At 36.6% G+C, this 229,674-nt stretch overlaps 6 protein-coding genes across 7 annotated transcripts; 3 read left to right on the top strand and 3 right to left on the bottom strand.

Annotated features, from left to right (window-relative positions):
- Positions 1 to 2,424: 2,424 nt before the first annotated feature.
- Gyf (GIGYF family protein Gyf) lies at positions 2,425 to 54,790 on the top strand. 2 transcript variants are annotated; one of them, XM_028304913.1, is made up of 27 exons: positions 2,425 to 2,528; positions 9,207 to 9,542; positions 17,900 to 18,035; positions 18,386 to 18,537; positions 19,184 to 19,366; positions 20,150 to 20,256; positions 21,120 to 21,225; positions 21,359 to 21,605; positions 22,453 to 22,502; positions 22,997 to 23,921; positions 24,114 to 24,305; positions 24,754 to 24,903; positions 25,313 to 25,408; positions 29,020 to 29,127; positions 40,578 to 40,865; positions 41,189 to 41,449; positions 41,911 to 41,991; positions 42,601 to 42,713; positions 42,924 to 42,993; positions 44,041 to 44,265; positions 45,626 to 45,706; positions 46,686 to 46,818; positions 47,407 to 47,595; positions 48,047 to 48,170; positions 48,258 to 48,366; positions 48,981 to 49,469; positions 51,152 to 54,790. In XM_028304913.1, exons 2-26 carry the CDS (start codon positions 9,268 to 9,270, stop codon positions 49,095 to 49,097), a joined length of 4,518 nt encoding a protein of 1,505 aa, XP_028160714.1. In that variant the 5' UTR covers positions 2,425 to 2,528; positions 9,207 to 9,267; the 3' UTR covers positions 49,098 to 49,469; positions 51,152 to 54,790. The 2 variants fall into 2 exon arrangements, with proteins under 2 accessions (XP_028160714.1, XP_028160706.1); XM_028304905.1 differs by having other exon boundaries at positions 22,453 to 22,919.
- Positions 54,791 to 60,609: 5,819 nt separating this feature from the next.
- LOC114352923 (uncharacterized) lies at positions 60,610 to 62,166 on the top strand. Its single transcript, XM_028304689.1, has 2 exons — positions 60,610 to 60,677; positions 61,677 to 62,166. Exon 2 carries the CDS (start codon positions 61,689 to 61,691, stop codon positions 62,004 to 62,006), a length of 318 nt encoding a protein of 105 aa, XP_028160490.1. The 5' UTR covers positions 60,610 to 60,677; positions 61,677 to 61,688; the 3' UTR covers positions 62,007 to 62,166.
- A 374-nt stretch (positions 62,167 to 62,540) lies between these two features.
- Positions 62,541 to 63,686, bottom strand: LOC114353138 (protamine-like). The gene is made up of 2 exons (XM_028304985.1): positions 63,438 to 63,686; positions 62,541 to 62,844 (listed from the first exon to the last, which is right to left on the bottom strand). The coding sequence occupies exons 1-2, from the start codon at positions 63,548 to 63,550 to the stop codon at positions 62,565 to 62,567; spliced, it is 393 nt and encodes a 130-aa protein (XP_028160786.1). The 5' UTR covers positions 63,551 to 63,686; the 3' UTR covers positions 62,541 to 62,564.
- A 181-nt stretch (positions 63,687 to 63,867) lies between these two features.
- Positions 63,868 to 64,339, top strand: LOC114353157 (uncharacterized). The gene has a single exon (XM_028305008.1). It carries the CDS (start codon positions 63,964 to 63,966, stop codon positions 64,303 to 64,305), a length of 342 nt encoding a protein of 113 aa, XP_028160809.1. The 5' UTR covers positions 63,868 to 63,963; the 3' UTR covers positions 64,306 to 64,339.
- A 118-nt stretch (positions 64,340 to 64,457) lies between these two features.
- Positions 64,458 to 65,352, bottom strand: LOC114353147 (uncharacterized). Its single transcript, XM_028304997.1, has 2 exons — positions 65,100 to 65,352; positions 64,458 to 64,730 (listed from the first exon to the last, which is right to left on the bottom strand). Exons 1-2 carry the CDS (start codon positions 65,256 to 65,258, stop codon positions 64,512 to 64,514), a joined length of 378 nt encoding a protein of 125 aa, XP_028160798.1. The 5' UTR covers positions 65,259 to 65,352; the 3' UTR covers positions 64,458 to 64,511.
- Positions 65,353 to 70,570: 5,218 nt separating this feature from the next.
- LOC114353094 (otoferlin) lies at positions 70,571 to 203,118 on the bottom strand. Its single transcript, XM_028304925.1, has 26 exons — positions 203,040 to 203,118; positions 159,921 to 159,979; positions 148,357 to 148,545; positions 115,636 to 116,600; positions 114,174 to 114,443; positions 112,709 to 112,895; positions 111,302 to 111,364; positions 98,897 to 98,981; positions 90,641 to 90,797; positions 82,211 to 82,397; positions 81,674 to 81,860; positions 81,380 to 81,503; positions 81,019 to 81,293; positions 80,627 to 80,817; positions 79,575 to 79,772; positions 79,375 to 79,491; positions 79,142 to 79,294; positions 78,856 to 79,056; positions 77,366 to 78,754; positions 77,151 to 77,285; positions 76,568 to 77,010; positions 76,197 to 76,486; positions 75,896 to 76,094; positions 75,531 to 75,769; positions 75,027 to 75,306; positions 70,571 to 72,081 (listed from the first exon to the last, which is right to left on the bottom strand). Exons 1-26 carry the CDS (start codon positions 203,116 to 203,118, stop codon positions 71,901 to 71,903), a joined length of 6,843 nt encoding a protein of 2,280 aa, XP_028160726.1. The 3' UTR covers positions 70,571 to 71,900.
- Between the last annotated feature and the right edge of the window lie 26,556 nt (positions 203,119 to 229,674).

Below are 229,674 nucleotides of genomic sequence, written 5' to 3'. Positions count from 1 at the left end.
CAGTTTATTCTTGCTTTCGTGGAAAGAGTTAAACTTAAACTGGATGGTTAGAGACAATACAGTAGGGTAATTCAAGTGCAATCTGTCATTTCAATCTATTCTATTTGTCATTTAGCTTGTTTAATCTGTGCTGAATAAAGTGCACAATATTTAAGCAGGATATGGTTGCACGCGGATTTTTAGAGAGTTAAATCTTTTGGCCAATAGAAAACGTCATAATAGTTATTAAATGAACTGGGATTGGTCAATGACTTTTGAAATTAAAATCCGATGGCCTGAAAAAATCGGTTTTCCAACAAACGTCAGTTACGCGCAAGGAGGTTTAGCTATTTATCCATCGAAGTTAATAAGGGAGAAGACATAAGACTAATTTTATTATTTGCCTGCCGCGACCCGGTTTTTACGAACAATGACGATGACGAACGATGATAATTTAATATTTGCATGTCAGAAATGACTAATTGTGAGACCTAACCATTAACTGTATCCATCTCCTGTACCACATTTATAGCAAATAAATGATGATTCTGATTCTGATTCTGAACCANGGCATGTTTGCTCGTTTCTTCCCGGCCACAGCGACACTGCTAGCGCGGGCCACGGATGTATCTTTTTCGTTTCGTCATCGCGTCATTTGATCGCTAACTTAGAGCGGTCGGTTGATAATTGTTTTGGATCATGAGTTTCTAACAAAACATATATGTAATTATTTTCAAGTTTGCCAACACTTTAAAAGTCAATAAATGTATGAAAATGATGAATCATCGAACTTGTATGACTTTGTTCTGAGTGGTCCTACAACTTTTGTGCCATATTAACTTGTGGCGACATCTACTCGCCACTACAAACTAGTCTACCAACAGATGGCGCTGTTACGACTACACTATGGCACACTCCGCCGCTCATACAAACCTGCATCGCGGTGACGGAGTTTTAGATCCTGCCAAAGTATATATAGACAAACCAAGATGGTATAAATTGGACCTTGGTCCCCGAGCACAACACCCGCTCGGAAGGAAGCACTAACATCTAGCTTCCTTATTGTGGTTGAGCATCATATCCCACATTGGTGACCCCGACGTGATTGGAACGTGACCTTCCATCACCACCATCTTCGACATCAGCCTCCGCCATCCTCACCATCTCCGCCACTTCGTCATCAGCTCCAGACAATACGTACCATAATTTTTTGTTGGCCGGCACTTTCAAAAAAGGCCCAAAAAGAATGATGTCCTTTGGGGCTTGACCCGTTTCTCGCAAAATTACGAGGATTTAAGTTATTNAGCTGTAGATCCTGGCTACACAGGAGTTGCAGTGGTGGGAACGAGAGGGGGGAATAGTCCCGTTTCCCGACAAACGTTTCTAAATAGGTAAACACGAATTATTATAAGTACTTATGAGTAACGAAATAAAAAAATAAAAAAAACTTCTAAAAGTAGTTTTTTCCCCTGAGTAATTTTTCTTAGCAGCTCTACTTTGGTGTGTGTGTGCTAACTTAATTTTTAAGGCGTGTTAGATAGTGCATGATTTGACGAGTTACCTAATTAATTAATTAAGAATAACCAGAAATAATGAATTGTTCGCCTAAGTAGGCATCTATTTAGTAATAATACATACCTCGGTATCTAACTCATAAATAAACGTATAAAATACAAAATACGAACGACTTTCATGGGAGAAAATTACAAACAATTTTTTATGCATAGAATACTATAAATTCCGGAACATTGGAGGGTTTCTCTCTCAAAAATGTGTTCCATTCCATACTGAAATACTGAAATAACGTTAAAATCCATATTGATTATTGAAAAACTGCTAAAAAACTATTCTTTAAAACCGCTAAAAACCACCAGAAATAGTTAAAACTCTAGGCAATGAAAACATACCACCAAGAGCCTTGAAAAAGCGCCATTTCTGTTGGTAAAACCATCAAGGTGGCAACACTGACTATCACTCCCAACAAACTCATTGGCAGGGGGGCGCCACCATCGCAAAAATCGGAACCAGCGACACGTGCAAAACACACTTTTCCAATAATTTTGTTTTGTTTGCCATGAGATTCTAGATTTTCCTATTTACTATCCATATCTATTTTCCATCCCTTGTAAAACTCCATACAAAAAAAGGTCTTTCGAATAATCTTTCGACTGTTTGCGATTTTAAAGTGCACTTTGTTTAGACCCACTGGTTTTTGATAATTATCAAAGAAATCTACGCACAAATTTTTCACGACCCAATCTTAGTTTGTATTTATCTCACAAAAAAATGATCATTATAAGCTTGGTTAAAAATTGCATAATTCTTTTTGACATCGAACGCGCCTCGTTCACTTCTCTTTGGTTCCTAGGATGTATTGTAGCCTGTATGGTGTATCTATGTTTTTGCCTTTTCCTGCCAAAGGTATCAAATAAAAAAAAAAAATCTCTTTGGTTCATTATTTCGGTTTTCTTCGGCCATATTGCTTTGTCGCCTTGCGTCGTGCCGTGCCGTGCGTGCAGTGTCTGCGGATATTGAATCATCAAAGCCAGGTAAGACCCGGATTTTATTCTTCTTTATTGGAAATGAATATTGATATTATTCGTTGCGTAATTGTGGTGAAAAACGAGTGGTATTAGATAATATTTTTGTGGAGTTAAGTTATCCTAGTTCATAGTCAGTGCCACCTTGACTCTTGGAATAGTGTATTGGAGTCACACTGTACTGTACACGAGGTGCCTTGATAAAGTGTGTGCTATGTCATCAGATTCAAACAAATTCATTAATCGGAATTTGTGCCTTTGCTTAATTTGGCTATCATAGTCAATCAACTGATAAAGGCCACGTATGTTTACCTACCCCCTTTAAATAATAAAATAGGTATTATTAAAATATCGGGAATATTTTTATGCTTGATAGGAGTTTATCTACTAAAAAAACTCATAACAGTATTGTTATTCAAATGAATGCGCGGGCGAACTTATTTTTTGACATAGAGTTGGATGGGTTCATTGTTTTCTTTGTACTTTTACGAGGGTAAGTTTGTTTTTTCTCAGTTCAATCCATAACTTTCGTTAAATAATTTAATGAATAATTAAATATGTGGTTTTTATTGCACTGATTTGGTTTAATTTTCTACTTTGAAACTTATTGCACAAGAGTGAAATAATTTGAAAAATCCTTTTTAGCTTACAATGATTTTAAACCTTTCTCAGTTTTTTAGACTACAGTAGTGTTTTTACACTTCACTTGTGTCTAGTTATTTAAGTAATTTATTTGCAGGCTCTGAGATAGTCCGATACCTCTAGGACTATATTAAAGTTTTTGGGGTTCTGTTTTACTGGTTGGGTTTGTTGGTGGCAATGCTTTTGGTTCTGACCATGATTATCGGTCAGAGAGACTAATTCATTATCAGGGTTTTAATTATTTTTTATTAAAATGGGTCACAGTATAGATTGTTTACCTTTCCTCTTTTAGAAAACCTATTATACAATGTCCCAAAATTCAACAATAAGTGCCATAGGACGGACATAGCCATGACTACTTTAGGAAAAATTAAAAAAAAATCTATCTTAACAATTTTTTAAGTTGTACAATAAATTATGAAATTCTTCGAAAATTGACTTCAAAATTTACTACAACCATAATTTTTCAAATATTTCTGTTTTTTTATTTGTATCGGCAACCTAAGTAGTACTGCTGTCCATTACAACTCCTAAAACCCCGGGAATGCTTGCAGTTTTTATACAAAAATTCATCAAAATATGTTATTTCGTTAAAATTTTGGAAATTTTTACTTTCACTCCACTTTGACTCATTGTTTTGTAAAAAAAGTATGAACACTTCTGCGGCAAGTTTTTTATAAAGTTCGTGCAACTAACCAAGATTCCAAAATGGTGCACAATTTTTGTAGTTTGTTTCAATTTTCTCTATTACTTCAATTTATTTTTAACATTATCCACATCTCAATCCATACACACGTTATATTTTATGTTCATTTTCCCGTTGGTGATTTGGTGGGACGAAGACTGAAATGTGTATTGATAAGGGTATACAGGTTTTACAAGTAACAGTATATTAAGATTCTTAGATTGGATTCATTTGCAAAAAAACAATCTTCTCAAGATATACCTTTAAAGAAAAATTCAGCCAAAGTAAAATAATTCTATTCATTAATATTTACTTGCTGAAATATTTTCTTATATTTTGCTTCTATTGTGCATTCGCTCTTTACGTTTCTACAAAACCAATGAGAAAATGGTTTGAAATTGTTCACATTATTCTTATTCTTTCCGTATATTGAAGTTTTCTGAAGGCTCTATTTGGTGGTGAGTTCATAAAGAACTATGGTTGTAGATTACCATATAGTCATTGATACCTCAGGAATAAATCGGATCAATCATTCCATCACATATTTCTGAATGTGGGTCAATGGTTTTTTATATTTAGAAGTTTTAAGGGATCTAACCAACAACAGAGCCCGAGATCTCATTTTGTTCAAAATAACTATAAAATAAAATGGATTGTTTCCAACTGAATTGCTTTGGAGGTTATCCAAACATTTATATGTATAAAAATGTTTACCTTTAACAATCATTGCAGTTGGGTAAATAAATTGGGTAAATTTAAAGGTGGAGAAATACGATTATTTTTTTTTCCGTCACATATACAAGTCCCTGTGACATTGAAGCCTGAGATCACTGGTAGCAAAAAAAAGCATAATTGATTCTGGTAAACCCCTTATTTGTTAGATTATACTTCAGTATAATACATAATCTTTTTTTTTTTGTTTTGTGGTTTTATCATGCGATCAGTCCTTAAAAACTATAAGCAGATGGGGTGGATTCTTTTCGTCATTTAGAGCACTGCTCCCAGCGGAAACAGGCCTTTTATTTTTCTTAATCTCAGGTTTATTTTCAGACTAATTGTCGAAGATATCCCACCGCTTCTTAAGCCGCCGTATGGTTTCTGGGATAGTGAGCTGCCCTGCCAACTGGTTCGGGTGCTTTGACGGTCTTAGCTTGTAGCTGTTTCCATGGGTGTCTATCTCTTGGTGAACATAGGCACGTTCAATAACTCTTGCAGCTCTGTTGTTCTTATAAACCATGGTGCATTCGATATTTGTTTCAGGGTGTAGTTTTGCACTCTCTGAATTATGATGTTAGAGGCACTTGCAGGTAACATAGTCTAACAAGTAGATTATGTTTATATTCGACTAGGTACTAGAAGAATGTAATAAATGTATTCTGTCCATCTAGACTTGTGAATTACAGTACATACCACAAACAGTAATTCTGTAATTATTCACCGTAAACATCTGAAATGGTAAGGGTTTGTCATAACCGTGCCATAGAACCAATACAACAGTCCATATTTAGTTTATTTATTTTGGTTTACACAACCATTTTTGTATTTGATGATTGTGTCAGTTCTTTACTCTGTAATTTTAATACTAACATAGGTACCTACCTAGGTACTTTAGTATAATTTTAAATTTCAAAACGAATAATAATCGAGTCCTTCATTTTTATAATTGATCCTTTTCAAACTTTCTACTAACGCACAATACAGTGCTTATTATACATAATTTCATGTTAGTCCTGAGTCAACAAACCTTTCCTAACTAAAGTAGGTTTAATAAATGTTTTTATTTTTTTACTAGCTTTTGCCCGCGTCTTCTCCCGCGTGAAATTTGTTTGTCACAGAAGATCGTCATAAATTATAGTCTATTAGTTTTTCTGGGTTATATTATAAATGCGAAAGTTTGTATGTCTGGATGTTTGTTACTCTTTCACGCAAAAACTACTAAATGGATTTAGATGAAACTTTACAGTATTATTGTTTATAACCCAGCATAACATATAGGCTACAATTTATAATGATCTGTGACAAACTAAATTTCACGCGGGTGAAGCCGCGAGCGCGTAAAGAATAATACTGAACAAACATTAAAACATGTTAACATCCAGACATCCATACAAACTTTCGCATTTATAATATTAGTAAGATGAATATGGGGGTAAGACACAAAGGTTTGTTGAATTATGACTAGCATGGAATTATGTATAATTTGCACTGTATTGTTTTCGTATAAAATGTGAAGTGACACCTAAGCTCAACTTTGATGAGAATGCCTTATGGAATTAAGTTCGCCTAATGTTAAAATTTTGGCATTAAAGTAGAAATAAATAAAAAACTTAATAAGTTTAATCGTAAACATTTTATTATTACTAACACAATAACTTAAGTTTCTCTATCAGAAATACTTATTAATAAAACAAAAAAAAGGAACTCTTATTAGGACAAAAAGTAGCTACGAAGCCTTTAATTTCAATCAAATAATTTTCCTTTTAAACAGTGGGTAGGGGTAGAGAAGAAAATAAACTTTATTTCATTATTTATGTGCGAGTTACTTCTTTATTTTTTCTTGTTTATTTGTTTCTTTAGCATAGCGAAAATTATATATTTTGTTTTCAGATGCATGCGAATTTAAATGTATTGATTTATTTATCAGGATAGATGAAATAAGATGGACTCACCTCCTTTGAGGACACAATATCTACATAGATGATATTTTCTTTATTTCAATAATTGATAGTTAATTTTTTTAAGGAAAATGCGTTTTATTGTATTTAGTTGCATAAAAATAATGTTTAATCGCGCTTTGATCTGAGTAATTAAAAAAGTAATGAAGCATTATTTTGGGTGGTGCCATAAATATTTAAATCTAAAGCTTTGATTTATAAATACATTTTGTGCAGATTCAATCATTTTAATAATATGTTCTTATAAAAATTAACTAAATAATCCTAAGGAGTTGAGTCTATATTTTTGAGACTAATTAAATTAGCTGTGCTTTATTGTTTCAAACCTGAAAAATATCATATTCATAACTACACTTGCGAGCAAAAGTATGGAATCACTTACATGAAGTTGTTTCCACGCGATCTTGTGTACTAACCAATTTGTTAGTAACAAAAAAAGTAGCACCATTTTAAAGATTAAACTTTTAACTTTAAATTGATACCAAATTCATTTAAATCACACCAGTATTTAAAAAGATATCCCGGCTGATGTGAAGAAGTAAGGAAAAAGACATGTATCAACTGTTTGATACGTCGCGAGTTGCGGCCTATTTACCCCCCATAAAAGCAAGTGTTTTCGGATTTTTGCTTTCACACGTTGATCCATACACATCTCCGCTTCTTTTGACACTTTACCTGGGATTCTACACCTTCAGAAGCAGCACAAATCGTTGCACTATTGCAAGAAGGGCTCAGCCAGCGGGCTGTCGCACGTCAGCTCCACATAAGCCAGTCCTGGGTTTCGAAAGTTTTAAGACGCTTTCGGGAGACTTGTGGCTTTATCCCGAGACCAAGTTCTGAACATTGCCGGTGCACATCGCAGAGGGAAAACCGTTTTTTCATGTCAACTTCTCTACGAAATCGTCATTTGCCTGGTATCGACGTCCAGCAAGAGCTCAGAAATGTTCGTAGGATAGCTGTTAGCAAGTGGACAGTTCGTCTAAGATATTATAAACAATAGAATTTGACTCCAAAAAGGCCTGCCAGAGGCTTGAAATTGACGGCAGGTCACCGATAAGCACGCTTTCAATTTGCTCCTACACATCTCGATGGGAAGTCGAGCAAGCCACCCCCATAAGCCAATGTTTTAGCGAACCAGCACTGCACAAATCGCTCCCCAGGCCGTCTATAGACCCGACCTCTTCGACTGCTGCACTGCAAAAACAGTCTGCATTCATCAGAAAACAAAACTCGCCTCCATTACTCGCATTCCGAGTGCGAGCTGATTGAAAGCGTGCTTGTCGGTGACCTGCCGTCAGTTTTCAGCCTGTGGCAGGCCTTTTTGGAGTCAAATTTAATTGCTCATATCTTAGACGAACTGTCCACTCGCTAACAGCTATCCTACGAACATTTCTGAGCTCTTGCTGGACGTCGATGCCAGTCAAATGACGATTTCATAGAGAGGTTGACATGAAAAAACGGTCATCCCTCTGCGATGTGCACCGGCGCTGTTCAGAACTTGGTCTCGGGATAAAGCCACCAGTCTCCCAAAAGCGTCTTAAAACTTTCGAAACTCAGGACTGGCTTATGTGGAGCTGACGTGCGACAGCCCGCTGGCTGAGCCCTTCTTGCAACAGTGCAACGATTTGTGCTGCTTCTGTAGGTGTAGAATCCCAGGTAAAGTGTCAAAAGAAGCCAAGATGTGTATGGATCAACGTGTGAACGCAAAAATCCGAAAACACGTGCTTTTATAGGGGGTAAATAGGCCGCAACTCGCGACGTATCAAACAGTTGGTACATGTCTTTTTTCTTACTTCTTCACATCAGCCGGGATATCTTTTTAAATACCGGTGTGATTTAAATGAATTTGGTATCAATTTAAAGTTAAAAGTTTAATCTTTAACATGGTGCTACTTTTTTGTTACTAACAAATTGGTTAGTACACAAGATCGCGTGGAAACAACTTCATGTAAGTGATTCCATACTTTTGCTCGCGAGTGTATATTGTGTATTAAGTTTACCATTTAGATAATTTCATTCTCATCCCTAATCTAGTTTAAAAAAAAGTAAAAACGCGTTATCTATAACAGAATAGAAATCAAAGCCTTGCTACCAACGTGTAATTATTACTAAGTAAACCTCCTCATAAATAAAATCCTCTTCCACCGTCGACAGAAGTTGATCAATAGTTGGAAAATAATGGCAGTGGATGCATAGCGCGCATATACTACGGGTGTTTTTATATACTTTTGTCTTGCTCCAGCGAATGGCAATGTCCAAATATTAGAACAATATAGATGCTATTGATTACTTTATTAATAGATTCGCCCACTGTGCTTGTGATATGTAAAATCGGTAGTACGCGTTCATAAACTAAAGCGCTCCGACCGACTGATAAGATACTGTTATTGGAAAGCTCATTTTATTTGTGTCACTTTAAAGTCTTTATTAGTTTGTGAAATAATTTATTTCTAAATCATTATGTGATATGAAAGTGGATTTTTTTGTTTAGACTTGAATTTTATCGATGGACAGCATTTTGATTTTGCATTCTATTTTATTTTATGTAAAATGTGTAATTTCAAGTGTATTTTTTTAAACTTCTCAATGATTTGAGTACTTGTGGTGACTGTCGCCGTTCTTAGTAAAGTGCCCGGTTAATCATTTCACTGGCTTGTAATTTAAAATTAATTTATTTTCTTACAGCTGTTGCAGTTACCACAGCATACTTCTTCAATTATCTTCCTCGTGATCCTCAACCAGTATAATGGGTGACCGTATTAAGTTTGGTCCGGAGTGGCTTCGCAATTTGGCCCCCGGGACGTCGGGCACCAACAATCAGAACCAAGCCCAGCCAGCCAGTCCCACCTCCACTACCGGGCTCACCTCCACTACTGGGCCCACGCCTGGGACGTCGGGCCTCGCGACGGCCAGTCCGTCGGGAGACAATACAGTATCCAGTTCCACCTCAGGATCCATTGGCAGCCCCTCAAACACTCCATCACCTAATCCAGTACCCAAAATTCTACTGGCCAAACTAAGGTAAGTCGAATTCTTATTTATTTAAAACTTATTTGCATTTTGCACATAAATCGGCACAAAAGGGGAACTTAATGTCATATGGCATTCTCCTCCAGTTAACCTTAGGGTCATACTCAAAGTAGGGGGGACTCTTACTGATTCAGTGCAAAGCGAAAGTTCTTTCATTTTTTATGTTTATTCTGTTATTTTATGTTATTATTGTAGATAATGATTGAATTGATCATGATATTTTTTTGACAAAAAGTGACTTTACAATAAATATTTAATATGTAATATGTGCGACGGGCGGCCGCAGTGAGTGTGCGAGCGCGACAGCAACATAATTACGTGCGAGCGATAAGGATGGGTAGCTTGGGGTCATTGGACAAAATTCTACGTGCTCGCAGACCAGACTATACACTCGCCTCGCGAACAAAAGTATGGAATCACCCTATGCGTTTCGAGCGATCGTAAGAACTAAATGGCTAATAGAATATTTATAAAAATGGTACCATTTTAAAGGTAATATGGTATGGATAATTTTTGTATTATTAAATTACTAGCTTTCCGCCCGCGGCTTCGCGCGCGTGGACTACATTATCTACATATTTTACGGAACCATATTTTTTTCCAAAATAAAATTTAGCCTAGTTATGTTACACGTGGATAATGTAGCTTTCGAATGGTGAAAGAATTTTTAAAAACGGTCCAGTAGTTTTTGAGCCTATTCATTAATCAATAATCTAAAACCTATGCATGTGATATTAAAACCTTGTGTGAATGAATTAGAAACATAAAAAAACTAATACGTTCAACCTCAAACATTTTTCACAGAAGCAATATCTATGTTTTAATCAATATTATAAATATTTTACGCAATGTATCTGGTTATTCTGGACATTAGTGATGCAAGGAATACTACTTTTACGAATACTAATATTAAATCTACTATTAGGCGAATACGAATATTATATTCGATGTATCTCATGAAATACTCATAAATGGCAATGCCAGATTTTGTATGGAAAGTGGCGTCTTTTTTTTTTCGCGCGGCCAACGACCAAACTTTGTTTTTTGATTACAAAATAGTGTAATAAACCGAACTTACTATGGCATGTATACATCTAAACACAGTCTGAACTGAGTTACGAGCAATAGAAGTTTGATTATTTTCATACTAGATTTGCTTTTTGTGCGCAAGTTTTGTAAGAAATTGCAACAAAATATTGCGCTATTTTTTTATTGCGCTGATTCTGCTCCATACTGATGTCTGGAGCCTTTAATGGATGATATTGTTTGTTTACACATACAATCTCACTATTTTGTTGCAATTTCTTACAAAACTTTGCGCGCAAAAAGCAAATCTAGTATGAAAATCATCAAACTTCTAATGCTCGTAACTCAGTTCAGACAGACTGAGTTTAGAGGTATACATGTCATAGTAAGTTTGGTTTATTACACTATTTTGTAATCAAAAAACAAAGTTTGGTCGATGGCNCAGTAGTAGCATTAAACAAAATAGCGGCTGCCCACTAGCTACACAACTGAACAACCTTAACACCTATTGCGTTCCGTTTCGCGATCTAAGTGCTTTGCGCCAAAACTAAATATGACTTTAAACCGGTTTTAAAATTTTAACAGGGGAATGTTTTAATAATTTGAGGACAGCATTCTCAGAAGGATATTTTGATTAAAATTATATTGTAAACATTGTTTGTGATGTATTAAGATGCTAACTGTTATTGTTAATGTATTTGGATATTTTTTATTCAAATATCAACAGCAATATAATAAACATTTGTAACAATATGTGTAATTCTGGAAAAGGGACGTACCAGGGGACTGTGATTTGAGACGTTTGAGGTTATTTATTCGAATATTCCATGATTAAATTACTAAATATGCTATGTCATGCTAAGAATACCTAATTCTATGTCGGTATTGATACAAAAACCTGAGAAATTTTAAGGTTTACTACATAAATTTAGCTTGGGACAGCGATTTTCCATTTAGTGGAGAAATGCCCATAAAGAGGAATGATTTGTACCTATTTTTGTATGTTTGTAATGAATAGGCTCAAAAACCAAAGAACGGATTTTGATGAAACTTTACTGTATTATTGTTCATAATCCAGAATAACATATAGGCTATAATTTATGACGATCTGTGACAAACGAAATTTCACGCGTGCGAAGCCGCGGGCGGAAAGCTAGTCTATCATAAAACAAAATAATACTCGTTTACTCGTACAATCGACCTGCTATTGTCTATCAAATTCCGGAAGAGAACTTACTTACTACTTTGTTACATACTGACCGGGGTTTTCCCGAAGTGTCGTTGTGGCTATAGTGTTCGGAGACAGTGATAATTGAGTGTAATTAATATTTCACCGAATACGAATATTCGGTAAATGTCTACTATTCGGCCAATACGAATATTCGTATTCGTATTCATTGCATCAGATTATGGACTGCCAGCTCACATAAAAAATCATGTACAGAGTAAGAGAAATAAGACAAACCTCAAATACTCAAACGAAGACGAAACTCCAAATTGTCTCTCGACAAGCTTCTTATCTACACAAGTTTCTTGATATGAAACCAGTGTGTACCTAGACCTACGGAATCGAGTTGTGGCAATCTGCATGTGCCTCCAATAGCAGCATCACAAAGATGTCAGAATGACATCCTCAAAAAAATATTCTAGTTAAAGCGACTGTGCGACGGGCGGCCGCAGTTAGTGTGCGAGCGCGACAGCAACATAATTACGCGCGAGCGATAAGGATGGGTAGCTTGGGGTCATTGGACGAAATTCTACGTGCTCGGCGACCGGACTATAGAGAAATAGTAGAACAAATCAACAGGACCGCCGCAAGACTGTTAAGATGACAAATACTACAGTTAGTCCAAAGATGCTAGAAGATTGGGAGGCCGGACTAGAAAATCGTGTGAAGAACTGAAAACTTAACTCAGTAGCTCAGTAATTGTTTTTATTTTTTTTGTGTTGTTTTTCTTTCAGGAAGTCTCTCTGCAAACAAGTCTTTTTGGAAATAAATGTTTTTTTTTGTTTATTATGTATACTGTGTCAATAAAGTCTTTATAAAACAACTTGATTTTGAACAGCTTATACGCGTTTATAATTTAGATAGGTGTGTGCTTTGTTATTGCAAGCGTTTGGTCTTAAATACATTATAGAAATAAGAAAATATACCCTGAGGTTTTCTAAAGTTGAAAATAGGTCACTACTGAGTAGGTTTACATGGACGTCAGCTATTGTTCAAGTTTCATTGTTAAGGGTATTGTTGCTGGTATTTTAAAACTATGCCATCGTATTGTGATAATGTTGTCCTGAAAAGGGCTTTTATCTTGTTGAAACAATGGTGCTAACAGGCAGTATAGGCACCCCATGCTGCCACCCCTTATAAAACACATGCCCTTTGAAAGAAAAGAGCTTTGTTGTTAGAACCGTGATTTTAACCCATCCATGTTCAGTTGTAATAATTATCTGTTACCAAGTAGTGAATATGTAACAGATTCTGTAGTCAGATTTTCTACATTGGTGTTCAAGGTTATTATATTTGATGCTAAACGATGTTCCTGTTAGATACATCGTAACTATTATGTGGCGGATCGCGGGTGCAACTCCATCCGCCGCAATTGATGCAGTGATGGCAATCATGTGCAACATGTCCATTGAGGAGTAATTGAATATCCGCACATTTAATTGAGTCTATGAACACCTGGTAAATTAGAAACACTTGAATTATGTTCTTCAGTATTATTTACCTACAAGATTTGTAGTAATTCCATGGTTACATAGCACGGGGAAATAATTTAGCCCCGCAGATAACATTAAAAAGGGCTTTTTGAAAAAAAGGAAGGATAGGGCTGACACACGAGTCAATTGATATACTTTTATGAGCAGTGAAAACGCGACTATCCCACACATTTTGTTAGACAAAGAAATTTGACGTTTCTAATTTCATCATCATCATCATCATTTCTGCCATAGGACGTCCACTGCTGAACATAGGCCTCCCCCAATGCTTTCCATGTTGATCTATTGTTGATTGTCACTAATTTACGAACTCGATTTTTGATAACAAAGCTAATAAAATTGAATTAGGTGCAGAAAATTTAAAACTAACTCGATTTTCAGGGCTAAATATAATGTGTTATTTTATAGAAGCTGTGTGTTGAAATTATTAGGTTTCAATAGAAATAAAAAATATAGACGCAAACAGATTGAGTAACCGCTATTCGTCGCAGTTTTATAAGATGACTTCACGAATTCAAACTTGTTTTTAGCGTTCCGTATTAGTTGTACCTACTTGGCTTGCCAATCAGATCGGACCCTCATAATATACCTCCGCTTTGTGTCTACCGTTCAGCGGGATGTGTATCATGAACTGAATGAAGTTAGCTTGGCTGGTTTCAGTTAATCAATTTATTACATTTTATGTATTTTTATCCAAGCTTCACGTTGACGGGCCGCATCATATCATGTTTCATATTGTATTCTGTCTGAATAGGTATAAAAACTAGTAGTAAAAAACCTAAATGAAAGTTAAATCATTTTTGATATGGCTAAAAGAAAATCTGCTTCTGTTTTAAAATAGTATCAAAATATTCGATTAAATAACAGAGCAATCCGTTTTGTTTCGAAAAGTTCAGATTACAAGAGATTACGCTTCATTTCTAGTTTAGTAGGTCAACCTGTGTTGTAGATAGGGCGAGTTTAACAGCGGGGTCAAGCATCCTCTCAATCTTTTGACTCAGTTACTAGACTAGTTAAAATAATACAACATTAACCAAGATTTTTATTTGTGGAAGTTATTTTCATCAAAGAAGAAAGCAGAAGGTATGTGTGTATGCTGAACCTTATACCTTTCGTCAATACAACGGCAACAATGGAAAAAGTTGCAATTTCGCGAGATTTATGGGAATCCCTACGGAATATTTGGGTTTGCTCGATTATCATACTAATTTCGAGGATTGAATTGTTCGGTAAATCATGGTCAATATGAACGCGATGTAAAAATCTTTCGTCTCTCGCCAAACCGGAGTTTTCCTTTAGTGAGCACGACGGCGCAGTTTTCGCTCGGCGTTGCTAGGCAACCGCGCCGCGCAGTCGCAGAACGAGCGTAGGGGCGCTGCAATCGCAGCGGAGACTTATTGCGTAGCGTTTGCTTTTGCTTCTCTGCCGCTCGGCTAATTATGTGGCGTCAGGTGAAAACGCTCCGTATCCCGGTAAGATTTTCCCGTTTTTTATCTTTTTTGTGTCTTAACCATAGGTTTTCATTGTCAATCCAGCATAAATAACCAAATTCCCTGTAATGCTGTGAATGTTTCACTGGGTAGTCAAATAATTTATTAATCCATTGTAATGTTTTGCTTTTTCGTGTTTTGATATCTTTGTTTCGTCTTTCCGATTCTATACCTTAATGAGGTCCCATTTTTGTTAGGCATTTGATCAGTCTTTCTTTTTTTTTTTGTGTAATTTGTAGAGATCGATAATGTAGACAAGTTCGTAAGGTAATATTTTTGAGTCGCGCGAAGTGCAGTTAACTTGTAATTACAGTAGTTAGGTATTTTAGACCTATGAGATTTCTTGGGTTTGGTTACATATTTAAATTTTCATGCATAAATATGCCTTTTCTATATTCGGTAAATACCTCGGACCTTAAGGATTTATTATTTACACGCATAATGTTTAATTATGGTGTAATAGTTACCATGCCACGGTATTATCACGTAAAATTATGTGGGATATCCAAGAAAATGGTTTTGGTTAAATCTTTCAATTTTCATGCTTAAACATGCCTTTTATACAGGGTGGAAACGATAAGTGATCTCACTCGATTATTTCTAAACTACAAGATATCGAAAAACTGGTTACTGATCCTGAAAGTGCTTCACGAACTCTTTCAAACGATATCATTAATAGGTTACAGAATTAACTGGATCTATCCGAAAATTAAATGTTTTCAGCCTCCATACTAAATGTATGCCAGCCACACAATATTAGAAGTGTTAATTTTTTTTAATTAAATAATAAACACTTAAAATGAACTCGTAAATTGCATTCTTATTTAAAATTATTCATAGAAAACATTGGTTTTAGGTTTTACTTTCTATAATATTATCAAGACATGAGTGCCATGACTGTGGCAGTACTAAATGTATGGAAGCTGAAAACTTTGAATTAGATAGATCCAGTTTATTTTGTAACCTATTATTGGTACCGTTGGATAGAGCTGTGAAGGTCTTTCACGATCAGTAACCAGCTTTTGGATATTTGTATAGTTTAGAAATAATCGAGTGAGATCACTTATCGTTTCCACCCTGTATAGTCGGCAAATATCGAATATTATGGACTAGCTTTCCGCCCGCGGCTTCGCCCGCGTGTAATTTTGTCTGTCACAGAAAAACCTTATCGCGCGCGTCCCTGTTTAAAAAACCGGGATAAAACCTATCCTATGTCCTTTCCCGGGACACAAACTATCTCTATGCCAAATTTCAGTGAAAGCGTGACAGCAGACAGACAGAGTTACTTTCGCATTTATAATGTTTATTATATTAGTATCAGATAGATTATTATTTACACGCATAATAATTGTGTAATTATGGTATAAGTGCCGCGGCATTGTCACGTAAATTGTCTCGTCACTAGGCGCATTCTGAGCGACAGCCAGCAATATGTTATGCGTGACAATAATGCGTGCGGCATGTTGCGAGCGCCTGGAATCTTTGCAGCCGCATGCAAATATCTATTGCGCGTCAAGTGAGCATATTTGGTCCCATACAAAATTAAGTGACATCAATTTGTTCTGGAAGTTCTATGGGAATGTCCATAGGTGAAACATTTTCCCCTACTATTAAACTTACTTTAGGAAACTATTCTGATTTTGTTGTTGTTAGATCCCGACTAATTTACTTGTGACCTGGAGGTGAGGTTTGCAACATTGTACAGATCAGATTTGTTTGAGAACAAGAGGCGGAAATTGCAACGTAGTTAACTTTGATTGGATAACTCGTGGTTAGAATTGATACTTCTCTTCAAAACACTTCACGCTAATGTTTCACGTGACGCCTTAATAAATAATTGCCTAGTTGATACCAGGCCAATTTGCCCTACCCCAAGCATCCTGTGCTTGAATCCTTGACGTCATTGAATATCACCGGTTGCGAATGAAACTTCATATTTATTTACAGAGAATTTATAGTGAATAAGAAAATGAATTCTTACTTTTTTCCGATTGATTGGCATGCTGTGTATTCAATTGAAATACGGGTCGCCGTGAGATTGAAGCCTCTGGGAAATTGGATTTTCGAGTTTTTCAGTTTTCACTTGTCACTGACGATATGTGGTGGTGGTTGAAAAAAGTAGGAGCGTGTCTGCGATTCCAGTGTATGTTTTTTTAAGGGGCTCTTTGCCGTCGACTGTGAGAGAGACATTCAATTAGTCGGAACGGTAGAAATTCGGGTAGTGGATGATTGTATATGTCAATGGCGAAGCGAAATTCAATTAGTTGGAGTGGTGGAAAGTCTGCTTGTGAATAAATGGACACATAGGCGTACAAGTTAATTGGCATTGACCTAAAACACTGTTTCCAGTGTTGGGTGTAATGAGACGAGACTGCTCGAAGGAAAAATTGCAACTTTGCAGATATGTATAGTAAAAAAGATATTCGGGCTCATAGTATTAATTTTTTATCAAAATCACGTTGAGAATGTCTCCAAAGAACAATATAACGAACGCTTATGATAATTTGTTGCGTTTGTAAATCATATTAATGTTTGTGTCACGTGATCCGCCATGTTAAATTGCAAACTCTTGGTTAACAAAAACGAGTCGGAGCTCGAAGATACCTACGGTATTATTATAACCCGGGTCAGTAATTTGATTAGGGGCCCGCGACAGAGGTCAGGAGTAGGTACGCGGACATTTAAAAGCCGAGGGAGTCCGTCGAAGGGGCGAGTTTATTCGTTTTGACTTTGACGTACACCGCTTTCTATTGTTTTAGTTGTATAAAAAACAGGAATGCAAAATGCAAAGAATATAGCTTTTGCCCGCGGCTTCACCCGCGTGAAATTTAGTTTGTCACAGATCGTCATAAATTATAGCCTATAATATCTAGGTTATAAACAATAATACTGTAAAGTTTCAACAAAATCCGTTCAGTAACAAACATCCAGACATCCAAACTTTTGCATTTATAATATTATATTAAATATTAATATCTTGTGAATTAGTCGCTGGATTGTGTGTTGTGTTTAATTCGTTCACATACAGAATCTAATATCGGTGATAATGAGTATAACGTGTAGATTTAGATACTGTTACCTTGAAATTATCATATATTTTTTTGTTGACAGATATGGCAGAGAAGAAATGCTAGCGTTGTATGATCGCACATCGGATGCACCGCCTGAATTAAAATATATTGATATGCTGTACCAGCCGAGAGGAAAGCCACCGTTCGCACTAAATAACACGTTTGAAGACGATATGGTAAGAATACAGTTATAGTATGCTTATAATAAACTAGCGGCCGCCCGCGACTTCGTACGCGTGAATCCCATTTTACCTCCTTAGGGGTGGAGTTTCGTAAAATCCTTTCTTAGCGGATGCCTACGTCATAACATCTACCTGCATGCCAAATTTTATTCCGATCCGAGTCCAGTGGTTTGGGCTGTGCGTTAATAGATCACTATGTCTGTCAGTCAGTCACCTTTGAGTTATACATATACAGGATGGAATTTTGTAACGAAATCTTTGAATGCAAGTCTATTGCATTGGCATTCAGATAAATTGCATTTGCACTTGCATGTTTCTCTGACACCACAACGATTTGTTCACAGAGAGAAAATATGAGAAGCGGTCCTCCCATAGGAGTGGGGTCACCAGGGGAGAGGTTCAACAACATGGGAAGAGGCATGGGCCGGGGGATGAGTCCTAACGATGGACGGGGGAGGCCAAGACTCCCTTTTGTCCGACAGACTTCAATGGGAAGGTAAACAAAAATTATTAACTGTCTGAAAAAAAATACAATAATTTACAATTTTGTAATAAGATGTCTTGCTGAAAATTATGTAACTACCTAGATTCTAGTTAATAAGGGCTTTTGTCGATAAAATTCGACGAATTAAAGGCCCTTAAATAACCGCCTGTTTAATATATCTGGTATCATGATAACCACTGCAAATCGTTTTGTCTTGTTGACTTTGTTTTTGATATAATTTTATGGGCATCATTTGTATTTTATGGTATGTATAAATGTATGTAAATTGAATCAACCTCTTTTTAAACTGTCTGTACCTAATGGGGGAAGGACACTGTCGTCCATACTACAGGCAAACGCCTATTTTGGAAGACAGAAGATATTTTACTCAAAATTGTAACACTTTTTTTTTGCAATAAAGACATTTAGGGTAAACTGCCAGTCATTGAATACTTAACACAACTGAGAGATTCCGACTGATGGAGATAAAAGAGCGTTTTTTTGTAGGAATATTCATTGTATTTGAAGGAATATTTATTTTAAGAAAATTCAAGGGTTGTTTTGGCCAATGACTGGCAGCGTCCAATGACTGTCGGTTTACCCTATTTATTTAATTGCGAGGATCCAAGTGATAGTAAGTTGTTTGTGTTGTTTGTAGGGCATGCGCGCGGCCTCACGGCCACGGGCACGGTCTTCCCAGAATGCCTGGGTTCAATGCAGCTGCTGATGATGACTCATCGCCCAGCCCTCGGGCATCGTGGAGCGGCAACAGCCCAAGCACTTCACAGAACAGAACTACGGGCGAGCAGGCGGAATGGACGCCCAGCAAAATGTTTAGAAGGTAAGCTACTAATTCCTCATGCTGTATTCTGACAATCTATCATCATCATCATTTTAGCCATTAGGACGTCCACTGCTGAACATAAGCCTCCCCCAATGCTTTCCATGTTGATCGGTTGGTAGCAACCTGCGTCCAGCGCTTCAATTCGATGCTGACAATCTATACTTACGAGACAAGTAACTAATAAAAAATTAGGGTAAAATTTTAACCAAAAAAATATGTTAATTTTAATCGTTAATTAACTCTATTATCATAGGTGAATGAACTATCTACGTTAACTACTAACCTACTCATAGGCGTGCATGCCTTGCAATCAGCGTGTGAAAGGTCAATACGTTGCCAGAAATGCGTAAAAAGAGATAACTCGTGCGCGGGGCGAAAACAAAAAGAATGAATATCTTCGTAAATAATCCGCGAAAATTAATTGTAATAATTTACATAATTATTTTATAATAAAAATAAATTGGGGTATCTGAGGTTTTGCGCTTTTTCATTAACACGTTGTATATTCTGTCTTAATTAAGTACGTTATTACATTTAGTGTAACAAACCCTTTGAAGTATAAAGGGGCCTATTCCAGGGTTTAGGCTCACCCGAAGTGTGGGGTGTATGTGATTTGCAATTTATAGGTCAAGTCTGTTAGTGCAAAGCTTTAATGGAACATGGTTAATATTAATAAGTTTTAATGCATCAATTTGATGCTTGGTACAAAGTTTTCATGCAACATCGATAATATTATTATGGGGACCGTGGGTCGTATTAATGCATCAACTGATGTTTTAGCAAGCGCCAGGGGCAAACAACTAATTGGAGGCAGGCGCGAGAGGAGGGCGAGGAGTGGCGAAACCAGGACGCAGGGCGATCTCGCAATAATCAACAGGAGAAGTGGGGTCAGTACTTTATTTAATACTAGCTTTGCCCGTGGCTTCACCCGCGTGAAATTTAGTTTGTCACAGGTCGTCATAAATTTATAGACTACTAGCCTTTGCCCGCGGCTTTACCCGCGTGAAATTTAGTTTGTGACAGAGCGTCATAAATTATAGCCTATAGCTTTTGCCAGCGGCTTCCCCCGCGTGTCTGCGTGAAATTTAGTTTGTCACAGATCGTCTTAAATTATAGCCCATATGTTATTCTGGGTTATAAACAATAATACTGTATACTGTTTCATCAAAATCCGTTCGGTAGTTTTTGCGTGAAAGAGTAAAAAACATGTTAACATTCAAACAAACTTTCGCATTTATATTATAAGCGGGATTTATAATATTAGCTAATATTAGGATAGTGCTAAAGACCGGTAGTACTATTTTCATAAATAAAACAGTGAATACTTAACTTGCACATTATATTTTGCCACGTTTTAAATACAATTCATCGCTTAGCATAACAGCGAGTGGAGACGTCCGCGCGCGTCCTTCCAATCTGACGTTTCTAGAGTGACACTGACATTACATTACATACGTCAATGTCACTGACATCAGCTCAATGACTATTGCTGGATTTCCTTATCCCCCTGTAATCAAGCTTGTTTTACGAGTGATTCATCAGTAGTTTAGCAACGGGGGGTTCGAATCGGCTTAATCGGAACAAGACTACGACGCCATTGTAATATTATTATTGTTCTTTATATTTAAACATTCATTACAATAATAGATTGATCCTTTGCGACGTTTGCGTGATGACTTGCCTATCTGAAAAGGCTCATCTTAAATGTAAATGCAAGAAAAGTTTATTTTTATGAATTAAATTGTTACAGAGCGAGATTGGGGCGATAGATCATCTCAAGACAAACAATCATGGAATTCAAATCGTCGTACATGGGTTGGAGGAGACACACAAAATGAGGAAAACTTGCCAGAATGGTTAGTACTTTAATCTTGACAATATATTAATAACAATACTAATTTATAATTTTTGTCTATTCAGCTGCTTGAAATTACAAATGGAAGTTGTAATTTCTGTGTTTTTTTTTTAAGTAAATATATTTATTTACAGGGCTGTAGACAACGCCGAAGCGTGTGCTGGAACGTTCGATGCATCTGGAGCGTTCCACGGTTACAGTAACGATGACACAAACTTGCCGAAGAACCAGGAGCCGCTCTATCCACTCGCACGCTCTCACACGCACGGCAATGTCACCCGAGCCAAAACCGAAGAAGGGCTAGATGATTGGTGGTCGTCTGACAAGGCAAAAAAGCTTTCTCCAAAACGATTCGATGCCAGCGACGTCAAGTTCAAGAAGGTATTGTAGCAGGCTTATTATTAAATACACCACTATCAGATCAGCATCAATAACTTATTATTACCCAGTATTTTTCTTTGGTGAATTAAAAGTTGTGGTTTATATAACACCTATGTAAAACACATTTTAATCATTATTATTAAATAAAAATTAAATTAATAAAAATAAGATATTAAAAAATAAGTTATCTGGGGGCACGGCAGTGCCCCCGCCAAGTCGAGCGCGAAGCAAACACTGCTGTACCATCCTTTACTGGAACCATTTCGCCGCATTTTCAGGCCTCTATTTGAGAACCTTTAGATAAGACCAGAACGCAGAAATTTTCGTCATCTAGTAAGCTATAATCACTGACTTATAATCCAAACTTTCAATTACTGCGATTTCTTTTTTATTATAGTTAATGTTGTGTGACTTGGCCGTTGAACAATCTTTATTAAGTTAAGATAATCAATAATTATGCATAAGTATTATGAAATACGCAGCTTTATTAAGCCTACAATTCACTGGTTATTAAATCAACGTTTTCCAAGTGGCAATTTTCCATCGTCAATGGGTAGTGGTTCTGGCAACAGATTGGTGCAATGGTGTCATGGAGCACCTGGTTTTGTACCCTTCAACGGCCAAGTCACACAGCATTAACTATAATAAAAAAGAAATCGCAGTAAAGAACCATAGACTTGGCACGACTTTGTCTAGATTTCATTACTTTTTAGAGATAAACAAGCAGCTCCATCGAGACTTGGCTAGTTTTTTACAGAATGTTTTTGGTGGGATTATATTTATATAAAAGTTATATAAAGGTATTAAGTTGTTTCTAACTGACCTATCCTTTTTCTATTATTAACAGCAAACCAGTGCTCCAGAATCATTGGATGCGGTGGCTGATTCGTCATCCAGGTTAGATACGGACTCGCAGGAAGCCGGAGCTCTAAAAAAAATATCAAACTTAGAGTCTCTAGAAGTTCTATCAGATATGAGCGATATGGCTCGGATGCCAATGATGAATTTAACCTCAATAGAGTCGATATCGTCAGAGCTAATGGATCAAGCTCTAAAACACCGAAATTTAGAATCCATTGACACCCTATCCTCGGATCTAACCGATACTGCCTGTGGGGGTGTTTGCGACGATGACAAGTTCAATAAAATTGTCCGGGATTCATTCAAACAAAAATACGACTCCCTGATGAGGTCCGACATAAATCGCGAGGAAACTAGTGATGATAGTAGCAATTTCCAGTCAGTTATGATCACCACAAATAACAGCCTCCGCCAAAAACATCAGAATATAGTCTCTTCAGCCTCTGATATGATGTGAGTTCCAGCATTAATTCTTCTATAGTGGTTCATTTTAGTTGAGATCTAATTGCTATAAATTTTTATCTTTACAGTGTCGTAACCAAGCGCCCTCAAGACCAAATCGTTGAGGATATCTTCGACATGAACTTGGAGGATAAAGATCTGCTATCGAAATCCAAAGCAATGCCCAGCCCATTAGACAATAATAATACCCAGCCGTCTAGTTCGGGCGGAATGCCGGCGATGCAACAACTGCCGAACCCAGCAATGCAGATGAGGCTTTCGAACCCAGGCCTAGCCGCGTCTAACAGCGGTTTGCTGGCTGCTAACCCGAATATGCCAACCGGTATGCAAGGAATGCCGACAGGAATGCAGGGCCTTCCCTCCGGAATGCAAGGATTGCCTGGTATGCAAGGGCTACCTGCTGGTTTACAAATTGGAGGATTACCACCATCCCTTCAAGTCCCTGGTATGCAACCCCTGGGAATGCAAGGTCCTGGAGGCCAGCAACAAGGACTCTCTGGAGCCGGAATGCAAGGCCCTGGAAATCAGCAACAAGGGCTTTCTGGTGTGGGAATGCAAGGTTCTGGAAACCAGCAGGGGCTCTCTGGCGCCGGAATGCAAGGCATGCAGCAGTCGATGCCAGGGCCCGGAATGCAAGTTCCCGGGATGCAGTCATCTGGTATCCAAGCAGGATTGCAGCCTGGAATGCAGCCGGGGATGCAGGGAGGCATGCAGCCAATGCAGCCTGTCGGGATTACTAATTCGGCCTTGAATGCGTCGCTGGGCCTGCCTATTGGGCCTGGTAATAATGGAATGGGAATACCGATGCCGTCGTCTGTCATGCCTAGAGATGGTATGGGGAATCCAGGCATGGGTGCGGGTCTGCAAGGTGCCATCGGTGGAGGCCCGATGCAGCCTGGCGGTGCTGGAATGGCAGGCTATCCAAATGCCGCTGGAATACCTGGATTGTCCAATTCATCACTCTTCCTCAATCAGAACTCGAATAATCCATCGGTAAGAATATGTTGTACTTTTTACTTTTGCAATAATTAATAATTATATCTTTGAGAAAAGTCTGAGAAAATAATCATGTCTGTTCAATGGACATATTATTATTTGTCTAGCTAGAGTTCACGTATTTCCCCTTTTTATTTGAGCAACATCTAAGTTAAGTATTGAGACCTGATATGTAATCGTGTTATACAGATGGGGAATTCCGATTCCATTCCGATGCCAAACCACGGCAACCACAGCAACATGTACCAAATGCACGGGTTGCAACAATCGGGCTCGCAGGGTGCCTTCGGCTCGTCCATCTATAGCAACATGATGCAGCAACCGCCGCCAACATCCGGCCAGCAGGGCATAGCAGATCAGTGGTATTATGAGGATCCGGAGGTAAATAATCTATACTTAATATTATAAATGCGAAAGTAACTCTGTCTGTCTGTCTCTCTTTCACACCTAAACCACTGAACCGATTTTGAAGAAATTTGGCATAGAGATAGTTTGTGTTCCGCAAAAGGACATAGGATAGTTTTTATCCCGGTTTTTGAAACAGGGACGCGCGCGTAAAGATTTTCTGTGACAGACAAAATTTCACGCCGGCGAAGCCGCGGGCGGAAAGCTAGTCACTTATATATCCATGTAAAATGTTACAAGCAAAGCTGACTAACTTTTAGCGTCTTTTCATACTTTTTACACAGCAATAAAGAAAGGCTATGCGAACTGATTGAACTATAAAACGCTCTGCTATTTACACTGATTGTATCAGCTAGGCTATGATTGATGCTATTGCGTCTTAATCCCTATCATTTTAGTTTCATTATCTTTTGTTTTTCCGCAGAGAAACATCCAAGGGCCATTCTCCTCCAGAGACATGTACAACTGGTACCGAGCTGGTTTCTTTAACCCCAGTCTGATGGTCCGCCGAGCGTGTGATGCACATATGCGTCCGCTCGGCTCGTATGGGCCTGTGGTGCCTTTCTCCCATATTGTAAGTAAATGAACTGTTAAAAATGATTAATCGTGCGCAAATTGCGAAGTACTCACTTATAATTTATAAAGTTGTTGTTTGTTATTTTTTTACTTGTGCGCCTAAGCTATTGTTACAAAATATTGTATTTAATTATCTCACGTAAGTGAATTATAAATAATTGTGAGAAAATAAAATCTTAAAACACATAATTTATTATTGATGTAACATTTTACCAAATTATTAAGTAAAACAGTTGACACGTTTTCATGAAATGAAACTAGTTACTTAAGGCTGAGACTGAGTATTTTACTGATTTCAATAACATACATAAATTTGACAAAAAGAAAAAGATGGTTTGCGGACATGAGAGCAATAATGATAAGATACCTAGTAAGTTTCTATTATTTGCCTTTTTCTGTTTGCACAGGATATGGTGAATTTTCCTCTGTCTGGAGGTTTCGACCATACGCCGGGTCCGAACGAGTCCATGCTCAACTCGCAGCAAGCGCTGGGACTAGAATCTGTAAGTATAAACAATATCACCGCTTGCCGCATGTACCTAACATCATGCGAGCCACATCTATGTACATACAATATGGAAATATACTAACAAGTATCACCTTGCTATAAAGGCGCTCATTTTGCTATGTATGCGCTTCATTGTATTGGTTGCCTCAAACACCAAGGTGTCACATTCACAGGTGTCATCATCAAAACCAATTCATTGAATAAATGTGGCAGTCGAAATTATATCTATTATGCAATAGGTTTTCAATTACAGTTCTATGTTTTAGGTATTGAGTATGTCCAAATTAAATGATGCATCAATAAATTCATTGCAATTTGGATCAGTGGGACTTCTTGCGAATCTGCCATTTAATCAACAACAACAAATGGTAAAAACTCAGTTCAACATCTTTATAGTTCCGTTTGATTCTGTAGAATGATTTAGAGTTTATTTTGGTCTGTATTGTAGATTATTGTATGTCATTTGGGAATTTGGGTTCGATGTTAAACAGATCGATATTTTGTCGTGGACCAAGTGATTAATAGGGTATTTTATAATAACTGGGTAGCATGATGAATACCCGATCTCAGAGGAGAGAATTAATCTCATAACAATAGGGACAAACTAAAAAATGGGACACATAATATATTGTCCCAATTAAATTTAACGCCTAACGCTTACAATAACAAATACATTTAAGTAATAATTAAAACACTGTCCTATTCCACTGATGACGTAATGCTCTCATTAATCACGTGGTACATAGTTATCGTTTTATAGATTTATTTTTGCTTTCATTTGCGACAATTCCGTTTTTTTTTTACGAATTGCCTTCCACATAATGCTTAGTTGATTGACGCAAATTCATATAATGAACTGCTGTGGAGCGAACAGTGGGCATAGTTAGCGTACATAAGTTTTATGGGCAGATAAGTGTCTGACCAGAACGATGGTAAAAAGAACAGTACGCTGGCTTCCTGAACGTTAATATAATACGTTACGGTGTATTTGTGCAAACCAGCGTTGTTTTGAGTTTTGACCAGTTACTAGTTTGTCTCTTTGCTGTAAGGATACCTACGTTAAAGAGGTCAATAAAAACAATAATATTGTAAAGTTTCATTAAAATCCGTTTCGTACTTTTTGCGTAAAGAGTAACAAACGTACATACATATAAACATTCGCATTTATAATATTTGTAGGTAGGATCTTACCTATTTGTCTTCCATTACTGCCCAATAATGCTAGTTCCATAATAATATGTTCACAAGTGCCTAGTTCATAACATTTGTCCTCTTGAATTAAAAATACAGTCACTAGCTTACATTTAAGTAAATATACTTAGTGTGGACCAAACAAGAGTAATATTAATTTCAGAATAAGTCGACAGTTATTGTTATTAGACATTTTGACATATTTCGCATACTGAAACTGTCAATGTGCCAGTTATACCAGAATTTATTCTTGGATAAAAGTTTGGTCGAATCGGGCCATAGTACTTTAGTTTACTTAGACTTTGTCCAATAGTGGACGCCATTCGGCTGTTAGTATAGCCTGACCAGGAACATAAAAACCCTCGCCATGTTGCGGAAATCTAATGGTACTAATTTCTTTTAATGGCAACAATAACTAAAAACTTCATTGACATGTCACCTTGCATGTCAGTCTATTGCTGTCAGAGTGTAAACAAACTTTATTTTAAATGTGCGCAATTGATTTTGTGAATGAAATTGCTAAAATCTTTTTATAGTCGTGAAAGAAAAGTGGTTCACTATGTGTTAAAGTATTTGTCGAAGAGAAATACCAAGGGTTCGGACAATATTTTCATTGAATAATGTTTCCAACAAAGGTTGTCAAATTGACTGACATGTTTATCGTATGGTACAGTCCACTATGAAAATTAGCTGTGGTTTGTTTCAACTACCTATTTTAAAGTTTTTTGTCACTTTCTAAGTGTTGAATTTTATGGAATTGGGAAAGAAGTACCGAGTTTGAAGCGTTCATGAGCAGACATTGCAGTTGAATATTCAAGTTCTGAATTTGATTATTGATGAATAATAAAATAAATCCTACTAGCTCGATTGATGGTTTCATTTAATTTATTTAAACCAGGTTACCTATAATAATATGTTTTCGTTAATTTATGAAAATATTAAATTAGCCCGTAATCCTGAATCCTGATACATAAAGTTAGCCTATTAATTTAACACAGGTACGACTGTACTCAGTGTTGCACTATCAAATGCAATTGATGCGCCTCTATGCCAGGGTTTTTTTGTTCCTGGTCAGGCTATAAATTTCTGAATGCCCAAAGCAAATAACATAAAATCATTGATATCTTCATGATTAGTTGTCTTCATGCAACAATGACGTCAGAATATAATTTTCAGGTGATTGGAGCTGCCAATCAACATGCATATTATTTACTTATGTATTCTAGTTTTACATTTAATTTTAATATAGTGTGGGTAGATTATACCTTGTAGTTGTAGATGCTTATGATGTATGTAGTGCTTCCTTATTGTAATTACTAAGAAGGACTGCTTAGATTCTTATGTTCCTGTTTTCTTTCAATATCTGCAACATTAAAAGAGTTTACGGGATATACTTATACGAGGCTTTTAAAGTGTAAAATATTTTCAACCATTCATATGGTGCTTATAGTAATATAGTTGTATTAAGTATTAATTTTTGACACTAGAATATTTTTGTGGGTGGTTTACTGTGTGATTTCCATACTAAATGGCAATTTATACATGTTCAACACGCGTTTATCTTATTGTAAGAAGGCCCTTTAAGATTTTAAATCTTGAGCCCATGATTCTAATCCAATTTTAACTAATAAAAGTGAGATTTACTGGCAATGTCGTAGCTCTGTGCTCCTTACTTTTCTAGATTTGGAAGTAAAATAACTTGAATAGAAAGTTATTATTTGAAAATAATTTATGTCTTGATTTTTTTACTGTTGCATGATGTTTTCGATTTTCGCTTCTTTTTCGTAATAGGACACGGTTGTTCTGAAATATTTAAAATTTTATTTTCATGTGTGCTGAACTAAATTGTTGCACGAGCATGAAAATTATTACAAATGTACCTACCTACTTGTTTTTTGTTTTACGCTTAAAGTAAAATAATAGCGTGGTTTTTCTTGCCACGTCTTCCATTTCAGAAGTTGAACAAGCCGAGTAGTGGAAAAAACTCGTATTAACAAAGTAAAAAACTTTCTTCCGTGGAATTCAACCGAACTATGTGGTATTTACAGCTACAAATGATATTTAGTGAAATCAATATTGCCAGATTAGATTTATAAATCACACTCTTAGTTATTCTTTTCAATAAATCGGTTTGAAATGTCCGAGAACATAATATTTAATACTTGAGCTTAGTTTTTGACCAAAATTTTATTTTTATGAACATTGAAAGATGATTGAAAATATGACAAAGTTATAATATACAATCTGATTAATTTCATTGCAATTTCTTATCAATGCGGCTCAATTATAATAGTTATCAGCCCTTTTCTCATATTTTCGAGTGATGATCATGACAGGCATATTGATTTATTGACGCTGCGGTTGAATTGGCATGTCCACGTATTTGCCACGTTTTGACTTGACGATTGTTCTCAGGATTCACTGTGGGGCCAGCCGTCTCCGTCGGCAGACCTGCTATGGGTGCAGCCCATGCCACGTGACAACCGCGTCAGCAACCTGCCTCTATATTTCTGGGAGCCACAGGTATTTTATGCCCCAGTGCTAGGCAGATATCGGCTTGCACGCTTTTAAAAATGTCATTATGTTAAACATTCAGTTGCGCAGTGTCTGTAGTGTGCTTACCTCATTAGAATAAGTTCTCCCTCTTATTAGCAATAGCTCTCTATTATGCTGTGCTTTTTCTATCAATCTGCCATTCAGAACAGAATGTGTTTTTTTTCTCATAGGTGTTAGTTTTGTAGTTCTTCTTTTTTTGTATATTTTATTATTATTACGTTACGGTAATAGTGATAAATTAAAAATTATTCATAATTATATGTCATAAAAGAGAACACGGGCTCGTGTACAGCGCTGCAGAGCACGCTGAATATTTGAACTCTGAGATATTTTCAGATTTTACATGAGTGAAATCTTGGATGTATATGAGAATATTCGTGGTTGTTGCTCTATTCCGAAAGAATAGAATTATCTTTATGGGCCAACCCTAAGCTGCCTTTTATTTTTTTACATGCATAAATAATTTCAAATCAAATCGTGAGGTGATTATTAATAATGACCGGTAACTATGAATAATTTTCAAAATCACATTTACCGTGACATTAATAATAAAATAAATATATTTGTTATACAGCATGAGTCAAATTGGCAAATCTCAACTACGAGTATGCTTGAAATAATAGTAATGAATGGAATTAAAAATTTCTAACTCGTGTCATGTAACTTAACCTAATTACCTGCCTTGACTCATCCTGTGTTCTATGTACAATAAAAACTTTACGTCAAGATGACTTTCTTACAGCACGTGCATGCTTTTAACAAGCTTACACTTAGTTGGTTTGATTGAACAATTGAACATTACTTGTCATATTCTAGCTAGTTTGATACAAGCTATTTGTATGAATTTTACATTTCAAAGATCAGCTTTTGTTTGTTTGAAAATTAAGTGTAAGCTATGAAATTCAATGTTATGCCACATTTTGCTGGATGAATTGAAAAATTTACAAAACGTGGGAACATTGAATTTCGCCTCCTGCTTGCAAGAAAAGGAATCATGAATGACCGATTACATACTAGTATTTTATTTTTAATATTATTTTTGGTGGTGATCCATTTTGATGGGCATCCACACTGCGAATTTATCCGCTAGGCGGTATATCGTCGCGACATCCCCACAGAGAGCAATAACAAGCACAAAGTGTCACTTTTTACATTTGCTTGCACGGCTTGTGCATGCGCCACGACAGGTAGGTAGATATTAATTCCTATTAGTAGAAACGTCACCAATTTGTATGCAATAGATGTATTCAATGTATTCAATGTAATTGATAAAATAGTTGTTAGTTTCCGAATAAAAATAATAAAATACTCAAAAAATACATTCAAACGATGAAATACATTATAACTTTACTTGGCACTGGCTAAATGTGCAGACAGCTAGAAGCCATAAATTACAAAAAACAAAAGATATGATATTTAAAAAGCGCCCCTGGCATCAGCTACGAAAAGCATTGCGTGTGGAACCACATTAAAATTGTAATTTATTTAACTTGACAATATTACAACCATATTACAATCTGAAAACTTAACAATGTAATCTATATATATAAAAATGAAACCCGTTTCGCGTTGTCACGGCATCACGTGTGAACGGCTGAACCGATTTCGATAATTCTTTTTTTTAAATGTTTGTGGAAGTCCAAGGATGGTTCTTACGGAAAAAAATATTAAGAAAATCTCTACGCTAAGGCGGTACGAAGTTCGCCGGGTCAGCTAGTAATTAAGTAAAAAAGTATTATAACATTTTGGCTCATATCAAGTTTTGCGCAGTCCTTTGTGTTTTGTTAATTCTATCCATATTTCAATATGGACCTTCAACTACAGCACCTACATATTTATGAATTGGAAATACATCTATAGTGAACTTGAAAGTATATGTAGCTCAAATTACCTTTATTATGCTAGTATTCACATCTTATTTATACTGCGACTTTATACTAGTACATCTCGACATATTTGGTCATGTAATAAGCTTTTTCTGACATGTCTGTAAATGTCATTCACGATTCCTTTTAAATGCTTTGTCATTTTCCATCTTGTATTTTTATTTTATAAGGTGTTATCTGTAACGCTCAGATACAGTTTTCTTTAACACATATGCCACGTTATTTGTGTGTTTTAATTGCTTTTCTGTTTCTTTATTAGCAATAATAAAGCATATAATTTTCCAAGCAGACTAACTTCATTCTATTTTAAGTACATGCATTTATTATAGATTACAAGACCTAGATGTCGCTAGCAGTAACTAATTTGGATACTTATCATATAATTTATGACCTTTTAAACATAACGTTTTGCGATCCTTATGTGATTACAAATCTTACACAATATTACTAATTATTCTAACATTCCTAATGTGTANGGGGGGGGGGGGGGGGGGAGATTACCAAACCAATTTAGCACCTGCCAGCCGGGAACCAAGTAGGTAAAAATTCATAAATTTCATTTATTTTTGCAAATAGGCTTTTAAAAAGCACTTTTACACGTCCCAATATTAACCCTACCACTGCTTCGGGACAATAAATGGGCCAGTGCGGAGAAGAAGGTGATCCATAGTCCCCATCCAAGGCCCAGGAACCGGGTTATACATCCACCACCTCCAAACCTCCAAAGCGTATAAAATATGATTAAATAACATGCAAACATTATTTATTTACGTTTCAAACTACGTATTATCGCCAACTGTGACAAAACCGCGATGTTTATAAAGCTTTACCACTTTCACATTTTGTTATATGTCTGCTTATACATATTACTAAACATGAACATCAATTTAAATTAGGCCCAAGCTAGGAAATGGGTTAAGTAGGTATAAAATACTGGTACATCAAGTCCAGTTCGACATCAGTCAGGAATCGAGATCCATTGTTGGGAAAATACAGTGAATATACTTTTTACTTAGCTTTATGGTTGATAGATCCTAAGACCCCTCGCCCACGGCGACTTTTTTTTTTTTGGGACGCACGCTAGTAGGTTGAGGAGCTTTTCCAGCTTCACCGGACAGAGTGGCGAGTACAGAAGGTACTCTAGCCGTTTGGCGATCGTCGGTGCGCGTGGCGACGAGGCCGAGTGTGGGCTTCGCGATCGGGCCGTAGCGCGCTTCTTTCACAGTATATATATGAGCTAAAGCAGTACGGAAACTTAGCCCTTTCGGCGAGTTAAATACCTACACTTCAACTGAGTGTTAGGGTTGGCACTCTTAATCTTTATAAAATTAATAAGGTTCTTACTTACTTATTTATTAAAACGTTTATTTAGGTTTTTTAATTATCAAATACCTAATGGAATAAATTAATTGACTAAGTACCTAATTAACAAAAAATAAAACGTTAATTAGGTTCTATAATGATCGAATACATAATCGAATAAATTGATTAAGTACTATTAGAGGCCGGTAGAAGATCTATTCTCATAAATAAAATACCGGATACTTACTTTCACATACCTATTGCCTCATTTGAAATACAGTTCATCACTTAGTACAAAAGCGTGCGGAGCAAATTACTTTAACAAATAGAACACATAAATTGTTAAAAAGCGTAATTACGTAATTTAAAAAGAACTATTACAAAATCAGATGTAAGCACTTTATTTAAAAAGTAATATTTAATCATTTTTACAATTCAGAATTATTACGAAGTTTAAAAAATGAAAGTTCTGGTTTTGAAGATGCCGAGTTCAAGCAGCCGTTTACTACGCAATACACTCGTGGCATGATTTTAAAAATACAGCGGACAGTGCATGCAATAAAATTATTATTAAAAACACAACGCGCGCGACACTCGCGACGGATGGACTGCGAGGTTCGCTTAGAGCTCGTGTAAAGCGTGCGTCTGTGTGCGTGAGTCTGATTTCGAGCGTTTGTATGAAGCTTCCGTACTGTTTGATTTATCTACTGTGCTTCTTTTGTAGTGCGTTGCAAATGCGACTAACGCGCGATGCTGTCGCTCGTTTACGAAACGCGCATCACTACAAAAAGTCGCCGTGGGCGAGAGCCCTTAATTGTCATTCAAAATAAAAAAATATTTGAAAATACCTACATAATGATACCCCACTCAACATTATTCATACATTTTATTTGTTTTCTTTATAGGAATATGTTGGCTTGGTAGTCGCCATATTGAATTTGTAAGATAAATCGATCAGATTAATCAAAATCGGTCCACGCGTTTGGTTTGTAGTGCTACAAAATTGTACCTACATACATAGCCTTAGAAACACATTACCTTCCTTTGCGTGGCGCAGTCGGGTATAGAGTTAAAGTCTGAACAGGCTCCTTATAAAACTGCTGCAGCTGTATATACAGTTTAAAGCTGGGTTGCAGTTGAAATTATAATTAATTATTCAGTTTACTATGTCTTCATGATTCCTTATTACAGATGGGCGATGAAATATCGTGCGAGCATCACGGATAAATACTTTATTCTAGTAAAAAGTCTATCAATACCTGATGTACCTACCTATTATTCGTTTGGTTTGCTAACTCTTTTTCATATACCCACTAGCTAAGAGATCGTGGAAATATTTTGTTTGTACTCTTTGTAACAGCTGTGGCTGTGGGGGTGTTCGCTGACATGTTTCGCAGCGTAGGTTTAAATCGGGCTTTAATGAAAACTACAAGCTTTTTTGCATTTAATTTGCAATTATTAATTTATATTGACAAACTAAAAAAAGGCTGCAAAGAAAAGTATTTATCCTATTGAAATCGTTTTTTCTTGCAATTACAATTACTTTGTGACTGATTCACAGCTAAACGAACTTATCTTTACGTAATGTTTGATTGTAATTATCCTCTTTGCTGTCTCATCTTCGATGATGAAAGTTATGATGTGTATGAAATAAACATCTCCAGATAAAAAATAACAGTTTATTCTGACTTAAATTATGCCCTTAATTATTCATAGTGCATGTATAAGGGCCGTTTTTCTTTTCAATTTGTCGTTAATGTTGCTAGTGAATGTTTTCGGCAAAGTCATTACCGTTTATGGTTGTCCTTTTGAATCTTCCAAGTATCGTGGAATCTCCAGACCGATCAACCGTTCTCCTCATCATGTGTCTGATACTAGCTGTTTCGGTAAATGGCCAACGGCTTATTGTGCTGGAGGAAAACTTTAATGCGGTTTGCTTAAGTTTTTATTTAATTGAATTGACATAAATCACAAGACGCTTAAGCAGACAGGTCTAAACTATCTGCAAAGGAGGGTAATGTGTAAAAAGGTGGACACTTGAACGATGCTGTCTTTGTTTAGGGTTCTATAGTCAACATGTTAGGAAATAGGGAACTCCTCGAAATAATAAAGAACGTAGAAATTAAGACCAGCAAAGTGTAAATGCATCAAGACCTATATGTATAGGCCATAACACAAAACACTCGCGTAACTTGATAGTTCTAAGTGCAGTGTTCCTTAGGTTGAACTACTATTAGTTTTTATGGCGTAGGAATCCGCTAAGAGAGCTTTTCAAAAAACCAACCATATGGGGGTCCAAAGTGAACTTCCCTCGATGTGTTACCTAGTTGTTTATTTAAAATGAGTATCTGTTGAGCAAACAGTTAAATGTAAGAAAAACAAAAAATTGCTAGCAAAAAAGGTTGGAAAGAAGGTAAGTATTTGGTTGTTTATATCAATATCATTTTTCTAAAACTGTATTTAGGTTGAGATTGGTATTTATGAACATCTCTAGTTAATTAGTATCTCTAATATCACACCTTTGCCATATTTGATAGCAGCGGCAAACTCCTTGTTTAGTTTTAAGTACTCATCTTAGGCATATTTTGAAAGGCGTTTTGTGTTTACTTGTCTCCATTTCACACTTTTGCAGTCTTTTGTTCTTAAGCTCCAGCCAGTCCTTTGATGCAATTGTGTAAAGCAATTGTATTCATTTGACAGTTCAAAACGTACGATAAAATCTGTTTCAAGGTTTAATGCGAGTGAATTCGTGGGTACAGGCTATTAGTAAAAGCGTCAGGTTTTTTTTCCCATTAACAACAGTGGAACTTGTTTCTAGGAGATTAAATTTTAATATTAATCTTTCTTTTTCCTTTTTGTTAGCATTGTTACATCTCTTCTAGTAGTAAAAAGTATGAACAAAAATGTTTTGCAGCCAAAACCATAGAGAAAGCTGAAAATGTTGACAGAAACGTACAGTTGTACGGCTGCGTTAGAAAATAATTAATTTTAAAATTGTGTGAAGTCGGAGGACATTTTATTACACTAGTTAACTTTCATCATCGAGAACGAACCAGCACAATTCTTATTATAGTGCGAGAATGTAATTGGTTAAACCCAACGTTATGGCTTTTCAGGATGACGCACAATAAATAAAGAAATATGCGCAAGAATCAGAAAATATTATTTATGATTTCTTCGTATGGGATGGCCTCGCGCTCTAAGCGCCTGAGGGCCTGTCCACACTGAAATGCACGGGGTTACCTTACAGAGGAAGCTTTAGAGATTGAAGATTGGATGAAGAATGGCATGAAAATGCGCTATGAGTTTCGTTACCAATTCTGACAAATGGATAGAGGCTTTAGGATTATAATTTTAAGTTGCAGTGTGTCAAGCTTCACTTTAATTAGTCGTTATTTTCCATATTATTTGGTATGATTTTAATTCTTATGTTAACAGAAACAGGGTTATTAAATTAGTAAGATAAATGATAATGCCAGCAGAGCGCGATAAAGCTATTTCTATTTGTGTGATTTTGTGCTAGTTTAAGGTTTTGTTTAGCTTATCATTAGAATAATTAGAATACCGTCCGGCATGTAATATAGGTTTAGATCTTATAAAAAAAATTAAAACCATAATTGGTATACTTAGGTCGTTTCTGTATAACAAGGCGAAAACCGATATCGTTACTTCAAAACCAATATTTCGTTGGAATCAAAAACAAGTGCATTTCTAAATATAGGTGTGCCCGAATCTCATGGCAAATGGGCAAAATAAACTGTTGAGTGCAATACTGGGGAAATTGGATTAAACTTGATCTTGATACTGTTTAATTTTTTATTTATGACTACTATTATTGAACATGAAGTACGAATATATATTTTAGTTATGTGTATGATTAATGTTGTTATACATCAGGTTTTTAACACAAGAAAATGTCTTGAAAAATAAGTAGGTATATCGTATGTAACTAATTTTATTATGTATCATACTAATAACTTATCACTTCATTCAGAACTAGAAAACGATTCTAAGAACTCGCCTTGCATTTCTTGTTCTTTAATAGATGAGAGGTATTTATTATAAATCGCTTTTCCAGCATTTCAATTATATTCATTCAATCCTTATCTTGCTTGATGAAATCTTTTTCAATTTTCTTTACATGGTCATAATATTTTGACCATTCTTCTGCACCAATTTGTAAGATATACCTGAAAACCCCGATAAAGTAGCTATTAAGTAAGTACAATATAAAAAACCATAACCCTCCTTCTGACGGAGTCGGGTAATAAATTACATGTATCAAACATTTCAGTTGAACTTACCTGTCAACTCAACGACGTGCTTTAAAATCAAAGATTGACTTTGAATTATGCCTTATTTTACAATTACATTGAAAACAATATGACTCGCGTGAGCTTGAGCTTTTTCGAGTTTTTCACAAAAATAACAAATATTCATGAAGATATCACAAAATTTCTGCAACGGCTGACAGATCTCTTAATTTTCTTTGACAATTGCCATATGAAAGTCACACATTTCAAATATTTTTGTTTGCCATGTGATTTTGGTACACCTATAGGCTACACCATCATAAAGATTCAACCAAATACGGAGCTATTGACATTCCTTTAGTGTGGTTAATCTTCTTTATAAAAACTATTGTGGATATTGTTAGACTTAGTATGTCTTAAGCATTGTTAATTAGTTCTGATGTGGGAATTTTATTAGTGACACCATTTATTGAACCAAATGCAGTCTTCCCAAATAAATTTATAGGATTATTGCTTTCAATTTTATCAAAAATTATCTTTTTTATAGAAATTAGGTTGAATGTGGGAATTTAATATAATAGTGAGAACATTTAATGAATTAATTGCAGTCTTCCCAAAGAAATTAATATTTTAAATTTTATTAATGATATTAATATATTATGATTATAAATTTTATTTTGTGGAAATTACACTTTGAAAGGGTTATAGAAGTAAGATATTAATTATTTTCTTGTGGTCGTAATGACAAAAATGCAAACTTGTTAAACATCTATACAAACTCACTCGCACAACCCTGAAGATATTTTACATTATACTTACTCAATTATTCTTAGTTTGAAATGCTATTAAGGTATAATTTTATTAATTACATTATACAGGGTGTTAGGTAAATGGGTATATGAGCCGACACTAGCCCATGTTAACATGATCATATAAATGGTATGGTGAAGTCAGAAAATTGATATCTTCATTTAAATTATTAAAATTTTCATACAAATCGTATTTTATAAAATTTATTTAGTATGAAAATTGAAAAAATTAAAATCATGATATCAAATTGCTGACTTCACCATACCATTTATATGCCTATGTTAACATGGGCTATTGTCGGCTCATATACCCATTTATCTAACACCCTGTATAGGTTATAGCTGACCCGGCGAACTTTGTTCCGCCTTAATGGCAATAAATAAGCAGACTTTTTTTTATTTCGAACGGGATAAAAAGTATCCTATGTCCTTCTCCTGGCTCTAAACTACCTCCCTGACAATTTTCAGCTAAATCGGTTCAGCCGTTCTTGAGTTATAAGTGGAGTAACTAACACGACTTTCTTTTATATATATAGATTTGTGCTTTCTTTCTTAGTGCTTAGGGCTAGCGTTTATTGTGTGATAAGGACCACAAACCATTATTATAATGATATTATGGGCTCATAAATTTGAATTATTAATAATAATATTATCAATGAATATCAATTTAAAATTTGGCTGTTATTTTTGGAAAATACTGATATACATAATTATGTCTATGAATTGATTCAATGCAATTGAAAAGAGATAGCAGAGGATGTAGGTAAGAGGATAGATAAATATCCTACTTTACCTAGTTACCAAAGTAAAAAAACAGCATTATGAATGTAATTAAGATAATAGAATCTATATATATAAAAATGAAACCCGTTTCGCGTTGTCACGGCATCACGTGTGAACGGCTGAACCGATTTCGATAATTCTTTTTTTTAAATGTTTGTGGAAGTCCAAGGATGGTTCTTACGGAAAAAAATATTAAGAAAATCTCTACGCTAAGGCGGTACGAAGTTCGCCGGGTCAGCTATCTCTTATAAAAATGTAAGAAAGGGTCTTCAATACCTAAAAACGTGCGATTGCTCGAATTTTCAATGTGTGTATCTCAGGTGATTTGTTAAATTTATTATAATAGTTTATTTTTAATAAAGAATTTCCCTTAATATCTTATTATTTATAATAATTACATCGCAACCGTTACTGATCTATCAACGCGCAGATCATTTGTAATGGAAATTATTAACATCAATTAAATACGTTAACTAAATTTTGAGGATGTTCTTGTTCATACTGGGTTTATTAACACTGTCAGTCATGAATCATGATCATTCATTAAAAAACATTATTTTTCAACGTTTACTCTTAACAAAGTTAGGTTATTTATTTATTTATTCTGAAACTCAACAGCTGTTTTACAATATTCATGTTAGTTTAATGAGCACTAAATGTAAGCCAATTAAAGAGTTTCCTAGCTGCTTAAATATGTTCGTACATTTTGATGTTAGGTAAAAAAAATAGGGTTATTAGACTGATATTAAAAAGAAATGCTCTTGTGACGGTTTATCCAGTAGTTACTTTCATAATAGAGATGACTATCATTCCTGCAAAAGCTAAAATCCATAAACCGTGTAGGCTACAGAGATTTTACATACTCCTTCGCGCAGTCGGGAAAACACTGCTATCCGGGCGTTTTTAAGACGAGAGTGAATAGGCACTTACAGAGCAGATATGTTTGTACCATCCTAGACTGCATATCACTTAACATCAGGTGTGATTGCGGTCCTGTTGCGGTGAATACCTGCCTTGTCTAGCATAAAAAAAAATCGTAATTGCGTCCTTCAGACATTTTCGTCCTTAATTTAAGGTAAGCTTCTTCATCTTTTATGGGATTTTAAATTGGGTAAATGAAATTATATGTTGTGATGTCCAATTAGTAGAAAATTGCTTAATTTTGAAAAATACATGTTCCGAACGTCTGGTATTCTATTAACAGAGTAGTAACGCTTCTAAGTATATATTTTACATTAGAAAAAATATTTATATTAGGAAAAATTATTAGGAACAACTGGACCGATTTTAATGATCTCTGATTTATTGTATTCCATACATCCATTCCATCTAACTCTTAGTTCTCAAAGTAGAGTTGACTTTCTTTCGTTTTCGGGAAGATCCCAGTTTGTAAACATTGTTAAGTGTTTAGGTCTTTAATTAATGAAAAAACAAATACATTGATATCCGACGATGTATTCGTATAACCCTTATTTCTTTACTCGTAATTTATCACATTACTCTAGTGACGTCAAAATAATTAAAATATGTCACTATTTTTCAATTACTACAAAATATTGAATAAAAACAAATACATAGGTATTTACCAAAAACTAAGGTCGAAATTGTTTTTGCCTTCCTATTATAAATTTAACTTTGTATGGGAAGGCAATACTTTTTTGCAATTTGCTTTTGATTTAGTAAATATGTGATTTTGTACTTATAAATAATTGTGTAGTATTTTTTCTTTTAACAAAATGTGAAAGTGGATAAGGCGTTAGCAACGCAACCTTACATGGTATGAGGTACTAACAATTTTAAGGCTTTCTAAAATTAGGAGTATACGAAAAGTTGTACAGGTGTTGGCGCAAAGTTAACATGCGATTTTGTACTAACAATTATAATTTAAAGCTTTTTAATTTGTAACTATTCGTTTATTCTATTGCGTTTTTTCGTTAGCACTAAAACTTAATATCCGGTAGTGGTAGTTTTTATAGCATGTACTACATCACTAAATACTAAAATGTAAAAATGACAAAGGTAAGCAACTAACTTGCCTAGTTTTTTTTGTATTGTCCGACGCGCTTTTCTTTTAAAAAATGCGAGTGTATACAATTAATACTAATTGTTATTAACGGCGAAGGTCTGTTCTGCTCAGAAATGCTGTGTTTATGTACATTTGTAATTTAGGCGAAAATTGGCAGGCAATTTTTAATAATTTATTTGGCGTATACAAAATATCTCGATGAACCCATTCAAACCACATTTTTTGCAGTACAATATTTCCTAGAAATAAAACTATTCAACAAATCTGAACAGAAGTGAGTTTTTGTTCCATGCATGCAAGAAGCGCGTCATCGTTACTAACGCGAAGCAGTTACTAACGTTGTTTCCAAAAATTGCAGCCGTCAGCCGTAGCGTCAAACGCTTTGTTGCCAGAAGAAATCGCTAAGGAGATGAAGACGGAAGACCAGATTCTGGCGCAGCTTAGGGCTTCGCAGAACATCGGAGGAGCCCAGAACTTGTCGTTCATGGCCGACTCGCCCGTGGGAAGCGTGCCCGGCAAACCCGACGACCCGTTCACATCGCCCACAGGCGCCACCCCGGATATGGGAGAACTGCAGAAACTTATCCAGAAAGATACGCTTGCGGCTAAACCTGTCATGGAGACCGTTGAGAATATTGAAGCAAAGGTATGAATAAACTAACTTACATATAAATCTTGGTAACAATTTCAAAACCTGATATCTCTGTTTAGAGCTCTGGATTTTCTTCAATAGAAAATTATAACTAACTCTGACCCTTACTAATAAAAAGTTACAAACTTGTTGAACACTGTTTTAAAATGACAGTTCCATACAAAACGTCACTTTAAAAAAACTGTTCAACGAGCTTGTAAGTTTTATTAGTAAGGGGGATTACAGGGATTTGCTCTGCCATTTTAACAGCAATCGAACTCTGCGGGGCATGTAAAATATAAAATGGTATTAATTTACAATATTTCTACTTTCCGCAGCACAAACAAGAAAAAGCGCCTAAGGTTGAACAACCAACTGAAGTGAACAACCAAAAGGCTCAACAGCAACCAACACAACAGCCGCAACAAGCGGCCAAACCTGCCCCTGAGTCGAAGCAAGGCAAGCAAGCTAAAAACGAAAGTGAGAAATCAGCCAAAAACAAGGAAAATAACAACACTAAGAGTAAGAATAAGAAAAAGGAAGACAAAAAAGATGAGCTAGATAATAAGACTAAAGATGAAGAAAATGCCAAAGCCGAGGTAAAAATTCACATATATTGTAATGTTGCCCCCATCCCGTAATTAGATTCATCCCTGACCATTATTTTATTTATTTATCATATGAACGTTTGCATAATAGGGCTTAATATTTGTGTTGAGCTTGTTACATGAATTTCATTGTAATTGCTAAGTTAACTGTCGTATTCTCCTACTATTTTCCGTTCTGAATGTGAGCAGGCATGGAGAATGTTTGTGTCTCCTGCATGTAGCATTTTTCTGTTAATTTAGGGACTTGTGACATTCGCCCTCGCCCGGGGTTCATTCATCGGGAAGAAAAGCGTTGTCTATAATTTGTTGTTAATCAATAAAGACTTGTTTTAGTTATTTTTTTTTAATGTACCGTTTATAGATCAGCCGTCGCATATGTGGTAGGGATGGTCGTCGGGATAAGAGGTCAGTGTGCGACTTTTGTTTTTATCCTTGTATTGGTTTGTTAACAGAAAAGGTCAGATGAAACGTCGCCAGTCAAGAGCAAAAAAGAAGATAAGGCTAACAAGAAGGAGTTAGAAAAAGAAAAGAAGGTCTATATTATTTTATTCACATTTTTTACCAACATCTAGAGCGTTGTGTTGTTTCATGTATTCGCTATGTAACTTTTATTTAGTTATTTAATTTTTTAGCGTTAAGAGTCGCATCTCAAAGTAATTTGAAAATTATAAATAACTAGCTGACCCGGCGAACTTCGTACCGCCTTAGCGTAGAGATTTTCTTAATATTTTTTTCCGTAAGAACCATCCTTGGACTTCCACAAACATTTAAAAAAAAGAATTATCGAAATCGGTTCAGCCGTTCACACGTGATGCCGTGACAACGCGAAACGGGTTTCATTTTTATATATATAGACTTGAAAAAATCGATCTGCCTAAGGCGTATCACGCTTGAAAATTTCGACGGGTTCATCCAGTGTCTAAGTAGCTCAGTTGGAAGAGCAGTCGCCCGGCAAGCGGAAGGTCGTGGGTTCAATTCCCGCCTTAGGCAGTTCGATTTTTTCAAGTTATTTATAATTTTCAAATTAACTTTTGTTTACCCTCTACTTTGGATTGGTTTTGTTTTATGTGAATTTTAGATTAAGTACAGCTTATGATTTTTATTTATGTTTGTAAATGATAAGAGTTTTTTGCCTGTTGCAGGAATGGCTCAAAGAAGGATTCACCATTGTGAAAGGTTCTGAAAAGAATGCCAACAAAGATAACAAGAAGAAGGCCGAAGAAGCCAAAGCGGCCGAGGAAGCTGAGCGCAAGAGGTAGAATTTACGAAGTCGCGAAATAATGCTTATCGTCGAAACATCGTGACTTGTAAAAGCACTCTTTAAACTCATATTTATAGGTCCTTTACATAAAGCCTATTTGAGGTATGCAAACGCGACAAAGCCACCATAGCAAAGATAGACTAATGTAATAATTTATTTCAGAAGATAATTGTCCCCTTCTGACGATACTTCTTTGTTGGACAGGAAAGAGGAAGAGAAGCAAGCAGCGGATGAAGAAAAGAAACGCAAGCAAGCCGAGAAGAAACAACAACAGGTAAGTCTAATTATTATTAACCGCCTATAATTTAACCGCCTCTGTGGTCTAGTGGTAAGACCACCTGCTTCAGACGCAGAGGTCCCGGGTTCGATTCCCAGTGGGGGCAGATTTTTCTGTTCGGTTTGGTTGGTGGTAGGGCTTATACTAAGTCCGCCTGGCTAGCTACCACCATCTTACCTAAGTCTGTCGCCATAACAACAATGTTAACAGCATTATTGTGTTCCGGCAGTTAGAGGTAAGATAGCCAGTTCCTCCATAGTTGAGGATTCCGGGTGAAGCTCGCTTCCACCTTCGGCCTGATCGTCACTTACCATCAGGTGAGATACAGGCCAAGAGCTTCCTCGTTGTGGATAAAAAAAAAATTATAGACATTATCTTCTCGTAATAGGTTCCATCGTGTCGTGATACTTGCATTATCATGTAAATTTTTTGCACCGCCTTACTCTTTCTGCATGACCCGTGGTTGACTGGCAGAGAATGCCATCCGGCATTAAGTCCGCCACAGTGCATTTGTTACTTTGTGTGCTGAAGTATAAATAAATAAATAAATTACCACAACTCTCGTATCAACCCTCGTTGGTTAATTTCTAAAGATGTCCACACGATGGCTCTTTATTTTACCAGTTCTAACACAACCAACACGCCTCGGCTGAATCCTAATGCTTGTCCCATTGGTGTCATATTTTCTAGATCCACTCATTTGTCGATTGTTATTGAGACCAGTGCTGGGGCCAATGTGTTTAACCGGCCTTATACTAGTAGTACATAATTTATAAGCATTTGTGTATTGGTTATCTGCTTAAAACTATTTTTAGTAGCCGGTAGAACTATTCTCATAAAAAAAACGAACACTGGATACTTAACTTTCACAATATATTGCCTCATTTTTATATACAAGTCATCACTTAGCACAAACGGGCGGGAAGTCGTCCACGCGCGCCCCTCTAATCTGACGTTTCTAGTGTGACATTACGTCAATGTCACTATGACAGCAGCTCATTGGCTATAACGATACCGTTATTTTAACGTAATTATATTTGACAGGAGAATCAACAGCAGCAGCAAAGGCCTGCAGTTGAGTCGGTGGCGAAGAAGGCGCCGTGGTCAGCAGTGGCCAACCAATCGATGTTCGCGACCAGCAAGGAAGGGCTCACCCTCACAGAGATCCAGCGCTTGGAGCGGGAGAAGAAACTCGAGCAGATCAAGGAACAGCAGCAGATGATGCAGATCATCGCTCAGCAGCAAGCAGCGGCACTCGCCAGGGAACAGGTGAGCCTAGTTCTTCTTGTTATCGTGTCGAAAACAAACCTATAGTCTGGTCTCTGAGCACGTAGAATTTTGTCCAATGACCCCAAGCTACCCATCCTTATCGCTCGCGCGTAATTATGTTGCTGTTGCGCTCGCACACTCACTGCGGGCGCCCGTCGCACTGTCGCGACAGCAATATAATTACGCGCGAGACAAAATTCTACGTGCTCAGAGACCAGACTATACACCGTGTCAGCCTAAAACTCCGCTGCAAGAGGGGCGTTGTCAGCAGCATTCATTAAATCCTACTGAATGCAGTTGCTAGAACTTTTTAGCCTAGGCGCAGACCACAGACTTTCGTTGGCCGATAGTTGGGCCCGATTCTAATTTGTATGAAGAATCGGCCGATACCAAATCGATGTAATTTGCGCACTTTCATACGTGCTCATACTATCGGCCAAATAAAAGTCGGTAGTCTGCGCCTAGGCTTAGTTGCCAAAACCATCGGTTGCACCATCTTACTTAAACTATAACAAACGTCAAAAGTCGTGACAAACTCCATACAAAACACTTTATATTTATAGTTACGGTTAAAGTTTAGGGTGTGCAACTGTCTTATGCCCGTTTTCCTCATCAATACCTAATTTTTAAGTGACCCCTATGAAAACAAAATGCTTGCTATGTGTTACCATAGGGGTCATTTAAAAATTATTTATGATGGTGAAAACGGCCATTAGTGTTCAACATTTTTCTATCCACAACGAGGGAGATTTTCTGTCACTATTTTTCAATTTCAAAGCAGATCTTCAAATTCACATGTGACTGAATACTAAAAGACAATGCCGGAAATTGGCGTCTTTTTTTTTTCGCGCGGCCATCGACCGAACCTTGTTTTTTTATTACAAAATAGTATAATAAACCAAACTTACTATGACATGTATACCTCTTAACTCAGTCTGAACTGAGTTACGAGCATTAGAAGTTTGATGATTTTCATACTAGATTTGCTTTTTGCGCGCAAGTTTTGTAAGAAATTGCAACAAAATAGTGACATTGTATGTGTAAACAAACAATATCATCCATTAAAGGCTCCAAACATCAGTATGCAGCAGAATCAGCGCAATAAAAAAATAGCGCAATATTTTGTTGCAATTTCTTACAAAACTTGCGCGCAAAAAGCAAATCTAGTATGAAAATCATCAAACTTCTAATGCTCGTAACTCAGTTCAGACTGAGTTTAGAGGTATACATGCCATAGTAAGTTTGGTTTATTACACTATGGTGTAATCAAAAAACAAAGTTTGGTCGATGGCCGCGCGAAAAAAAAAAGACGCCACCTTCCATACAAAATCTGGCATTGCCATTTACACTGTGTCTCCAGGAAATGCAAGTCGGTTTGGGTTGGGCGAAGAAGAAGGGAATCAATGTCCACCCTCCTGGCCAAAGTTTGGCAGAGATTCAGGTGAGGATCCGTTGTTATATATTATATTTGATTTAATTTTTAATTCTATAGTTACCTTGCTCATACTTGTAGCTGTAGCTGTCTTTAGACATCACTTTTGACGACCGTTCTGGTAAATAATTTGTGTGAACTGCGGGTCTAGACAAAGTGCAAATTATAATCGCAAACCAGTCGAAAAGTGGTCGATAAGCCCCTTTTTTGTATGGAGTTTTGACTTGGATTCGATTTTCACTACAATATGTTTGGCGTTAATGTGTGTAGCAACCATAGAGATCTAGAGAGATGCCAACTAATGCGAAAAGTTCCAAACCCATTCAGTGTCGCATTAGAAATTCACACACACAAAGTAATCAAAATAAAAACCATACGTCGCGAAGAGTGTGTGGCAGTGGCATGCACATTGCACACATTGCATTGAGTGCGACTATTCGTTCGCATACTACGTTGCAAGTAATGTACGTACAGCACCACTACATACGCAGTGATGTACTATTGAATGTATTCCGTTAGTTTAAATGTACTCATTATCCACTGCGGTATCAGTACTCAATGTTTGAATAATAGTACTACGCAATCAATGTAAACTGTTTACACATTTAACGTTGCTGCTGTCATCATTGCTGTCGCTTGCAATGTGTTCTGTTTTGAGCATATTGTTGCGACACTGGCCCCGCTCCCTTTTCACATCTCTCTTTAGTTTCTATGATCTATGGCAGCGGTTCCAGAATGGTGGTCCGCGGAACCCTGGGGTTCCGTGGAAAGGCCGCAGGGGTTCCGTAAAAAATATTATCCCACGTTTCGTGACCGACGTTGTTCGCTCGCACCGACTTGTTTACGCACAAGGGAGGGGCAGGGCGTGCGGGCGGAGTAGTACGGGGGTTCCGCTAGGAAAAGTATAATCAATTAGGGTTCCTTGGCAAAAAAAAATTGGGATACCCTGATCTATGGTAGCTTCCCTTTACATAGTGGATCTTTGCAGGCTGAGGCTCGCAAGGCAGCAGCCGCGGCGGCGGCGGCGGTGTCGGCGTCGGCGGCGGCCCAAGCTATGGAAGAGGCGGCTCAACCGCCCCCTAACCACGTGCCGTGGGGCGGCGCCGTCCCACCCAACGGAGGTGAGAAATATTTCCAAACTAGAGAACTCAATTATTCTACATAATGGATGTGTTCCGTTACAGCGAAGCGATCACCGAGCAGTGCAGTGACATAACGGAACACCCAATAAGAGCGCTTTCACATATAGGCGTTTTTGTCGCGCGACTAGGATCTCGTATAATATGTAGTGCAGTTGCAGCGCTACATAAATATGTATGGATACGAGTCGCCCTACTGCAGCGCGACTTAGAAGCGCTACAGTCGCGCGACAAAAACGCCTACATTTGAAAGCGCTCTAAAGCTGGTTTGATCATCTATTCATACCATCACTTAGATGGTTGGCAGTCCACAACAGTACGTTTCTCTAGAAATTTCCTGCCCCGTACAACCAAACTGTGGAATGGACTGTCGTCTGCGGTGTTTCCGGACGGATACGACCTGCAAGCTTTCAAGAGGAGAGCGTATCTTCACCTTAAAGGCCGGCAACGCACCTGTTACGCCCCTGGGTCTGCGGGAGTCTATGGGGGACGGTAATCACTTACCATCAGGTGATCCGTCTGCTCGTTTGCCTCCTGTCACAAAAAAAAAAAAACACTGTTTTGATACAGGTGGCTTCTGGGACTCGCCGTCAGCGCAGCCGTCGAAGTCTGAGAGGCCGCAGGAGTCGCCCAAAGCCCCGGAGCCCAAGCCCAAGAAGAAGATCACCATCAACACGCCCAAGAAGGAGACATCCCCCGCCATCGAGTTCGAGTCTTGGTGCACCACTGTGCTGACGTCATGGAGCTCCAAGATTGATGGTAAGCAATATTTATACAGGGTGTTAGGTAAATGGGTATATGAGCCGACATTAGCCCATGTTAACATGGGCATATAAATGGTATGGTGAAGTCAGAAAATTGATATCTTCATTTTAATTATTTTNTAAATGGTATGGTGAAGTCAGAAAATTGATATCTTCATTTTAATTATTTTAATTTTCATATAGACAAATTTCTGACTTCACCATACCATTTATATGCCCATGTTAACATGGGCTAGTGTCGGCTCATATACCCATTTACCTAACACCCTGTATAGCTTTTATCGGGGCATTAGCTTAAACTTGCGCGGGCGCATGCGTGTCTGTATCAAAAACTTCCGTGCTCCCAAGCAAGTTTTAGCCTAGGTTAAATGGTATCGTACACCAATCACTCGTTGGTTGTAAGTGAAAGACCCTAAAACAAACTAAAAAAACATTTTTTCTTACAGTGCCCACTTTCGTCGGATTTTTGAAGGACATTGAATCGCCGTACGAAGTCAAAGACTACGTTAAATGCTATTTGGGAGAATCGAAGGATTCCAATGATTTTGCTCGTCAGTTCCTTGAGAGGAGGTAAAATAAACCTTATAGCTTTATCATTTGGTTCCTTTTCGTAATTCAGTTGTATTATGGGTGCTTTATGAATGAATTATTTCTCAGGTCGAAGCTGTTGCGCGTCGGAATGGTGACCCCGTCCGATGATCTCTGCTCGCCAGCCATGGCGGTTAACCCGCGCACCAACTCGGGCTCCGATTACCAAGAAGTTAAAGTGAGTGGGCTTTATTATTGAAATATCATAAAATTAATAGTTAATGAGGGTTTTCGCGTATGAAAAATCCGCCAGATGTCAATACGTAGACGCGAGGTCCAAATGCTGCATGATTGGTTATTTTTGACATGACATTGACAGATATGTCAAAATCCACCAATCACGCAGCAGTCAGACCCCACATCCACGTCCCGCCATCTAGCGGATCTTTTATACCCGAAAACCCTAATTAAAACTAAACCGATCCGACTCACTTATGAATTAACTTGTTTTATCATAAACTAGCTTTCCGCCTGCGGCTTCGCCCGCGTGGTTTGTTATTCCAAGTCGTGATTCTTTTTTGTTATACCACGTTTTATAGTGACTGACGTTTCATGTCAAGTCGAACGGGATAAAAAGTATCATATGTCCTTCTCCTGGCTCTAAACTACCTCCCTGACAATTTTCAGCTAAATCGGTTCAGCCGTTCTTGAGTTATAAGTGGAGTAACTAACACGACTTTCTTTTATATATATAGATATCATTAATTAGGTTAATTAGAATTGTAGAGATTTTTACACTCATCAGCCCCTACGGCCCTATCCATCCTGAATTACGGAAATTATCACTTTCAGGGAAAAGGCAAGAAGACCAAAAAGAACAAAATGCTGAAGGTGGACGCGCGCATCTTGGGGTTTTCCGTGACTGCAGCGGAGGACCGGATTAACGTCGGCGACATCGACACAGCGTGAATCGCCCCATGCCTCCTTCGCTCTAATAACTCACCTTGTGATAACCCATCGGATAAACCCGTCGCACGACGATAACTTAGGCTAAGCTCGGCACTGTTACGTAAGGCAAACGACCAGTCACATTGTAAACGCTCTAGGGAACCTTATTGTCAATTTGTGTGTGTGTCGCTCGGGTGTCTCACTTTTTGGGTAAACCTAAAAAGTGCGCGTCTCGAGCTATTAACTTTAAGAAAGTTCCTTGTTATCAGTATTAGACATAATACTCATGGCGAATCACCGGACGCTATATCAATTTTCCTAAGGTTTCCCAATATCAAAATGCTGATGAAAATCTGGCGACATTGAGCAGTGAATTGGCGCAAGCGCGTTACGAAGTCCAGCGAGTAGAGATGAAACGGATAGTTGTTTGGCCGGATACCGGATACCGGATATCCGGCGAGCTGCTAGGCCGGATAGCCGGATATCCGGCGGCCGGATAGTTGTCCCATTGTCATGTTGCATGTCGTAACGAGTTTAGCGCTGCACAGGTGCTTCGAACGCGATCAGTAGGTCTAGTAGACTAGACAAAATGTCACACTTTTCGAAAATCGAATTCGTTCGAATAGAATGTCAGATTTTGCCACTCGTCTAAGGGGCAGATCAATTCGGGCGATTTCGGTTGCCATCGTGAGTGTGTGATTGAATAGCGAAAATTCAATTAGTTTACTTGCTGCGTAATCTGAATGAACTGCATTATACAGGGCGACTTTGAAATCGTTGACATTCTTTTTAAAATAAGACTACTCATGATTCCCCAAATATGAGTCAAATCAAATGAATTAAAATTTCAATATTTGAAATCTTGTACAGACGACAGCACATCAATCTTCATATTTATTGTGGCATCTTATTTCAATCAATTAAGTGTTATTTTGCAACAAAATGTATAGGATGATGTGCCGTTGACTGTACAATAGTTTTAAACTCTTTTTAAGACCACACTTATACAAAAACATAGTTAAAATAATGACAAAAAATCTCATTGGAGTTGTCTCATATTTGGGGAATGCACCATGTATCATGAGTAGTCTATATTAAAAGGATGCCAACGATTTCAAAGTCACCCTGTATGTCATCAGACCATCAGTGAAAAAAAAGATCGCCTATTTTATTTGGCAATAATATTTCGACATTATAATATATACAGGGTGACTGGAACTGAACCCGCCATAGCTAATACGCGTATAGAGGAGGTCATTTGCTAATTATTGAACCTAACTTTCTATGACTAAAGTTTTATAGTTTAGGAGATATGTCAATTTTTATACTTTTTTCAGATTTTTCCGAAATTTGACCTAAAAACTGCTTCAATTTTTTTTCTCGCGTGATTTTAACAGGTTTTTTATTTGATATTAATATCGAATATGTCTTTATTAAAATAAAATAAATTTCTGATCCAGACAATGATTGGATAGCTAGTTACGAGCCGCCAAAGTCTAACAAAAGTACAAACCACGATAAAAAATTATACTTCGAATTCGATTGAAACAAAAATTGATGGTGATAATGGATTTCCAATGATCTTAAAAATATCTCTAGCTTCTCTTCTTTCCAATGATATATCACACGTTGTAATTAGATTTTGAAATTTGTCAAAAATTCAAAGTTTAGGGAAGAAAATGGAGTAATAATACAAAAATTATCCTTGTTGTAGAAAGTAAGGTTCAATAATTTACAAATGACCTCCTCTATACGCGTATTAGCTATGGCGGGTTCAGTTCCAGTCACCCTGTATTTACTATTTATGCATTCGTCATTAGAGTGAATAGCCCAGAAAATATGGCTTTTTTGTAACTTTTTGGACTTAAGATAAAAACCGTCATTATAATAAGCCATTTTATTGATATTTGACTCAAAGATTAATGTGTTTCATTTTATTATAGGAAATTTTCGTGGTTTTTTTAATATCCGGTATCCGGCCGGATAGTGAGCTACTATCCGGTATCCGGCCGGATAGTAAATTGAGGCCGGATATCCGGCCTACCGGATAGTTGCCGGATATCCGTTTCAACTCTACCAGCGAGCCTCCAGCTTCCTTCCCCGTTCTCTTCTACTTTTCTCCAAACACTCGCACCTCTTTTAGCTCCATAAAATTGGGCTAACACGAATGGACACTGTCTTCCAAGAGGGCATTTCTGTCTAAACTTGAAATTCAAACATGATTCGTATTTCAGATCCTCAATTTAACATTGATGCTAAGCACTACAAATCATTTCAGGTAAGTGTGATATGTAAATTACACTAGATTATTTCTATTGATCAGCTATTTTATTGATCAGACATTTCTATTTCCATCAGCTGTCAACGACACCCTTGCTTAATCTTTGGTGCGAATGTTAAGTCACTGACAGGTATACGAATCTGATTTGGAATATACCTACGTTCTTCTTGCTATCTTCTCGAGTTGAACAGTTACAGATACTGGCTAGATAGATATTCATCACACGACTTTGACTCGGAAACGGGTTTCGTCTGCTCTTGCATAATAAAATGACAATTATTGTGCCTTCAGTGTGTTCTGACCGTTGGGTGGGTATTTATTTTATATGATATGATTAATGTGCACGTATTTATCATGTCCGAAACGCCTTGCTAAAGGAACAGTATATTTAACGTTGTTATTCCCAAACTTACATCTTTTCACATCACAATGCAATGGAAGCATTCATACATTTAGTTTTCTAGTCATTACATTGAATTAATTCTAATTTTAAATGCAACAATCAAATCCAACCGCCGCGTCGCGATTTTAAATCATTTTTAAGTAAGTTATTTTAAAAACATAGTTTTATTATAAAATAAATGCATGTGCAATCGCTAACATTCTTTTATACTAAGTCTTACTTGTTTTGTTATTGTCCTTAGAAATTTATTTATTTTGATGCATATTTGCCTCTGGTCGGTTGCTGCACGGCCATTTTGTAACGACCATTTTTAGGTTAGGATATTGAAGTATTTATAGATTGCCGATTTAACACGGAGCTTTGAGTGCTACGGAAAGCATAACACGAAGGAACATATCGTTACTCCAATAGCAGACTAAATAACGAAAACATTGATATCCCAGTGTAACTTTGGATCGGTCTCTAGTGTCTTCTCTGGCTATGAACCTTGACTTACCCCCTTCAATTTGAACAATTTACGAATGATGAAACGCTGCTGTCGGCTATTACGCATCTTTTTGTAGACTTTGACTCATTCAGACGAGAGAGCTCAGTTCTGAAGTCTTTACTAGTGTAAAAAATGCATAATATTAATAACCTAAAGTATTAGTTGTATAGGTGGTCGCACACGTTGTGAACTCTGATCGACGGCATCTTGCCTCCCTTTCTACTTACCTTAGTGGCTCACCTTACGCTGTAGCTACGTGCACCAAGAGGCTAGCTATCTAGTTGCCCCCACTTATGTCTGTAGCGCAAAGCCGTCGTGGCGTGAGCGTAGTATTACATGTCAAACTCACAGAAACCAGATGCCACGCACAAACCGACCGTGTACCAAAGTCTTCATATGTGCGACTCCCACTCTTCCTATAAATAAGTATTTAAGTAAATGTTGTTTTGATGTTCAATGTTTAAGATGTAGCTACGTTTGGTCACTTGTGTTGATAATACGCTATCAAGGCGATGATTTTATATCACTAGAGATGTTTTCTTCAATGTATTACATAAAATCAATATTTTAATGACTCTTGGGCTGTGCACTCGTATCTTTGCACTTTTTTGGTCGTGATTATAAGTTAACAACACTCATTAGTGTATAGACATGTAGTGTAAGATGATCATCGTTTAGTTCTCAGCTTTTTAAGGCCGGAGTTTTGATTTAAATATACAAGAGGCCTTTAGTCAATCTGACAAGAAATGATTGAACCTTCAATACCTATCTGTTTCTATTAATTACCTACGGCCTCAAACTCTTGGTGATAATTTTTTAAATAATATTGATGAACTAACAGTTGGAAATAACTTTCGTCTAGTATCAGTGTGATTCAGTATTAGTAACAAAGAAAGTATATTAATGTAGTAGACGGAATAAATCAATGTTCAATGTTAGGCTCAATGTGAAAAATAGATATTAAGTCGTTCAAACGAATATGATACTAAATGTTGAAGTTTTAACAAATTAACAGTTTGTAATGTTATGCTTCCTACACAGTATGCCGGAAGGATTGAAATTCTACAAATTCTTGTTTGATATTAGCTTAGCAATACATGGTATTCTCACTTCATAGTGTTGTAATAACTGCTCCTGCAGAGTGTTTCATGTCAATTATTATTCGACCATTGAATCGGCAAAGTATACTGTATCGAAACTATTGTGTGTACTCGGTGTTGTCTCTGAATCTATCAGATTAAGCTATCGATTCTTGTACCCGTGTGAATTAAGCAAATTGATTAATATAACTGTTACAATACATTTAATAAATACAGTTAATGTTTTAGATATTTACACATTTTAATTGATTGACATTAAATAGTTCAATAAATACAGAAATCGACAACTATTTGTTTAGGATCCTCCATTATTATAACATTTAATTAATGATTGATAAATAGTTTTTGACGTACCTAACAGCACAGTTGTGATCATGCATGGATGCTGCACATGCATAAGAAATAATAAACACACTAGCTGTGACATTTGCAATATGTATGAGCGCGAAGTCTTTTAACCTTAGCGCTAAGCCTAGTTCTTCATGTCGAGGTTATTTTAGTTTGCTGTTAATTTTATTTGCCGAATAGTTTGCGCAATGCTGTATGGCCGTTATTATTTAGTTAATTGTTTACATAAAATTGTAAGGAATTTGTTAGTGTTTTATGTATATACATTATTTTAACAATTAAAATTTAAATATTGTGTAATCGTTTGTATATACTTTTTATTACTACATTATTTCTTATGCGACATTATTTTGTAAAAAAATAACTATTTAGGTTCACTTACTCGACATGATAGTAGAGAAAAACAAATATTTACTTTAATTTCAAATAGCGCTTTGTAAATATACATTGACGGAATCAAAATTTGTTGCTCACTGGTTACCTCAAAACAAAATCTGTTATGTTATTATTTAAAATATAGTATATTGGTTATGCTTAAGTTATGTTATATCTTTAAATAGTATTATTACAGTCTACGCGGTTATATTTGGAAACAATTTTAAATATTAGAATCAGGCTGAACACAATTTCAAATATAAGATTTTAGTGTTACTACTGATAGCTACATAACAGTTTTTGTTTTGGTAATCATTCGGTATACTTAAAAACAGTTCATGTAAGTACATTAATAAGCGTTCAAATTGAGACTGCTCCATTTTAAAATGAACCTTTTGGACAAGAATTAATGCTCGATATCTAAATTCCTGCCCAGAGCCCCGATTACGGTAACTTTTAACGTTTCCAATCCAGACGCGCTTCTGATTCTGCGATACGATTGGTCAAAACAGCTGACGTACGCTGTTGAACGACCAATCGTATCGCAGAATCGAGAAGCGTGTCTGGATTGGAAACGTTAAAAGTTACCGTAATCGGGGCTCAGATGATACGTTTGAGACAAGGTTCTAAGGTGGCCTAAATTAAAAATCGGTAAATTTGCGTACTATCCTGTTTAAGACCCTTAATTATTATTATTTTAAATATGTAATTCTATTTTAATGTATGAATCAGATAATATGTAATGTTATGAATTTAATTTGTCTTCAGTCGACTGATAAATTCGGCTCAGGCCTGAAATATCTGTTTTCCTAAAATTTACAAATCTCAAAAAGTCTACGTACTCATCATGTTTTCATTCCTATTTTGTCAGCTTTATCGAAATGTCTTCAATTTAAATGTGTGCAGTCTTAGAAGGTCTTCTATTCATAATGTTTACATTTCTATTATTTCATTATCAATGTTCAGTATCTGAAAAGCGAAGTAGCGAACATTGTACAAGAAATGACATTCTTGGAGGCAGTCAATTTTATATTGTTGACATTTTGAAAAGCTGACAATATGCAAAGGACGTGCTTACATTCTGAATAGCAGTCATTTTGCGAAAAAAAACATTTTAGAAAATGGATATTTCAGTACCTCTAGTAGGAAAAACTTTCGAGTTCGTTTCGTTGCGTATTCAAAGTGTCATCGAAAAATTTTGTATGAAAAATTAAACAGCGCCCCCTAGGGCGGCTATAATATAGGGGGCGCTGTTTAATTTTTCATACAAAATTTTTCGATGACACTTTGAATACGCAACGAAACGAACTCGAAAGTTTTTCCTACTAGAGGTACAGGCCTGAGCCATAAATTCGAGTATGTTGACGATGTGTTTTTAGGCATTATGCATTTTATAATTAATTATGTCCAGCTGATCAAAGCGCTAATTACTTTCTTTTAGAATCTTAATGTTTCGGGGTTTAGGAGTGTGCGAAACCGAATTTGTAGTGTTTTATTATTTTTATAAATGATTTGTTTTAGAATCGTTATTCGTATGTCGAAACACCTTGTCTTCTACTCTAATTAATATTTAGGGATATTGTCTTAATTGTAATGGTTTTTGAGGTAGGTGCGTGTAGTATTAGAAGCGAAGGGAACAATATCGTTCGATTAATGTAGTTAACTTGACAATGATGATTTCATGCGTCCACACCTACCTCTAGAACTCGGTCAATTAGGCGCAAGAACTAAACTGTTAGGTATATTTTAATGATAATGTCATTTGTCACCAATTTCGGCCAGTCAACAAAAAGGCATGGAGGGAAATGCTTGAAACACAATTTTTGACTTAGTAATTTTGGACTAGTGAACACGGACTACGGACAAGAACTTTGGTGTCTTGTTTACCTACTAACTAGTCCATAAGGCTACGAAAAAAATTGTATCTCAAAAATTTCCCTCTATACCTTTTTTCGAGCGTTCATTAACTGGACTAAAAGCATTGTATTTCATTGAAATCATAACAACTGCCCTTCCAGGAACTCTGTTAAGGCTGTATTTATCGATTGGAATGATATTGTGTGGTTCTGTGGGGTCAAAATATGGATTGAGCTGAAGAGTGTCGTTCTCGGTAGAAAGAAATCGGGGAAGTGCTGGAAATGTTGAAATTGTTAATAAGTACAGCCTTATATTAAAAAAAAAAGCAATACGTGTACTGATCTTTTTAAACTTCTTGTGAATGTTGAATGTTTCGATTATTATTACATAATTATATTAATATGTTTTAAAGACGTGTAAATATTATTTTAGAGTTTAAAAATAAAATAATTGATCATTCATAACGAAGTTTCTGTTCGAATTCTTTTGTCCTATATCTTAACTTAAATTAATAATTATTTGAGTTGCACCAGCTGACTTTAACGGTAACTATAAGGCCGGCAATACACGGACAGCTTGAAGCAGTCAGGGTCGACCGACAGCTTCAAGCTGCGACTGCACAGTGAACTGCAGAGTTCTATGAACGCACATACACGAACCGCTCGAGCAGTTGCAACTGATTAGGGCGCACAGTGTTTTAGAAACCCTCAAAATCGGACATGATTAAGTTAATGCCATGAGTCGATAGCGTCTTATGTTTCAATTACAAGAGTTCAACATTGCTATAAAAAATTGTATAGGCGAAAATAAAAAAAATAAAAATTCATACATCTCTGGTACAAGACACGATCCACAAAAGATAAACATATTTCTACATAGAGGCTATAGGTACCAAAGTATTGTTTAGTATGAAAAAAATTGCGGATTCCATTTAGGATGGAAGAAAAAAAATAAAGTCTAAATAATGAAAAATAATTAAAATCTCTGGAACTACACTCGCGAGCAAAAGTATGGAATCACTTACATGAAGTTGTTTCCACGCGATCTTGTGTACTAACGAATTTGTTAGGAACAAAAAAAGTGGCACCATTTTAAAGATTAAACTTTTATCTTTAAATTGATACCAAATTCATTTAAATCACACCAGTATTTAAAAAGATATCCCGGCTGATGTGAAGAAGTAACGAAAAAGACATGTATGAACTGTTTGATACGTCGCGAGTTGCGGCCTATTTACCCCCTATAAAAGCACGCGTTTTCGGATTTTTGCTTTCACACGTTGATTCATACACATCTCCGCTTCTTTTGACACTTTACCTGGGATTCTACACCTTCAGAAGCAGCACAAATCGTTGCACTATTGCAAGAAGGGCTCAGCCAGCGGGCTGTCGCACGTCAGCGCCACATAAGCCAGTCCTGGGTTTCGAAAGTTTCAAGACGCTTTCGGGAGACTAGTGGCTTTATCCCGAGACCAAGTTCTGAACAGCGCCGGTGCACATCGCAGAGGGAAGACCGTTTTTTCATGTCAACCTCTCTATGAAATCGTCATTTGACTGGAATCGATGTCCATCAAGAGCTCAGAAATGTTCGTAAGATAGCTGTTAGCGAGTGGACAGTTCGTCTAAGATATAAGCAATAGAATTTGACTCCAAAAAGGCCTGCCACAGGCTCGAAACTGACGGCAGGTCACCGATAAGCACGCTTTCAATTTGCTCGTACACATCTCGATGTTAAGTCGAGCAAGCCACCCCCATAAGCCACTGTTTCAGCGAACCAGCACTGCACAAATCGCTCCTCAGGCCGCCTATAAACCCGACCTCTTCGACTGCTGCCCTGCAAACACAGTTTGCATTCATCGGAGAACAGAACTCGCCTCCATTACTCGCCTTCCCATCGAGATGTGTACGAGCAAATTGAAAGGGTGCTTATCGGTGACCTGCCGTCAGTTTCGAGCCTGTGGCAGGCCTTTTTGGAGTCAAATTCTATTGCTTATATCTTAGACGAACTGTCCACTCGCTAACAGCTATCTTACGAACATTTCTGAGCTCTTGATGGACATCGATTCCAGTCAAATGACGATTTCATAGAGAGGTTGACATGAAAAAACGGTCTTCCCTCTGCGATGTGCACCGGCGCTGTTCAGAACTTGGTCTCGGGATAAAGCCACTAGTCTCCCGAAAGCGTCTTGAAACTTTCGAAACCCAGGACTGGCTTATGTGGCGCTGACGTGCGACAGCCCGCTGGCTGAGCCCTTCTTGCAATAGTGCAACGATTTGTGCTGCTTCTGAAGGTGTAGAATCCCAGGTATAGTGTCAAAAGAAGCGGAGATGTGTATGAATCATCGTGTGAAAGCAAAAATCTATAAACGCGTGCTTTTATAGGGGTTAAATAGGCCGCAACTCGCGACGTATCAAACAGTTCATACATCTTTTTCGTTACTTCTTCACATCAGCCGGGATATCTTCTTAAATACTGGTGTGATTTAAATGAATTTGGTATCAATTTAAAGATAAAAGTTTAATCTTTAAAATGGTGCCACTTTTTTTGTTACTAACAAATTCGTTAGTACAGAAGTTCGCGTGGAAACAACTTCATGTAAGTGATTCCATAGTTTTGCTCGCGAGTGTACTTGACTTGTAGAAATGAAATAAAGTACAATACATGCGTCTTTTAATGATCAATCAATCAGCTTTATCACAAGTTTACAAACCCTCTGAATGATTAAAAAAATTTTTTTTTCATTTTTAGGAATTTTAAAAACGGCCAACTTTCACAATTTTTTTCTCAAAAACCAAGTAAAATGAGCACACGTGAGTTTCACTCTTGTAATTGAAACAAGACGCTATCGACTCATGGCATTAACTTAATCATGTCCGATTTTGAGGGTTTCTAAAACACTGGGGCGGTCGACAGCACGGTGATTATTTTCATCGTGCGGTCAAGCAGTCGCCAGCCATACACTGACTGCTCGAGCTGTCGACAGCTCTCGCGCTGTTACCTCCGCCCACTTTCTTCATTCTACGGCGCGCGCGCTTGTGATTTGTTTAGCAGTTAATACCAACTGCTCGAGCAGTTATCACTGGCAGCTTCAAGCTGTTGACTCTTGACTGCAAGAGCGGTGTCCGTGTATTGCCGGCCTAACATTATCCAGGTGTATTTTGTATGGAGTTAGGCCGGCAATACACGGACAGCTCGAGCAGTTAGTCAGTGATCAACATACACGGACCGAGTCCATAAAATTAATATGAAGTAGGTCGGTAGGTAGGTCTTAGGTCCATCATCCAATAATAAAGATGACCTAACTGAACTGTCTCACCAAAGTCATTGACAGAGGGGCGCCACCATCGTTCAACTTTTAAAGTTTTCAGCATGGCAAAAATCTGAACCAGAAGGGCGCCACCGTCAATACCGGATCGCTGGTTCCGATTTTTGTCATATTGGAAACTATGTAGTTGAACGATGGTGGCGCTCCCCTGTCAGTGAGTTTAGACGTGGTTCAACACCGTGGTTCAACCATTGGGTTGAACTATAGGTGTACCAGAATCTCATGGCAAATGGGGAAAATAAACTTTGTTGAGTGCAATACTGGGGAAATAGGATTAAACGATCTTCATACTGTTTATTTTTTTATTTATGACTTTAATATTAATGAACATGAAGTACGAATGCCTACCTATACATTTTAGGTATGTGTATGAAGAATGTTGTTATACATCTTCTTATTTTGTTTATGGCCAGGTGACACTTCATTACGCTTTTGAAATCAGCTTCCATCTTCCGGCTTAATCACCAGTATCACCACCTTCCACCAGGTGAGATGCAGGATGCAGGCCAAGAGCTTCCTCGTTTAGTCCAGTCAATGAATGCCTTAACGACGGTGTAGAGAGAAATCCGTGGAACACAATTTCTGACCTCGAGACTTTATTTAGCCTAGTTAGGTGGTGAACATAGCAAAAGTCCCCGCCCTTAGCCCTTGAGCCGGCGGGGAGAGGGGGGTTTAAAGGTACCACTTTTCGGTTTTTCGCTTAATCCTCGGAAACTATGCGTCCTAGTGACATGACTACTATGAACCAAAAAAAGCTTATTCAATTTGCTACAGGTGAGACCGTCAAGTTTTTCTATATCTTGTATAGTTTTTGCGGCATCTGCTCTAGAAGGTCTGTAAAATTGGAAATTTTATTAACTAATATTATAAATGCGAAAGTAACTCTGTCTGTCTGTCTGTCTGTCTGTCTGTCTGTCTGTCTGTTACGCTTTCCCGCTTAAACCTCGCAACCGATTTTGATGAAATTTGGCATAGAGATAGTTTGAGTCCCGGGAAAGAACATAGGATAGTTTTTATCCCGGTTTTTGAAACAGGGACGCGCGCGATAAAGTTTTTCTGTGACAGACAAAATTCCACGCGGGCGAAGCCGCGGGCGGAAAGCTAGTAAGGTAATAATGTCACACGTGTATAAGATGACCCACGCTGAACTGTCCCGCCAAACTCAATGACAGGGGGGCGCTACCATCGTTCAACTATATGGTTTCCAACATGGCAAAAATCTGAACCAGCGATCCGGTATTGACGGTGGCGCCCCACTGTCAATGTCATCGACAGGACAGTCCAGTATTTTGGAACATGTTTGGAACTATAAATATATTCTTTGCGTGTCAGTCAATGTCACTTAAAAGTTAAAATTATTGCAGTGTTACACATCCTTACTTATTTTGTAGAATAATCAAAACACAATGTCGTAATAAATTGGACATAGTCATGGACCTATAAAAAAAGGCGGACGGAACTCGCGCTACAACAAAACTGTGACGCAAAATTTTGGCGTTTGTCTATTGTGTGAGTGAATTTAGGGATGCCATGTTAGCCAAAACATTTTACCCATTTATTTTAAGAAAAACATAGATCGGCAGATGTTACTTGGAAATGTAGACAGTATTATTCCGTGCCATTTTAAAAGGATGAAAGGTGTATGCGTTGAGGTAGGCGCGAAATTTTCAATGTTCAAATTTTCTTACATTGTTTGCAAGTCAGTGTGTCAGGGTATGTACATAATGTTGATCAAAAATGATTCACGCAGTTACAAATTACGAATCTTGTGTACATTATAATCATAATCTTATGCATCATCAATATATTATTATTATCTCTGATAGATTTTTTTTAACATACAACCTGACACTGACTTGCAATCAATGTAAGAAAATTTGAATTTCGCAGTTCCACATTTTTGGGAAGGATCAAATTTGCCTATGAAAATATATCCCATTAAAACACAATAATTATGATAAATTATTTTATTTCCATAGTATGCGTAATACATAACTAAAAAGTCCTAAAATCATTATTAATTTCCCATATTTCGGGTAATTTTCCCACGTAAATAACTGAGAACACTGGTCTTTGACGTATTATTTTTTCGAGTGAATGACGTTTGATTTCAATTAATTTCAATATTTTAATGTCGGGAAATAAGTGATTGGATTATTATTTTACCTGTGAAATGTGATTCCTTAATTTTTGTTTGTTCGAACAGAACGGTTTTTACACAATTTCATCACACAAGACATGTCGTATTCGTGTTGTTTTTTCGCTGCTTAAATGTGTCAACTGTGTGAAGTTTGCTCTCGAAGTGGTGTAACAGGGTGTGAATGTGTGCGTGCCGGCCTGTACGTACAGGCAAGCTGGTGTATCCTAATGTCACAGTATTTTGTTGATGAGACTCCGTCCGACTTTTTTTATAGGTCCATGGACATAGTTTTCATTATGGCAACGGAGGCACCTAAAGAAAATCGCCCCCCGAAACCCGGGAGGCTGGTCATACAGTACCTCCAGGAAAAAAAAGATGGGGCCTCTGCAAAAGAGATATTGCGATACTTGCGCTCTACTCTCGGCAACGATGAGTTGGATTTGGAGCGGATCGTTGAGGCTGTACTAGTAAACGGATCAGCATTAGGGTTTTTGGAGAGGAAAGGGTCCCATTATATGAACTGGTCGCGGAAGACGTGCGGGCGGCGGCGTCGCCGGCGCGTCGGGCGTCGGCGCAGCTGCGGCAGGCGGCGGCGCAAGCGTCGGCGATGCTGAACTTTAGATCTCTAATCTGTGGTGCTGACTGCGTTGCCTGAACCTAAAGCAGTCGGCAACGAAAATACTACAAAGAAAAGCTCGTGACGCAGTCCTGTTATATTGCAACTAGGATAAAAGTGATGATTCATTCACCTTTTGTCCGTTATAATTATGGAATTGTGATCGTTTGTATCGTGGAAAGTAAAGAACATGTCCCATAAAATAATTTTTTTTTCCCTCCCTTTTACACATTAGGCATAAGGGCCTGTCCAGGAGGGCGAATTTACACGCGTAGAGTCCCAACCATACGCGCGTTGGCGAGATACTAGGAGCCAATAAGTACCTACATTGCGTCCATAAACACGCGCGAGTTGAAAAGTTTTGCGCTTAAATCTCGTCATACAATATGCACATGTTCGCGCGTAGGATTTCGTAGCGAATTCGCCCTCCTGGACAGGCCCTAAATTATTAAACATTGTACCTCATTGAAACTAGGTTATAGACTAGCAATTTTCAGATCAAAATAAAAGTCTGTTTTACGAAACACTGTAATTTATTCGAAGTCTCGGCCAGTAGCTACTTCCCGCAACAGCAGGAGCGCTTCCTGCGGCGGCGGCGGCGGCTGCGACGGCGGCGGCGTCGGCGGCAGCTGCGACGCCTCTTTTTCTTCCGGCGGCAACTGCGCCGGCGCTTGCGGCGACGCCGGCAACAGCCCATCTCGCGGGCGATCTTCGCCACATACCGGTCGCCGAGCCTGTCCAGGAAACCCAGAGCCGCACTGCGCTTTAGCGTCTCTTCAGCTTTGCCCGTCAACGCGTTCATCCGCCATACATCGCCGAATTTCTCTTGCAGGTACCTGGAAGGACACAATTCGACTTTTTCAATTAAAAAAATATTATACATTTGAGACGCATAATTTTTAATCTTAATAACTTTTATTTATCTAGTCCAAATTATTTAGTCCTTGCGAGTTCCATAGCTCATTTTAAAATTGTCAATGTTTACGTTCGTATGAACTTACGAATTTTACATGGTTATCTTCACATAATTTTTGAATAATTCGCAGTCTAGTAGGGAACTTAAACATTTGACTCTAATAATTGTTACTTACTTGCCTGTACGCTAATAGTCGTGAGGTTTATGTATGTATTTGAATATTGTATCTTTTATGTGATTTTATGTAACTTAAATCTTTGAGAATAATAAAAATTTATACCGTAATATTTCATGATCTACCTACCTAAGTTTCAATAAGTACTTACTTAGCATTTACGTGGGTATTCTAGTAATTTCACGATATTATCTTTTTAATTAAAATTGGTAAGTTACTTTAACTTTACAAATATTTGGTCACAGGTCTTCTACCTTATTGGCCATATTATTATCATGAGAGGTTCATGATTTCTAAGCGTCCCATTCATTTCAAATACCAATGGATTGATGCTATACCTTGTGATTTCGTCTGCTGTGACGCCATCAGTGCCGGCCACCTTGTAGAAGGTGTTCATCACCAGCTTGGCGGTGTTCTGCTCCTGCCTCTGCAGTATTTCGTTGTGTGACATTTTGCCTCCGCTTCTACGACCATAACATTGTACCCATTGGGATAAATAGCATAAAAAACTTTAAAAAATCTTTAACGCAATTTTTCAAAACATGTATAAAAAGTTGACGTGACTGTTGATAAAAGAACGTCTCCTGTCAATCATTCTTCTTCGTCTATTGCTCACCAGTAACTTCAGGATGTCACACAAAATATTAAATAAAGGTTCGCTAATTTTAGTTAAGTAAACCTTCTTTGAATCTTTTATTTATCTTTCATTATTACGTTGTCTGCCAGAATAGTTACAGTTGTCATTTTTACTTTGTCAATAATGCCAAATTTGTTTTCGTCAAGATTCAGAATTTTAAACTCTATCAAATTTTGAAATGCTAAAATAATTGTAATAAATTTAGGCATTCCATCAAAATTATAGCGATGGACCAAACGTTAGAACCACGATTGCCCACGGATTTGGAAGTTGGTGCTGGGAGGCTGGTCATACAGTTCCTCCAAGAGAACAAAGATGGGGCAACTGCGAGTGACATCATAAAGCACGTGAGGGAGGACTTGAGCAACGATACCAAAGATTTGGACAAATTGGTCGAGGCGATATTGGAGAATGGGACAGCTCTGGGATTCTTGGAAAGGAAAGGATCTCATTATATGAACTGGATGGCGCGTGACACTTGTGGGAAGAGGCGCAGGAGTTGCAGCAGGAGAAGGCGTCGTCGTAAGATCAGACGAAGAAGTTGTCGAAGGCGTTCACGCAAATGCTAGTTTTCTCTCTCACTCGATAGTTGTTTGTCCCGTGTTGTGAATTTTGTCTAGTTAGAAAATTCTTGCAACTGTATTGTTTTGTCATTTAATTTCTCATTGATGAAATAAAAGATGATCTATTAACCACATTGTAATTTATTTCAAAACGGGACTGGTACGATGACAATACATGTAGGTACTTAATATTTCACAGAACACCACGGGAATTAGTTTTTCTTGCAACAGCACGGCTTCTTTTTCCTCTTGCGGCGGCAGCTTCGGCGCCTACGCTTGCGCACCCTGCCGCAACTCCGGCGGCGCCGCCGCTTCCCGCAACCAGTCTCCCTGGCCAGCGCAGCTATAAACCGGTCTCCTTGTTGCTCCAACAAGCCATCAGCTGCCTTGCGCTTTAAAGCTTCTTCAGCTTTACTTGTTAGCGTGGACACCTGAAGGTCAAAAACGATTTTTCATATTTTTCTTCACGATCTATTTCTTACCGAGCTTCTGCTAATCTTACCAACTCTAATTGAGAAAAGAGGTCGGATCAGTTTCGATATAACTAATTCAGATTAAATTTTAAGTGTAACCAGCTTTAAGTTTATCAAAAGTAATAATAAGTATTAGCATTTCTGCAAAAATCCCACTAACTTACTAGGTAGGTAAGTGCCTACTTAATTTGTTACATTGTACCATTTTTTAAGCATTATGATAATGCTACATGGTAGTAGTAACATTGAGCTTATGCATTGAGCTAGTTGCAGCGTGACTCCCTAACTAGTAGGTACTAAGGTTTATGTAAAGTGTGGACTGATCACCTGCCAAACGTCTCCAAACTTGCCCACGAGGTATTTAGTTATGTCTTCAGCAGTGACGCCTGCGTCATTGGCCACTTTGTAGAAGGTGTTCATCACCAATGAGGTGGTATTGTCATCCTGGTTCTGTTGGACATCGTCGTTTGTCTCCGATTTTTCCATTTTCAAGAGTTTACCATTGTTATTTGTGTAAAATGCTTGCACGCGAATTTAGACCACCGGAAAAAAGAAGAGAATGACGCATGTCAACGCATCATTTTCTCTTTTTGTTTTTTTATTCTTGATCATTACCTAACTAACTGCAAAAAGTTCAAAATGCTACGAAAATTCAAGCGTTTTAAGTCTGTTTATTTGATTTTACCTACCCAGCCAGATATAAGTGCAATTAGCGTCCTGGCTCACGAGTGAGTCGTCGTCGTCGTCGTTTCAGCCAAATGACGTCCACTGCTGGACAAAGGCCTCCCCCAAGGTTTTCCACAATGAACGGTCCTGCGCTGCCCGCATCCAGGCTCTTCCCGCAACCTTTACCAGATCGTCGGTCCACCTAGTAGGAGGCCTGCCCACGCTACGTCTTCCAGCCCGTGGTCACGAGTGAGTACTGTCATCGTATCATCGGTTGCCCAACATAACATCCTGATGCGTGCGCTTCATATTATTCTGTGGCTCAACTTTCGCCTGGTGCAGCAGGCCAAATAAAAAGCCTAACAAAAGCCGGATAGGCCAGACTAAAGCCTGGCAACCCTACCAATGTAACGCAAGTTTGTGTGTTAGTCTACCCTCATCATCCTGATAATATTAGTAGGTACAGACAGCAGCACGTCAAGCTTTACACTGCGAAATCATAATACGTGCTATTTTGCAAAAAAATGTATAGTCGGATGTGCTGTCGACTGTACAAATCTGGTTCGCCGTTCGAGCAATTTATAAGTACCTAAGTGGTTGTTGCAATTCACGAAGGCGAGTGAGCTTTACATATTTGTCACGGTAATAGCTTACTCGTAGACAGAGAAAACTGTATTCTGTAAGTATTCTCTGTCTACGGTGGGTTACCTACGCCATATCGAATGACAAATGATCGAAAATCAAAATATCGAATACGTTTCATCGAACGATCAAAATATCGAACGATCAAAATATCGAATGCTCAAAATATCGAACGTTCAGAATATCGAAAGATCGAAATATCGAACGATCAAAATATCGAACCATCAAAATATCGAAAGTCGATATAGACGTTTTTATTAAATTTCATCTACCTTGCTCGGCTCCGGTGCATGGTTGTGTTTGGTCGTACAGTTTTGTTTTGCCAGTTAATGTGTGCCTTAAGTATTTTTGTGCCTGAAAAGTTTATAAATTTGGAGAATAATGTCCGTGGGGACCTATTATAAGCCTAGCCTGTCCCAAAAAGGAAAAACAGTCATGTCACCAAACACAACCATGCACCGGAGCCGAGCAAGGTAGATGAAATTTAATAAAAACGTCTATATCGACTTTCGATATTTTGATGGTTCGATATTTTGATCGTTCGATATTTTGATCTTTCGATATTCTGAACGTTCGATATTTTGAGCATTCGATATTTTGATCGTTCGATATTTTGATCGTTCGATGAAACGTATTCGATATTTTGATTTTCGATCATTTGTCATTCGATATGGCGTAGGTAACCCCCCGAACGCCGCACAATAATATTTCTTTCTCTTTATGTCCATTTTTAAATAATACTTCGATCATAGAATTAGGTACCTACTACAACGCACGCCAGCGTCCTGACGGGCGCCCCCTATCCGTCCCCCGGACACGGCCTGAGCCGAGGTCCGAGCCTACCGTGGCGCCCTCAGGCCGCGTCCGTAGTCCCCTCGATCGGGCCCACTAGAGTGAGCCCGCCGTAGGCTGGACTTTGGTCCAACACCGCGGTGGGCAACCCTCTAGTTGGGTTCGCCACTGATCGGGCGCCTTATGCGCTCGATACGGCCCGATCGCGAACGTCGGTCTGCGACCGACGCGGACGAGCCTGGGCTTCGCTTCGCGAAGCCCACACTCGGCCTCGTCGGCACGCGCACCGACGATCGCCAAACGGCTAGAGTACCTTCTGTACTCGCCACTCTGCCCGGTGAAGCTGGAAAAGCTCCTCAAGCTACTAAAAAAAAAAAAAACTGACGGGCGCGCTCGTGACACTCGACTGATATAATACCCGCCGGCGGGGCGCTTCGTTGTAGGTAATTATCGGATGTACCGCGCGGAGTGAGCCAGGCCTGACCGGATCGCTGGTTCCGATTTTTGCCATGTTGGAAACCATATAGTTGAACGATGGTAGCGCCCCCTGTCATTAAGTTTGGTGGGACAGTTCAGCGTGGGTCATCTATACCGTGCATGTTTGGTGGCTTGCTACTGCCCCCCTAGACAAAACGCACTTTTTGATCGAATCGAAAATCGAATCCGTCAAACTCCATACAAAAAAGGGGCTTGTCGACCACTTTTCGACTGGTTTGCGATTATAATTTGCACTTTGTCTAGACCCACTGTTCGTTTTTGAAAAAAATTGACAGACATGCTATCGCTATCGTTATCGTTATGTGTGGTACACGTACACACACAAGTAAAGCTAACTCGCCTTCGTGAGTTTCAAGAACTATTGGTGATAACACATACTTACTTAGGCTGAGTTGCACCACCTTATTTTAAAAGTAACAGTCACTGTTTTTGTATGGAGTTTGATAGAATTTTGACGTTTGTTAAAGCGAAAGTAAGATGGTGCAACCAATCCTTAGAAAAGGGCGTGCTAATTTATAAATAAAACATTGGTTGATGGTTAATAACATACATTTATTCAATGATTAAAATGCGCGCACTGTGTGCGCTAATACACATACTTACTCAATACAATATCATAACACTAACTGCTAAAGCCAAAGGTCGCTTAGTTGTTAATTTAAAGCCTCGCCGCTGAATTTATTACGTTTACAAATAAAGAAAAAGGAATAATTTAAATATACAACACAATTTTCAAAGGAGACAAGTAAAAAAGTAGGCACGTAGATAATAATTATGGTTACATAACATCAATGATACAAAAATGAAAGTGTAGTTACTAAAGATTAACAAGATAAAAAACATTTTACAACTTGAAACGAAATCATCTTTAATTTATTAATTACAACACAAAATGTTGGCGAAACAAGCGTCAGAGCGGCGGACTTTACCTTTGACCAATAACATAAGTTAACTAAGTACTAAAACAATTGAGATCCATTTGAATAAAATGCAATAGTACGACTTATAATACTAATTAGGTGCTAACTATGAAGATTCTGAATCTGAAATACAACGCCTCTAACTTTAAAATTAAAAACTCCTGTTTATTATTTTTGTTTGAAAGTGGTGTTAAAAGTTTTACAACTACAGTTTAAGATCTAAAATTCTAAAAACATTGACATGATATGTTTCTCTACTACTGATACTAAATCATAATAAGTATTTTTGTTAAATAAATTATACGCAATTTATAATTTTGGATTTTCTACTCATAACGGAAATATATGTAATTTTTCAAACCCACGCCAAAAAAACAATTTCATAGTTAAGCACCTAATATTATACCTAGCAATCACAAGAAACAGTCGAATACAATGTCTTGAAGAGTTCCACAGTGTAGGGAAATAAAAAAATATAGGTAAATAAAATTTACGTTGTGCTCTTACGTCTTATTTTCGTCTAAATGCATAATCAGTTCTCAGACGATACCGGAAACGAACAAAGTTAGGAAGAAATGATTTAACAAGTACGTAGGTAGGTACTATAGGGCGAAAATATCGAAGGGTTATCTAGCATTGGAAGGCCTATTTTTAAAAGCTTAGGTACAGTCAGCGTCAAATAGTTCGTGACTCCCAAAGTAGCCAAAATTTCCCAACGTGTCTTTTTTATTATACCAACCAAATTGAGAACCTCCTCCTTTAGTTGAAGTCGGTTAAAAAAATGGAATAAGGTTGTGTTGTCAACTTTTTGGCCTCTTTGGGTGTTACGAACTATTTGACGTTGACTGTACCTATGTATGGACACATTGCGTGTATGCCGGGTATTTCAAACAGTGATTTCTTGTGTCGGACGATGTGGTCCATTTTATTACGAGTAGCAACTCAAGCACCAATACTAACGTGTAACTCAGCTCATAGAATTACAAATCGGTGTAACGCACCTGGAATCTTGGGTAATCAGGTATACCGCAACAGAATGTAATACCCTGCCCTACAAATCATATTCTACACTGTGGAGAAGAAACCAAATTCTCAAGAGTTCTTACAATACTAAATACATAGTTGCTTACAATACTACCAAAGGCTGTTGATTAAAATCCTTACTATAATAATAATTACTTAGTTACCGGTGTCAACGATGTGTTTAGGTACTTATTTAGTTCGCGGTTAAATCTTAAAGAAACTTTATTTCAGCTTTTTTCAGTGTTACTTAATGAAAATGAAAAAAAATATTGCTACACTAAAAATAAATAATGTACCTACTTAGTACATGTGAATGGGTACACAGTAACAAAGAAAAATTAAAAATTATAAACAAAAAATTGAACTTAAGAAGTTACAGTTTTATAGGTAAGCAAAAGGTACCAGTCTCAGCATAATGCTGAGCTACAAGCTCAGCGCTGATTTTCAGACTGGCCCTGAAACTGGTCGGTTGGGTTGGGAGGAGTGTGTTTTGAGGCGCATGTTAATTTTCTGTGGCGGTGTAGGTGTTTGAGTGTGTTCTAAGGCCCAGAACAGACGGTGAAACGCAATTGCAACGAAACTGCAACTGCTAGTTACTTTTGAGTTGCATCTAAATTTCTGCCATAGCGTCCGTTGAGAGACCTCACATGACGCGACCAGTTTGTAACTTTCAGTTTCAGTTTCATTCATCAGAATCATCAGAAAGTTGCAGTTTCGTTGCAGTTGCGTTTCACCGTCTGTTCTGGGCCTAAGTGTTTTGTGTTGTTGTTTTGTGTTATTAGGTGTTTTGTGTTTTTGTAATATCAAAAAAATCAAAATGAAAGTTAAGTGTGTGTGTTTCGTGCGTTGGTAGTGTGGGGGTGTTGCATATGAGCATTTGATGTTCAATTTAAAGTTTTTGATGCTGAAAATCATAATTATAGCAAGGATTTAATCAACTTTCTGCCTACTTATAATTAAGATTATGTTATACATATAGTGTATAATAAATACGAGCCCTAAAAGTAAAAGAGCAGTCCACACGAAGTGATGTAATTGAGGTGTTGGTAGACATGTTATTGTTAATATTACTATCCGTTCGCGATAAGTTTGCCGCTGGCAAAATGACGTCACTCGAAGGAAAGCGTCTATAACTTTAGCAAACTATATTGAAAATATTTTTTTATTTATTAATATTGATAAAAATTGTGTATTTGCGTAAAATAAAACACTCAATTGCGTTTAATCACTAATTATTTGCGTTTAATCGCGGTTGGAGAAGGGGACGCGCATTCCACGGACCGGCAAACTTAGCGCGAACGGGTAGTACCGCCCAGGTAAATAAGAGGGCAGCAAAATAGGTTTATCTAAACAACTGTTAAATATGGTAGAATAGTAAACACGTAAGAGACTTATAATGCTATGAACTACTACATTCAATATTTTTGGCTAAAGGTCTTATAAGCCGTGTGGACAACCCTCATAGCTACGTTCATGCATCAAACGGAGCTCAAAATAAAACGTCATGTAGAAACCGCGTTAGCATTAGTTGATTTGAGATGTTTTGTTTTACATGGTCCAGCAGCAGCGACGGTAATATGTTTTCCAAGAGAAAGAGATAACATCCGCTGACTTTTACAATTTTCATAACTTCAATTAACCACTGGTGTTATATGATGTTACAGAACTTAGTTATGCGCCCCTATTTTGAGCTCAATTGTGCATGAACTAAGGCGTAGACTACAAGTAATCGGATTTCAGATATTTATTTATGGGATTGCCAATATGCGACGGATTTGATCCATCGCCCAGGAAACGCGAAGCTTCCGATTGCGTGTAGCCTGTGCTTTAACTCGGCCCGTCTATCAGCTGGCCGAGCACAGAGTGGTCACACACTGTCCGATTTTGTCGGATTCGGATGCTGTGCCAATGTAGAGACGAGAAATTTGGCTGAATTAGATGTCATACGTCTACAAACCTTATCCGACAAATTGACCTGATATATGGTGACCAGCCTCCAAGATATGATCGTCCTAATAACTATGATATATACGTCCAATATCTATATATTTTTAAAGATCACATACAAGTTTTCCAGTTAATATAATTCGTGATATAATACTTTCATAAAAAACAGTAAAACGCAGAGTATAAAAAAATAAAGGAAACATTTTAGGTATAGAAAACTAAAAATTGTAAAGTGAGCTTTAAAATAGAAGCTCTTGCGTCCACAATTTTGAAGAGGGGCTTTTACATGCTTTTGAGGTTGAAGACGGGAGGAAAAGGTAGAGATTCTGTGGTAAAAACTGCTGAACAAACTGAAGAAACATGTTTTAGCAACAGACCAACAGTAAGTAAGTAGGTATTGGGTAAGAACATGTTTATTACCTTGTTAGCTACATTCTTGCCCCAGGAAGTCTAAGCTGTTATCGTTTTGGTCAAATTCGGATGCAAGTTTCGCATTCTTTTGGGCTAGGATGCGCGTCGTGATAAAGATAGATGATTTAGATGTCAACAATCAAAAATTCGTGTAAAATCGATTAAATGGCGCGATAAACTCTTATATCGCGAAGCGCATCCTAGGCCTACTGGTGTAACGCTTGGTTGTTTAAGCGCCAAGAAATTTCTTGACGGTGTATCCCGGGACAGCGTATACGAGCATCAGGATCATTAGGGCGACGGCGATGACGATTCCTGCCTTGAGGATAGTCCACTTGTAGTTGTGCCAGACGATGTATCGGATAGACTTGAGAGGGTTAAGGAACCACATGAACGACGCATCCGGGCGGCTGTGGGAGAAGAAAAATCATTTTAATAGGTCCCCACGCCTGACTTTTATATGAGAGCAGTTTCTAATGAATTTGTTAAGTAAGCTCTAGTAAAAAGCCTTAACTGGCTGTAAGAAGAAAAAATATTGTTCCAAAAGTTTTAGGGAAGAAGAATTTGTTTAGGTAGTTTGGTTGGTACTAAAAATAGTTACTCGAATATCCGCTCGTTTTGATAAGCGCTCGTTTAAGATTACTTAGGTCATTGTTTATTTCTAAGTATTTTCGTAATTCACGACAATTTCAAAATGTTGGTAATAGGCAAGCAGTTCGGTAAGCCCAGGCGAATAAGAGCTTACTAATTTAAATCAGACGGACTTGGGAGTTATAATAGCACTACTAAGTAAAATTTATTTTGCCAGCAGATTTAAAATTTATTGAAATGTGATTGGTAGCCATAGTACCAAGTCCGTCTACTTTTCGGACCTTGTTGAAATAAATAGTACCTGCAGATGACCTTTTCTTTATAAACTAGCTTTCCGCCCGCGGCTTCGCCCGCGTGGAATTTTATCTGTCACAGAAAAACAATATCGCGCGCGTATTTGCTCACCCCTGGACTACGACAAACATTTTAAAACCAAAATCAGCTCAATCGGCCCAGCCGTTCTCGAGTTATAATCAGACTAACGAACATCAATTCATTTTTATTTATATAGATTAGGTAACTTATTTTTTAATAAAATGAAATGAATGAAGAATAGAAACTTAAATATAGACCGGAGATTCTTAGACGATAACTTAAATGATACCTACTTAATTAAAATAATTAACAGCGTTTTGTGAAAGGTTCACATAATGCAAAAGAATGACCAGGCAAAGGGTGTCTTCGCTGTGCAGGGTAGGTACAGGGAAGGGTATAAGGGAGGGGTGGAATAATTTATTAGTAAAATTGCTATCTTACTACTCTAAGGCGGTAAATATACAAGCATTAATATCTTATAAATATGAATGTTTAACCCTCCGTGTACGAGGTGACTAAAAGTTACGTCCCGTACCAGGTGGGGTATGACACACCCCAATATACAAAGTGATAAAATTTTCATTCAACATTTTTTTAGGTGCAATTTAATATTTAATATTGATTATTTACGTATGCTAATTAGGTTTAAGAAATGCTCTGAGCTGAAAATATGTATTAAAACATTTTTATCATAAAAAAAACAAAAAGACACAATTTCCGTTGTTCTTGTAATTTAGGAATCAGTTTCCTATGTATAATTTTTAATTAGTGCCTTTAATTATGACAAATACAATACCTTTAATTATGACAAATATGACAAATGAAATGCTCTGAGCTGAAAATATGTATTAAAACATTTTTATCATAAAAAAAACAAAAAGACACAATTTCCGTTGTTCTTGTAATTTAGGAATCAGTTTCCTATGTATAATTTTTAATTAGTGCCTTTAATTATGACAACCGTTTTTATTTAACAAAGTACAAGTATTTACTTATAATTTAAAAGTAAATTAAAAACTGGAAGGGTATAAATTTGTTTTGATCATCGGTTTTCAATTTACCACAATTCTGATGAAAGAAAATGAGTATGCTCAATGCATAAAATGGGAGCGTAACAATTTTATTTATTTATAAAATATGTTATTCCATTTCAGTAGCCCATAAATTGTATCACCAAGTATAAATTGTAGCCCATAAGTGTATGTTCACATACATCTTCGGATCTCAGTACTAAACTTCCAGATTCGCACTAAAAGTCATCTCATTTGACTAAAAGTGCTTGAAAATTTCAGATACCGTAAAAATCACGAAAAATAATATTTGTATTGAATTTTATTCAATTGACAAAGCTAAAAATATATAAATTACACCAAAACTGTTAGTTTTTTTTTAAACTTTTTAACAACGTCCCGTACCAGGTGGGGTGTGTGACACCCACACGCACTTTAAAGGCATGTAACTCAGTTGGTAGTCACCGTTGGACTGATTTTGCAGCGCTGATCGAAGCAGCAGTGTCATAATTCCAGCTACTGAGAATTTCAAATTCAGCACTTGCAAATTTTTAAAATTGTGGCTATTTTTAAAGGACTGGGGTGTGTCACACCCCACCTCGTACAGCGAGGGTTAATACCTAACCTATCTACCTACTCTACCTATTCTATTAATGTTTCATTTGTTAACAATTTTGAAAATTCTGCTTATTAAAACAATGTTACATCACAAATGGGTTACGTCTCACATCTCCCCATTTTGTGGTATCATTGGCCATGGTTCCGATTTTTCTACCGAGTAAAACTAAAACGTAATTTAAATTAAAGCTTAAACCGTCAGAACCAGAGATTTTGAGGAATTTTTTTCGTTGACTCTATAAATAAATCTTTATCTACCTCCCAAAGTCGCAGGTAATAAAAGTCAGTAGGCCCTCGGCGCTGACCAAGCCGCAGCAGGGTAGACATACCCTGTGTCACTAATGGCACGTTAGGTCACTAATGGCCGCCACAAATGGCTAGTCAAACCTTTCATACATTTTATAAGAGTCTCGGGTCAGCAATCGAAAGATGTATGTAACGTACGCCGATACCATAAAAATAAATTAAACGTTCTTTACGCTACTTTTGGTGGCCTCTAGTGGCGATAACTGAGTTTTATACACAAGCAATAAAATTCTTAACTTATTTAAATTAAGAATTTAAACAAAATAATTGCCCTATTATAACGTGAAACAACTTCACATTCAAGAACCAAACAACTCCAAAGGTTAAGTAAGTAGGCTATTTTGTGTGAGGCCAATTATGGTCAATACCTATTTGTTTTGTTTGGATAAATTACTTAAAATTATTCATTGAGAAGCAGGTAGTTAATTAAAAATAGCCAAAAGAATCAGCAGTGTACTGTACTTAGTACCTACCAATAAGCTTTTTTTTAGTGACTGTGCTAGGTAGGTACATACTTGGGCTTGTCCAAAGGATCTGGTTCGTTGCGGCCCAGGCCGGCCGGCACCTTCTCTGCTTCCTCCTTGGTCAGTAGATGAATCTCCGCTTCCACCTTCCCAGTCAGTTCCATTTCTTCGGTATCGCGCTTGATGTAGAAAGGCCACCAGCCTTTGACGCGTTTTTGCTTGAAGATGTTAACCATAGGGACAGATCCGTCACTCCGGAGCATCTCTAGAGTGCACAGTTTCGAGGACTTGGCTCCACGCGGGAACCTATTAAGGTCCAGTGTAATGGCGCCTGTGGATATAGTTCTCTTTGAGCCTTCCACTTGTCAATTACGTCGAAGGAGACATAGCGTAGCCTGTCTCCTTCTACGTAATGATTATGATGCCGATACCAATTAAATATAACAAACTCGCTTCTGACACTAAACACGCTTAGGTATATCACAGGTAATGATGATAGTGATAGATGATAATAATTATGCTATTTTAACAATAAAAACGAAACGAAAATCTTACCCAGGAAATCATCAGCTGAGAAGTGGTCAGCGTCCCAAACTTGCAGTTCGAGTCGAGCCGGTATCTTGCACTCTGTCTCATCCCAGGAGAAGACAGATTCTTTTCGGGATATCACTATACGTTCTTCAGCTTCCAGGTAATCAAATGGATATATGAAACGGTAGTTAAAGTTGCCTTCTCCAGTAAGTGAACGGTAATGAATATCGGTGGATTGACAGTCATCAGGACCGCGCAACCATCTAAAAACACAAAAATCAGAATTCAGACTATTATTGCAAGTATTAAACGAAAAAAGATGATATTTCATATCTTTATTGAACTTATTCTTCTCAAACTAGATATGGTTTAATGTTCATCGCACTTACCCTTTCACATATATATCAGACATTTTTTCTCCAGTAAAGAATGCGTCGTCTTCCAATACTACGTCATCAGTGTTCCAGATAATCACCCTCATCTCATAGGATTTGGGCTTACGAGGAGCAATGTCCACAGGTTGGCCTGGCAAAGGCATATCCATTGGGAACATATCCACCCACATTTCCAGACGTCCTTGTTCGATTCCTATTAAATATTTGATGATGTTAACATTGTTAAAGGCAATTTCGTGCACTGATCGCTTAGAAATTGAATAAATTAATTGAATTTTGAGAGTATTGTGCATACCTGGCTTATTGGGATTATAAAGAGGTCTGGTTTCAACATGCTCAGTAACAAGCTTGGTTCCAACCCTCGGCACCTCCTCCCAGCGGTGCAATACGGCCAATGCCATCTGTTCTTCAATGGTGTCAGGGTTGGAAAACAGTTCCGTATCATCCATCGGCATATTAAACACCGTGCGTCCAACCTTCACTCTCCCATGCTCGTAAATGGGAGGATCTAACTTTCCATCTTTGCAGAGTTTGGCCAGAATCTGTGTTGGCTTCATAGAATCACGCCAGCGGTTGTAACCTTGTCTAAATAACACAAGCATTTATAAATACCATTGAGACTATTGAGAGATAAACATGCATTTGTAAAATTGAAAATTTACTTACTCTTCATATTTCATGGGCAATCCGCATGTTGCCCTGTGGCGACTGTAGAAACGATTCTCCAGATCAATTTTGGTTTCACCAATTAAGTCATCAGAGCCAAGCAAATCCCAATCTAAGACCTGGATGGTTAGCATGGAGTCCTGTGGGAACGTGGCCTCAATCTCGAAGCATTTTCCGAATACCGGGTTCAATTGTTTCGATACGTAGTTATCTTTATCAGTTATTTTCTTCGATCCTAAGTGCAACACTATGTAGGGATCGGCTTTACCGTTTAAGTCCATCGGGTGGAGATCAGTAGCCTTGACAATGTAAACCCTGACTAGAACATGTATGGGTTCATTATTTGGGACTCCCTGGAAGAACCCGAAATTCGGATCGAATCCCATTACCGTATGGTCGTCAATTCCACGTGGTAGAGGCCACTTGTACACTTTGAGGGCTCCCTAGAAGAATAATTATTCGATTTAAATATTTTTTAAGCCTACAACCAGAAAACCATGAACATAAAACTGTTAATACCATTTTTTTTAAACAATCAATGTAGATGAAGCAGAAAAGATGGAATGGAACATAAACTAGATACCTTGAAGCTTCCGACGACACGACTGTCATCTTCTGCTTCATCCCCAGTCTTTTTCCCGCGGTAAAGATCGAAAGACTGGAGCCATTCCTTAAATTCGTCATATTCGGGTACAGCTTCCAATTCGTGAGGAATAATCTGAAACATTAACTTACATTATGAACTAATACAGATAAATAATAACATTTCATGAATCATTGGCCAAACAATATACCTACCTTAGTCAGTGCCGAGCTTGGGATAGCATTTTTCTTCAGCATGGTCGGGCTAATTTGCCGTGCCACACCGGGTCGTGGGGAAGTAGGGCGACGACGTCTAGCATCACGTTCTCCCCGTGGTGAATGCATTTCGTCACGTGGTGAACGAGTTTCGTCAACATATGACATTTGAACTGGTTGATTGAATCCTTGGCGCTCCCTCTTGGCTTCTTTGCCCTGTTCAATCATGGACTCTACAGATGCAAAATACTTGGTCCACCAGTCCTTGCTGCTTTCATCGTCACCTAAAACCGAGTCAGTACTTGGTTTCCTCTTTTTAGCCTCTCGCTTACTAAACCTCTTTCTTATAGGCTGCTTCACACCCGATCCATAAGAAAGTGCAGAGCGCACTTCACGGACCAGTAATGGGCAATTTTCTTTTTGATTTTCAACCGTGATACCATCATCTGGGACAATGCAATTTGCCCGTAAATCAACGTTTTGTAACTGTATTAATGACTTCTTCCTGTCTTCGATTTCTCTATCACGTTTACTCATTGGAGTGTAAATGTATTTGTGTATTGAGTTAATGGTATGAGTGCCAACGAGCGTAATTCTGCCGAAACTACGGCAGTCTACGACTCTTATTGTCAACGGTGGTCGGTATAGGTCTTGATCAGGCAATTCCACATCAACAAATTTAATGGGGTTAGTGAAGTTAGGATTTCGTTTAGCATTTTGTATTACAGTGGAATAAATGATATGACCTGCGCATTCAATATCCACCCTGGGCCTGTCAACTCTGAGAAGGTGAATGCGTTTAAGATCACGCAACCCCCAGAATAGAACTTCGATACGATATTTTGACAAAGTTGGCCGTATGCCTCTTGGAACAGGTAGGATAGGTCCCTTATTGGCATCAATCGGTGGTTTTCCGTTCGGTTCTCTTGGAGTTGGAAGTTCGGGTAGTACTGATGATGTTTGTTTAGCTGGAATCTCGAGTATTTCAAATGCAGCCAGAAGTTCTCCTGCTCTGTCACCTCCGCGGCTGACTTCGTACCACTCTAGCGCAGGTGGGAATTGAGGTCTTTCATATGTATCTTCAAAACCTTTCACATGCGGTTTAGCTAGCGTACGTCCGATAAATTCAGATTTTCCCACGTTATCTTGATCAAATATTTCAATGACTATTGTCGGTGGATCAGATTTTATTTGTTCCATTGTGCTGTATAGTAAAATATCGTCAAAAACTAAAAGTTCATCCCATGTCGGGCTTAGTGTTTCATCGATAACTTGCGTCGTTAAGGTCACATCATTGATTACCACTCTTGCGAATGGATCTGATAGTCCTGACGAATCCGAGCCAATCAGTGACCGGGCTTGATAGATGTATGCGCGCATTTGGAAGTTCTGGAAAAAAAGATGTTAGTTAGGTAATAGAGCAGCATACTCACACTCGTAGGCAAAGAAATTTAAAATATGAGATATAAATAATCTTAAAAGATTCTTACGTGTTTCTCGGCGTAAAATAATGCTGAAGGAGCACATGATCGTGGTTTATCGGCATTTTTCAACTCAGGACTGAGTTCGTAGCCTTTAGGCAGGCCATCTATGTAGTGTTTCTTATGTTGTATTGCGCCCAGCCACATGTATATCTGTATCTTTGCCGGTATTGCCCAGCCGCTTGGTGTTGATGACTTTTTCCCTGGCCACTATTGAATAATATAGAATAATTAAAATCAGTACATGCACAGTGTTTTGTCGATTATAATTACCTATATTGGTATTTGAAATTACCTTCATAAAGAGTGTCTGCATTTTCCCACAATATTTGCCAGACTCCTCAGCTACATCTGAGAACATTATATTTCTCGCCGGAATCCTGTAATAAGCTAAACGTTTGCCGTTGCTTATCAACCAGATAAAAATATCTGGCATTGCGGGTTGTGTCTGAAAATGATGAATAAATAAATGATATTGCAGAGCTGATTGAAATGTCAAATTAAGACTGAAATTAGTTAAGTACTTACATCTTCGCAAAGCTGTTTCAACTTGGTCAAGTAAGTTTGCGCGGTGCGTAAACGATCCTTTATGGAATGTTTGGTGACCAACGCTTTGAGTCCTCGCGACATCGTGCTTATTTGATCCTAAAATAATTAACTGGCTTTAGTATTAGGATCTTTACAAATAAACCACTATAAACGTTGCTCTAGCATCGTCTGATACGTACCAGTTCATACAAGCACCACTTTTGCCTCTCGCGATCTAGCTTAGTATTTCCAAATGGTGGAGCGTCAGACATGTGACGCACGTAGTTAGCGCAAGCAGCACTAAGTAACTCCAGGACTGACTTCAGAACGATCACACAGTTGTTTTCTGAAGCGCAATCATTTTCTATCGCTGTCTGGACTTCGTTCAAACCTTCCTCCTGTAAGCATGTATGATGAGCGAACACATTCTACACGAGGTGATGACCTAAATTAATCGAAACATTATTACCATATATATTTATTACCATACATATTCCCTATTGTATACCAGATGAAGGGCAAGAGCGTCCTCGTTGTGGATAAAAAATGTTCTTTTGAACATGTGTTCTACATAACGTAAACTTAAGGGATTGCAAACATTACTTAGTCCTAAGAAAGTCAAAAACATGTAACGGAATCTCCGACTTACCACTTTAGTGGAGCGATTACAGAAAATAATGGCCTATTAAGTACATGTTTTTTTGTGTTATTATGAAAGTTCAGAAAACTGCGCAGTTTTTAAAAATATTTTGCACCTATGGAATTTCTTTTTTTTTTCAAACCTTTAAGTTGAAAATTTTAGAATGTTCCGCTAAAAGCATATTTTTTATGTTTCTAGCAAAAAATTTGTATCTTGCATCAAAGATAGGAAGTTGATTATTTTTTTCAAAAACCTGCAATGAATAGGGAATCTGTCAAAAAAAAAGAAATCTGAGAAAAATCGACCCAAAAAAAAGATAAAAAAATTTAAAGCCTACTGGGTCATACAATTTGAAAAAATCACAAAATTAACGATAACTTCTAAACTATGAAAAATCGTAGAACATACATGGGGGTGAAATCGATAGGTCTAGTCCTCACCTATCACCTGCCTTCGGCTTGACACCTTACAAGAAACACCCTGTATACATTGCTTTTTGGCATTCCTTTTTTTTCTGTGCTAAGTTACCTATTTTATTGTTTTTGATGATAGTGGCAATCCTTTCAGAGATTTCCCTGGTTTCTAGCTTACCTGAAGTCGAATCATACTCACATATTTCTCGATGATCCTAGCAATGAGGTTGGAGTTGTACATGCGCCGGCGGTGGTCTGGCCAGATGGTGCGGACGTGCATGCACTGCTTGTGGTCCCAATACGGCAGGTAGTAATAGTTCTTGTCGGTGGACATCGCTTTCGCCGGCTGAGTCACGCTTTGCCAGTAGCCAGTGTCTCCACCTAGTTCATCTATACACAGCACATATCAGTAAGTAAATTAATTAACTGTAATAGAAAAATCTTACAAGCAAAGTTCCTGTAAATTGTAATGAACATTACTAAACATTCTTACTCAGAAATGGTGTTTCTCTCTACGGTTTACTTCCACTACCTATCTCGTCGTAATAAGATCATGCTGCTCGATTCTACTGAATCTCTAATAGTACATACCAAGTTTATCTGGTCCAAGCTCTTGAGGCTTTTTCAGCGCGTCAACGTGTCCATCCAAAGTATTCCCGGTATTCCCGAGACTGATCTCAAACTGCAGAGGCTTGTCGACCAGTCGTTTGTCAATCATGTTAGCGTCAAAGACGCTGGCGAAGAGGAAGAATTCCTCGTTCTTTTCAAAGGCCAACTCATTCAGAGGAGGCACTGGCTCAATTTCCACTTCCGATGCTGGGCATTCAATTCCATCTAATATCTCAGTACGAATAGAAATAAGGACCCTGAAAACAGTACACAGATACAATTTATTTGTTCTTTTGTATTTTTGGCTGTAAATTTTTTTCTTATGTTAAGTACAATACAATACCTAGCTCTGTAGGCTATGCCTTCGCCCATTCCAGTATTGAGGTCGGCATGCTGATCAATTAAGCTGTAGTCGCGAGTGGACCCATAGAAGTATATGTAAGCGGGGCCAAATGTAGGAAGAAAGCCTGCAAAAAGATAAAAAGTGAAGATCCAGCTTATGACATAATTGTACCAAGTCTTGCCCCTGAAAAAAAGCACATTAAAACATGGCAGAGGTAGGTGCTACATTTTATAGTTTGGATACCTTTTCCATCAGAAAATGTTCTGAAAATGTTGAGAAAAGATGATTCTGTACCTCTTTCTCCATCGTTGGAGATAGTCTTGAGGTCAATGAAATGGGTTCCGATGACGTGAGGATGGAGAGGGTCATCGTCGTTCAGTTCGATCTTGATGCGCTGGCACAGCGGCGGGAACATGTCGTTGAACACGATCTGCTCGTTCCACACCGGGTTGTAGCAGGCCTTCTTTACCGATGTCGAACCCTGGTGAGGAAAACGAGTTATTGGGCTCCAGAGCGAACTTCCAGGAAAAACGTACTGGGATCCAGAGGAACATTTACTATTTTTTCGGGAACCAATTTATGTATATGTATAAATCGTCGTATATCTTTCGCCACTTTCACATAATTTGTTATAAAACAATTTGCTGAACCATGAAAATGTAATGATATAAATGCTTAGGTACGAGTAGGGTTAAAGTAAAGTTATACAGGGCTAATGGTTACACGCATTTGTTCATAATTATCTTCAATTTTATACCCTTTCTGTGGGAAAAATCATAACTGCTGCCTTTTACACTGTAGAATAAATCAAATTAGACTGGTAGTACTTACTGTCATCCCAGCAAAGGAGACTCGCAGGTATGGGTCGACCAGGTCATGAGACTCCCCGGTGAAAGCCCTCTTCACATTGGCTATGAGGGAGTAGTTCATCTTCGGTAGCCCATCACCTCTGTACACCTTCAATATGAAGCGCGCGCGCTGTCTCTCGAACGGCACCCCGTCAGGCAGGAGAAGGTTCCTAGAGGATATTTATTTATTTAAGTATTAGGTAGGTACACCAACAAAGTTACATACAGTACATACCTACATTTTAACAGGGTTAACACATGATACATAAAATACACTCGACGTCAAATAAATCGCACCTCCAGCGACAAGCATTTTCAAACGTATGCATCCCCACTTCCCACCAATATTACCATTAAATCCTAGTTCTAACCTTCATTGCATTAAAGGAAAGGTTTTTAACCCAAAAATGTGTCTTTAGAAGGATCCAAAGTCACTTCTTCAAAAAATAGGTAGTTACGCTAGAGCCAACTTTTATGGCTATAAGACTGTTAAGTTGGGTTTAATTGCTAACCATCTGTTAAGGAGGACACGTGGAATCATTATTTGGTTTTATAATCATAAAAATTGGTCTAATTGATCCCAAAGTGAGGTATTTTTTCAAGTCACATTTATGGTATATTATGTTATTCATTTACTAAGAAATTAAATGTGTTTTTCTTTAAGGATATTTATTGGGCTTTCAAATAACACCAATATTGTTGGGGCACCATGATTGTGTCAGGAGAAAATCGTTGAAGTTTGCGTCGCGGAAGGTACGGTTTATTTGATGTTGAGTATATATGGCCTCAATTACAGGTATACATCGTAGGTATTTCTTTTTGCACGGTTAGGATACTTTAAATACAATAGAAAACACAATAATCAATCGAATTGAATTAAGCACCGAACAGTAGGATTAAGTAATTGTTCATTGGTGCTTAAATCGTTCCGAATACAGGGTGTTTAAAAATATTTAATCAGATTATCTAAGCATCTTGACTACATAATTTGATTAGTATATTTTTCTTTATCAACATTACTAAGTTTGGCTGCAAAAAAGTATCTTGAGGTCAAGCATAAAGATAAGCAGTGATGCAGGTTCCATAGTATGTAAGTACGTACTCGTAGAAGTGACGACTTTTCAAAATTTAGGAGACGTTTAGCCGTGCAATTTTCAATAATGTAATCCTATGGGTAGTGCCTTAAAAACCACAAGGAAAACAAAGCCTAAGATAGTACTACATACTCGTATAATGTAGGTATAATATTTTGTGCCTGTGCAATATTCTGTGGCAATATATTGCAAATATTGCAAACGTGTAAGTACGCTAACCTATATCAATTATTTATTTATAGAGAGAGGTCAGAGGTCATGGTATTTCATTGGCCGATATTCATCGAAATGAATATTAATTCAGTGAAACGTGTAAAACCAAAATTAATAATTTTAAATGTACCTTGCGAGTTCCGAATAATATTTTTATCGAATAAAATTGCCTGAAATGGAATGAATTTTATTGTAAATTCCCGGTTTCTACTTTTGCAATTATTATCCGGTACAATTATAATGGTTGGTCAATAAAATTACATTTTATTGCACCAGAAAAGTTTATTCAATTTCTGTGATATGATAGGTAGGATTATTAAAAAGAAAAAGAAAATAAAAGCACTATCATGAATTTACACGAACGATTTTAAGTTATTAACGTTAAGTTTAGCTCATTTTGTCCATTTTTAAGCCTAAACTGTCTCAGAAGATCTTATCTTATTGCCTAAAATTATTAGGTGTTTTATAAGTGTATGGGGATAAAAGGCAACAGGTAACATAAAACCAACTAAGGGTGTACATACACCATGTTTTTATTTACAGTGACCCCTCCATAAAAGATAAATGAATGAAAACATCTCTTAAACCATAACCCCGAAATGGGTGGAGGATGAAATTATTTTCCGGGTTCACATCTCTCGGGAGTGGTCCTACTAGGGTCACCATCTTGTAATTTGGGAAGTCCTGGTTAAAAGACGGATATTTATTCTAAAAATGAACTATCTTCTTTTGTTATTTATTTTCCTATAGTGCAAAAGCCCATACAAATATTTAACGTAAAAGAGTTCTAGGATGGCCGAAAGTCTATATCTAAGAAGTCATAATTATGTCCTGTCAAATCCAGACGCATGGTAACCCCAGACCTTACAGGCGTAAAAGCTTTATTACTGTAACTTCGCTTATTGCCACTTCTGTATAACTCAAATTTCTGAAAGATCCGAAAGTTATTTGGCCTTGAAATTCAAAATTATTTCTGAAACAGCTGCTGAATAAGGCCGGGTCAAGACGGGTGTTGTGTGTAATGCAATCTACCGTGTAATGTAAAACGAATTCTACGCGTGGACGGCATCGCGGCACTACGAGAATTACATGTAAAGTGCTGCCTTTAATATTTCCATAAAGCCGGATCTAGACGAGTGTAACGCGTAATGTAATCCACCGTGTAATGTAATGTAAATATTATGGGCAGTACATGTAATGCTCGTAGTGCCGTCCACACGTAGAATTCTTGTTACGAGTACATTACACGTAATTTGTCTATGTAATTGCCTGTATTTGTGTGATGTCCATTGTAATAAATGTATCTTTCTTTCTTTCTTCTTTGTTTCTAATTTTACATTACACATTACACCCGTCTGGACCCGGTCTTACATTACACGATACATTACATTACGCGTTATACTCGTCTGTACCAAGTCTAAGAAACAAACAGTTGAATGTTTTCGAAAATTGTTTTTGTTGAGTAGCCAAGTAGCCATCAAAGTGTTTACTTTATAAAGTTTATAAATCTGTATGATTCCTTTTGTGGTATTTCAATAACATAAGTATGCAAGTAGATATATCTACGAACATAATAATATTTCAAAGCCAATGTAACGTAAACTAGGGCGCTATCTTTTTTGTAAGACTATGTTCCTACGCCACAAGCATTAGGCGCCTGGTTTCACACGCACACTCATTCGGATACAATATGAACACCTAACAATTTCAAAGGTTTATGCGCATTGAATCATGGATTACACTTAACTAGGTACTTAAATTGACACGGAAGACCAGGGTCGTGACATTATCTACCTACTGAGATGCTACGATACTATGCTGAGTGGATACCTTTTCAGTATCATTGTGTACATCCATTTTTAAAGATCTGTTTATGATAAGTGTTGATACTGAATGATCATTTTTTCTATTTTCTCTCTTACATTAACATGTTTCAGGAGATGTAATTCTGATGATATTTCACTTATGTTCTGGCAAACCCTAAAGTATGAAAGGTATGTGAAGCCTCAGGCCGACCTTTTTTAGTACGCTTTCATTTTTCATTGTATTTTCAAGTACATAATTACCCTTTTTTGACATTCCTAAAATTTCAACAAAAATCAAAATCAAAATCAATCAATCAACTGTAACCTTTTTGGTCAAATATTAAAAACGTACGCTTCTTAACCGCCAATATAATCAAGATTACTTATCATTTCATTAGATTGTACCGCAACGTACGCTTAGTCTGAGTTGCACCATCTTGCTTTAACTTTAACTTTAAATCTTGCTTTAACTTTTTTAACAAACATCAAAATTCTGTCAAACTCCATACAAAAAGCATTATTGTTAATGTTACGGTTAAGATAAGGTGGTGCAACTCAGCCTTAGTAGATTAATTACAGCGGTTAAAATTCCCACTTTGGTGCCAAAATTTGCTCGCACGTATTATAGGGAATTGGCTACGGTCTATATTATTAATATTCAATTAAAAGGTGATTAAAGTTAGTTTCTTGCTTCAGGAGAATGTAATAATAGGAACACCATACTTGAAAGCTTTGCTTCACCACATAGCAAATATTAATTTTCTGTTAGGTAGAACTATGTAACTAAAATATTGCCACATTAATAAACAAACAAAGGTAAGGTCTTATAAATTAACATAATTAAGTTTTTTTAAGAGACTGACGAAAAATACTCTTGAATAACTGCTAAAAGATATTTGTACGCGTAATACTACAAGCTTTAGACGGTATTTCTCAAAATGACCTAAAAGTTTGTTACGCCGACAAAATAATGTTGATAAAATTGAATTTTACTCATCCGAAGAAAATTACACCAAATTCACAGATGTTCAAAACTTTATCCCACTCGTACTACTTAATATGGCGGAAAATCACGCCAGTAAGTTTTAGTCTGAAGTTTTCAATCCAAAAGTAAAAATCATGAGTAGCAAAAATCGTGTCGCGAATTTACATATTTTCATAACTTTCAGGACTCGGCGGGCGTAGGCTAAATAGATTTTGCACGTGCCTGCAATTGAGATATATTTATACAGGGTGTACCAAACCCCGTTTAATCTCACCGTTTGGTTCCGTCTCGTGTATACAGGGTGACAGGTAAAGCGATACATTCCTTCAAAGGGGTTAAAGTAGAGCTTATTTGCAGTCATTTAAGTCATATGACACCATGTCCGAAACTTGTTCATTTCCAAGTTATTCAAGATTTAAGTATTTTTAAAAAAATCTTCAGTTTTTATGTTAAAATGTACCCTTGTAATGAAGAATACGAAATAATGATAACTTTTTTGTTGTATTCGTATAGCTAAATAACAAGATTGACATTTTAAATTAAAATTTGCATGAAAGAATCGTCATTACTCAAGTAAAAGCTAAAAAACCATGTATTATTTTGCAAAAAAAAATTGTTTTAGGTAATTAAACGAAGAATTTCCAAGAAAAAATGTATGGAATGTTGTGTACAAATTACAGAATTTAGTTCCTTGATTCATTAGCTATTCAAAAAGGTACAGGTGTTTAACAAACACTACTTAATTATTTTTTTATTTGAATTTAAACGTCTAGTTTTTTATGAAAGTATCTTACTAGACGTTTAAATTCAAATAAAAAAATAATTATGTAGTGTTTGTTAAACACCTGTACCTTTTTGAATAGCTAATGAATCAAGGAACTAAATTCTGTAATTTGTACACAACATTCCATACATTTTTTCTTGGAAATTCTTCGTTTAATTACCTAAAACAATTTTTTTTTGCAAAATAATACATGGTTTTTTAGCTTTTACTTGAGTAATGACGATTCTTTCTTGCAAATTTTAATTTAAAATGTCAATCTTGTTATTTAGCTATACGAATACAACAAAAAAATTAACATTATTTCGTATTCTTCATTACAAGGGTACATTTTAACATAAAAACTGGAGATTTTTTAAAAAATACTAAAATCTTGAATAACTTGGAAATGAACAAGTTTCGGACATGGTGTCATATGACTTAAATGACTGCAAATAAGCTCTACTTTAACCCCTTTCAAGGAATGTATCGCTTTACCTGTCACCCTGTATTTAACATTTATACGCACACACATTTAGACTTACGGTGGTTGAAACCATTTCTTCGTTAAACGGTCAAGACTTCTAGATGCCAGCCTGCAGAATGTTCGTAACCTACGAAAATGTTTGTTAATAGGTTTCACATAATGAATAAACAAAGTGGACTTTGATGTGCCTTTAAAACTCATCTTTCGACACATATCTTGTGTCGCAGGTGCGGTCCAACTGGTTTGTATTACCATAATTATTTACCTTAGAAAGCCACGATGTCCTAACTTTAAAAACTTACAAAAACCTTAATTAATATTGTGGTAATATTGATCCATCTGTAGGGTACACGAAAAAATATATAATGATTGTTCTCTCTCTAAGTACCTCTAGTGAAATGTCGTATCTTATGAAAGTTTGTTGTCACCACAAGTCCTCGAAAGAAGTGGGTGGGTGTAATGTATTTGAAATTTAGTGTAAATATTTAATTGTTGATTATGGATTTATAAGCATATCTAAGTAGATATGCACTACACAATTAGCCGAAATAGTCGTACCTAGAACCAAAAGAAAATATGATAATCCCTAAAGACCGACGAAAACATTTGTACGAATATAATATTTAGTTAATCCAAAAAAATTAAACTCGATCTGCGGCAAAGATGTGCCGTGAACACAAGAAGCGATAATTCAAGATTCTACAAAAACTGAACTAAACCATGCACTTTCAATTCCCAGGGACTTGGAAAATCCAGAGGACAAAAAGATAAAATAGGTTTTCAAATCCTTAGGACAACAAGCAATCTGAGTACAATTAATGGACGAGACAACATTGAGTCTTCTACTTACCTATTGATTTACTGTTCCACGCCTCATCTATCCAGAAAATAATCCAATAAATCATCACTGGACTCCTGAAAATAGCTAGCTTGACGACTCACCACTGATTTCTTATAATAAAAGCTAAAGGTCACTGACTGACTCACATACTCATCACAAAATCTCAGAAACTACAAGTGCTAGGAGTCTCAAATTATGCACGGGGATTCCTTTTAGAACTTAGGTGCTCACTAAGAACGGATTTTACGAAACTCCACCCCTTACGGAATAAAACAGGATCAACGCGTACCTACAAAGTCGCAGCCCAATGTTCCTGATAATTTAAACGTCAATTAGGTACTTGTAGTACCCTGAGCTGTAACGGTTAATTGTCAATTGCTAACTTTCCAAATACTATTAGTGCTTTGTGTGTCTAATCGTTTCACGTTATTGCCAGCAGTTAGATTAATTACGATGCTTAGGAATATATTACATCAATTAAGTTTATCTTTAGGGCTATCTTGCTTGGTATTGGATTAGAATCACAATAATTATAAAATTGTAGTGTAAGAAAGCTGTATAATATGGCTTTATCCAAGGCTACAGGAATAAGCGTGGCTTTTGAGGTAAGCGTAACGGAGTTTGTCATAGATGTGTGTCTACTTAGCTAATTTTCCTGGTTATGTTTAAGTTATCATTAAGAAAATATCTCCGCTAACCTCTCCAGCTGAGCTAAATAATTTTAAATTCTTTAGGTAAGAGGACTTTCTAAATAAATTAGTGAACAGGATTTAAATTTCACTTTCACTCTGTATCCACAAGATCATTCGGATAATATCTGCCGGTATCGATCCAAAAGATAAGATAGCTGAAGGTAATTAATTGTATCTTATCTGATGTAACAACAAGCAACTTCCTATAATTAATAACAACTTTCGTAATAAATTAATGCTTAGAGATAATAGTCCAACATCTCAATAAAGATGTAGATAGAAAACACTAATTTGTGTAATTTAAATAAAGCATTTGATAATATAATAATTTGAGTTTGATGATGAATTTGAGCTTTATGGAGTGCTCTATGGATGTTCTAATAACACTTGTGACATGACTTCTTAAAATAAAATCATCTCCATACTGAATTTGAGTCAACTTTAGTCTGTACTGTCTCAATATGAATTCGCAAGAATATGGAGGTGATTTGTTTTGAAAGTTTGTGGACTCAGAAAAGGAGTCTTCGCAAGTTATTAACAGCTAATGAATAAGAGGGAACGAATCCAATTGCATTTAATAATAATAGTAAATCAAGTTCAAGACCAAGCTGTCGAAAATAATCGAAATCATTTTTGAATCACTACGATGAAAATACTTAATTGGTTGTTTTATGATGTAGGTAGGTAAAATTCAAAAGTAAAGACATAGTTTCTAAATCATCACTCTACTGTCATCGAACCAGAAGCCGTGATGTAAGCAATAAGCATCCACCTTATGAAATCGATATTCCTACTAATCGTTCTTTTATACAGCCACGCAGATAAATTCCTTGCCTATTTTATGTACAAACAGACAATCCAAAAGCTTATAAGTATAAGTAGAGCTTCTCAAGCTCGCTCCATCATCCAACACGTTCTTTGTACGATAAAAGATAAGTCTGTAAGGTTTACAAAGAGCTGATATGAATCAGCAAAACCAGTGCAAAGTAGATTTATGTTATAGATGTTAACAATGTCCTAAAAAGATAAAAATCCTATTAAGTATTCCCTTTCATCCTCATTAAACTGAGCGAACAAAAATATAATTTACATTCTACTAAAGATACAATGTTTGTAATTAAGCAGTCTTGCCCTGCGGTGTTTTTCTTACAAATGTTCTAATCAGCACTGTTAACTGTCCTGGGCTTCAGGGTGTGTGAATTATACGACATCACCTTGCGATTTAGTGTGACCAGTCGAAAAACCGATTTAATACCTGGTAACAATTGACAACCTTTTTGTCGACGTCATACGCTATATCTGGGTTACCTACGCCATATCGAATGACAAATGATCGAAAATCAAAATATCGAATACGTTTCATCGAACGATCAAAATATCGAACGATCAAAATATCGAACGATCAAAATATCGAATGCTCAAAATATCGAACGTTCAGAATATCGAACCATCAAAATATCGAAAGTCGATATAGGTAACCCGCTATATCTCGCTCAGAATGCAAAGAGGTGATCTTAGAAAGGTAAGAGTACTTACGCTTCGATATCGTCTTCGTCCTTTTCACTCTTCGGCGGGACCTTAATGGTGTCTCCCTTGCCGATGACACTGATGTCGCACTTCAGGTAGCCCTTCGGGCCCGCAGCCACGTCGTCGGGGTCCGTGAGCAGGGCCCACTTGTGGTAGAACTGACGGTCTGTGGACAAACGGTTGGTTAATTCTCAATCTTAGCTTAGGCGCAGACCATCGGTTTTTCGTCGGCCCATAGTTTAGTCGGGCAGTTGATCATTATGGGCATGTATGGAAGTGCGCACATTACACCGATTTGATTTGGCCGATTCTTCTTACAATTTAACCTAAAAATCGATGGTCTGCGCCTAGTCTTATAGTTTACGCAGTCTTCAGTGTCGTGGCATACACATCTATGACTTATGCTGAGTTGGGGACCTTTTTTGTCCACTTTTTCTAGTGTGTCAATACACTCACTTTTGTTATAATATGTATATGTGTGTCAAAATTTCTGAAAATAAATAAAGATGTTAATATCTGTTTGTGAATTAAAAAGTAAGTAAGAACGTATGATAACTTAACTTACTTAAACTTGGGCAATTGGTATGTTTGTTATATAAAGAAGCCCTCAGAAAATATATTTGTTTATCCTCTTCTATGTGCAAGTGTACTCATTACACCCTTTTAGATATTTACGGTCTTATTCATAATAAAATGCTAATATAGGTTTAAAACCTACATTAGCTAAAACGTTTGATAGGCTTAAAACACTCTTATAAACCTCTGATAAAAAACGTTATTCATAATCGTTTATAAACCTTTGATAGCTAAAACAGAGTTTAATATTTTCTTTCCACAGACTATACAAAAAGAATGAACGAAAACAGCTTTTTTGGTGATTTAACTTGATGGACCATGTAAAATCATAGACAAATCGCAGAAAAAAAAAACAAAAAATTGGCAGCTGTGACGTTTTACTTACTGACATTGACATTTGGCACGAAAATTTAATAAAGTTTTCGGTTTTTTCGATCAACTCCCAAGTTTTATCAAACTTTTATAAAACTTGGGATTGTATGTTCTGGATTCTGTACCTCTTACCCTGTACTCTGCAATAAGCTCTTACGACGACCCGGCTAGTTACATCGGATACTAATTATGTCCATGACGAAGGAGAACAGACCGCCTAAAAGCTCACTGTCGGCTGACTTAGGCCATGGAGGTCACCAGCATCATCTTGTACCTGAAAATGTATGAAAATAATTATAGCAGCCACGACAAAGGGATAAAATAAAACACTTTTTTGTGCTTACCTCACGACGTCCCCAACATCTTATGGCCACTAAAACTTGCAGTTCAGGACACGTGCCACCACCTCTAGCGCTCTGAACCAGATCATCTTCCACCAAATCTATGATGGTGCGCACTGTGTCCTTATTGAACCTATATTTTATTTTAAAATTTAGGTCCCGCAAATCGAATGGGTTGCTTCGTTGGCGGTAGAGCTTTCTACGTCGCGCTGGGTCGGCATTATTGGCTAAATGCACAATTGCATTTATAGCATTCATTTTCACAAGCAAGGATCACAGCAAGGATATTTTGAATAAATAAACCAACGAAGTGACATTCATATGAAATGACATTTATAAAAGTTAGGTTAAAATAGGTTTATTAGAGCTTTAAACAAGGCCCGAGCTCTCGATAACTTATCACACAGATAAAAGAGGATTTTAGCGCTAAATGACGATTATGAATAACAATTTTTATCAAACGTTTTATAAACCTCTAATAAGCATTTGATAAAATGTGAAAAATGATTATGAATAAGACCGTAACACTTGCAACACTCAATATAATGCATATGTATTTCAGGCTAATCAATCAAGCATTAGTTCCGCATTAATTTAATGTGTTTATGCAAATGCCAGAGATTAATAAGATCAATTAATCCTAAGTGCATCATCAGTAAGCTCCTCGTTATTAGATTCAATTAGTTCACTCATGATTGAATCTGTCTGTATGTAGGTAATTGTGGCTAATTTCTACAGCACTTGACCGACAAATTGATTTGAAATAAAGTGCCTTTCTGCAGTTTGTAGCCAATATCTACAAGTCAATTATTACCTTTTTCATAAAATAGAACAGAAACATATTGTCAGAAAAGGTACAGTGGCTAAAATAGGGTCTCTACCCTGCATAAAATCACCTAGAAATACAAATGCATAGGGAAAAATATACAAAACTCAAAGCTCTCAAATAGGTACTCGCTTCGGCCGGGTTTCATTAACAGCTTGTGATTAATAGATTCGCCATGCTTCTATCACGGGTAATTGTATTAATATGCTCTTGGGAGGCCTTTGAATATTAATGTCCGAGGTATCTATATACCTTGCTCTAGTTGCCGATCTATTTTATACAGGGTGTTAGGTAAATGGGTATATGAGCCGACACTAGCCCATGTTAACATGGTCATATAAATGGTATGGTGAAGTCAGAAAATTGTCATTTTAATTATTGAAATTTTCATACAAATCGGATTTTATAAAATTTATTTTGTATGAAAATTTAAAAAATTAAAATGATATCAATTTTCTGACTTCACCATACCATTTATATGCCCATGTTAACATGGGCTAGTGTCGGCTCATATACCCATTTACCTAACACCCTGTATAGAGGTCGGATACCTGAGGTACTGCCCTGTACTACAATAAACCACATCAATATCGATTCGATTCTTTCGCTCACTAGCTATAAGTGATGAAAATTATCGCATGTTTGGCAGAGTTAATACTCGTATTAGACGAAGGATTTCAAAATCAACTTACACCAGCACTGAATTGTATCAAAGTACTAGTTATTATTGTAATAATATTATATTAATAGGCTTGTACACGTTATCGCCATCAATCCCTATTTTTTAAGTGACGCCTATAATATTTTGTTTTCATAGGGGTCATTTAAAAATTAGGGATAGATGGTGAAAACGGGCATTAGTGAATTTTTTTGGGAATCAAACCTGTCATAGCCCTATTTTACATTCATCCCATTTGCCCATGGAGGTGTTAGACGATTTTTTGTCAGTACCCATCACTTAAAGGATAGTAGGATATACGAGTATACCTAATTGCCATTATCTTTTTGACCCTAAGCCTCCGTTCCATCAAAGCTTTGGTGGAAGTAAAGTACATTGTCCGTGTCAAAGCGGCTTTCCTTACAAAGGCACGCACTGCACGTACTTATTCTCGAATCGAAAGCTCTAGTACTCAAGTAGTAGGTAGTGTATCATTTTTTACATGGTAGCAATCCTGTCAGTAATAATAATAACTTTTTTAGTTCACTAAAACAAAGCCTGAGTACCTACTTAGTTTAATTTAATTATTGGTCGGATCTTTATTGGTAAATAAACAGAAGTAGGAGTAAAGACTGAAAATATGTTTAAAAATTAGTTTGCACTTGTACATTATAATACCAACTTTGGTATTATAATTTTTCCTTTTCAAATCTTTAAAGATATTAAGCTCGGTATTCCATTTACCTAATTGAATTTGTCTTGAATGATAGATTATTATAACTTTTTCTTTGGGGACCAAATTCATTATGCGGAATAAAATATCCAAAATGGAAGGCACAGGTGTATTTAAAGCCTATCATAGCAGGAAGGGCCGACTTTAAGCTTGGCTTTCCTGGGCATTTAAGGATCAAGGGGCCATTTTCCTTTAAGAAATAAGAAAAACTGCAAAAAGACATTTTCAGTACTTAAACAACTGTTAATATGTTACTGCGCATTCATAGGTACAGTCACGGAATGAAAAGGTTCGTCAGTTTTCAAATTGATTCCTTCAACGAATCGCTAGCACATATTACCTTTTGAAACTATGTTACAGAATAATCTCGAGTTAGAGAAAATAATCTTTAACTGTTCGTCAGTAAAGTTCAAAATTATTCAGATCAAAGTTGTTTGACGATTTAACTTGTCAAGAAGATTATTATGATTGACAACCTAAAACCTTCTTGTTGGTTCAACCTGCCATTATCTATTAAAAAAAAAACTGCATTTTGTAACATTGCACTGATGGGATAGAAAAATAAACAAGCAAAACCTTATTCGTTAGCAAACTTCATATTTATTTAAATGTTAGCAGCACTGTTTCTTGCACGGTTATGGTGGTTATGTTGGCAGGTTTGACTCTTACAATACCTAGTGCAAGCGGAAACCGACACTAAGGTGACGAACCTTTTCATTCCGCGACTGTACATTACTGAGGGCTGAGTTTACATCAAACGCAAATGACAAACAAAAAATGATTTTAAATGTATGACGGATTGTAGAGCGCCCCTAATCGTTCAAGAACTAAAATTTTCAATCATTTTTTTAAACGCGCACACTAGTAAAGTGAGGACGTTTGATGAAAACTCACACTCAGCCCACTGTAGGTAATTATTTATTTGAGGGCCTAAATGGGTTCCTCTCTGCGGGGCCCAGGGCACGTGCTCCTCGCCTTGGTCGTTTCTAGTCGCCTTGGTCGTTTCTAGTCGCCTTGGTCGTTTCTAGTCGCCTTGGTCGTTTCTAGTCGCCTTGGTCGTTTCTAGTACCCAAGGCGCCGACCACTATGCGGCAGAGGGAACACCCCAGGTTTTTAGTGGGTTCGAGCCCCACATAACCTGCCGTCCCCCGGCGGTAGGTATGGATAGGCCATTTTAAAAAAAAGGGCACGTGCTCCTGCTCAGTGTCCAGTGGGAAAAAGGGACAGTTAATATTACTTGTAATTACTCGTAGCTGTCATGACTTAAACGTTTTCTAAGACGCTTTGTCGATAATGCTTTCATTATCTAAGTAAATTGTTAATTTCTTTAAAAAAAATTCTCCATTCGAAAGTAATTTAATATTATTTTAATGGAGTACAAGGAATGAATCTTCAAAAATCTTAGCTTTTGAGTGTTCAACAACAACGTAAATCTGCTTAGCGGATAATAGAAAAATAAATTATGCGTATGATAATCAGTAATTTTTGTTTTCACGTTTATTTTTTCCTGTTAAGAGCATCTAAATTGGGTACTTACACACTTCAAAGTGAAAGTAATGAATTTCGGGAAGCACCCATCGTGGATTCGACTGAAAGTTTACATTTGTAATCGCGTAACCTTGTCATAATAATAAAGTAATGTGAACGGATGACGCCGCGGAACATCAAAATAAGTAATGACCTAATGGAATCCTTTATTTATGGAAACGAAATAATATATGACGTAGGCAAACCGCGTTTTTGTTTCGTCGCAAACATTGGCTGGCAATGTGGCAATACATTTTCGTTTGTGAACTTAACATTTCTGGTCTTTAGCCCAAAGGCTGATTTTCACCACCTAACTTATAAATATTTTTGATTTTGCGTTTACACTAAGTAACGAAGAAAAACGAGTGCCTAGATCACCGGTCGTCTCACATCCCGTTTCTCGCTAGCCCGTAATCTACAAGTCAATGTTTGTATGTTCGTTAGCTTGCATTTGCAGTGCCATGATGAAACGAGCACCTGTCTAGGCACCCAGTGAGTCCTGTGACGTATCCAACCCTCAAGCGCTAGTGTTACACCAGGTAGCTTGTGTTAGATTATCTAAATTGAATCGTAGGTTTATGCCAATAGCGTCCTAAGTTAAGGAGTTTAAGGTGGATTTAGGCTTGCCTTGATTGGATGGCTCGACAGAGATGTGTACCATTGTCCTGAGAATTGCGGAAATTGCTATCGTCTTTGGATTAAAATTGATTTTATAATTTATTGTTAAGTCTCGGTGCGAGATAATTAGGAGTCATGCTAGATTCAACATCATAATTTGTGCGATGCGTACGATCCCAATACAACTAGTATTGGGCCCCAGCCCATGTTCTGACAGCGAATCCTGAAGTAGGTGATTGCTTAAACATACATATAGGTCCCTTTTAATTATGTCGGCCTAGTAATGCCGAGAGGTCCCGGGTTCGATTCTCGGCTGGGTAGCAATTTAAATGATGAATTTTAATTTCTGTGACGGGTCTGGGTGTTATTAGGTATGTATAATGTGTATATGTATACAGTGTGAGTCACGTGAAAGTGTACATATGAAAATAGATGAAACTAGACCTATTTTTATCGACAAAAAAGAGGTCAAAAATTTTTTGAGATTTTTTTTAAAAAAATTATTGAATTTTTTTTCTTCCAATTACTTATTGTAAAGAAAACGTAATAACTTTTAAACTAAGCGGTATATCCTGATAAAATAAAAACAGTAATAATGCTAAATAACAGGCGATACTAAAAAAATACATAAAATACACAAAAAAGGCCAACAAATAATAAAAAATGATACTTTTAGAAAAAAATCTGCTTTTAAATTCGTGTTTTTTTGGTTATTTGATAAATTTCTCCAAAAAATGCCCCTATAACCGGTGGTTTTTACTACTTTGTATTATTCTCTATCGTATTACCTTCGTAAAACCAAAAATCGCATGTCTCTATCCCTATCACAACATTTGCAATGATCGTTTGAACTAAGCCTCTCCGGGCGCGCTATTCAACGCTTCGTTAACAACGAAACTGAAAATGGCTATATTTGCATTATATGACAATGCTTTATGCCAAATTTCAAGATTCTGAGTTTACGGGAAGTATCCTGTAGGTTTTGATTCCTTTGCGAGTGGCGAAAATTTGTTGAAAATATCGACATAATCGGCTGTATCTTTTGATTGGCTTGGCTTAGAAGTTTGATATTTTCACAGCTTAAAGGGACAATAGACCTGAGTATTTCATGTGAATTTCAGCTTGATACGTTCACGCGTTCTTGAGATAAAGGGTCTTGACAGACGGACGGACGGACAACAAAGTGATCCTATAAGGGTTCCGTTTTTTCCTTTTGAGGTACGGAACCCTAAAAATGGATGTTTTGTCACTGATAAGGTAGGGTTGCCAGGTGTCCGACTTTATCCGGACATGTTTGGCTTACGGTACTTGTCCGGCCAAATATTCCCTTGTCCGGTGTGTCCGGCTTTAGTTATACTTTTTATGTGGCTGTTGCGGCATTCGAAAGTCAAGTCACAGAATAATATCAAGCACACATGCGCTGATGCGCGTATCGGGCTACCGATTCCAAGATGATAGTTGATAGTTACTCACTCATCAGGTGTGCTACTAATTGTACCTACTCCTCCGTAGCTATTAAAAAAGTATGTCCGGCTTTTATTGTTAAATGTCCGGCCAAATTAAGCGAGTCTAGCTTTTCTGTTTTTGGACCTGCCAGGCAGCCCTATCCGCGACACACACAGAGTAATCCTCACACCAGACGGGTCGCAAAGAGCTTTCAAGAGTTTCACAATTAGCGTGGTGGTAGTAACGAGGAGTTGTGGCTATTTACACCCTGTATAACAGCTGGCAAGCGCGAACAGAGTAAAGTGAAGTTAAAATCGGCAAGTTCAATAACCCTATTACTCTTAGGAGAGCAAACAGAACAACATTTGTATGAGTCGATCAATGTGGATTATCTCTTTTTAACACGCTTTTTATAATTTTTAACTGAGTTGTCAAGACATAAATCTACAGGGTGTTAGGTAAATGGGTATATGAGCCGACACTAGCCCATGTTAACATATGCATATATGTAAATGGTATAGTGAAGTCAGAAAATTAATATCTTCATTTTAATTATTTTAATTTTCACACAAATCGGATTTTATAATATTTATTTTGTATGAAAATAAAAATAAAAAAAATGATGATATCAATTTTCTGACTTCACCATACCATTTATATGCTCATGTTAACATGGGCTAGTGTCGGCTCATATACCCATTTACCAAACACCCTGTATATGCCTATAAGTAATATGAATGTAATACTTCCTATCGGCAAAATACAAGTTAGAGAGATTTAACCAAGTACCTAACTATAAAAGTAGCAAAATATTTACAAATTGTTATTATTTATTCAAAAATAAAGGAGATAAATAATATTCTTGACTTTATGAGTATACTTACTGCTCTTCATTTGTAATGTAGGTATAACGAGATAATGTTGTGGAAAACGTTTTTCAACAAAGTAATTATTTAATTTTGCTTTGAAGTGTTAGAGTAAATTTTATAAGAAAACGAAGTTTCTTAGATATTTTTTTAATTGCTCGTGGAATATTCACAAATTAACATAATTGATGTAGCAAGTGTCTCACCTGTGGTTTTGTAAAACAACGCCTATCTCAGGGGTGTAAGACTGACCAATATTTTTTTTCCGACATTAAAACCAATTATTTAATATTGTAACGTACCTGGTTGACTCCACACGGTGGCAATGTCCAGTTTGAAGCTGCCCAGTAGCTTGTTGGCACGTAGGATGTGCCGGGAGTGGAGCACCTGGAAACAAGCAGCATGTCAGTGCAAAAAGAATTTAGAAGGTGCTGGATATATTTTCCAGCGGCCCTTATTATCTATTTTTGATGTCAGTACAAAATAATATACTTGTATAAGTACTATGATCCTTTGGTCCAAAAATGAAAGAAGTACTATAAATAGAAGTGGCAGCTGCAATTGAAGCTGTTTAAAGGAGACTATATGCTAAGGATATCGGCACGACACGATAGACAAATATGCCATAGAACGTATTTATTAGATGTGATTGTAATTTAATAATCTTTTCTTATGTAGAACCATCGAAAACACATGTATTTATGTAACATTTGATTCTTCGGACAATTAAAGTCAACAGTAGCTGCGAAAATAAAAAGAACAGGCAATATTCTAAAGCTAACAATATCGAGGAATTTGCGTGCCGCGGAATATGGTAATAAATAAAATTGTATGTGCTTCACCTCGCGTCGCATATTGTGTTAAATGAACGTGGTCGCAGGGCGCAGGTAGATTATTTTAGCATAAAATAATGAAGTTCACGCGGGTGCGACGCGTGGAAATTGAATTAAGTGTCACCAATGAATTACCTACAGAAAAATATTCTTCCCATACTTAACTGTTAAATATTTGATCGTCAGAATGTTAAGTTATTTACAAAAGAATATTTGAGTTTATTGTCGCATTAATGTACGAACTTGGAATATTTGTTGCAACTTTCCGTAAGCACCCAATTATTCATAAAGAACCTCGTTGGCGAGCTTCCAGCTAGTCATTTCTCATTCTAAACACCAAATGGAGTTCTTTGGAAAAAAAGTCAACAAGATGAGACGATGAGCGTAAAAATGTTTGATCTCAAAGGAATCGCATCACAGCCGCGTTCACACTTGGTGTGTGAGATTCGAATAGATCCGGATTATCTGCTTAACCGTACTTATACGAGGAAAAGGTATCGTAAGTTACCGAAGGCTGGCGGAAACAGCCTAGAAAAGATACTCTAAATGTTCTTTATTTCGTTTATGCCCTCTTCAAATCAGTTTACAAGTACCGAAGACATTTTGGGAGATTTCCTCAAAAAAACCGACCATTGGGGATTTATTGATAATTTCAATAGAACTCAATGGGAAGAATAGAATTATTAATTAGACGCCAAGAATAAGGAAGATCTCTTTCAATATCACAGTAAATACGGCAGCACGATGGTAAAAATCTGAAGCGTCGGAAGTTTAGTTTCATCAAGCTTTAAATTATACTCAAAATTAACCCTCGAGGAACTATCTAGGTACAGTCAGGCTTTGACCGTCACATTATCTTTTCGGCAACCAACGAAATGTACAATAGGGAATATGCAAGGTTTTTATTTTATTTCTCTCATTTCAGTAGTTTTGGCATTTATTCAATTAATCAGTGTTATTCTTTAACAAAAATTTCAAAAGATACCTAAGATATAGATAGACGTAAGATATCTCATGACGTCATTGGTCATGTTACGACACGCAGTGTCCCATACAAGATAAGTGAATATGGGCGGGTGACATTTATTAACTTTTAAAATACCTACCTAGAAGCATATTCCATATTATGCAGCTGCTGTCATAATTATTCTGTGACATAATCTTTACCTAACCCATTTGGAAAACTCGGCTGCCTGATCGAGGCTCGGCTAAACCCATAATAGTTTGATTTGCGTCCCGCGCTAACTACTTCCGTTCAGGTAATCCGCACTTCCGCTCTAGCTGGTTCTCTGTGAGGGACCACTTCCGGCGGCTTTATGTCGGGCGCCATTCATCGCTATTCGATCCCCTGGATCTCAAGTCAGCTGAACGATTCAATTGATTGGACAGTATTTAATTCACCTGAGCGTAAAGGAAACTTACTATAACCACAATTTCCGGTTGGTGGTTTTGAAACGCAACCTGTTGCTTAGTTTTAACTACGCGATAACTAAGTATTTGTTTCAGCTACAATTGGTTATTCTCAATAGATAATATGTTACAGTCAAAACTCATAATCGGTCAAAACCACATTTTACTGTAAAAATCTGACAAAACTTTTGACTGGGATAATAATATTCTGGAAAATCAGTCAAAAGTCGTTTTGACCGATTTTGGGTTTTGACTGTAACAGATGTAATTAATTTTACCGTGACTTTAAAACATAAATTCTATACTTTTACGTTACTCGTAGTCCTCTTTTAAAAATACTTTTTACAAAATATTGTTTTGTTAAAGCTAGTTAAAACATTCGAATATTTTTGTTTCAGTGTCTGGAATCGCAACACATTTCTACTACAAAACGATTTATCTTGCTTTTAAAACACACCATAACCATGTTTATGTATCTATGTTAACGCAAAAATAACATTGCCAAGATAAAGGGTGATGGAACCGCTTTCTCGTACCGTTATTATTTCAATCGTCTTTTGTTTTCTTACTGTACGTAGATATTATTATATTTTGACGAAACCATTCTGCTTTGTCGCTGTGTTATGAGAGTAGCAAAAGACTTATTTGAAAAGCAAACGTTAAATTTTTGAAGGCGGCGATACAAATGCTTAAGCACGTCATGCTCAACGGTAAAGGTGCTATTAAACGGTTTGCCGATCGTTGAAATGCCCGGGCACATCGTGAAATGCCGGCACTTCATGATTTGACCAATCCAATGATCGGCTTACGACACAATGTAATTTGCGTCCTTGTATGCCTCTATTCCTAAGTAGGTAAAACAATTTAAAATCCAATGTGCGATCTACAGTCTTGCCTGATATAGGCATACCACTTAACGTATGCTCGTACATCATGCCAGTTGATAACATGCGCAAGGAACTAGTATGCAAGTGTATCAGTAGTGGGAGCTTGTGCAACTGACTTTATGTATGGACGCAAGTTTAACAGAAATCCATGTTTTAGGCCCATCATTTTTGTAGTGATGCGCGTTTCGTAAAAGAGCGACAGCATCGCTATCAGTCGCATTAGCATCGCGACAGAAGCGCGACAGTATCGCGTTTGCATCACGACTGAATCGTGTTTATGTGGGCGAGGCCACACAGCTAGCGACCGCATTGCGACTGTATCGATGCGAACGCGCGACCGAATCGCTACTGCATCGCTACAAAAAGTCGCCGTGGGCGAGGGGCCTTAAAACTATTTGTGATAGCGGTTGTAGCAACAGCAAGTTGGGATTAGAACAAATTGATTGGTACAAACATTGCGGTTGCAAACATTGGAAGGACGTCTGATTTGGAATTGACCGCAGAAGCGATTGTTTTCAAGCACTTATGTATCTACATTGTAATAACAATTAGAATAAGCAAAGTTAGGTTTTCAATTGTATGCACCGCGTGAAGTTTGTATAATTTTGTAAGAGTGTATTTTTGGTGTTTCTTTACGAGATCGAAAAATTCTCAGACATAGCCCGACGGATTAGCAAACTGAAGTGGCAATGGGCAGGGCACATAGTACACAGAACTGACAGCCGATGGGGCAGCAAGGTTCTGGAGTGGAGGCCGCGTACCCGAAAACGCAGCGTGTGATGTCCATCCACAACATGGAAAACATTGGGGGAGGCCTATGTTCAGCAGTGGAATGATGATGGTGAATTACGAAAAAACGTTTAAAACTAAATTCAAGCTCAAGCATGTTTGTCATCATAAAGAGTTCGAGTAGAGCGTTTTTCATAAAAATCTTTTGTCACGGTATTGAAGCTTTATCCATAACCGCCAAACGTTTCCCGCCCTCGCTCCGTTAGGCTGGATTGCTCAAAATCAAATCGGAGAAATACGCGTTCCATAAAACTCGATAAACACACTGCTGGCTTATTTCCGCCGTACATACAGACGTCATTAAATAGCTGCAAAACGACGGTTGGAAATCACGTTCCATACACACTGCAAATTTGATTCAAAGCCCGGATGGAGGGATCCCGCAAATGGCGTACCTAGGGTTGCCAGGCGTCCGGCTTTAGCCGGACATGTTAGGCTTTTTAGGGACTTGTCCGGCCAAATATTGGCCTGTCCGGCTTTTGTTGGGCTTTTTATTTGGTTGCCGCGCCAGTGAAAGTCGAGCCCATGTCCGGCTTTTAGGGTAAAATGTTCGGCCAAATGAAGCACAAAGTCCGGCTTTTGTGAGTTTTGACCTGGCAACCCTAGGCGTACCAGGTGTGTGTATTGTTAGCCGCCCTTTGTTTTAGCTGCGATAAACTGCATTTACTGAAGAATGGGACCCACACGGTTTTATCAACTTGTTAAAACAGACGTTAGAGCGTTTATAGTAGTAATTTCAGGAAGCAAAAATGGGCACTGAAAATTCTTTCAGCAGTATGTGCTGCTTTTGTTTTTTACAGATTTAAGTATCTGTGATTTTTTAATTTCAAGTAAGGTACATGAAACGGGCTTTGTCTTGTTGTTAATTAGGTAAATTGAAATTTTAACGTAATTATCAAAGAGTTTTATAGTTTTGATTTTACCTACTTGGATTCATTTTCAAAATTGATGTCTTTTTGATTAGAATGTAGACTTTCATAATAATTTTTGTATTGTGTAAACTTCTTGCATACGTTGAGCTTAGCCTCGGGCGCGAGGGGTTAATAAGCTGAATGTGTGTACACGCGTCTGCTACAAGCGCTTCATCCTGAAACACGTAACATTATCCCGTATTGTTTCCATTCCCGGTGTTCCCGATTGGAATGTATTTACATATGAATTCCAGCCGATTCGACCCGGGCTATTCGGCTGAAAAATTTTACGCATGCGAAATTTTTTCGAACAAAGCACAATCAATACGGCATGACGAATCAACAACTTTGTTGGAAATTCCGTGGAATCGCGTGATACATTCGTCAATAATACTTGTAGTAATAAATGCTGACAATACAGCACGGGTTTCATAGAGTACCGAGAATGCATACTCGTAAAATTAGCATACGTGAAACATTATTGCCTGTATAAGTAATTTGCTTGTTTTATAAAAAGAAGCAATTATGTCGGGATAAGTACTATTAACAAAGGCAGACAAAGGAATCTTCTTTTTGTCTCAAACGCTGTGTGAACGTCTAGTCTGGTAAGCTCGTTTGCAAAAACTACGCTCACTTTGCATGAAGAGTAGGTAATTCAAACAAAATACATAGTTATTTGACTCAATAACAGGAAAGATATAGTTCTAGGAAGGGTTGATATGATCAAGAATCAGGTTCTGTGAAATAATTTCCAAGTATTATTCCGTTTATACAGGAAGGAATCTCTCATCCTTTGATACTTTAAATTACCTATTATAATGATCAAATAATATGACCTGCATGATGATTAGAATTTCATCAGAAGAAATCGTCTTAAAATACCAGTAGGCCTAAGATGCGCGCCGTGACAACTTTTATTGACGTCAAAATGTATAGGCTAAATCGATAAAATGGCGTGATAACCGCTTATCGCGGCGCGCATACAACATACACGGAGTATTTTTAATTAACAAGAACACTAAATTAATATCGTGAAAACATTGTCTCAGATGCAAATAGGTTAGCTGATTGCTGACGTGATAACATCTGGTAATACTTGGAAGCAAAGCCTCCATCCGCAACAAGGGATTTAGATTATGGAAACAGCTGCCCGCCCTATGGGGTCTAGGTACGTAATACTTAGTATATCGCTTAGAATAGTAACTTTGTATGTCTCGTGTACATAATAATTATGATTAATTATATGACTTCTTAACTTACTTGCATTTGGTTGGTATGTATTTTCATTAAGAGGTAGCGAGTAGGTAAGTATTTAAAAATCATGAAATTGAATGTTTCATTAATAATAATAATAATATTAATATACAGGGTGTTAGGTATCATATACCCATTTACCTAACACCCTGTATATTACTAACTGTCACTAAGCACTACATGAGTTTGAAAAAGAGAAAGAAAGAAAAAATATTTATTTGGTTTCTGCGGCTTTTGCAAATACTCGTAAAACTGATGAAAATTATTTAATCAATTATTCTTGATAAAGCTGCTATCTCCCATTTTCCTTGAGTTTCGATGTACGTAGAACCACAGTAGAACTAAGTAATAACAGAAACTTGAACTCCACTGCGGCCGGCTAAACCGTATTGAACTATTGAGTAGTAAAACATTCGTGTAAATTGAATAGACTGAAAACCGCTTTGCTTTCTCACAAACTTCGGTTGCTCTGCGATAAACTTAACTGTTGGTTAAGTTGCTGTTAGTTAACTTAAGTTGGTGGCGGGTGAAACGGAGCGGATTTACAAAATTAAACCCAGGGATGTAATGGATATCCGTAACCGTAACCGAAACTATCGGATATTCGAAATTTCGAAATAAAAATTATCCGTAACCGTAACCGAAACCGATTCAAAAGTTTCGGTTAAAGGCGGAGTCTAAATCCTAATATTTTTAAATATTTGTTACTTGTCTGGCATTTCCTGGCACAATCTGATATCCCCTCCTCTTTTACCATTATCATAGGTGCCGTCATAGAACATAAAGTGACTATATGACTCACTTAGCATCTTGCTATTTGAATTTTACATTTTGAAAATACTAGTATCTGTAACCGAAATTATCCGAAACTTTCGGATAATCCGAAATGAGTCATATCCGTAACAGTAACCGAAACCGGTATAATAATATTCTTATATCAGTAACCATATCCATAACCGAAACTTCATATCCATACCATAACATCCCTGATGAAATCTCTTCAAGATTTGCAAGAGAATGATCAAACATTTACTGCATTATTTTATCATCATTCTACAATAAATCAAGTAAGCCGTGGAGCGGAGCGTGAGTTATACCAGTTATACATTATAAATAGTTGGTATAACATTATACGTAATACTTACCTACTATAGCTGTTATACGGGAGGCAGAAGTCTTTTCCGTAGTTGAGTTCCGTGCTTTGTTACTTTTCGGAGTACAACGGACTGATATTGATATCAACCGACTGGTGAGCAATCATAGTTAAAATCTGAATTTCGATTGAAACTGTATTTTCAGCTTACAGCTATGTTTTTCAAATTACTTATTTTGATTAATGAGTTTGTTATGTACCTTGCGCAATTTGGGAGGCACTTTCTCATTCATGCCTTTTTGGGCACTAGTCAACGTCTAACTACTCGTATGTTAGTTTCTACGTCTTTTCTATGACAATATGCAGGCAAGGTAGTTAAAGGAAGACAACTAAGGCCCAGTTTATTGATTCGTAGTTAAATAACCAATTGTCAAATTTGACAGATGTCAAATGACAAGTGGTTAAATATCAGAAAAAATGTTTCTCGAACAATGGTTAACTTGACTTTTAGTACATTTTTTAACTATTTGTTTACATTTTGTTAATATTTAACCATTAGTAGCAAAATTTAACAATTAGTTATTTTAACTACGAATCAAAAAACCGGGCCTAAGGGGTTATAGCTTCATTAGTTTGTACTACTCTACTCGTAGCACAAATTAGGTACATACATACCTAATTTAGAACCGCGCTTAAAATAAAAGGTACACTCTCCTAAGTATACCTGACATGTAATAGGGAAAAGCATAACGTAGCCAGGTTTAGGGTAATTAACGCATTGTGTACGTCGCAAGTAAACACCCCATAATAGGACCTTTGTAATTAAAGGGCTTGAAGAAAAATACTCCAACCTTCTGATTTGGGGAACGAATTTTAATTAAGTAATTTTGTATAATCACAGGTGTTCGTTTGTTTAAGATTTATGTTTACATAAACACTGTCTTCAGAGTGCTGTTTTACATTTAAAGTAATGAAGGAGATTAAGTAGACGTAATCACTTCTACTTAGGTAATCGTACTTCTACGGTAAGTAGATTTACTTACCATATGCTTTTAATCGATTTTTTGAAAAATACATACAGGTAGCTAATAGCTCATAAGATAGGCCCCCTTAATTGATGTTTATTGTCCGTGGTGCATATCTTTTCATGAAGGTTACTAAACCTTTGTTTGTCACCTGTCATCCGCTTTGAAACGGAGGGAAGTCGAACCTTAACTTCGAACTCCTCTTATGTTCTTCTGATTATTATTATATTATAAAAACTTTATTGCACAATAAAATAGTACAAAAGGTGGACTTAATGCTATTTGAGCATTTCATTATTGATTAATTTCGTTGCGGGTAAAATGACAGTTTAACTTTCCCCTGGGACAAACTTGACCTTCACTGGTTGGGTTTTTATTGGCGGTCAAGCTGTAGATCCTGGCTACACAGGAGTTGCAGCGGTGGAACGAGAGGTGGAAATAGTCTCTTTTATGAAAAGTTTCATGAAAGTATGAACGCGTACCGGAAAACGCAGCGTGGAACGTCCACCTACAAGGTGGACCGACGACATCGTAAAGGTAGCAGGGAAGCGCTGGACGCAGGCCGCTACCAATCGATCAACATGGAAAGCATTTTGGGGGAGGCCTATGTTCAGCAGTGGACGTCCTGTGGCTGAAATGATGATGATGATGATGATGAACGTCTCAGTTTGTCAATATTGGCGTGAGACTGACGCACGTATTCGCAGGGTGACACACGACCTAATCACAGAGCTCTATTCAACGCTGTGCGTTCGATTTACTACTCCACTTAAACAAGCATCGTTTGTGAGTAGCTACGGGCGTGAAAGTCCCATTTTTTATTGCAGTCTCTGTTTTACTTACTTTTAGTTCGTCTGTAATTGTTTCTTTTGTTCACGAACATAATCAAATTATTTGCATTCGTCCACCGCACCAGCGAAAGTGCAGCGGATGTATTTTTTACTTTTTTGGTGGCATGGTGTGGAGCGTGCTCGAAATTTTAATGTGTTTTTGACAGACCAATTTATTTGCTTGAAAAACTAGTGGCCAATGTTCAGGAATCGAGAACATGATTGTATTGAAGTTACTTTAGTTTTACCGCCTGCAAAAACTTTTCTAGAAAATAAGTGTATCTTAGTATTTTGCACACTGTCTTGTAAATAATATTTTTTGATGGATGTAATAGACAGTAGCTATACTTTTTCTGTACCTACTAAAATTACTTTGTCTAGTTATAAAAGTACGTAGGTACCTATAGCCTCGGTTTCCGACGACTAAGAGTTCTATGAATGGATAATTTTTCAAAAAGTTTATCTAATAAGTATGACGTAGACCAGTGTGAAAATAAAACTTGTAATAATCTTATTATTTAGACATCATTCATAATTGAAAAAGATATTTAAAAATTTATAAAATGAACTAGTTTGTGTTTTAAAATAGTATTTTTACACATTACTATGGCATAAATATTAACAAACGTGGTAATTGCGTGTAGCATGCCATCTGTTAAAAACGAACCTAGCAGCGTTCTGTTATATGTACTTATTTTCCTACTGAAAACAGCTTTTCAGTGGATAAATCTTTGTAACCCTCTGGGGTCGGAATTCGAATTAGGATGCTTGGATTAGCATTACTATCGGGTTTAGGTTTAATCTATACTAATATTATAAGACTTTGGTTGAACGTGCTAATCTCAGGAACTACTGGTCCGATTAGAAAAATTATTTTTGTGTTGGATAGCCCATTTATTTATTTAGAAAGGCTTTAGGCTTACATTGCCCTACAGCCAATAGGGGTGGTGCAGTAAGGAAAAATGTTGCAAGAACGGGAAATATTATTCAAACAATTTTCACGCGTACAAAGTCGCGGGAACAGCTTTTTCTTAGATAAAATGCCAGATTTCTGACCGTTACGTCCCTACCTCAGTCAGTTTAAACGTGATTTAAAGTTTGCGGCACAGAATGCTAGAGAATGTCCCCCAGGGTCAGTGATTTTACGCAGGACCGCGGGCACACATTACCCGGGCAGTTTGCCCGAAATGCACAAACTTTTACAGCTAACTTTGGCGGTTATTCCAGATAATTTCTGCTTTGTAGTGCGTTCAGAATATTGAAAAGTAAATATCGTTTTGTAAAATAAAACCAATATTTGTGAATTTGAGTTATAAGTAAGTCCAAACATTGTGAATTTTTATAATTCATAGAAGGTGAAGGTAAGTAGTCTTCAGGAAAACCAGAAATTAGACAATTACTTATCTTTTAGAGTTATAGATACTTAGATTCTAAATATGAAAGGTACATCACAAATACATAATTAGGTAATGAGGGCTATCGTTTTAGCGCTCACTAGTTAGCGCCACTGTAGATTAAGGTCCTGTCACTTGCTAGTAGCGAAGACAGTGGCACCAACTGGTGAGCGCGAAAGTGGTAGGAGGACTATCTCATTTGCACTCATCAAGATGGCGCCACTGTAGAGTAAGGTCCTGTCATTCGCCAGGGGTGCCAACTGTTAAGTATAAAAAACGATAGCCAGATATTTAAAATAACACATTCCACGTCTGTTGAAACGTCAAGATACCTGCATTTCCATATTTACCTTTAGATTTATTACTAAAAAACTTAAATTCAGCGTGCACCGCTAACATTAACCGAGTTATAAAGTTTCAACGATATCTTAACCTGAAGCCTTCCAACCGCGCCATAAACGTCTTTCGTTCGAACTAAAGTAAAACAAGCTTTGTTTAATTTGAAAAACTAATCTCGTATGCTTCGCGAGTTCATGTTTGAGTTGTGTTGAAAACATTTAGCTCTAAAGATAAGGTCTGAGTGACGTTACATCGCTTTATGAGAGACGAAGTTTAATTTAACTAAAATAAAGTGTTGTTTTTTTAATCTAATTTTCCACCCTCTTGCATTAGCTATCTTGTGTCAGAAACACATTGTATGATCATTTCTATACGACACAAAGTTTGCATATTAATTTATTAATGCAGAAAAAAATGACTCCAAGTCAAGAAGATATAGCTGATGCTACATTTTAAAAATAATCATGTACAAGCACCATGAAGTTTCAGTGATTTTAATTTACTTCATTCAAAGTCCGCGCAGGTGTTACGTAATTTAAATTTGCAATCACTTTACTTGAACTTCATTATGTATTCCGTGCTGCCGATGCACCGCGGTGCAAAATTGTAGCATGTACCTATTCTTCTACTAATGAAGTAACGCAAATCGTATACAGAAAATCTGCGATGCCTTAATCCATTGAAATGTACTATGTAATGTGTAATCCAAAGACTGTACTCTCACAGAGAGTCGGGAGGGAAACTCGATTTTCCCTTCGATCTCACGATCTCTTCTCGATCCCTCAATCCCTTCCATCATCGGGGAACCAGACGCAGGTTAGCGTACCATCCCTATATTGTTAACATTTCATCAGCTCGCACTAAGCGTTTCGATGACTCCTTTATAATGTGAATAGCTAGGGACTGTAATTCGCTGCCTGCTGCTGTCTTTCCCGAAAGGTATAATCCGGCGAGAGTGAATAGGCCCTTACAGGACAGATATGTACCATCCTAGACTGCATCCTACTTAACATCAGGTGTGATCGTTGCCAAATACCTGCCTTGTTAATGCATAAAGAAAAATAAACAAAATTTTAAAATTGTGGATCACGTATTTAAAACAATTCTGACTTTGTAGCACGAAGATATCGTGTTTCGCAAACAATGCTTAAATTAACATTTAATTTTTATGATCGAGTATCGCAGATAAAAAAGCTAACGGAGCGCTTGAGCGAAAATCCTATTATCTTTCCAGAGCTTAGAGTATATTTAAAGCAGTGTCACTCGTTCAGGCGTGTCATGAAGATTGTTAATGCATAACACACTAAATTAGTCCGTATGTATGGTGCACGGGGCACAAATTGAGCGATGAATAAATCATAGCCTCGCAGAGGTGATGCTGGTGAATTTTTAAACTAGCTCTCGAGTTATCGGCGACTGTGAAGTATCAAAAATGTAGGTTTATTGAGAAAGATATTCCGAAAAAGGTTTTTAGTTAGGAAATAAAGAATTGAAAAGATCTTTTCATTTTTGGATTGTAATGATTAAATTAAATTATTTATTGGTCGAAGAACACGTTTACAACACATTTCTTGGCTATCTCTAAGCACATAAATAGAAAATGTTGTGAAGAGTTTTACATTTACGCATACCTATAAACAAACACATCAACAATTAAGTCGCCCTTTTTCATAAGTACTACGACTAGTATAGGCATAAACGCATATTTTGATCAAAATCCATTAACAATTTATGCATTTATAAACAGGTAACAAGCGTCAGGTGACGCTTGCCTGCTTCTCGCAAACATTGTTTTCAAATCAAGATTTAATATTAGACTACGTACGTTTTTGGAGTAAATAATGGTCGAGCTTAAAGCTTAGGTAAATGCATAGCGCTTTCGCATAGCAGCTGTAATATAAGATAGCGAAGCTGATATTAATAAATTATGCTAAGTACTTACCGACAGGGTGATTATCTTGTCCAACAGCATCTTCGGAGCGATGTGGAAGTCAAAGACGAAGTACTGCGAACAAAGAATAAAGGGTGTTAAACTGAATATCTTACATAATAACATATTTTATCGTTATATCGATAAAGGTTATCTATTTAAAACGATATCACATTAGTCGTCTAAAATCGATGATAAAATTATATCGAGGCGCACGTCCTAGGCCGACAAGAAGATTTAATTTAATTTTAAGTGCTTAAAGTTGTTTTTTTAAATAAGTTACATCTGAGTTTCTTTCAACTAAGATCAGAAATAGAGTAGTCAATTCAACACTACAGAAACATTAAACAAAAATGTTTCCACCCCATTATTGATTCCGAAGCAAAAGCGGTTGCACCCATTTAAAAGCTTCAGCTGATCCGGTGTTTCAAAGGATTTGTTTTAGACCTAAAATAGACGGAGATCCTCTGTGTTGTTCAACATCTAGATAGGGGGATTAGTTATACGGAGTTCCCGATCGTGTTCCCAACGTTACGCTCTGTGCGTTGAAGATTACTTTGAGATCCCTTTAATACCGTCACAAACAAAAGCCGTCTTGGTACCCATGGTACGATATATGTTGCTGATAAGGAACATGAACCTATAGGCAAACAGACTCACAATTCCTGCGAACGTAATAAGCTTGAGGCTATAAAAATGATGGTTGGTTATGGGTAGGCTTAGTGAAATCGGTGTCCACTTTCTCAGTCATTGATGTGCCCGTCAGATCAGCCAAATATATCCTTTCAATCGTCCTGTAAAATGTGATCTTGGAAATGACCCATGACAATGCCAACGTCGTCAACGAATAGTTGCAATTTTGTCAACTTTCACGCTAACTGTACTTAGGATTTCCTCAACTAAAGTGCACTCTCGATATCGTGCATTTTTATTAGCATTCCATTAGGTTTGGTAATGGATGGGGGAGGATCTAGACACGTACAAAGGTTAATCCCCGGATTAATCACACTGAGCTGATAAAATTCTCTGAACATCTAAAAGTACCTTTGCAACCATTTTTGCTACGGAATCGCATGTCAAGGCTTTTGATATGTACAATTAAAAAGATCCTTCCTAAAATGATAGCTCTAAATAGTAAGTAGTAGCTTTTTAATAACCCTGACTATAAATTCAAAGTACAAATTTTATTACTTGAGATGAACGCGAACGCTTATATCATTTTACAAACTCCTCCTATATTTAATATGCTTCGACGTAAGCTATACTCTGGGTCAATTCAACCTTTGCTTCTTGGGATTCATTTTCATTAGAAGCCAAACTGTAGATCTTGGGCTGATGATAAAGCTGCCCACATCTGCTGTATTGTTGAGTAACCTTTTGTCGTTAAATAAATAATCTTTGAATTTTGAATCTACTTACTTCATTGTAATACGGGCAGTTGGTGCTCTCCTTGACGCTGGTGTATTTGCGGTGGTCTCCGATCTGGACGCAGACCACAGGGTCCATGTTCAGGCCAGCCAGCTGACGGGCCTCGATGATGGTGATGCAGACTTGGAAGTCCGCAGCTTTCAGAGCAGACGGCCCGGCACTGTCGATCAGGTGACGTCTGAAACAAAAGCCTTTGTATAGTTATATGTATAATGCGTTGTTACCTCCTGGGACTGCATCTCTAGTGGTACTCGTAGGTATAACATTTAAGTTTGAATTAACAGAGCACCGAAGATGTTGAAATCTTTGAACGATACCTACATGCCATTTTATGTTCCTATTAATTTATCTATGACTAGCGGCCGCCCGCGACTTCGTACGCGTGGATCCCGTTTTACCCCCTTCATCTATCTTACGCGGTTTAGATTTTTTCATACAAATGTTTTTTCCCGCTAACTCCCGTTCCCGTGGGAATTTTGCAATATCCTGTTGTAACTAAGCTTTAAGTTTACTAAGGTACCTGCATGCCAAATTTCAAGCGTCTAACTGAAGCGGTTTAGATTTTTCATACAAATGTTTTTTCCCGCTAATTCCCATTCCCGTGGGAATTCTTAAGTATCCTATAACCTGCCCAGGAGTAAGAAGAATAATTGTACCAAGTTTCGTTAAAATCCGTCGAGTAGTTTTTGTTTCTATAAGGAACATACAGACAGACAGACAGACAGACAGACAGACAGACAGACAAAAATTTTACTGATTGCATTTTTGGCATCAGTATCGATCACTAATCACCCCCTGATAGTTATTTTGAAAATATATTTCATGTACAGAATTGACCTCTCTACAGATTTATTATAAGTATAGATTTCAACACAGAAGTGTTCCAGTAACAGTGGATGCAGATTCTACTATCCTTTAGAAGCTTAGCACTTCCTCGGACACGTACTGTATCTTGATCCTAAACCATCGGTACACCTTTTATGATCAGTAGGTATATTTCCCATTTACACTAACCTTTGACATCCTCACAATGTTTCAAAATTTAGCCCCTTTTGTACCGCGTTTCCACTGTAATGCTATTGGCATGTGATCCGGGTGACCCGATACCTGGGGCTGTTTGAACAAAGGCTGTTCCAATCACAATGCAGGCTTTAAAGCTTTGTAAGCCGGCCTAAATGCAAGCCTGGATTCGGCGAAATTTCATTTGTATATTGCAGCATAGTCCTTTTGTCTATTTAGTTAATCAACGGAATGGACAAATTGATTTATGAATTCCTTCTCCGAACTACATTCGAACTAAAATTTAAAATCCTATCATTTTAAAATATCTATAGGTATTTGAAAATATCTCTCATGATAACTGGATAAATGAATTACTTAGGTAGGTACTTTATGGAAAAGGCCATTTGACACGATACTTCATCAAGTTACTTTTGAGTTTTAAAGTGGTACTTACAGTCTCTTCACTTTGAGGGTTTCAGCAGGCGAGCGAGTGTCAACCAGGATGTCGTCAGATGACACGGAGGCAGCAGACGAGGTAGGCTGTTCTGGCTCCGATGACGGACCAGGCTGGTCGAGGAGCCCCTGTTCTTCATCCCCGATACTTTCACGAGGACGCCGGCCGAGTCTTATCAGGGCACGCATAGCTTTCAAGGTAGTTGGGGTGCGTTTGTGGTCGCGGTCCGCAATGGTGACCGTCTTCTCAGGACCCATTGAAAAACCCCGCCTGGATGGACAAGATGAAATTGTTGTGATTGTTGCATAAAGCTACGAGTACTTAATCGAAAAGGCAACATTGGAGATAAGTAGGTATAGGACTCATAAAAAGTCTTGTTACAAGCCTCTACTAATCACAGTGTGTCTACTATTTTAAAGTTCTTATACCTAGCGCTAATATGAAAAGAGGAGGTTATCAAGCTTCAAACTTTTCATGCTTATAAATGTCGGCATAAATAACCATCGCAAAAACAACATCTAGTTCGTTACTAAGTACTATCTTCGTTTATACCGATAAACGAAGAAACTGGACGCTTACAAAGAAATAGTAGATGCTGTGAAAAGGAACAGCTATAAGCCGCTTAAAGCGGCGTCTTGTATTTCTATTTTATTAGTGTAAGATTTATATTTCACTGATTCGTTTTACTTGGAAAAATAGAGACAGCCTTTGACCAGTTGCACTGCATTATTATTCATCTGTTGCTATCTGTTTGCCGACTGCATACGGTATTTCACTTTTTACGAGTAAACCGATATGCTTCATTATTAAGCCAGAAGCAAATTTCAATATTCAGGATACAGGTATTTTATTTCCATCAATATGTTCAGTTTATTTTTTAGTTTTAAAACCAATTACGTATGAACGGAGAACGAGCCGTGGCGAGTGAGTGTGGCACTACACGCTTATTGACCTTAATTGGTTGTTGCCTCCTAATTGGTTTGATTAAACATTAACAAATGTAAATTCAATTGACTGTGTAACCAAATACGAGTATATTCCTTTACAACAAAATGCCCTATCTGTAAATATATCTCACAGTGAAACCTTGTCTTACAAGAATATTAATGGCCCTTCAGAAGGGAGGATTTCTTGCAAGATTTAAAATTCTGTTCCTTGTGTCTAGCATCAGATATTTTGAAACGTTTGTTTATTTCACGCAGTCTCCGCATTAACTAGGTCAATTTAGAATTCAGTGAAGGGCCTTTGTGTGTAATTAAAGTAACCAATGCAAAAATATGCTACAACTTTGAAGTTTTGTAATGATACATTCATTCCCGGGCTTTTTCATTATAAGCATGGAAATAACATTTTTATTCTTTTATAAATATGTAACCAGATGCTGCTAGGGGCGCGACCAAAGGTCGGTCTGAATTAAAAGTTGCCTGTTTCGGGGTCTCATTAAATTAAATTACGCCCTTACCTTAGGAAACGTTTTCCGACGATCTTCAGTTTCCGTCCTCTAGATTCATCTCCGTCGAGGTTAATGATGATCTCTTTGTTCAGGAAAGAGCGTTCAATGTTGGCTATGTTCCGCTCGATGTCTTCTAGTGCGTGGTCATCGTCGTCTGCTTCAGATTGAGCGTCTGAGCTATGGCCGGACTCTTGCAGTGAGCCATACATGGAGCCGTGAGCAGAGCCATGCCCGGACGCGTGTGCAGATGATTGCCCGGACGTGTGAGCAGACGCGGGTCCAGACGCGTGTCCAGAAGCGTGCGCGGACGATTGACCAGAAGTGTGAGTGGACGCGAGTCCAGAAGTACTAGCGGTCGCGTATCCAGGCACGTGTGTGGAAGCTTGACCATAGCTTGGCGTTTGTCTGGATGAGTAAGCGGCTGCAGTGTGAACGGACGCGAGCCTGGATGAGTGGCCGGACGCGTGAGCCGATAGGATTCTAGTCGCGTGTGCCGATAGACCGGCCGTATGATGTGCGAATCCAGAACCAGAAGCGACTGCGTGCGCTGCCGTGGAGGAGTGAGCGGGTGCTTGACCGGTCGAGTGTACAACTGCTGTAGTTGACCCATGGGCGGCTGTCGAACTAGACGCGTGCGCCATCGATGAACTGGATGCATGCGCGTTCGATGACCCAACCCCGTGTCCGGATGCTTGGCCAGATGCGTGTCCGGACGCTTGGCCAGATGCGTGTCCAGACGCATGACCAGGTCCATGAGCTGCTTGGCCAGATGCATGTCCGGACGCTTGGCCAGATGCGTGTCCAGACGCATGACTGGGTCCATGATTAGAGCCATGAACGGAGGGGATGTCAGACTGATGAGATCCTCTGGCCGAGCTCAAGGCGGTTGGGCAGACCTCGTCTTCGGGCGGCAAGACTGGTAGCACCACTGATGGTCGTGGAGGAGTGTAGAACACATCCATTTCCAGCCATGCCTGTGGACAAAGAAACGTTCCGTCAATAATAATATAGATTAATCAATGTAATATGACCTCACAAAGAAGGACAGTTAATTAACAGTGTTAAAACACGAAACATATGCGAGCAAAGCCACGAGAGAATAAAGGCTAATATTTCAAAAAACAATGAATTATTACAATAAAATTCCACAAAGAACTCGCTTTCCTCCTGTAATAAAATAAGAGCGGTCTACGGAATGGCATTGTATATTCAAAGTTTAGTGTTACAATGTATAAGAATTACCTACTTCTTACGTTTAAGTTGATGTAAATAGGTAATTTAAAAGTACGTACACTACATAATCTCTGTGAGTTGTAATGTTTAAAATCCCTGCCTCGTTATCATGAATATACTTGCGTTTGGTGGTATCATAATTTGTATATTCGCTCCGCGGTGCCTCATGCATAAATTATGAAGAAGCCTAAATTGATGGCCAGCAGTGTCCGGGCCAACCTTGTGAAATTATTAACTAAGTACCGTTTTACTCTTACAGTAGGTCGGCAGGTACTATCGTTTACATCAGTGACGTAATAATACATGAGATTCGGCTTGTTGTCTAGCCCATTCCGATATTTATACGATTGCTGGATTTGGTTGACTATTGTAATGTGTGTATAGCTAGTTCGGAGTTTTGGTACATTGTGGCGTGCTATTATTTAGGAGACAATCACTTTGTTCGTAAATTACAGTTAAATCAACAAGTGTTTATACTGGTAAGTAGGTTTACACGGTTCACACTAACTTGAAAATCTTGAAATAAGCTAGTGTTATCAATTGATATATACGTACTTAGACGAGGTTTTAAGTAGGAGGTACCTAATTATGTTCCATATATTTGCGGATTCGGTCTTGAATTGGTTTCAACAACTTATCGAATATTCTTTACTACTACGCAAGCAACGTAAACGGTTTACATTATGATGTTTGCAGCAATGTGTTCTGTTTTTGGGCATATTGCTGCAACACCGGCCCCGCCCCCTTGTCATATCTCCCTTTAGTTTATATGATCTGTGGTTTTAGACTCCTTCCACATCTTTCTTTGTCAACTGACTCCCCGGAAGGATGATTAGTTACTAAGTTTCGAAGTCGAGTTACTGATCTTTAGTGTACAACCTCATAAGTACTGGTTAGTATAAATAGAGCATAAGATTTATACAGAAAAAATGCAGTAGACAGAACCTACATGGTAGAATAGCTTAAATTGTAAAAATTACTGTGTGTAAACTTTTTCATCAGTACACAAATTATGTTATTTCAAGTTCAAATTAATACAAAACGTAACAGCTCTTATGTCTAGTATAAAATATAATTTAAAAAGCAAACCGCGTTATTATAATGAGACACTTTATCGAGGACAACGTCCTTTGCGTGCACGGGTTTCTAACAAGAAAAATAGTGTTAGTTCAAGTGAAGCGTGGGAGAGCGAGCCGTGACATAATATTATATGTCCAGTGGGAAAAGCATGGAATTTTCCCACTGGAGCAGAAAATATTGTCACCCTACAAACTGTCAAACATCCTGACTTTAATAGAGATAAACAGCTTATCAATCACTTTAAAAAAGCTGTAACTAGATGAGTAAAAAATAATGTTCTATCAAAACTTGTGAAATATAGTTTTAATCTTAAAGTTAGTTTTAATGGTACAGTTAGAATATTACAAAATTTAATCAAAGTAGACGAATTAGATACGGACTTCAGCACTTTGGTCGTACGTATTAAAATAAAATCTCACCCGAGGGAAATAAAATGGGGCCGTTATAGTAGCTTTAATAAGCAGGTAAAATAACCAGTGTTATACCTACTCACTGGTGATGTTTTAGTTGATGATATTTGTTGACATGTTGATGACGTCACTAATTAATGAGTAGGCATTTGTGCCGTCCAAAATAATTATAACATGAATCTACGAGAATGTGCAATGTTTATCAACAAAAGGATCCCATGTTTTTTTATGTGATTGTGCTATTCATAGATTAATAATTTAACTAGCTGTCCCGACAGACGTTGCCTTGTCTCAAGAAAAGTTAATTATGTCCGTTAAGTTTACTCGATTTCTTTAAATTTCCGCGCAAATTTCATATTTTTTTACATAAGAACCTTCTCTTGACAATAACAAACACGCAAAAAAATAGACCATGGGAAATATAGATCCATTTTTATGTATTAGAAGAAGAATAATATTGTAAATTCAAAGTGTATGTTGTTTGATATTCAGGGAAAAACCTCATAATATACCTCTACAGTAGACATAATTGCCACGTGTCGTAAATGATAGAGTGCCAAATTGTTTTTCAGTCCATTTTGGACTTTACCTAACTGCATTATGAATGACAAGCGGCCGCCCGCGACTTCGTTCGCGTAGACCTCGTTTCATGTTGATAGATGGGGTTTCACGGCTTCCCCCGCATAAATATTTACGAACGTCAAAAACATGGCGCTTTTTAGACAGGTCTTATTTATTTATTAAAATTTATTTGTCACATGTCGTAAATTATACCCTATAATATGTTAATCTGGGTAATAAACAATAATACTGTAAAGTTTTAACAAAATCCGTTCAGTACTTTTTGCGTGAAAGAGTAACAAACGTCCAGACATCCAGACATCCACACAAACTTTCGCATTTATAATACACTAGCGGCCGCCCGCGACTTCGTACGCGTGGATCCCGTTTTACCCCCTTCATCTATGTTTTTTCCCGCTAACTCCCGTTCCCGTGGGAATTTTGCAATATCCTGTTGTAACTAAGCTTTAAGTTTACTAAGGTACCTGCATGTCTAATTTCAAGCGTCTAACTTAAGCGGTTTAGATTTTTCATACAAAAGAATTTTCCCGCTAATTCCCGTTCCCGTTTGAATTCCTAAGTATACTATAACCTGCCCAGGAGTATGAAGAATAATTGTACCAAGTTTCGTTAAAATCCGTCGAGTAGTTTTTGTTTCTATAAGGAACATACAGACAGACAGACAGACAGACAGACAGATAAAAAATTTTACTGATTGCATTTTTGCCATAAGTATCGATCACTAATCACCCCCTGATAGTTATTTTGAAAATATATTTCATGTACAGAATTGACCTCTCTACAGATTTATTATAAGTATTGTATTATTGTATAAAAATATAAAAAAGTTCATAACGTTTTCTCTTCCTAACAACCTATATCGTCAAATTATTCTTGTTGGGCGAGTGAGTCGTTCGCACCTCACTTCAACTCGTTATTTTGTATCTTCCCTATTGTGCTTAGAGCCTTAGAGGTTTGAATTGAAATGTCACTACGTTTCCCGGTGTAAGGTTTGTGTCCAATAATTGGGGTAATTGGTGCTTACTTTTGCTTAAAGGGAACTGGATTCAATAGACTTTTTAAAGGTTTTCAGGGTGCGGTTGGTAAACTGACTGATTTTGGTCTACATCTTTAGATGGATAATGTCGTGTTACAATATTTTTTGTACTTGATGATATAAGTTTTAATAAAGTACCACAATCTCTTATAGAACTACTTGTTCATAAATTCAAACTACAGAATTACAGATTAAGAAAACCCTTAAGAAAAAACTAGCTTTTGCCCACGTGAAATTTAATTTGTCACAGATCGTCATAAATTATAGCCTATATGTTATTCTACTGTAAAGTTTCATCAAAATCCGTTCAGTAGTTTTGCGTGAAAGAGTTACAAACATCCAGACATCCATACAAACTTTCGCATTTATAATATTAGTAGGATAACAGTAAATTTTAGTAAATATTAGTAAGAAGTAAGATAATGAATACCTACTATAAAGTAAATCATTATTTAAATGACCTCAGTGCGTGGACTTTACCTACCTAGCTCGCACTTATTAACTACATTGTATTTAATTGAAAAACAGCCTTCCGCCACTTCCTCTCAGTACCAGCCCATATTATGTTAACCGGAAATGGTGATAGGGCAAGTTATTATTTGGGACGTTTAATTATTTTTAATTATTTTGTAGAAAAATATTCCCAAACATTTCTAACGAACTGTCCAGCTGAACTTTAACTTGTTTAAATTAATTATTTATCCTAAACGTTACAACTCCGAATGACGGGCGTTGAATATCTAATGGAAAGTTCATTTTGTAGTACTTATATTTTAACCAGAGGGCGTTGTGTGAGTTTACGTCAAACGTATTCGATATTGAAAGTGAAATTAAGATGGGTTGCACCATCTTACTTTAACTTTGACAAACGTCAAAAATCTGTCAAACTCCATACAAAATACATCGGTTATTTTTATATTACGGTCGAAGTCAGGTGGTGCAACTCAACCTTAAATGTATGACGGATTATACAGCGCCCCTAGCGGAAACTTTCAATAACTGAAATCTTCATAAAATATATTTTTTAAGGCATTCGATATGGACTGCGCTTGATGTAAACACACTACGCCCACACTTCTAAGTTGACTTATGCCCGTTTTCACCACCAATCTCTAATTTTTAAGTGACCCCTATGGTAACACATAACAGGAATTTTGTTTTCATAGAGATCACTTAAAAATAGGGAATGATGGTGAAAAGGGGCATGAGAGAAACTTCAGTTAGCTGGTGCAGTAAGATAACGCTTTAAGTATTATAATACTAGTATTCACTTACTACGTATTTTGCAACGAGTCTGCAAGTACCTAGTTGTTAAGTAAATCTCTATTTCGCAGACTTAGCTAGGATACGTTCGGGACGTGCTAAGTACAAACTTTAGTTAGTCTTGCAGCAGTAACGTGGTTCTTCCAAAACTTAGCGAACTTGGGATGTAGTGAAAATTGCTTCATCTCACATTTTGCGAGCTCACCTTACTATTAAAACGGCGCTTATAGTATACAACGGAGATAAATAAATTTGTTTATATCTACCGTTCCTTAAGTTAGATTCATGGTTTAATATCCAGACCAGCTATAAGAAGGAAGTTTTTTCATATTGCATTGTGAGTAATGTCATTTGAATCAAATTAAGTGGCTTTTATTATGATTTGATCAACACCTACAATGTTCTTCAGTGCTTCATAAACTAAACTATTATCATGAGTGCCACCAGTGGCCAAAATTGAATAAAATATTCTTGATTTTGATTAAATAAAGTTTATGGTCACATGGTAGGTATTTGACGTTCGTATTTGATCTGTATTTGACGTTCATAAGTGCCACCAGTGGTCAAAATTGAATAAAATATTTTTGATTTGATTTGATTGAGAGTCATATTCTGGTAACAGCAAAGTCTGAAATACTTCAAGTTAAACAAAGATGGAATTTATTTCATTCTGTTAGTTTCTAAACGGCATTGGAAATAAAGCGGCCAGGGGTACCCAAAACAATTAGTGTTTAAGGAAAAGCGTTTCATTTGTGAGTTTAAGGAAATGGGTCACTGTGCCCCAGGCGTGGTGGGCTTATCATCATTAAAATTCAGTGGGCCCACAGCCTAGGCTTGCGCAGACGAGGGACTTTTGACCAGCACTGGACAAAAATTCCTGAATCGGGAAAAAATTTACGCCGAGAATTTGCCCACAAAGCACAGACTTAAGATTTTTTTTATGTGACAGGAGGCAAACGAGCAGATGGATTACCTGATGGTAAGTGATTACCGTCGCCCATAGACAGGCAGACAGACGCCCAGGGGCGTTACAGGTGCGTTGCCGGCCTTTAAGGTCAAGATACGCTCTCTTCTTGAAAGCTTGCAGGTCGTATCCGTCCGGAAACACTGCAGACGACAGTCCATTCCACAGTTTGGTTGTACGGTTCGATAAATTTGTTGTTATTTAGTGAAGCGAAATTTCGCTATGTGCGTTGTTGCTTCCAGTCCCGTTGTTAGCTCAATTCTTCCCTCATACTTTTATCCAGTCCTGTCCTGTCCTCGGTTCATCGGGGGATTTTGGTACGGGTTAGTACTTTAGTCCGCTGTCTGCACTATTCGATACAGTTTACACGTATAAGGGATCTATTTTAACGGACAAATCTATTTGCTGCAATGAATTTTGTTTTGGTAAGTAAAGATTTCATTTTTTTTTTTCATTTCATCATTTTAATTTTTAACGAATAATTTTTTGTTTATTTCAAAAAACCTCGTCTGCGCATGCCTTTACTCTGTCGGAATAGAAATCGCAATACAACTCTGTACGCAGAAGTTTTTGTTTGGTGGCCTGTTGCGTGGACACCCGTTTGAACCGCGTTCGGGTAAAATATGAAAACTGTTTCAGCGTTTGAAATTCTGTGTGTAATTCAGAAAGTTGGTATCAATGTTGGTTTATTTACAGTACGTAGCATGGTTTGTAATATAAACTCGGCCCGGAATTTAAATCGTCTCATAGAGATATTACCGTAGTTTCTGATTTTCTAACGTTTAACTTCATTATTTTCTACGAAGTGTTTCTTTACTCGTACCAACAGTATTGTTGACCTGAGTTTCGATCGTCTTATATAAAATCTACACTGTAATATATAACTTTTAGTTTTAGTTTGCTTGAACCGATTTAAAAAATCTTGTGTTGGATAGCCCATTTATCGATGAAGGCTTTTAGGCCATAAAAAATCATCCTACTACAGCCAGTAGGGATAGGGCAGTAAATTAAAATGTTCCAAAAACGGGAAATACTATTTTCACGCGTACAAGTGACGGGCATAAAATAATCCAACCAAATAAAATAACCAAAGGGTACTACAAGGTTCGAGACTATATTGATGACAAGGATGCGTGGTCAGTTCAGTCTGCACATATTTGATGTACTTAAATTTGACTATTCTTACCGTTAGATAATTCCTGGCAATAAGTGGTGACTGAGTTTGTTCCGGCGTTTCTTCTCAGCACTTGCCATATGTTTGTCTCGAAGCGCTGGTAGGGCCCAAAAGATAAGGAGACATGTAAAGTGCCCCATAAGGGCTACCTTTTTCTTTTTTTATTATTTTCTATTGACGTTTATAAGTGCCACTTGTGGTCTAAACTGAATAAATATTTTTGATTTTGATTTTGATTTTGAATCATAAACTACGTGTTATTTTGTTATTATTTAGAAATACAAGGCATTTCCGAGAGGCATTCGCATCTCGTTAGATAATCTATTTGTCTGACAGATCGATCTTCACATGGGCTCAGCTCTGCGATAAATTCTTTGCTGTATTTCTATTCGTACCTACTACTTAAGTACAGGTTGTGAGGGACAGGTGGCAAAAACTTCTAACAGGGCGTTCAAACAGAAAACAAGTTGAAAAACAATTTCTTGTCGGAAAGTTCACGGTACTAAACTTTTTAACTAATAAAACTGATAAAAGAGTACGTTGAGAGAGTGAAATACAAATTTTCACGAAAAATAATGATAACATAGAATATGAAACATTATGCATTCAGTAGCAAAATAGTATTTCAACGTAATCAGACAGTAAATATCAAAACAATATTGTCTGTAATTTTGTTTGTTAAATGAAAAAAAAAAACGTTAAGTTGGCGATTAGACAGTTGAATCAAAGTTCATCCCGGCGTTGTTACAGTCGATTTTGAGAGGGCACTTTGCCCAGCCACCACTCGGTAGAGAAATGAAGTTGATGTTGTTACGTTTCGTCTTGTTAAGTAATTGCTAGCTTGGGTCAATCTAGATAATTGTTAGAAAAATGCTCCCGAATTACTTGAGGCTTCTAGTAACTTCTTTTTGGACCACCTTCTATCGAATTGGTTGGAACAAATGAAGTCATAACATTTGAAAGAAAGAAAATGTTTATTTGGCACACAATAAAAAGAAAAACAAAGAAAAACCTCAACATAATCAAAATTAGAGTTGTTGCTAGACATGAGCAAATATACGCCCGTATTCACAAACATTATTATGAGGTCTACTGTGCGCGTGGACGCACAGGGTGACACACGAACCAATCACAAAGCTCTATTCAACGCTGTGCGTTCGATTTGCTGCTTCACTTAAGCAAGCATAGTTTGTGAATACGGGCGATAGATAGTCACGATTGACATATTATAGCATAGAAGACCGATATCTTCTTGTATTTGTTATATTCTACCTTCATCTTCATATCCGTAGAGTCTCAAAATTGGAAAATTCTCACCAAAGCTTTATAGTACCATTTTACAGCACATTCTAAGAACGTATTTATGTAGCCCCTCGCTTAAATTCCTGAATTGACCACTTGTGGAACGGTTTACGAGCCAGAAGACGGTGTTGTACGACGACAGCTCGTCGAACTAAACACTGTTGCGTCTTATTTAGTAGTAGAAGGGGCGACTTTGCAATAAAAATGAATATTCTGATGTGGCTGTAGCCTGTATAAAGGTTTTCTTAGTGCGAGTTAACGCCCACGCGAATCTTGAAAGGCTTAGGCGACAAAACCAAACGTAACAGTACTAGAGCTTCTACGAGTATATTGCGATGCAGTATATTATTATGCATAAATTTGGTAAACGAATAATTGTCAACTAGTTCTGGCATAAGTTGTTAAATAAACTTTTATTTTATTTTATTTTTATTTTATTTTTTATAATGTGTGCTATGTGCCGTAATTTTATAATGAAGGGCTCACTATACGAGCTTTTTTACCCAAATACAAAATAAACTATAATAATCTGTGTTTTTGAGCGCTGTAATCCATATTAAGTTCGATCTGGGTCTGGCATTGGCAGTTTAGCTAAACAGCATTATTGTGTGATTACAAAACCTGCCCTAAATTATCTCATTAATCATGTTAATCGGGCCATCACGTACCTAACTGACAAATATTAATCGAATGTGTTGAGTTTGTTAATGATGGAAACTTTATCGTCGATTTTGATTTAATAATCGGTAAATAATGCTTTTCATGCTGAAAAGTTAAAGGCAATTTAAAACTCACACTAAGCTTAGCCCTCTGACCCCAGAACACATACAGTATAAGTCAATTCTTATTTTTACCCAATCGTTGTGAATAAATGCAAACATGTTAACCAGACAAGCATATGCAGTTATGCACACATGTGGTATCGAGTTCACTAACATGAAACGAGTTTTGTTTCCCACAATACTGTGGAAAACCAATGCATTTTTAAAATTTAAACACTGGTAAAGTTGTATCGATTGCTTCCTCGTGAGGCTGAGTTACTGCCCTTTTGGAGGGATCAATAACGTTAGTCCGTGGTTTGTTGATGCTGCAGGAGTGATAACTTTTACCAACTACCAGAGGTCTGGAGTGTGTATCGATCTTTTGAATATTGATAAAATTTTAGTATGTAAGTACTTAGTCGATCAACGATCGTATTTTATTAAGGCCAACTACAATTACTTGATTAAAAAAAGTAAACTCACTTTTTAAAGCTGTTTTTAGACAAACAAATGCATCTAAATATTTAGACTGAGTTGCGTTATCTTCACTTTAACAGTAACTATAACTTTAATCGGGGTTTTTGTATGGAGTTTGATACACTTTTGATGTTTGTTGAAGTTCAAGTAAGATGGTGCAACTCAGGGTTAAAGCTCGTTACGCCGCACCCTTCTCTTAATATAATATAAAAAGTACAATATCATAATTACCATATTTATCATCATCATAAGGTAACTTGGTCTCCAGTGTTCAGCAGGATGGCCGTAAGACATTATGGAGCATCTCATCTTACATAATAATCCTAAAACAAAGTCCTAATACAACAATCCTAGCGAATCATCTCATTGCCTAACAATCAACTCTCCTTTTCGTATCCAAATAATTGTTACAACACTGTTTGTACTCGTACAATAAAAGGGCTTTCTAATTGCCCTGTTTGGCCTTTGACTTCCTGCCCAAACAACCTGTTGGTGGTTACCTCCACATTAGTGGGCTCACCTTCACTGAGCACACAAAGGAAACGATTCCATTCGCTCAAAAGTATACGTTCTACAATAGACAGCAAATGAAGCTAAACACCGCGGATTCTAATCTAGTTGTAATAATGTTCTGTTTTGCTACAAAATGTATAGTTTAATGTGCTGTTGTACGTTTGCAAATCGTCAACATTTGCCAGCTTTTGTTTGTTGAATAATCTCTGGGATAATTGAACACTTTGTAAATTAAAACAACTCCGTACTAGTTTGAAGATTAAATGCTTGAAATGAACTGTACATTTACAACTTCGAACTCCTCCTATGTATTAATTTCGTTGCGGGTCCAATGACAGTATAACTTTCCCCCGGAACAAACTTCAGCCTCACTGGTTGGGTTTTTATTGGCGGTCGAGCTGTAGATCCTGGCTACACACGAGTTGCAGCGGTGGGAATGAGAGGTAGGAATAGTCCCATGTATGTGTACAATTGTACATTCTTCCTCATAATTTACTGGAATTTAGTGACCAGGTTAAAACTTAATTATCTGGTATACTTATTTTAATGTCGGACAATCATGTTAGTATAGTAGGTTAAATGTCTAAGATCAACTGGCCAATAAACAGAAGTATTTTACCTTTGTAAGTAATTATCTCAACTATGGCTGAGTTGCACCAGTTTACTTTAACTTTAAAAAACATCAATGTTAAAATCCATACAAAAAGCACCGGTGGTTGTTATTGTTACGGTTAAAATAAGGTGGTGCAAGAAACAAGAATAGAATAAACTTAACTGTATATCCGCTGGACTACAGAGGTAATAATAGTATACTTACATTAAAAAGAGGATAAGTAGTAGTCATAAATCTTTATCTTCATCTTCATTTTTATCTTTAACTAGCTGACCCGGCGAACTTTGTTCCGCCTTAATGGCAATAAATAACGGGATAAAAGTATCCTATGTCCTTCTCCTGGCTCTAAACTACCTCCCTGACAATTTTCAGCTAAACCAGTTCAGCCGTTCTTGAGTTATAAGTGGAGTAACTAACACGACTTTCTTTTATACATATACTAGCTGACCCGGCGAACTTTGTTCCGCCTTAATGGCAATAAATAACGGGATAAAAAGTATCCAATGTCCTTCTCCTGGCTCTAAACTACTTCCCTGACAATTTTCAGCTAAATCGGTTCAGCCGTTCTTGAGTTATAAGTGGAGTAACTAACACGACTTTCTTTTATATAATAGAATAGATTATAGATACCTAAGTTGTTATCAAAATAATTCTACATTCACGTGAAACCCCCAGGGTAGCACTATAGATGCATGATAAACTTATCTGTTATTTCGTCTGATATAAAAGCCGATTTCCAAAGACCCAAAGGACAGTCCAACTAATATTTATTTTTTCCAAACCAATAATTTTGTTAGTTAGTCATCAATATTACTTGTTTACTGTCCCAGTTCATTTGAAAGTCGTATTTGAGTTAAAGTAACTTAATTCTCTATTTTCTTATTACATTACTTTACTATTCATATTTTGATTGATGAAAATTTTTTGAAAGCAGTGTTCAAATATTTAACTTAGTATTTCGTACCTCGAATGTACATTTCAAATGAAATGGACTTACATTTGCTTTTGATAAAAATATTGAAATGGGAATTAATCTGAACAAAGTTATAGTTCTAATTATTTATAAGCCAACGCAGGATTAACTATAATGTATGAAACTTATAAAAAAACTTAACTTTAATAAGTAACTTGAGAAAATAAGCGACAACACTTCCAAAGAGATTCTAATGCCCGTTTTCACCATCAATCCCTATTTTTTAAGTGGCTTCTATGGTAACACATAACAGGCATTTTGTTATCATAGGGGTCACTTAAAAATTAGGGATTGATGGTGAAAACGGGCAAAAAAGTTCTATTATGTATTACTTACCTAATAGGAGTATAATTTTCAACTGTGTGTTAATCCTTAAGTATAAATCGTTTTTAGCAAACAGTTAGGTATGTAACTTATTAAGTATTCGCTTTTACGTCCTCCCTTTGTTGGTCGTGGTCAGACAAAAGTAAGAACAGTCTTTGTGTTCAAGTATCATAAAAGGCAGATAACTTATCGCAAATCCTCTGTTTCTGTTTCGAAAGCATAAAGCCATGTATTTTATTATTCATTAGGCAACATTTGTTGATAAACTGTTTATGACTAGTGTGAAATAAGTTTACCATAAACACAGGTTTCTGAAACTTGGCCGTCCACACTTGCTCTCCACTCATAGAGGGGAGCACGGCAACATGTATCATAAACAATGTTTTGTCACCTATGTTTATGGACTGTTTATAAACTGTTTACAGAGATGATGAAACATTATGAAACATTGTTTATGAACAGTTTATAAACAGTGTTTATCAACAAATGTTGCCTAATGAATACACGGCTTTATGCTACTACGATCTGCCTTTAGTGGTCAGCAACATTCATCGGTACATTTCCAATGGAAAACGAAACAAAAACCGCAAATAGAAAGTGTCTTGAGGCATTATTTTACAGCTACGAGTAATCATGGACCTATAAAAAAAGTCGGACGGATTCTCATCAACAAAATACTGTGACATTAGGATACACCAGCTTGCCTGTACGTACAGGCCGGCACGCACACATTCACACCCTGATACACCACTTCGAGTGCAAACTTCACACAGTTGACACATTTAAGCAGCGAAAAAACAACACGAATACGACATGTCTTGTGTGATGAAATTGTGTAAAAACCGTTCTGTTCGAACAAACAAAAATTAAGGAATCACATTTCACAGGCAAAATAATAATCCAATCACTTATTTCCCGACATTAAAATATTGAAATTAATTGAAATCAAACGTCATTCACTCGAAAAAATAATACGTCAAAGACCAGTGTTCTCAGTTATTTACGTGGGAAAATTACCCGAAATATGGGAAATTAATAATAATTTTAGGACTTTTTAGTTATTTATTACGCATACTATGGAAATAAAATAATTTATCATAATAATTGTGTTTTAATGGGATATATTTTCATAGGCAAATTTGATCTAACATCTGCCGATCTATGGTTTTCCTAAAATAAATGTTTGGGCTAACATGGCATCCCTAAATTCACTCACACAATAGACAAACGCCAAAATTTTGCGTCACAGTTTTGTTGTAGCGCGAGTTCCGTCCGCCTTTTTTTATAGGTCCATGCGAGTAATTAGGTATTATGAACACTTCGAAAAAATAAATATTTCGTCGTATTTATTATTTTGTTTGTCAATCGTATTTATATTCTTTTACGTTGTGTCAAGTAATTTACTATTTACGCGTTTCAAGCTTACAAATGTCTGTATTTGTGATCGGTTTCGTTCGTTTACCTACGATTATTTGCTACAAAAAATATTCTCTTTGAGATTTTATTGGCATTGTGTCTCCGTTCTGTTGTGTTCATTTATTGTTATAAAATATCTTCGCAAAAGATTCTTTTGAAAAAGAATCAACTTATTTCGTCCGTGTGTTAACGTGGTAGGCTCACCGCCTAAATCTGCGAAAAATCTCAACACATGGAAATTCTTATGAATACAGATTTTTAAAGGATATACAAAGTAACGAATTTACTATCAAACGGTAACTTCTTACTTAGGTTTAAACTTAATATAATTTTCACAATGTTCTTTGATTTTAAGTATTAACGCACCGTTAGCACAGTTATAACCAATAGTTACTCTGTTAGCTTTATGTGCACTGAAATGCTTAGCCCGTAATTTTAAACCGTAAGAGTGGATTCGATCAAACAAGAGTAAATATTAATCTCAAAATAAATCGTCAGTTATTCGACATTTTGACATATTTCCCATACTGAAATTATCAACGTGCCAGTTATACCAGGAGTTATTAAACGGGCCTAAGTCTTTCACTTACTTCCAAATAAAGGTATTTTAATGCGAATTAATTGAACACGGTTAATATTTAATATCTTCACAAGTAGCATATTTGGAACTCTGTTAATTAAGGCTTCGTTAACTTTAAATTAGAATCGCAAACATTTCAATTAGAAATATTGATCGAGTTAATGGAAATGATAAAGCCGTATCCGACACAGGTAGCGCTTACCGCACAGATAAATCAAATCAAAATATCCAGCACTCAATTCAAAACATCCGTCATTATCCTAACCACACACATCGTTATGCAAAACAGTGTTCATGAACATCACTAATTGGAGTTAGGTTTCATGCACAGAACTCATCAAAATGGCAAATTAATGAATTTTTAACAAAACTGAGAAGTATCCAGGGCCGTGTCACTCTAAAATTATGTCATGACGTATAAAAGTATGAAAAGAAACAATGAGCTGATTAGTTTTCCACCTGAATTTTATGGTAAGAAAAATTATAATTTAATAAAAATCTAGAAGGTTTTGGGCTTTAGTACTAGGGCTCATAAACATATTATTGCCCTTATTTGTACAGTTCAGTGAGATTACGTGATGTTGTAATATAACGGTAATTTAATTTTCCGTTAATCACATGTTCACTGACTCGGGTAAATTTTGCGTGTAAGTAATTATTTCGCTTAAATTCCACATTAATATCTTTGAAAATAAGTCTCCTAATTCTATACTACCCATACTAATAGTATAAATGCGAAAGTAACTCTGTCTGTCTGTCTTGCTTTCACGCCTAAACCACTGAACCGATTTTGATGAAATTTGGCATAGAGATAGTGAGTCCCCGAAAAGGACATAGGATAGTTTGTGAAACAAGGACGCGCGCGATAAAGTTTTTCTGTGACAGACAAAATTAACACGGGCGAAGCCGCGGGTGGAAAGCTAGTTTATAATATTAAATCAAATCTAAAGGTAACCTAATATTGTTACCTTTAAGTAGACTCGATTAGTCATCTCTTCGCTAAACTTAACGGCAGTTTCGTAGGTAAAACAATAAAGGTACCTAAATGAATTTAAAGAGATTATGGTCGGTAAATAAGTGCTACATTGTCAGACATTACAGTAAATGGTCTTCTAGAATTTTCAGTATCTTTAACAACTTCGACGAAGTAAGACTTGTCGTCCATTAGGGCTGAGAGCGTGAGAGCTAGAAAGTATTCGTGCTTTTGCTATCAGCTCGCTAACTAGACGTCTTGCATCTCCTATTAAAGTTTACCAGATTTTATAAATTATACAAAACTTAGAATACTTTAAGAAATAACTTTCCAAAACTTATGAAATAAATTCACCTGAACGTGGGATTTATAGTTGGTTTTAGTTGTTGCTAATTTAGTATGTTTTAATTTAAAGTTTAGAAGTTCCCTTAATTTTGTGTTATTGTTGAGATTTTATTGTTCATTTATTTGTCTATGTATGGAACATGTTAGTTTTTGCACTTCAGTAGGTAACCTGACATCTGCGTGATTACCTATAGCACTATTGCATTTTACATTTTCTGTAAAATTTTACAAACCTTTTTACAATTTCTAGAACGGTTTTATAGTTACCACCTACGTCGTATCCATTAAAGTAAACGTAAACTAGCACAGGTAAAGCGAAGTAATAAAAAGCATAAAGATTTTCTAGCGGAGCTATAGTGTAAAGACAGCTTAGTCGCTCTGTCACTCGGGTAATTTCCCGACCATCGCCACGAAAGTATTAGAGGAAAAGAAAAATGCCAGTGCTCACTTGGTTCACAAATTCTTATCCTATTCCGTTTTTCTGCTCCAATTATGTCCGCGTCTACCTAAATTAACGATAGCAAAAGAAAAGAAACGGGTCTGTCGTCAGATATTTAGTATTACCGATACTTCTCCGATGCTAGGTGTATTCGTGACGTTTATACTAAATTCGCTACGCCCACTACCTATCTTGTACGCGTGGAAATTGTTTCAAGTAAACAAGCATGTTTCATTTTATATGTAACTCAATGTGTATTTTAAGATTTATATATCTGTCAATGAAAATCTTTATGATATAATTATTTGCTATTTATTTATTTTGGACAAAGTAATTTTTTTTTCTTTCTTTCTTTCAAAAACAGACACCTTTTTATGACTACAATTACCTTAAAGTAATAAACAAAGATATGTACGAATGAAACATGTCTCATGTGTATCCACAAGAAATAGTAGTAAGGTAAAATAATATCAGATTAATTTGGCAGAATCCCTAATCTGTAACTCTAATTAAAATAACAAATCTTAAAAGAAAGAAGAATATCCAAATCTATCATTCGGAATTACTTTCATCTCCAGTAGAAAAATATTTTATTTGCTACAATAGAATTTCCTAAAATAAGCCAACCATTATGAAACTTATTGATTTTTCTCTTTTTTTCTGTAAATTTTGCCCAAAAGGACTAACGCCCGTATTTACAAACCATGCTTGCAAAACGCACAGCGTTGAATAGAGCTCTGTGATTGGTTCGTGTGTCACCCTGTGCGTCCACGCGCACTGTGAGACCTCATAGTAATGTTTGTGAATACGGGCGTAACTTTTTAAGACCAACTAGGTTATGTTATAAAACATTAACTATACTTCAAAACTAAATGAACCGCATCCTGCTCAAATTTCAATTTCGCAAGTTAATATGCCGTTAGGAAAAGGTTACGTCTTAATTTTTCCTATTAATTAAATTAAGAGAAGATGAGCTCATTTAAACTGAGTTATTACAGGGATGAAGGTGGATAATTATAAGGTTTTTGTTTGATTATGTTGCAAGCACTTTAACATGGACCATGAAATTACTTCTGTCATTTAGTCTGGTAACAGATGGTGTCCGAGGAACAGAATGATGTCGTATGATTTCTTTACCCTTCACAAACATACATTATGGGGCCATATGTTATTCGTGATAATAATTTTATTTATATAATTTAACTAGCGGCCGCCCGCGACTGCGTACCCGTGGATCCCGTTTTACCCCCTTCATCTATCTTACGCGGTTTAGATTTTTTCATACAAATGTTTTTTCCCGCTAACCCCTGCAACATCCTGTTGTAACTAAGCTTTAAGTTTACTAAGGTACCTGCATGCCAAATTTCAAGCGTTTAACTTAAGCGGTTTAGATTTTTCATACAAAATGATTTTCCCGCTAATTCCCGTTCCCGTAGGAATTTCGGGAATTACTTTCTTAGTGCACCTCTACGGTACCTAAGCTACGTCCCTTCCAAATTTCAAGTGCCTACGTTTAGCCGTTTAGGCTGTGCGTTAATATGTCAGTCAGTGAGTTTCTCCTTTTATATTAGTACCTACCTATATTTAGATTTAGTTGCTTAATAGTTTGTTCGTATATTTGGTACATTGCAATGACTTGTTATTATATCAGTATTGTATTAGTATAGACTCAGCATTATGCCCAAAAGCGTCGACGCATCTTTTATCACTAGGGTTCGCGACATAATGCTGAATAAGGCCTGAATTCTTGAGTGAGACCTTTTTATGATGAGCTTAGTATTGCTGTTTTGTTAGTATTGGCATTTCTTGCATTATTCCTCTTTTGTCTCTTTTACTTGAGCCACCTGCGTGGTATCTTTTGTTTCTCTACATCTAGCCCAATAAAATTTATCTTCCTTTGTCTTTTCAGGGTTCCGTAGTCCTGACAAGGAACCCTTATTTCTAGTTTATTATGTAACGACAAACGTTTTAGGTATCTTAAGAACTTCGTGTTTCTAAGATTTGCAGCCGGTATTTTATATATAGAGTTTGACAGATGTTTGACGTTTGTTATGGTTTTATTTGATTTAACAAAGATTTCTGAGAATTTTCACAAACCCATGAAGAATCTATTTGGGCCAATAAAAATAAAATAAAATAATAATAAATAAATATCCTTGGACATTTTAAATGGTTCTTCTAGCATATTTTCTCTGATAGCATTCAAATCTCCAGGGGTGTTACACATTTTCCATCCCGGTAAAGAGACATAAAACACTTTCAATCTTCGAGATCCCTTGAGGTACTTAGATAAGCTGGAACCGTAGTGTGCCAATAGCGAAATTCTATACATAAAGTCTATTTCTATACGATATCTAATTGATCTCACCAATTGAATAAATGTACTTTTACTTGGCAATTCGTTTTTACCGCCAAGAAAACACATTTCCCGAAACATTTTGTAACCAAAATACCTATATCGATGTGAAATAAAAGCTATATTATTTTATTTTAAAAAATATTTAGATCGAGAGGCGACTCTTAACGCCAGAACAAAATCAACTAAGCCATATTATGTTTCGTACTTACAGTAAAATAATACGTGAGTTTGTTGTTTTAATAAGTAATCCAAAGGTTTTTTCACCCCTGTATCGCCGATGTAAGAGAAGAATATAGCTTATGTCCCATTCCCGTCTAATACAATCATAACGTGTTTATCCACAGGGTTCCCGCCATAAATAACAGGGGAGACACCCTGTGGTGTCCCATAATGCCTTGTAATCTCTTATTTGGTGACATATGAGTACATTACTGGGTTAGTATCAATTTATGTGTGTTTTGTGGTATCCAAAGCGAAATGATTGTGGCTATTTAGTATATTGTCCCGGGTTCTATTCCCAAGTGAAAATCTATTTTTTCACGTATAATATCAATCAATAAAACGTGTAAAAATCTAAGCCTGAGTTGCACCACCTTATTTTAACCGCAACAGTAACAACAACCGGTGTTTTTGTATGGAGTTTGACAGATTTTGACGTTTGTCAAAGTATAAGTACGATCAGTGGGTCTAGACAAAGTGCAAATTATAATCGCAAACCAGTCGCAAAGTGGTCGAAAAGCCCCTTTTTAGGGTTCCGTAGCCAAAATGGCAAAAACGGAACCCTTATAGTTTCGTCATGTCCGTCTGTCCGTCTGTCCGTCTGTCCGTCTGTCCGTCTGTCCGTCTGTCCGTCTGTCCGTCTGTCACAGCCGATTTACTCGGAAACTATAAGTACTACAGTGATGAAATTTGATGGGAATATGTGTTGTATGAACCGCTACAAAATTATGACACTAAATAGTAAAAAAAAGAATTGGGGGTGGGGCCCCCCATACATGTAACTGAGGGATGAAAATTTTTTTTTCGATGTACATACCCGTGTGGGGTATCAATGGAAAGGTCTTTTAAAATGATATAAAGTTTTCTAAAAAACATTTTTCTTAAAGTGAACGGTTTTTGAGATATCAGCTCTCAAAGTCGTAAAAAGTATGTCCCCCCCCCTCTATTTTTATAACTACGGGGTATAAAATTCTAAAAAAAATAGAGGTGATGCATGCTAATTAACTCTTTCAACGATTTTTGGTTTGATCAAAGTATCTCTTATAGTTGTTGAGATAGGTTGATTAAATTGACATAATAAGTTTATTATATTTGCTGCTACGGAACCCTTTGTGCGCGAGCCCGACTCGCACTTGTTTGTATGAAGTTTTGACGTATTCGATTTTCGATTCGATCAAAAAGTGCGTTTTGTCTAGGGGGGCTGGCCTGTTCATCTCCGCGAGTTTACACCGAAAACAAAACAAGCACCCTACAGGATTACTTTTCGACAAGGCCTCACAAAAGAGCGAACATTGACTCACGCACGCGTATTCTTGTGCATGATGGAAAAAAAATGGTGTACTAAATACTGTGCAGTATTTAACTGCCTAAATAATAATAAAAACACAGAATGTAGTTTTTTAAGTTGCCTGAAGACACTGAGAGGTAAATAAGTGGTTAATATTATTCATTCATGCTTAATCATGTATTTCCGCCATTTTCTGCAGTTTGGCACCTCACGTCACACATCATTTTACCGAAGTCAGCCCTATGGCTTCGGCGCAGTACCGATCACTGACGTTTGTCAACAAAATGGTGCTTGACTCTTGAGACAAGCTAAATTACACCATATTGTTAACCCATATATGCCCAGAGGCACGAAAACGACCCAATGGTACATGTTCTCTTGCAATGCCAATTACAAAAAAACTGTACGTTTGTTTTCTGTTTTAGCGCTATAAATATAATGTTGAAAGAACTACCTAATCAAATATAACAGTTACTAAGTTCGTATGCCGCCACTTTTTTTAGAATTTGAAATTGAATTTTACTGATTTTTTTGTTGTTGAAATTAGTGCATCCAGTCTTACAAAAATGTAAATATTCTTTTATGTATTCTGTTTTAAACGATTATTACCATTGAAATATTTAAATGAATATATTTCCAAAGTAAATATCTAAGAAGTGTTATGAAAATATAAATATGTGCTTCGTTATTTTTTGCAAAAGTTCTGTTGGTCGAAAACGACCGCATGGGCATATATGACACCAGAATGTAGATTTTCATACTATTATACTATTTCAAATAAAAGTCTTGTTTATTATATAATTACTTTGTAATTTCATCAAATTATAGCAAATAGTGTAAAATAATGTTATTTGGTTAATTTAGGACCTTGAATAATTACACAGTTAGTACAATTTAGGCATGAAATTCTGCAAAACATTTGTTTGTTTTTGCATAAAGCACAATTCCTACGATACTGACTGGTGAGGATCAAATGCTCAACACCATACAGCCTTTTAGAGGTATATTAGAGGGCGCTGGGCGTGTTGAAGGTCCAGGCTGAGTTCGAGGAGATCCATTTGTAAGAAGCTAATTTCTAGTAATTTACCTTCGAAACTTCAAAGTGTCTACAGATGCTCTAAGGGATCTGGCTATTTTGGCAAAGTTATTGATGGGAAGGAAAAAAAATGGTTCCAATGTTTTTGACATGGTTTATTGATGTCACCGTCAATAATAACTGGAGTTTCGAAGGTCAATTGCTAGAAATTTGCTTCCAAAATATAGATCTCCTTGAACTCAGTCTATCTTCAACACGCCCAGTGCCGTCTAATATACCACTGAGTGTAAGGCGATATGGTGCTGAGCATTTGATTGATCCTCACTGGTCAGATTCGTAGAAATTGTGCAGTATGCAAACACATAACTGTGAAGAAATGCAGCAAGTGTAGTGTAAATCTCCATGTCAAATGTTTTGCGGCCTAAATTGAACTAACTGTTGTATTATTATTCAAGTTCCTAAATAAATCAAATATGATTATTATACACATTTGCTATATTCTGTTCAAATTTGTAAACTAATTATACCTATAATAAATACGACTATTATATGAAAATACTTTATACTATGAACACCTACATTCTAGCCTCATATATGCCCAGGCGGTCGTTTTCGACCGACTGAAAAAAAAATAGTTCCAAATACTGAAATCCAAAAACTCATCTTGGTTCATGATTATGGGCCTATATAGAGTAAATATGCCAATATACATAAAAATCTGGGACCTAAATAGTTCTGGGCATATATGGGTTAATGACATTGAGAATAATTTTTTTTAAATACCTTCGCGAAGTAAACCTTCTGTACGTAGTACTTATTATATTTTGTGGTAGGTACGATGGTGCAACTCAGCCTAAAGTCTGATCTACTATGTCCAAACGTATTTAAGTAGTCAAGCTCTAGTTTACTATGAAACTGCTTGTCAAAACGTGTCAAGTGACAAGCCCCGCCCACCAACTTACCCGAAAAATAAGTTATTTAGTTTACCGACTTAACTACTTAAAGCGTGTAAATCTGCCTTAAGTTGTGCTTAAACTACAGCTTAAACTAAGTAGCGTTGTGAGTACTAAGTAGCCTTTATTTTTAAATAGGTAAAGTTAAACCTTTTTGCTTGTAAAATTTAGTTACTGGTTATGAAATTTTACATTAGTGACGCTTAGGAGCATACAACACCTAAAGACAGTTAGTGCCTACCTGGCGTGTAGTTTTATATTAACACGATCATAACTACTGATACTATTTTGAGGCAAATACATTTCCTTCCATTTTTATTTATTCTTTTATACCATATTAGTTGGTACATAAGGCGAACCATTCTAATATATTTTTTTACTTTTACTCTTGTAGTATAGCTCCCGAGAGATTTTTTACTTTGACATCGAAATAAAACAGCAGAGCCGTTGATCCAGTAGTAAATAAACTATTAAAGAATTATTGAACATTGCTAATAATTCATCGAGTTGACGTATCTTGGAAAATACTGTAACAAAGAACCGAACTGGAATGAAACCAACTGAATTATGTATCACTATTGATTCGATATCATCAGGTCAGTACCTAACTGCCGTAATATAAATATTTGCACAACCCAACCCTCATTTTGTGTCATATCAAGATTATGTAAATAAATATTCTGTCAATCTGCATTTGAAAACTTCAAACGTCGAAACGAATTCCAACTTTCTTACCGAAACTTGACCTAACTTTTATTTGATAAATATTTTTGACCGGGGCAAAAATTACTTTAATACATCATGAGAATCATCATCGTTAAGATTTTAAAATAGCGTGGCTCATTCGACTAAATAAATAAATATAACATGTAGTAGAGCTACAAACATGAAAGCTACTCATTTTTCAAGAGGTGCATGCCAGGAAATCTACTCGTGTGGAATGTCAGTTTGCAATGCGAGGTTCCTCTCAAATCCCAGCTTAACTGGAAACCTACGTACAAAGCTTATCTGTGACATCTTCACTCCAATTGCTCTAAAAGCTTTGAACTTTACCAGAAGCTCTAGCTTGCATTAATTGCAGAAGTTTTCATCTGGTACGGTTCCATAGGGAGTTCAATACTGCACTTTAATAACCATATTAACTTCGACTGAATTTCCTCGTCAAAGGAGAGTAAATATACCGTATATTTGTGATTTTTCAGTCCTTTCGTTGGAAGTTTTGCGTAAACAAATTTTGTTTGAAAGATAAAAATGTACCGTTCATGTTTCTACTTTCACTTTGTCTTATGATGTGTTCTCCGAACCTGTTTGCATTAACTTTTGCCGCTTTACACAGAGAGCAGAGATAAATAAATAATGAACTGGATAAATATTTTCACATTTTCACGGAATTCAGAACTCAAAAAAAGGAAATAAAGTTCCTAGAAAACTTTTGTGTTTACAAAATACCAACCGAATTGAGAACCTCCTCCTATTTAATCCATTTTCATATTGACGTTTCAATCCAAATGAATGTTTTACGCGTTGTACAAAAACTGAAATAAATTTATAATTCCCATGAGTTATTATTCAAAGGAACAGCCCAACGAGGATGAATTAATGGTATTGGCTTTTTGCAAATCGGCCGAAGGCTATAAAAGTTGGACCGTAGCCAGTGTATGAAAAAAGGGTAGAAGTAGCCTGTGTATTTAGTATTTCTTTCATGTCTCTATTTTGTATCTACGGTGTATAATAAGCATTATTGCTTAAGAGCGTTTACGTCTAGCGTGGCATGTCAAGTTTAGGTAATTTCGATGCTATTTTTATTCACACTAAAATAATTGTGACTGTGTGCGTGTTCTCACGCTCTATAGTCAAACCAAAATACTTTGATCCACCATCGTAAAAGTGTGCCAGGCTGTCAAGTGTGACAGCTCAAGGAAACTATAAAATCTTCAAATCTTCCAACACCGACTCCATAATTATAAATCATGGTATACATTAGTCCTAATAAATAATAAATACATAAATTCTTTATCAAATAGTAAATTATCAAAGGTTTTTTACTATTTTGAGAATATTTTATACAGCCTATGTTCAGCAGAAAAAAATTAGGTTAGGTTAGACTTGCGACCTTACACATACACAGTTGCCGCGGCGCGGTAGCGCCGTTTAAGTTTCGGAGAGCAAAAAGTGGCGTAATAAAAATAATTTTGTGTAAAAAAAAGTCATTTTAATTACATTTCCGATTGCTGTTTAGGAAATGTGTAATTTTCCTAGGAAATGTGTCTAATATAATTTACATCACACATTTCCGGGTGATTTTAGGACTTATACACAATTCCTAGGAATTGTATACAATGACGGATTTCATACATTTCCTGTAACATATACAATATAACTCAAAATTGACTGACTGACTGACTGACATAGTGACCATCAAAAACAATACTTGTCAAAAAAACCAAGTCTCGCAACTCAGTTGTTCTACGGTAAAAAGTTGTGAGATCCATGTAATACCAAGTCCAGGTCAGGAAATCTTTAACGTTTTACATAAATATATTGACTTGGTCATCGCATGAAAACACGTGTAAATTAAATTATTTAGTGCGATGGCCAAGTCAATATATTTATGTAAAACGTTAAAGATTTCCTGACCTGGACTTGGTATTACATGGATCTCACAAATTTTACCGTAGAACAACTGAGTTGCGAGACTTGGTTTTTTTGACAAGTATTGTTTTTGATGGGATCTCATTTCTTTTTGTATTTTGTAGACAGCAGTTATGTATCTAGAAAACTGGACCGAAATTGAAAAATTTTACTCGACTTGGCGGTTGCACTACCGTGCCCCCAAATATTTTAGTTTTTCCTTGATTCATACACCAAACACTACTTATATTCCAAATTTGAAGCTTCTAGGTCTGCTAGAAGTGCCTTAGAGTTTTGATGATCGGTGAGTCAGTGAGTCAGTGAGTCAGTCAGTAAGTGACAAAATTAAGTAACTTTGACCCGTTATAATTCTTAAACTACTGGTTCAAATTGAATGAAATTTTAAATATACCGTGTCTTTACAATGCCTGCATAGCTAATGAAAATTCAGCCTTCTAGTTATATCCACAACGAAGTTACAGGCGGTCGAAAATGGCCTGAATTGCTTCGAGAAAAGGATGGTACGGCCGTGCCGCTTTTTTGCTCGACTTGGCGGGGGCACTGCCGTGCCCCCAGATCTATCAACGTACAGCCCAAACCACTGGACGGATCGAGCTGAAATTTGGTATGCAGGTAGATGTTATGACGTAGGCATCCGCTAATAAAGGATTTTACGAAACTCCACCCTAAAACGAGATCCACGCGTTTTATGTATATTCATAAGAATAACAGTAGTTAATTTAGTACCTATTTATTTTGAAAAAGGGCTATTTCTACGCTTTTCTGTACTCTAACCGTAGCCAGGGGCGCAACAAGTTGACATACTACGTCGGTCTTATTAAGCCTGTTCGATTCTGGTTAACTTCATTGGTAATTACCAGGTAGGCTGAGTTTATTTATAGTATGTATTTAATAACGAATTGTAATAGAAGATCGTTAAGAGTAGGCGCACACCGTTGATTTTTAGTTGGCCGATAGTTGTGCCCGATTTTAAATTGTATGAAGAATCGGCCAAATCGAATCGGCGTAGTGTGCGCACTCCCATACATGCCTATACTGATCAACTGCCCGACTAAACTATCGGCCGACGAAAAATCAACGGTGTGCGCCTACTCTAAGTGGCTAGTTGATAATAAAGCTTTAATAACAATCCTCACGAAGTGTTACGGCGGTCCCTATTGAGCACGAATTGAGTCACGAGTCACTTTCTTGAAGGCTGCTCTAAAAAATTTAAATACGCCTATAAAAAAGCTTATGTATGTAATTCACTTAGGCCCGGTTTTTTGATTCATAGTTAAAATAACCAATGGTCAAATTTGACAGATGTCAAATGACAAGTGGTTAAATAACAGAAAAAAATGTTTTTCGAACAATGGTTAACTTGAGTTTTAGTACATTTTTAAACTATTGGTTAACATTTTGTTAATATTTAACCATTAGTCGCAAAATCTAACAAATAGTTATTTTAACTATGAATCAAAAAACCGGGCCTTACACCTGTGGGCTTTTACTATTGGTGTCAAAGTTAACGACCCCTAATAAAGATCTTTCCTTTCTTTGAGACCTTCCACTTCCACAAACGTGTTACTGACGCATTATTAATTAAGTAAAGTAAAGAAAAATGCCGCTACGAAATTTATTCGTAGGTAAAATAACTGTATACTACGAATTACTACGACGCGCCAGAGGCTACGGAATGAAAATGTCTCGTAGCTCTAGGCGCAACAAGTCCGCTACAAAATTGTTGCTACGGTCTTGCTACATACTTTTCGGGCGGTTAATTTTAATTGACATTGGAGTGGAGATTGTATAAAACTTTTAAACTTAAATAATTAAAAATCAATCTCATTATTTATATGCCGTTATTATATCTTATTAGCCATTTCGATTATATTATGACTGAAGGCAAATTCAGAATTCTAAATTTTGATCCTTTTCATTATTTTGTAAGTAAAGTAACCAAGTGCTTTAATTGCATCAAACTACGACTACTACGTTAACGTGCAACAGAATCCACAGTCTATGTAATTAAGACTTTAATAACCGGTATAAACCGGTAAAACTTTGTGGCAATATAATGTTTCGCTAATCTTTTCAATCATAGTCCGTAAGTTTTGATTGCGTAACAATGTGTATTAAATACGCTATTACCTTCTCTATGTAGGTCAAGACACAATGCATAAAGGTACGGAGAAGGCTCATTGCAACAGGTGACAGGAGTGTTCACTAAAAGCGTTCTTTCTCTGTGTATTGAACTCTTTGAGTGGTGTCCATATTGTCATTATCATAAAATCAACAGTCGTAAAGCAGATAGCTTATTTTAATACGTTATAGAGGCACACAGGTCACTTATTTTAATTCTCTAAAAAAATCTGTATCGTATGACTCTATTTCTGATTCTATCAACTCAGTGACCCATTTTAAAGGGCCGTGACGTGAATATTCAGTTTCGATAGCCATGAATGGTTAACGCGGATAATAGGGGTATATTTGTTGTCGGTTTTTATAATTTTTTATTTGTGTACAGAAACTGAATTTACTTAGAGGAAAATAATACTCATGTATACAGAATATTAACGAGTATGTATTAGATTAAACAATGTGTAAGCTATATAGTTGCTACACTGTTTTACCTATTTTGCATTCCACGGTAAATGGGCTATTCAACACAAAATGATTTTTTCAAATCGGATCAGTACTTTATAGTTTCTGAGACTAGCTCGTTCAACCAAACAAAACTCTTTAGCTTTATAATATTAGTAATACCACAGTAATACTTATTTCAATCAATTAACTTACGTAACCAATCTTACTATTTTCATCAGCATGTATTTTTTAATTAAGGGTTCTTTGTAACGTATCTTCCGATAACATGGGTGCATTTCACCTGAAATTTCATTGTTCACCCAATATAAAAGCGTAAGCTTTGAACAAAAATTTTCAATGCACGTTAAAATGAATATTACAAATTTAAAAGGAGCATCGTTTGTTCTCTGCTGGATGTATGGGTAATTTTATAGACGTGTTCCGCTCGTTAAGTTGGCACAGACACGTTAAAAGAAGGCTTCTCATGATAGTTTTTATGCTTGTCTTTCAGCTGTTCATCCACAATATTTATTGTTGTTTTTACAGAATACTTATTTCATCTTACATTTTAACTTGCTCGAATTTTTCGCTAAAATTTTGATTGACATTAGGTACGAGTAATACGAGTATGCTGGAATTGAGTTGGATATTTTTTGTTGAATATTGTTCTCCAGTTCATTACGGATAGATTTTTGTAAAATCTGACATTATCTTCTTGCTTATTTAAGGTACTTATTTGGTTTTTGTCTTTACATGGTATGTGACAAAGACCATACGTATTATAAGACTTGAGATGAATTTCTATTTTTTATTAAATCGCCTAAAATCTGTTACAAATCAACTTGCAAAACAAATTATAACAAAACACAACAAAATATTGATTGTGTCAACATCGGAGTGCAAACGTGGAATAAAGCTGGTCATGAATAACAACAAGCTGTAGCACGCGACGGCCTTACATGGCAAGGTTTGTGGACGCTTGACATGTGCTGATTAAATGCACTGGCTTATGGATGTCCAGAATAGTTATAAAACTCATAAAATAACTCATGAAAGTAATTTATTTATGCAAATAGGCTTTAAAAAAGCACTTTTACACGTCCCAGTATTAACCCTACCACTGCTTCAGGACAATAAATGGGCCAGTGTTGAGAAGAAGCAGCGCAAGAAACTCAGTCACTATTGTCAGCCTCCTTTTCAAGGGTTTACAGACTTTTAAATATACATAGCTATAAATATTTATGCGAGCTAGGCAGTTACGCATCCCAAACATTTTTATCTTTTAGATAATCATCGACTTTATAGTATATTGGTCTGAACTCTTCTGCGCTGTGACAACCCTGATGTCAGATGTGGTAAGGCGTTGTAGAGTTCAGATGTACAGCTTTAGCGTGGCTTTAGATACGGGATGGATACCTACAGCACGGAATGATTAACGTTATATTTAGCTATTTGTATGACATGATTAGTGGACAAGACAAGTCAAGCACTTGTGCTGATTTAATCCTTCAAGGCCCGCGAATCCAGACATAATAGATAATCAATTGTTATGACATTAATTAATGCCGTCTGGGACTCAAGCGGTTAATGCACTGGAGTAAGGGTGTCCAGAATAGTTATATTGGTCTGAACTCTTCTACGCTGTGACAACCCAGGTGTCAGATGGGATAAGACATCGTAGAGGTCAGACATGCGGGTTTAGATACGAGTCTTTCACAGAATGTAATCATCTTTTTCATCGAACTATCATAGCACTTGGGAATTAAACAAGGACCTTTATTCTGTATTGTCTGAGTTAGGCAAGTTGAAATGAAAAAATAAAAGGTCCTTAAAAGTCTTCAAGTGAGATAACAATGCGAATTATGTTAAATACTCGTACGTTTAATTTCTTCATCGATTATTATGTCATCCATCACATTTTTATAGATATCGTTTCATTATCCGATATGGAGACTCTTGGATACCATAGTTGTATCTTCATAAAAGTCTAGAACTTGAGTTGTAAACATTCAATAAAATCTCCTTCCATTGTAGGTTGGTAATTTACCTGTTCTATTTATCTTTACCTTCGCAAATTTGTTACGTATAATCAGGCCATTACACGTTAAGTATCACCTAATCTAGACTAAAAATCTCCGGGACGTTATTCTACGTACTTTCCTTATTAAACGAGTTTGAAAAATGTGTCTCAAAATCTACCTTTGCAAGCTTCCTTGATAAAGGAAGTTAATTGTTACGGAATTTCCTCCTTCCCAAAAGGAGACAGTGAGACAGTGAAAAACACACCTTACGTACGACAGCATTAGTGTTAAAGTCGTGGGTAATTTGTGTTACTTTGAGGCTAAGACGAACATTCTTTTATTTTCATCCGGAATGTACATCGACGGCAATGAGTCCTTATTTCAGACAATAGGGGTGATGACACGAGTTAGAAGTTTCTATTGGACGCCATCATGGGGGTCAAACAACATAAGTATAAGTTAGTAATTCTTTTAGGTAGTCTAGTTTACTAAGGCTGAGTTGCACCATCTTACATTAACTTTGACAAACGTCAAAAAATAATTTTAATAAAAATGAAATTGTCAAACTACATACAAAAAACACCGGTCATTGGAATGGTTACGGTTAAAGTAAGTTAGTGCAACTCAGCCTGAAAGGTTATAGACTTGCTTGTACCTACAAGCATTGCAAAGACACGTTTGTACGTATTAATTATATAAAACTTTCAAACCATTCAAAGACTTTGTCCGTCATATCGATAAAAATATATAATCAGAAGTTTTTGCGTGGAAGAGTAACATAATGAAATATTCATTCATCCTTTTGCGTTAAAAGATACTTAACTAATTAAAACAACAGGTTGAAATAAAACCAAACCACGTTGTGTACTGGTAACAGTAATAGATGCGTTCGATGACGGGTTGTCTGAAAAACTAGGCCCATATTGTTTGTGTACTGCAGCTGCGAACAAAGCTAACGTCACTCTGTTTTTGCGTCAACATTTCCCTGCTACCTAGTCGGGTCCATTCCGTAAAAAGAAATAAAATGTGTTTGAAAACCGGGCTTAAAATAATAATATTTTTTCCTGACGAATTTTTGCTCCCCTGTTACTTGTTACTCGATCCGCACCTTTACGTACGAGTATACGCCTGAATAAAGCTCCAAGGTACGTTTGTTTTGCTTCCATTAAAAAAAATGAAAACCTAAGTTTAAAATCATTTATAAATCATCATCCATCAAATATCCTGTAAATTACCTCATGTAAAGGTGCTTACCTAATTCCTAAGAGCCTCCTTTGTGGTATTTTTGTTCTCACCCGAGGCCGAAAACCTTCTCGGTATTTGATAAAAGGAAATTGTCTGCGGTTACAATAAAAGATAAAAATCACGAACATTTCTTGAAATGCGGGACCAAATAACCAGTCAACTAGAGTGATGTCGTGTCGTCCGAAACATATCGAAAACGATATCCAAAACCCAAGCTACACAGATCTGGTTAAAATGAGTTCTCTAAATAAAATTCAAAGACTTTTAGCTCGATGGAACACGTCTTTGTTGCTTCAATATCAAATGTATGTTTCAATATTGTAAGTTCAATTTCTTGGATCTAAGATAGTATTGGAAATATCCTTTATCTAGACCAGATAGATGCACACAGGAGCTCTTAGAAGCGCGCTGAATATAAAATATACGCATCAACATCATTTACCTACGCCTTTACTCCACGGAGCAAATGCATATTGTGCTTTTCTTTGATAATACACGCCCGTATTCACAAACATTACTATGAGGTCTCACAGTGCGCGCGGACGCACAGGGTGACACACAAACCAATCACAGAGCTCTATTCAACGCTGTGCGTTCGATTTGCTGCTTCACTTAAGCAAGCATCGTTTGTGAATACGGGCGACAGACTCTTGGGTGTATTAATCAAAGTAAAATTAAGATCAGCTGCAAGATTAAAATCTTGGTCTTAGAGTCGTTTGACGTAGAGGTATTGAAAGTGTACCTCTAATTAAAAAGTAGGTAAAAGAAGGTTAGATTAAACCGAGATTAGGTGGGCGGGGTAGTTACTCTCTTGGTTAGTAAGCATCTTGTTTTAATATAGCGCGTCAGTACTAATTAGTGACTAATTTATAGTTTGATACATTAAACAAATCCAACCCCGTACCGTAGCAATCACATTTTTTGAAAGTTGTGTTTCATATTTTATGAAAGCTGTACGGCATGTAAAATGTGTTTAATTCCTGTAATGCCTTATGTGCCTCAGATTTAATTAAACTACATCCTAATAATTGAATAGTGGTATGGCTCAAATGCGAGCGATGTAGGGTTAATTGGGGGTCTTCCGATTTCAGTCTCCGGTCTGTTCAATGGAAGCAAATGGGTTAGGTACCCTTTCAAATTGAGTTAGGGTGCCTAAGCTCAAAAGCCAACTATTTTGTATTGGTGTAACTAGCGAACGAGTGGTCGGAAATAGAACAGAGGTAATAAATAACATAACGAAAAATAACGCATTTGAATCCTTTATGCATTGGCAAAATAAAATACATTGGCAGTCCACCAACCACAAGCGTAAAATCGGGAAAATTCAATCGAAAGGAAAACATGTGAATAATAGATGTTTATAAAATAAACAACGTTCCACAAACTTGAAACAATATGAAACGAGCCAGTCTACAACATATTACCGCGGTATTTTATTTCAAAAACAAAAGTCTCGAGAATTTATGTTTCCCCTAATATTTTATAGCTGCTTAGTTTTACGACGGATGCCTTATTTATGGCATCTGAAACACATTTTGTCCTGAACAACGACGAATGATTGAATTTTCTGAATCCTGATAGATTGCCGACTCCATTTACTTAAGCCGTAAAAACCTAAACATAACGACTAACTTACTTGTAATGTTAATAAGGTGTATGAAAATCGAGTCGGCACTAGGTTTCACGTAACGAGATCCAAGTAAAGCTTCAACCACACCAACGCGTGCAGATCGCCATCACCGGCGCGATCAAAGGCCAATGACAGGTTGCGCGACCCATGACAGTTCACGCGACCTGTCATTTCCCTATGATCGCGCCGTGGAAAAAACTTTAGCCATATCTTTGCTTGCTCTTTGGGTAGGTATTAGAGTACAGTCAGCACCTGTAATATGATGCCCTTCCACTATGACGTCAGAAAAGTAGTTAGTACTCACCCCAACAGCATTGTTCTTCTCATCCACGAGGGTATCAGAGACGCAGAGCTGGCCATCCGCCACCAGGATCTGAAGCCCGAGCCGGTAGACCCCGTACACACGTGGGGCACCCCATCGTCCGCGCGTCAGGAGTTTAAGGGTTATCACCTCCCCCGGGTTCACTGGCCTGATGATATGCCATTGGAAACGCTGGAACAAAAACGATTAGGTTAGTAAGTTTAGACTGATGTCTGATTGTATGTGAAATATCGCTATTGTGTGAAACATTGTGGAATGGCACGTCATAAAGCCAGAAGACGTAGTGTAAGCAGGCCTTCCACTAGGTGGACCGATGATGAACGTCATAAGTTGCATCCAGGTGGTAGCTGAATGTCTGAAGATGATTTTTGTGATAGTAAATACTTAAAGAACTTTCGTAGTTGAACATTGCAAATTGCTTTAGTTAGTCGTAAAAATCTTTGGTATTACTTAAAAGGCAGTTCAAGCCAATGCGACTTCTAAATGGTAAACTAAAGATTACTTTCATTCAATTTTAACCCTTATCTTGGCATGACCAAAAATTCACTACGATTTTAATTTTTTTGATATTTATGAGTTAAGTATGATCCTAATAGGCCAATAAAAATGTTCAAAAAAATATATTGTTTTCAGTTTTTCAGAAACCAGGTGTATCATATATGATACACTGCCAAGATTAGGGTATAGAAAATTAAAAAGCTAAAATATTAAAAAAATAATTTTGAATGAACAAAAACATACATAAATAATTTAAAAAGGTAATTTTTAAACTTCCTTATCAAAACAGAAACTCAGAGTGAAAAGAATATGCCAAATCGAATTTAGCAAACAATAATTACTCAGACTCTTGCTTTTTATACCTACTAATAATGATAAAAGTCATAAAATCGAATAACTTTTTACCACACATAAAAGTTGATTTTATTTTGTGCATTTTATATTTAATCTGCCTATTTTTCTAGTTTTATATTTTCCACAAGAAGCGAAAATAAGCCAACATTGTCATACTTGACGGCATCAGAAGGTAGGGTGGATGGAGTTTAATAGATTTTTATATACTAATTGCACTCCACAAGCTTGTCCACTCTAATTACTGTATTTCCTACTAATGTAACACTAATATCTTTTAAAAATGCGCATTTTTTCTTATATTATGATTTAAAAATACATCACGAAGCACTTGGCAATGTAACATATATGATACACAGGCATATGGACGGTTATAAAATCGGCAAGTAGCAATACACACCATCCAAACCAAACTAAAAACTCAGAGTAATCCTTCTTCTGTAAATTACATACAGAAAATAACACAAATATTTTGTGATATCGCCAATAAACAAATAAATTTACCACGCGTTTGAAGCCAACATGCTTAGGTTATCCAATTTTGTCAATAACTGACAGCCAAATGTATTTTTGTGTGAATAGTTTTTTTTATCTCATTCTATGATATATCTGGAACGTGTTAAGTATAAAATAAATTATTTCTAATGCTTTCGCTGCCCACAGGATTTTTTAAATTATGATGTATCACCCGTGTTACGATGCCAAGAAAAGGGTTAAAAAATGTTCGAAGGTCACTTTAAATATTTTCTACCACTATTTACTCCTAGACGTGATTGAAACTTAATTGAGAAGATTACAATATAAATAAGTGTTGATTGAATAACACCTTCATAAATAGACGATAACTAAAAAGTGGTATCACATACAAAGCAAACACAAGGCAAGGCCACACATACCCCCATCAAACTAAACGCTTCAACAATGTGTTTTAAGCAATTACTTCGCTCGCAATTAGATTAATGTTGTTTATTCAAAGGAACCGAAAATAATATTCATATTCCCTCTTGTAATGTGTGTGCGGGGACGTGTTTAAAAGTAAATAATAATTATCATCTGTCTGATAAATTAAGCACACATAGCTACTCGTAATTGCGTAGACAATTAAAATTTGTTTATGTGTGTGTAATCCATAGACATCTATCTAGAGAGATACCAATGATGATTGCCAAAGATGATTTTGATTTTTGATTGCATTCAGTACGGCTATTCGTTCCCATAGTAATGTACCTACGTACAGCACCAGTACATAGTCAGTCAGTCACGTGCGATTGAATGTATTTTGTTAGTTTGAATGTGCTCATGCTCATTATCCACTACGGTATCAGTACTCAACGTGCGAATAATCTTTAGCAATGTAAACTGTTTACACTTAAAACGTCAACTGCATAGCACATTGCTGTCGCGAGCAATGTGTTCTGTTTTTGGGCATATTGCTGGGACACTGGCCACGCCCTCTTTTCACATTTCCCTTTAGTTTTTGTTGTCTAAAGCGTAAGAAAGGCTATCAAGACCAAGCAATTTAATCAAAACATCTTATTTAAATTGGCTATCAAGACCAAACAATTTAATCAAAACATTTTATTTAAATTAGACGTTTAATTAAGTCTCTACATTTACAGAGTTTCCAATCACATCATTGCGACCTCACCGCAAGCGATACAACCGAACATAACCCAATAATACAAACTTCTCAGCCAATGCGACCATTGGCGGCAAAAGTTGGGTAGACCTGCAGATATCTGGCACAAACTTGTGACACCTGTCGATTGCTGAGGCTATAACGAGAACTTTGCGGTAACTTGGCGTAGAGTCAGGATGTTCCTAATAAGTACAGTTGAGTCACACACAGGCGAAAAGTCGTAGAGAAAACAAAAAAAAATAATTTTAGAAGATTTTGGACGAGATGTATCAATATTATTGATGAATTAATAATATCTCTGAGTGCTGACAGCAGTGATGAAGATTTAACAATACTAATAAAAGTTCTGATAGTTCAACTGAATAAATGCAATTTTTTTTATAATTACGTACTTGTCTTATTTTTCTCCTTAAATTTACGAAAGAAAAATAATAATTCGTCTGATGACTTTTAAAATTCACAAATTATGTTTGAAGTCCGTATCGATTATTCAGTTTATTAATGTTTTTAAGCAGGTCACCTCACTATTAAGATAAAACTGACAGACGTCAAATGTTACCTATTAAAATGACTCCACTATAATATACTTGGGAGTAAAACCTGACATTGCTTTTTCAAAGGCTGAATCGATTTAAGATATGTATTTGGTTACAGTACATCATCGTCATAATCATTATCAGCATCAGGTCTTTTAGTCTTCACTGCAGCAGCATGATGCTCTAATTTTACAGAGGTCTATAAAGGATTTTGACGACACTCACTTTCCTCCAGTTACCTCTTACTAGATCTAATGAGAGAATGCGAGTGGTCTTCTTCTTTGTCGAAACCACACGGCTTGTTTACAGCTTGACATTCACATAATGATCTGTAGTCGCCTCTTTAACGCCCGTTTTCACAAATATTATGAGATCTCACAGTGTGGGTGGACGCACAGGGTGACAAACGAACCAATCACAGAGCTCTATTCAACGCTGTGCGTTCGATTTGCTGCTTCATTTAAGCCTTAAGGCTAGCATCGTTTGTGAATACGGGTGTAAGTTACCTAAGTATAAAGTGAAAAATACTTGAGCAAGGGTTTCCCGTGAACGAGCGACTGTCAACCGTACTTTTGAACGGCAAATTCAGGCACAGTGACAGTGATGTACGAGCGCATTGTTAAGTGACCGATTGGCATGGGAAGGACGGATATCGGCCATCCTGCGATTGTATTCTGACGAAAGAGGGGCTTCAGAACTACCTCTGGATGGTTAACTTAGTGCTGAATGCAAATAAGGCTCAGATAGCGTGCCTCGAATGCCTAAATTTGATTAAAGTTACATCATTAAGAATTATTAATGTATGCTGTCTGATGCATTCAGTTTGTTGCACTAATACCAGCAGAGTGGTTTTCTAAAGAAGTCCCACATTAAATTGTAAGTTCCAGTAAAAGAAGTTGATTTAAGTATGGCGAAAAAAAAATACAGCTATTGTACCTACTAGTATATCAGAATACTTTAAATAGGTACTTAGTTTAATCTTCATTATACTCGGTTAATTACATTCGAAAATTAATCTGTTAAAGTTAGTATAACCAAACATTGTTGATACATTAAGAAAGTTTTTTGCTCTTATCATCACAACATCGTAAGTTCGTAACTACTTGAAACTTTCAGGAGCATTGTCCTCGAAAGGATCCAATATTGCGGTGGCTCTTTGACGAGAACGAGAAGGTAGTCTAAGCTTGTCTCATTCGATCTAACATACAAGTTCCCAAGTACCTTACTTGGAGTTGACAATATTGTCCTTCAAGACCTTTGCAAGTCAAATCCAGGTTTTGTCTTGAACGCCATAAATACAATACTTCTTTAAATTTATTCTAGAGAGTTCTTCAGTTTTCTGAACTTAGGAGATCCTACATTCCTTTATGTAATATCAAGTTGTAAAGTACAAACATAGTTCAGACTATCTGTAAATATCCTTGGTCGGAGCAGCTCTGGTGGAAAGAAAAAGAAAGAGAGAGGAATAAACAAATAAAAGTGTAGACCAGGTGTGTAAGAGAGATGCTATTGCCAGCGAGGAATGTGCAAATGAATTATGTACAATACTTTTTGCAAAACAAATGAAAGATGAAAACCAGGTGTTAGGCCTCAGCCTCGAATTTAGCGGGCAGCGGGGCGGCGGCGGTAGCGGCGCGGGAGCGGAAGGATCTTATGCGTAAAATCAAATAGACCGGTTCTCGAAAACAGCGGCGCGGGAGCGGGAAACGAGCGGGCAGCGCACTCCTTCTTTTGCCCACAATAAATCGAGCGTTAGGAATAAATTTGAATCGAAATAAAATTGTCGCCGTTATTCAGACATTTCGTTTGCAAATAAACACAAATATATCGACAACACAACCCCGAACACAACACTTCGCCGCTGAAGCGCCGCGCGAGCTGCCCGCTTGTTTCGAGAACGGGTCTGCGTTGCCCGCCCCGCTCCCGCGCCGCCGCCGCTCCCGCGCCGCTGCCCACTAAATTCGAGGCTGAGGCCTTAGAGAGAGATGGCAGCTAACAGAGATGACTTTGTAAAGCACTTAGGCGAGCAAAATTAAGCGTATTCTGAAATACATATTATTCTTGCAAAACTCCACAACAGAATGCTTCAGAGCTTTGCTAAGTATCGTGCAGGTTCTTCCCTTAACCTGGTTAAAAAAGGAGGCATTTTACAACTGCAGAGCCTCTTTCAATACTCTACAATACCGCTCACACCTTTGGTGGAAAAGCAGCTTAGTCCAATGTAAAGCATCTCACGTTTGTGTGCAGTTCGTACTAGCGATCGTAAATAAAGGCCGATGCAAGGATGCAATAGCGGGACATGTAGCAGTTAGCATTGTCCAGAGAAAACAAGGTTGCATTTCGAAAATTGATGACCCAATTCAAATACGAGACCACAAAGCATTTTCTTGGGAAGGATCGTATAGTTTAGTTTAGTTGTTATCTAGAAAGTGTAACACTGGTGTTAGATCAAATATGCGTAATATAGCTACCACTAAGTACATCATTATGTCCCTACTTACTATGTAGCGGATAATGAGCTGGTCATTTTCTCCTGTTGATAAATTAACAACAAACTAACGTTATCAACACTGGTGTTGATAACGTTAGTTTGTTGGAGATAGGTACTTTTTCTGGAAAAAGTACCAATCTTTTTTGGGAATGTCATGTCGTTAGGATTTAGTAAGAAACACCGTATCGGTAGGTCATTTCAAAATCAATTAAGGTAAGGTACCTGCAAATTGTCTCCTTTTGAATAATGTTGTTCACTATTAACTAAAGTGCAACAAAATGTTCTTTAAACATAAAAGACGGAGTTCGAAAACCGAACTAATGCCACACCTTGGGATTTTCGAACATAATTTTGGAGCGGGCCAAAGAAACTTCAAAACGACATTTTCAGCTCCAAGCGCCCGTGTAATTCTTGCATGATGCGATCCACCTCAAAGTCCAATCAAAATCCTTTGATGCCACCTCTGCATGAGGCGTTAAATTCGAAATACACGGCAATTTTACCTTGCTATTGGACATCTCAAATTAACTAAAGTGCAACAAAATGTTCTTTAAACATAAAAGACGGAGTTCGAAAACCGAACTAATGCCACACCTTGGGATTTTCGAACATAATTTTGGAGCGGGCCAAAGAAACTTCAAAACGACATTTTCAGCTCCAAGCGCCCGTGTAATTCTTGCATGATGCGATCCACCTCAAAGTCCAATCAAAATCCTTTGATGCCACCTCTGCATGAGGCGTTAAATTCGAAATACACGGCAATTTTACCTTGCTATTGGACATCTCAAATTAACTAAAGTGCAACAAAATGTTCTTTAAACATAAAAGACGGAGTTCGAAAACCGAACTAATGCCACACCTTGGGATTTTCGAACATAATTTTGGAGCGGGCCAAAGAAACTTCAAAACGACATTTTCAGCTCCAAGCGCCCGTGTAATTCTTGCATGATGCGATCCACCTCAAAGTCCAATCAAAATCCTTTGATGCCACCTCTGCATGAGGCGTTAAATTCGAAATACACGGCAATTTTACCTTGCTATTGGACATCTCAAATTAACTAAAGTGCAACAAAATGTTCTTTAAACATAAAAGACGGAGTTCGAAAACCGAACTAATGCCACACCTTGGGATTTTCGAACATAATTTTGGAGCGGGCCAAAGAAACTTCAAAACGACATTTTCAGCTCCAAGCGCCCGTGTAATTCTTGCATGATGCGATCCACCTCAAAGTCCAATCAAAATCCTTTGATGCCACCTCTGCATGAGGCGTTAAATTCGAAATACACGGCAATTTTACCTTGCTATTGGACATCTCAAACTTTGACACTCATACTAAAGCTTTTTTCTACCTACACAAAGACGCAAAGCTTTTAAATTAAAGTAAAATATAAAAATTGGATAGACAAATTAGATCTAGTTAAAATATTCTGGATTACTTGCTTTGAATTTTTACCTATACAGTATAAACTGAAAGAAACGTAAAAACGTGAAATGAAAGTTTTTGACATACTCACAAATACCTTACCTACATTATAATGCAAATCTTCTCTTTGGAGGTAACTTTCGTACTTACTCTTTTAATCTGCATACATTCAAATGGCATTTACTGGGCTCTACTCTTAGGCTCTACTCGTATGTATTCTGTGCGTGCGAGATGCTACTGTACGTAAATGTGCGTGTTTAATAGATTAAAAAAAAACAATTGAGAATAGAAATTGGGCAGTGAAAAAAAATATAATTCTTAGTGGCCAGTGCATAGTCAACAATTGTATGCGGCCTTATTTTAAGTAACTTATATTGAAGTTCCCATTATAGGTACATGTTTAAATATGATTCTCATCATGCCAAGACCAACGGCTCAGACCTGAAATATCTGTTTTCCTAAAATGTACAATTCTCAAAAAGTCGACGTACTCGTCATGTTTGCATTCCTATTTTGTCAGCTTTATCGAAATTTCTTCAATTTAAAATGTGTGCAGTCTTACAAGGTCTTCTACTCTGTAATTTCAGTATGTGTAAAAGCGAACAGTGCACAAAACCTGTCATTCTTGGAGATATGCAATTTTAATTAGTTGACATTTTGAGAAGCTGACATTATGCAAAAGACGTGGTCACATTCTGAATAGCAGCAATAAAATGTAACTCTTTAAATACATTTTAGGAAAACGGAAATTTCAGGCCTGAGCCAGACCAACGATTTAAAAGGAATAAGGAAGGAGAAAAATATCTTACAATAGATTTCATTATGATTAATGCAAACAAACCTTTCTGGACTCAAAGCCTCAAAAACCCTTTGTTCTTCGTTTTCTTATAAAATTATGGCTGTTACGGTCTGTTCATTGAGAACTAATAATAAAACGATTAGCCTCGGTTAGAAACAAATTAATTGAACTCGTTAGTTAAGAGTAACAGTTATTAAAACTGGAAAATGTTATGTAAGACCCTGATCAGTTAATGTAAACTTTGAAAAGCAATATTAAAGAAGTTATTAAATATGTCTCGAATATTTTCCAAGCTATTTTTAAAGTACATTTTTCTATTCACAATGCCTTTGATCCTATGTGGACTGAGACAGTTAAATAAGTTTTTAATTAAGTAATAAAACGTAAATAAAACTAGACTACTTTGTAATAAGTAAAGCACCTAGTAATATTGAGTTTAATATTTATTAAGAAACATTGTATTGAATCTTTAAACATAAAGTAAGAACATACAATTGGAAAACTCGAGAAGATTGGTTGGCATGAAATATCTTTTTCAGTTTATCTTCTAAACACAGCATTGACTTCAATTTAAATAAAATACAAATTGATATTTCTGATAATTCATTTTGGAGACGGATCAAATGATCATTATTTCGGGAAAGCTCATAATAAAAAATCTAATTTTGAAGGATACAAAAAAAAGATCAAGTTTGATTAATTTTTTCTTACTTTTTCCCTAGCGACCTCCGACACTAGCCCATGTTAACATGGGCATATAAATGGTATGGTGAAGTCAGAATTTTGATATCATCATTTTTTTTTTAATTTTCATACAAAATAAATTTAATAAATACCGATTTTTATGAAAACTAAAATAATTAAAATGAAGATATAAATTTTCTGACTTCACCATACCATTTATATGACCATGTTAACATGGGCTGGTGTCGGCTCATATACCCATTTACCTAACACCCTGTATAAAATCTATAGTACAAACAAGTATGGTTAGCGTCACAAGCCTTCAGCAATCTTGAAAATAATGCAAATTGCAACGTTGGCACAGAATTTCCCTTTTGACTTTGGCGTTATTAAAGTCAAACCATATTGCAACCAAATAATAATATGGCAGACAAACATTGACATAGCCCGTCGCTTCTCGACGTTGTGGTACATACCAGACGACACTAGCCGACTGTGGTTGCGGTTCTGAATTTCGCTTGAAGTAAATAATTTTAATGTAGACCATAAATTTACCTTACTGTAAAATGGTTTACTAATAGGTACTAAGGTGGTTTCTAAAGTTATTTTGATCCGTTATATTTAAGTACGAGTATAAGTATTATGATTAGTCGGATAACGTAAACCATTCTAGCTAGACTGGATCAAATCCAAAAGTTGCTAACACAGTGGGGGCGTTTGGCGGAAAAAAAACTTGGAAGCCCTTGTGCAAATGGCGGTTGCAAAGCGGTAAGCGCTGTCACTGCTAAAAATGAATGAACCACGACACTATTAAGGCTGAGTTGCAACACCTAACTTTGACCGTAAAAACGATAACCGATGTTTTTGTATGGAGTTTGACAGATATTTGACGTTTGTCAAAATTAAAATAAGATGGTGCAACTCCGCCTAAGTATAATAGCAAACGTGTTCTCGGCGAAAACTGCAGTAGCCATTTTATTTACAAGTGCTTGGAGCGCTTTTTTCCACCAAACGTACACAATGTGAAATGCTCGTACTAATATTGACATCACTTACACAGCAGTATAATATTTAAAATAAGATTCTACTTAGGCTGGGTTGCACCATCTTACTTTAACTTTGACAAACGTCAAAAGTCTGTCAAACTCCTTAAAAAGCACTGGTTATCGTCATAGTTACGGTCAAAGTTAGGTGGTGCAACTCAGCCTAAGTGAATCAGTGCCGTACCTCGGCAACAGGGCCGTGCCTCCCTTAAGTCTTATCGCTAAACTAATTGCAAGAAACTGGATTTTCTAGAAAACTCAATATCGATGTAGGCCACGCAACACGCTTCATTTTATTCTTGGACGATAAGTAATTTTATCTCGCGTGAAGTTGATCGAGTTAAGTGAAGTTAATGAACGCAAGCGGTGTAAAGTGTTTACGGCGATATGCAGGTAATCTTATAACTCCTACGGAGAGTGAAAAATCGACAAAGTGCGGGAACATGTGCAGGGATAGATTGGCATTAAGTTTCATACTACATACAAGGTAGGTATGTACCAACAATGAATGATTTTCAGACACAAAAAATCCTTAAGAATAAAGAGAAAATATTTTGACTAGCAAAAAAAGTTACGGTAAACTTCATAGGCTCGATTGCACCATCTTACTTCAACTTTGACAAACGTCAAAAATCTGTCAAAATCCATATAAAAATACTGGTTATCGTTATAGTTACGGTCAAAGTTAGGTGGTGCAACTCAGCCATAAAAAAATGATCCAAACTTTTTTTAAAAGGACTACTTAATTCTAACGACAAGCTATTTGTAATGTAGGTATTGATGTGAGCTAGGCCTCACCCTCCCCAACCCGTCTGATCAGCTTGAACCAAATCTTACATTTGCCTCTGTTGAATTGGACGGAGTCGTGTAACTGAAATGGGGACAAGATTATCTGATGATGATGATGAAATAACTTTTAAACATAGGTCTTCAAATTTCCCTTTAAACGTCTTTACATTTTGAAAAGTGGAGCGTGAGGATCGCATTGAGGCCACGTCGAATGTAATCCCTTAAGGCCAACAAGATATTCAATTGTACTGAAATGGGTTTCGAATATAAATTATTGATAGCTCAGCCATACATTTATCTTTGGAAATATAAGCATGAATAACTGATAAAGTAACAAGCCTCTAGAATTCATAACACGCACATTCAGGCGCGTGCTAGATATAATTTATGTAAATTTTCAGGCATGTCTAATTTTATTTATTTTGAGATAAAAACAAATACGTTTTTTGTCGTCCTTTAGTGAGGTTAACAAACAAGTTGTTATGAAAATTTAAGTATAAACATGACAACACAAAGAAGACTAAATAATTCGTAAAAAGTAATGTGTGCTCTTTAATTAGAAATCTCTGAAAGAGATCAAAGGCAAAAGAAAACGCCTCTATGTACATAAATTATTAAACTTTTACAACGTACTGGAATCAAATCAAATTAAGTATACTTACTTACACGTAGAAACCAAGTTCTTCCATTATTCTGTAGTTCATAAAGATAGCATTCCTGTGCTTCATTTCCGCAAAAAGCGGTGTGTTCACGCGCGAGTGGACTTATGGCTCTTACAACACAAGCAACCAATTTACATTCCCATTAAAGATATTCACTATATATGCTGTTAACGTTTACGTTAAGTGCATTTTAGAACCTGTGAGCTGAACGAAAATGCTCACTGGCACGGTCGTGTAAGTCGTGTGTGTACCTTCAAATTTATTTTTTAAGTGTGAAGAGCACTGGTACGTAATTTATCTGAGAGTATTTTTTAAACTTTCTGTTTAATAATGAAAATTTTGTAAAAATATAATTTCTCTATAATGTAAAAAAGATTATATTATCAATGCTAATGTTATAAATAAGTTAACTACACTAGATACAAAAGCTTTTTATTAACATGTTGTAACTGTAAGTCCTAAATTGGTGGTGTGTTGTGAATGCGGATCAAGAAGGTACCTTACTTATTAATTTAATTGCGATGATAGCATAGTATTATTTATTGCCACTATCTTCCTAGACTGATTCTGGATTTCACATAGTTATCAAGCATAATACGATTAAAGACTCAATTAAAATTACGTACGTACCTGATTGACGTGGATGATCTCGTCATTATCCACCAGGACGGCGGAATTCTTGATGTCCCCTGAAACAAAAAACAGAAGATTTAATTTTAACTTCAACCGTAACTAATGTTAATTTAGTCTAACGCCGGTATTCACAAACATTACTATGAGGTCTCACAATACGCGTGGACGCACAGGGTGACACACGACCCTGGACCAATCACAGAGCTCTATTCAACGCTGTGAGTTCGATTTGCTGGTTCACTTAAGCAAGCATCGTTTGTGAATACGGCTGTTAGTCATTAGCACCTAAAGAACAGTGACAGTCTTCACCAACCACATAAATTAATTAGCGAAATAATACGCAAACTAACTCAGTTATTTCGACAGTGTTACCTTTAAAAAGCAGTAGGCTGTTCATAATTACCCTGCTGTATTTATTTCTACTAACGTAATGGCCTCTAAAGAACCTTTAAAAAGAGCCTATGTAGAGCATTACTAAATGCTCAGGGAGTATTAATCAGCATAGTTGCACTTAAATGAAGGCAAATGGTATGATTAAGGAAAATAGCTTTATCGGCTAAATAAACTCAGCTGTGTAGTAATTCCTCGTAGTGGATAAAAAAAATGCTACCTTAGGTATTTTGAATCGCTGAATGAGAAAGTTTTGTTTTTAGTTTTTACCTAATATAGTGCAATAAGCACACGCCATAGATTAGAAAAACTCGGTAAAAATTATTCGATAATGTATTATGTAACATAGCGTACGATTTTACTCTGCACTTATTTTAGATTACACCCTGTATCAGGGACTAACAGCATTAGTATAAAACCATAATGTTTATAATTTATCCGACAGACAAAAGTAATTCCAAAACAATTACTTTTTAATTCCGAAACACAGGGGATTGAATAAAAATCCTTCGTAATTATCCAACACCGTCAAGGATTCTAATCTTAATTTAGGAGGATTATTTTGTACACAAGGGTTTTGGCCATAATTGTTTCATTGCGGGGACTTTAAGTATATTTAGATAAGAAAGTACCAACGTTTTAGATTACATTGTTTTTGCCTTACGTAAGCGTTTTGTGATAATAAATAACACCATTAACCACGTTATTAGAGATAAGATTAGAAAAAGAGAAACAAAACCTTAATGAATCACGCTAATGGGTTATATCGGAATAATGATTATTTTGGTAATTGAACAGTAGGCAATACGTTAAAGCTATAAATAAACATTGTGTTTTTAAACCTTTACGCTCGTTTAGTCCGAGTTTGTAAACGATTTGCTTTAGTGATATTGAAAATTACAATGTAACTCGGACTCCAGGTTATTCTTTAGTGTTTTAGTCTTCTTCTTGTCGTGTCGACAACAAACGTACACTGTGTACGTTAGTCAGCCCAAAACTCTGCCACAAGAGTAGCGTTTTCAGTAGCCTTTATTAAATCTTTCTGCGTGCAGTTGTTTGAGCACGCAGGGCACGACATCATGTGCTTAGTCGACCGGGGAACAAAACCATACTTACACTCCAAGTTTGAGCCATCCAAGAATCCCCCACCTGAACAGATTGTCCTTACTATGGCCGACCTGCGTCCGAAGTCTATTTAAAGACTTCCAGGTAAACCAGGGGAGCTCATGTCCAGGTGGAGGACTCCTAGACATAGGTACAAAAGGGCAGGGAAATGTTTTTAGTTAAATTGTAATTTATGACAAAAATGTTTTCAGTTTCAGCCTCAATGCAAAATAATGAGGGAGCCGTGTAAGTACAATACATGGTCCTTATTTTTTAGACCAACTTGTTGAATAAAATGAGTGTTTGAAAATTATTCTTGTTTTAGCTAACCCAATTCTTTTCCCAATTCTTTAAAATTCCCAATTCTTTACCCGCTGGCTTGCACGTGCTTTGCGTGCCAGACTATGGTCAGTTGAGGTTGTGGGTTTGAAATCCGCTGGGAGTAAAATAATATTAGCACGATCAACATTAAAATTTGTACCCGTGGAGTTGTGTATATGTTACGGTTAATGTGATAAATTGAAAATTATTAATAATAACCGGTTATTATGAATAATTACCGACAGTTGCGGTAAAAGTGATAAATTAATCACATTTAACAGTGATTATTTAATAATTCAAGCTTATAGTACTAACAAATTTCATAAAAGAGAACAACATCTTGTGTATGTGCTCGTGTACAGCCAAACTTTTGAACGTTTTAATATCATATATTAATATAATTTGGCATAATGAGTTTGGAATGTTTCTTGCATAATATTACTTTTCCATGATGCCTATAACATAATGTTTTGATTTAAAGTGAAAAATAGGTTAGGGTGCGGCGGGGGTGGCCCTTGGGCCACCCCTAAGCCGCCTATTTAGTTTTATACACACATAAATGATCTCATATTAATCACTTTTACCAAATCATGCGGTAATTATTCATAATAACCGGCGATTATTCATAATTTTCACATTTATCACTTTGACCGTAACATATATACCAGTTTACAGTATGAGTATTGAGTATGTATAGACAACGGCACGTCAACGTAACCACTGTGGATCTTTGTGCAGTTGTAATAGGGGCGAGGTTAGGTACAACAAAAATGGGTAGCCTGATGTGCTGTCGTGTGTACTAACAAACCGTGCTTAGTTAGGATAACTATTTTAAGTAGGTTTGGGCTGGATTATTGTTGCGATAGTTGTTACAGAAATCGTAAACTCTTTGAATTTCAGTATTGTACTCTTTTGCATTAGGTGACGAACAAAAGATATTTCAATTATTTTAATCAGTAAGGCACATAAACCAAAATGACACTGCACTCAATTGATGAAAAATAATCTATTGTCTCGTACAATAGCTATTAAATTAAATATTATAATGAGTGCGTGAAATTAATTGTAAATCGAATGCTAAATATGATCTTGAAACCAAACTTTTATCGATGAACCATATTAAAAGTAAACATTATACAAAATACATATTCAAATGCCAAATTATGCATTCTCAAATGAAGGGTAATTAAACACCTTTTATTAATTAGTACGAGTAATTTTGAACTTAAATTAAGCAGTTTTGTAGTGGGTGGCATTGACGCGCCCTCTCACGCAATATTATAATAACTCTCCCGTTTTGATTTATAGGATTCGTGGTGAGTCAGCAATTTAGAGAAATTCGCAATATTTTAATTTAATGAAAGCTCTTTAATGGTAAGACTACTATAAAGGTTCTCAAGAGCTAGATACGTGTGCATGTTTTATCCATTAGCTAAATTCAAAATAAACTACATTTGTCTGGTAAAAGCAAATAGATTTTGTTAATTTTTACACCGATATAGAACAAAACATTTGTAATATCAATTGATATTAAGTACTCCTACCTACTTGGAAGTTAAACAATACACAAACTCGCAAGGGAAATCAAATTGATAATAACATTTTAAAATGATGGTGCTGCTATCATAAAAACCCATTAACGAATTCATTTAGGCAACAATTTATTATTTGTTTTATTTGATGAAGTTGTTTAATTGATTCATTCCGGTAATTTGTAGATACAGATAATATTTAGTTAGTTTAACAAGATTTTTCTTATTTATCTTCTTTTAATCAGTTAAAATTCTGAAGGGCATTTTTTGTTGTTTTTAACTTTTATCTTATGCATGATTATATGCATGAGTAAGCAGTTCGTTCGTTTCAGCCAAATGATGTCCACTGTCGCGGGAGGTGCTAGGATGCGAGCGGCGCAGGACCGATCTTTGTGGAAATCCTTGGGGGAGGCCTTTGTCCAGCAGTGGACGTCTTTCGGCTGAAACGAACGAACGATGTCCACTGCTGGACAAAGGCCTCCCTCAAGGATTGGCACAAGGACGGGTCCTGCGCCGCCCGCATCCAGGCACCTCCCGCGATCTTCACCAGATCGTCGTTCCACCTAGTGGGGCGCCTGCCCACACTATAGGTAAGCAGTGTCTGAGTTTAAACCAAAACAGTGTCTACACACCCCCTTATAGGTATTAAGCTACTAACAAGAACAGAATACTAGCACTCGCTTGGCTCCACAAGTATCACGAAGTAGGTACTCAAGGTGCTTATAACTTTCGGAGGTCTCGTAAGCTCATCTGAGATGAGCAGTAACACTTACTTCACTGTTTTATGACATGTAGCTACTCATATTGAAGCAGAAGCTAGACGAACTCAAAATATTTTCTTGTCTCACACAATCTACAATATCCGGACTGAATAAGAGAAGAAGAAACGTTTTTGTATACTTCCAATTATGTATACTCTGAGAAAAAAGCCTACTACGAGTGCATAACAAAACTTCTATAAACAATTCCTGCATTATGATGTTTTCCGAGTTTTTGACTTAAGTTTGCTGGCTATAATATAGTTTCTGCAGTACGCAACGTAGGTTCAAACAATCACGAGAGACATCAAATTCAAAAATTAAAATTCAAAATTATTTATATAAGTCTTAACAAATGTTGTGAGTCTCATCCTTTTAAGTTTGTAAAGCTTGTGTTAGAATGAGACTGCTATCAACTGTGATCCGGTCACAAAGACCACATTCCGTTGTCCGAGATTTGATTCAAGCGCAGCTATTGCTCAGGCTTCATGCAAAGGTGGTCCCTATTCATGTCCCTAAGCGTGTTGTGACGTCATGATTACCGACTGGAGCAGTGCTCTGAGCATGAAGCACGTTAGCTGCTTAAAACGGCTTAATAAGTCTGAGTGCCTACGCTCCTGCTTGTTACAGCGAACCCAAAACGGTTTTAAGTGAAGTCATATTGCTGAATTTCAGAGTGCAGGTTTGTGTGTGAATATGGATTCTTATTTTGTTTTCACCACTTTCAATATTATGAAAAATCTAAAACTTTAATAACGGTATCGTTATAGCCAATGAGCCGCTGTCATAGTGTCACACTAGAAAAGTCAGATTAGAGGGACGCACGGAAGAGTCCGCGCGCTTTTGTGCTAAGTGATGAATTGTATTTAAAATGAGGCAATACATTGTGAAAGTTAAGTATCCAGTGTTTTATTTATTAGACATCCACCAGCCTTTAACAATACATGTTATTCTCTCATTTATATTAGGTACGGCAACGGCCAACAAAGTAAACAACCAATTCGTACACATTATCCCTAATCGTCAATAAGGTGTCAACTTTTAATAAAGGATGTTACGACATGCTAAAAGGTCGAATCAGACCTAAGGGATCGATAACAATTAAAACTTTTCATTTTGAAACATACTGATAAAAAGTTTACATTGAGCTTTGAACAATACTTTATATTGTTCAAAGCTCAATGCCTGATTGATAAATTGCTCTGTCCGAAAATCTTTCGCTCTAAGTGACCCTTCCTTGAGTAATGGAAGTGTTCGAGGTTCGTTGTATTTGGGATGTGGTAAGGAATTGTTTTACTACAAACTTGCTGTGCCCGCGACTTTGTACGCGTGAAAATAGTTTGAATAAATATTTCCCGTTTGTTATATTTATCTTAGCTTACTGCTCCACCCCATTAACCGAAGGATGAAGTTATATGCCTAAAGCCTTCCTCAATTTTTTTTTCAAAACGGACCAGTAGCTTATTATATTATTATTATTGATATTATGAATTCAATCAAACAAACTCTTCGGTTTAATAATATTATGTATAGAAAGTATAGATTATCATTCTTAATACGCCTACAAATATAAATCCGGCTTTAATCTACATGAGTTTAGCCCTAACGTAGTTACTTTTCATGGACCTAGGCATAAACGTGAAGGTGACACAAAAATGCCTGGGATTAACAGGTTCATACCTTATAGAGATTGATGTAGAGATTTGGGTAACCTAAAATTAGGACATCCAGACTTTTAAACCTTTGTCTGCGCATTTACCACCGTGTCACAAATAAACAAATAATTAAAAGTTCTCAATTATGTGTTAAAAACAAAGTGTAATTATAACGGAAAATGAATTATATTCGTTTCACGTTTCATGAACAAAGTAAATTAGCTGTACTCTGCGTGTAACTACTCGTAACATCTGACGTCAGTGGGTAGGTACTCACTCGTATTAGTATCTCATAATAGAAAAAGCATTTATGTCTTTTAATTCATTTACTAGTGGCCCGCCCCGGCTTCGCACGGTTGCAATGGAATTTCCCGACTTTTCTCTTTTATAATATGCATGTTTTATACCTATAAACCTTCCTCTTGAGTCACTCTATCTTTTAAAAAGGACCGCATCAAAATCCGTTGCGTAGTTCCAATGATCTAAGCATACATAGGGACAGACAGGCAATTTGTATAGGCTTTGTTTTATACGAATATCTAGTGATTTAACCTGCACAAATGTGGAAAAACCATGTAATTATCTATTCGTTCAAAGTTCACTTGGCGTAATAATCTATACATAATCTGAGTACAATACACATCGATACTAACAATTCTGCCGAATATTTATAAAATGTTTAATTGAGTTACAAAGTTTAACAATTTATTTGTTCGGTTATATAATATTTGCGAGCGAAGCAAGGTTAATTGAATTGGAGCGCGGAGACACGCCGTTTAAACACGATATTGAACAAAAGCCTTTGAAAAAAATATTTCTTATCACACCTTCATGTTTCACCGCTATTCGTTTTAGTTGGATTTTATTTTTCTTAGCCACTAATTGCTACTGAATAAATAATGTTTTGTACTAACGCTAAGTACTTTGAGAGTCAAGCACACGATGCGTTGCGGCGTCGTACCTCATGACGACGTAGTGACACCGCTCCGGCGTCGCACCGACGCCGCAACGCATCTTGTGATTTTGGCTCTAATGCTAAGTACAGTTTGAGTCTTATCAGTTTTAATTCCGTAGAGGTCAGGCCTAACCTATATAATGGATAGAAATTAAAAAGATACTTAAACATCTCAAACACAATTGCCTCATTCTTGGCTTACATGGAGGCAAAATGGAAGAGCGAAAAAGGTAATTCTCGTATATGGATCCATTTAAATAATTTATGGCATGGCCTAATAAAAAGACTTTATTTTTTAATAACTTAAGCTTTATTTATTTGTTCAATTACATAGGTTTTAGGTCGTATTTCGATTGCTTGTTATTACAATGTAATATTTATAAAAGACACCGTATTGTTTGTCTTGGTCTCTGCGTTAAGAAAACAATAATGAGAGATTATGAGCAGAGCAGACGCACAGTGTCCTGAAAAGACTCACTGAAGATCAGTTCTAGTTAATACAAGCTTCCTGTTGTCTCATCTAATGACTGACAGACTGACTGACATAGTGATCTATCAACGCACAGCCCAAACCACTGGACAGATCGGGCTGAAATTTGGCATGCAGGTAGATGTTATGACGTAGGCATTCGCTAAGAAAGGATTTTACGAAACTCCACCCTTAAGGGGGTAAAATGGGATCCACGCATACGAAGTCGCGGACGGTCGCTAGTCTTATACAGGGTGTTTCTTGTAAGGTGTCAAGCCGAAGGCAGGTGATAGGTGAGGACTAGACCTATCGATTTCACCCCCATGTATGTTTTACGATTTTTCATAGTTTAGAAGTTATCGTTAATTTTGTGATTTTTTCAAATTGTATGACCTAGTAGGCCTTAAATTTTTTTATCTTTTTTTTGGGTCGATTTTTCTCAGATTTCTTTTTTTTGACAGATTCCCTATTAATTGCAGATTTTTGAAAAAAATAATCAACTTCCTATCTTTGATGCAAGATACAAAATTTTTGCTAGAAACATAAAAACGCAAAACAATTATTCGTAAATTTACAAAAGCTTCTTGCATTCTAATATGGTTTATCATCAAAATTTTCATATTCCCTTTTGTATACCACATGAAGAGCAAGAGCTTCCACGTTGTGGATAAAAAAAATCTTTTCAGTTATTGTCTCTAAATGTGTTCTACATATCGTAAACTTAGGGGATTGCAAATATTACTTAGTCCTAAGAAAGTCAAAAACATGTAACGGAATCTCCGACTTACTACTTTAGTGGAGCGATTACAGAAAATAATGGCCTATTAAGTACATGTTTTTTTGTGTTATTATGAAAGTTCAGAAAATTGCGCAGTTTTTAAAATTATTTTGGACCTATGAAAATTCTTTTTTTTTCTCATACATTTCAATTGAAAATTTTAGAATGTTCCGCTAAAAGCATATTTTTTATGTTTCTAGCAAAAATTTTGTATCTTGCATCAAAGATAGGAAGGTGATTATTTTTTTCAAATATCTGCAACTAATAGGGAATCTGTCAAAAAAAAGAAATCTGAGAAAAGTCAACCAAAAAAAAAGATAAAAAAAAAATTAAGCCACTAGGTCATGAAATCTGAAAAAATCACAGAATTAACGATAACTTCTAAACTACGAAAAATCGTAGAACATACATGGGGGTGAAATCGATAGGTCTAGTCCTCACCTATCACCTGCCTTCGGCTTGACACCTTACAAGAAACACCCTGTATATATTGAGTAAAATAGAGAGAGAAGGAGATTCAAGAATATGTTTACCTAATGGATAAATAAGTTAAGTATATAAAATATTGTACATCGGCTTGGTATTGTGTAAACTTTTGCTCAACATCACACTTTGCTCTTAAACTGTCAATTAAGTGGAGAAAAACCAGTGATGATTGATTAATCCCGGGAATGGCTGCATGGAAAACGCAACGAATTGAATCTACTCCATAGATAAATTCAAACATATAAATAACTAGCTTTTGCCCGCGGCTTCACTCGCGTGAAATTTAGTTTGTCACAGATCGTCATAAATTATAGCCTATATGTTATTCTGGGTTATAAAGAATAATACTGTAAAGTTTCATCAAAATCCTTTCAGTAGTTTTTGCGTGAAAGAGTAACAAACATTGGACAAAATGCTACGTGCTCACGGACCAGGCTTTACAAAGGAGTTGCAGCGGTGGGAACGAGAGGTGGGAATAGTCCCGTAACCATCAACATTATGCGTTATTTTCTCTCTTCCAACGGTGCATGTTAAGTCGACATTAAGTGGGTAAGACCACAGCGTCTTTCTACTTAAAGAAGAAAAAGTATTATGCACAAAACGCTTTTTCCTATGAAAATACTTATATTTTATATTTTTCCTATCTCGTTATTACAAAAGAAAATGCCGGGATGGAAGGATGTCGGGCATTCGTTAGAGGTGTAAAAAATGGACCAATAAAATGTCAATTTCAACGTAGTGGTTGAAAGGTGTTCAAGTTATTTCGCACTTTATTTTAAAATACTCGGGGAAAAGCACGTTTCGCAGATTTTTTATTTATTTCTTGTTTAGTTTTTTCTCAACCAAACCAAAGCTTAGTTTACTGTTTATCAACCAACATTGTATAAAGCGATCAATTGGAAAATCTTTATTATTATCCCAACTAATCCCAACTAATATTATAAATGCGAAAGTAACTCTGTCTGTCTGTCTGTCTGTCTGTCTGTCTGTCTGTCTGTCTGTCTGTCTGTTACGCTTTCCCGCTTAAACCTCGCAACCGATTTTGATGAAATTTGGCATAGAGATAGTTTGAGTCCCGGGAAAGAACATAGGATAGTTTTTATCCCGGTTTTTGAAACAGGGACGCGCGCGATAAAGTTTTTCTGTGACAGACAAAATTCCACGCGGGCGAAGCCGCGGGCGGAAAGCTATTTATTAATAAAATTAATTGGATGCCTTTGGTTGAAAACCGGTGGAATATCTTTGAAATATACTTTTTCGCCGGATTGAAAATCCGCTTTTAATTTAGTTTTAGTAGATTTTTAGTAATAAAATACATACAAATACCATCTCGATGTGAGTTACCTACTTCGATATTGCGGAAACAGTATGGGGTAAATCTAAAACGATTTTCTCGCGATTCGGAAAATGGGTAGTGGCCTGAGTTCACTGTATTCAGAGTTTTTGCTAATTTGTTTCTCAGCCTGTATGGACATAGGCTTTTAGGCTACTTGAACCTTTGAATCTTTCTTTAACTTGTGATATCCATTGGGCTTTCTTAATTACCTTATTCTTCCATAAAAAGCGATCGAAGGTTTTTATCGAGGATAGCGTCTTGGGTCTGCATCTTCCGAGTATCTTTTGATACAAATATTTGCTTTCATCTTATAAAGGATTTCGGTCCAAAACCTTATTACTTAGGGTAATACTCGGCGGATGACTTAGCTTTTCCTTGGGTTATTAGTTTAGACTGGCTTTGAGTACAATATAAACAAAACCTAGCCCAGATTTAAAGTTAGACTGTTGTCTTACACACTATGTTACTACTTTAGAGTTCGGTTTTTGGTTCCTGGCTCTCATCTTTTTTTGTAGCCTATTCCATAATAAAATAGGTTTATACAATGCAGCACAACAAAGGGTAATTTTTTGACGCTATCGTATAAATAACAAAATCAGTACCAATGGAAATGACAAAGCAGTAATTGTTCTTGTGCTTGGGTAACGATAACAACACGGAATTAAGAGTAAACAAGAAAACAGTCCAATATTTACAATACAATTGAAATGCCTCAAAAATGTAAACATCGGGTTTTTTGCTAACGATACCTACAAGAGGTTGGGAAATTACGTATTTTAGCCGGGTATTAATTAAAACAAACACAAAACGCTGACGGCGATATTTTGGGTATATCGAAGCTAAATAATTTTGCCGGACTCGTAGGTACCTACCTATACTGTAATTTGTTCGGAGTTTTGATCTGAGATCCTGTGCAGATAAATAAGAAAGACAATTTTCATTTGTAAGCAAATACACCATTATTTCGTTTTTGTCCGTAAATAATATTTTGATCGTTTTTTTATATTTGATCGGTCAACCTGATATTCCAAAAGGCTGTATATTGATCGCATAAGTAATAGGCTAGGACTGTGCTAGTACAATGATTACATTTATTTAAAATAGAAACGTTATAAGAGCTAAATGAGAACTTTAATGGCACTTGAGTCAAAAAGCTATACATAATAAGGTCAATGTGTTGTTGTTTTTCACGTCTACTGTCGAGTGTTTTGTTATTTTGTTTCATACGTACGCCCTTAACATAAGATCCACAAGTATTATTTTAAGTGTTTCTCATTATTCCAAAAATATCAATCATGGCCTATTTGGTCCTAATAAAAAAATATTTTTCTACTTTTTAGTGAATTGTTTAATTTCTTTTTGTTATAGTTACCGTTAAAGTTAGGAGGTGCAACTCAGCCTAAGTGTACATTAACTTATAACTTAGTTACCTAGTTAAGGTTTGCAAAGGTTTGTGTAAGTTCTTTATGCTGTCATGTTGATCTCCAATAGTAGGTAAATATGCTTGTTGTGATTACTATCTAGCCTAGTTTCGATGCATACCCTCCGTAGAGACCAATCCACAGTTCAATCGAAGTCCAATCGACAACTAGCTGGCGTTATACCTATGTGTTCTGTTTCCGTACGTGCTATCATTATCACCGAGCAGGCAGGCCGCTTGTTAACATCCGTTTTTTTACCGGACAACGCCCCGATATTTTCGCCGGATTGCACATAGTTCACTGCACATGCATCGGACATAGGTCCAGCGAGATAATTGACAGCAAACAATGGATATCCGTTTTTTGACGGTCCGTCGTCCAGTGATAAAACGGATATCTACAAACGGCCTCACGATTACTACTTGTAACTACGGATCACGCATTGTTTTGTCATCGCAGATAAGTAACGTTTTTGTTATTCATGACCCAGAGATATGCTCTTACGAGTAGGTTTCCCAAATAGGTATATGGGTCGGCGTATGTATCCTCCTGGCTCCGACTTCCATCTCACAAGAAGCGGTAAAAACTTCATGATACCGCACTGTAATATACTTAGGATGGGTTGCACCAACTTACTTCAACTTTGACAAACGTCAAAAATCTGTGAAAATCCATACAAAAAGTGAAAATCCATACAAAAAGCACCGGTTTTCGTTATAGTTACCGTTAAAGTTAGGTGGTGCAACTCAGCCTTGGAGCTGCCAATTTGCTCTATTATTTAGATAGAGTGTTGTAAGATATAAAAAAAAAGTAATTGACCTTGCCATCCGACGCATGATTTGGAATGAAATTCGCGACGGTCATGCGGTCACACTTTCTATGAGCTACGATGTGAATGCTTCTAGAACCTTAAGGACGCCTTAGTTGAATTACTCAAACATCAACCTTACAGTCAATTCGATATAAGACAAATATTTGTATTAATTGCTTTTTGGTTGAATTAATATCCTACATGACAGGACAGGTTAATCTTGCTACATTGTTGTGCTTGCGGTTCGCTTTGTTGTGATTTGTCCCATGCCCTCAGACTATCCCCGTAGATCAAATGACCAATCTCCAGTTCAATCGAAGCCCAATTACTGGCTCTTGACATGCTTTCATGGCGTAGAGTTGGTTTCAGTAGGCTCATCTATGGTTTTAAAGTCCGTTATCTTGTCATTGTGAATTGTGTACCAAGACCGTTATACCGAGTGATTTTGTTATCAGTATCCAAATTTTTTTAATAAGCTCTATAGAACAATTTAAATATATCAACTTTATCTTACATTATTAAGGTATTTTTCGCGAAAACAATTATTGAAAATCTAATTCGCGGATGCCCACATCTTAATTTTTAAACGTTAAGGCTTATTTTGTCGCATACCATTATGTCTATTAAGCTTTGTAGTTTGATTGTGTGTACGTATTTTTCTGTGAACGAAGCAAATTATCCACGTGAGCCACTTTTGTAACCACGCCCAGCGGATAAAAATAATTAAATAAGAAAAAAAAATGTTTTCTTTACGTAAATCGATTAAGTTACTGATTCTGAGTCACTCCTAAAAATTTGGAGACTGATAACAAAATCACCCCGTATTATCTGGTTTTATTTATGGGAAAACTTATCTTAAGTAAAGGATTACCACTAATCACAACATCTAGAATGGCACAGATGCTATCGCTCCGGGATTAAATAGTTTTAGGACTTGGCCTAACTTTAGTCCTTTTAGTATAGCTGTAAAAGATATCGATAAAACATTTTTAAATTTACATTTGTTCATTTACTGTACCCACCACCACCACTGTACCCAACTTCCTCTTAAAACACTTTTTTATGCTGGACAAGGAGGGTATTTGACCGCCCTACCTGGTGTTAAGTAAGATGCAGTCTAGGATGGTACATATCCGCCCTGTAAGTGCCTATTCAATCTCGTCTTGAAAAGGCCCGGATCTAAAATGACCTATTGCTGAAAACTGCATTGAAAAGAAGAACCTACTATTTTTTGTATCCTATATGTGGCCGGTTCCAGAGCAGCTTCACAGAGCATTTAGTAAGAGCTGACCACGTCATTTCACTGCGACTTAATTAAGGCCAAACTACAAAGCGATGCCTACAGCATGACTGATTACCTTGTGGACAGTAAACGCTTCGAGGGCTATTAACCGAAATCAGACAACACAATTGATGGATCAGATCCACGTCAGTGGAAACATTTAAATTAGCAGGTTTAATTAATGTTTTAAGGGCACTGTTGTACGAATGTAAACTCGAACTTTAAATCACGATAATTTCCTAATATTTACATTTAAATATATTAGACGCTAGACACCTTTGCTTTCAGGACAAAAACAGTTATCGAGATTCTTGTAACAGTTTTTGGGACCAACATAAACCATTGATCGTTCGTTCGTTCGTTTCAGCCAAATGACGTCCACTGCTGGACAAAGGCCTCCCCCAAGGTTTTCCATAATGAACGGTCCTGCGCTGCCCGCATCCAGGCTCTTCCCGCGACCTTTACCAGATCGTCGGTCCACCTAGTAGGAGGCCACAAACCATTGATAAAACGTGTAAAATACAAAACGTCTACTTTTACCGCCAACCAAAAATATTTCGCCGACCTAGTTCGGCTGCCCTAGGTGCCTGTTTTAATATTAAAGGTGTCCATAATAAGCACGAATAGGAAATCTTAAGGGGCTCCCGGGGGAAGCCGTTAGTTTCCTCGAAAATGAGGCACTGGATTACTGAACCGCCTACTAGAGTAGACTATGATGAGGCTGGGATTGTCTGAACCGTGTGTTGGTATCTCGATATACATATTTATACTACTTATCCTATTATAAATCTGAAGAGTTTGTTTGGTTCTTTAATTGAACTACTGTAATACCTCTGTCCAAGTGTGAGTTTAGGTACATCAAATCAAAAAATGACATTAAATGTATGATGGATTGTACAGCGCCCCTAGCGGGAAACGTTCAAAAACTTTCATACATTTGTGAGCGCGTTTGATGTAAACTCACACTCAGACTGGTCCCAATTGAAAAAATACAAGATTTATACCACTTTACGTAATAATTTTGTGTTTAATAGCATTTATCGAGGAAGGCTATATAGGCTGTAGGTATGTATTTCCGCTACGACTCGTAGAGCATCAATGAGAAATGTTGCGAAAACGGCAATAATATTCAGACACAGCTAGCCTAGTATACGAGCTAATATTGTTACTTATAGTGTGAATCTTGAGTTGCTATCTTGTGATTTGACGATAATATACTTTTATGCTTACAAGTTTTTATCAAAACAATAAACTAGGTAAGCTAGAGATATTAACCCAGAAAATTGGGATACCTAAGTACAGTCACGGAATGAAAAGGTTCGTCAGTTTTCAAATTGATTCCTTCAACGAATCGCGAGCACATATTACCTTTTGAAACTATGTTACAGAATAATCTCGAGTTAGAGAAAATAATCTTTAACTGTTCGTCAGTAAAGTTCAAAATTATTCAGATCAAAGTTGTTTGACGATTTATCTTGTCAAGAAGATTATCATGATTGATAAACTAAAACCTTCTTGTTGGTTCAAACTGCCATTATTATTTCTTTTAAATAAAAAAAATAATATTGTCAATTGGTCAATGTCATCATTGCATTGCACTGATGGGATAGAAAAATAAACAAGCAAAACCTTATTCGTTAGCAAACGTCATATTTATTTAAATGTTAGCAGCACTGTTTCTTGCACTGTTATGTTGGCAGGTTTGACTCTCACAGTACCTAGTGCAAGCGAAAACCGACACTAAGGTGACGAACCTTTTCATTCCGCGACTGTACTTATATGACATTTTATCGGACACATAATTTCTGATACCTATTAGATGCCTGTTAAAGGAAAACATGATTCCTTATTGACGTGGTAATATCTTAGATATACTATTTGCCATTAGTATAGGATAAGGGTCGCGCGAATCCAATTCCATCGCGGTAAACAATATTTTGACATCAAAGAGCCCTATTCATAGGGCTTTTGCTCTGCTCGCCGCTAGGTAGGGCTGCCAGGTCACCAAAATTTTGGACGGACATTTGGGAACAAGTCCCGGACACAGCCGGACATCCTACATTATTGAGGATTTAATTGCGCTTCAGCTAGTTTGCGAAATGTAAAGACCCTAACAAAAGCAGGACAAGCCGGACACCGTTTATTTTGGCTGTACTATCAAAAAGCCTCTCTGTCCGGCTCTATCCGGACGCCTGGCAACGCTATCCATAGGGATGCCACGCATGTTTGAGGTCAGCGAACAAATACTGACGTTATTTCCATTCACTATTGCGGTATGCCGGGCAAAGAAGAACGGTCATCTGTGACCCAGGCCCGACAGAAACGAGACATACCTTAGTTTTTTTGTCATGTCTTAATTAGTTAAAGTATATATTTTTTATATTCGAAATCTATGTATAACACCAAAATATTACCCTTTGTTTTTGTTCAGGCGTTATACAAAAACTAATACAAAATGCCTATTTATAACCAAAATTGGTAAATGTACGTACCTAAATGTCTATTACAGCTGCTATGGAATGTATCTAGGTTTATACAGGTTTATTAGCCGGATTATACAGGGTGAAAACGAGAAGTTACAAAATCCAAAAATTCAATGTTACCAGCTTCCATAATCTGTAACCTATTATTGGTACCATTTGAAAGAGCTCGTGAAGCACTTTCAGAATCAGTAACTAGTTTTTAGATATCTTGTATAGTTTAGAAATAATCGAGTGAGATCACTTCTCGTTCCATATGTATAACCACCCTGTATAATCCGGCTGTATCTCCAGGTCACCTAGATATATTCCATAGCAGCTGTAATAGACATTTAGGTACATACATTTACCAATTTTGGTGATAAATAGGCATTTTGTATTAGTTTTTGTATAACGCCTGAACAAAAACAAAGGGTAATATTTTAGTGTTATACATAGATTTCCAATATAAAAAATATATAATTTAACTAATTAAGACATGACAAAAAAACTGAGGTATGTCTCGTTTCTGTCGGGTCTGGGTTTTTTTTGTATGGCGCGTGACCGTTCTTTAATTTGATTGGCTCGCATATCCGAATAATTCGTGACAAAGCTCAAAGGGTCCCCAAACGCAAACAAACAATGCTCGAATTCCGAATACGTTTAGTTTACATTTAATCTGGCATTCAAATCCAGAAACCAACTGGACCTTTTTAAATCAGACCTGTCCTGTGTTAAAGTGAAAAAAATCTCTAATTTTAGATTAATATTGGTCCTTTGTGTTCTGATGGAACTGTCAAGTGAGTTAATATGCATTGAACAGTGGCTCTATATTTCGTCATAGCTTTAATACGAAACAGTAGATTTCAAATACATTAGACTCAGAGTCTATTATTAAAAACAGGCAGATAAAGGTGACTGAGTTTCTTCTGCCACTTCTTCTCAGCACCAGCCCATATATGTTATTTGGGATGTGTAAGCGCCATGGAAAAGACCTAAGTACTGAATAAAATCTTGGTCTTTGCTTACCGATTCGGTCAAATTAGAAAAATATTTTATAAGACTTGCAGCTTGTTGAGCGGTTTGTAGGTTCATTGTAATTCAGAGATAAACAAAACATTTTTGGAAGGTTACATTTTATCTTTTCTATAAAGTTGCGAAATATTTTCGAAACATATGAAAAGGGATCGCCAAGGGAGATGCTTGTGCGGCTTTGGCCAAGGTACTTGGCTGACACTTCCTCAGATGAGGGTAACTGGTATGTTATGTTAATTTGGAAATATTTACTGTATAAATAAACCAAAATATACATACATACATGTTCATGTCCAGCCAATCGTATCGTATACAAAGTTCAATATGAAATAAATATAATCAAGCAGAAAGTGTTTTTGTTACACAAAATTTAAAACTAGGTACTCGTGTTTCTCTAGACTTTTCATGGGTTTCTTACGAATACTATAAAGACTGAAACTATTTTCAATTAAATGCAGAATCAGATGGATATTTCCAATCTTCAATTTCAACGTAGCGTTAAGTTCGTCGATATTCTACTACTAATTGAATTTGAAGAAGGTTTCATGGGTTATTATCAGTAAGATGTTAATAATGTGCGAGCTCTAATAATACAGTAGGTAATGAAATTTTATTTGGGGTTTCACTAAGTCATGATTAAAAATTAATATCTTATATGAGTCGTGATACTCAGAAGTTTCACATGTTGATGCCTACGTCATCACAATTAATTAATTTTCGGGCAGGTGTCTGTTTTATTACTGTACATGAACAAAATATCCCAGTCCATAGATCACTCAAATGTCTATCTGTCAGAGGCAATTTTCTCTGAAATAACTGGATGGATTGAATGTATAGGCACAGTGGTGTGGTTTGGTTACCAAATACGGATGTGATCTGTAAATAAAATAGTGTTGATTTTGATTCAGAAGTACGTATTTGATTTATTATTTTCAAATATGCCTAACATAGTACCTAATTAAAAAGTTAAAAAAGAATTAAAAATTAATATAACGCCTTAAATTCCGAGAATTATTATTCTAAGAATTCAAAGTACCTACATAATACTTCAGTTATTATTTAATTTAGTTAACTAAATGTATAAAACCTTCTACCATGTGACCCATGGGTAATCATACATAATCTTGGCGTATAAGATTATTTTCAATAATACTTATTATATTTCTCAGTCAAAACTGAGTTTTATCCCCGAAGCTTAAGAGCAAATTAAAGTCACAAAGAGATTTAAGTAAATGGTTAATGTACCTCGGTTTGTGCAAGATTAGAAGTTTTTGGGGCCTTGAAGTTCTTGAAGTTGATGTAACTACAAGAGCTGAACACTCATGTTGCGGTTATAAGAGGCTGGGTAATGGCGCGTAATCCTCATAAAACCGTAAAAAATGTTTTCTGCTCGCACTTTTACCTACATAAAGGCATCCTTATAACTTTACCTTACTGCTTGTGTTGAGTGAGATGATATTACCTTACAATCTGTTTTTATCAACGCGGGTTCGGTCCCTGCCTCCGCTTGACCATTGTGCTAAGCTCACTCGTGACACAAGCATATTTAGCTTAGTACGAGGGGCTAAAGCGGTTCTTATTTCAAACTTATTTAGTCTACTGCCCACTTTGAGAATAAATTATTTTTTAGGGCCCCCCATTTTTGTAGTCAAGAGTCGAGCTCAGTCGGTGTCTAAGAGTCCTCCTAGTAGATGACGCCTCCCAAGCCTCTACACAACGTCCCAATTTTTTTTCTGGGTCTCTTACCGCCCCCCTTTAATCCTGCAGCGCCCACAAGGGGGCGTTATCGCCCACTTTGGGAAAGACTGGTAAAGGGACTCGTATTAGTAATTTGTGAAATAACAAATTACTAATAATCTTTAAAAAACACTTAAACAAGTTTAGGCATAAGGTTGAAATGAAACGTACGGGACTATTCCCACCTCTCGTTCCCGCCGCTGCAACTCCTGTGTAGCCAGGATCTACAGTTTGACCGCCAATAAAAACCCAACCTGTGAAAGTCAAATTTGTCCCGGAGAACTACCAAAATTAATCAGAAGAAGTTCGAAGTTAAGGTGAGGGGAAATGAAACGTAGGTAACTCAAAATTACTTTGTTCGTAAAGTACTGCCGAAGAGGAGTACCTATATTTAATCGCGTTATTTTTTCATTCAGCTCTCTAAAATAACGCAGACATGTAATAGAATTATGGCAGCCGTAAATCAAGAAAAAATATTCCTCGCAATGAAATTATTAAGAGAACTCCGTATAATGGCATATTTCTGGAATGATAAAGTCTAAAAGAGGCTACATTCAAGCTATATTATGAGGATTATATTAATAGTTGATTTTGTATGGATGTATGTATAATACTAAGAGATAAGTGGTTATACTTTCTGTGGGAATCCAAAAAAGTGGGTAAGTAAATACTTAGAAAACATTTCTTTAAAATTTTGCAAAAAAAAATATTAAACATGCCAAATGTTTACAATAAACCTTAAAAACTCTACTATTCTTAATTAATAAAGAAGAAACTAGAACAAAGAAGCATTAAATTATGTAGATGGAATTACCCACAAAAATTGTTGATCCTAAGACCCATAAGAAGGTGTAAGAGTTATGTACTATCGGCAACCGTGTTGACTACCCATTGCCGGTCATGTCGTTTAATCGTAAAGAATCGCCATTTGATGACAGCGAGAGCAAAAACGATCGATTACCCACTGATCCTGAAAGTGCTTCATGAGCTCTTCGAAACGGTATCAATAGTTACGGAATAAACTATCCGAAAATTACAAATCCAATGGTTTACATAATCGAGTGAGATCATTTGAATCGTTTCCACCCTGTATACTATACGTGACTATATCCAGTAGTCCAGCTGCTTTTGCTGCAAAGAACATTAAAACTTGCCAACAAAACTCATTTTGGAATTTAATGGTTATTAAAGAGACTACAATAATATATCTTCACTAAAGTCGTTGAAATATTCGTACCTACCCTACTATTCTTGAATGGATTTTAAATAGTTGTAGGATATTATGTTTTTATTGCATGTAATTTACACAAGCTTTAGAATTTACCTGTCTGAAATCTAATAAGTAACAAACATTTAAATGAGCTGAGCTACAAAGCCTTTTTCATCACTTGATAAAGTCCCTGATAGCCTTTTAGTTACTTATCTGTCAGTTAAATCTGGCAGATTCTATCACCGGTAACCTTTATTGTAAAGTAAAGATTGTGTTTTACAGTAAAAATATGAGAATCTACTTCAGCATAGATTAAATATCCAATGTTTTATTTATAAAACAAAATATATAATTTCTATTATAAACTGCACTTTCTGTTTTATTTCGTTCCGCATTAAATACATTCTTCTGAAACAAAGCGTCTTACATTTTTGAACAGCTACCGCCAATTAAGAAAGCTTTCTTAGGAGAAATATTATTTCACATTTCTTTGAACGTGGACCGAAGGAATTATATTTTTAATTTAGTTTTATAAAGCGCTGTAATTCTTTGCGCTGTTCAACTGTTTGCTGGCTGTGATTGCTTTAGAAAAAACAAGGAAATCCGACTTTGAAACCTTCAGAGAAGACCTATTAGAGACTCAAAACAAACAATTTACTTCTAAGTAACTTATGGAATATAAGTGTCAGAAGTTCTTGAAGTCAGGGCCGGACCGTGAGTTTAGGGGGCCCTGGGCTAATATTTATACTTAGTGGCCTACCTAATTACTCAAATTATAGAAAAATAGCTTTCCGCCCGCGGCTTTGCCCGCGTGGAATTTTGTCTGTCACAGAAAAACTTTATCGCGCGCGTCCCTGTTTCAAAAACCGGGATAAAAACTATCCTATGTTCTTTCCCGGGACTCAAACTATCTCTATGCCAAATTTCATCAAAATCGGTTGCGAGGTTTAAGCGGGAAAGCGTAACAGACAGACAGACAGACAGACAGACAAACAGACAGAGTTACTTTCGCATTTATAATATTAGTTGGGATGTGACTAAAATATTTGACTTGACTTAGCTAGGGGGCTCCTTGAATCCACGAGGCCCTGGGCTGAAACCCAAAAGCCATATGGTATATCCGGCCCTGCTTGGAGCTCTAAAGTTAGGTAAGCTCTTTATGTACTGACTACATGTGGGTTATGATAGAGTTTTATTACTCATATTATTTGCTTTCTTAACAAGGGTGCTTGTTACGCTTGCTGAGAGTAATAAAACAGCTAGTTACACTTAGTAGACCACAATACAAGACATGAAGAATGTTCGCATCACAGCGTAACAATTGTGTGCGCTCGTTCATTTCAAGCTACGAGTATAGTACGTACATTCGTGCAATCATACGCTCTTTTGCCCTTTTATGCACTTTTGGTTCAGTTGACACACAGGTTTTGGTTGAAATATTATTTTATTAAAGCTCACAATTATTATCCCAAATCAGATGTCGCAGCATGAAATCCTGAGGCTATGAAACATTAACTTCTTTGGGGCATGGTACCTTTACTTAATTTACTGATAATAATAAACATCAAACCATTTATGTAAGTACTCTTTACAAATGTGTGCTTGTATTAGGACTGGATTGTCAACAATTATAGTCCAGGAGGATGGGGATCAAAAATGGCAATAAGGCTAATGTTTATTGCAATTTAGTAAAGTTATTTTACGTTTAAATCAACCAGTTTGTTTTATAGAGACTTTAACTGAAGAAGATACTCTATTGCAACTCCATTATGTAAGCAATCGAGGTAACATTCTCAATTAGTACTTAAAGACTAGTACCTCTATAAAGTGAGTACCGATCACGGAACCAAACAACTTCTTGAGTGCAGCATACAACGTCGTTCAACTGAAGGGCTCTTTGAACAGTTTCCCAGAACACCTTTGATGGAAATGCCGCAACAAAGGGAATGCATTGGCCATAAGGAGAAATGCATTTCATATGATGTTCACGTTTGACGTTTAATAGATATTAATGAACCAATACGTTTTGAACAAACATATGTATGAGCTTTATTGCCATTGTAGTTAAGCAGGAGTGCCTGCTTTTATATTCTTGCATATTGAAAGTTTTGTGCAAAGTAAAGGCCACTCTATGTTACTTATTTTGCTATTGTTCTATTTTTGTGGGTAAAAGGTAATGTAACAGCTATTTCTTCAGTTCAATATCACTTAAATGTTTCGACATTCGAGATACTGTGCTAGTTCACCTGTTGATCTTAATACTAGTGCAAAGAAAAACTTTTCCTTATTATTTTCCGATCACATCGGCTGTTAAGGTTCTGAATCGAATAAAAAGAAATTCTCTCGAAAACTGTGAATTATGTGAATAATACAAAAAAGCGAGCACGACTCACGTGGTGAGGGTTCAGTATTCTTAAATTTATCATTAAAATGTTTCGTCTTTACTTGCCAGACCTTTGGACATTATTCTTTCTTAGGCTGATTTACGTGTATATAAGTAGTTAAGTAGGGAGGTAACTAAATTTTAAGTTAATTTTTCGGATAAGATCGTGGGCGGGGCTTGTCACTTGACAAGCAGTTTCATAGTAAACAAGAGCTTGACGTTTGGATTTAGATTTAAAATTAAGTTAAAATTGAGTTATCTATTTAACTACTTAATACTTGTAAATCACCCATTAAAGCAAACTTAATTGTACATATCTCTCTAGTGAGAGTGACATTCAGATTATACATAGAGTGATCCTATAACGATTATTTCTTTTTTAGACGCGGAACCCGAAAAATATATATTCTGTGGCTTTACTCCCCTGCCAGCCACAGCGATTTCTGCCTTCCACCAACACTTGTTTACTGATTTTTGCGTCAAGTTGACGGGCTGTCTCAGTCCCCATGTTTCATTATTGACGTAGCGAAACACAAACTAGGTAATTCCTTCCAAAATAAGTCCAGTTCGCCAGAACATCAATCAACCGCAATAACAATTTACTCCCAATTAATTAAGCATGAACTTAATTGTAAAGTTCATATTTTACTGTCGGCTCTACATTAGTTTCAGGGGTACTTTATTTACTTGGAATTTTCTTATTTAGCCAAAGAGGATCAACAATGTTTCTATTAAACGTACTTAATTACATTCTTGCTTCTTTGGATCACTGGTCTTTGCTGTAAAGCAGTTTTATTAGGTTAGACATTGGAAAATGTTATACTCGTACTTTTCCAAAACCATTTTGCGTCCACACAACAATTGCGTAACAATTTCTCACTTAATAAGAATTTCTTGAGATCTTTAATTTAGTAAAGTAATCCGTGCAAAAATAAGTGTGCCTCACTCTAAAATTTCAGCGCGTAACTCATAATTTATGACAGTCGTCATTTTTCAGTCAGCGCTTTGATCTACTTTTACCTGACTACCCTGAAAAGAAGGGAAATGTTTTTGCAGATGTTGGTACTAAAAATACTAGTAATATACTTCTGTTTCGTTCTTAATCATCATCATCATCATCATTTCAGCCATATGACGTCCACTGCTGAACATAGGCCTCCCCCAATGCTTTCCATGTTGATCTATCGGTAGCGGCCTGCGTCCAGTATCGTTCTTACATGAGCTTACTATAAATGTATATCGTGAAAATATGTGAAATAATGCACAAGCGGGCACATCCGAACTGGTTTTTTTATGCTTCTGAATTAGAATGTTTTCTGATGAAAACTAAATCATCATCAGGAGGACAACACGAACGGCACACTAAATCTTCATTTCAATTCCACTATGGCAATAAAACACAACCATCTACAGAGAACTCAAAATCCACGAATACACCCATTTTCTTTGTTCGCAAAGTGATTGAATAACTAACAGTATTCCGGTCTGTCCAGTTTCACAGCCCAAAAAGGGAAGTTCTCTGAATTTCAATCAAGTGAGACAGCTCAACAACGTTTCAGTGAAAAACTTTTGTCTCTTGTATTCACGTAGCAGCTGAAACAGAGTCGAGCGATGAAACGCAACTCCACGTCAGTACCTGGATGGAAACAATCCATTCATATAATTTTTAAGGTTCGGTATCCACGGTAAAAACGGAACCTTATTACTAAGACTTCGCTGTCTGTCTGTCATCATGGCTTTATCTCATGAACCTTATTAGGTAGCTAGACAGCTAAATTTTCGCAGATGATGTATTTCTGTTGCCGCTATAATATTAAATACTAAAAATATATAAAAATAGAATAGAGTAAATATTATCTCTTGTACAAAAAACGTAACTTTTAGCCGTTTTTTGCTCGATATTACTCACAAAGCTGTATCAGCTGAAAATTGCACAGGTAATGTATGGCTGTTGCCGCTATAACAATAAGTACTAAAAAATGAACAAAATTAATATTTCAGGGGGCTCCCATACAACAAGAGATTTGTACGAAACCCTTCGTGGGCGAGTCCAACTTGCACTTGGTCGGTTTTTCAATTACCAGCACCGCTTTATAGCCGGTAAAAGGCACAATCAGCTTGATGGGCATTGATGCATGATGCTGGTAGATTTTACCAGTAAATGTGTGATATTCTACATACAGTTCAGACACTTTTTCAGTGGATTGTTCAAAGTAATAATAAGTGTTTTTTAGAAAAGCCAAAGGCCTTTTACTGTGAGAAATACTGGGATTTAAAATCTATGCAATGTATGAATGTTGATATTACTAGAATGTTACTGAATTTAGAACAACATATTCAAAATATGTTGTTCTAAATTCTAAACTAAACATGAACTAGCATTAAATAATAGCAAAATGATACGATTGCTGCAGTGCAGTTAACTATGTTTTGAATTAATTAAACATGACATGATATTTATTATTTTAACCAGTGAAGTTAAAACTAACTTTAGAACTGTGGAGCTGTGGACCATCGCTAAATCAACAAACGTTTAGCGCAGTTTGAACGAGTTTTGTTTTTGCACCTGAAAATGAACTACTGAAATAACAGATTCGTTTTGATAAAATTGTGCTAAACAATCTTGAATGGCAAAATGTACGTTTGTGCCTCGAATAGTCATAGTTTTGGAGGTTTCACTTATTAATAAACTAGAGACCGCACGCGACTTCGTACGCGTAAAAACTTAGGACTTTCATACGAATTTCCAACCCTCGTTTTACCCCCATAGGGGCGGAGTTTCGTAAAATCTATTCTTAGTCCATTTTACAACCTTTAAGGAACCTACCGTCAGTTCTGCGTACTATATGCCCTGCCTATTGCCACTTCAGCTTGCTAATCCGTCGGGCTATGTCAGCGACTTTAGTTCGTTTAGGGCATATAGTACGCAGAACTGACGGCCGATGGGGCAGCAAGGTTCTGGAATGGAGGCCGCGTACCGGAAAACGCAGCGTGGGACCTCCACCTACAAGGTGGACCGACGACATCGTAACCTTTACGATGTCGTAAATCGTATGTTGCTACCTAGCAGGGAAGCGCTGGATGCAGGCCGCTACCAATCGATCAACGTGGAAAGCATTAGGGGAGGCCTATGTTCAGCAGTGGACGTCCTATGGCTGAAATGATGATGAAAATGATGAAGGAACCTACCTGCCAAATTTTAAGTTTGTAGGTGTTATCGTGTCCAGTGGCTGGGCTGTGCGTTGATAGATCACTATGTCAGTCAGTCAGTCAGTCAGTCACCTTTGAGTTATAATGTATACAGGGTGTTAGGTAAATGGGTATATGAGCCGACACTAGCCCATGTTAACATGGTCATATTTTCATACAAAATAAATTTTATAAAATACGATTTGTATGAAAAATAAAATAATAAAAATGAAGATATAAATTTTCTGACTTCACCATACCATTTAAATGCCCATGTTAACATGGGCTAGTGTCGGCTCATATACCCAATTACCTAACACCCTGTATATTTAGATGTAGTACCTATATAAAGTTATAATTTTGATGTTAAGTGCAACTTACAACACCATATTATTATTTTCATACACGTGTGTTATTATTATATCTAGTAGCAACAATAAAAAGTTTCCGTGCTTCCCAACGCTTTTGCCACGCCTATTAGCACAGAATAATAATAAGTATATGCTATTACTGGCAGATAATTATCACTTTCATACCTATGATGTGATGTACCTATGCCCTTAATTACTAGAATATGATAGTCATTTAAAGAGAAATTCGATATAACCTGAGAATAAGTTCATTGTGGTTTTCAAGTTGGTTAGTCACTGGTTATCCTCAGGACTACTCCCAGCAAGCTGTAGACCCTTAACCGTATTTCTTTCTTCCTTTCTTCTTTCTTTTCAGCCAAATGACGTCCACTGCTGGATAAAGGCCTCCCCCAAGGTTTTCCACAATGAACGGTCCTGCGCTGCCCGCATCCAGGCTCTTCCCGCGACCTTTACCAGATCGTCGGTCCACCTAGTAGGAGGCCTGCCCACGCTACGTCTTCCAGCCCGTGGTCGCCACTCGAGAACTTTCCTGCCCCAACGGCCATCGTCTCTACGAGCTATGTGCCCCGCCCACTGCCACTTGATTTTAGCAATTCTGCGAGCTATGTCGGTTACTTTGGTTCTCCTGCGGATCTCCTCATTTCTGATTCGATCACGCAGGGAAACTCCGAGAAAGAGGTCAATCGTCGAATCCAACTCGGATGGGCAGCGTTCGGGAAGCTTCGCCATATACTCACGTCCGAAATACCGCAGTGTCTTAAGTCGAAAGTATTTGACCAATGCGTGTTGCCAGTGATGGTATACGGATCTGAGACGTGGTCGCTTACTATGGGCCTCATAAGAAGGCTCAAGGTCACCCAAAGGGCGATGGAACCGTATTTATACTCATATAATATGACGTATAAGCAGTTGCAGTTCGTACTGAAAGATGGGATCCCCTAATAAAAATGACGACGCGACGTCGCTCCCCACCATACAAAGTGGCATTATTGTATTTCCAAGCACGCGTGGTTAATAGGCTGATATTACACTTTATGACGTCATATTTACTGACTCCAAGATACTTGTTACATATGAAAACTTGCTGAAAGGGAAAAATATATTCTACTTATATTATAAATGCGAAAGTTTGTAAGGATGGACGGAAGTTACTCTTTCATAAAAAAACTACTGAATGCATTTTGATGAAAGTTGACAGAATTATTTTATAATACGAGTATAACATAAGTAGGCTATAATTTATAACATTACAACGATAAATGTGAAGTCGTTATTACTGTGAAGTATGATTTTAAAAGACGTGTGAGGAACCGCTACAGTGGAAGCACTGTAACACATTAATAATTTTCAAACAATTTTAAGAAGCGCAGTTCCAGCGCCTCTACCAAAGTGACTCCGTGACAAAGACGTGTGGCTGTTGCACTTCTAGAAATTGTAAGAAAACTAGTAGGGGCGCTGCAAGCGTGCCACAGCGGCGCCACTGCACCCGGATTTGAAAGCGCCCTAATTTCTCGCAGGCGAAGCCGCGGGCTAAAGCTAGCGATGTACAAAATAAATAGCATCCCCAACGTTCTTCAAGTTTAATAAGCTGTATGCTTAAATTTCGCGTAACAAATGCCGGTGCTTCACAACTGAACCTCAAAGGAAGTGAAACGTTTTCATTGAAATTTCAGGGGTGTGCCCGAATTACCCACTCTGAGGGAGACAGCCATAAGTTGTATTTTATTCATGCGTTAGATGTAATTTGGCCAGGAACGAGGGCGGGGATAAAGGTAGGGCTGTATATTTCCTTTGACACGATGTTCCGAATTATACGACTTTAATTGTTGGTTTATTAACAACTACTTTTTCCTAGTTCCTCCCACCGGTGTTACTTAATACTCGTATTCAAGTTGACATTTTTTATCATTTGAAAATTATTTTTTTCTTCATGAAAGACATTTGTGTATTTTCAGTTATTGTAATTTTAAATTAAATAATTATGCACCTATACATAACAAGGCACAAGCGAACGTAAATCTAGCTCAGCCTCTCGTAAACCACCAAAGCAAAGTTCTTTAAGCTAAGTATTTTTTTCTAGAAATCTAGATCTAGAAAAAAGCATTGAAAAGACAATGTCAAAACCAGAGGATTAACTCGAGACAACGCTGACTATACAATATTTTAGTACAAATCCCCAAAGACAAGTATTGTTTTAAAGGATTTAGCTCCATACCCATGTTAAAGTTTGTTCAGATCCTGGTTTGTATAGAATATTTGATAGCCTTGATACATTCAATGTGGTAGGTAGATATACCTATTTCTACCGAACTGAGCCACGAGAAACTGTCTGATATTCAATTTCTTAGAACACCGATCCGATTAAATTGATCCAACAATTTGATTCCATAATCAACTATGATTCTTGGAAACGCTTCGTCTGTCTTTGCAGGTCCTGTGACAATTGGTTCAGCAGTATTTTACTACTTGGCCTTAATTCACAATAGTTTAGCTCCACTAATATTTCAAAGCTCGTCAATTTGAGTCTTACGCCCGTATTCACAAACAGTACTCTGAGGTCCCACAGTGAGCGTGGATGCATAGGGTGACACACGAACCAGTCACAGAGCTCTATGTGCATTCGATTTGCTGGTTCACCGTTTGTAAATACGAGCGTTAAAGTATTTACGATTCTAGGTAATCTCTACCGTAAAAGAATGCTCTGTCTTTGGACCTCCTGTGACAACTATGATGTAGCTATTAAATTTTTGCTATAATTTATTATTCACAATAAAAATCCATCTCTGCACTTTAATTACAAACGTTAAAGTTTGTGAGAATGTGTGATCAATTGATCTTAAACTCAGTTAAAATGAACATAGGATATAATTAGCCATTTTTATCAAAACTTCTGCTAGGCTAAAGCTAGTTATTATTATAATTACTATGAACAATAGAGGCTTGACTTTAACTTTGATTTCGATAACAACTTTATTGTGGATAATTTGAATAGATATTTTAGATAGGTACTTATACAGGGTGTTAGGTAAATGGGTATATGAGCCGACACTAGCCCATGTTAACATGGTCATATAAATGGTATGGTGAAGTCAGAAAATTGATATCTTCATTTTAATTATTTTATTTTTCATACAAATCGGATTTTATAAAATTAATTTTGTATGAAAATTAAAAAAAATAAAATGATGATATCAAATTTCTGACTTCATCATACCATTTATATGACCATGTTAACATGGGCTAGTGTCGGCTCATATACCNGTATGGTGAAGTCAGAAAATTGATATCTTCATTTTAATTATTTTATTTTTCATACAAATCGGATTTTATAAAATTAATTTTGTATGAAAATTAAAAAAAATAAAATGATGATATCAAATTTCTGACTTCATCATACCATTTATATGACCATGTTAACATGGGCTAGTGTCGGCTCATATACCCATTTACCTAACACCCTGTATAGGCCACTATGTTAACTACCCATTTCTGCTCATGACATCTCGTTCTATGGCTAAGAATCACCATTTGATGAGAGCGAGTTCAAAAACGGAAATGGGTAGTTAAACATTGTGGCCGATAACGTACGGTCTACATCATTAGCATCAATCATCAATGAAAGGGAAAATTGAACATTAATTCTCAGGTTCCAACTTTAAACGTTAAAACAGCTTTACAAGAAGCCGCCACCAGACTAGAAGCAATTAAAACGTGAGTTTGGTTCCAAACGAGGTCAAGATGCGCGGGAACCTTACGACGGCTCCAATTAACAGAGTGCTTGACGACAGCTTAGTCTATACACTTTTGTGGCAAAATCGCCTCTATTACTAAGGACATAAGAAGCCACCGTGCTGTGCTTGACGTGCTTCTGTACAGCAGAAAGTAACATTCTTCGCCAGTCCAATGTCGATAACATAAGGTTCAATTTTATGATTCTTCTTCGGAAACTTCTGTATTTCACTGCTAAGTAGTGGTCTTCGGAGACATTTCAATTATGCTGCTCCAGCAAGGTGGTAAGAATCTTCATGAATGGCGACCAAACAGGTGGAGTGAGGATTCGTGAATGGGCGCTGGCTGAAGCTGAATGCGACAAGCCAAAGGCAGACTAAGATTGTTGAGTCAGAGGAAAACAGCACTGTTCTGTTCCGGCAGTCAGAGGTAAGATAGCCAGTTTCTCTGTGGTTGAGGATTCCGGGTGAAGCTCGCTTCCACCTTCGACCAGAGGTGGAATTGTGTAAAGCAATCGTTATCATTTGACAGTTCATAACTTACGATAAAGTCAGTTAAACAAAGCGTTTGACAGATTAATCGTACGTTATGAACTGTCAAATGATAACGATTGCTTTACACAATTCCACCTCTGATCATCATTTACCATCAGGTGGGATACAGGCCAAAAGCTTCCTCGTTGTGGATAAAAAAAGGTGGCGCGCGTTGGGGGAGCCCTATAAGTCTTCAGCCTCTAACAGAAATTTGAATTGGGTCCACTTAAATCCGTGGTGCAACTTATGTTACTAAGTATTGCAAGGTCTACCTTAAGATTTTAAGAAATATGTCTTTCCAGATTGAAATTAAAGGCTCTAAATCAAAACGTATTTTTGCATCAGACTGTACCATTATAATAGTTTTACATCTCCAGAGTATTTAATATCAAAAGAATCAAATATGCTAGACGAGTGCCTTTGAAAACCTATTTAACTGAATTTAGAAGAAACCGACTCGGTTTTCACAGAAAAAAATAATGTAAATCCAAAACACAAAGGAACTTCATAGTTGTTTTTGACGTGGAATCTTATTTTTGTAGATTATCATAGGAAATAATATTATTATAGTTTAACGCTTAGCCTGAAAGAGATTGTCAGAAAGTTAAAAAGCCCTAAATTCAAAATGAAAATCCATTTATTTATTTATTTCTACTGTTTTGTTACATAAAAATTTCAGCAAAATGGGTTTTGAAAATGTACCTGAAAAAGGTCGCCATTATATTGTCCCAAATTGAGAGGCTTCGTAGGTTGTTTCAGTATTTTATGAATATTGAAATATACTAAACTTTCTAATGTGAACCCCGTTTAAAAGTTGGTCGTGCGTACCTCTAACGTGGTGCTAAAAGACGAAACGTGAGCTGATTACAATAAATTTCAAAGGGAATTGCCTAGAACAGGGTTTCTCAAACTTTCGACTGCACGAACCGTTAAAGTTTCCAAGTGAACCCCTTAAAACTAGCTACGAGTAATTTAAACCCCCCATCCCCCAAAGAAAATAATTGAGAAAAATAAGGTTTCAATTTAAATAAATTGCCAATGAATAATGACTTTTTATTATTAATGTGAAGATTCAAGCACTGTTTCTTTTCGCAAATGGAGTCAATTTTAGGATTAATTTTGGACAATTTTAAGTCTGGCACCATTACGTAAGTTTTGTCGTGAACCCCTAGGGTTTCGCGTACCCCACTTTGAGAAACCCTGGCTAGAAAGTTTATAGTAAAGTCATCATTATAAATTATACATTAACTCTTCCTTCCTGTGATTGTGAGAATCGTGACTGAATGTGTAATAAAGGTATTACATAAATTAACAAACTCAAGCTTATTTCAGCCATTGTTTGAGTTTAATATTCTAACCAATTTTCATAACTATTATTATAAGTGAATTAGCATTTTTGCATATTAAGAAGCTTAGCGCTAAGCTTCAGCAATCACTAGTTACTTAGTTATTAGAATTAGGTACCCTTAAAATCCACAAAGGACTTTAGAGTAAATTAAATCAAAAAGTATTTGCAAGTAATATTTTAAAATAGTTAAAACTCTAGGGCTGAGTTGCACCAATAGTTGCACCATCTTATTTTAACTTTAAAAAACGTCAAAAACTGTCAAACTTCATACAAGTTACGGTCAAAGTTAGTTGGTGGTTAGCCTAGGCTACCTAGGTATAATTACATAGTTAGCAAGGTTATTGAATAAGCTCAAAGCTCAAAGCTCAACGAGGCCTATCCGTAGTAATTTGATTGAGGTGGAACCTCAAAGAGGAGATCAGAACCTTTAAAGATGTTAAGTACTAGTAGAGATAAAAGGGATGTGAGATGCAGTGTGTAAAGGGCGGTTATAATTTTATTAATAAACTACCTGACCCGGCAAACTTCGTAGGTATAGGAGCTAATGCAGGATTTTAATGGTGAAAGAACTTTTTAAATCGGTCCAGTAGTTTAGGAGCCTATTCAATATAAAACAAGCAAATCTTTCCGCTTTAATATTATAATAAATACTTGTAAAAGGTTGGTATCTCCTGCCTACTTTGGAGTAAGTGGCGATTATGACTTTCATCTTCACAGAAAATCTTGAAATACTGATGACAAAGAAGTTTGAAAAAAAAATGGTTACTTTTTCGTAATACAATAAAGAGATACAAAATATACTATAATATTGTAATACAACAAAAGCTTTTTCTCACAAGGCCGGCACACTTAAGCCTAAATTCTCTGTAGTACCCTATTATTTTCTAAAAGTAGGAAAAAGATAATTCTGTAATCTTCTTATTTTAATCTCTTCTATTCACCTGGTTGTCAACACCAATCAACACGCATTTTAAGCTAGGCTATTGTGAACTACAAATTTAGTATTTTCCAGTCTACTAAGTGGAGAATCCGTACTAAGAACACGTTTTCAGAATAGTTAGATATTTACTACTTACTTATGTGACTTGTAAGAAAGCTTTGTACTAAAATTCGTAGATTTCTTTTATTATAAAATGTATTTGCGAAAAAAGATCTTTCATATTTATTCAGTCGCATAATAAAATGCGTAAAACTTATTGAAGTAGTTAATTTCTTTTCTCCGTGATTTTCTTTTAATATAAATGTTATTTGCGAAAAAGATCTTTTCATATTTATTCAATCGCATTTAAAATGCGTGAAACTTATTGAAGTATGTAATTTCTTTTCTCCATCATGGAGACTTACTTGCAATAGAAAATCTTTAGGTGGGTAATTTCTTTTTTTTCACTGAATCTTGATCCCGAAGATGATTATAGAAAAACATTTATTAGGACCAGTGTTGCCAACTTAGCTACTTTATAGCTAGATTTAGCAACTTTTTGATGTCAGGCAGCTACAATTTTTTTTTACTTGTAGCTAAATTTTTTAGCTACTTTTTCTAGCAACTATTGATTATGATAAATTTTTACAAAGTATTTGTAACTCGCTATAGCATGTCTTTCACTTCCGCATTCAAATGCTGAGGTAGAAAGATTGTTCTCCCAAATGAATTAATAAAAAATAAACAGAGGAATAGAATGAGTTTAATAACTCTGAATTCTATTTTATGCATAAAAGATTCGCTCAGGAAAAGCGGCCAGTGCTGTCACAATTACGTTTTTCCTAAAGCCGTACCTAGTTGACAAAATGGGATATTAGATAATTATAATATTCGGTAGATAATCAAAATATTGTCTTCTTTTATTTGTTAATTAAGTAGTCACAGTATTAAAGTTAAGTTGATTAAAGTTTATAGCTGATTTATTAACTGCAGTGTTTATTTCTTTAGTATTTTATTTACTTCTGAATTCAGCTACTTCTAGCTACTTTTTAGGGAGAAAAAAATACTCAATCTAGCTACTTTCTGTTAAATTCCTAGCTACGAGCCTTAGGTAGCTGTTGGCAACACTGATTAGGACTGTAAGATACGAGTGTAACCGTATTATCCCTATCAATTGTTAAAGTGCATATCCATGTAACATATTCAACGTTAAAACCGTTGATGAACTGATAAATGAATCAAAAGGGTACCGCTGTAGATCATTAAAAGTTAATCATTGCTATTGGAAATACCATTATTCGGCAGCCTATTCTTTCTATCTAACAATCAGATACATATACCTATAGATGACCATGACCAGCAGACCATGCCATTGTTTAAAGAAATCGTTACAAATTAAAGTACAGTCACGGAATGAAAAGGTTCGTCAGTTTTCAAATTGATTCCTTCAACGAATCGCGAGCACATATTACCTTTTGAAACTATGTTACAGAATAATCTCGAGTTAGAGAAAATAATCTTTAACTGTTTCTAAGTAAAGTTCAAAATTATTCTGATCAAAGTTGTTTGACAATTTATCTTGTCAAGAAGATTATCATGATTGATAAACTAAAACCTTCTTGTTGGTTCAACCTGCCATTATTATGTCTATTAAATAAAAAAAACTATTGTCAATTGGTCAATGTCATCACTGCATTGCACTGATGGGATAGAAAAATAAACAAGCAAAACCTTATTCGTTAGCAAACGTCATATTTATTTAAATGTTAGCAGTACTGTTTCTTGCACTGTAATGTTGGCAGGTTTGACTCTTACAGTACCCAGTGCAAGCGAAAACCGACACTAAGGTGACGAACCTTTTCATTCCGCGACTGTACAGAAAAAAATACTCAATCTAGCTACTTTCTGTTAAATTCCTAGCTACGAGCCTTAGGTAGCTGTTGGCAACACTGATTAGGACTGTAAGATACGAGTGTAACCGTATTATCCCTATCAATTGTTAAAGTGCATATCCATGTAACATATTCAACGTTAAAACCGTTGATGAACTGATAAATGAATCAAAAGGGTACCGCTGTAGATCATTAAAAGTTAATCATTGCTATTGGAAATACCATTATTCGGCAGCCTATTCTTTCTATCTAACAATCAGATACATATACCTATAGATGACCATGACCAGCAGACCATGCCATTGTTTAAAGAAATCGTTACAAATTAAAGTACAGTCACGGAATGAAAAGGTTCGTCAGTTTTCAAATTGATTCCTTCAACGAATCGCGAGCACATATTACCTTTTGAAACTATGTTACAGAATAATCTCGAGTTAGAGAAAATAATCTTTAACTGTTTCTAAGTAAAGTTCAAAATTATTCTGATCAAAGTTGTTTGACAATTTATCTTGTCAAGAAGATTATCATGATTGATAAACTAAAACCTTCTTGTTGGTTCAACCTGCCATTATTATGTCTATTAAATAAAAAAAACTATTGTCAATTGGTCAATGTCATCACTGCATTGCACTGATGGGATAGAAAAATAAACAAGCAAAACCTTATTCGTTAGCAAACGTCATATTTATTTAAATGTTAGCAGTACTGTTTCTTGCACTGTAATGTTGGCAGGTTTGACTCTTACAGTACCCAGTGCAAGCGAAAACCGACACTAAGGTGACGAACCTTTTCATTCCGCGACTGTACATTACCAAAAAAATCAATTGTATATTTTCAGGATATAGAATTCCCAGCTAGTGGATGCTCAAACGAATTTTAAGTATCTTTTCGGGATAACGTTACATTTTCCACGACATTCATTATCAGACCTAAATATATTACCATATTTTATTTGTACTTTTGCTTTTGCAAACGAATTTCATATTGTAGCGTGATTAAACTTTTATGTGTCTCTCTTACCGTAGCCCGGGCTCGGAAAATTGTAGCAGGGAAATAAGCCGCACTTACAAGTAGGGATGTTATGGATATCCGTAACCGTAACCGAAACTTTCGGATATCCGAAATAAAAAAATATCCGAAACCGTAACGTTTCGGATGTAGGCAGTTTAAATTGTTTTTATATAGCATAGAGTAAAGGCATAACAGCCTGATTTACCTTTATAATGCTATCTAGTATCAATTTTTATTTTTTGATTACTTTTTGTTCGATGTAAATTGTGCGGCCATGAATGAAACGTGTTGAACGACTATTGCAAATTGCATTCTAAGACACAGATATCCGTAACCGTAACCAAAACTTTCGGATATCCGAAATAAAAAATATCCGTGACCTTAACCGAAACTTTCGGATATCAGAAATAAAATATATCCGTAACCGTAAACGAAACTTTCGGATATCCGAAATAAAAAAATATCCGTATCCGTAACCGTAACCGAAACCGGTTTAATATTATTCCTATATCCATAACCGTATCCATAACCGAAACTACATATCCATAACATCCCTACTTACAAGGCCATCTGTCGATACCTATACAGGGTGTTAGCGGGTTTACAACAAGCTTGAGGCATTACAAAGGTAGTTTTGTAAGTTACAAGAGCCTTAATACCCTGATCTTTCCTGTTCTCTCATTATGAAAAGGCATTTATTTATTAGATTAATGGCAACTGTACTTTTAAGACTTTTAGACTAAGCGCAGACCACCGATTTTTAGTTGGTCGATAGTTGGGCCCGATTTTAGTTTGTATGAAGAATCGGCCAAATCAAATCGGTGTAATGTGCGCACTTCCATACATGCCCATACTGATCAACTGCCCGACTAAACTATCGGCCGACGAAAAATCGATGGTCTGCGCATAAGCTTAGAGAGAAGGCACTTTCAAAAAACTTCTGCTAAATATTTTTCGAATGAGAAATGAAGTTTCTCTTGACCTATCGTCAGGTTTTTGACCACAAGATGCATTATACAGGGTGTCCCAAAAAGTATTGTCAAGCCGAAGCCTTAAGGTAGAGCATCACTAGGGCTATCCAAATCACCCCCATGTATGTTCCGCGATTTTTGATAGTTTCCTAATTTAGGATTTTTATTTGGATGTTTTATAATTTAGCCAATAAAAATTGTCTCTGTAATTTTTTAAAAATGGTTCTAACATGTAGGTTTTCCGCTTCACCATACATTTCTGTTTGCATAGGGCACGTTTGCCGGACTTCGGTGGGATCATGTTGTGATATTTTGAGCCGTTACAACTGAACTTTCACCGCTGGGTTTGTAATTCAATACGGAATCTCAAACGAGAACGTTCTCAGGTGTATTACAGGGATGTTTTGTGGCTCCACCCTTTGAAGTCGAATTACAAACGCCTGCAAAAACCGTTGCTCTTCTTGTTCTAAATGGGCCTGTTTTGTGCGACCAAACTTATTGCTAATGGTTTAATTTAAAAGACACCAAACAATTCAAGTCAAAAACAGACGAAAGTGCCTAAATTGTAAATCTCTCATTACACTAAATAGCAACAATCGTTTTAAGTAATAACAACCTACATAAATATATTTTTAAACATATTTAAAAAAAAAATAGCTACGAGCCCATTACTAAATATTACCATTTTACAAGCTCTCCTATAGAATTCACAGAAATAAATCCAATTATAATTATCCAAAGTTTTGGGTCGTTCCACTGGAACTTGGAAAGGTACGAGTATAATAAGGATACAATGTGAAATATTTATAAGAACTTTGAGTAGAAAAGCAGGTCATGTCTTTATTTTTATATTTCACTAGCTGACCCGGCGAACTTTGTTCCGCCTTAATGATAGATCGCCCGGTGCTTTGTCCTGCTGGAAGCTCTTCTGGAAGGACTGGTCTTTTGTTCTAAACGTCCTGCCAGAAGATTATCGCAAGTCCTGCCCGCAGTACGCAATTTGTACGTGTTTGCTTGCTGGTCCTTCCAGCAGTACGGTGACCTTCAAATTTGAACTCATCCTCACCAGAAGTAGTAAACACTTGGTTAGTGTTTATTAAATAAAAAGTCATGTCGTAGAATCATTTTGTTTAACCAGTATTTTACTTTTCTTAATATATTATAAACTTGTTTATCTTCTTTCAACTTAACTAATAGGAACTATAATAAGGAACTTTAAATTAATTACTTTGGTACGTCACTTTGTATTAGAAATTACACCTATCACTTACAAATACACTACAAATTAAAAACAAAAACAAGAAATAAATTATAAATGTTTGATTAGGCTGGAATACTTCACATTCATTATAATATTATCGCCAAAATGTTGCCGACTCCACGCCCGGCGCGTCAAAATGTGTCGCGCGAGCGCGAACGCGCTGATTTAAGCTTTCTCCAGTAACACTGATATTATTATACTGTGACTCATCAAAGTCATCATTGTCAAAAATATTGACAAATCGCGAACTGTCACGGCCAAAAAACTGACACGCGTCCGTCCTCCGTAAGCGCCACCGCGCGACTGATTGAGATTGTCCAAGCCGTCATGGACGATTTTTTCCACATTTTTTAACATAGTAACTAAATAAGACGCAATATAAAAATTTCATCCGTTAAAAGCCCTGGAGTTATTTCTGAACTTTAGTTTAGTAAAAGATTTAGAATCTCAAATCGCTTATTTTAAAAATAAAACCATAAATAGAAAACGAATAGAGGTAACTTTGGGAATTTATTCTATCGAGTCAACTTCATCAAATCGTGTTTCCATCCGTTAATAGCCCTAGAAAATATCCTCAACTATGCCCAATAAAAATCTTAGCCTTTAATTTTACTGTTTAGTACCTCAAAAATGAAAAATGAAAACCTCATTTTCGCCATTTTCTCTGCTACCCGGCCTTAACTGCTTCTTCGATTACAATAGAGTTAAACCATTTTACTCGTAGTTTCCGACTATTTTCCTTCTTTTTATGTCTCACACATTGTAGATCTGATATCAGATTTTGGTGTCAAGTGATACGGAAATGTCGATCTTACTGATAGATTACGTGATTTTCCAGAGTAAGGATTACTTTGAATTTTTATGATAACGTGTAACTTACTTTCTTTTCGTCTCCGGAGCACATAATATTTTTGTAATATTTTTGTAATCTTTACGTACTTACTTACACGTAATTATCTTCTGGGGCACGTAATATTTTTGTCATTTTTACAAGTTACGATTTTTCCGGAGTACCTACCTAATATAATTTATGTTATCTGCGTGTAGTAAAAATATTTTTGTTATCTGCGTGTGTTATCAGCGTTCTATGGAGAGGGCCTGCTTGCTTGGTGTTTCTTTGCTAGATCGAATCAGATATGAGGAAATCCGTAAACGAACTAAAGTCGCTGACATAGCCCGACGGATTAGCAAGCTGAATTAGTTGCAATGGGCAGGGCGGCCGATGGGGCAGCAAGGTTCTGGAATTGAGGCCGCGTACCGAAAAACGCAGCGTGCGACGTCCACCTACAAGGTGGACCAACGACATCGTAGAGGTAGGGAAGCGCTGGACGCAGGCCGCTACCAATCGATCAACGTGGAAAGCATTGAGGGAGGCCTAAGTATGTTCAGTAGTGGACGTCCTATGGCTGAAATGATGATTAAGATGATAAATAGTTTGTAGGAAATAAATACTCGTACATGTTAGTAATTTACGTTTATTCTAAATTTTCAACTAGCGTCCAAAAGTTGCCGTATCTAATCTACGTTTACTAATTTAAACGATTTACACGAAGTCGTTAAATCTTAGATATAATACGAGAATGGTATTAACCATGATAAAAGTTCCGAAGTTATTTCAAACTTTGCCCCCTTAAGATTTCATTACCTTAACAGGGGCGTTTTGAGAAGTTTTTCTTTTAAACCAACACCAAGTTTTTGTGTTTGTGTTGTTCTACTTTCTATTACCTACTGACTTATTATTTTTTGCCTTTGAAGTATAATAAGTAATTCAGTTTTTCAGTTTGTTTTAGGTTTTAATAGCTCTATTTTGAATTTATATCAATCGTCGAAAAGTGAAACTTTTAAGTGAGTAACTAAGTTACTTTATGACCGTTTCATAAGGAAACTAAGAATCACTATAAAAATAGTAATTTCCAAATCCCATCTTGGTATTCCAATCGATTCCAAAACCTCCAAGTCTCATTACTCATACTAGCGTTATGTAATTTCTAATTTTCAAAGACACTATCAATTGTATTAGATTTATCCTAAACTAGCTGTGNGAGTAAGGTTTATTTATTATGTATGTTTTACAGGAAAAAATTGGCTAAGGCGACTGTCTTCCAGCTTTGCAACCTGCCTGGGCGAGTTTGTTGTTAGTTTAACTTCAAGCGGAAAAGTTTCTGTCGTTTGACAAAGACATTTTAACAGAAAAACGTTGAGTAATTTTTTTATGTAAGTAGAATATTTTATTCCGCTATGTATGACTTCATTTATAATTTAGGGGTGGATGGAGAGGATGAGAAGAAGACCGGCTTTATTAAACAATGTTCAACATCGTTTTGCCGTTTCTTCAAAGTACTTTCGGCGGAGGCTGCAGTTCTTCATAAAGTTGGTGTGTTTTCTGGATTTTACTTAATAATATTTAAATACCTGATTATACAAGAAACAGACGTATTAATTGCTGTTTCAAAAGTTTAAAACAAAATAGATACTTTTCTTTTAACTTTCTTTTGACGGATTCAAACAATTTGCAAAAATAAAAAATATGGATCTAATAAAAACACACGAAAAAGTTATTAATTATACATTCTGAACAAAAACGGTATTTTTAGTTTTACTCCGCTAGAAATGTTGCATTTTCATTCAAATTACAGGGCAACAAATTATGATTTATTCTGGCGAGCAATATAGAACGCAACCGTGCAAATGCATACATTAAAATATGCGCTTTTACACAAACAAAAGCTAGTTAGAAACCAACTAAAATAATCTCTGGAATATTCCATTGTGTCCATTTACCGAAATAATACAACAAATGACGATTTTTAACAATTTTCACACTAAAACGGACGAATTAATAAAATAAGCTAGTTAAAAACCTTTATTGTAGAAAATAAATTACTTTTATGATTTTTAAATATGACTCGGAATTAGGACCTTTTTAAAAAATACTACGTCACAAAACTTTAACCTATTTTACATATTATTTAATTTAATACAATTTGAAAACATAATTTTCATAGTTTGACCATGTTAGATTTATTTAACTGGATAGGCTTATGGTAAACTTGATTTTAAATTTGAGGATCGGATTAAACGAGGCCGTTTTGAATAAAAAGGGTTCACCCTCAAATAGTTTATTTTAGTGGGGGAAAATTATAAACATACGTACGTAGTTTGGTATTTATGATTCCACGTACTTATTTAATTCTAAATTGCTAAAAATTACACAAGAATATAAAAGTTTATGTGAAATTAAGCCAAAGTCAAAGGCAATATTTTGGCGTTCTAAACTTTGTCATGAAATAAATGTGCACGTTTTCGCACAATAAAAAATATGGTTATATACCACGCTAATTATAATATAATTTAGTCACAAATAGGTACAACGTTAGACAGATAGAATTACATTGGAGTTTAAATTAAAATGCCGACCGTCGAGTAAATTACATTTAATTTGTAACCATACTTAATGAACTAGTCATTTTGACTTAAGAACTTTTGAAAAACAGGTTAATACACTGAGAGATTTTATAAGAGTCGAGGCTGAGGCTTTTATTACCAGCACCAGAATATTCAGGAATTTCAGGATGTACTTACGTGTTGAAACTGCTGTTGATAAAATGTACTTTATATCGAAGCTCTCCATACAAAGCGCCGGTCGAGAATAGTCAACACCTGTAGCGTGCGCACTCATGCATTATGTGACGTGTACGGCACACAACAATTTCACAAGTGCCGATCTTTTTTATTGCCTTATACTGCAGCCATGTGTAAAAACAATAAAATTATAATAAAAAAAACTTTTTTAAAAACAAGCTTTATTCTGAAATGCAGTTGTACTAAAACGAAAAAAATAATTGTAGGTATGCTTGGTTCAAAGAATTTCAAAAGCTTGTAGCGCAAACAGAAAAAAGAGGAATAAATTCCATGCGCGATACAAGCTTTTGAAATTCTTTGAACCAAGCATACCTACAATTATTTTTTTCGTTTTAGTACAACTGCATTTCAGAATAAAGCTTGTTTTTAAAAAAGTTTTTTTTATTATAATTTTATTGTTTTTACACATGGCTGCAGTATAAGGCAATAAAAAAGATCGGCACTTGTGAAATTGTTGTGTGCCGTACACGTCACATAATGCATGAGTGCGCACGCTACAGGTGTTGACTATTCTCGACCGGCGCTTTGTATGGAGAGCTTCGATATAAAGTACATTTTATCAACAGCAGTTTCAACACGTAAGTACATCCTGAAATTCCTGAATATTCTGGTGCTGGTAATAAAAGCCTCAGCCTCGACTCTTATAAAATCTCTCAGTGTATTAACCTGTTTTTCAAAAGTTCTTAAGTCAAAATGACTAGTTCATTAAGTATGGTTACAAATTAAATGTAATTTACTCGACGGTCGGCATTTTAATTTAAACTCCAATGTAATTCTATCTGTCTAACGTTGTACCTATTTGTGACTAAATTATATTATAATTAGCGTGGTATATAACCATATTTTTTATTGTGCGAAAACGTGCACATTTATTTCATGACAAAGTTTAGAACGCCAAAATATTGCCTTTGACTTTGGCTTAATTTCACATAAACTTTTATATTCTTGTGTAATTTTTAGCAATTTAGAATTAAATAAGTACGTGGAATCATAAATACCAAACTACGTACGTATGTTTATAATTTTCCCCCACTAAAATAAACTATTTGAGGGTGAACCCTTTTTATTCAAAACGGCCTCGTTTAATCCGATCCTCAAATTTAAAATCAAGTTTACCATAAGCCTATCCAGTTAAATAAATCTAACATGGTCAAACTATGAAAATTATGTTTTCAAATTGTATTAAATTAAATAATATGTAAAATAGGTTAAAGTTTTGTGACGTAGTATTTTTTAAAAAGGTCCTAATTCCGAGTCATATTTAAAAATCATAAAAGTAATTTATTTTCTACAATAAAGGTTTTTAACTAGCTTATTTTATTAATTCGTCCGTTTTAGTGTGAAAATTGTTAAAAATCGTCATTTGTTGTATTATTTCGGTAAATGGACACAATGGAATATTCCAGAGATTATTTTAGTTGGTTTCTAACTAGCTTTTGTTTGTGTAAAAGCGCATATTTTAATGTATGCATTTGCACGGTTGCGTTCTATATTGCTCGCCAGAATAAATCATAATTTGTTGCCCTGTAATTTGAATGAAAATGCAACATTTCTAGCGGAGTAAAACTAAAAATACCGTTTTTGTTCAGAATGTATAATTAATAACTTTTTCGTGTGTTTTTATTAGATCCATATTTTTTATTTTTGCAAATTGTTTGAATCCGTCAAAAGAAAGTTAAAAGAAAAGTATCTATTTTGTTTTAAACTTTTGAAACAGCAATTAATACGTCTGTTTCTTGTATAATCAGGTATTTAAATATTATTAAGTAAAATCCAGAAAACACACCAACTTTATGAAGAACTGCAGCCTCCGCCGAAAGTACTTTGAAGAAACGGCAAAACGATGTTGAACATTGTTTAATAAAGCCGGTCTTCTTCTCATCCTCTCCATCCACCCCTAAATTATAAATGAAGTCATACATAGCGGAATAAAATATTCTACTTACATAAAAAAATTACTCAACGTTTTTCTGTTAAAATGTCTTTGTCAAACGACAGAAACTTTTCCGCTTGAAGTTAAACTAACAACAAACTCGCCCAGGCAGGTTGCAAAGCTGGAAGACAGTCGCCTTAGCCAATTTTTTCCTGTAAAACATACATAATAAATAAACCTTACTCTACAACTTACCTCTGAACTCCAAGCGCGCGAACTTCTCGCCCTTGCATTTCAGTAGTTTGAATCGGTTAAGTTTCACTACGAGAGACATTTTCGGTTTTTTTTAAGTTATCATTATCGCGAAGAACAAGGCCCGGAGGCCTGGTAATTTTTCCGACCGGCCACTGAGTGAGATTTTTAATTTATCGCCCGAGAGAAACTATCCGCTACGAAACCGTGGTAGCGAGATACAGCATGAAGAACTTTCGCGTCCCGCTCCCCGAGGGCGGGAGAGACCGTACTGTTACTTGGAAGCGGCCGGAATGGTGAAGGGCGGGCGGCCCGTCGGTCCTTATAAAGCTACCCCGCCCGCCCTACACACCCCTGCCCCGTGACGCGTCTGCGTGCTACGCCGCGAAGCCTCAGCCCGCGCAAATTCGTAGCATGACACCTGGAATGTGGAAATAAAACTTATTCTACTTTAGTATATTTAGTTGAGTTTCTTTTGGACATATTAATATTTGGGAATAATTAAAGATGCATTACAAAAGGATAACTTTTTCATAGCCCTAAATAAACGTCATTGGGAACGAAAATATGCAAAACAAGTCATAATAAAGATTTCCTCTCTAAAAATTACTATTGTTGCCTTCACAAAAATATTCCATTCCATTCCATATCCAGCAGGAGCTCCACCACTATTTGACAGAACGGTAATGAAAAATTTTCAGGATAACTGTAACATTGCGAGAACCAAGTAGGAAAGTGCTCGCTTGGGATACAGCTCCAACTTGAGTGTATGGATAAGTAAAGCAACAAGTAGTAAAAATTCTCTCTAATTGGAAAAAATACTCAATTTTAGCATTAGTTAGTGTTTCATGAACATAGTATACCTATCTCGAAAGATATGGACTCCAAATAATCGAGAACGCTAAAATACGCTCTCAATATGTATTTTGCAGCAGATTTTTTTACTACTCCTTAGAGCAAGAGTTTTTCAATGCATAGAAATGAGATTTATTTTAATTACGAATTTATTTTGATATAAATTAATCTTTTGATTTAGCCTAGCTAGCGAACATCATGCATAGTGACGGATAAAAACAAACATTCTCAGCTATAATTTTTTAACTTTATACAAATCTAATAGCAAATTGCGTGTACTCGTATTTTGGCGAACTTTGGTTTTTATTCGCCTTGAATACGTTACTAATAATACTGGGAAATTCCCCATGACATTGTCTACTATATTAAATATCATTATTTTATGGTTATCTAAATAATGTCAAAAGTATAGTGAAGATAATGACACCTGATGGGTGTACCAGTGTACCTAATCAAAAAATAAACCTTATTGAAGAAAATTTCTAGGATTTATACTCAACATTCGGTACAATTCCATAATTGATGAGCACAATCGAAATGTGAGCTGACATTTATCTATCGTATCTTATTATTTGAAACGCATGACTCATAATAAATAACTGAGCCAATAAATACTCCAGAAAATTTTCCAGGTTTACTGCGGAGGTTGCAGACGAACTAATAATATTACAAAAATAAGCTGAAAGCAAGGGCACAACATGATTCATAATATCTACCTACGATTGAAAAGGGAAATTATGAGCTGAGATGTTTGTAAGTGGGATTTCAAAGACGTTCAAACCTACGCTAGTTAAAAAAAACTGGCCTAAATTAGGAGTTCTATAATAATAGCAATTCTTAATTCAAGTGACCAGTGTGCCTACCATGAGTTTACGTTAGGTGAGCTCGCTAGCGAATACGTCAAAAAATTCTATGAGGATTTTATTTCTTGAAAGTAGCCGCTAGGGGCGCTGCACAATATGTCATACATTTAAATGTCATTTTTTTACGCAGTCGCTAGCGAGCACACCTAACGTAAACTCATGGTAGGCACACAGGAGTTTGTTAGTACCTAATAATTAATTACACTTACAGCCGCGAGTCATTTAGAAAACTTTAATTTTCAATTTACTTAGATTCAAAAAACAGAGGGAAAAGTAGTTAAAAAGCATTGTCATGCTAATAATTAGTTATAATAATCCATGTATTCTAAAGTCATGGTTATACCTAACAAAATTACTGAAAGCTCGAATCACTTACCAAATTAATAGGCACATTATAATCTTGAATGTGGAACTTGAATGAAGGCGATTATTAATAGTTAGGCGTATAATATCAAAGGTCTCTCACAACATAATGGAATTAAGGTATCATAGTAACTCACGACTTTACTTGTCCTCATCAGTTATTTAAAATGCAATAAGGTCATACTCATAGCTCTATTAAAGTCCTACCTCGTAATACTAGGTAGCATTATTTATGGGATAATAGGGTGAGGCGGTTATCACACTGCGCCGCGCTCCGCCGCGGAGCGCGTGATTTCATATAAAAAATCCCGCGCGCAGACGCGTTGTCAGAGTGAAGTGCCGCGCGTGTTTTCTATACAAACTGAGATACTTGCATACAATGATTAAATCTGTCGTCCCGCGCTCCGCGGCGGAGCGCGGCGCAGTGTGATAACCGCCTAAGTAATACCAGCGCGTCATCGCATGCCTTAATTTTAGATTCATTGTTAAATATTTTATGATAGACAGTATTCTGGGTCATGAATTTTCTTCAGTTTCGAAAGAAATAGTAACATTTACTCTTTTTTGAGAGAATATTTCATAGGTTCGTCTGGCTCTGCGGGCGCCTTCCTTCCCAATTGTTATGTATACGCTAACATGTAAACAGTTTTAAGTTTGCACGCTTAAACTTATAGTATTATTATTAAACGTACTTATAGTTAAAATGAGTAAAAAAAATTCTTGTTATTCAAATACATCTTACTAGGTACCTAATTGGGTATCATTTTTTCCATAACTACATGACTACATGCGTGTGGAGTAATAGGTATGGAAAAATTTGCCATTTGAATGCGTCGTAGAAAGACTCACTCATCTACGTAATTCAACTATATATTATGTGTATCCATAGCAAACAAGTTACAAAATATAAAATGTACAAATCCGCTGCTTTTTAAGTTATAATAGGTAATATTGATAAACTCAAATTAGTTAAATACTTTCGTTAGTTGTTCTCATAATTAATAGTAATAAGTTGCGGAACTACTCGTATAGTTTTAAAGACGTTGGTTTACTTTGACACGTTAAAATTATGATAAAGGACTTATAGCTTAGGGTTCTGTCAGGTCGATGCAAAAATTGAATGCGGGTAAAATAGAGGATAAACTTATATCAAAATTTTAGTAAGAAATTAAGAGTGGTTGAGAAATGTTTAGTGTTTGTTTTAGTGCAATCAATAACAGATTGATAGACCGAACTTCGCGCTGGCTTATCCATGCTCAAAGCTTAGGTACTTACGCCCGTATTCACAAACATTACTATGAGGTCTCACGGTGCCAGTAGACGCACAGGGTCACACCACGCACTAACCAATCACAGAGCTCTATTTCACTTAAGCAAGTATCGTTTGTGAATACGTTAGGTACACCTTACACTTACAAGTGATTAGATCACCTGTCATCCGCTTTGCAATGGAGGGAAGTCGAACCTTAATTTCGAACTCCTCCTATGTTCTTCTGATTAATTTCGTTGCGGGTCCAATGACAGTTTAACTTTCCCCCGGGACAAACTTGACCTTCATTGGTTGGGTTTTTATGGCGGTCAAGCTGTAGATCCTGGCTACACAGCTACAGGAGTTACAGTGGTGGGAACGAGAGGTGGGAATACACTCGGCATCAAATAAATCGCACCTCCCGCGACAAGCACTTATCAAACGTATGCATCCCCACTTCCCACCAACGTTGGTACCATTTGAAAGCCTAGTTCTAAACTTCATTTCATTAAAGGAAAGGTTTTTACCCCAAAAATGTGTCTTTACAAGGATCCAGAGTCACTTCTTCAAAAAATAGGTAGTTACGCTATAGCCATTTATTATGACTATTAAAACTGTTAAGTTGGAATTAATCGCTATGCATCTGTTAAAGAGGACACGTGAGATCTTTATTTGGTTTTATAACCATAAAAATTGGTCTAATTGATCCCAGAGGTAAGCCCAAAGTGAGGTCTATTTTCAAGTCACATTTATGGTATATGTTAATCATTTATTTAGAAACTAGCTGTGCCCGCGACTTCGTCCGCGTGGAATAATGACTTTGGGTAGGCACTTTTAATAATTTAGTCTAATTATTTTACAAATAGCTTTTGCCCGCGACTTCGTAACAGTAACTGTCCTCTCTATAGGTTGTCTGGAAGAGATCGCTTCATAGCGATAAGACCGCCTAATTGTACCTTATGTGTTCCTTTTCTTTCTATTTCTTTTTATGTGGTGTACAATAAAGAGTATTTATTATTATTATTATTATTCGTCCGTGGAGAAGTCGAAAACGTTCTCATACGATTATTTTGAAATGTTTTAAGTTATTTTCTAAATGTTTGAATACTTTTAAAATATAAAAATCAGGTTAAATAAACATGAAAATATTTTTTTCTTATATTTTATGAATATGCAGCTCGGCCTTTGATCCGGTGAAAGTTACTCGGTGGTATTATTTTTTTACAACGAAATCGAAAACTACACCTACCGCAGTATTATTGGTAAACTTTTTTTTATATTTTCCTACGGGTGCTAGAATCACCAAGCTTCCAGCATGCCCCTAGCCGTGGGAGAAGGAGCTTTTCCTCAAGACTACTCCCACTACCCCAAGGGCCTCCGCCAAAACTCTCGCGCGAAAATGAGTTTATGTATACAGCGCAAGCAGGTGCCCGCGGCATGACTTTCATGCATTACTATGCATTGTTGGGCGAGCGCACGCAGCGGGCACCCACTCCGAGGTTAAGTGGAGGCCCCTAGAGTATGGTAGTCGTTAACATGACGTCATGATTGTAAAAAAATGCACTAATGAGTAATTAATATCAACTTTGAAGCAAATCACCACTAAAATAACTTTCTACCCCTTTTTAACATAGTTAGGGGGTGCATTTCACTAAAATACGAAACACGTCTTCCATTAATTCTGTTATAGAATGCTTATGCAAAATTTTAAGTAGATTGGACGAAGGAATCTCGTTATTTCATACAAACTTTGCCCCTCCTTTTTACCTCCTTAGGGGTAGAATTTTGGAAAATCCTTTCTTATCAGATGCTTACGTCATACAAAGAACACACCGTCCAAGTTTCAGGTCTTTACGATCAGCGGTTTAGGCTGTGCATTGATCCATCAGTAGCGCGCGTAGTACTTGATCATTATTTTGCTGCGATGTGATTTTAAAACTGCGATATCTCCTAAGATATTTATTGAAATCGAATGGTGTAAAGGGCAAGAATGTTTAAAATTAAATACTTGTGGTGAATAATTTATTTATTTGGATAAGGATTAATATCATGTTTATAAAAACACCTTCGCAAATAATGCATTATTTTAAAACAGATTTTTTTTGCATAAAAATGGTTACTATGAGCCAACCTTAAAAGATAGACATATGCTACCGCGGACTTTTTTAAAGAACTTTTAAAGGGGAACAATCCTGTCATACATGATTTTTGGGAAACTTTAACCGTTTACGCAGCGTCAGCTCTCAAAAGGAAAAAATTCACTGATTTGAAATATTCTTGATTGGTGCTCCGCTCCTATTGGTCTTAGCGTGATGATAAATAGCCTAAAGCCTTCAGGAACTAACGGGCTATCCAACACAAAAAGAATTTTTCAAATCGATCCAGTAGTTCCTGAGATTAGCGCGTTCAACCAAACAAACAAACAAACAAACAAACAAACTCTTCAGCTTTATAATATTAGTATAGATGAAATGTATTTTTCTTTAAGGATATTTATTGGGCTTTCAAATAACACCAATATTGTTGGAGTACCATAATTGTGTCAGAAGATAATCTTTAAAGTTCGCGTCGCGGAAGGTGCGGTTTATTTGATGTTGAGTGTAGTCCCGTTACAAGAGATTATATAGACATGAAGCGCATTAAGCCCGATTGTACCCAATCATAACATTCCTAATCATTTTAAAACTTTAACTAACACAAACGGTTTATCTTGCTTGTGAAGTTAGTTTAATCTTGTTACAGCTACATAATACTCGACCCAAAACGTACCCTGAACCAGAAGTAAATGTCCTGTAACTTTCAATTGTATTTAATTATGTCATTTGCGTAAATTACTCGAAACAGATTAACTAGTTCGTTTTAAATTAAATATTGAAGGCATAGAATTATATAGGCATTTTTGTTTACCCATTGTTCATAATAATTCGTAGTTAAATAAACTTAAATGCCATTAGCGTATTTTTTTACTAACTATAGTTCTACGCATTAGTTTTTTTATTTTATTTTTGATGCATAACAAGGCAGGTATTTGACCACAATCACACCTGGTATTAAGTGGGATGCAGTCTAGGATGGGACTTTATCTGCCCTGTAAGTTCCTATTCACTCTTGCCTTGAAAAGGCCCGGATTATAGTATTCGGGAAAGACAGCATCAGACAGCGAATTCCAGTCCCTAGCTGTTCGTAGTTAAGTTCATATTTTTATGTTAATCACTAAAATACGGTTTAGCCCACAAGTTACAATCGACAGGAAATATACGATATGATAGGTACTCCTGTTCCGAGAGGCTACTACGGATTGAATAAATTATCGTTAGGATGGCTGATTTAGTACCAATAACGTATAGATCACTTACGTGCATGGAATAGAGACGTTCTCCACATGACTTGTGCTGCTTTACGGTGCTGCTTTGCTAGTAACAGCCGTTGAAACTCGGATATAGCTTTGATTAGCAAATTAAAGGTTCATCAAGATAGATAACTGGTGCAAGGATATTAAGATACTAAGGCTGGGTTGTACCATCTTTCTTTAAATTGACAAATCTGTAAACTCCATACAAAAAACACCGGTTATCGTTATACTCGTAGTAACGGTTAAAATTAGGTGGTGCAAAAGTGTAACTTATTGTAAGTGATTTCAAACTAGGTCATAACTTCCTGAATTCTACTAAAGATGATAAAAATATAGTGACACGAACTCTCTTGTAATAGAACTTCGATTCTAAAAACAGGGCCCAGGTGTGCTCTCATACGTAATGTTTTATGGAAGAGTATGCCGCTGTAAAAGTTGGCTTTACACAGCGGGACAGGAGAATTTAAATAAGGCATATAAAAATATAAGTTTGCCATGGAATGATAGGTGCGCCGTAGATAGACATGTGACACTGCGCTGCGCTATGGGTTCGCACTTCGCACCCACTCAGTTAATGCTATTAAATGTGATTCCCTTGAACTTACATAACTTTTTAATGGAAATATAACCGCCTCTTTTTTGTAGGCGTAAGAGTTTAGTAGGTACCTACTCTTACTCTCATAAAGAGAAGGTTCGAGATCGAGAGAGTTAATTGTCATTAAATTATTCCCAGATTGGTGCGGACTTAAAAATCAATGTCCATACCTAATTTGATTAGTTTTAAAATTCCATACATTGGATTTTGAGCTGGTCGCGGTACACAGACAGACCTCGATTGGCGGCTCATAGACTCAATGAGGACTCTATGAGGTTAGAGTCTCCCATATCGATGGCTCCTGCGTAAGTGAAAAAAATAGATTTTACAGGAGAGCCATTTAAGTGGCCAGAACCATATTTTTGGGTCATATCTTCTGACCTACTAAAACGAATTTAATGAAATTTCACATTTAGCCTTAACATGTAATGCTTTTGCTACTGCTGTTATCAATTTTTATATTTTTCTTATATATTTTGAGATTTGATCTTGACGCAAAAGAACATGCCGTTTATAATCACATCCGATCTTTCCTAGTACCTACTTGTTACAACGAGAGCAAACTTTCCGAGAGGCGAGTCACCTCAAATTGAAGGAACAACCATAAAATGCTGTAGGTGGTCAATTCCTACAGTCATCCGCCCGTCACTAATTTAGCAAGACTCGTTAATCTTTTGTGGGGGCCGGGTCAAAGGGCTTTCGCAGGGTATTATTGCAACCTTTGTCTTAACATCCCTCCTGAAGCAGCGAACGAAATTGGCATGGTCCACCCACAATGGTCCGGACGAAATGAACATAATAACAAATAGCGCTGCTCACCGTCTCAGATGATTTGGCAATGCTGCCATCGTTGAAATATTGCTTTTTCTTAATTTGATATTTTCTTCACTAAAATGATTCTTCAAGCGCTTTCAATTTAGATGTTTCGTGCCGGACGTTTGACGTGTGTTTGCAAGACCGCACACGGTAAATTGTATGACAACTGCGTCGGAACATTTATTGTCAATTTTGTAGTGTGCGGTCTTGCAAACGAACGGCAAAGTAGGTAAATACAAAGTGTTTCTACCAAAACTCAAACAAAACACAAAGACTAGACCAAAACAGTCCTAAATTTTTTTTCGTCAATTCTATGGTAAGTATCTAATGCAACTACGATCAATAAAGAATAAGTATCTACCTAGTACGTTCCAACTAGGACGTAGTAGTTTAAAAGATTGCATCTCTTTTGTTGCGTATGAAATCCCACAAGCGCTCTTGACCACTTATAAGCTCTTTATTTTATAGATTTCCTCTATGATGTTTATCCACAAGACACATAAAGGTAAACTGGTCGAGAATGCTTCAGTGCATTAAGTTCGCCTTGTGTACAAATTTATTTTGGCATTAAAGTTTAAATAAATAAATACCTAAATAAAGCTTTAAGCTAAGGTTATTACATCTTGAATGCAATAGATGCAGTATTTAAGCAGGCAGGTATTAAGAGTTGAAAACTTGTTCAAATGGCTCGCACCAAACTTGTTAACAAAGCCTCTTAGGCATACACAAATGAACCCTAATAAAAGCGTAACATTACCGCGTCAGCCGAAAGTGTGATGCTTGTCACTAATTTCTTCCCCGTGCCCATACATAGCTAAAGCTATCTAAGTTATTATCTGCTTTTAAATTTCTCAAAAAAAGTAAAACGTGTTTCACAACCCCCTAGATGGGCGAGTAAGTGAGTGAGATCTGTGTTCCTTACTTTCGTCAAATGGTCTGTAAATGTAAAATGTATGAATAATAATATTCAAAATGTAACAGGAACAGTGCCTGTAGATTTAAATTTTCTGCAATCTATACTAACGTCACATCCGTGACCTTGACCGTAGTTTTTAAGGTTCCGTAGTCCTGACAAGGAACCCTTATTTAAGTGTTATTTTTGAACCAAAATGAGTATTGCTCGACTGTACACAACGGAACGTGTCCTGGTAAAATCCATTAAAGGCAACGGACGATAACGCTACGTAAAATCCCCGAAGACAATGTTTACCGAGTATTATCCATATAACCAACTATCGTGCCGATGCCGCTGTATCAATAGGACGACACACCGTCTACTCAGCCATCGCTAAGTAAATACAATGACAAACTGTACTTACTATTATTGTAAATTGTAATATTTTAACTACAAACTGAACAGAAGTAGGTATATAGCCAGCCATAATACATAATATGTAGACTACTTGTAAGTGACCAAAAAAAATTGTAGCTACCTACATTATGAATTAAATCCAAAAATACACAATAAACAGTAAAGTAACACAGTTTGTTGCGAAATCGCACCTGCTACATTATATTTGCTATAATGTGCCGTTGGAAATCATTCCTACGTAAAAAAAAATTACTTCTACTTTCAAGAATAATTAAGTCATGGCCGATGTTTTGATTTTTCGGACGTCATACACAACACGCGTCGTCTTTAAATACTCTCGTAGTACCATAGAAAAAACAATTTACTCTGCTATTTACCTACTTATATTAATTTTAAGTCTATGTAAACCTAGGTCAGAAGTTCGAGCTTTAAAGACGCACCTGAAACAATTTCAGGCAATTTATTGCATAAATCTGAATAATCCTTTCAAAACATAACTTTAAGACAACGCAAACTTTCAAAGACTCTCTAAGTTAAAGTCTAAACTGCGTCTAGAAACTACAAAATAAGGTTGTAACCCACACCTAATTATATCGACGTAATAAAAAACTCTGTATAGTATGGAACAAGGTATTGGGTGTGATAGAACTTTAAAATGGGATGGCATAGACTCGTCCTTTAGTGACAAGAAGATGAAAATAGGTACCTACTAACCTACCTACTTTCTACACAATAAGCTGATTGGTGATGCTTAGCACTTGAATTTTCCGAACCTCCAAGTTTTTACAAGGCAAAGTTTATTCAATAATTAAATAGGTGCTCGTACTTACACGGGCAATATTTTGATACCTAGGATACTTAGTCTTATTTAAAGTTGCACATTAAAGGAGCATTTAACTTTGCTGGAAATTTAAATAAATTAGTTTTATCATACGTTCTTACAGGAATATTCTACCGACAGACCTAAGACCTGTAATCAGCGTATTAAAGTTAGTTAAAGAGCTAAATTAATAGCAAGCAATACCCAGTAAAGGCTAACTTGGAAGTAAAGGCAAGACTGAATATGAGAAGGGCATAATATCTCCAATATCAAATCCGCTTTAGACTGAAAGTTGGTTCTCAGAACACGCCACAGTGCAAGAAGGGCGCTGTAGTCATGATCCAGAACTTTATATGATTGCTTTGTTTTCATTACAGACCTAAAAGGACTGTGGCTTGCCACGGGACTTTATAAATACACCTCTCGTTCCCATCGCTGCAGCTACCTACTGCGTAGCCAGGATCTACAGCTTGACCGCCAATGAAAATCCAACCAGTGAAGTCCATGTTTGTTCCAGAAGAAAGTTAAACTGTCACCCGTGTGGATGTGGACCCGCAACGAAATTAATCAGAAGAACATAGGAGGAGTTCAAAAGTTAGGGCACAGAATAATAAATGGTTAGGGAAGAACTCCCTCTAGTGCAAAGCCGATGACAAGTGACAAAACTAGGGTTTCAATAACCTTATTTAGTAGTTACATACCTAATAATATAATATTCACCGACTTAAGTGTGGGCACTGGCTCTTGTAACACAGGTACATACACCTAGCACAGGAGTCAGGGGTTTCGCAATTTTATACTGTACTTGTTTTTATGTCAATAAAGTTATTATTTATTTATTAATAACTACGAGTATATTTGTGCGTATAAGTGAGCTATTACTGATATTGTTGCTTACCAGTAAGAGACAGTAATGCTCTTACGAGAGCAAAATGAAAAAAAAAGAAACAAATGAAGTTTCTAAATAAAGATTTAAGTAAGACTAATTTATAAAAAATAAACTTCATCACAGTGCAATGAGTTAACTTAGAACTGAAAAGCAACACTTAAAGGTTTCTATTGTTTATGTTTACTCAATTTGATACACAAAGAGAAACCCAATTTACTTACTGCATAGAGACTAAGTCTACTAAATTTATTTATCTTGTGATAGAAGTCCAATAATTAGTTTAAAAGCAAACTTCAGCTTGCAGTGACCTAACTACAGTTTGTTCTGATTCGAAGTTCGAACTCCTAACTAATCTGGGAGACGGGAATAGATACAAATGTCTGTCAACCGGCCGGCACTATTCCTTTGAACATTCATATATTGCATATTGATAATTTGTCTTGAGATTGGAATCAATGATATGTAAATCAATAGTAATTGATCCAATCTATTTTATATTTATTTATTATTACACACAAGACTAAACTGTGTCCGCAACTTCGTACGCGTGAAAATAAATAAGAGTTTCAATAATATTTCCCGTTTTTGCAGCATTTTTCTGTATTTTTTCCCCTATTGGTTGTCTGGTGATGTTCCGCGATAAATGGACTATCCAACGCTCCTGAATCTTTCAAATCCTGATATTAGCGCGTTCAAGCAAACCCACAACCTCTTCAGCTTTATAATATTAATATACCTGTATATATTTCCGAACACAGAAAACATCTTTCAGGATCTTTAATGCTTCAAAATTACTTACTTCTTACTTATCACAGGGTTAGCTCTTTGCGCCATCCTACTTATAGATGTACCTCAGTGGACAAACGCCCACACAGACTGCCCACTTAATTGCCCAGTAAGTAGTTATCTGCTTGAGCTGACACTTAATTCTTGATAATAATCAAAGCGGTTAGTTAACAGTTGCATCAGACATCAAGGCTGATTTAATTTACAAAGGGCTTAATTACCTGCTCAGGTTCAGCTCCAACTAGGGTATAGTTGAAAGCTAATTATTGTCGTTAACTTTGCAGGTCGTCCTCGATTAGATAATTAATATTAGCCTACACCAGGGTTTTAATTTAATATAAAAAATACTGTTTCATTAGATCCATTATACATGTTTTCGCCAAGTTGCATACCAGAATCCCATTATCGCCCATGCAACAATTTAATAACGAGTTCGCAACTGCATCGCTCACGGCGACGCGACACGTCACAACTTTAGAAGCTGTCTAATATTCAGCGTGTTATCTCCACAAATCTGCATATGCAGCCGATTAGAGTTGCGGAGTTAGCAAATAATAATATATCGATAATACTTAATTGATAATCACCTGGGGATCAGGTGCAGTGAAAATGGCTAATGGCCAGCATATAGAGCGAGGGGACCGTGGATCTTCGCTCTACATATATGCACACGCCCCCATGCCGTATGAACACCTTACAGTGGGTTCCAGGGCATAAACCTGCGTATCAAAGTTCCTGCGACCACATAGACTGGACTAGTCTATGGGCTGCTAGGAATGTGGGACGCAAATACCGTATATCCTTCGTTCGTTTCAGCCAAATGACGTCCACTGCTGGACAAACGCCTCCCCAAGGCTTTGCATAGCGACCGGTCCTGCGCTGTGTTATACAATCTTAAAACAAATATTATTTTTCTGTTGAACTGATATTTGGTACAACCTTCGCAGTATACTCGTAAAAAAAGAAGTCAATCATCATTATAACAGCTATTATCGATAATAGAACTAACGCAACCCTAGAGATGTGAAACTCACGTTACGAAACACATTATTGCATTCTTAATAGACATACCTGTTGAAACTCGGCAGTCAAAGAGTATCATAATAAACTAGTACTGACAGGCGATTTTGCTTCTGCTCACGTATGTAAGCCCCGGTTTTCAACAAGGCGGAGCGGAGCAAAGAAGTGTTTTGAATAACCAATCGGATTTCATTATTTCTACATCTCCACTCCGCTCCGCTTCGGTGGAAATGGATCGAGCGGAGAAGAGCGGAGAAGTGGACTTGTTTTTTATACAGGGTGTCCCAGAATGGGTGAATCAAAGTGATAGGGGAGGTAGCTCTACTAATATACTATCCCAAAAAAATATGAAAAAAAAATTTGTGTTCGGATTTTTTTTTAAATAAAGTGATCTAAACTCGAAATCTAGTTCATTTATTATTTATTTTCAAAAGTTTGTTTACAGACAAACGGAGCGATCATGTACAATTAATATTACTAAGAAAAAACTACAAAATAATAAACCCCAAACGCAGCAATTATAGCCAGATACTCAGGCAAAGCTGATTTATTTTCATTTTAAAAAAAAATTGTTTCCTTATTTTTAAAGCTTTTTTTTTTATTTTTTAGGGATAGTACATTAGTATGATTTTGATTAAATTTGATTTACCCATTCTGGGACACCCTGTAGAATTAGACAGCGGCGGCGGCGCGGCGCGGCGTATAGCGGAGTTTCATAGATAGCAAAGACAGACAGCTGACAGCTACGCACAGCTCACACATCTCCTTTCGTCTCGGCTCCTCTCCGCTTTGGTGGAAATAGGGTTGCCAGGTCCAAAAACACAAAAGCCGGACTTTGTGCTTCATTTGGCCGGACATTTTACCCTAAAAGTCGGTGCAATTAGTGAGCTCGCGAGTGAGTACTATCATCATCGGTTGCCTAACGTCTTGATGCGTGCGTGCCTTATTCTGTGGCTCGACTTTCGCCTGGCGCGGTAGCCAAATAAAAAGCCTAACAATAGCCGGACAGGCCGGACATCGGTTATTTTGGCCGGACACGCAATCAAAAAGCCTAACTATGTCCGGCTTTATCCGGACGCCTGGCAACCCTAGGTGGAAATAGCCTACCAGCTTCGTTGCACACCTCTTATCTCCGCTCCGCTCCGCATTGGTGGATCCGCCATAGGGAACTGAGTTATACTTGAGGGATTTGCGTTAACTGTGTATTAAACATAAATCATGATATTGTATGGGTTCGTTCGTTTCAGCCAAATGACGTCCACTGCTGGACCAAGGCCTCCCCCAAGGTTTTCCACAATGAACGGTCCTGCGCTGCCCGCATCCAGGCTCTTCCCGCGACCTTTACCAGATCGTCGGTCCACCTAGTAGGAGGCCTGCCCACGCTACGTTTTCCAGCCCGTGGTCGCCACTCGAGAACTTTCCTGCCCCAACGGCCATCGTCTCTACGAGCTATGTGCCCCGCCCACTGCCACTTGATTTTAGCAATTCTGCGAGCTATGTCGGTTACTTTGGTTCTCCTACGGATCGTTCGTTCGTTTCAGCCAAATGACGTCCACTGCTGGACAAAGGCCTCCCCCAAGGTTTTCCACAATGAACGGTCCTGCGCTGCCCGCATCCAGGCTCTTCCCGCGACCTTTACCAGATCGTCGGTCCACCTAGTAGGAGGCCTGCCCACGCTACGTTTTCCAGCCCGTGGTCGCCACTCGAGAACTTTCCTGCCCCAACGGCCATCGTCTCTACGAGCTATGTGCCCCGCCCACTGCCACTTGATTTTAGCAATTCTGCGAGCTATGTCGGTTACTTTGGTTCTCCTACGGATCTCCTCATTTCTGATTCGATCACGCAGGGAAACTCCGAGCATAGCCCGCTCCATCGCCCTTTGGGTATTGTATGGGTAATTCCTCCCATAAAGGCAGGTCCCCCACTTGGTGGACCAACGATCTGGTGGAGATCGTTGGCGGCAACGCAGACCAGTCGTTGTGGAAGGCCTTAGTCCAGCAGTGGACGGTATTAAGTTAAAACGAACAATCGATGTGATAAAGTTCTAACAAATATATTTCCTTGACCTTTGTATAACACCAAATATCTGGCCCAAACTAAGCAGAGATATGCTGTAACTAAGGCTAGATAACATAGATATACTTAAATAGTTAGGTACCTACATAACCAACAAATAATACAAAATTATGTTTACATACATTATTGGAACTATAACTGCTCTAACTCATCGCATTAGCATTTTGCCCCCTGTGGAATTCGAACCCGGTAAGTTCCACATCCGTACCAAGAAATTGTTCTAAGTACTAGAGATAGTTAAATAACCAGTTTACCTTTAATTACACATGTACTTAGCTTTCCCACTTTAACGTCAAACCTCGGTAAATGTATGTATTTGTCAAAGCTATCTATAAAAGCTAGAGGTAGGGTAAACCGTATAGCTATTGCCCACTTAAAGATTTCAAACACATTGAGATGAAAAATTAAAGAAAGTATTTTAATTATCGACCATTTATGACTTTTTTCTTATAACTCAATAAACTGTTAAACAGAATATTAACACTTTTTAGTTAAAACTTACGTAACTTAGAAAATATTGAAATAAATTTAAAATCCTCCAAAAAGTACAGTCATTGCCCATTACTTACACTAATTGCCCACATCAAAGCACAGTAATTGCCCAGTATCTTAAAACAAAATAATCAATTTTAAAATGACAAAATAGGCTTTAAATAAACAAAACAAAACATTAAACTTAAATTCTAGTAGTACAGTCTTCAAAATTTCAAAATAAATTGCGTTTGGCCTTATTAACATATTATCAAATATTTCTTGAGCTGATGTTGATGAGTCAGAATCGGTAGAGACAGAATCATCTACTTCAAAACATAGATGACGCAAAAATTTGAATTTTATATGTAAATTTTATATGTATTTATTTTTTTATCTTCTTTGATATCAGTTCAAGTGGTTGCTCAGAATGTTCAATTAGCTGTTGGTTATTCTTCCCTAAAGTTGTATCTATTTCCTTACAATTAACATTTTCACTAGTAGATTTAACGTAGGATTTTCATTTTTTGTATTTGCGTTTGAATTTTTATCAATTTTTTCAAGCCAAACCATATTTTTCAGCAATTTATCTTGTAGATAAATTGTTGGATACATCTTGTACAGCTTCGATCGCTTTTTGCAAATTTTCTATGCTATATTGAACTTTTGGAGTCTTTGGCATACTGAAAATGAAACATTAAAAGCCATTTCAATATTTATGCCTGTAAATTGCAAAACAAGTCTAGCAATGAGCAACTTAAACACTGCTACTGCATGGTGGCAACACTCTAATAATAATTGCCCTGGGCAATAACTATACATTAACATATGGCAATGACTGAAATGATGGTGGGCAATAACTAAAAATATACAGATTTACGTGCAGTGATTACCCACCGTTAAAATGACCGTTAGAAATCAAATTTTATCAGTTATTTTCATTGATAATGGAGAAAACACTTATAATTTCATCATGACTATACACCATTAGTTGAATATTAAATAACTTGCAAAAAAAATTTAACCTCTAAGCAAGTAATTCCTTAGTAAAATTGTTAAAGTCTTTACCTGTTTGAGTAACATTTTCACCCGTCTTGACAAAATCCGCCATAACTGTTTTTTGTTAGTGTTTCCTATTGTAAATTTTAAATCTACTGTACATTGATCTCGGAGCCATCTACTTAGTAAATTCAAATCTAACTAGAGTGCTTCAAAGTCAGCACCTGACAATATTATTCTTAAAGCGGGCAATCACTACCAGTGGGCAATCACTCTCTGGTTTACCCTATATTAATTTAAATATAAAACTCAAAGGTGTCTGACTGACTGACTGACATAGTGATCTATCAACGCACAGCCCAAACCACTGGACGGATCGGGCTGAAATTTGGCATGCAGGTAGATGTATGACGTAGGCATCCGCTAAGAAAGGATTTTAGGAAACTCCACCCCTAAGGGGGTAAAACGGTACCACGCGTACGAAGTCGCGGGCGTCTGCTAGTTACCACATACTGTAAAGAACACTATTATGTAAATTTAAATTGTTACGAGCAATATTTTTATCACAATAACTTATTAAGGATACTTTTCAGGAATCAGAGCTTTCTCTCGTAGAAAAAAAAAGCTCAAACGTATTCATAAGTTGATCCATTCTCGTTTTTTACGAGTTAATAGCTTAGTGCTCTTGGAATCTGTTTTCTGTAACTTATAGACAACAGCACATAAGACTATTATTTTTTGTCGCAAAATCGCCCTTATTATAAGTACATTACAGGCGACAGTGTTGAATTTAATGTACCATTTCTAGTACCTACATTAAAAGCCTTATCTTCAAAAATTCGTAAGTAACTTAAATAAGTTACTTAATTCTTAAATAAGAATTATTAAAGTGCCGCATTTTGTTCATCGCAACTGCGTTAAATACGATCTTAATATTTTATTTACTGAATAAAATTACAGTCAGCTTAAGTTTGATATCGATTAATTATGTAGTTAATTTTATAATAGAAAAGGAATACTTAATTTGTAAATGAAAGGGTATTTTCCGAGCCCTTTTTCTATTTATATATTTTTTTAATCCCATTTTAAAGAGCTTTATCAATTTTATATATATATTCTTTAGTCTATTTTCTATGGCTTTTCCAGCCAAAGGCATTTAGGCCTCTTAAATAAAGTCAATAATGCTCTTAGCTTTCAAGAATGAAAGGTTAAAAAGCACTTTTTTTATTTGATGCATTACTATGGCACTTTTTACATTGTTTAAATAATCTTGCGACTTTAAAAAGGTCTAATTTATAATTAGCAATCCACTTTTTGTAATACTACGTCCATAGAACTTATTTTTATTTTATCTAAACCGCTTAAGTTAGTCGCTTGAAATTTGGCATGCAGGTACCTTAGTAAACTTAAAGCTTAGTTACAACAGGATATTGCAAAATTCCCACGGGAATGGGAGATAGCGGGAAGAAAACATTTGTATGAAAAAATTGGCTTTCAGGTAGATGTTATGAAGTAGGCATTCGCTAAGAATAAAAATTACGAAACTCCACCCCTAAGGGGGTAAAACGGGTATTAAATAAATCTACAAGGACGTATGATAGAGTCTCCATAGATTACAAACTTTTGTTAGCATTAACCATTCTGTCGAATCGGGTTGCAATAAATAAGTACGCACAGTAAATTGGAGCCGACCAAACTATCGGCTAATAAAATTCTAGTTGATGGTTATTCTCAGATTTATGACCATTAAGTAATTAACTTATAATTTACCAAACCTAAGTACCTACCTACACTCGACAGCAAATAAATCGACCTCCCGCGACAAGCACTTTCAAACGTATACATCCCCACTTCCTACTAATATTGGCACCATTTAAAAGCCTAGTTCCAAACTTCATTTTATTAAAAGAAAGGTTTTTACCCCAAAAATGTGTCTTTTGAAGGATCCAGGGTCACTTCTTCCAAAAATAGGTAGTTACGCTTGAGCCAAATTTGATGGCTATAAAACTGTTACGTTGGGATTAATCGCTATCAATCTGTTCAAGAGGACACGTGTGATTATTATTTGGTTTTATAACCATAAAATTTGGTCTAATTGATCCTAGAGGTGAGCCCAAAGTGAGGTCTTTTTTCAAGTCACATTTATGGTATATGTTAATCATTTATTAAAAAATTTAATGTGTTTTTCTTCAAGGATATTTATTGGGCTTTCAAATAACACCAATATTGTTGGGGCACCATGATTGTGTCAAAAGAAAATCTTTAAAGTTCGCGTCGCGGAAGGTGCGGTTTATTTGATGTTGAGTGTACTTACGGTTCTAGGCATCCGCCTGCCTATATTCTATGTACCTAGATAAATAGTTGTGGTCCCATTTTACACAGTAAGCCAGCCATCGGGGAACTGGTCCCAATTCCTGACGCCTCATGTGACTTTTTAACACTATGGCTGAGTTGCACAAACTTGCTTCAACCGTAACTAAACAATAACCGGTGCTGTTTGTATGGAGTTTGACAGTATTTTGACGTTGGTTAAAGTCAAAACAAGTTGGTGCAACCCAGCCTATGTATTTCTGTAATATGTTCGATAACTTACGGCTCTAGGCATTTGTCTGCCTGCATTCTATGTACATAAATAGGTAGTTGTTATCGTGGGAAATTCCCTGTTGTGTCTGCTGAATAATCTGGGTTACCCAGCTTGTTATCAAGTAAGCAATGGGTTTTTTGCAGTGAACTGAGTTACTGAGTCAGTGAGTTGAAATGAACTGGCAAATGATTTAAATTAAATAAGAAACAAGCAAATAAATATATGAAAAATGCGTATAGTGCAGCAACGATTACAAAATCGGAAATAAAAAACGGAATAATCGTACATAAGATTTGTATTTTCAATTAAACTAATTCAAGTATTGTCGATCAGGGGGTGGGATTAAATGATATGACGCGTAATGTGCATTCTGAAAAGCTTGTGTACTGTCTACTCGTAGTAGGTACTAGATACCCAATCTAAAGGAGACTGATGCCCGTTTTCTACATCAATCCCTAATTTTGAAGAGACCCCTATGAAAACAAAATGCCTGTTTAAATATGTTACCATACGGGTCACTTAAAAATTAGGAATTGATGGTGAAAACGGGCATAAAACTTTTATATTGCGAAACTCTCGCTTTCAGATACAAAATAGAAAATTATAATTGCTTACAAAATACTGACTTTCTCTAGTTCATTAGTATGATAAAGATTATACCAAGCCGTCTTTAGACTTCAAAGTTAGAAACACAAGCTGGAAAGTGGAATTGTAGAGTCTGGTAAGTATACCAGATGATGTCCCGCATGAAGGCACTTAAGGCTTTACTAAGAGATAACTAGTATCTACAATCTCCCAGAAAAGGTTAGGATGTTAGGGCCCTCACCCAAGGCGACCTTTTGTAGTGCGACTAACACGCGTTTGTCGCATTTGCAACGCACTACAGAAGCGATGCCAACGCGCGACCGTGTCGGACGACATCGGGGAGAGAACGGAGGAAGGGTTACTGAATCGCCTTTGCATCGCAACAGAAGCGCGACAGTATTGCGTTTGCATTGCGACGGAAGCGTGTTGGGCGAGGGCACACAGCTAGCGAGCGCATTGCGTGCGACTGTATCGATGCGAACGCGCGACAGAATCGCTACTGCATCGCTACAAAAAGTCGCCGTGGGCGAGGGGCCTTATTGCTAAAACCTTTCCACTATTAAAAATGCTGCCTTTCTTTTCATAACCGTGAAACTGAATTTAAACTACGTAGGGATCGCGATGAGTTTCTTTGTATAATTTGAATTCAGATAATATTATTTTAACTTTATAAAATAGAGGTCGAGTTATGCATTATACTTACTTGAATTTTAGAGAGGTAGAAGTAGAGGATCATACTATCCCACTAATATTATAAGTGCGAAGGTGTGTATGTTTGTTACTTCTTCATGTCTAAACGGCTGGAGCGATTTTAATAAAATTTGGTATGGAGTTAGCTGACATCCTGGATTAACACATAGGCTGCTACTCACCGCGGGTAACACCGCGGGGCACAGCTAGTTATGTTATAAAGATGAACATATTTATTTGTGATATAAGTAGTTATGCAGCTAACCCCCGATTCTATTACGCTGATGCCATGTTGACCACTGAGCGTTGCACGTAAGCGGTGCTGATATAGCCGTTAGAATCAAAAGTGCAAGATGTGCATTCTTTTTTTCCTTGTATTGTTGACTCATTATTTTTGTTGTTTGCTGCTGGCTGCTACGAGCTGTAATAATAATAAACCACTGTATTATTTCAATCAGTCTGAGCTTGAAACTTGTCTCTTTTTAAAAATCTTCGGAGGCCCTTTGGGATTTAACTAGATACAGGTTGCTGAATGCTGATGTTACATGTATTAAGGGCGCTATTCTGTTAAAATACTGTGCGATTTGAGGATACTACAATAAGAAAGCTAAGGTGGAATTGCTTCCTTCCGAGCGGGTGTTATGCTCGTGGGCCTAGGTGTTAACCATCTTGGGTTTCTATTTATGCTAGTCTTAGTAGAACCTCTGACACCACGATGCAGGTTTGTAGGTGCAGTGCCATAGTAAGGTCAGCGCCATCTGTTGGATAATGACTGTAGTGGCGTGTCAATAGATGTCACCACAATACTATGCAAACTGGATAACGAATTCCTGGCCCCCTAGACAAAACGCACTTTTTGATCGAATCGAAAATCGAATCCGTCAAAACTCCATACAAAAAAGGGTCTTTTCGACCACTTTTCGACTGCTTTGCGATTATAATTTGCACTTTGTCTAGACCCACTGAACACTCTGTAGAAACGGCAGTGGTCAGTCATTTGCATCCGAAAAAGTCCAGTCCATAATATACATATCCAGGGTGTTAGGTAAATGGGTATATGAGCCGACACTAGCCCATGTTAACATATAAATGGTATGGTAAAGTCACAAATTTGATATCATCATTTTAATTTTTTTCATTTTCATATAAAATAAATTTTATAAAATCCGATTTGTATGAAAATTAAAATAATAAAAATGAAGATATCAATTTTCTGACTTCACCATACCCATTTGGCTCATATAGGTACCCATTTACCTAACACATAATGTATATACATTATATTTTTATGTTACATACGTTTTTGTTGCAAAATATTAATAAGAAAATCAATAAATATCCTTCCTTGGAAATGTCCACTACGCTTCTAGTCCCAAACTAAGCAAAGCTTGCACTTGTACTATGAGTAGGTAGATACTAGACAACGGATATAAACATACTTAAATACTTTTTTAAAGCCACAGTGTATAACTTGACGTGCTGTCATCTGTACAACTACTTATCAATTTTTATCTAAAATGACCCTAAATACAGCATTATTTGTGCATCCTATGAGTAAGTGCGCACGAAAAGAATTTCCTAATGCGCTTCTGATTCATGACGAAACGATTTTGGCGAGAGATTGACTTATGTAGGCGGAGAATCCCGGTCGAGAAGTTGTCATGACCTATTGATAGCGTTATAATGTATATGACGATAGCAAGTAACCTTTCTAACGATACAGTATGAACTCTACATAAAATTTGATACCAATACAAATTATGTAAAGTTCTGTATTACCTAATAGATTTATTCTTTTTTATTTTGATTATTTTTCTAAATAACTATCGCACTATAAAATTTTCGCAAAATTGGTGTAGGTCATTATTTAGTTAGACCCCATAATTTGCCAAATAAATTAGTTAAAACTAAAACTATGAATATCTAATCATAAAATGCATTTCATTTCTCAACAGACCTATTCATGTGATATACTTAAATATCACAGTACCTATGTAATACAGAAATCGGATTACATTTTCCGTCGATTAGTACAGCTCCAAAATTATAAATGTTCAAATTGGATGTTATTACAAGTGCCTAGAGTTCACATTTGGCCGTCGAGTTGGTGTAAACGTCAATCGTTTGCAGATGTTGTCAAACGCGCCCCCGCGCCCGCCCCGTGCTGCGTCACCACACGGCGCGCGCGCAGGCGTTGGTGTTGACGACTGGTTTCTGTCGGTGCCGGTCCATCGAGCGCTCTACACGCATGTTCAAACAATTTAGCAATGCGCAGCTGTCGTTGAATGCTGAATTTAGTAAGCGTGTGCGTTTTGCGTAGGAGAGCTGTGGTCGCGACTTCATTCCATGTGAGCACGCACTACTCATTCTGAGTTAGTTGTGTTTTGTTTCTTGGGAGTGCCACAGCTTGGACTGTTCTCGACTGTTAACACCAACCTGACAAGCGGCAAAATGCACGACACAATACGCAATCAGGTACACATTAACACATATTGGTTATTTGAGTCAAAATCAGTGTTGCTCCCACAATCTTGCCTTGAACTTATCCGGGAGGTCGTGTGTTTATTTATGGTATTTTATTTTTGTTCATTTATTACTCAACGTGATGACACACGTGGTTTTGATTCAGCAAATAATCTTTTGTGGTTCATTATGTCATAAGTTTTATCACAGTGTAACGAAATAATTTTAATAATACGAGTAATATGCACCCACACATTTGTACCTACTGTAGAGCGCGGCGGTCCGCGATAATGTTTGCTCTGTGCGATAGTCATTTATTTCGTTGATAACTTGTATGTATATTTTATTAAGAATCTATTATTTTATATTAAATCATGAGTACCTACTTAACTGTTTATATAGGTAATATTATTATGACATCTGTTTTATTTTTCGTTTTTATGATTTTCTCTTTGAATTTCCATTAGAAGGTATTATTAGATTACACTTTGAAGTTCGCGAAGCGAAAGCGGTCCTTTTTGAGCTTTCTTGATACATTAGAGGCTATTTCATTTGCATTATCATAGTAAAAAGTATCTAGATCTAATTTCTGACATACCTTTTATAAATTCTAGTCTCTGATGAAATTAAAACTCTTACTAAGCAGGTATATTCCGACACCTTGTGTCTATTTTAAAGGCAATAAAGATATTTTAGCTCATAAACCTGCTTTACTTACCTTGCCATGATTTAATGATGATGAACAAAGCAAATTAGGCGTCGTGTGAAATGAAAACAATAGAGCATCTCTATTTGAGTCAAGCATAAAGCATAGATAACACGAGCCCCTCAAGTCGTAGTCATCAATTCTCATAAATCATCATTTTATAAATTATGTATGTAGAATTATTAGTTTTAGGGATTCATCTTTATTCCATTTTAGTGGTAGGTATAAACAGTTTACATTATTCAGAATGTAAAGGTTAGTAAATGAACAAAATAAAAAAAAAATGTTTGGCTAGCTCCTTGCTATTGGACGGCATAGCAGTCAATATAAGTTACAGTAGCTACTGCTAAGTGATACTTTCTTGAGTAATATCTAAGACCCCCGCAAAGTTTATAATTAGTTAATGATCTGCTTTGAAGCTCATTTGGAGGAACATTAAATTATTGGTACTAAATCTTTCTTTACATAAAGTGTCAATAAATAAAAATTCGAAGGAAGTCGGTTATTTTGTGCGCATAAGTAAGTAGTAGGAGTATCTACCAGCTTAGACCATCTTGTGTAAAAACATGTCATGTTTTGTTCATCCCCCTGCAGCTTGTATCAGAAAAGCCAGATGTCCAGCTATGGTCTGACATAATTATCTTTTTATTGATCAATTACGTCGTAGTTGATATGCATCGATTAATAAAAAGTATCAATTATCCGATGGATGATAAAAATTATGCCATAAACAGCGTGACTGTCACGTGACAGTGCTACTTACATGGAGAACTCATCCATATGTATGATTATTATAATTATTCGATCCGTCATAGTCGCTCCATAACGTAGGTGGGTACTTCTCATTTACACACAAATTTGATGGTCACACAATAATAGTTCATAAACGGTATAAGTTAGAAAAATAACTTTGAAATCAGATGATAAAATATCTATTTAGCTACATACAAAATAAATTTTATCGTAATAGAAGCAAAAATAATACGAAAACATCACATGAAACGATAAAAAACGGGGTCATTTTTCGCGTTCTCATCGTGTCACACCTTCGGTTGCAATGAAACATTTGGTTACTGCATTCACAATTTTCATTCAATTTGTGTGACAATTCTGCATGTATTTAGAATGCTGGCCTTTTGTAATTGTGGGGAAAAATATTCGGGTAAGTCTAAGCTTCTAAGTGACGGGATCAGCTGTACAGGAATGACTCCTGTCGTGGAAAGAACTATAGGCACTATATTTACTTTATTTAACCTCCACATGCGTGTTATTTCTTCTTTAAGATCTGTGTATTTGGAAATTTTTTCAGCTATTGTTTTTTGAAGGTTGTGTGTATTGGGGATAGCAATATCGATCAGGTGTGCAGTTTTATTGAGTTTATCAATTAGGGTTATGTCTGGCCTGTTATAATGTACTGTTTTGTCGGTAAGAATCGCGCGGTCAAAATACAGTTTATGAGAGTTATTTTCCAAAATGGTTTCAGGGTTGTACTTGTAATATGGGGTGGATGGTGGAGTTAGTAGTTTATATTTCTGGGCTATTGCTTGATGAATTATGTTTGCGACCTGATCGTGGCGGTATTTATAGTCTGTTTGGACTATGGCCTTACATGCACCTGTGATATGTTGTATCGTTTCCGGAGAACTATTGCATCGTCTGCAGATATCGGTCTGTGAATTGGGCAACTTCATGATATACTTTTGGTAATTACGCGTTTCTATAATTTGGTCCTGTATAGCTATAATAAATCCCTCCGTCTCCGGGAATAGCTCTCCTCGCTTCAGCCACTCGTTCGACGCCTTGCAGTCGACGTTGTTGTGGAGAAGATCTTGGAGATGCCGCCCGTGGAGAGATTTCCTAATCCACTCTTGTAATTTGGTGTCTTTGTGAGTCTGATTTTCACATTTTTGTGTGTTTTGATCTATTAGATTTAAAGGNCGCCTAGAACTAGACCAAGCAGTAACTTGAATAATGTACTTGATTAACTGTTAATATAGTTAGTATTAAGTTATTCAATCAATTTATTAGTATCTTTCAGGCAGAAGTCTACGCCATTATTGAATGTGCGGAAGCTAACCTGCGAAAAAATTATGCCAACCACATAATTTACATTGACTCAGACAGTCAGGCCGCGCTGATGGCCTTAAACTCCATCTTAATCACCTCAAAGTTGGTAGAAAACTGCATGAGTCGACTGAATACCCTAGGAAAACGTGACAGAGTAAGAGTAACGTAGCTGAGATGGGTTCCAGGTCACGCGGGAATCGTGAAACTGGCCAGAGCGGGAGCGGAGGGAACACAATATGGCCCAGAACCCTTTTGTGGCATTTCCAAAAGTCTCGCTCGAATGACCCTGGAAAACATCTATTTAAACAAATCCTTTAAGGCATGGTCAGTTGGTCAGACACGCCAGGATTAACTCATTCCAAAGCTCTTATAAAAGTCTATGACCGAAAATGCTCTAAGCAGATCATAGGACTGAGTAGGATCAAAATGCGCATCTTAGTTCGAGCCTTCACTGGACACTGCAGCTAAAACAAGCACTTGTCCACTATGGGACTGTCCGAATCAGGAACGTGCAGGATGTGCCAAGAGGCAGATGAAACGCCACTACACATTCTCACGGACTGCGGACCTTTGATGCGCAAGCGGAGCTTACACCTGGGCAAACACATCCTAAGCCAACAAGATGTAAAACATATCGCCCCCAAAAAGATACTGCAATTCCTAATGGATGCAGGACTCGGAGGCGAACTGTAAGGAAAATAGCGGCGATCACAATAGATCGGTACCGGTCGCAGTTATACTAGGACTTTATTGAACTAGAATAGCCGCTCAACTCAATAAAAAAATAGTTCTTCTGCGTTTGAAACACAAATTAGTACAGTATAGGAGAGGAATAAATTGCAAATAGTTTGTACAGTATCAGTATCGGCGCGCCGACAGCTGGTCGTCGGCGGCGGCGGCGTGGAAAAATTCGCGGCGGCGGCGGCGCGCCGGCGTGGCGCCCACCTCTAGTTGCCAGTGATGGTATATGGATCTGAAACGTGGTCGCTTACTATGGGCCTCATAAGAAGGCTCAAGGTCACCCAAAGGGCGATGGAGCGGACTATGCTCGGAGTTTCCCTGCGTGATCGAATCAGA

Source organism: Ostrinia furnacalis, unplaced genomic scaffold (genome assembly GCF_004193835.3).
Source record: "Ostrinia furnacalis isolate ACB-3 unplaced genomic scaffold, ASM419383v2 OfSCF0155, whole genome shotgun sequence".
Classification (NCBI taxonomy): domain Eukaryota; kingdom Metazoa; phylum Arthropoda; class Insecta; order Lepidoptera; family Crambidae; genus Ostrinia; species Ostrinia furnacalis.
This window is presented reverse-complemented; position numbering and strand designations above follow the sequence as displayed.

Excerpts from the sequence above, each read along its gene's own strand:
- Gyf (XM_028304905.1), top strand. The coding sequence starts at position 9,268 with ATGGGTGACCGTATTAAGTTTGGTCCGGAGTGGCTTCGCAATTTGGCC. Across the intron at positions 22,920-22,996 it reads TCTTCAGCCTCTGATATGAT|TGTCGTAACCAAGCGCCCTC; the intron begins GTGAGTTCCAGC and ends TTATCTTTACAG. Across the intron at positions 41,992-42,600 it reads AGTTAGAAAAAGAAAAGAAG|GAATGGCTCAAAGAAGGATT; the intron begins GTCTATATTATT and ends TGCCTGTTGCAG.
- LOC114352923 (XM_028304689.1), top strand. The coding sequence starts at position 61,689 with ATGGCAACGGAGGCACCTAAAGAAAATCGCCCCCCGAAACCCGGGAGG.
- LOC114353138 (XM_028304985.1), bottom strand. The coding sequence starts at position 63,550 with ATGTCACACAACGAAATACTGCAGAGGCAGGAGCAGAACACCGCCAAG. Across the intron at positions 62,845-63,437 it reads ACAGCAGACGAAATCACAAG|GTACCTGCAAGAGAAATTCG; the intron begins GTATAGCATCAA and ends GTGTCCTTCCAG.
- LOC114353157 (XM_028305008.1), top strand. The coding sequence starts at position 63,964 with ATGGACCAAACGTTAGAACCACGATTGCCCACGGATTTGGAAGTTGGT.
- LOC114353147 (XM_028304997.1), bottom strand. The coding sequence starts at position 65,258 with ATGGAAAAATCGGAGACAAACGACGATGTCCAACAGAACCAGGATGAC. Across the intron at positions 64,731-65,099 it reads AGTTTGGAGACGTTTGGCAG|GTGTCCACGCTAACAAGTAA; the intron begins GTGATCAGTCCA and ends TTTGACCTTCAG.
- LOC114353094 (XM_028304925.1), bottom strand. The coding sequence starts at position 203,118 with ATGTCTCTCGTAGTGAAACTTAACCGATTCAAACTACTGAAATGCAAG. Across the intron at positions 77,011-77,150 it reads GTGTCGTCGGAAGCTTCAAG|GGAGCCCTCAAAGTGTACAA; the intron begins GTATCTAGTTTA and ends TTATTCTTCTAG. Across the intron at positions 75,307-75,530 it reads CTCAGCTGATGATTTCCTGG|GCGCCATTACACTGGACCTT; the intron begins GTAAGATTTTCG and ends CTATATCCACAG.